The 288,358-nt window shown below is 44.3% G+C and overlaps 4 protein-coding genes across 20 annotated transcripts in view; 1 reads left to right on the top strand and 3 right to left on the bottom strand.

The window, feature by feature from the left end:
- ZBTB16 (zinc finger and BTB domain containing 16) overlaps positions 1-58,053 on the bottom strand; it is a 194,794-nt gene extending 136,741 nt beyond the window's left edge. For 2 of the 7 annotated variants that reach the window (XM_082626370.1, XM_082626376.1), the window contains exons 1-2: positions 56,457-56,706; positions 52,053-53,410 (exon numbers count right to left, since the gene is read on the bottom strand). In XM_082626370.1, coding sequence (XP_082482496.1) covers positions 52,053-53,320 — 1,268 coding nt within the window. In that variant the 5' untranslated portion in view covers positions 53,321-53,410; positions 56,457-56,706. The other 5 variants (XM_082626375.1, XM_082626374.1, XM_082626372.1 and 2 more) reach the window with 5 other exon arrangements.
- A 54,703-nt stretch (positions 58,054-112,756) lies between these two features.
- HTR3A (5-hydroxytryptamine receptor 3A) lies at positions 112,757-125,989 on the bottom strand (the record flags this gene model as incomplete). Of its 2 annotated transcripts, none has more annotated exons than XM_082628179.1 (9): positions 112,757-113,055; positions 114,926-115,147; positions 115,258-115,468; positions 115,793-115,953; positions 118,457-118,626; positions 120,005-120,114; positions 122,064-122,108; positions 123,422-123,565; positions 125,915-125,989. In XM_082628179.1, the coding sequence occupies 9 exons, from the start codon at positions 125,987-125,989 to the stop codon at positions 112,757-112,759; spliced, it is 1,437 nt and encodes a 478-aa protein (XP_082484305.1). The 2 variants fall into 2 exon arrangements, with proteins under 2 accessions (XP_082484305.1, XP_082484304.1); XM_082628178.1 differs by having other exon boundaries at positions 123,422-123,588; positions 125,923-125,989.
- A 15,440-nt stretch (positions 125,990-141,429) lies between these two features.
- HTR3B (5-hydroxytryptamine receptor 3B) lies at positions 141,430-182,393 on the bottom strand (the record flags this gene model as incomplete). The annotated part of the gene is given in 11 exon segments (XM_082627433.1): positions 141,430-141,665; positions 142,661-142,676; positions 142,680-142,843; positions 142,977-143,066; positions 143,069-143,186; positions 158,821-158,978; positions 159,492-159,661; positions 160,455-160,564; positions 160,885-160,929; positions 176,684-176,844; positions 182,354-182,393. Coding segments are annotated over 11 exon segments (1,308 nt in total).
- Positions 182,394-220,603: 38,210 nt separating this feature from the next.
- On the top strand, positions 220,604-278,856 carry USP28 (ubiquitin specific peptidase 28). Of its 10 annotated transcripts, none has more exons than XM_082629668.1 (26): positions 220,604-220,741; positions 234,424-234,501; positions 235,730-235,862; positions 242,914-243,019; positions 243,943-244,102; positions 249,265-249,351; positions 250,053-250,190; positions 251,360-251,433; positions 252,981-253,057; positions 254,323-254,471; positions 256,205-256,332; positions 259,308-259,403; positions 262,425-262,604; positions 264,615-264,832; positions 265,803-265,873; positions 267,282-267,510; positions 269,548-269,742; positions 270,335-270,474; positions 270,636-270,821; positions 271,823-271,918; positions 272,611-272,789; positions 272,892-272,970; positions 273,779-273,858; positions 274,427-274,550; positions 276,218-276,413; positions 277,624-278,856. In XM_082629668.1, exons 1-26 carry the CDS (start codon positions 220,685-220,687, stop codon positions 277,797-277,799), a joined length of 3,432 nt encoding a protein of 1,143 aa, XP_082485794.1. In that variant the 5' UTR covers positions 220,604-220,684; the 3' UTR covers positions 277,800-278,856. The 10 variants fall into 10 exon arrangements, with proteins under 10 accessions (XP_082485794.1, XP_082485802.1, XP_082485797.1 ...); XM_082629676.1 differs by having other exon boundaries at positions 252,978-253,057; XM_082629669.1 differs by lacking the exons at positions 270,636-270,821; positions 271,823-271,918 and adding an exon at positions 229,839-229,967 and having other exon boundaries at positions 220,640-220,741.
- Positions 278,857-288,358: the final 9,502 nt, after the last annotated feature.

The following is a 288,358-nucleotide window of genomic DNA, read 5'->3' as shown; positions in this document are numbered from 1 at the left end:
AGGTGAATGAAGCTGTAGGGACCCTAAGGAAGTCTGGTGGGAGGGGACAGCCTCTTCACCACCTGCTCCCCACCTGCGGCCCTGTACCTTGTACCTGCTCTAATATTAGCAAGTGCTGGCTCTGCCCCCAGAGTCCTGAGCGAACCTTGGAAACAGAGGGGCTTGGGGGTGGCTCCAACGGCCTCTCTGGTCCCTGGGAAAGTAGAGATGGACTCTGCTGGCCTCTCAGTGACTTCCCTGCTGGAAAGGCGCCAGGAAGCCACCCAGCTCATTCCACTGCCTCCAGACAAGACACTCCAGCTCTGTCCACAGGACTCTGCCCTTTGTGTCACCGTGAGAGAAGACTCTGTAATCCTTCTTTGGAGAAACACCTCCCGTAAAGAGAGCTGCTTCTCACCCTAGAGGGAGCAACCCCGGCGATGAGGGCTTTCCTCACTAGCAGCAGGTGTGGCATCGGGGAAGCTGGGCTGTCGGTCAAGGTCCCAGCCCCACCCCTGCTAGCTGTGTGTCACCAGGTCAGGCACGTAACCACTCTGAGCTTCACTTTATTATCTGTACTCCGAGGTAACGATACTTACTGCAAAACTGTTGTGAGGATTAAATAAAGTCTGGCTTTTAAAGCACCCACACAAGGACAACACGACAGAACACTCACGAGAGGAGAGCTGGTGCCCTGGCTGCTGTTGAAACCCACACTCGCCCATCACTGGAGACACCCAGGTGGGACCAGACAGAAGCCTTCCATCACGCTGTCCAACCCAAAACCTCTGTGGCGCCACGTCCCCGTCCCCGCACACAGCACTGCTAAAGTTCTCTTCTTCTAGCTTCGTGGGGAGAGGCACTTGTGCACCATTCAGAAACACAGTAGAGGCTGAATTAGCAGGTCTCTAGAGGAATCCTTCCTAGAGAATCCTATAGGCAAGTCCAGGCTTCCCAGAGGGGAAGGCGGTGGAGAGTGAACCTGTGTACACACACACACACACACTCTCTCTCTCTCTCTTACACACACTCTGTCACTCATTCACTCACATACATGACCCCCTGAATCCTTCATCACAAAGGTCAACGTGAAAGGTCAACTGAACTCCAAGTCACTGTCTGAGTGATCTGTGCTCCCCTCTTTTTTGCTGCTCCAACCCAGAGTCCGTTACTCCGAGACAAGTAAAACCACAGGAGCTGGAACACACATCACAGCCCCACGCCCCACGCTGCTTTTATTAGAAATACTCTTCTCTTCCTAACTCCTCGCTCCAGACATTCTCTTTGACCAGTTCTCCTTGGGGTGAGACAGAAGAAAGGAACTATGAAGCAGGAGGCCAGGGTTCTGGTCACTTCATCTCTCGGGGCCTAAGATTCCTCAGAGGAGTTGACGGTGTGGTCTCCAAGTTCTAAGATTCCATGATATACATTTGAAAACTATTCGAGATTACCAAAATAATCATAATAAAATCTTCCCAAAACTCTAGCCTGTTTTCTCCAGATCCTGTGGATTTCATAAAGTCATCAAATATGCAATAGATTCAATCCACTAATTTCAGACGCACACCTGGGGTCCTGTGATAAAGTTGGTTGTGTTTATACAGCCAAGGATTAACATTTCATAGAGCCATGATTTCATCAGTAACTAACTACAAAGGATTAATTAGGAGCGAGGGAAGAGCCCATGGCTCTGGAATCCAGACCTAAGGAAAATATCTATCTCTGCTCTCCAGATGTCAGCACACACACCAATAAAGGTCTTTGATGAAAACGTTTCTCATTATTCAGGGGACTCCAAAAATACTATTTTCTGCCATGGATTCTGATTCTTATGCACTCTAAAGCATCATCACAAGTCAATAAACACAAATAAATTCATATACAGACAACTTCTGCTTGTCAAAATATCTTTCCTTCAAGACCCATTGCAAATACACAAGACAACCTCTACATGGTTTTTCCAAAATCTCCTCCAACAGCATGTTCAAAACATAAACTTAATTATTTTTCCACCCAGAACTTCTTGTATAGGCCCACCATTCACCAGTTATCCAAGTCGAAACTCAGGGGTCTCTCTCAACTCCGTCCTCACAATCCTGCCCGATGAGCAAGACCTACCCATCTTAGCCCGGCCACGCCCCCTTCCCTCTCCACCTGCCCCGCTGCCGCCACAGTTCAGCCTGCATTACCTCTCACCAAAGCCACTCACCAGGCTTCCAAGAGGTGCCCCTGACTCCAAGCTGACACCCGCATATTCATCCTCAATGCCACACTCGGAAGGCTCTTGCTAATATGTATTTCCTATTATTTCACTCTCTTGATTAAAAGCTTTCAACACCTTGCCCCAAACTTACAGAGTAAAGTTCACATCCTTTTTGCTGAGCAAGCAAGGCCTTCCTGACAGACTACACATCACCTCTGACCACCACCTCTACCTACCTCATCACACATGTCAAGCTCCAGTGAGACCCAGTGTCCTGCCGTTCTCTGCTCCTTCCTCCCCTGGGCCTTTGCACGTGCTGTTTCTTCTCCCTGGAATGCCCTTCCCTCTTGCCTAACTAGCGACCTTCCTCTTGCCTTCCCAAACCCTGCTCAGACGTCGCCTTCTCCTCCAAGTCTTATCTGCAGCCCCTCCCAAAACACAATCACTGTTCGCCTCCATTCCCTCTATACCTTGTTCTTCGTTTTATTACGACTTTTATTATGCTCTAATGTATTGGTGTGTCTATGTACTTACCCCCCCTACTAACCGATCAGATTCTTGGAGACGAGGACCATGTCTTTGGACTCCTGTATCCCCATCGTCTGGTATGTAGCAGAACTCAATAAATACGTGTTGAAAGAATGAGTCAGGTGGAGCCATGCCCATCTTGGAGATTCCAATGCATTTCCTAATTGTCTTAGGGAACGTGTTTTACTCTATCTTCTATTACAGCCATTTGTGGACTCGTTTTAACCCCAAATTAACAGCTAGGAAAAGGCTTATGCTTCACCATTACCTCTCCAACAGAGCCAAACACATCTAGTAGGTATTCAGTAAATATTTGATGAATTGAATAAAGTGAGTTCAAAGCTACTCTCCAGTGGAGATCTGCTTTAAACACACACACACACACACACACACTCACAATGCTCAATCACCTACTTAGGAGGCCCTGAGAGCTTTCCAAACATCCAAAAATCCATCTTCTGAGCTGTGGGTTACAGAAGGTCAGATTCCAACCTGAGAATGAGGAGAAGTTCAGCAAAGCTGACAAGGAAGACTGTACATTGCAGGTCAGTGGCTCCCAGGTATTAACGGCCCTCTCACCCCTCACTTCACCTAGAATGTCCATTAAACACACTTAAAGACACGCATGCAGACTCTTATTTCTTTCTTCTAGGTCTTTCTGCCCCCAGTTTCAGCAAACACACACTCACATACGCCGCCTGGGAGTTGGAAGTAAAAATGTTCCTGGCAAATAAAGAAAGAAGACCATGTAAACCAGGATATTCCCAGTAGGTGTGATCCTGTGTTGCGTGGGCAGGGCGGGGAGGGGATGCAGCCTGCGGCCCACCGCTCTGAACACACATGTGAAAGGCAGCATGTGACCGCACGTGTGGGGCCTGGGAGGCAGCGTGGCCATCCCCCGCCTGCCTCCCTGTCCTGCTCCCTCCCTTCCTCCAGGAAAGATAAATTAGTGGCCTGTCAGCAGAGGACAGCCAAAGCAGTTGTGTTTCTATAAAGGGGCAGTGGAAGTGTCTTTGATTAATGAAACCCTAATACGCGGCTGTTACACAACCTCTCTTAACCAGCTCTGAAGGAAGACAGATCCCTTCAGACAGGCTTTAAAAAATAATGGGAGAAAGTCCTGGTGTGCACCCACCACCCCATCAGGTACAGGGACCCCTGCTCCCATGTCCACCTCGGATGAGTGTGGCCTAGGGCTGCCCCGGGGGAAGGGCATGGGAAGGAATGGGTGGGACCCACCCCTCTCCCCGAGAAGAATGTGGGACTCTCGCCTGCTCACTAAAACCAACACCTGCCGATGTGCTAAGAGTCCTCTTGAAGTCCCAACAATAGACATCAAAGCTGATGTTTGGGAGTTGAGATAACAAGGAAAGGGAGTAAAAAAGAGGGGGAGGGAACAATACCAACAAAAAGTCTATCTCACCTTTGACCTCTGGAGAGGTGACAGACCCTAAACACTTTAAACTGTGCTGGGGGACGCACACTCTCCGCACTCTGGTCACGTCCACATATAAATGCAACAGTTCCTTCTTCTGGAAGGTCTCTCCTAGAGACAGTAATACAGAGCTTCAGCTCCTCAGGTGAAGGTACAGAAATTAAAGGGGTCTACAGGTTTTCAGCGATACTCCATCCTTACACAGCCTGGTCCTACCTCCCCCTTAACAAAAGAAGGAAAGGGAGGATGGAAAGAAAGAATGAATGAATGGATCTGTGCTCCTGAGATCTTTATTTCTGTGCCCCTGTAGCCCATCAATGTGGAATGATCATCAGGACTTCTATGAAACTCAGCTCAGGACCAGAATATTCTAGGGAATACCTTAATCTCCACCCTGAATTCCAACCCATGTGTTGAAAAATAACGTATATTCTGTAAAATAACATACGTTCTGTTTCTGGAAAGAACTCTGATAAGAACTAAAGCAAACGTTTTTTTACAAACACTACAGCTTACGTCATCTCCCTGCTCCTAACATAGCATTAAGGCTGGAGCTTAGCAGCAAAGACACAGATCAATCAGATGAGAGAACAGAATGAATTTGTTTTAATGTTCCAGACATTCCAAGGTCTAAAGAATGATATAACAAGCCACCCATATACAATGAAGTCCCCTGTGTGTCCATTCCCAATCAGATTTTCCCTCCTATCTCCATATCTCAAAGTAACTTCTTCTCTTCTCCAGTCTTCACCCACTGATCTGTCCTCCAAGGAACATTTTTTGGTCCCCTACTTTGTGACAAACACTGTGCCAAGTATCAGGAACACATTCTCCAGAAATCATCTCCAATTAAAATATCAGGTTACTCTAGACTCTTAAGAGAAGAACCATAGTATTTCTACTTATTTCCTGAAAGTATGTCATGGAGCCAGAGACAGTACTATTTTTACTGAATCACCTGGAGGTTGTAAGACAGCCCCCAGGATGAGTTTTTCAGTAACAGTTTTATCCCTACCATCCACTACTTCCACTAATAAATCAGCTTTTTAATAGAAAGAGAGTGGGAGCTGAGTCGTTTCATGTACTTAAAACTAGACTAATCTAATATCGATTAAACAACTTTTTGCTGAACGACTAACCGAATGAATAAGTGAATACACAACTAGAAGAATAAATGCCAGGTTTCAGGTGAAGACTATCTGGGCACTGGACAGCTAACTGTGGCTGCCCCAATAACCTCAATAGGGTCGGCTTTGAAAAGCCCCAGCCAGCTTCATTTAGGAAGACGAAATGAGAGGATGGGAAATAAAAACAGAATGAGGGATAACACAAAGTGTCTTTTATATAATGTCTGCATTTTTGTAACCCCCTTTCCCAAACAAATCTCAAACTAGAGAATACTTCACAAGGGCAAAGATCATGACATTTCTATTTGCCCTCCATCATCTCACTCAAAGTAAAACACTTGTCAGCTGCTCTGGGGGAATAAAAGGTCATGATTAGATGGGTTTTAGATTGGGAATATCCTGAGGACAATGTTAGCAGCTCTGGAATTCCTTCTTCTCTCCCCCTTTTTCTTCCCAAAACTCCAACCAGTTTCCAAGTCAATACCTCCACCTTATTTATGCAAAATACATGCAGTGTTAGACTTCCTCAAAAGAGGCTCCAGACGCCTCTTTTGAAGAATATACTGGTCTCAGGAGAGTGTGTAGGAAAAAGGAATAGATGAGAGTTGATCTGTTTGGTAAATTACTTATTCATAAATAATTACTGTACAGTGACTGCTGAAGACAGTGCAGAATTCAAAGATGAGTAAGACAGAACAAGAGGGACTTTGCTCTCAAGCAAAGTCTAAAAAGGAAGGTTAGGTATGCCGAAGTATTTCTGCCATAAGCCAGGAAGCAGCAGGTCCTCTGAGAGGTCAAAATGAAGTGTATGGAAACAGAGATGGCTTTATGGAATTTTCATTTCAACTAGGTCTTAAAAGACTAGGTAGGAGGGCTTCCCTGGTGGCGCAGTGGTTAAGAATCCGCCTGCCAATGCAGGGGACAAGGGTTCGAGCCCTGGTCTGGGAAGATCCCACATGCCATGGAGCAACTAAGCCCGTGTGCCACAACTACTGAGCCTGCACTCTGGAGCCCACGAGCCACAACTACTGAAGCAGGCGTACCTAGAGCCCGTGCTCTGCAACAAGAGAAGCCACCGCAATGAGAAGTCCAAGCACTGCAATGAAGAGTAGCCCCCACTCGCCGCAACTAGAGAAAACCCGCGTGCAGCAACGCAGCCAAAAATAAATAAATAAATAAATAAAATTTATTTTAAAAAAGACTAGGTAGGAAAGAAGACTAGGAGAAAGAATGGGGTGAAGCTGCCTTCTGTGGATAGACAACTCTTGGGATGAGTCTCTTCAGAACAGGGAAACCTCTGGGAGGCAAGTACATGCTGAAATCTGGAAACAGAACAATATTCCCCTTAGAGAGAAGGGGTCCTTGGATCACAATGGATTTCTTTATAGGGAAAAAAAAAATCAACCTTTTAACTTTATCCTCTCTTTTCTTCTTCCCTCTTTCCCTCCCTCCCTCTCTTTCTCAGTATCTGAATACTCTACAAATCCAAATTTTAAAACTCAGCCGTTAAAGGCTTTATACTCTCCATTCTATAGATATCATTGTGACATTTTAAAATTCGATAAATTATAAAAATGGTATATGATAAAAGGAACCATAATCAGAATTACAGGATAAATGAATAACTGGAAAAAAATATTTCCTTCGCATTCAACAAATAAAGGATGAGTATTTCTGATTTATATGGAAAGAGAACCAACAAATATCTAAGGAAAAGGCAAAAACCCAACAGAAAAACATGCAAAATGTTTAAAATTTTTGATGTAGTCAAGTACATAAAGGTAAAACTCTATATATTTTGGACTTTGTACATGATCTTTTAAATATATATGTATTATAATATTTTAAATATATATTTCCCTCTACACTGAAGAAAACATGTCTGACAAGCACACACAAGACAGAAATTCTTTATGGAAGTGGGTCTAGAAGCCTCCAAAAAGAACAAGAGAGTTAGGATAAAGAGAAGAGGAAAAACTGTGTCTCAACAGTAGCCAACAAAAACACTAGAGATAAATAAATTCAGCATTCTGGCATCTGTGGACCCAGAAAAACTAGACTACAGATTAAATTAATTAGGGAAACCACCCACAACAAACCGACAGCACCAGGAGAGGGAGAGAAAAGGGGAATGAGAGTCTGAGCGCTGTCAAAACAGAGGTGTCAGAAGAGCCTGGGCACCGTGACTCCCCGGGAACTTCAGCCCATCCGAAGACACAGTGGTCTCGGTCTCATTCATAATGTTTGCCTTGGCTGAGGTTCTAAAGCACAGGAACATCTGTACAGAAGGAAGCAACTGATTTCAGTGAAAGCATTCTGGAAACTCCACGTATTGAGAGTCATTTCAGGGAAGGGCAATGCAGTTCGTGGTATGCACTGGACGAATGAATGATGCTGTGGACAGCAGCACCAGCCAGCTTCTCTCTCTCCCCTGTTGGGGTGAAAGTGAATGGGCAGGGGTTGGTTCAGAGATGGAGAGGGGAGGAGAGAAACAACTTCAGGAGCACAGGCAATTATATAGGTTGGTTTCAATTTTGAAACTAGTGCTTAAAGACCAACGGTATTGCCTTCAGCTCTCTGGAAACTACAGTGTAATTAGGTTCACTCAACTTAACTTCAAACATGTCCAGTCGTTAAAATTTTTCTTGATCTAGCCAAGTTATTACACACACACACACACACACACACACACACAAATCTCTAGGCCAAAAGTACATCAAGTCCCCAAGAAACAGCAAAAACATGTCATTGCTTTTGAGAAACCACGCTAGTGTTTCATGACCTCCCTTAAAGATAACATTCTCACGATTAATTAATTAATGAATAGCCTCTCCCCCAACATGCACAACGGGTTCTATGCAAATTCTTGAGCTTTTAAATTATACTGTTAATGAAAGCAAATAAAGGCAGTTAAAAGGCAATTGGCTCAATTGGTGTTAATATTTAAGCACAGCATGCATAAAAACAAGATCACAGAATTCAGTTTTTACCAAGAAAACTTTAACCCAACTTCATTTCCAAAAGATCAGACGCATTACCGAGAATCTTTTTCCCCTACCCTTCAGCATCAGGTAATGAGGCTTTTTATTAAGTAAATATTTCACATTAACCTCATCAGTTTCTATCACTTAGAAATTCCAATCTATAAAATCAAATCAGCTCAATCATGTTTCGATTAGATCCTGCATCCCGAAGGCAAACTAACTTGTTTACATCTCCCCTCTCCTTGGCACCCTCAGGCACCAAGGTTCCAAGATGTCAGAAGGGAAAGGTTCCCACCCCCCGACCCAGATCCTGAGGTCTCCCCAGTGGCCTGACTCTTATTCCTAAAATCTGAACCACTGAAACCAACACACCAGTCTTGGCAACTCTGCCAACTGTTTTAAATCAACCTCACGCAAAAGCCCTAAAAGTTCACTAGCCAGGCAAGAGCAGTTGCTGCGATGTTGCCTGGAGCGCGCCTAGACTCCCCCACCAAAGAGAAAACTATCCAGGTCAGATTTCTAACGTGTAACGTCCCCTGGTGACCCCAGATTATTGCTGTTGGGGGATTTCTGCACACGCGTTGCTGCAGAGGACTGCTTTATGTCCAGTCTTCTGCTTTAAGGTCTGGCTGAGGTACCAGGATCTCCCAGAAAGCCTGAGCCCCTCAAAGGGAGAGGAAAAGGGGGTGCGGGCACAGTAAAGAGGGTCAGCCCCTCTGGGACGCTGAGGCTACCTGCCAGGAGACCTAAGCACCACCCTCCTGCTCACACATGCACACATAACTCTGCCACAGTTTTTACACTCCTTCTCTGGGAGTCTAGTGCCCTCAAGACATAGCGTTTCAAAGAGCACAGTTTTGAATATGATGCTGAAGGCTTTTAAAGGACTTGAATTAGCAGGCTCCCCAGAAGTCCTTGTGTGGCCCCCTCCAGCTCCTGCCCCCAGTCCTGGCTCTTCTGGCGCACCTCTGTACCCCTCACTGCTCTGCGCAGCTGCTCAACCAAACCACCGTTGCCAGGCTTGCCCTCAGCATTTCCCGCTGCCCAAGAGAACCGGTCAGGTCTGCTCTGCACTGCACCAGCTCCAGGAAGGCTGGTCCTGCTCTGCATCAGCCTGGAACCCACTGGGAGAACAGCCCCCCACAGACAGCCTCGTCTCTGAATTCAGTCACTAAATCTCTCCCCTCCCCTCCTTCCCTTTCCGCCCTCCCCCAAGCCCGCTTATCCCCAAACCATTCTATTCGATTAAGGGGACTGGCCACAGCAAGGATGTTTACATTAGGCTCACTTCCAGGCCATAACCCGTCCTGAGGGAACACATTCCTGAGGGGGCAATGGAAAAAACTATGCAAAACATCTGGGCCTCTCTGTGCTCCCAACTCCAGCCTTGGGGCACTCCAACAACCTCCAGGTCTCCCCAAGAGTTAGTGGCATCACCAGGGCATGGGGCCTGGCTTCAGGGTCTGGGATGCCAGGGAAGCTGCAGACATTTTTCATCTAGCAAAGACCTGGCCCAGCCAAAGATGTCCCACCTCAATGCACAAAGAACCAATCGCAGTCACCACAACATTATTTCTGGGAAGACAGCATTTTCCAGAAGGCCAGTTCAGTACTGGGACAAAGTTCCTTAGAAAAACTGCCACATTCAAATGGAGAGCTAATGAAAAGCCAAAGCCAACTCCACTAGAAAAAGAAACAGACATTGTTTCTCAAGGATGGGGACGTGCCCCATACTCTTCCCTTCCTCTGCCTGGCTCCTCCCCAAACCTCCCCTCCCACAGGGCCAGGTCACAGCACACAATTAAGCCTGTCATGGGATAGGATGACACATGTGCCCCATCCTCAGACCCCAAATGGGACAGACCCACCAAAGAAACAAACACAGGAGGTGCATAAGCGCAGTTTGGTGAAGCCACTTCTGGCTGGGTGCCCTCACCTAACCATCAACCCGGAAGCCAGCCTATCCCAATATGCACAAAGAAAATACAAGAAGGCATTAAGAGCACAGGCTAAGCAATTAGACAGACCTGGGTTTGATTTTCAGCCACCCAACTTAAAAGCATGGACTAAATAGTCTAACCGCTTCGAACATCTCCTGTGTACAAACGAGGTGTCTCATCTGAAACACCAGGATGCCAAAGGTCTGTCATGGGGACTGAATGAGGTAATGTGTACCCAACGCTGAGCTCAGAGCCCGCGGCACCCTGGGTGGTCAACCCAAGGGAGCCACCCCTCCAGTGCCTAAAGAAATCGTTCACCACCACCAGCTACCCTCCTCAACTCCTACTGGCAATTTCCTAATCACTGAGGTGTCTTGTAGCGAGTTGAGTGGGTAAGGGGGTGGGTGGAGATGGAAAGTGGGAGATGAGCTCAAAGTAAGGCAGAAAGAGAAAAACAAATACCGTATTCTAACGTATATATACGGAATCTAAAAAAAAAAATGGTACTGATGAACCTAGTTGCAGGGCAAGAATAAAGATGTAGACATAGAGAATGGACTTGAGGACACAGGGTTGGAGGGGGAATCTTGTGCAAATTGAGAGTAGCATCGACATATATACACTACCAGATGTAAGACAGATAGCTAGTGGGAAGCAGCAGCGTAGCACAGGGGGATCAGCTCGGTGCTTTGCGATGACCTAGAGGGGTGGAATAGGGAGGGTGGGAGGGAGGCTCAAGACAGAGGGGATATGGTGACATGTGTATTCATATGGCTGATTCACTTTGGTGTACAACAGAAAGTAGCACAGTATTGTGAAGCAATTATACTCCAATAAAGATCTATTAAAAAAAAAAAAAAGTTTCACCATGATGTTACAGCAAACTCCTTCCAGAACAGAAGGTAGAGAGCTATGACAGAGGAGATCTGTGAATAAACACACGGACATCAATTCCACTCTACAGATCAGAGATGGACTGTGACCACTTCTGCAATAATAAAAGCTGGCTCACTGATTCACGCTGGACTTTTTAAAAAATGGAAAAAGTTAAGAAAAAAAAAAGATTCCTAAGGTGCTAGAGATGATAGGTGTTGTAGCTAGCTCCGGAGCAGACTTTCTAATGGCTGCGAATATTTTGTACACTCAGCTGTTCTTTGTGTCCTCTTTTGTCAGGGCCTGGGGGCTCAGAGCTAAAACTGGCACCCAAAGACTACCTGGGGCTGCTGTCTTACACACAGAGGTTTAAAAAGCTCAATGAATGAACCCAAGAATTAATGAATGATAAAGCCATAGGGTCTCCGTCAACCTCTTCTCTCCCAAGCAGCATTCAAACCCTCCCTGTGTCTTCCGCAATGAATGCCTCCTAAGTACAAACTAATAATAATAATAATAATAATAATAATAAAGGTAGGAGGTAGAAAAGGGATCCCATTACAAGGAAGGCCAACTTAAAAAACAAAAAAAAACAAAAAACTTAGCCCCAAATCTCCTGCTAAATTCTTCTATTCGCTCCAGGTTCATTAGAAAATCTCTCTTCCCAAGTAAGACAGGAAAAACACAAAAGTTGGACTGCACAGTGTTGCCAAGCTCTAGCCCTCTCAGTCCAGCATACTGTTCCTCTCTGAAAAACATCTACCTCCGAGGTCAGTTTGACCAACCTATTCTGGAATCAAGAGTATACAGTTCTCCCAAGATGCATATGTATATATCCACATCACACAGCTGAGAAAGAGTCAGGGCTACATACCCAACCCCAGGCAAAGAGACAATCTTCCGGTCACTTCTAAAAGCTATACAACTGTTCTTCCGGGGTGGAAAATCTAGCACTGCCCTCACTTTGGTAGGCTCAAATATCATGTTCTGGAGCAGAGGCACCATGGGAGAGAGGATCTCTCTGCAAAGTGCTGCTATACTTGGCAACTGCTGGATTTATTTACTCTGAACGACCAAGCCTTTCATCACCAGGGAGGCCAGAGCTGAGAGAACAAGGCTAATCTGAGAAAGTTACACTAGATCTAAACACAAAGTGTTTTATGTATGGTGCTGTTACAAGGTCTAGAGGGCTCTTCTCTGGACATCATCAGAACCAAAATAGGAGGGACACCCAGGCAGGCTTCCAGGCAGGTGAGTGAGTCACATGATGCCAAAGGTCCCTTCCAGGACCTGGATCATACTGCAGCAGAGAAAATCCAAGAAGGCAGTAGGCACACAGGCTAAGCAATCAGCCAGGCAAGCAGATCTCATTCAGGCTATGACCCTTGTTGACAGGGAGACCTTGGACAAGTCATTGAACCCTCCAGGGCTCCACTCCCTTATCTCACCTACAAAATCAAAGGGATCACCAGGATCCCTCCCACCTCGAGGCTGGGTTTGCTGTACCAGGTAAGACTGTCTTTCTCAGGGGCGCCTGGATGTGCGTGAATCACTGTGTATACTCCTGTCCCTCCCCAAGCCCAATTGGTGAAGATAACAACTGCTGTGCTTTCAAACAGCCATTGAGTGGGGACTGGGCTCTGAGGGCTGATATGAAGGGGAAAAGTCTGGGCTCTGAGGAACTGTGATCAGAAAGAAAGACGAAAGACATGGGGAATCCGCATGGTAAGAGAGTAAGAAGGCATGAGAAATAGCTAGATTTCTTTGAGAAATCAGAGAAGAGAAGATGGTGAAATCATTAACCCTCAGGCCAATTTACTCAGGCTTCTTCTAACGAAATGTCGAAAAGAAGCCGAAGCTAAGCATTAGGATTTTATTTCCTTTTTCATTCTCCTATATAATCCACTATAATTTTTTTTTAAGTCAGGAACAGAGGTAAGGGTCCTGTGACCTCAAAAGAGGGTAAATAGAGCCACGAAGCGAGCCCAGGCGGAAGGGATGCGCTGCCTTCTCTTCACAGAAGAGACAGAACGCTTCAGAAAGGGGCAGCCGCCCTATCACTGCTGAGAGTACTTGCTCTGTGGGAGGTGGAAGCAGACACACGGCCAAGACTAGCCTTTTCTTCCTAACAACCCTGGACTATTAAAGGTTAATACGGACTGGAGGGGAGGTGGGGGGAAGGGAGGAAGAGGAGAGGAAAACATTATGCAGTATTAGAATGCTACTTTTACTTTAAAAGCCGTCATGTGTAAAGCATTAGTGTTTCTGAAATTGCATTCTTGAGTTAAGTAAATGGACAATCTTTTATACATAAAAGTGAAAGAAAGCAATTAAAAGCTAAATGAAGAAAAACCGCCTTCCCCTGGTGATCTGGGCTATCCCGGTCCCTTTGTATTAACAGGAAGCAAAGACAAGGGTCTCCCCAGCACCACTGTCCAAATGTCTCTTTTATGGCCCCCTCGGTGACAGGCTGAGAAGTTTTTGTCTTCCTTCTAAGTTTACCTACAAGACTGTTAGGGTAAGAGGAGAAAAGGGGAAAAAAACCTCGTCTAAGCACAGCTAGTCAACAGGGGAACCCAGAGAGAGGCCAGGTCTCTCTGCCTCCAAGGAAGCCTTCATAGATACCCCAACTCTCTTTGTCACCTCCACTAAAAAAGAGCCACACCACGTGTTTCGACCATGAGAATTAAGTCAGGGTTTGGAGCTGTCTGGCCAGCCTCAGCTCACAGGCTTGCTGCAAGAATCAGAGAAGTATATTCAGATCACAAGAAAAACTAAGATGAGTTATCAGGTGTACTGCTGTCTACCTCTCAGGTGCCAAGCACGAACTGGTCTAATTTTTTAAAAAATCTGTCTTGCCCAGGTGGGTGGATGGCTATGAGCAAAACTGCTAATTTACCTGGCAAAACGGGTCAGGAAAAGGCAAGTGCAGTTGCAGTGTAGGGACCAACCCAGATCTCAGGGGAAGCAGGAATGGCAAACCCCCTTCTGGGGCTCAAATGAACTCAACCCTGCTACTCAGAGTGGTTGAGATGACTCTGGTGCCTCTAACAAGAATGTCCCAATGATAAAAGGCACTACTTTTCTCTTTTTTACCAGCAAGAAGAAAAGCATGAATGAGTCAATATGCATTCAACAGGATGGCTTTCCAGTGGAAACGTGCTGCAGAAGCTAAAAGGATGTTCTCTATTTTGGAGGCTGGGTAGGCTGAATCCCACGGTGGGCTGCTCCCAGATTCCAGGCCTCGTGATTCCCAGCCCACAAGATCGCCTACTTCTTGGCTTCCAGGAGGTCCATCACCTTCACTGAATCTGACAATCATGCCCAGAAAGATTCTGGAAAATGCATGCAAACCACCGCAAAACAGCGCCAATTCACTCTCCTGTCCCCGCTCACTATCTGCCCTGATAATACAGAGCATCCTAGGGACAGTGCTGACAACTGGCTATTCTGGGGTACTTTCTTTTCCCTTCCTGCTATGGAAAAAAGGGGCAGATGGGACGGAAAGGCAACACAGAGATGGCCAGGCCCAGAAAGAGTGAGAAATGCTTCAATCTTAGGTGCTGGAGGTAAAGGTTGGTATCTTTCACCAGCTGTGCCCTTCACCAGCTAGCAGGCCATGTTTACAGGCTAGCACATGCTTGCAAGGTTGTCACACAGCCATGCTAAACCACTCCCTAGTCTGCTTCCATCCTTTCTGCCTTCAAAGTAGGAACTCTTGTGGGGCTGAAAACGAGAACATAGTTAGGTGCCAGTTTTCCATGCATGTTCAGCCTGAGATAAAAAAAAAAATCTCAACGTCTATATAATCCAAATGCATCCATGTAGAAAAGAGCCTCCCATGGTTGCAGAGGTGCCTGCTTTGGTTTCTGCTCCCTTCCCTGCTCCCCTTTAGCAAATGAGCTCAAACTGGGCACCTTGACCAAAATGCTGGTCTGAGTAGGAAGGAAGGAGGATGAGAAAGGAAAAGAAACTGGTGTGGATAACCCACAAATTCAATTATTCAGCCCACACACAAGAAAGAATAGTTTGTTAGATTTCTCTTTGATTCTTCGGGCTCCAACCCACACACTGGTGTCAGGGAGGGGTGTTAAATAAGCCTCTGAAATGAAGCTCCTCTGTGCTTTAACACCACAGGCACCCACACCTCCCTTTGAGATAGAAAGCTCAGCATCATTCACTCCAGCCAAGTCCCCCTCTGTTCTGCAGCTGAGTTCATCTTGGGCCCCAACTTGTGAAAGGAATCCAGGATGGGTTAAACGTTACCTGTATCTCCACCCCACATCTCCTAACCATCTGATAAGTGCTAGAGAAAACATCCTGTGTACAGAGCTTGAGATGCTGACACAGGGTGGGGGAGCACCAACGACACATGGCCCATGAGGAGTTAATCCCCTGAGAGATAGGGGCCCACTCTTTGGAAAGTTCAGAGAAAGCAAAGAGAAGAAAGATTCCACTGGCTGTTACATGTGGTTACTAAAACACAAAGGCAAGCAGAGACTTCTGTGTCCCCAAGTTCGAAAATACAACAACGAAAACCTCTTCAGTCCTGGCACACGGTACACACTAAAAAACAAATGAAAAAAAGAAAAAAAAGTGTGTTTAAGCAGAATGTTCAGCTGCGTTGCGGTGCTGGTACAGCCCCTGCCCTCTGCGCTCATCTCTAGGTGAAACGGTCCTTTGGACCCAGGCTGAGGGGTGAAGAGGTCTGCCTCCCAAATTCCAGGTATTTTCTGATTCTTCTCCCTGCACGGTCCACACTTCTCCCTCTCTCCTTCAGCACATGGCCCGGCCTAAAGGCAGGAGACCGCTTTCGATGACCTCAAGTCTCTCTCAGCCCCTACATTTTAACCTCAAAAATCAAAGCATTAGGGCATAAAGCAGGAATAATCATCAATGCAACGAAGGGCTATTTTACAGACCTCTAGTTCCAGCATCGTTGATATAGTCAAATATAGTTGCCTTCAAATAAGGTCTTTAATGTTCCCAGCAGCTGAGAGGGGCAAGACGTAACAGTTTGGAAGGGCATCTACATTTGATTAGATTCGGTTCATATGGACACACAAAACAGCGAGATTTGGCTGACTCTACTGTCCCCACCGGACACTTGGTTGGCATTGGAGGTTGTGATGAATGTCAGGGAGCATCAAAGGTTTCAAGCCCAAGAAGGGAGCCACACAAAAAGCTCTGGGATTGGACTTTTTTTCTAGAATTGCCCTAGGCTCTCCTGCCTATAAAGTTTTGTAGGCACCCAATAAGTACTTAAGTGACTGTTTACCTCTTACTAAACCACACCTCAGGGATACAGGATCAACCCCAGGGCTATCTGCAAAAAGCATCCCTCTTCCTACATATGCCAGGATCATCCCAGAAATACTGGCCCAAGCGTTTCCCAACTGGTTCTCTTCCAGAAAGATGGGGTGGGGGAGGGACAGGGGATGGGGCCTGACTTACCAAGAAGAAGAAAAAATTTGAACAACTGATTCCACACTCTCCCTTGAACCACTCTTACTGCAGCTGCGATGGATAAGGAGTGTGATGACGAATGACCAACCTTTCTCCTGAAAGTTCCAGAGTGAAACATTCACCAAGGATCCCGAGGACAGTCCACGCATTAAAAGGCAACAGCATGTCAGGAACAGCCATTAAGCAGCCTCAAACGCCAGGGAGATCCAAACCCAAACTTGTCTGCCAACAACGCACCAGCCCCTTACAGCCATAATAAGAAAGCCTGCCCAAGGCACTTTTTTAAGGATTTTTTTTCCTGGAAAGGGAAATCGCAAGTCTGCAGCTGAGGCCCATGGCTCAGAGGTCTGTGAGTGAGGACACACAGCCACCAGTGATGCGTTCAGTGCCAACCCCAACAAGCCAGACAAAACCCACAACAGAGCAGGACACAGACCACCAAACCAAAGAGGTCCCTGACGCTGAGGCCAAAGGCAAGGGAAAATGTGACTGTCCCAGGTCTTCCATGCCCTGAAGCAGCCCCCAATTTCCTAAGGAAGTGAAAAGCCACTGGGAAAAGCTTGCTTGTTCCCTCCCCATTTGGGATGCCACCAGTTCCTTTATCACCACCAGGATGGATACAAAACAGAGCCACAGATACATGAATGCATCGCCACTGTGCGCCACGACACCAAAAAAACAAAAAACAAAGAAATACAAGCAGGTCCTCTGCTCTCAGGGAGAGAAAGGAGGACAAGGGAACTCACATTTATTGGGCTCTACGATCATGGCCAGGAGAACTACATGTGTTTTTCCATTTGATCCTCTCCATAACCCTACAAGCTAGGTGACATCATCCCCTTTTTACAGGAGCCTCAGAATGTGTAAGTGATGCGTCTAAGGGCACACGCTTTAAAAAGTGGCCAACCTTTCTCTCAGTCTAGGTCTATCTTGACTCTAAAATTTGGGCTCTTTCTACCATATCACATGTCTCTCTTCTGTCACACAAGGTTCTGTAGAAGCCCTCAAATAGATCTGGTTAAGTAGACAAATTAAGTGATCCTAGGAAAACACGCCTCCATGGCCCCAAAGAACATCAATGCTGACCTGGAGGACACAAGGAGGGCTGGGTCATAACGGAGTGGATATTCTAAATCCCTTTCCAGGAGGTAACTGTCCAAAATAAACACTCACAAAACCCCCTACAACCCAGCTTGCAATGTTCCTGGCCTTAAGAGTCCCTCTGGAGCTTCCCTGGTGGCGCAGTGGTTGAGAGTCCGCCTGCCGATGCAGGGGACACGGGTTCGTGCCCCGGTCCGGGAAGGTCCCACATGTCGCGGAGCGGCTAGGCCCGTGAGCCATGGCCGCTGAGCCTGCGCGTCCGGAGCCTGTGCTCCGCAACGGGAGAGGCCACAACAGTGAGAGGCCCGCGTACCGCAAAAGAAAAAAAAAAAAAAAGTCCCTCTGGATCCCCCGAGAAGCTAGACACATGACCATCTCCTCATTAAGAACTACTCTAGGGTCTCTCCCCATCCCAAGGGTCCTTCTGGATTCCCAAACCAGTACTAAGTTTCGTGAAAGCAGTAAATACCTGATATTTCCAAGTGAAAAATCCGACAGCCGTTGTCTGGCCTCACTCTACGTTTATAATTATCCCAGTCTTATAAAAGGTTAGTAATTTCATAACGCTAGATGTGCCGTATCTCACAAAAGGGTCTGTCAGAAAGGTCAGAGTGGCTTCAGTTCTCAGCACTGCTCGGTGATTAAAAATCTCTGGAAAATTAAAATCACTAGAAGGGTCCTCATTGAGTTTCTTCTTTTTCCATCAGTGGCTGAGCAAATTCAAGAGAAGAGAAGAAATTCACCAACCCCCCACCCCACCAAATCCACACATGCTCTATGACTACAACCTATCACCAGCAGGATGAAATACTTGCTAGAATCAGTTTTGGTTTAAACACTTTTGTCGTCCAGCCAGGACAGGACTACAAAAATTAAATAAATCTCAAATATGTATTAGCCTTCTCAGAATACGTCAACTATCGTGCCAACTATGTTGCTAGGCAATAAGGGTAGGGGAGTGGCGGGGAAATAGTTTTTTGACGTGAATCCCTGGGTCACCGGCCTTTCAATCAGCTGCACAGGTCCAGCTTCGCTGTCCCTAGGTTTGGGCTGGTACAGCTCAACTCACCAAGCCCTCCTCCACGTCACCTCCATCCAGTTTTAAGTGTCACCTTGGGCTGAACACGAGTAGAGAGAGATGTCTGGATAAGCTACTTACCATCACGTGGAAAACAGAAAGGAAAGCGACATTTTGCCCCTGTTGATTAAGGAGGACCTGACACTCTGGGTTAAAAAACACACGAACAAACAAAAATCGGGTCTCAGAATACCTCTGTGTCATTAAGAGATCATCTCCCCAGTGCACAGGATCCCGGTGCAGGGTGGCAGCTCAGCGGCACTGCCTCTGGGGTGCTCAATAAGGAGCTGTGTTTCCTTATAGACCTTTAACTCACTTTTGGCAAAACAAAGCAGACTGACTGTTGACGTGTAAGTGCATCTGAAGTCACAGAGCATTACCTGGGCTGGAGACAGTGAAATACTTCTTAGGTGCAGGAACACTAAGAGGGCACGGGCCATTGGCATCCCAACCGCACCAACACAATACACGTTTTACACCCTCACATCCAAGTGTGTGTGGGTTTTTTTTTAAATTAATTAATTTATTTATTTTTGGCTGCACTGGGTCTTTGTTGCTGCACGCGGGCTTTCTCTAGTTGCGGCGAGCGGGGGCTACTCTTCGTTGCTGCACGCGGGCTTCTCATTGCGGTGACTTCTCTTGTTGTGGAGCCCGGGCTCCAGGGGCGCGGGCTTCAGTAGTTGTGGCTCACGGGCTCTAGAGCGCAGGCTCAGTAGTTGTGGCGCACGGGCTTAGTTGCTCTGCGGCATGTGGGATCTTCCCGGACCAGGGATCGAACCTGGGCCCCCTGCATTGGCAGGTGGATTCTTAACCACTGCGTCACCGAATGTATTTGAAATATATTTTATAACTACTGAATCCCTAAGGCAAGGAGAGAAGCTGTATCATTGCTGCTCTTTTCCAAAATGGAAGACCAAGTGGAGGATCCAGGCTGCCTCCCTACTCTCTCCAAAGCTGTCCCCCCCAGACCCCTCACCCTACAATACACACACACACACACACACACACACACACACACACACACTCTTTCACTCACTTGAGTTGACAACTCACAGCTCTAAGAACCATTAACTCACCAGCAGGTTGGGTCACAAAACAATAGTATTATCCATTAGTTAAAATACAATCCCACTAGAGACTTAGATTGAAATGCTTATTTACTGTCGGCTACAGATATGTTTCTTGTTGCATTTTGTTGTTGTCGTTGGAAAAGCATTTATCGGGGACCATCAGGAGTTTGGAGAGAACGGAACTGGTGTGGGCCATGTAACCAAAGAGATAAATCTAAACAACACCTACACTTCCTTATTATAAGCTACACTCCTTCTTTTAACTGACCACATCATAAACATTCTAAAATCGATTTATGATCTACATGTTCAGAGGATCAGAGTATCTACCTCCCCTCTTCAAGGGGAAAAAAAATCAGGCTATGAGACCACTGTTTAGAAGGGCAATTCCATACTTAGAAAAACTAAAATCAATATCTGTTGTAGCACTTCTCTCCCCCCCCGCCCCAGTAAGATCGCGGTTGTTTTAGGAAGATACAAGCTTCTGAAATGCAGCCTTAACAAACAAAACATTGCTCAACTGTTCCAGAGGCAGGTGTCATAAACAAGCAGCCACATGGCAAACATATTGATTTCCCAGCCCTTATCTCACAGCAACCAGTGCTCAGTTACCAGGCTACTTTAATATGTAATTTACTGCAGGGGAAGGAGAGCAGGGCCCAGGATGCCTGGAATATTTACTGGAGAATTCAGCGGTGGCATGGAGGCTTCCCACAAGGGGTGGCGACATGCAAGTGAATATGAAGAATTCTGGCTTGGAAGCCACAATGATCATTAGCATTTCCAAACTGTTGAAGGAAAAGGCTTGACCACACCCCTCTCGTCCTAGCCAACAACCCATTACTCTGGCACCACTGATCTTCATCAACTCTGTTTACGCTCTGAAAATCTAGCTCACCACTGCTGTTATTTAAATACGGACATTTAATTTCTGGCAAAACAGTACAAGGAAATTACCTCCATCTACTACATCGCTTATATTGGACCCTTCACTTGCTTCTTGGCCCACCTGACTCAAGATAAAAATAAAGAGGACCCGGGGCGTGCGTGAGGACTTCAAAAGCTCCCATGCCTTGTGAGAATGTGAGAGTTTGCTTTTTTTTTTTTTTTTTTTTTGTAATTTAAGCCAGACTTTTTACATATCCCAAGCTGCAAAGCACCAAAAAAGATCCAATGCTAATTAAAAGCAATCAATGTATGGTTACATTAAGTGGGAAAGCAGCTCTGTGTCTGGCGTTAAAGGTTGTAGGTTTAAAATAAACCTAGAAATGCCAAAGTTAAGCTTTTTCAGATCAGCGCCAAGGCGCCCACACGCCTGGTACTATATATATGGCGAGCCCCGTACCTTCACATGCTGGCCATTAAACCGTCAGAAGCACAGAACGAGGCTGCTGGCTGCAACGCCACCACAGGGTAGAGGAAACTTCCATTTCCAGAACTGATATTTTCATCTTGAGATGCTAACTTATTTGGGCATAGATTTTCACTGTGAATTTCCTTAGGAGTTTTAAAATTTTCATTTAAATAAAAACCCAGCTAAGAGGAGCTGAAAACTTTCTGTTCAGAAGCTCACAAAATCTCTGCAACCAGTGGCGGGGGGTCGAGGCACACCGCAGATGGGGAACAAAAAGCTTCTAATAACCTGACCACACAGGTACAAAGTCGAAAAGCATAAACACCTCTTCCACAATTTTCAGAAATTTTGCAAACCTGGAGTGAATTTCCTTCCGCACTGAAACCTCCCTGTGTTGTAAAACCACAGACATTTAAAAAAATTGTTGACGTACACTAAAAAATCAGAGAGGAAGATTTTCCTCAGCTTTCTCTCTGGGAAGAGGTCAACCAGAGAAAGTCTCAGAACCAAAAAGGGGAGACTTTTTCTAGAATCATATGAGTAATAAAAGCACAGGGCCTCAACAAATAATCATACCACTTGAGACGTAGTATCTAATAAAAATATTTTATCCATCTAATAACAATACTGATGGTTAAAGGGTGCTAGATTGGTGGCTGATAACCAAAACTGCATCTCAGTAACTGTTTTTTGTTTTGTTTTTTTGCGGTACGCGGGCCTCTCACTGCTGTGGCCTCTCCCGTTGCGGAGCACAGGCTCCGGACACGCAGGCTCAGCAGCCATGGCTCACGGGCCCAGCCACTCCGCGGCATGTGGGATCTTCCCGGACCGGGGCACGAACCCGTGTCCCCTGCCTCGGCAGGCGGACTCTCAACCACTGCGCCACCAGGGAAGCCCTCAGTAACTGTTTCTTTAACATTTAGGCAAAGGGCTTTTAACAGTATGGTAACCTAAGTGTTTTCCAGGAAATTCTGTCTCAAATGCCAGGTATCACAATTAATATAATTTTAATTGTGGTAAAATAGACATAACATAAAAATGTACTATTTTAACCATTTTTAAGTGTACAGGTCAGTGGCATTAAGTGCATTCACACTGTTAGGCAACCACCACCATCATCCAGCCACAGAACTTTCTCACCATCCCAAACTGAAACTCTGTCCCCATTAAATGCCAACTCCCTATTCTGCCCCCTCTCCAGCCCCTGGTAACCTCTATTCTACTTGCTGTCTCTATGAATTTGCTTCTTATAAGCATAGGTACTTCATAGAAATGGAACCATACAAGACTTACCTTTTATGTCTGGCTTATTTCACTGAGAATAACATCTTCAAGGGTCATCCATGCTATAGCAAGTGTCTGTGTCAGAACTTCCTTTTTAAGGCTGAATAATATTCCACTGCATGTATTTACCACATGTTTATCTATCCCTTCCTCTGTCAGTGGACACTTGGGCTGTTTCCACCTTTTTGTTATTGTCAATAATGCTGCTATGAACACAGGTGTACAAGCTGTGTACAAGTTATCTAAGTCCCTGTTTTCCATTCTTTAGGGTCCATACCCAGAAGTGGAACTGCTCACAAAAAAATATTTTTGTTCCCTTAAAAGGAATCCGTTGTTTGTGCTTTGGCATCCAACACCTTCATCAGAAGCAAAAAAAAAAAAAAAAAAAAAGGCAGAATCAATTTGGAAAACTGCAGTCAACAATGTTGCTGAAGCAGAAGGCCATGCAGAGAGTGCCTACAAGGTCACAAAAGTGCCTGTGAAGGCTGTGCCTGTGAAGGATGACCCTGGCCACAAACCAGGGGCTGCAGCTGAAACCCTTCACTTCCTCGCTTGAGGGGTGAGAGTTTTGAGTTCCACACCAGATGTGCACCTGAATAAAGGAAGGATTTGCAGGGTGTAGGGAATGCAGCTGAATGGTTTAATGAACGATCTGAATACACCATTACCGCCTGGCACCTTTATGAGCCAACGGTGTTAAAAACCCAGGCACATTGTTTTTGATACGACCTTATTTCAACCTGCTAGGGACTTACTGTACTAGGCAACATGTGAAAACTAGCATGCTGACATTTAAGGTCATGCAAACATGCAGGAGACCTCAGAGATCTGTTTTCCCATCTCCCAACAGCATAATAACTTAAAATGCCAAGATAAAAAATTGTATATATATCTTTTAAGATAGACATATTTAGAGGTTTATGTCTTACCACAAATCAGGAATCAGAGATAATCCAAACCCTCCAAATTTTAATGAAAACCCAGACGACATCAGCTCCCCACCATCCAAAGTCTGGCAACATATTTCAGCTCAATTGGAGATAAAACTGAGACAAGGGAAAAGGCAGTTTTAGGTTCCTCCAAGGGAAGTTGCAGTTTTAATATTAAAGTGGCCCTGGGATGCTCAGACTATGAGGAATTTATTTTTCCATAGAATAAACTTTTCTTTTAAACTCCTTTTTTTTTGTTTTGTTTCGTTTAAATACAGTGTCTTAAGTAGATCTTTTGGAATTTACAAGATAAATACTGGTAATTTGATTCTTATCTTCTTTAAATCCAATTCTAAGCCAATTTTGTGTAAAGGACACTAATTATAGCCTACAGGGAGAGAAAAGGTAACCTACCAGAGAGAATATACTTGAAACATTTAAAAGGCTATGGGACCCTGAAAAGTTAAATAGATTTCAAATCTATTGGAGGAAGAATAATAATAAGTTAAATGGAAATTATTCTCAGGCCCTGGTCTACTTACAGTGGGCCCTTCAGAGTCTTGTCAACACCGCACCCAAGGGTGCTCAGGCTAAAGGGACCTAGGGTTTACTCTCCTGCAGGTCTATGCCTAGCAGTGGCTTTTGAAAGATCCAGCCTTGGTGAACAAAACTATGAGGAAAAGGGGTGAGGGAATCGGATCTTTTTGCAAAGGGCTGAATTCTGCCTTGTTCACGGGTCTCCCTCTCTCAGCTCCATATCTATGTCGAGGAAACTGGTTGCATAAGATGCTGTGCTTTTCCAAGCTCAACCCTACACACTGCAGTGCCGGGGACTGTGGACTGCGTGCATGCGCGTCACCACTCCTACCCCTTCCTGTTGTTTTTCTGGCCTCGGTCACAAAAGACAGTCATGCTATAAGGATGCCATAAACTCCACCTGATGTTTCTGGCAGCTTTAAGGATGCCAGAACAGGCAGAGAGGCCCCTGGCTCCTGTGGAGTTGAGCCGCAGTGGCCTGCAGCCTGGTGCAGTGTGTGTAGGGCCCTGGCCGGCTCTGGGCTGATGGAGCACCCAGACTGGCTGAGGAATCAGTGAAACCCTCAGGAGGCCTTGGCCTTTGGAAACCTTTGCTCCCACCCACTGACACTCAACGGGCTGATGACTCAAAACATCTCGTTAGAATAGCTTTCATTTCAGGACCACTCCAAGCATGGAAGCCCCCTTGGGCTGGGGACCTTGTGTACCCGAATGAGGGGCAAGCAGGTGCAAAATCCCACCCCATTCCATCCATTAGAAAAGGGGCACCTTTTCTAACATAGAAGAGCACCATGTGGGGTACGAGCAGCCATGCTTGAGCCCACACAGAAACTTCCCGAGCGGCAATGGCCCTCTGGAGGCCCCTTCCCATTGTCTGCATGCCCATGTTCCCCACCGACCCCCAGAAGCTGGGTGCCCAAACAGCCACAGCACTGCAATCCATGGGGCGGCCTATGCCCTCACCAACGAGGAGAGTAAACCTTTCCGAGCGGCTTGTGTGAATGAAAAAGCATCTCATCCTATCAGTGGACTAGTTAGGTTTGTTTTACTGAAAAGTCCAAAAGTATATTTTTAAGGGCCTCTATTGAAGAGAAGCGTTCAAAGTATAAACCAATGACATCATCACTATTCCATACACACAAAGACAGAAAGAAAAAGTGTCTCTTGACAACACAAGGACCATCCAGAACCATTCCTAGTGTGTGACGAACTGTCTCAAAGAGCCAGTGTGAGGCTTCTTCTATAAGCCATCTAGAAAATGGACATGGGTTAAGTGGTAGAAATAAGGTTCTCCATTTTTCTTACAGATTAGTCCCTCAGAGAAACTAGGCAGCAGAGAAATCAGTGCTGGCTAAATGGGAAAACTTCCTTCACTGTGTCTTTCCAATCTTTTTCTGCTTCCAGCTGGACAGGACACAGAAATGGCCTGAGGGGTGAGTACACAGTAAAGAGATTTTCTGAGGTGCTTTATAATTCTGTATTTCAAGCCAAGGCTCCACCACGCTTATCTGGGCCTTTCGCTCACCTCCTTCTAGGTGTCTTCTTGCTTCTACTTGTGGCTGTTTATTAACTGCCTCTCAGGAAGACGGGCGCCCCCTCAGGAGCAGCCGGGGTGGTAAGTTAGAGGAGGAAGGGGGTGCCTGAAAACAAAGGCTGAAAGGAAGACGGCCCCTCTGTAGCTGGAGGACAGTGACTTCCCCACTGCACGGACCACCCAGGGCTTCCAAATGGCCTGAGGGGCTCTAGAACAGGCTTGAATTTAACCATTCTGTGCCACTGCTAATCTGTGGCCCTGATTTTGGGTTCTGGAAATACAGTTTCAAAGATATACTTAAGGGGCAAAGGCAAAAATACTTGAGGCTTCCACACCCATCTGGAATCAGCCACTGGAGTCACAGCAGGTCAATGAAGAAAGCACTGTCAGGCTTCCAGAATCTACCAATGCAGGGAAGGCCTCAGTGGTTTTTTTATCTCCTTTGAAAGGGTAATTTTTGGGTGTGGTGTGGTAATGTGTGTTTTCATCTGTTCTACAATCTCAAACTTTAATGCTTTGAATGTTCTTCTGGAAATCTTCTCTTCCCTTTATCACGTAACACAGAGACCAGAGGGTGACAAGTATGAAGTACCCCAAGAGTCAAGGAGGATGGAAGGAATGTTGGGGGCATTACAAAGTGGGGTCCCCAATCTGGCTCTTCAGACTCAGAAAGGGACTGTGGCTGGTTAGTTTGAAAGAACCCCGTGGGGGCCCATCACACGTGTTATCTGACGCAATCCATACAACAACCCTACATATTAGGTGGATGCTGACACTGCCCCGATTTTAGACATGGGCAAACTAAGGCTCAGAGGGATAACATGGGGGTGGCGGGGGGGAGGCATCAGGAAACGGCAGCTACAAGGATCCAAGAGCTCGTGGAAGTTGATCGCTGCTCTTTAGAGGGGAGAGGGAGGGGAGGACAGTGGGATCCCCTCCACGCTTTACACCCTGAACCGTAGCTCATGTGAGACGAGTGGACCGTCAGCAGAAACACGAGGGAGAAAGGAATGCTTTGCTACAACAAATCGAGAGGGTCAAGACACAGTGCCTCCCCGCCACAACCCCAGACCACAAAATCAGCTCTAAGGGGCAGCTGAGAGCTGTCTACACGCGCACACGCTCACAATCCCAGCAGCAGCTGAGAGCTGTCTACACGCGCACACGCTCACAATCCCAGCAGCGACCCCTGCACTCTCGCCCTCTGCCACCCCGGGCCAAACTGCCGGTGACAAAAAGCCCTTCAGTGCTCCGGGTGTCCCCACCTTTTGTAGCAAGCCCTGGAAGGCCTGAGTGCACAAACACAGTGCCCTTTCACTGCAGCCTCTCGGGGCTCCTGTTTCACTGGGGCCGTGAAAGAGAGTACTGTAAATAAAAGAGGCCTGTCTGACCCGCCCCGGGCCCCAGCCCTCCTGTTTCTCTGCTGTAACAGAGCTGCTGGTCAGCACAGCCTCAGAGGCCCCGCTCCGCTCCGCCACCCTGCGCCTGCTGGGCACCATGGGGCAGGAAGACGGAAGGATGAGGCCCTGGCCGGTCTGGGGGTGTCGGGGAGGAGGGGTGCACGGGCCTGGCCAGTCGCAATGACTTTTAGGCATTTAAGCACGTGTGTAAATGGCTGCATGAAGATCAGCTCAGAACACCACGGGGTGACTGGTTGAGGAGAGGGGGAGGGGAGGCCATTTGGTTTTGTTCTCTTTGTCCAGCCAACTGGACAAAAGCAAGGAGAAGGGGAGTTGGCAGAGAGACTGGAGTCCACCCTGATCGCAGCCACGGGACACTGTCTCAGCAAGCTGGAGAAGCAGAAAGGAACCATATCACGCTAGGTACAGCTACATACTTACAAACACACATAAAGCAAAGAAAGAAGGAAAGATACGATTGGGGAAAAGGAAGAAGGCACAAAGCAGTACAGAAGCAGCAACTCAACTCACACACATGGAGAAAACAGAGGCCAAACCCCCCGGAGCTGCTCAGACCATAGCCAGTCAGCACTGCATTTATGGAAGTTGGCATGCACGGGCTAGGAGTTGAGAATTCACGTCTATCCGCTATTCGACCAAGCTTAGGGGTTGGCGGGGAAAGACATGAGAATATGGTGAAAGGTCCTTTATTAAATGTCTATTGCCTGACCTCTCCGCAGCCAGTTAGGAGGATATAAGGACCTTTAACCACCCGGTAACACCCACTGTGATTTTCAGTAACTCCACCTTGGGGGCGGGGTGTGAAATCTGAAACTTAGAGGACAAAACAAACAAGCAGAAACAACAAGGTCAGATACATTTTGCTTAAATTTCCCACAGAGATAAAATGCTGCAGAAGAAAGCAGAAACAATCTCAGAGTCTGGTAGGGATACAAGCTATCTCATGAGAAAGGGCAGGGCAGCCGCAGGGCATACACCCCTATCTTGGACAGGAAAGCGGAGGAAGTCTCAGACCTCTGTCCGTGACAGGCCAGGGCCACCCCACACAGCATCCAAGAAAATGAAGTCCTTTTTTTAAGTTTGAAAATGAGTTTCCCAGGATAGAGGGACAAAAAGGCTGGGTCTCTAAGCCACAGTTCTTACCCAGACCTCAGACAAGCCCCAGACGAGGTCTCAGGCGCACAGGCTCTCCAAAACTACCTTCTCACCGCTGGAAGGTCCAGGCATTTCTGTGATGCAGGGCTGGTAGAGGGGAGGCCTAGGCCAGGCCTCCTACTTTGCTTCTCAAGCCACCAAGAGCCTCCCAGGGCCAGCCAGGCAAGGCCTCAACTCAGAGGAACCCCAAAGCTCAAGAGGCCACCCTGTCTTCCTGCCACCTTCTCTGCATCAGGCCCCTAGGAATAAAGCACGGACATTCTTCCTGGCCCTCTCAGGCCTTGAGTGACAAGGATGGCCTCACCCCACAGAAAATGCACCTCACCAGGGAGGTGATACCTCTCCCCCAAGCCGTCCACAGCATGTCGTGGCAGGGACCAGGAGAGAAGATCAGAGGGAGCCATGTTTAATGACTTATAAGACCGCTCCATCACCTCTGGGCCTTCGGGTACCTGTCCATGAAATGGGCATGAGACTATTAATACCACTTTTCTTGCCTGAAAGCCATGAGCTAAACTAGATCATCTCCTCGTGTCTCTTCCAGATCTTAGATCTTGATTACAGGAAGAAACTCAGCAGCAAACAAGAGCAGCCAAGTGACCCAGAATCAGCCATTTCCTGCCCTGAGCCTGGCTGGCTGCCCCAGGGAGGCCCCAAGTGGAGCTATAGACCCGCACCTGCCAGCCGGGTGCCTATAAAACCCCTGGACCTTTACACTGCAAACACCTTGGGATTAACCTGCCAGAGTCTAAAGGAGGGAAAAGGGGAGGAGCAACCCAGCCTCCCGGCCCCTCTCGTCTGCGGATCCAGCTCATACCTGCGCCACGTCCACGAATCCTGCAGAGAACACACAGCACCTTGACAAGCACAGGTGCAAGATCTGGATGATTCCCCAGTGGGCACTTGAGGGCTGTAGCTAGATCATCATCCCCTCTGCTTCCTCACCGGCTAACTCAGCAGCCTCTACCTCTCCCCATCCAAGCCTGGTCTGGAGAGGTGAAGATTTCTAGGAGCCACAGAGGCCTGATTCCCTGCCTGGGTCTTAGGGATCAGAGATGCCCTCTACCACCTAACCCGCTGAACACAACATGGGTCATCACCTTGTGCCAGGTTGGGGACTGGAGTAAAGAAAAGAACAAGCCACAGTCCCTGCCCTCAAAGAGCCCTCAGCCTTACTGAAGAGAGGGCATGGAATTCAATGCAGCGGTACAACCGCGCTCACCAGGCGAGCAGGGGCAGATGAGAAGCCCTTCCCTTCAGGATCAGCGCCTCCCAGGTTCCCTTAACCCACAGGGAAACCCTGACTGCGGAACCCCTGAGCCCTGCCGCCCCTCCCAGCAAAGCTCTCCAGGATGCCTTTTCCCCAAGGACTGCTTCTCATTGGAATGTGGGTCCCCTCTGGGAGTGCTGGAGGGCAAGGAAAGGGGAGGGAGCATCCAGTGGCAGGGGCTCGTGGTCCTTGGCCCAGGGAATCTGGTAGTTGTCACCTGGCAATACCTGCGCCTGCACAATAAGGCACTGTGTGTACAGCCCCCAGCCACCTCCCCTCACACAGCGTGCACACTCCCCCAGCACTTTGCTCCTGCCTGGCCTACTCCTGACATAATAAAGATGCCAATTAGGACAAATGTGGCACTGATCAAAAAAGTGGGGTGGGGGGGGGGCGGACAGGAAAAAGCAAAGAGAAAAGAAAAAGCTCCAAAGCGAAGATGGCTCTGCTTTGATAATACCCGAGCCTGAGCCTGCTTTCTGGATTCCCCTTCCTACCAGCTTTACCCTGCTGGTTAACCGACCCTTAGTATCGCATTGCAGATATTCAGAAAGCTCAGCCCACCTCTGCTTCATAATAATGCCACCATCCATCAGACAACCTCCAATTCACTAAGCAACAAGATGCATGGAACACCTACAATGTCCAGGGCATGGCGCAGGACTCCGGGGGAGGAAGGAGCGGGGGAGGGATGCTATGGAACTGAAGAGCACCCAGGTCCTACCCCCAAAACTTAGGGTGTCTGAGGGAAGAAATCGACAGAAGTGGAGATAATAAAGATCAAGTTTTATCTATACGCCTTTGGATGGGAGTTCAAAGGAGGGCATTTTATTTCCCATTGGAAGCCAAGGGGAGGAGGTACCAAGAGAGGCTGTGAGGAGACAGCACTGGTGCCTGAGCTTGAAAGCTTCGGCCCTGTTGTCATAAGTGGAGAAGTCATGGCAAGTGAAGGAAATAAAGAGTTGGATGCAACAGCAGCCTGTACTGAGCTGCCATATGCCGGATGACGGACTAAAAGACATGAAACAGACATGAAAAAGATGGTCCCTAGTCCTGAGGGGCGTAAGGCACATGCTGAGAAAGGGAAGAGGCAGAGAAACGTAGGTGGAATCTAGGATCCTTGATGGCTCTGAACACCAAGCTAAGAATTCTCTAGTTGATTCTCCAGAACAGGCAATGGCCACTGTGGGTTCCTGAGCAGGGCAGCAACGCGATCAGAGCCCTGCTTCGGGAGGATGTGGTGATAAGCCACAGTCCGGGGCACTGCAGGAAGGCTGGTTAGGAGACTGGGATAACCATCTGGTAAAGTGACAGCGAGAAGATGGGCTGGAAGGGCAAAGGGCTCTGGGGAGAGGGAAGGCAGGAGCCACAGACGATGCCACGGTCTGGAGAAGAGGGCAGAGCCTCTGGCAGAATCTGAGGACAGAGAGGAGAAGATCCGAGAGGGACAGTGTTGAACTCAGCCCAACGCACACCAAGTTCTAGCTTCTGGCAGGACTGGTTGGTGTACCCAGCAGGCAGCTAGAAAGGCATGTGGGCAACACAAGGAAGACCAAAATACTAGAGACAGAGATCTGGAAGTCATCCACAGAGAGGAGATCACGGAAACCACGAGCTGGCCAAGAAAGAGACTGGAGAGAGAGGAGAAACAGCAAGGACCTCATCTTAGGAAACACCTCCATTGTGGGATGAGAGGATCACATTCAGCGACCACAGACACACACTGACAGCCCCCCACCTCTCCTGTGTAGAGGAGAAACTACCAGCACTTTGCAGATGAGGAAATAGACTATGGGAGCCAAAGTGTTTGCCCCTCAACAAGAGGCAAACACACATAAAATAGAGAACCAACAAGGACCTACCGTACAGCACAGGGAACTATATTCAACATCTTGTAATAACCTATAATGGAAAAGACTCCGAAAAAGAATATATATATATATATATATACACACACACACACAAAACTGAATCACTTTTCTGTACACCTGAAACTAACACTGTAAATCAACTATAACTCAATTTTTTAAAAAATGTTTAATGAAAAAACTTTACCAATAAAGATTAAAAAAAAAAAAAAAAAGGCAAGCACAGATCCTGCAGAACTCCATGCACTAGATCACACTGCCTCTAGGGAGGGAGTTTCAGGAACTATGGAGGGGGGTGGGCAGGGGGATCGATGTTAGAGTCCAGGAAGGTACACTGCTTTCGAGAACCAGGAGGTCACAGGCGACCTTTGAAAGAACGGCGTCAACAGAGTCACCCTGATGAAAGCTGGGTTGAAATGGTCCGAGGAGCACCCTGGGGCAGACGAACCTAAGTCCAAAGCTAGGGAGAGTGAACCTCTAAGCACCCAAGTATTCTGGCAGTGGCACCCAGCCCGTGGGTGGCTGTGAGGATGAAGCGTACTAATGCACAGGAAGGGCTTAGTCCAGAGCGGGTGCTCACTTAGCTAGGATACCTGCCGTGTGTTCAGCAAGGCGTCAGGTAGTGCAGGGAGAGAGGATGGATAAACCACGATCGTCACCCTCACGGAGCCTGTGCCATAGTTGGGGAGACAAAACACAAGCCCAGACAGCCGCATAAGAAGGCAGTGGAGCTTATCATGAAATGGTGCCCACTTAGAAACGCTGCCAGAGACAAATGAGGGGCAAGCCGGAAGGCCAAACGGTGACACGAGGCTTCCCAAAGAGGCCCGACTCGGGAGACCACGGAGAGAGAGAAGGACAATCCAGGTGGGGTGGGGGGAGTAGAAAACACCCAAAACAAACGCACTTTCATTCCAAACCCTGCTCTCCTGGAAGCGGCCTGACTTCTGGGAGGCCCAGGGCTGAGTTTGCGCTGCTGCGTCATGTTTGCCAAGGGTTGAGCCTGAATGTCAGAAAGGACAGGTGTGAGCCTGGTCCAATGGGGCCCATTCAGTGTCGCTGGCCAGGGGGCTCCATGGGCAGCTCTCTCCTCCAAAGTGAGGCGTGGCCCGTGGGCAGGAGTTAGGATGGGAAAGAACGTCAGGAAAAGAGCCCACGTCCCACCCAGGCTGCCTGCAAAGCTCTTCACCACTCCTACCTCCACCCCCAACTACTCAGAGAAGGCTGCATGGCAACAGAGGGGGCTTAGCGTGGCTACATGGCCTCACCTCTCCCAGGTCTGTCTTCTACTGAAATCTCAGATACCCAACCTCCAACCGACTCAGCCTTGAAAAGGCCCACGATTGCTAGCATGGCATTCAAAGAACTCTGTGACCTGGCCTCAACCCATTTTTCCCGCCTGCTCTACCGTCCATCCCACACCCATCCCCCACTCGAGCACACTGAGCTGTCTGCGGGCCCTCCACCCCAACTCGTACACTGTCACGCCTTTTCTCACCTCCTAACTAGAAACGACAGAGCCTAGCTCTACTTCTCCAAAGCCTTGCCATCCTCCAAGGACTAGCCAAATGCCACCACCTCCATGATGCCCTCCTGAAGCTTCAATCAGAGTCATTCAATTCCTCTCCTGTGCTCCCCCAGTACCTCACTAATATAATAATTGAGCATAAGTCTGATTTACACACACACATAGCCATATATATATATGTGTGTGTGGCTATCATTTGTTTCACTGTGAGCTCTTAAGGGGCTTTATTAGTATCTGTGCACTACCCCCTAGCATTTAGCAACCACCTAGCACATGGTAGGTGCTCAGTAAATGTTTTTTGAATTGAATACCCATGGCTAAATCCTCACTATATTGGGGTGTTCTTTAAACCATGGTTGACAATCCATTAGTGGGTCTTGATTAATATTTTTCAATGAAATAGGGAGAGACAAAACGGAAGAGAAAATATCAGAGTCCACAGCATACAGTACAGATAAATAGAGCTGCATTGAACCTTTGGTTTCAGGTATGTTTGTGTGCGCCCTGGGTCAGGATGAAAAATGTACTGTTCGATGTGGGCCACAGGGCCTCCATTCTAGGACAAACCAGCAAATAAAAAAGCTAGTTATCACAGGTTTCATCGAAAACATAACTTCTGGAGAATTCCTGGCGGGGTGGTGGGGTGGTTACTACACATTCTGTTCACTTGCCCACGCCTCTACAGCTTCAGAACAGAATCACCGTGGTAGAGTCCTCACTCACCCATCATTCTGGTGGGTCCTCTAGACTTGGCCTACCAAGGCAGGAAGGCAGGGCTCCATGGCAGATTTGTAACTGGCTTTACGACTAAAGGGGATGTAGGATTTAACCCTTGGTTAACCAGACCATGTGCCCGAGCAGCAGTTAATCTCAACATTGTATTTTAAACCTAGAAAGCAACATTCCTAGAAGATCCAGGGTAAGCCTGCTCCCAGGACTGCTAACTTGGGGCCCCCTTGGAGAAAGGCATCTGATCCGGGCTTGGCTGCACAGGGCTCTGGGTGCCTCGCCTTCCTGACCCTCCATCACCCCTTTCACCACTCATGTCTCAACTCTCCCCCACCCCCACCTGCTACCTGGGAATCACGCAGTCTGGCCACAGATCTCTAAATTGGTTCAAAAGCCTCCCTCTTCAGAAGCACTTATCCCTCTACATAATGAATTTCCAGCCCTAATTAATGCAAAGAAAGGGGTGATATACATTTCCCTGTTGCTTTAAGTCACAGCTAGTTAGACACTTTGAGGGAAGAGCAGCCTCTAGCTAAAGGGTCAGATAAGCTAAAAATCAATATAAGCCACCACCTCGAATCTTTTAAATCACCACCTTCCCTCCCCTGACCATCCCTGAGCCAGACAGACCCCTGCAGTGGGCATAGAGCAACCACCAAGCCTGCAAATGACCATCCATTCAGGCTAATATTCAAAGAGAGATCATCTCCCATCCAACTTCTGATTCTTAATCACCCCCCACTTCCCTCCCCTGCAAAAAAAAAAAAAAAAAAAATCTCTGGGAGCAATCAGACAGCCAAGAGCAAGGGAAATAACCTCAGGACATCCAACAGAAAGAATAGAAGGGAGACGCCAGACGAGTTATTAGCAGAAGTATAACACCTTAGACAATGGAGGTGAGTGTCTGGTCCTTCCCCACAGTGGTCAAACCCACCTGGTTATGTCACTGCCTATAATCCCTCTGATGTCTGGAGTGATGTAAAAGTTACAAATCTGGAAGTACCTAAAAGAGGGTTATGAGAATGGTGAAAGGGAGTAAAATCATGGTATATGGGAAACCACTGCCTAAATAAGGAAGACACGTAGCTACCCTACAAATATCTCAAGGGCTGTGGCCCACAGTCTCTGTGACTCCAGAGTGCAGAAGTAGTGGTGGGGTGTTAAGAAACCTCTGGAAACAGAACTGGCTGCTCAGGGAACAGTTACATCCCTCTCCTGGGAGGAAGCTAGGTGGCGTGGAGCCCATGAGAGCCTCAGAATGGGGGCTGGCCGCAAAAGTCCCTTCTAGCCCATTGCCCATCACAACAGGGCAATGCCAGAAACCAGGGTACTGGGGTCCATTGCCCCTCAAAGGGCGGGGGACACAGCACCATGGCTCACATATCTATTCTGAAAGTGGCTGGGGAAGGCAGAAGGAAGAAGCTAAGTAAAGCACAATGTATTTTCTAGCACAGCTCCCCGGACCCAGCTACTGGGCTATTAGAAAAGCTGGCCTGGTACTGAGGTTCCAGACAGGAGCTTCTACTCAAGACTCAGAGTCTCCCAAACCAAATTCTTCAAGCTGGGCTCTGGGGACCAGGGGATATCAGGCAGGGAAGGAGGCTATCTCTCCCGCCCGGTTTAGGAACTGCTCGTTTTTTGTTGTTTCGGGTTACGGGGGGTAGGTGCCGAGCAAGACTGCCCCCCTTTCAGCTTCTCTTTTTTAAAAAAGACAAAGGAGAAAAACAAAACAACCAAACACCCGTAGCCCAAGCCCAAGTGTGCACTGTGGGCGGCCTACATGAGCTTCCTTTATCCAACCACAAAAAGGCATCAGTGGAACCAGCGAGGGGCCCTGGAACGGCCTTTCCCAGCAAGGGCCTGCTCCTCCGTTGAGGTTAGCAGTTAACCAGGGGCCGGGAGCCGCGGGGCCAACAGACCGAGCCCCTCTTACACAACGCGGCCCTTATCTCCCCGAGCCGCTGTCGTTCTGCAGACACTGCCTCGGGCTCCAACCACAGCCCAGACTGAGCCACGGGAGATACCGGCCCTTGGCTCGCTATCAGGGAGGCAAGCGGGGCAAGCGGGGCGACGGACGGTTAGGCTGAGCTCAGACCTTCCTTCAGTTTTCTATTAAAAGAGAGTCAGAGAGCCAGTAACAGTCTGGCTGGTCAGCTTCGTGGTGTCATTTCCTTTGATCCCACGGCTGGCGTCCCCTCTCCCCAGTCCCCCTCCCTCTCCCAGGCCCTCTGCCCACCGAGGAGAGACGGCAAGGGTCCATCTCCTGTCATTTCATCAAATCTCGGCAGACGCCGGATACGAGACGCAGGAAGAGGGGCCGATGATCACCCGCCAGACTGATTTTTTTTTTTTTTTTTATCCAGACTGATTCTTGAAGGCAGAAACAGAGCCGGGGTAGCAGGACATAGGTTGCCAGGACACAGGTGGACCAAACGATCCGCGTGGAGAGCTCGGACCGCGTTGCTCTCCTCAAACGCCTTCCAAGGCACCCAACTGCCCCAGGATAAAGTCTCCAAACTAACAACAGTTATACTCATTGAGCAACTACCTTGTTCCAGGCACCGTGCAGAATGTGTTAACTGCATTATCTGAAATCCTCAGGCTAGCCCCCGTGATATCCCACATGATAACCCCACCGTAGGGATGAGGAAACCACGGTGCACAGTGTTTCAGGCATGTGGCCAAGATCAGAGTTTGCAAGTGGCAGCATGAAAATCTGCCCTCAGGTCTGCCCACATTCTCGTCACCCCTCCACCCTGCCTTGTCCCCTCCCCTGGTCTGGCATTTTCTTGGCACTTGCATCTGACCCCAACCTACCATTCCAGTATTAATCACCCTCATTCCAGCCAAAGGAAGTTATATTACCCAGGATCCTAGCATTTATCACAATTGCAACGACAGAAACGCTAGCTATATCTCCCTCTCCCCCATCCAGAAAGCCCCACAAGGCCAGAGGCTCTGTTTTTCTCTTACTCCCCACTGAATTCCCAGGGCCTAACCTGATGGCCACCACACAGTAAGTGTTCAACAAATTCTTTCAAATTAAAAATGAGGGACTTCCCTGGTGGTCCAGGGGTTAAGAATCTGCCTTCCAATGCAGGGGACACGGGTTCAAGCCCTGGTCCAGGAACTAAGATCCCACATGCTGTGCAGCAACTAAGCCCGCGTGCCTCAACTACAGAGCCTGCGCACTCTGGAGCCGACCCACCACAACGAAAAATCCCACATGCCTCAGTGAAGATCCCGAGTGGCGCAGCTAAGACCCGATTCAGCCAAAAAAATAAAATTGATAAATAAAAAAATATTTTAAAAAATGAATCCCTCTAGGTGGAAGGCACTTCATCTCTGAATTGCCTTGGGTTTTTTCTGTATATCTCACATAATCTTTCCATTTTCTACTTTCTCTCACAGGTATCAACATACACATATACATTTTAAGTATTAGCTCCTCTCTGCTCAAATTATAAGCTCCTCAAGGGCAAGTCCCAGGTCTTATGAATACTTAAACCCCCAGCAGTGCACTGCCGGTAAAACTAAAGGACTCAGTGCACATCAGTCCACTGAGGCTGAGCAGTACAGAGGTTGGTTAACAAGTACCCCACGAGGCCCGTCACCATGCCAAAATCCACCCAGCATATCCAAAGATCTGAGACTGCTCTCAAGTCAGACTCTATTCTTATCTCCTCCTTGGTGGAAGCGGGGAGCAGACCTGGGCAGTCACAGGGAGGTTTGTGAAGGAATGTAGGCAGGGAATGAGAGATATGGTTCTAGTCCTTACTAATTTGCTGTGTGACCTTGGGCGAATCACAGAGCCTCTCTGGGCCTCCACTTATCCCACCCTAAATGAGCATGTTGAAATAAACAATTTTATGGGCTCTTCCAGCTCTAACAGTTTATGATTCTTGGTCACCTTGAGAACCCACAGCTGCAAAGCAGGTGGAGAGCTCTGAGTGCTTTCCCTCAACAGGTGATGAGAAGACGGATGAAGTCGGGGGCACGCAGAATCCCCCCCTTGCACTATTCCTCAACCTTCCCAAAATAAACAAACCCCAGGGAGTGAATAAGCCAGTCCATCTCATTAGGAAGCATGACAGCCAGGATCTGAATATGGATCGGAAGTAAATAGAAGGGAGAAAGCAGATACCGAAAATGGATTTTCAATAACTAACTTCCCTCTGGTTAGACCTGAATTTTTTCCCACATATGTATTCTTTCACAGATCCAGTTTGGGAGCATTCAAATTAGCACAACCTGGCCTTGAATACTGGGCAAAACACATAGTAAGCACTTCGCTTTTATTTATGCCATCAATGGTTTCAATAGAATGACTCATCCTTCCACTTTAACACTCGGTTCTAATATGGTTTACTATAAATAATGCAGAGAGTGAGGAGAGAGAGGGAGAGAGAGCCTAAGCACCGTGCCCCTGCTCAGCCAGGTCACCAAAGATCCAGACTGGACAATCCCAAGGTGAATCTGAGCTCAACTGACAGCCCAGGGGTGGTTCCCACGGAGAGGAAAGACAAATATTCCTCCCTCCACCCTCCAGGTGTTCAGGACAAGTAAGGTTGTTAGAAAAGGGGACTAATCACGCTGAGGATGTGCCGGGTACCAGGCGAGGATTCTAACACACAAGCTCCTTTCACCTGCCAGAGCCTTCCCAAGAGATAAAGTCGGGATTCACATTCAGGCCCGCAAGCCTCCTGTGCCTACCCCCTTGGAGGGTATGTGTCAGCACTCGATCCTCCTTCCTGACTCCAAGTAACACTGACACGTGGTGGTCTAGATTTTTTAACACCAGAAGTGCCTCTCGGGAGCCCAAACTCACAGGAGGCCAAACCACAAATGCAGAAACACACCAGCCATGAGAGGAGTCCGCCCCAGGCCCAGGGGTGGGGGGTGGGGGGATCAGTGGCGGCGACTCCTTCTGGGACAGCGGTTGGAAATCACAAGCCCCTTGGCCTTGTTCACCTCCCACCCAAAGAAGTAAGGTCAACAGGCACCCCCGGGGCTGAGCTGACAAGCCCTCTCTACACACTCTTTCCAAAAATCTACCTTCAGAGTCAGCCCACGGCCACCAATGTCATCACACACTATATTCACCAGATTTGTCACGGAATTACTTTGACCATTTCCAAAAGTCAAATCTACCCTCCCAAAGCACAAGGCAGAAGAATGTAGCACATGGGGCTTCCCTTGTGGCACAGTGGTTGAGAGTCCGCCTGCCGATGCAGGGGACACAGGTTCATGCCCCGGTCCGGGAGGATCCCACATGCCGCGGAGCGGCTGAGCCCGTGAGCCATGGCCGCTGAGCCTGCGCGTCCAGAGCCTGTGCTCTGCAACGGAAGAGACCACAGCAGTGAGAGGCCCGCGTACCACACAAAAAAAAAAAAAATGTAGCACAGACTTTCGAAAGGATTCCGAAAGATTTCGAAAGTGCTTGGGGCCGTGGCCCCATCACAGGATTAAGTGATCACTCATTAGATACGAAGGCTTCTTTAGAACGGCAGTAACACTTCACAAATGGAGACCTTTATATTCACAATGCACTCAACTTATTCACCTATTATTTCACCTGCTGGCTGCTAGCACAGGGTCAGTACTATCCTCAGTTTAGCAGTGCCCAAAACAAAAGATTTCACTGGTTCCTTTCATAGTTGCTTCCCTGAGCCAAAAGAGCAGGTTCAGAAGCTCAGTAGTGCCCGTTTGCAAAGTACCTTCACTGTGTTATGCACTTTATAATTTTTTTTTTTTTTTTGGCCGCACCTCATGGCTTGTGAGATCTTAGTTCCCTGACCAGGGATCGAACCCGGGCCCACAGCAGTGAGAGCGTCCAGTGGCAACCACTGCACCACCAGGGAATTCCCTCTTTATACATATTTTATTCACATAACCACCTAAAAGGTATTAGCCACGTATTTTTTTACGGAACGAGGAAATGAGGGCTCAGAAAGGCCAAGTAACTTGTTCAAGGTATGCAGTTAGTAAATTCTGGGGCCTGGGTTTTCATCCAGGATGCCTCACTCTGAAGCCTGCGCTCTTCCATCACTGCACACCGTCCCTGGAAACCTCCGTAACATCCCAGAGAGCCTCTTCCCTCACGTGAGGAACCGTCATCCCCACCCCAATTCCCGGGCTGTATTTCAGTATCTTTAGCATCTCCCGGACTTTGGGCTCACTGTTTCAACTTCCCAGTAAGTCTGTCTTGGTAGATACCCCCTGCTCTAAATAGCACCCTCCGTGATCTGCAAACATTACAAGGACATCAAAACAAAGCTATCAGTTGGGTTCCTAGCTTTAGCAGCCAGTCCAAACTCTTTTGTTTGATTCTCAGACAGCTTATTGACTAGGTGATGGGGTCAGAAGTTTTCTTTTCACCTAGCTTCTTCCGGAACCCGGCGCTCTGCTTAAAGAAGCAAATTCAGGGCAGGTGGGAAAAGTCCACCCATTTAAGATTTCAGATTTACATATTTTTTGTAAGCACACATTACTTATCGGCCAACAACCTGTGGGAGTGGGAGAGGATTAAGGGAGAAAACAGCAGGAACTGAAGAGGCAAAGATTGCCTACGCCCTTTTCCCCCTTGTATGAACACAGGCGTGGACAGCCCACTCAGCGAAATGTTCGCAGAGGCTGCGTGTCCACACGAAGGGGGAGAAAAGTAGGGGAGGGCAGGAAGCTGAAAAACTGGGTGATACATGCAGCTGCTGTGTTTTACAAGATACCTGTTTTCTGCCATCAGGTACCTTCACACATCTCCACCCCAATCTGAAAGAGGGTCCTGGCCCCCCACCTGGTCTCTCCTTCCGAATACCACCCCTCACCCTGACCCCAACAGTTTATCTTTGCATATTGGAAAACCTGGCATTTATCAAGTAATCTACTCCTCATAGATGGTTAAACAGACCACAGGGGTTATCAGTGGAGTTGATATAGGAAGATAAACAGCAATCTCTTATGCAAATAGCACTAAGAATGGGGGACTGGCCACAGAACAAACTCGGAATTTAGGAGAACTCGTATCTGAACACTTTTCCTCGGTTCCAACCCTGGAAACCCACAGGAACCTGGAGAAGATTCCCTGGGTGGATTTGCCTCTCCCTTTCTGCAGGAAGAGGCAGGTGTGTGCGTTGGTCCAACCTGCTCTGCAAGAGTGGTGGCTTCGTATCTGACTAATAGAACTCTCTGTGGCCACAAGCTTCTCCTCCTCGCAACAGCCGTTTCATTTTCCTGGGATTCAGACCCACTGGAATGTGCTTTGTTCAGAAAGGGAGAAAAAGGTATTCTCCAAGGTGGGAGTAGGGGTCAGAGAGCAGCAGGGGAAAAAATCCAAGGAAAACCAGGAGTTCTGGGTTCTGAGACCCCATCCACATGACCAGGAGATACGAGCTGCCCCTGGACTCTGCAGACCTGCCTCTGCCCAGCAAGAAGTGGGTCCAGGTGGCATCTTTTCAAATCCTTCTCATTATTTTAAGGGCAAATTCACATCAAGCACCAAGAGGCGAGTGGCTCTAAGTGACAAAAGAATTGCACTCGGACGGGGCGGACGGAGCAAGCTGCTTCTCACACCAGGCTGCGGGCTGGGGAGGGGGAAAATGGGAGAATGACAGAATCCAGGGCTGGCCAGAATGAAAGCCTGAATGGAATAGGCTAATTTACACAGGAAGTAAGCACTTACCAGACCCTTCATCTCAACACACAAAACCCTCCGCCATATCTGGAAGCAATTACATCCAGTTAACATGATCTGCTTGCCACTAAAATTAACTGCAAACAGAAATATTTTTCACTTTTGCAACAGGGGATGCCAAGGTTTGGCCTATCCCCCCCTCGAGCCATTGAATCTGGCTGCTGGGGAATATTTAGCAGCTACTCAGCTCAAAAAACAAAACCCACTCTGTAGCTGTCAGGACACAAAAAGTAAAATAGTGGATAATTATGAAGGGGGGAGGGAGGGGGGAGCGGTGGCAATGAAAACCATTGTGCTAGGAATTGAGGAAGGGGCCAGCACTGGGCCCTAAACGGGTCTGCAGTGCTTGCGAGTCCAGCCCTGGTTTTCCACGTTCAACTTCAAGGAAAGAAAAATGTTTTTAGAGTCACTCGATTTAGCAGCGGCTTCACATTGTTTTTAGGTGCCGTCTTTATCCCTTCTGCCAAGGGGACGGGGGTGGGGTATATAGGGAGGTAGACTCAGAAATGTTAGCGGATCCTTAATTTAGCAGAGCATCGAGGGGACAACTGTCACGATTTCACTTGTGCAGCCAATCCCTACTCTGTGAACGCCCTCGAAGCAGCTTTCACCTGCTCGCAGAGGGGCAGGAGCTGCTGTTTATTTGAAAGGACGCAGAGAGGGCTGAGCGGGTGAGAAGTACCTCCTGAGGGTGTGTATGTGCCCAGCGATGAGCCAGGGTCCCATTCCCCAAGACTCCAGGTCCAGCTGCCGCCACCGCTGACCACGTCTCTCCTTTACTCTTTGCCCCCATCCCCGTAGTCGGTAGGAACTTATTTTTACTTCTCCTTGAACTACTGTCAACGATGCCATAAATGCCAGAGACAGAGGGGCAGCTTTGTTTTGAAGTTCCTTCAGGAGGTGTCCTGTCCAAGCCCACCCGGTACAGGCCCACCCTTTCTTGGCGACACTCGGTGTAGTTCACTCCTTTGTCACCAGGGGCCTTTAAAACAGGCAGCGGCAGCAACAGCAGCAAACGTGATGCATCCTTTTGCCAGACAACACACAGACGTCTCTCCTCAAAAAGTCAGGCCCAAGTCCCCCCAAGGATGAGGTCAAACGCTGCTATTTTCCATGAAAATCACATTTAGCAACATTACTCACGGGCTGAAAAATACAGAAGCAGCAGCCACCTAAGTAAGTAGTCTTTCCGTAAAGATTCTAGGCTGTGATGAGGGGGAAAATGGTCTTGATGGGCGAAAAGGAAAAAATGTGCTCTGCCATTCTCTTCCATTTAAAAAACCATTTTATGATGAGAATAAAGGAAACGCACATCCTTTCCAACACTGTGCCCTGAGACCATGCCACGTGCACGGCCCTGGGTGTCCCGTGTGCACCGTCCTATGAACAACATCATGGCAGCACGTATGAGATTGACTTCCTCGCAATGAGGAAGCAGGTGGGTAGGTTTCTACCGCGGAGCTCCAAACAGGCAGAGGATAAATTCAAACCCAGGTTCCACTGCAGACGCGACGCCTCCCAGCTTCCCACCGTTCTGCAGGCAACAACCTCCCTCACGACATCCAGACACTCCGGGAAGGCAAAAGCATGCAAAGCATCCTCCCCTGAATCCCACAGACGACCCCGGCCAGCAGGAGGGGCTCCATCCTCTGCCCCAGACACCTACGCACACACCCTCAGCTCCGTCACCACACAGCCGTCCAGGCATGGAAATGGTTAAGTCGTTCTCGGTGAATAAATCAAAAGTTCAAGGCTGCAACATACCACAGTGATTCCCTCTTTACATATGACAAGAACCAGAGAGAGGCTGAAATCCCAAGCATCCTGAGCGGGGTCTCCCCGGCCCGCACAGGTTATGCTGCCAGGGTCAGGGCCGCGGACCTTTAGCGGCAGCATTCATTTCCTGAACAGGACAAGTTCTCCTGACCATAAAGCTAATAGGAACTTCCTCGCATGGCGAGCTCCGGCTGACAGGGCTACTTGTCACTGGCCACGCAGGAGGAGAGCGCTGGTTCCCATTAGTGGGTTATGATGCCAGGTGCTACTAATAAGGTACATCGGCAAGAAACAAGAGCCTGCTAAGTTGTCTCTCCAACTCTGGAAGTAATCAGGCCTGGGCTTCAGGGCTGGGAAGGGGCCTTCTTTAAAGAGGAGGGCGGGAGGAGGAGGGGGCTTTAGCTACGGTAGACCCCCGGCAGCATCTAACCTGCTGAACGGCCTAAATAAATACATTTCAAACAATCCCTCCACTCTTCCCCCAGCTACCATAAAAGACTCCCCCAAATTAACACTCATGATGTTTCTCCCCCAGCGCTCCGGGCCTGATGGATCACCGAAGGCCATTACGGTCGGCCACATCTGCTTCTCACTATGGCAAGGAGAGTTGTGCCAGCAGGCCTAATGGCATTAAGATTACAACGTTCACCTAATCCACTTAGAGACCAGTGCCAGGCGAGGGTGGCTTGGGGCTTGGAGTGAGAGGTTCCCTTGTCAGGCCAGGTCACAAGAGAAGCGGGAAGCAAGGGAGGCGGCCTCACGTGTGAGTCCCTGCTGTGTGCTTTATGTTACATGGTACCTCATTTAACATGGTTGAATCACATTGAGAGGTAAGGCGCTAACCTCACTTCACTGAAAAGGAGCCTGAGGGTTCAGACAGGTGAAGCCATCTGCCCAAAATCACAGTGAGGCGTTAGCATTCAAACCCAAGTCTACCTGAGATGGGTCTTTGTGCCTCTGCCCTATACACCTTGCCCCCTGCAAAGACAGGGGTGATGGTGTGGGTCTCATTCTTAGCATGCCTGGTGTATATGTCCTTACTTATCACCTGGGGGGATCTAGATGGCCCTGAAGAGGGGAGACCTCTAAACACCACTTCCAACTGGCACACACTCCTCTGCCCACCAAAATTTCTGTGACTACATCTTCTAATAATTTCGCCAGTAAGGCCCCACTGTTTCAGGAAGTTCTTTCTCTTACCTAGCCTGGATTCTTCCTACTGCAAAGCTGAACACAATCTTTTCCTGCTCAAGAAAATCAGGTCTTGAGGACAAGAACCGAAAGTGAGCTAGGAATATGGAATGAAGCAGGTTTCTGCGAGTTCTTAGCCGAAGTTTCCGTGCTGACGATAAAGTACCGGATCCCCTCTTTGCAGCTGCAGAGATAAGCCTCATGTAGTCAAAACCCAACCAGAGTTTTTCCAGACTGAGCCAGCATAATAAGGACACGGGGGCTTTTAAGGGGAAACAGTAGAAAGGGGAATTTCTGATTATGCTGGCATGAAATTAACGGCATGGAATTTTTATTTTTGTAAATGGGTTTTTTTTTTCTCTCCCTTTTTCTGTTTTTGGAGTCAGCATAAAAGGCCTCTATCACTGGAAGCTGGTCTGTCTCTCTGTATGTCTGTAAGAGATGATGGACCCATGTGGCCCCAGCCCCCAAAGACACAAACCCTTCGAGGTAAGCCGCACTCTCCCTCCCTCCTTTCAAGCCACCGGAGGAAGCCAGGAGGCCAGAACTGGCCAAGCGATGAGCCTCCTGGTCAGCAGCTGCAGGGAACATGAGTTGGTCCTTCCTGTGTCCCTCCTTCCCTTTGACTCCATCAGGGGCTGAAAATCCAAGCAGGACATTATGGAAAGAACCATGAACATGAAGCCAGAAGACCTGGGCACAAACCCTGGTGCCACCCTTCACCGACTTACCAGGGACCAGTCCATTAACCTCTCGGGCTTCCCTCTGCCCATCAGGGAATGGGAAATGAATATCCACCCTACAGGGCAGCTGGAGGGTTTGAGAAGATTCTGACTATGAATACACTTAGCACAGAACCTGACACGTATCAAGCACTCAAAGCGACGTTTGCTGAATCCTCCCTCAGAAGCATCCTGCACTATGGGGTGGGAAAGGACAGGGGTTCTGGAACACGCCGCATCCACAAGCTCAGACTTCTCTGGGTGAGAAGGTGTTTGTACTCTCCTCCGTCTCTGCCCCGACCACGGTGATTTGCTGGCCTGACCACGTGCACAGGCAATAGGACACTGCATCAGTGAGCCGCCTCAGCATTTGGAACTGATGACCGTGGAGTGCTGCCTAGCTAAATTTAAATGAGGGCTGGAATGACTCATCAGGCTTCAGGTCAATGGGACAAAGAGTACCCTGGCCACCGTGCTACCAAAGATCAGCTTTTGGGGGAAAATGCAGGTGCTCACTGTGAATCAGCTCCAAACACACGGAGCCAGAGGCAGCGGTTCTTAGGTGCTGGATAAACTGACAGCTCTGGGGGAAAGCAGGACCTGAACCAACACGAACACAAATTTTACCCTGCGCTGCCAGCTTCACACCAACAGTGGCAGCAAAAATACAACAGCAAACATTGACTTTCTGCCATCCTTCCTTGCACGCGACAAATATTTACTGATTAATTCCTGTAACAACCCAGTGAGTAGGTACTGTTATTATTCCCATTTTATAGACGGAGCAAACAGGCACAGAGAGTTTAAGTCATGTAACCATAGTCACACCGCTGGTAAGTGGTGAAATCGGGATTCTGACCCAGATAGTCTAATTTGCTCAAAATGCCCATTTACTATGGGAAAAACATGGGGTTGGAGGTGGGGGAGAGGGGATGCCACGATAAATTTTCCTTTCTAACAAAATAACTACCACCGAGTCAGGCTTTTCACCTAAAGCCACCAAAACAGAACTTGACTAAGAACACCTTTACTTAACGTGGAAAATTCCAGAACCCTCCAGTGGGCAAATTGAGGCATGCGTGTATTCATTTAGCAAGACTTTTATGTCTCACACGTGGGCCTTCAGTTGGACTTGTTTTAAAGTCATTAATTTTTAAAAATTAAAATAACAGGAAATGTTTTTCCCCTGAATTAGCAAGAAATCAGAGTTGTGAATGGAGTTTTGATTTTCACAGTTTAGGATAATCACTATTTTAACGATTCACAAATAGTTTTCCTAGAACAAGCAGGAGGGAAAAGTATTGCTGAACTAAAGCTTTCTTCCCCTTTCCTTCCAGCAATTAGCAGCTCTAACCAATAGTGACAGCAAATTAAAATGCGACTTCTCACCGAGATGAAAGAGCAGGGAACTTTTTTCCATTAGAAAGAAAATAAAAGAACTCATCTTCAAAATTTCCAAGAGTTCGGTCTAGATCCCAGACGACTCAGTAACCCTAAGCAGGTTAAAGTATTAAAAAACCAAGTCAGAGCGGACAAAATCAAATCAAACTGACCCCCTATTTTAGGTGGCTGACTGCCAAACCAGAGCAAAATCCAATTAACCAAAAGGGCTTCATGAAGATATAAGTGAGTGCAGAAGGGGCAAAAGGAGAACTTTTTTAAGAGTTCAACGATCCAGAAATAGCTCATCCAAGTGCCTGGTTTTACAAACGAAGAAGTTAAATAAGCTCACGATGAAAAAGAGACCGACAACGGTGACAGAGCTGAAAAACAAAAAATACAGAGCTGAGTGTAGAGGCCCCACCTCCAAAATGGCAGGACACACCATCACAAAGCCATCTTCTTCTCTTCACGACCAGTGACCTCTCCAACAGACTAGATTTCCAGAAGCCCACGAGCTTATAAACTTAAGTCATTCATCATGCCCCAAAAGGATACTTCCTGGAAATAGAAATGGTTTCAGAAAGGATTTGGGAAAATCTGTGAATGACAGAGCAGCCATAAATAGCTATTAAGAGAAGTTGGGCTCCACCTGACCTTTAGGATTGACGTCAAGGAACAGAGCTGTAGCCTCCAACGGTGGTATCTTAGGGATGGTGTTGGCACCCAAAGACTAGGTCAGATGGATCTGACCCAGAAGAGCAATGCCATGTGCTTATATGGCCTTATATGGCGGAGCACCCAGGACTGTGAATTAGAAGGCAAGCCGAGCTCCTGGCTCTAGCCATTTATAGCTATGTGACCTTGGGCATGTCACTCACTCAAAGCTCATTTTCCTCATCTGTAAGTTGGGGCTGATAACGGTGACAATCCCTTACCCAAAACCCTTGGGGGCTTCAGAAATCCAAACTGTTCAGATTTTAGAAAGGAACTATGGGGACTGTAATGTTCACCAGTCCCAGAGGAGTCCAGGGAAGCACTCTGTAATCAAACACATTAATATTTTTGCCGCAAAACATATGAATATTCAAAATAGGCAGGATAAATATAGCCTCACATCAGTTCAGATCAGGTTTTGCTACTAAATGAGTTTGCTGCAAACTTACACAAAGCCTTTTAGCTTTCAGAGCTTTTCAGACTACATCAACACAGATATGGAATGAGGGACCTGCACCCCCTGAGGGGAGGCTGTGAGGTTAAGAGAGATAAGGTCATGAAAGCTGCTTTGCAAAGGAAAAAGTAGAACCACCAATAAGAGGCATTATTAATATTCCTGCTGTTGCTATCATTATCCCACTGCATACTCTTTTCCAAATAGAATCTCATTTGACCTCAGAGGTGCCTAAAGCTGGCAGAATGATGAGAGAGGACCAAGAGTTCAGGGTAGCTTCTAAATTCCCCGAGTGGCTCAACGGCTATTGATCCTCTACATGGTCAACCACTGAAAACCGAGCAGCTGGCCACCTGAAAGAGGTCAAGGCAAAGGGCCAGGCAGAACCCTGACATCTCAGCAATGCGGCTCATGCACCCTAGGGCTGGCCCTGGGAAGCCTCTGAGAAGGGCTGCACACCTGAGTTGGGGAGGCAGGCTGAGCCCACCCACGTGGTTCCTGAGCATCCCTGCAAGAACCAGGCAAGAGTTCCTACTGTGTATGTGCAGGATACACACTGTAGCTGATCCAAGGGCTTGTCTGTAAAAGATCCAGAGGCTCCTGGGAAAGCAGATCCCACTCTGATTCTGCAGCACTAAATTCAGAAACATATTAAGCCCAAGCTATATGAGCCTGGGGAGACTGAGGACCATGAGGGCTGTGTTGACACTTAAGTCAACCACAGATCCCCGTGATCTTATCACATGTATATAACTCTAAGAAGGAGAAGGTGCACCTGGCCTGGTAGAGCCGGTCCCTAGATCAGATCCAGACAAGGCTCCATGCAGAACAGGCCCAGCCTTTCAGGGAGAGAGAGACAGAACAGAGACTGAGTCTAGGGAAGGAGAGTCCAATCTTCCTGGTGTGACCCTCCCTCCCTCAGACACTACCCTCTGTAACATAGGCCCGCTGGGATGGTTTTAGGGTCCAGCACTTACTCCTGCATCTGCCTGGATAGATCTGCTCATCTAGCAGGACTTCTGATTGTTCTGACTGCCTTCTGGATCCTTTAGGCAGGTAAGCCCTGTGTGATTTACCCAGAGAGCATCTCTGTGGGCTTTCCATCAATCCATGGCTACATGTGACGTTGCTTTTACATCTCACCATGCACTGCAGGGACCACAACTTTATAAAGTTTCATTCAAACTGTCTGTCGGGCCAGCAGGCTCCCCTCTCACCAGCTTGGGACCAAGTCGTGAGGAAAGCTACTGATGGTTTGTTGTGGAATCAAACCCTCCTTCCTGCATCCCTTCCTAACACTCTCCCCTGCCTTCCTCTCCATGCCCTTCTCCCCCCACACCAAGAAGAAAGACAACGATAACTAGCAAGTACCTAACCTTTACCTACCAGCCTACTGGCTTAACAACAAAGTAAAATAAATCCTGTAGCCTGTTATTTCATCATGTTCATCACTGTCATATTCACAGCCAATTCCACAGCCTCCTGACATCAGATCTCCCACCCCGATGGCTCTGTCTTGTTTTTTGTGTGTGTGCTACGCTGGGACTTGTGATGTGGGGGAAGGAACAGAGAGCAGTAGGAAATCGGGAAGTCTCTGCTTGTCTCTCAGACCTTAATCCTGGAGGTCTGAGAGACAGGGAGAGAGGAAAAGTCTCCCCAAAAAAAGCACACCTGATCAGGAGCCAGGGGCTGCCCGTCAGAGCGAGGGCGGAGTGCACAGGGAACATTCTCTCCACCCTTGACTTCCTGAGACCTCACAGCTCTCCATCCAGGGCACAGCCCCAGGCTCCAGCTTCTTGGGCTGCAGCAGCCTACTTTCCACCCTCAGTCAAAAGCACAGTCTCAGTGTCAGCAGCCCACAGCGTGATGCCAAGGACGCCAGGACTGGCGGCTTGCCATCACAAGCTCACAAGGGCGGGGATATCCTCAGCACTGCCTCACAGCCAACTCAACCCATAGATGGCAGTGCTGTGGACACTACACACTAGAACACAGAGCCAGGTGGGGTGATGCAGAGATGAGACCCAGGCGAGATGAAAGTCTCAGGGTCCCTTCCTCACCCTCCTGGTTACTAAGTGCCAGTCACAGCTCCAGGGATTTCTGGATGTTACTTCGTTAATTCAGCATCCCACCCTACAGACCACCTGCCTTTTAAAGAGGCTAAAGAAGGCTACGTAACGTTGCCAAGCCCTCCCTGCTCTATATGGCTAGTTCTGCCACCCATGCTCTGACGGGGTGGACCACAGCCAGCCCTCCACCTCTCCCCAGAGGAACAAGGGTCCCACAGAATGGGAACTTGGAACCCCTGGGAGAGTAATAGCTTTTGCAGCCCTCTCAGGTAAAAAGAAGCAAGCAAGACCCAACAAGAAGCCAGAAAAAAACCCTGCTTTCCAAGGAACAGGGGCTGGGAGAAATGGGTGAAGGTAATCAAAAGGTACAAATTTCCAGTTATAAAATAAATAAGCCCTGGGGATATAACACACAACATGATGACTACAGTTAACAATACTGAAGTACATATATGAAAGTTGCTAAGAGAGCAGATCTTAAAAAAGTGCTCAAGGAAAAAAAATTCCTATGTACGGTGATGGATTTTAACTAAGTCGTCTTATCATAGTGATCATTTCATAAAATATACAAATATCAAATCATTACATTGTATACCAGAAGCTGTTACATGTCAATTATACCTCAATTTAAAAAATTACTTTCCTGGGACTTCCCTGGTGGTCCAGTGGCTAAGACTCCACGCTCCCAATGCAGGGGGCCTGGGTTCAGCCCCTGATCAGGGAACTAGATCCCACATGCCACAACTAAGAGTTCGCATGCTGCAACTGAAGATCCCGCATGCCGCAACTAAGACCCAGCACAGCCAAATAAATACACAAATAAATAAATATTTTTAATTACTTTCCACTGTACCCCATTTCTCATAGCACATAACTGAAATAATTCACATCCGGAGAAGATGATCATCTATCTGGTCAAGTTTGGGGAGAGGGTTTCCTCTTTAGGAAAGTTTGAGCAAAAACAAACACAACCTCGGTCTATTTCTGAGCAGTACAAGCAACACGAAGACACACCTTAGTGGCGGTTACTTTTCGTACCCGACTGGAAAAGGATCAGCTATGTTTAGCTCAGCAGTACTTTCCACAAGGTAAGTCTCAGAGCCCCCCCATGAAGCGGTGTTGGAGCAGGTTCCACCTCAGCTTGGAGTAATCAGATGACCGCCAAATGCCTCCACCTCCATGCCCCCAACCCCTCTCCTTCACACCCCCTCCTGAATGGCCAACAGAAGAATGGGGGGAGGGTAGAAGAGGGCAAAAGTGAAGAATCCACCCAAGATCAGGAAAACAGCAGGCAAGAGGGTGTGCAGGGAAATGTTATCACAGATGGCAAGAGAAACTGGACTTCTTGACACCATTCGCCCGACCCAGGAACCCAGGGTAATGTGATGGGTATATCCTTACGACAGATGCAGATGAACACCAAACTCACTACAGGTTCCCTCTGTGCTTACTCCGCTTCTGATAAGCAATTTTCAAAACCCTCTGTTCTGTAGAGACGATCCTCTTCGGGACTGATGACTCCAAGAGGCAGCCAAGAGGGTTAAGACCTGAATCTGAATCCAACTCTGCCTCAGTGTCTATATGACCCTGGGAAAAGGTCTTAGTACCTTCCTATGTAAGAACGTCATCCACCTGGAAAAACTGCTGTAACAAAAACATGACTCCATGAAAAGCACTTGAACCAGGCATGTCATGAAAGCTATTTCACAGAGAAAGAAACAGAAGCCAGAGGGAAGCCAATGCTGGCCCAAAGTGGTATTTAATTCAATGTGAGAAGGGAGGGTTAAGAATAAGGCTGCACGCTGCAAAACAATGTGTCTCCTACCCATCCTTCCCCCTTGAATTTAAATCAACTCCCTCGAAATGTGTTTACAGGGACAGAGAACGAGAAGGGAGAGGAAGCAATGTTCCTGGTGATGAATGTTCACCAGGAATGACGTTTGGAACCTGCAGCTGCTCTTGTGATCTAAGCAGCCTCCAGCCCCTCCCATCCTCCAGAGCTGCAGACAGGCTGCCTTGGCAGGAACCACCACATGGGAACTCAGGTACCTGAAACCTGGCTACGTGGCCAGGTCCAGGCCATGGGCCCTTCCTCCTCACCCCACTTCTCCCTCCCTCCACTTGATGAGTCACCCCAGGCAAAGGACAACAGACCCAACAGCAGGAAAAGCAAAATGGGAGCCCAAAGGCAAAAAAGAGAGGAAATAGCACAGGGAATGCCCTGGCAGTCCAGTGGCTAGGACTCTGCACTTTCACTGCTGAGGGCGTGGGGTTCGGTCCCTGGTCGGGGAAGTAAGATCCTGCAAGCTGCTTATGGTTTCCTTTGCTGTGCAAAAGCTTTTAAGTTTCATTAGGTCCCATTTGTTTATTTTTGTTTTTATTTCCATTTCTCTAGGCTGCACAGCGTGCCCCCAAAAAAACAAACCAATAAAATAAAACCATATTTTTTAAAAAAGAAACTGGGCGCCTAAGTTCCCCAGTGCTTAGGAAAGACCGAGGTCCCCTCGCCACACCTGAAAAGTGTCCCCCTACAAGTTGTTTTTTCTCAAATAGCAAAGACAACAGAGGAGCCAGGCCCCAGGCCTCGGGAATGGCTGCGTATGAAGGCAGGGTCAAGGCCAGAAATTCAGGGTCAGGGGGATGGGTACAGAGGGGCCTACCTGTGCTGCTCCACGGCCTCGTTGTCAGGAAGCTCCACCCCGCAGACGCTGCACTGTTCCCCGACAGTGCGGCTCTCTGCCTTCATGCCCACCGCCAGCTCCCCCAGCTTGCTGAACAGCTCCCTCTGGATGAAGCCCTGGGGCAGCAGACCCCCGTAGGTGCTGAAGTCCATGGAGACGGCCAGGGTGGGCTGCACATGGAGGCCCGAGGTCACCGAAGACGGCATGCTCAACACGGCATCGGCCTTGTGGTTGGGCAGCACGGAATAGATGCCCAGGTGTTTCTCAGCAGGGGGCGCGGGGGGCTCCGGTCGGCCTGGGGGACCCTGGCCAACCTCGGTCAGAGGCGGCAGCTGCTCGGCGCTCTCCTCACGTCCGTAGTGCAGCTCTCTAGCGCTGGTGATGACGCTGCTCCGAGTTGGGGTCCCGGGTCCCTCCTTGCCCCTTTCCTCAACCTTGTCCCCCAACCCGGCTGAGACGCTAGACTCGGCTGCCCCAGGGCTGTCCTGGCCGGGCACCTCATCCACCTGCATCATCTCCGGCTTCACCTCGGCCACCGCAGGGTGCCGCCCAACCCCAGCCAGAGTCGGCTCCTCAGGCCTGGCAGGCAGCTGAAGAGCCCCCTGCAAGAGAGACTGTCCTATGGTCATCAAACTGTCCACTGCCGCCTTGGTGGGGCTCATGGCGGAAAGGCCAAACGAGGTGGAGACGGAAGGGCTCTGGTCCACCATGGGCCCAGGGAGGCTCTGAGCAGCTACGCTGGCGTAGCCACTCTCCTCGCTGGAATGCTTCGAGATGAAGATGTTCTTGAGGTACCGAGCCTTCCGGTCCTCTTCCTCCTCGGCCCCACCGTCCGCCATGGTTGCCTCCGTGTCATTGTCATCTGAGGCCTGGATGGTCTCCAGGATCTTCAGGCACTGCTCCTCCAGGTACTCGATCTCCAGGATCTCAGCTGCGTAGAGCAGGTCATCCAGGTCCTCCGCCTTGGCCTGCAGCGTGGCCGTGTATGCATACTCCAGAATCTGCTGGAAGGTCTTTGGAGAGAGGAAGTCCAGAGTATAGTGCTGGCTATTGCGGTGGAAGAGGATCTCAAACATCTTGCTGGTGCAGGCCAGCACAGTCCGGTGGGCGTGGAACTCCTGGCTGTCCACCATGATGACCACATCACACAGCGTCCCGGCCAGCCGCATCTGGTTGGCCTTGCAAAGGAGCCCCGTGGGGTGGCTGGGGTTCTGCAGCTGGATCATGCCCATCTTTGTCAGATCCATGGTGCTCCCCGAGGCTTAGGCATGAGGCTCTCTTTCCTTCCTGGCTCTGCGTGGCAGGGCAGGCTGGGTTTCCTGGGCCAGTGGACAGGGCTAAAGGGGAAGAGGGGGAAAGAGGCAAAAGAGATGCAAGAACAAAAGGAAGATTAGTTAGTGTCCCGAAAAGTAAGAATTCAAACACTAGCACCTCCCCCAAACCTGCAGCAAGACAGTCTTGGAGATTTTAATGGAGGGGAAGTGGCTTCCAGGCCCAGGGATGATGAGAGTCAAGAGAAGGGTCTGCTACAGCACATGCCTAACTCACTGCTCTACGACATCTGTTAGATGAAGTAAAATGAAAATTACAACAGAGTCTTGTGAGTCTTGGGCTTTCTTTAAGTCTGAGGGTGGGGGGCTCCCATGCAAAGCCAACACTGATTATGAGAAGTTGCCCAGCACTTAATTTAAAAGAATAAGAATTTAACCCCTTCCTCTAGTCAGTGTAAGCACTCAGTTTCACTCTCAACACCCTGTGCAGCAAACCTCATCTTGGAAACAAAGTTTTTCTAAATCCTGCCTCACCAGTGGTAGCCCCGGGAGCAAAACCCAGCCTAGCTGGGGCTAGCAGCCTAGAGTCGCAGCCCACAGAAATCTAAGGGCAAGGTTCTCCTCCTCCAGCCCACCTCCTCACCCTCAGCCAATGCCTTCCTGGACCTCTGTCCTTCCACTCTTCTCAGAGCTGCACAGGATTGATGAACCCATGCCCTGACCACCTCCTTAGGCACTAAGAGAAAGACACACACATGACCCATGTACTAGCTTGGCTCACTTCTGCCCACTGCCCATGGGCACCTCAGAGTGATTGTGTGTGTAATCCAAAATCTCGACTGTGTGTGCACGTACCAGCCAGAAGGGGAGAGAGAGTTAATACATGTGCACACTTATATAATATGGCACACTTATCCCCTGCCCACAAGTGCCCAGTAGTCAGGAGGATCTGTAATATGTAGGCTAGGTCATGAAGGACCTATAGAGAGGTCCTAGGAAACATGCAGCCCTAAAGCCAGGAGTGCACATGCTGGGAACATGAACTCCAAGTGTACCCCACAGGCTCCCAAGAGTGGGCAAGTCCTGTAACCCGGAGCAGTAAGTGATACTGTTAATGGCTTGGAGGTGCGAGAAGTGATATTGGCACCAGCATCTATGATGTGAGTTACATTGAATATGAAGGGAAAACAGGGCTGGAGACAAAGGACTCTCCCAAAGCGCTGTTTGGGATCGGTAACAGGGCTCTGAGACTCACAGACCTGTCTAAAGAGTGTCAGAAAGACCTCACAGGCCCAGGTCCCTCCCAGCCTCTGCCTAGCTGTGGCCAATATTGCAGTGAAATGAACTGGGAACAACGCAGAGCAAGGGCTTTTGCTCGCTCTTGGAACACTGCTGGCCTCCGCCCCCAAAAGGAACCCTATTGGCTCCAGAGCCACAAATCTTACTCGGAAAGGGTTAATAGGACGACTAATCAGGACACTTTTGCTCCCACCCTGGGGTGGGAACTGAGGCCATGGGGTGGGGGTGGGGCAAGGGGTGGGAGCGGTGACCATTCACCCGCGCCTTGCCACCATGCGCTTCCCTACAGACTTCGTGGTTTCAGAGAACTAGGAGGGAGCAATCGGAAGAATGTAAGCTGGGCTACCCGAATATCTCCCCCAAAACAAGCTCCGTGGGTCCTGAAGGAAATCAGGGTGCCCTGGTCAGCCGTCCCCGCCACCCGCGGCTCGGCGCCCGCGATCCGGCTGGCGCTGACTGCAGCGCCCAGCCCCGCGGCGCGGGAGAAAGCCGGCGCTAACCCGCTCGAGCTCCGGCGATCGATCGCGCTCTCACACTGCCCCCCACCCCGCGCCCCGTTCCCAGCCGTCCCCACGGAGGCTTGGAGACGACTTCAGCAAACTTGGGGAAGCAACTTTTCCGGGGAAGCCAGACGGCGAAGAGAAAGGGAGCCGGGCTAGGGAAGAGGGAAAGCGAAAGAGACCCGGACGAAAGGCAAGAGTCCGGGCGGGCCGGACGCCTGGGCGAGAGCGGCGAGAAGGCGGACCCGCCTCGCGGAGAAGTGGAAGCACAAAAGCCCGACAGCGAGTTGTGGGAGGAAAAGCGAGAAGGGATCCGCGGGCCCTCCCTCTCCGACCCTGGGCCATGACCCCAGAGAGCGACGGGCAAGGTCCCCGGCCTCAAGCTGGTGGCGCCAGCAGCCGGCGCGCCCGGCCCATGCACGTTGCTAGCGTCCCGGGGAGCAGGCGAGCGAGTCGGTGCCGAGCGCCTCTGTGCGTCCCAGTGGGTCCGCGGGCCGGCGAGATAGTGCGCATTTCGAGCGCGTGTTCCAGGGACTGTGCGAGCGAGCTGCCGGCGCGCCGGGGTGGGAAAGGCATCCCGAACGCATCAGGTGCAGAGCCGAGCACCCACCGAGCGCGGCCGGGAGCGCACAGCGAGCTCTGGCGCCACGGCCGGTCCAGCCGAGAGCCGAGGAGGGCCCGGAGCGCTGGAGACACTCCAGCGCTCCGCCACGGAGCCCCTCCCTCCAAAACCGGGGGGATTAAGTCCAATCAAGAAAAAAGAGCCCACCAGGTTTTTCAAAGAGAAACAAAACCCAAGTGACTCCCAGTCCTGCTCCCCTGGCACCCAGATCCACTCCTCGGATCCTCCGATTCTAGCTTCCCAGCCGATGGGCGAATAAACACACAAATAAACCACAGCCCTATCTCGCGCCCGCGCACCGGTCGGCATACATATGAGCACCCACCGGCTGCCGGCTCCTCCACCGGCCCCTGGTGGTACAAAGCCTCCTGATTCCCAACCCTCTGCTTGCGCCCTCAGGCCCCGCAGACCGCTCTGCCTCCCACCTCTCACCCCGACCGTACCCTGGAGCGGAAGGGCTAGGGAGGCAGCTGCGCTCAAGCTGACAGCCGGGGCTCCCCCTTCTAGCCGACCCCCAACCGCCGCTGGCGACGGCTGCGGCAGCAGGAAGGGAACAAGCCGAATAAAATAAGGCACAAGCCCAGCGGCCGAGTGGCCAAAGCGAGCGCGCCCTTCAGACCTCTCCAGCCCCGGGGCGCCCCGGCGCGCTGCTATCGCTGGGCGGTGGGCCCCTCCCCGGCCCCCCACTCACCACTGCCGAGCCGGGTGCCGTGGGGTGGGTGTGCGTGCCTCTTGGGGGGGTGTGCCTGTGTCGGGGAGGGGTGTTGCTGGGGAACTGTTGCTCTCGGTATCACGGCGGCAGCGGCGGCATCGCCCGGCAGTTCGCAGTACCCGCTCTCATCGCCCTCAACTCCTCTGTGCTGCGAGGTTAGCAAATCACCACCGGCTGCGGCGCCTCCGCCGCGTCCCACGTCAACGCCGAGCCCCCTCCCCTACGAGGCCCCGGCGCCTCTCCATCTTTAGTGCTGGCGGCCGAGCCCGGCTCCCTGCCCACAGCTGCCCCCCTTCCCTCCTCCCTCCCCACCCCTCCCGCGCTGTCCCCGGGCTCAGCCCGCCCACCCCCCCGCACTGGCCGAGCCGGCGCGCGCTCCCCGCCCCACCCCTCCCCTCCCCTCCCCTCCCCTCCCCTCCCCTCCCCTCCCCTCCCCTTCCCTCCGCTTCCCTTCCCTCCCCTTTTCTCCCCTCTCTTCACCGCGCGTCGCGCTCCAGGCTTCGCCTGACATCTAGCTGCTGCTGGGGCGCTGGCGGCCGCCGCTCACCGGCCAAGCCGAGAGGAAAGAAGGAGCTCGTGGAGAGGAGTGCCAGGGACTCGGAACCCTTAGTGGGGGCAGTGGAGGCGAGGGGCGAGGAGCAGCCCCCACCTGCAACCCCAGTTTTTTCATTTCCACTGGAAACGGGTTTTCTTTTCCCCTGCTGCTCCAGACGCGGAGTTTGGTCTCCGGCTCCAATGTTTGCCCCATTCAGTGCGTGTCATCTCTCCTTTAACTTTTTCTCCGGGCTCCGGACGGCATCCCCTGTACCCCGACATCGGTTGTAAAAGGTCGCTTTCCCGGGCCCCAAGCCCAGGCCTTTTGTGACTCCGGGCCTTCTGAGCATCCAGATTAGCCTCCAAGTGCAGAGTTCGCGGGCCCGGGTGAACCCGGTGCCAGCGGGTGTGCGGGGATCTATGGTCGAGGGGAGACTCCCCATTTTAGCTGTCACGACCCCTGGAGGCCAAGGTCGAGTCCCGAGGGAAACTTTTCTCCCTCTCAGTCTTGAGCATTTCCTGGGCTTCGCACCCCCCCCCCGCCCCCCTCCCGGAACCTGGCTGGAAACAGTTCCCGAGAACTGCGGTCAGTCAGTTCAGGGCAAAGTCTTCAGAGGGCGAGTGAAAGCTTGAAAAAGCTTCAGGCCCCCCAAGTGCCTCCTCTCGGCCGGCCGCTCCACTTAAGAGGGTGGAGTTGAGGTCAGTAAGCCCAGGGTAGAGCAAGCAGAAGCAATGTGCCCTTCCGCGGGCTGCGGAGAGTGCCCCTTCTCTGCCCTTTCCCTGGAGCTTGGCAAAGGTAGGAGACAAGAGGTGGGAAACGCTCTTCTGGACACAAACCTTGACTGCCGGCTAAGGGCAGTCAAGGTTTGGTGGAAAGCGCCCTCCCTGGGTCTCCGGACAGTCAGCCCTGGAGGTCGTACAGTCTTAGCAACCCGGGTGGGTCTTCAGGCACTGAGTCCTGAGTCCCCTCCGTCAGTCCCTGACACGCGGGGTGGTTCAGAAGTTTCCCGCAAGACTCACGTATGATCGCATCCCGCTGTGCGCCTCTGGCACTTGCCCCAGACCAAGAGTCAGGCCCCAAGAACTGAAGGGTCATGGAAGGTGGCAGAAGCCAACTAGAGGCAAAAAGCCACTTCCAGCCTCACAAGGCCAGTTGGCTGGAGTTTACATGAGAACTGATACGTTTCACAAGAGCTGCTAATGGGGTTCGTCCCAAAGACAGGCGATTCCATCCCAGCAAACATCGCCCGTCTCCTGCTCGCAGGGAAAGTGCTCAGACCTGCAGGAGTCATGGGAGAGAGGAAGACCCGTGAGAAGCCACTTGAAAGTGAAGGAAGGGAGTTAGTTATCCTCTGATAGAAGAGAATACAGCAACGTCTAACAGGTGCCTGGGAACACCCAGTCCCTGGGTATTAGATTAACAATAAAGTGCAATCTATGAAAGGACTATTTTTCTAGCTAAGGTCTACAGTCTGTAAGAGGAAAGGAATTTAAAGAAAGTTAAGAAAGAACTGGTCTGGTAGTTGAGCGGTTAAGACTCTGCGCTTCCAATGCAGGAGATGCAGGTTTGATCCCTGGTCAGGGAACTAAGATCCCACGGGCAGTGCGGCGCAGCCAAATACAAAAAATAATAATAATAAATAAAAAAGAAGAAAGAACTGATCTGATAAACAGCAAGGACTTACTGTGTAGCAGAGGGGATTACAGTCAATATCTTGTAATAACCCATAATAGGAAAAATCTAAATATACATATATGTATAACTGAATCACTTCGCTGTACACCTGAAACTAATACAATATTGTAAATCAACTATACTTCAGTTTTAAAAAAAGAAAGGACTGGTCTGCAAGGAGAGCAAGAGGAGAGAGATATAAGGAGAGAAGACAGTCCTAGAGCCTCACCAGGGAAATGAAAAGAAGAAAGAATCGTTAAACTGTTGCGCTTCTGCCTAGATGGTACCTGCTAAAGGTTGCTGCTTCGCTGCCCACATCCACCTACCGGCCCCTCCTGAGTGCAGTAGCAAAAGCACACAATTAACCCCTGGTCTAATCTCCTATTAATCCTCAAATCAGAGAAAGGGAGACTCTCTGGAAACAATGGGAAAGAAAGAACCATCCCTCCATGGCCCTGGACCGCCCCCCTCCACCTCCACGCCATATTCACGCTATGTGAAAATCTCCCTTGCTTCATAAACTCAGCCCATTACAAAGCCCAGCCCTTGTTCGTAAGTGTTAAAGAGAGATTAATGCCCGAATTTAAGAGGTGGAGAAGGTAACAAATAGGAGGAAGGCAGGCAAGGCTATGGGCTGAGTGCCAGCATGGAGCTCCATGCATTTCCACTTAGCGCTGAAGGCTGGCTGCACAGCAGTTTGATAAGGTTTATTGGGCCCAGATAAGGCGGCGGCAGCTCCCCCACCAAAAGCTATGTCCTTGGGCCCCCGGAAGGCTGATGAGAATCCACAGTTCAGAGATTTCATACGGCAGCACTTAAACCCACAGGATGGAAAATTACAACAGAAAAATGCTCGCTCTCTCATGTTTATATATTTGTAGTAGATTTTTTGGGTTTTTGGGTTTTGTTTTTTACTTTGTTTCCTGAAGGGTGTGGTAAGAGGAGGTGGGACATTCGTTTTGACAGATCCTAAAAATAGGATTTCAGTCTTACAGAGAGGTCATCTTGGAGACAGAAGGAGAGATGAGTTGACCTTTGGGTGGAATTCCATTGCTAAATCTTATTCCCTCATCTCCTCCTTTACTCATATACCTCCAGCTGGAAGCAGCCCTTCAGTACGCAGGTTGTGGAAGAGGAGGGTATGGCAGGTCTAAAGCGATCTTACAGGAAAGAGACAGTGGGGATAATACCTCATTCTGAGCACTGACTGTGAATCTTAACACATTACCTATATTGTTTTATTTAATCCTCATAACTCTCATAATGCAGGTACATCTTTCCCCCATTTCTGTGGATGGGAAACCTGGGGCTCAAAGAGGTTAAGTACCTTACCCAAGACTGTAGAGCTATTAAATATCAGAGCTGAGACTTTAAATCAGACCATTCCAACTGCAAAACTCAATGATCTTAACTTCTAGATTATACAGCCTCCAGTGGGATGGAGAAAAGGAAACAAGGGCTTTTAATTTCCCTTCTCCTCTTACTCTACAGAGGCCAAGGTCTCTGTAGCAGCCAGCCAAGCTGGGAACCAAACAGTTCTCCATTGAATCAGGCCACCAGGTAAGCAGACTTAGATGCCCGGATCTCTGCACTTTCTTTCCTCCTCAAAAATCTCAGGCAAGGTAGTCCCCTGGCGGCCCAGTGGTTAGGACTCCATACTTCCACTACGGTGTTTGGGGGGGCATGTTTGCTCCCTGGTCGGGGAACCTGCAAGCCGTGTGGCGTGGCCTAAAAAAAAAAACAAAAAAAAAAACCTCAGGCAAAAGTTGAGGAGGGAGTTTTGAATTACAGTAAAACTCCAATTAAGTAGGTGCCCAGGAAGAAGGTGATTGTGCTGTTTTGAGTATTCTGCTTGAGGGTTAGGAAAATGTTACAAATCATTTTGTTCCAGCTCCTTAGTTGGAAAATAGTTTTTAAATTGAAAGGTAAACTTTCCTATCATGATAAATAAAATCAAGGACTCCTACCTTTGGGGGAGAAGAAGCTACTGTGCATTTCTCAAAACCTTGTGATGGAGAAAGAATGAAGCATTTAGAGGGAGGGATGCAGGCAATGAAGCCCCTGAATGGAAAAAAGTAGCCTCCTCCACAATGGAGAACTCCAGGTTGCCACCAGAAGATGCACCAGGTTGTCACATGTACTCTCAGACCTTTACCCACTGGTGACTTGGGGAGAAGACATAGCAAGCCTATTGTGTCCATTTTTGGAGTCAAAGTATCTTATAATGTTGCAAGGTCATCACTGAGATATCTTCTAGATAGATACAGATGATGTAAAAAACTAAGCAGAGTCAGGAATTCCCTGGCAGTCCAGTGGTTAGGACTCCATGCTTCCACTGCAGGGGGCCTGGAATCCATCCCTGGATCCCTGGTGAGGGAACTAAGATCCTGCAAGCCACGAGGCTCGGCCAGAAAAAAAAAAACCTAAGCAGAGTCAAATTTGCCCTCAGTACATATGTTGATAGTTTTCTTAGGTTTGTCTTTTTTTTTTTTAACTAAATTCTTCCATGTCACTTCCTTTCATGCCGCCTCCAAACAACAGAAGGGGAAATAAACAGGTGATGTGTGGGTTCTGGTTAGTTGAAGCCCAGAAAACCAAATAAAAATATGGCTTCTTGGATTATAATTGCCATCCTTTTCCCCCGTGGACACCTGGTTAGTGATGTTTACGCCTGGGCATCTCTTCCAGGTACTAAGTATGCCCTTCTCCTCTGTAAGGCAGAGAGTGACATTTCAAAGGGAGAAGGTGAGGGGTTATTTCTTTTAGCCCGAGGGGCCTTGGGTCACTGTGACCCCAAGATCTTTGTGATTGAGAAAGAGAACGCTTTTTTCTTCTTTCTTTCTCTCCCCAACATCTTGCAAATGGTGTTGGGACCTAATGTTGTCAACTCGCATAGCAAACCTTAGTTGTTATTAGAGCAGAGATCCCCTGAGGGGTAGGCAATGTGGGTGAAATCTGCAATGGATGCTATGGGGAAGTGTGTTTATAATTATAATGGGATTTCATGTACACTGGGACCAGATGATGGTAGCCATTTAAAAAAGAGATGCTTAATAAGAGAGGTCCCTTAATGACAGGCGGCAGGGCTGAGGTTATTATGGAGAAGCACAGCGTTGCACTTGGTGTCACGAACCGTGTGCCAGGTTTTATGGGGTTCCTAACAAAGCTTCGGGGTGAGACACAGCAACCATGGCTGTCAGCTGTTGGGCATAATGTTTTAATGCTGTTGTCTGTGAAAGGGGCATTTGCACTCAAGAGAAAGACATTTTCTCCCTTTCAGATATACACAAGCAGAAACACACAGGCCCCAGACCAACACCGAGTGGTTTAGGCGTTTTCTTGCAATCTGATTTTTTCTGAGAAAGACGGCCTCAGTTTCAAATTTCAGATCTTGTGGCTGTCGAGGGGTGCATAGAGTGCGCATGAAATGAAGCAGTGTGACTACCATTGCAAGTGACAGGAGTCCCACAGTGAAATCCCCAGGCACCACGCTGAAGATTAACCCCCAAGTCCTCATCAGAAAAGGGGGGAGGGGGGCGGGGGGCGGTTTAACACTTTGGTATTTCTTTGTGGGGAGGCCAGAAAGAAGGGAAGTATGTAACATTTTCTTATGCTGTGTAAATAGCCAACTGTTTAACTTGTGAGGTGTTTAATGTTGCAGATTTGAATCCAGGGCAGCTGTTTTACAACAGGAAGCAGTTATGTACACAACCTGGAAGGGGCTGCAGGGTGAGGGTCACGCTCCTTGAAGGTATCCCCAGAAGCACCACCGTCCAGAAATACAACTCATGTCCGAGTTGCACCATTCTGTATATATCTCACCTGACTCGAGGGAAGTATCTGAAAACTAGTGTGTTTATCTAATATAAGCTTCATCCATGGTTACTGTGTTGTATATTCACATATGGCTAGTCTCAGAGTCCTTAAAGCAGAATCTTTCCTTTATCCTGACAAAAAGAAAAGAGAAGGGATAAAATAAGTGAAAACTGAACTTCCAGTCCCACGCTCTCAGAAGTGGAATTTCTGGAGAAGTTACTCTTCAAATAAAAGTGGTATGTCGGGGGTACACAAGCCACAAGATGAAATGATTTTACTCAGTGACAGGTAATCTAAGCCAATTATGTTAAAATTATTACAGCAAAACAAACGTTGGTATCCTGTGGAGTGGAGTTCAAAATTTGTATGAATTTTTAAGATAAAATGAGAGACTGCCTTGGAGTTCTCCCTTGAGGAAAGCTCACTGCCTTTTCCCATTAGGGCTGAGTGGGTGGGAGACTGGGGGATGCCCTGTGGGTGAAGGTGGCTATGGGCTCTGGGCCAGACGCTTTGACTCAGGCTCCCTCACCAGGGCAGGTTCATTCATCTCTTTAGGAAGTTCATTGTTGGATCTTTGATGTAATCTTCTCCACCCCACCCTCCAGTCAGAATTAATGTCTCCCTCCTCCATAAGTCCGTTCACACTGTTTAAACATTTATCATAGTGTTGACCACCATCTGCCTTGTATCTGACTGAGTTATGTGCATTCTGACCACCCCTTCCATTGTGAGTTTCTGGAAGGCTTGGTCTCAGTCTTGTTCAGCTTGGTGTCCCCACTCCCAGTCCTCAGAGCCAGCACACCGTCAAGCAGAGTAGGTCTCAATAAATGTTCATGAATGAACTAATTGAATGAATGCATACATGCATGAATAAATGAATGGACATAGACACCAAGGGTTTGAGGAATTTGGGAGAGGAGGGACCATTCTGTACCCTAACGTTTAGGGCAGAATTCTTTGTCCCTATGGGTTTTTCACCTGCCTTTGAAAAATCAAAGGGATATAGGTAAGGGTTGAGGATAGCTCTTGCATTTAATTGTATACAGCTCCTTGAGGGTATAACTGGGTTCTAGTTCAGTTTATGTCTCCCTCAGCAGCCTAGAACCAAGCTTTTCTCAGTATCCTAGGAACACTAATAAATATTTATTAGCTTGCATTGAATTGAAATGAATTGATATGAATCCATACTACCTATTACTCTCACAATGGCCCTGTACTCCCAATCCCAAATGGCTGTTACTTAACTAGTCCAGGGCTGAGAGGAAGCATCTGATCTCCTGCTAGGGACCTCAGTGAGTGGAGGACTACTGACTGAGTCCAGAACTAGCACAGGAGATTAGGCACCAGTACAGGAAGTATTATCCAGTATGGCAGAGACTGGCTAGCTCTTCTCCAAATGTCTTCCTGAGCACACACTGGATTACATTTTTCAGCTTACCCTGCTGCTAGGTACGGGCCATGTGATTGAGTTATGGCCAATGAATGGATTGTGATCAGAAGTCCATCGTGCCACTACTGGGAATGCCCCATAAACATTCCCATGTGGAAATCTCCAAGCCCTTTCCCCTTCTGTGACGTGACCCCACGAGCCTATAGAAACCTTGAAAGCTGAGTGATGAAGATGGTGGAGCCGAGATGGAAGGAGCCTGGATCCCTGAACCACAACTTGGAGGGTGGCTACCTGTCTACTGAGAGCTCCCATTGTGGACTTTATATAAACAAGAAATAAACCGTTGATGTCTTGGGTAGGCTTGCCAAATAAAATGCAAGACACCCAGTTAAACTTGAATTCCAGATAAATAATGAATAATTTTAATATAAGTATGTCCCCAATATTGCACAGAACATAGTTATACTAAAATTATTTGAAATTCAAATTTAAATTGATGTCTTTGTTTTTACTCTATCTGGCAACCCTAGTCTTTAGCTATTATATACTTTAGAGTTTGTTGATTATAGTAGCTAGCATTACCTTAATTAGTACACTTAGTTTCATTTGTCAGAAGCAGCAGGGCCATGGCACCCGAACTGGGATTCTGGTCTGGGACAAGGGGCTGACTCTAGGTCCTCTTGACAATTATGTTACATGTAGGGCAGGTCCACTGTGAACGGAGCATCCTGTGTGGACAGGGCCAAGGGGAAAACTAGGAAAGATCCCAACAGCTCCTTGTTCACCCTTTTTCCTATGAACCTAGTTTTCTTTAGCTACCTTTCCCACTAGACTGTAAGTTTGGGGAGAAAGATGATTGTGGGCTTTACCTGTGTATCTGCAGTACTTGGCAAGTGGTAGAGTTGAGTTCTTATTTGTGATGGAAAAGCTGCATGGCTGGTGGGGAAGGGCCAATGGAAAGGCATCATAATGTGTACCTATCCGAGCATTTGAGAAATAAAACTAGGACTAGCTGAGGACACTGTTAAGCCAATGATTGTGTCTTCCTCCACTTTCTCCTTTGTCCAGTAAATACCCAGTGTAGCAAAAAGGCTGAGAACTTGGGCTCTGATTTACTTACATGGGTCTGTTTTCAAATACCACCTTCCATTTACTAGGTCCTGGATGATTTGGGGTTCGTTATTTAAACTCCCTGAGTTGCAATGTCCTCACCTGTAAACTGGGGACAATAATGGTACCCACCTCACTAAAGTTGTTAGGAAGATGCACAAGGGGTGCCTGGTTACAATAAAAGTTCGGAAAATGTTAGCTATTATTAGCAGTGATGTCAGGTTCTCTTTCTTTTCACTCTCCCCCTTACAAACTGCCTTATTATAAATATTTGGTATAAGGTCTGTGAGAAATGAACTTTAAATCTCTTGAAAAGAATGAAGGGTGATCTGTGATTATTGACATACCGGTAGCTGTGAGCATCTGTTTGTAGCCCTGTTCTCCCAGTCTTGTCCCATCTATTCGGTTAGGATGAGGCAAGAAGGCAAAGGGAGAGCGAAGTGGGGAGTACAGGGGGAGGTGTGAATTTTCACCTTGGAGCATGACGTGTTGATTAGTGTTTATTAGCGTGTACGTACCCTAAGTGCAGCAGTTCGGTTTCCTTGAGTTAAATAGCAGTCATGCCCAACTGGCTCTCCATGTACCATTACTCCAAGTGATTGAGCCAATTTCTCCCTCTGCCATAAGTTTAAGTTGTAAACCTCTGAGCCAGACAGGGAGGCAATGATGGGCTGCCTGTTGTGATTATTATGAAGCTTTAGGATTGCGCTCGCAAGACCAGGGGGTCTGCAGAGGAGCCCAGGATGAGGCAGGTGCCAACTGCAGACGCCCACCCACCTACCTCTGCCTAGTCCGGTTGTGCTGTTCACTTTGGCCTTGCAAAGAGGCTCAGGTCCACCAGCCTGGGGTGAGTAATCTCTTGTGCTGCGGAAATGGTGAAATGGCAGGGTGTCGTCTGTTGCATTTGGCTGGGGATAGGAAGGGACATTGTGGGAAATCTGGAAAAGAGTTGTTCTAGAGGTGCCATGGTATTCAGATGTTTTTCTATTGGCCATATATTTATTAGTCAGACGCTAAGTTATCCAGCTGTTACCTGCCGGGACAGTTGCTGGCTGGTTTACCCAGACCATGTCTATTTAGCATAATTGTACTGGAGACCAAGCGTCACAGAGGGTGGCAGGCCTGGAGGAAAGTGATAAACAAGCTCTCTCTCTTCCAGTCCATATTTCTTTTCTTTTTCTTAAAGGAACCTTCTTCCTTGTTGATTAATCAGGAATTGGCAGGGATGGCAGATCCCCGAATGTGGGCAGCTTGCTTTGCTTTTCTGAACAATTTCGTCTCTGCAAAATCTCTAAGAAGAAAGGATGCCACCCCGGAGACTTGAGGTGTTTGCATTGCTTCTTTGTTCAAAATCCAAGCGTACCTGTAATCCCTTACTGGGTGAAGTATGCAGTCAAAGAAAAACTATTTCTGCCCTCAGACGGTTACAGTGTAATAAGCAAGGCTGGAATCAAAAAGGACAGGTGCAGGGGCTGGGGGCAGGCGGTGTTGTAGCAGTGTGCTTTATTTTTATTTTTTTCCAAAATAAAAGCGGATGGTGTGAGGGAGGCATTTGAGTAGACAAGCATCCTGCAAAACCTGCTTATGAGCAAAGATAACAGAGTAACCAATGAAGCGCAAATCTGACCTCTCCACTTCCTCTGATTTTGTTAAGCCCCTTCCCCCAGTCTCCTGGAGAGGGCCCTGCCAACAGGATGATAAACTCTGCAGTTTATGTAGAATGAATATTACAGTATTTGATAGGCTTAAACAAATTTAAGTCAGGCCTTCAATTTATTTTTGCCATGACACGTATCAAATACTGCTTGCAAGGTAATAACCACGGGGAATAAGCAGGGGCGCTGACCCCTGTCACAGGCCGTCTCCTTTACTCCCTCAGGTTATCCCGTGAGGTGGTACTGTTGTTATTCCCATTTTACAGCTAAAGAAACTAAGCTGGAGAGAGAAGGCAGCTTCCCTTTGGCCACACAGCTAACAAGAGGAGGCAGCCAGCTCCCAGCCTCCAGAAGCCACGTTTGGAACCACTGCCATGTACTCCTCCTCTCTGGGTTAATTTCCATTCCTGGTGGCAGAGTCTTTTGGTCTTTCATCAACAGAAGGGAAGGAGGTGGACTGAGCAGATTTGTAAACCACAGAGCTTTTCCAATCTAACCACCAGGCCACTAGAAGTAGGGGGGGAGTCTGTTTCTCAGGGACCCTCACCCACTTGCTGGGGAATAAGAGTGCAGGTCTGTCAACAAGCTTTCCCCGTGATCTGACTTTCTTTACAATTCCCTACAAACAATTAGGGAAAAGTAATTTTCCAGCATAAGCCATTGGGGAAGCAGAAGAGGAAACACTGGGGTAGAGCTTTACCAAGGAGCATCCTTAGCTGTGAGAGAGTTCAGGGAAAGATTCACGCAGCTAGCGTAACAGTGCAGGAAGCAAGAGAAGGGAGCCCAGGTCCCTGAAGGAAGTAGTTAAAGGACTGTGAAGGTGCTGCTTGTAAGGAGATGGTGCAGCCTGATCTTTTTCTTTCACACTCTGTGTCCTCTAGGGCTAAGGGAGGAAATGAGGCAGTGGGCTAAGAGGAAAAATGGGTAGTCTGGTGGAGCTGCTGCATTTATTTCCGAATGAGGATCCACGAGGTCCTCCTGCCCGTTCATATGCATTAGGCATGACTAGAAGACAAGACAGTTTTTTTGATGAGCATTCTAGAGCTTAGACAACCAAATAATGGCTGCCCTCTGCAAAATGCCCGATAGACTCAAACCTGAAAGGGATTTAAAACATCACCTAGTCCAATCTCACCATTTTACAAGAGAGGACGCAGAGCAGAGAGGCAGAACGATAGAGCCAGGACTTGGGACCAGAGCCCTTTCGGGGGCCATCATGAGAATGTCATTGGAGCCATTCAATCATTCTTGGAAATTCTGTGAAATTACCTTCAAAGTCTCTCAGTTTCTGAGCTGTAAAATGGGAATAACATTTATTCCCAGCTGTAAAATGGGAATAACAACAGTATCCACCTCATGGGGATTCATAGCAGTAATCTTCTGAGCCTTCGGTTATGGCATAACTTGCCCATAAGAGTGAAGATTTGATTTTCCAAAAAGCTCAAGAAGCTGATGAAGCTGGAGAAGAAAATTTGAGGTCAGAACTAGTGGGATTGGAGGGCAGTGAGACTGAGATTCTCCTGTGGCTCATGACCCAGCAATAATAGCCATATAGTTGTAAGAAATACATCATCTTTCCCAATGTGACCAGTTAAAAGCACATAATATACATTTGGAGATACATTATCTATCTATCTGTGTGTGTGTGTGTGTGTGTGTGTACATACATATACATACATATATATCCATTCTGACATATCAGTTTAAAACTGAATGTTATTTGATAGTCATGTTTCCTATATGCACAATCCATGAATGTGGTCCTATGGAGAATGGTGAAAATCTTATGGAGAAGCAGCATGCCACACCATCTGGGCTTTGGAATCAGACTATGTGGGTCTCAAACTCAGATCTGTCATTTAATAGCGATATAAAATTTGGCAGATTTCTTGACTCAAGTCTCGGTTTCCTCATCTATATAATGAGGATACCTAAGGTCTCTGTAACCTCAAAGAAGTTAAGGAGTTTGGCCATGATCCCACAATTTGTCAGGGACAGAGCTGGGATGTAAACCTAGGTCTATTGGATTCCCCAAACTGCCTCTTTCCTGGACGCCGCTTTGCCTGCACCGCATGCTTAGGGAAGCAGAAGGCAATTTCCTACGAGTAAGATTGGAGAGGAGGTGTGTACCCTGCCCAGTCCTGTCTTTTCAAAGCCATCTCTTACACCTGTATGAAAGAAGCAAATAGGTTAAGATCACATATGATTCTAATGATGTATATGTTAGACTTCAGTTTAAAAAAAAAAAAGGCCTCTCCCACTCCCTCACCCATGTCTAAAATTAAAATGCCAAAAATATTACCAGGAAGAGAAATTTGGTGAAAAGCAGGAAAGACTATAAATTGACTGCAGAGTCTACTGCAAGACATGGATTTTTCTGATTTATTAAAGCCCCATTCTATAGGAGCTCCTTTCAAGGAGAAGCCCTCAAATAAACTGCACCAATATTTGACTGTGTGGAAGCTCTTTTCAAAGACTTAATATCCTATCTTCCCAGAAAGAGAATTTTCCTTCTTTTGAGTTTACTGCCTATTGAGTGCCCTCAGTAACAAAGAAAAAAGTAATCATGAAGAATGGTACATTTTCTTCTCCCCTAATACTTCTTTGGAACATTCTGGAATGTTTCCTTGTTGATTTTTTTTGGTGAGGCAGATTGAAGAGAGCATGGTGAAATTATAAGAACAATGATTTCAAGTCAGAAGACCTGAATTCAACACCAGCTTTGCCAAACACTTCCTGTGTAACCCTAGGCAAGGCGTTTACCCTCTCTGTGCTTCAATATTTCCCTCTGCAAGAATAGAGATATTATATGGAAAATGTCTCTGACCATTTAAAGTGCTTGCCCAGTTCTTTGAGAAGAGCCCTAAGACCTGTCCCTAATTTACTGTCTGACTTTGAGCAAGTTACTTCCCCCACCTTGGGGCCTCAGTTTCCTTGTGGAAAACATGAAAATTGCCAGCTCGAGCTATGAAATCCGATAATACTCTGTGAACTCTATCAGATATCAGAAATTCGGTGCCAGCACCTTCTGATTGAGAGAAGGAATGATGTGGGCATGTTTAAGGGCAGAGGTCTCTCTTGATCATAACTTCGATTCCCAGCATGAGGGAACCCAGGTGTTGGGGAGTCTTCTACCTCCACAAAGGAGCAGGCAAAATGGAGGAGGGTGAGCTGGGCTTCGGCTTGGGCAGGAAATGGTAAGGAGCTTCTGTCGGTGATGGCTGTCTGTGGTTCTAGAAAGGAAAGGAAATATCAGTCGTAAAGCCATAGCCAGGTCATAGAGGAAGGAGTGGGGGAGGGGGACAGGGCAACTTTAGTTAAGGGAGGGTTCAACTGTGACCCAAATAAGGTGTCCTTAGTACAGAGAGGGGGATGGAGAATTAGATCTAGATACAGACACAGATATGCTACTTCGAATCAGGTCTAGAAACACATTTGTTCCTCTCTTGTTCAGAAATTTTGCCCAAACCATATACGCCTGACTCAAAGCAGATGACATAACTAAAGGTTGCTAGTTCCCACCTCAGGGCCTTTGCACTTGATGTCTCCCCTCCATCCACGCACCCCCCGCCACCATCTGCCGCCCCCCCCCCCCCCCCCCCGCAAACCTTCCTCCCATCACACAATACACACTGTTTCCAAGGTAAGAACTCAAACAGCTCCTCCACAAAGAAATCCTCCCTACAGCTGCCTTATCTGGAGCTGCCTCCTGCTCCTGGGCCCTCTGCCCTGCTTTACTGTTTCCACAGCACTACTGGAAATGGGAAATCGTTTCCTTTGTTTATATTACAGCTTGTTTATTTCCTGGCTCCCCTCCCAAGCCTCCCTAGAGCTCCCTTCTACTTAATGTAAGCTTCCTGAGGGCAGAGGGCTGGACTCTCTTTCAGGTTGCTGTATCCAGAGCACCAGGACAATGCTGGTATAGTAGGCTCCTAACAAATATTTGTTCAAAGAGTGAAAGAACAAAACACGAAATGTGCTTTTTTTTTCCCTCTCCCCAGGAAGACTTTTTTAAACAAACAGGCAACATGTTCTTGAGAGTGTGAGATTTCAGGCCCAAATCATTAACAGCCAGGGAAGTAAGAGGATGCTGTCCTTCCACAGGCTCTGAGGTAGCAAGGCTGCTGGGGCCGCAGTTAGTTTTACTGATACTGCTTCCAAAAGAAAACTTCATGCATCCTGATGTCCCCATTCTCTGAGGCTGTGCCAGCCAAGGAGAAGGTGGGATGAGTGGAATTCATTCCAGGAACGCCTGGAATGTGTACAGCCCTGTCCCCAGGACTTTCACATCATTTTGCCATTTCATAAACGGGGACACCCAAGCTCATAAGACTCAACAACTTGACTGAGATCAAGTCTAGAGTCAGGACTTGGATCCAGGTCTGCACCCGGTGCTCTTGCCTCTGCATTTCAATTTCTACAGATGAACACAGGCTGGCTGGCTCCCCATACCCACCCCCGATGGAGAGATCATGAGCACCTGCCTACAGATGGGGCCAGTAATAATAAGCTCCTTAGCAGGGCCAGGACCAGAGGAGGCAGGTGAGGCACGGAGAACAGGTACAGAGTTTAAGGAGGCATCACTCACCAGGCTCTTACATGATTCTGAGAAACGCCTGGTTAAATTTTGCACCCCGTGTGTACCTCTTGCTTCATCTGGTCCTGGCCCTGCTCACTGGCGTTTTCTTTAAGTTTTCTGCCCTTTTCTCTCACGTTATATAATACTTCTTTGTCTAGAAATACCACCAAAATGACTAGAGGGTAGATTGCTCTTTGGGAAGGATTCCGCTCACTTTGCCAACTAGCTTCTAGCCGCCACTTGGCAACCTCCCCTCCAGCTGGCCACTGGAATGATTTTTCTAAGGGATCGATCTGTCACTCCCCCACTGCAAACGCTCCAGTGCCTCTTCTCATGCCTACATTGTTTTACGGCCTAAACTACTTGGCATGGCCTTTAAGACCTTTATACGCTGGCACCATTCTGCCTCCTGAATGTTACCATGCGTCCACAGCTTTGGACAGGCTGTGCCTTCTGCCCAGGGGACCCCTGCCCGGTCTGTCTGGGCCAACATCATTTACCCTTCAAAGTCTGACTCCAAGGTCACTTACATTCAAGATGGCCCAAGACTTGCAGCAGGGACTTCCCTGGTGGTCCAGTGGTTAAGACTCTGTGCTTCCACTGCAGGGGATACGGGTTCGATCCCTGGTTGGGGAACTAGGATCCCGAATGCCACGCAGTGTGGCCAAATAAATTAATTAAATTCAATAATTTTTTAAAAAATCTTAAGAAAAAAAGACTTGGAGCAAAGCTGATGTGAAGTCAGCTCACCACTAGTGGCCAGAGGGTACCTGATCTAGGAGATGAGTGCAAAGCAGAGGGCTGAGATCCATCAAGCCAGGTGGTCAGGGCCTCCCAGGACCCCTTCCCACAGTCTCTGCTCAAACAGGGGCTGTACCAGGAAGGCTGTCTCCAACCCTCAGCCTGGGCAGTGCTAACTTCATAGCCGCGCTCAGTGTGACTCCAGCCTTTGAACTAACTTTATATTTTCCTGTGATAATGTGGATCCTAGTTGTTGGCAATGAAATGAAGCCAGGCTCCCAAGTACCCCGGAACCTCCCCATTCACCTAGGGCCTATTTTTCGATTTTGCCCTTTGGCATCCAGCTTCCCAAGCTGCCAGGGTTGGGGATGTTTAACTAGTTTGCAGCTTTAATATGTGGGCACTGCAAAGCCCAGCCTTCTGCCTGGCTCCCCCCACCCCCACTTATTGTCTAAGTTTTCACCTATTTGTTTTCCTTCCTCCTCTGTGTCTAACTTTTCTGTCTTCTTTGCATGATCTTGAGAATCAATCCAAAGTCAGGCTGACATTTTGGCCCAGTCTGCCCAAGTAGCTCAGATCTGAGATTTATTTTCCTGGAAAGAAAGTTAATGCATGTGTTGCTTTGGGAGAGGCTTAGAGAAGAAAGGATATCCATGCAGGTTGGATAATAACAACTATAGTAATAATAAATAACAATGACACCTACATTTGCTGAGCACTAACTACATAATAACTGTGCTGAGTGATTTTTTTATGCTTTTTCTCTCTTAACCTCCTAGGTATGATTGCTATATACCCATTTTAAAGATAGTTGCTATTACACCCATTTCCAAATGAGAAGGTTGAGGCTCAGAGAGTTGCATAAGTAGCCTGAGGTCAAACAGCTAGTAAGGAGGGCTGGTGTCTAGGTTGGCCCTACAGCCTTTAGCTCTTACTATTTGGGAGACCCTGAACAGGTCACTTCACCTCTCTGCATCTCAGTTAAATTGCATCTGTGACAGAGAAATAAGGAGAGCTAGTCCTCCCTACTTTATAAGCTAGTTAGGATGGCTGAATGGGTTAAGGAATATGAGGTGCTAGGTAAGTGTTAGTAATTATTTTTATGAAATCTGAGACCCCCTAGATCTGGGATAGAACAGAATTACATAAGACACTAGGAATTCTTTTTCACATATGAAAATTATTTATATGTTCCTTGCTATGATGTGAACCTGTATCTCCTATTTTGAGAGATAAATCATCCTTTACAAGCCAGGCTCTTTGGATAGACTAGGGAACTTCATGCTTTTGCTTTTCAAAAGATGGTTTTATTTGAGCCTGATGACTACTGGGGAGTTACACAACACAAATATATATCCCCGTTCTGCAGGCAGGAAAATGGAAATCAGAGTGGCTGTCAGGAGATGGCTCAGAGCGGGATCTCCTGCCGTCTACTCTGGTCCTCTCTGCGTACCTTCCATTTCTATCCCAGGAGCCTGGGTAGGTGACAGTGTTGAGAGATGGGTAGGGCCTGGCAGGTAGGGGAGAAGGTTTTGGGGGGTGTGGGAGACAGCCCCTGGGCTCTCCTCCTTTAGGACATTAGAATGTTCATAGGCCCTCATAAACATCATTTGTGTAAAACTACCCGAAATGTGAGCTGTGGTTACCTACTGTTATTTTGTCGTCATTTAAGTAAGTGTTTTTAAACATTTAAAGTTTGTCATTTTCCTTTTGTGTTTAGGCGTCAGTGCAGGGTTTTGGGTGTCACGCAGGTGCTGAACTTTGGCGGCCCTGGACACTTGGCCTGGAAGCCTCTGCACAAACAGCCTGGGCAGAGTAACCAGAGGCTCCACCTTGATTTATTTTATTTTATTTTATTTTTTGAGGTGGAGCTTTGGAGCTCTGGCCCAGACACATCTGGGTTTAGATCCTGTCTCTGCCACTTACTAGCTGCGCCCTGGAAATTATTAAAACTCTCAGTGTCATATGTAAAATGGAGAGAGTGCTGCATATGTGTGGCTACTCTTCAATGTTGTTATGAGTTTTACTATAATGTATAGTAAGGTGCCTAGTCCAATGTAGTAAATGTCTAATATTGTAGCTGTTTTTATTATAGTTTCTTTTTTTTCCCCTAACCTAGTTGGACTCACGGTGATGGCTCCCTGCAGGGTGGTCCCTCTGACAGTGTTTTTGTGAGAAGGGAGAATGGGCTGTAGAACTCATCCTGATTATGTCTCTTGAGTGGCCATGAAGAGGGTTTTGGTAGAGGTCCAGGCAGTGGCCAGGTGGGCCCAGGTTAAACTCTAGGCCCTCAGACTCCTCTAGCCTCTGACTGCCCTAAATCCTTTCATTCCATTAAGGTCCAGGTTGAGACCCAGAACCACATCCACAAGGGCCCCAAGTTCAGGCCCCAAGTGTAGTTTTCCAGGACCCCCCACCATTACCCCATAATGGGACGGGGGCCTGGCATGTTTGTCCTTCCCCTGCTGCTGGGGTTAGTAAGGGAATCCAAGGAAATGGACTGTATAAAATAGGAGGAGAAAAGAAAGAAACTGTACTGTTGAGAGTGAACAGACCAGGTGGAGGAGAAAAGAGTATCTGAGGTTCTCTCTGCTGATGAGGAGGGCACTCCACAGCTCCCCCTGCTGGCTGGATGGAAGACTGAAGTCCCTGTGGGAGCATACAACCCACCCTAGACCAGCCTGAAGTCAAGGTTGGGTAAAGAGCCCAGCCAGGAGCTGGGGGGATGGGAGGAGGGAAGAGCTCATCCGCCTGACAATTTCAAAACCTGAGGCTTTTGTCAAAAATACGCGTCCCTGAACTCCACCCAAAAACCTGCTCAGTCATTGTTTCTTAGGGGCATGAGGCTCAGGAACCCGTACTCTTAACAGATTTCCCCCAAACATTTGAGGGTCCTTAGAGCTGAACAGAAAAGGATCTAGAACATTTTCCCTGTGGTTTGATTTTAAATACCATGCAAGTTAGACTGAAGACAAGTTTGGCAACAAACATTTTGGCTTGACAAATGTTTATCGTACACCTACCATGTGCTAGGAACGTATTCTGCCGTCAGGCTGCCTCTCAGTTTCGAAGGCTGGGTGGACTTTGTAAAGAGCCATCACCCCACCGACTTGTGGGCAGCCTAGGAGCACGCATGTGCAGTGTGCCAAGGGGCGTCTGGGAGCTGCAACTGGGAACAGGAAGGAGGAACTGGAAGCGGAGCACGGAGGCCTCTGCAGTTTTCATTTTTTGAGATCCATTATTGCCGACAGAAGGTGGATTACTCTGGCTTTCTTTCCTCTTAAACTGAAATGTGGGGAAGCCTCCTTTCTGCCCACCCTTGACGTTATCCTTCTTGGACATGATGAAAGGAGAGTGAACCACGGGTTTACGTCTATTTGCTTATCTGAAATTTGGGCCCGGTGCGGTTCTGCGTACTACATCTTAGCCAAAGTAAAGGGACTTTCTGCTTTACTCTTCTCCAGCAAAAACAACAGTGAGTCAAAATAAACAACCTCTGGAATCCAAACGCTGGCTCCTCCTACCAAAAAGGCAAAATATTTCTCCTTTTATTGACGGAGGCCCTCGGTGTGCAGGGCACGGCTGTGCCCACCTTCAGCGCGCACCCACCTGCATCAGAGCGCGCTGGTGACCAGGTGGAGAAATCCTGGTGCCGAGACGCGCTCGCTGCGGGAGGCCTGGATTGAGAGCTTTTAGTCAGGGATACTTTTTAAAAAATCTTGTAAGTTAAGTTGACTTTCTGTGGCTCACAGGCCCTGATCCAGCCAACAGTCCGCCTCCGCCCCCTCGCGGTGTCAGGTCTTAGCCGGGGGCCGGACCTCCATCTGCTCCAGGCCGCGGGGGGGGCGAGAAGGCTGGACCTCCGCGCCGTAGAGAGCCCAGATCCCGGAGCCGGGCGGGGCTTGTCCGGCCACTTCCTCCAAGCCCTGCTGACCTCTAGTGGTCACGCGATGGAACTGACAGGACGCTGGGCCAGAGTGGAAAGCCAGGGTTTGTCTGGAACCTCCGCGTTCTCGCCCTTGCTTTTGCACAGTAGAATCACTTGGGACCTTTGAAAATACCCCTGGGGGTCCTGTGAGTGAGCGTGTGGCTGCATGGGGTGAGAGACCTGGCTGGAACTCAGACCCTAGGAAAAGACTCAAGAAGCAAAGGGGGGCTTCCCTGATGGCACAGTGGTTAAGAATCCACCTGCCAATGCAGGGGACACGGGTTGGATCCCACATGCCACAGAGCAACCAAGCCCGTGCGCCACAACTACTGAGCCTGCGCTCTAGAGCCTGCGTGCCTCAACTACTGAGCCCGCGTGCCTAGAGCCCGTGCTCCGCAACAAGAGAAGCCACCGCAATGAGAAGTCCGCGCACCCCAACGAAGAGTAGCCCCCGCTCGCCGAAACTAGAGAAAGCCTGCACGCAGCAACGAAGACCCAGCGCAGCCATAAATAAATAAATAAATAAATAAATAAAAGAAGCAGCAAAGGGTCCTGTCAATTTGTCCTTGAGAGTCGGAGACGATCGTTTACAGCCTTTTCTGTGCTCACAGAGTTCACACTCTTTGCTCTTAGGAAGTTCTTCCTGTTGTCTCACCTCAGTTCCCTCTCAAGAAGCGATAAATCTCGAATGAAAAAATGCCAGTTTACCTATCAGCTCTGGTAGCACTGCAGGGTAGGTAAGTCGGCCTGGGGCTGCAGTATCCACAGCTGCCTGGATGCGCCCGGCCGATATCTCCGGGCTCCGCGCTCCATCAGGCCCTCGATGAAATGGGTTGGAAGGGAGAAGAACCAACACCAGCACAATTAAATTAATTTCCAGCAGCTGCATGGGATTAAAATTACCCACTTCTCGCCGGACTCTGTTTAATGTTCCTGAAAACCATCTCCTGATCCTCCACTTCCACTCTTTTCTCTTCCTCATAGGCTCAGCTTTTGGTAAATTTACTCCTGTTGCTCTGCCCTTCCTCCCTGTGGCTGGAGGGCACAGCCCTGGTGAGACCCACCCTTCCCAGACGTGCCCAGGGAGCTGGGCAGGGGCAACATCGGGGGCAGCATGACCCTCAGGAGTGGGACAGGCTCTGCGGGTGGCTCAGCCCTCACAGAGTCCCAGGGAAGTGGAGCCTTGCACGCCCCACGCCTGTCCTTCCAGGCAGCAGAGGGAAGGCAATAGCCTACGTTAGAACAGGCGCCAGATGGGCGGAGGATGTGGGCTCACGTGCTGTGCTCGCCTTCCCCAGCTCATCTCCCCTCTGAGCCTTAGTCACGTCCTCCGTAGAGAAGAGACGGTTCTCTTTACAGGTTGCTGTGAAGACTGAATTAGATAATACGTAGATAAAATGTATGTATATAACATATAGATATATAATGGATAGAACCCGACCCAGTAGATGATCATACATAATGTTGATTATAGTAATAGCTATATAAATACATAATAAATAGCACTGGTTGAGGGCACATTACAGGACCGTGTTTTAAGCTTTTTACATGTATTGTTTAATCATCACAGCAGTGTGCTGAGGCGAATCCTTTTATTATCCCCATTTACAAATGAGGAAAACAAGGTAAAGAGGTATTGGGAGACATGCCCAAAGGCACACAGTTAGTAAGTGGGGGACTGATCACATGTCCTGGGAGAATGTATCACTGGGCTGTGCCCATACTGAGGCATAGTGCTTGCTTGTCTCTGTGCATGTGGGAGTGTGTGTGCGCACACACACATATGCACACATACACATAAACACACACCCAACACACATTTACACACATACACATACACACACATATATACACATATACACATGCATGCACAATACACAATACAACACACACATACGCACATACACATGCACACATAATGCATATGTACATACACATATACACATATACATGCACACACATACACACGTACATACACCCACGCACACATATACACACATGCACACATACAGACACATCCTTGCACATTGTCACCGTGTAACCGAAGACCCTGCACCCTTCCTCCTAGAAGAGTTTCCCTAAGGGGGCCACCTCCTGGAGAAGTAAAGGGGAAACAAATTAGTCACTGCAACTAGTAGGAGAAAACTAGCAGGAAGGGAAACCAAGTGCCTTTGGACAGAGGGAGAAATTCCCCAGGAACCAGCTGGGCCGACAGGGTGGGGCAGTCAGCCACCCACACCTCCAATTGTGAAGCAGACTCGCGAGAACAGGAACAGGCTTCCTGTGACACTGTCCTTGCCTGGATTAGCCTGTTTCTTTCCAGGGACCCCGGGACCCAGCTGTTTAGCATGAGGGGCTGCGCTCCTGATGCTGCCATGCTGCAGCCAGCTCATCCCAAAGCTGCATCCAGGGATTCCAACAAGGGGCCAGATCCTTTCTGTGCTTTTCGTGTAATTGACACTTAAGGAAATGTGTTCAATTTTGAGTTCTCCTCTGCTGCACTCTGTTCCCTTCCTCGCTGATCTGCCGAATGGAGCTGGGGGTGGGGATTTAGACTAGGGACTTGCTTCCGCCCTTTCCTAGCTGACAGCGTGGCCACATCATTACCTTCTCTGATCAGCTCTAAGGTCCCATCCGGCCTGACATTCTCAGTCTAAGATTCTAATCAGGTCTCATCAGCCACGGCCCACTGTGGCTGGTAGGTAACTTGGGTAGTGTGTGCAGGGGGGTCATTGCATTTGTGAGCCTCAGATGACAGTGTGTTATCACAGCAGAGGAAATGGTGTGTGAACGGGGGCATATGTCATCCTGACACTACCCCTGCCCACATGGCTTGATCTCAGAGTCAGAATCAGGTTTGCAGATAATGCAATGTCGTCATGGAGTAACCTTCCCCCCAATACGTCAAAGGGATAAAAGGAAATATCAGAGCAAAGAAAAGGGATAACCCAAGAGAGTGGTTCTGAATCACAGCTGCCCCCTGCATAGCACTGCGAAGTGCCAGCTACTGTCCTAGACCTTTAAGGACCAACTCATTTAGTTTTTGGAACAACGCTGCGGGGGTGAGTACTAATATAACCCCCATTCTACAGATGAAGACACTGAGCCATAAAAGGTTACACAGCTGGTAGGTGGCAATGCTAGGATTCAAAATTATAAACCAGTGTTTATAGTTTTAACCATTAAATTATGCTGCTTCCCAAGGAAAATCTCTGTCCAGGTGGAAGGAGCCACTTGGGAGAAGGTAAATTTCCAAGTTGTCTCTGGAACCCGGATTGGGTACTGCCCGTTTCAGAGGAAGATCGTGACCGGGAAGAGGGGAGCCCCTCGCAGCCAGAGCACTTGCTTTTTGCACACTAAAGAATCGGCAGGGAGTTCCTCCTCTATTTAATTTTTGCTTGTAGCCCCCAGGCATATGCCTGGCACTCCCGCATCCAGAGCATAAGCAACAGCGGGATGCTTTGCCCTCTCGAGATGACATTCCCAGACTGGCCCTCTGAGACACATCTCTCCCATCCTCCTGAGGTTTCACTTCCTGCTCTGGCCACCCCCATGCCCACCTTCCCTGTGGGAGGACTGGCAAGGCCCGGGCAGCAGAATGTCTTTGCATCATGGGCCAACCCTGGCGCCTGCGTCACTTCCCTATTTCTGCTGAAAACACACGCCGAAGATAGAACTGGGAGGCGAAGCCCCAAGACGGGTTCGAGCAGAGAAGGCAGCTGCACCCAGGTGGCTGAGCTGCGATAGAGCGTGAGAGCCGGTGAATCATGGGAGAATCCCGAGTACAGCCCTCACCGCACGGGCAGTTCACCCCCTCTCCTTGGGTGGTGCTGGCTGGAGCTGGCCTCATGCCATGGAAGTAGAGAAGGAAGAGGGGGATCACGGAAGTGAAAACAAGACCAAAAGAGAGTGGAGAGGAAGATGAGTGAAAGTCCTAGCTGATGCAAATATTGACTTAACCATTACGGGAGTAAATAAAACTCCCATTTATGTTATGCAAGTGCTATATTCTTTGAATACTTCTGCTGGAGGAATGTTTTATTTCACCATAGAAGAAAAATGTTTTCATATTCTCTCCCGCCGCTCAGACCAAAAACCCAGTGAGGCCTTGTGCCCCCGAGAGCCATAATATTATTTGTTAACATTTTTATGATGCCAAATGGTCTGTAGGAGAACGGGCGCAATTCTTTAGCTGGGAAACCATATGGCACGACGAGTAATAAATAAGGTATTGTGATAGTTAATGAACCTAATTGCCAGCAAAGGCTTTAATACAGAGACTGTGCTGCTGAGAATTTAGCACCACATCAGGGATGCTGCGGAGCTCCCCTGACTTCTGAGGCTTAATTTAAGTTCTATATTGCAAACTCCAGAAAATAATTCCAAACCCTCCTGCTGGAACAGCAACCTGCTGGTAGACTGTGATTATACCGAATTACTAAAATCACAATCAATTTTATACACACAGTTAACCCTTGCCAGGAAGGACTCACAGGGAGGAGAGGGATCAAGATTGCAACCCAGGGCTTCCCTGGTGGCGCAGTGGTTGAGAGTCCGCCTTCCGATGCAGGGGACATGGGTTTGTGCCCCGGTCCAGGAAGATCCCACATGCCGCGGAGCGGCTGGGCCCGTGAGCCATGGCTGCTGAGCCTGCACGTCCGGAGCCTGTGCTCCGCAACGGGAGAGGCCACAACAGTGAGAGGCCCGCGTACCGCAAAAAAAAAAAAAAAAATTGCAACCCATTCTACCTGTGGCTCTGGATGGAGGAGGACAGTGAGAGGCAGGAAAGAGGTGGTGCCTGAAGAAAGGGACCGGAGCCAGGGGTCCTGGTCTGCAAAGAGAGGAAGTGAGAGAGATGCTGATAGGAGACCTAGGCACAGGCACGGTGTGTTGGATTTCTCTAGTCCTGCAGGGTCCCTTTCCCTGTGGGACAAGATGACAGAGGGTCTTGGAGACAGGGGTCTGTGCTCACCCATCACTGCCAGCAGCAGAAAACCTGGCAGAAAAAGGAACTTTGCCATTGTTGCTATTATTCCATAAGTCAAGGTTATTAACTAGAGAAGATCAAATCGTGGCAGTCAACCTCGCACTGTGGAAAATGTAAATGCCGAACAGCTGCCGCTGAACTTTCAGTGGTGTCTGGTCCCTGGGCAAGAGAGGCACACGGCAACAAGGAGAGGATCCCACCCCCTTTTGGAGCTTGCAATAGCCTCGCCCACCCACCAGCCCTGGCCCGGATGGAGGAGAAGGGTCAGCCGTAGAAAGAGAGTCTACCGTAGCAGGTCAAGCCAGGCGTGGAGGGAGAGAATGCTTTGAGGCTGTGGCACCCCCTCCACAGCCCAAGGTCCATGGCAGTGCCCAGGCTGTGGTTTGGAGAGCTGCTCAGAAATGTCCTTTCCAGAGAGCACTGTGAAAGATAGGGGAAACCTAGCACAGCTGTGTGCTAGGCCCTCCTGCATTCAGAGAGGGCAAGTGGGGCAGGTTGAGAGGCGAGAGTGGGTATTGGAAATAGGAATCTTCCCATAAATCGAGAAGACAATGGAAGAAGCTCAGGTTGGAGAAGCTGGTAAAACCAAAAATGTACAGAAGAATCTGGAAGGTCATTAGAACCAGGTAGGAGGCAGAGGCAGGCCTGGCCTCAGGTATGAGACCCGTGAGGGGTGACCACATATGGCCATATGGCTCCTTCCCAGGGAGCTTAGGACAAAGCCCATTTCCTGCTGTCAACTAAGGTAGATTCAGCCTCATCTGGGATGCTGGGTGCGCTCTGGAGTCCCAGAAGTAGGGTTTATGGGACAGGCCTTACGAGCTGTGGCATCAGGTGTGAGAGGTAGGATGAGGCATTACCGTAGGTGTAAGCTTCCTGAGGGCAAGAAAACTGACCTTGGCAGCCAGCCTGCGCACACTTAGGTAGTTGAACGAGTTGAATCTCAGAGGACTAAACTCCACAGGGGACCAGAAGAGGAAGCACATGTATCGATCCAACCAGCCGGGCGGTCGGTGTGGGTGACAGGTCCTTCAGGAAGCACTGGCAGGGTCTAAGACCCTCACGGTCTGCTAGAGAGGGTAGGACCAGCCTCACGCTCAGCCCTTCTCTTGGTGCAGGACACTCCCTGCTGCCCTGGCTTGTCTCGGGTCTGCGGTCGTGGGTGTGGCCCTGAAGTGGATGCTGTCAGCTGCCTTGTCTATAAATCCTGCCTCCCGAGCTTGGTGATAGAAGCTGAGACCCTAAAGTCTTTCCCAGACCCTGCCTATGGGGGTGGGGAGTTGAGAAAGGGTCGCAGGACTCCCACAGGCCCTCTCTAACCCTGATGGAACTTCAGAATCAACTGGGGAGCCCCACCCCCAAAGACTCTAATCCAGCAGATCTAAGAGCAGGTTTTAAAGTTACACAGGTGATCTGGACACAGTACTGGATAGAAAACTATTTCTCTGCATCGTTCCTCAGCCTGACCTCACCCTCACTCTACCTTCCCCACTCAGCTCCAGACTGTGGAAGGAGAAATACATACGCTCTCCCTGGTGAGCAACTGACAGAACACAGAGATTCTGCTTAAACAGCGAGCGAGATGGAGGAGCAAAAGGAAGGCATTCTTGGGCTACCCTGGTGGCGCAGTGGTTGAGAGTCCGCCTGCCGATGCAGGGGACGCGGGTTCATGCCCCGGTCCGGGAAGATCCCACATGCCGTGGAGTGGCTAGGCCCGTGAGCCATGGCCGCTGAGCCTGCGCTCTGCAATGGGAGAGGCCACAGCAGTGAGAGGCCTGCGTACCGCAAAAAAAAAAAAAAAAAAAAAAAAAAAAGGAAGTCATTCTTAACTCCAGGGTGTTTAACCAACCCCTGGGTCAAGGGCACAGGTATGGTTGTTGAATTTCCACATCTGGTGGCCTTTCCAGTTAGATAGATACACATCTGGAGACAGAGGGATGACCATGGCCTTCAGGTCTTTGTTGTTTGTAATCTGATGGTCTTTCCATATTTATAGATGAGGAAAATGAAGGCCAGAGAGGTTCTGTGATTCCTACTCAGAAGGACGGTATGGAAACGGACTAGAACCCAGGTGTCTTGACTCTAAGTGTGTGCTCTTTCTAGAACAGTTTGCTTTTTCTTCCTTCAAATTGTGTACTCTGGGCCCTGGGAAGATAAAACGAACAGAAGAAGATCTAGGATTCATGTTCATATATTGGATATGAAGGGGAGAGAGGGTTCCCAGAGGAGGAAAATGTAAGATGCTGCAGGAGCTCACCATCTAGTTGGAGAGATTCTTACAAAATCGTAAAGCTGTTTATTAAAGTTTAGATAGTGTAGGGTTTATGGGAGGAAGGACCTTATCAGAGAGTGCTTCCTAGAAAAGGACTCGGAAGTGGTAAGTGATTACTGTTAATTGTGAGTTGATCACCCAGCTCTGTGCTAGAGGCTTTGGGAAAAACAAGGATATTGTGCCTGTCCGCAGGGAGCTTTCAGTCAAGTTAGAGAAGCAGTGTGTACCTGAGAGACATGGAGAATGCCAAGGCAAGCAGGCCCCTGAGCCCTAGCAGTGGGACCCAGACTCTCAAGTGCTGTGGTCTCCCAGTGAAACTTATTTTCTCCAGATTCTGAGAAGTGGGGAAAGATGGACCAAGTTGGACCAAGACTCCCAGTGGCAAAGGGGGTTCCGTGGGGATCCTGGGCGAAGAGTCCACAGGCCCTGGGGAAGAACTGCTTCCTCAGGGTCAGGGGGTGCAACTGGAATAAGCTCTTGCCTGGCTTCTCCATTCCCCCGGGGCCAGAGGGCAGAGCCCAGGGCCTCAATGACTCCAGCTCTCCCTCTCCCAAACAGAAGGTGGTAGGAACCCACCATGGGCCCTGAGCCCTGTCAGATCCAGCAAGTCCTGAGATGAAGAGCTGCCAGGTGTGAATTTAATACTGTACATAAATACACTTTCCAATCACAGGGAAGGCTTATTACTTTGAGGAGACCATCGAATATGTTATAGTGATGCAGATCCAGTGAGAAAAAGGAGAATAAATAAAAGAAAAGATAATTATTTGATGGAGTTCTCTTAGGATATGCCACAGCAGGGAATACCTGCAAAGAATGCAGATTTCTAGAGAGACTCAGCTACTCAGGCATCAAACTGACCTTTACATTGTCCGAAGCGAGGATGGGGGGAAAGGAATGGGAGCGATCTGGGTGCACATCATGCCATCAGTACTGGGTCCCTCACTCCACCTTGCTGGCAGCGGTCTCTGTGTGCCAGCCATAGCACAATCCCACAGAAGGGAGACGGCGCCTAATAAATGTCTCTGGAAAATTACGACTGTACTGCTACAGTAAAAAGGTGGCGCCGTTTATCTCAGCACCATCTGCACAGGCTCATTTGTTGCTCCCGAGGCAGCCCACACGCACCCAGCAAGTTTGCAACTCTCCACCACTTGAAGTGCTTTCCTCATGAGGATGCTCTGGGGCCTAGGGTGCTAATTCCTCTTCCGGCTCTGGGCAGTCAGCAGGAGAGAGAAGCTGGAAGAGGCCTGCAAATGAATGCTGCAACATCAGACCTGGACCTTGGGGTGGAGACCAGGAGCCCGGCACCCTTTCCACACAGGTGAAGAGGAACACAGAGCATCATTCATTATTCATTCATTCATTCATCTATTCAACCAACTCTACGGAGGGTCTGCTACTTGCCAGGCGCTGAGATGGACATTGGGGCCACCTGGGTAGTTTGCTTGCACTTCCTGAAGGATTGGATTCAAATGTCATCTTCTCCATGAGGTCTCCCCTGGGCCCCCCATCTAATATGGCAGCCCCCCGTTTTGTAGCAGACTCCCACCCCACTGGGAGTCGCCTTTAACCAATGATTGATGGACACAAACCTCTGAACCCTCTGACTCCTTTGCCCACAATGGCTACCACATTGTGATGTGTTTGGTGCTGTTGAAACATAAAATCTTGAGGAGGGAGTAGGTGGCTATAAAGCTAGGAATATGCACGTGCTGCGTTCACGGGATCTGTGGGCATTTAAAGCGTCTGCGTTGAGCTGGTTCCATCGACAGCTTGGAGGTGGCATTGCTGAAAGCTGGTGAATGAAAGGGACAATACACCGGTGCGGAGGGCTGTGGCCATGGTCTTTGCTTGGACCCCGGTCCATGTTTTCATCCACCTGGAAGACACAGGCTGCTCTGGCACCTCTGGGAATCTCAGCACAGCAGCAGCCAAGCCCATCAAGACCATGATCCTGAGAAGGCTTGAGTTGCCTCCCTTCTCCCCTTCAGGGTCCTCTGTCGATACTGAAATGGAAACCCCTCTCTTCTCCCTCTTCCCTCCCCTCCTCTCTCCGCACACAGCCCAGGAACCTCAACTTCACATGTAATAACCCTCCTTCACTGTCTTCAGGAAAAAGAAACACTGTTCTTTCTGTCATGTGCAGAAGCACTTGTCAGGCTTTGCTTGGGGACTCAGTGAAATCACTGGTGGGGAGTTGAAGCTGGGGAAATAGGGACCAGAGTATGACGATGCTTGCTTGAGTTTTTTTCAGTGGGCAATGCAGATACCGGTGATGGTGTGAATCAGGGGCTAGAGTGAATCAGAGCTGCCCAGTGTGGACAATGAACTAGCTGGAGCCCATTCCTGAGGTGGCGAGTCCAAGGAAGGGGGTCCCTGGAATAATCGGGGTGATTGTGTAGTGTGGGTGATGGTGCTACAATGCAGGAGCCTTGAAAGCAGCACCAGAGAGGAGGGAATTGATGACAGATATTCAGGAAGTTTAATTAACAGAATTCAGTGACTGATTAGGTATTTACGTGTGGGGAGGAGAGCAGATTTTTGTGGGAAGGAAAAATGAAGGACAGAGACAGAGATTGAGAAAGGGAAGTGGACAGAGAGGAAAGGTAAAGAGATATTAACAGGATTATAGAAAGGGTAGAGAATGACAGAGGTCAAAAGAGAGATGGAAAAGAAGCAGTCAGAAAGAGTCAATGAAACTCCTAGTGAGACTTCCTAATTTTTTTTAACTTCTTATTTCCAATGAATTTTAGACTTACAGAAAAGTTGAAAAAACAGTACAGAGACTTCCCACATACCGCTTACCCAGCTTCCCCTAATGTTAACATTTTATACAACCATGGCACAGCTATCAAGCCCAGGACATTAACATTGGTACAATACTGATCGCTAAGCTGTAGACTTTATTGGAATTTCACCAATTTCCTACTGAGATCTGGAGAGGGAGAAGCATAAACACACAGAACCAGAGAGGGAGATGGGTTTAGACATAAGAACTCAAGGTCCTCTTCATGGAAAAAGTTAGAAGATGGCCCCATCAGATCTCAAAGGCATGAACTATCTTAGGGACGTATGTTTGGTACCTCATAAGTGGTTATTTAATAAATGAATAGATTCAAGTACTCCAGTCACAGACCAGTCATTGTAACTAGTATCCACACAACCAACCACAGTCATCAGTCTTTTTGAAGCTTCCACAGTGCACAGTGTCCAGGATCTGTGGCTTACACCGTAGGCATTTTTAAGGGGGCAAATGCCGAGGGCTTCTTCTAATGTCAGGTTCCCAGTTTCATCCTCCAGAGAGAGGTTCCTCTACTAATGCCCTCTGCTAACCTCTCTCCTTAAGTGTCTCCATGGGCGCACAGTCATGGCAGCCAGGATCTCAATCCCACTCCCTTTGAATGCATAATTTAGGGACTGAGGGAAGTTTAGTACTGTCATGGAGTGAAGAAAGGAGCCTTTTACCCATCATTTGGGGTCCTCAGTAAACTCACCCTCTTCATTTAGGAGCCAGGCAGCCTAGGGATGGGTGGCTGTCAATCACCAGGAGGTTCATTAGTTCTCCCCTTCTGGTTTCCTCAGGCATGAAGGGATGCCAGCCATAGCAGAGAGCAGCTGTGTGAAATGGCAACCCAAATGGGGCTCCCAGCAACCCCTTCTCTGGCCAACTTCAAAAGCCTGTGAAACTGCCCATGGCCAAACCAGCCTGCTTTCATAACAATGGCACATTTGAAGTCTTCTCTAAAAGACCCATTACTGTAGTTCTTTGTTGCATTATGGGGGAGGAATCTGCCATGTTGTCTCCTCTTGATTAAATGTCAAGAGTCCCTTGAAGAGGTTGTCCACTCTCACCACTATTATTTAACATAGTTTTTGAAGCTTTAGCCACAGCAATCAGAGCAGAAAAAGAAATAAAAGGAATCCAAATAGGAAAAGAAGAAGTAAAGCTGTCACTGTTTGCAAATGACATGATACCATACATAGAGAATCCTAAAGATGCTAACAGAAAACTACTAGAGCTAACGATGAATTTGGTAAAGTAGCATGATACAATATTAATGCACAGAAATCTCTTGCATTCCTATACACTAATGATGAAAAATCTGAAAGAGAAATTAAGGAAACACTCCCATGTACCACTGCAACAAAAAGAATAAAATATCTAGGAATAAACCTACCTAAGATCTGTATGCAGAAAACTATAAGACACTGTTGAAAGAAATTGAAGATGATACAAACAGATGGAGAGATATACTATGTTCTTGGACTAGAAGAATCAACGTTGTGAAAATGATTATACTACCCAAAGCAATCTACAGATTCAATGCAATCCCTATCAAACTACCAATGGCATTTTTCACAGAACTAGAACAAAAAATTTCATAATTTGTATGGAAATAAAAAAGACCCCGAACAGACAAAGCAATCTTGAGAAAGAAGAATGGAGTGGAGGAATCAGGCTCCCTGACTTCAGACTATACTACAAAGCTAGAGTAATCAAGGCAGTATGGAACTGGCACAAAAACAGAAATATAGGTCAATGGAACAGGTTAGAAAGCCCAAAGATAAACCCACACATATGGTCACCTTATCTTTGATAAAGGAGGCAAGAATATACAATGGAGAAAAGACAGCCTCTTCAGTAAATGGTGCTGGGAAAACTGAACAGCTACATGTAAAAGAATGAAATTAGAACACTCCCTAACACCATACACAAAAATAAACTCAAGATGGATTAAAGACCCAAATGTAAGGCCAGACACTATAAAACTCTTAGAGGAAAACATAGGCAGAACACTCTATGACATAAATCACAGCAAGATCCTTTTTGACCCACTTCCTAGGGAAATGGAAATAAAGACAAAAATAAACACATGGGACCTAATGAAACTTAAAAGCTTTTGCACAGCAAAGGAAACCATAAATAAGACCAAAAGACAACCCTCAGAATGGGAGAAAATATTTGCTAATGAAGCAACTGACAAAGGATTAATCTCCAAAATTTATAAGCAGTTCATGCAGCTCAATATAAAAAAAAAACCCAATCCAAAAATGGGCAGAAGACCTAAATAGACATTTCTCCAAAGAAGATATACAGATTGCCAACAAACACTTGAAAGGATGCTGAACATCACTAATCATTAGAGAAATGCAAATCAAAACTACAGTGAGGCATCATTTCACACCAGTCAGAATGGCCATCATCAAAAAATCTACAAAAAATAAATGCTGGAGAGGGTGTGGAGAAAAGGGAACCCTCTTGCACTGTTGGTGGGAATGTAAATTGAGGTTCCTTAAAAAGCTAAAAATAGAACTACCATATGACCCAACAATCCCACTACTGGACATATACCCTGAGAAAACCATAATTCAAAAAGAGTCATGTACCACAATGTTCATTGCAGCTCTATTTACAATAGCCAGGACATGGAAGCAACCTAAGTGTCCATCAACAGATGAATGGATAAAGAAGATATAGCACATATATACAATGGAATATTGCTCAGCCAAAGAAAGAAATGAAAATGACTTATTTGTAGTGAGGTGGATGGACTTAGAGTCTGTCATACAGAGTGAAGTAAGTCAGAAAGAGAAAAACAAATACCGTATGCTAACACATATACATGGAATCTAAAAAAAAAAAAAAAACAAAAAGTCTGAAGAACCTAGGGGCAGGACAGCAATAAAGACACAGATGTAGAGAATGGGCTTGAGGACACGGGGAGGGGGAAGGGTAAGCTGGGACGAAGTGAGAGAGTGGCATGGACATATATACACTACCAAATGTAAAATAGATAGCTAGTGGGAAGCAGCTGCATAGCACAGGGAGATCAGCTCGGTGCTTTGTGACCACCTAGAGGGGTGGGATAGGGAGCGTGGGAGGGAGATGCAAGAGGGAGGAGATATGGGGATATATGTATGTATATGTATAGCTGCTTCACTTTGTTATAAAGCAGAAACTAACACACCATTGTAAAGCAATTATACTCCAATAAAGATGTTAAAAAAGAAAAAAAGAGTCCGTTTGAAGGCTAAGGTCAGTCCTAGGGGGCTGTGCCAGAGGAAAGAGAACATAAAACTTGGATAAGCAGTAGACAGTAGGGAAAGCTGCCACTTGTCTCCACCAAGGGACCAGTGATTCCAGGCCAGTATAGATGGCCCCTGTGGAACTCTTAGTCCTAGTCTTTCTTTTCCTTTCTTTCTTTCTTTCTTTCTTTCTTCCGTCCTTCCTTCCTTCCTTCCCTTTCTTTCTTTCCTTCCTTCCTTCTTTCTTTCTTTCCCAGGATATGGGAAAGGAAGGGACTGGGAACACCCATTAGTTGAGGGATTCTTAGATAAACTTAAATAAAATTACATCTCACACACCTCCAGACACTAGGAGTGTGCCCTGTATATGATCCTCTCATCCTTGCCCTTGAAGACCTTCCCATGATCCCCCCTTCTCTTCTTAGATAACTCTGATCTTTCTCTCAACCCGGTGGAGAGATGCATGGAGCAACAAACAAGAAAGAATTAAGGGCCTGAAACAATTTTTTTCAGATTTGTCATGTTCCCATATTTGACTCAACCCTTCCCAAATAATCACTTGTTGATCAGCTTGCATCTTTTTCCCTAATAGCAAGGATAAGCAAGAGTTGGCTTATATAGAAATAGAAGAAATTCCGTTTAGCTGTACTGCTGGCACAGTGCTTGACATAAAGCAGGTACTCAAAAATATATGTTAACCGAATGAATTAATGAGTGGTAATACAGGGAAAACCTTTATATCTGACCAATATGGTGGAAAGAGCATTGGAAGTGGAGAGAACCAGGTTAAAACTCTGGACCTGCTCCTTCCCATGTGCCCTCAGGCAGGTTACGTGACCTCTCTCAGCTTTAGTTTTTCTCACTAAGAAAAACAAAAATGACTAGCTCCACGCTTCAGTGTTATGGTAAAAACAACAGATAATGTGTATGCAAGACAATGCACATAGCTTACTCGGTCTCTCTGATGGTTGGTGAGATGAGGTCTGGCTTTAGAATCCCTTAGCACCACGGCCGAGTGAGAGGCTACTTCCTGCATGGAGGAGTACCCTGCGCTCTCAGCCCTCTAGCAGCAGCACTCTGGGCACCTTCTATGTGACAAGGTGATGCTTTCTGTCACATACTGCAGTCTCATTAAATACAACAACCCTGCAAAACAGATGTCTTCTCCCCATTTTCCAGATGAGGAAAGTGCGTCTCAGGGGAAATGACTTGACAGTGGTTGGAGCCTCAGCGAGCACCAGCGTCACCTGGAGAGCTTGTTAAAACTCAGATGTCTGGGCTCCCGCTTAAGTCTCTGATTCAGTGAGTCTGAAGTGGGGCCTGATAACTGGCATTTCAACAAGTTCCTAAGCGACACTGATGCTGTTGCTCAGAGACCAGAGTTTGAGGACCACTGACTTCCAGGGTTGTGGCTAGGAAGCGACAGGCCAGGCATTGAAACCCAAGGTTTCTGATCCCAAGTCTCTCCTTCCCTGTCCACCTCAGCTGGTGCCCTCTGCACAGTGTCTGGGTAGGAACTCCATCAATGCCCTGAAATCTCTCTACCTGGAAGTCGAGTAGACTGGCTGGGGCCACTGTAAATCTACAAGGCTCCCAGGGAAATGGGGTAAAGCAAAAGCAAGCTCCCATGAAAGGGAGACGGTCTGAGGACAGGACGTGGCCCCAGTCATGATCCTAGCTCACTGGCCCCTGGAGCTTCCTTTCAGGGTGTTTTATGAGCCAGTTTTCAGTGCCAGCATCAGGCTGTGGGGGGAGCCCAGGCCCACCAAGAGTAAACAGCAACCTGGGCAGGCAGGCAGGGTTCACAGAGGGGCCCCCACTGCAGGGCGGTTTTAAATTGCTACCATATTTAATTGTTAGCCCAGCTCCTTCATTGGTTGAGTGATGGGAGAAGGGAGAGGCAGGCAGGGCCCAGAAGGGGCTGTGAGAAGCTGTATTTCTCTCCATTTGGGGCTCACTGGGGATTCTGTACAAAGCAGCGCCTTGGGGCTCAGCGCTGGAGTTTATGTCAACCCCTGTGCTTGATGGGTTCAAGGTTCATGCCTCCTGGTTAGTGGGACCCAGGAGGCTGGGGAACCCAGCTGCTCCTGGCACGCATCTCTCCATTCCTGCAGGCAGGGACTGACTTTGACCTCTGTGGGTCCTGAAATAGAAGTCACAGCTAGTATGAGGCACCATAAAGCCTCTTGGCAGCCACACGCTGTCACCTGGCTCTTCAAGGTCTTGTCCTAGCAGAGGAAATACAAAAAAGCTGTCTGGAGGCAGAGGGATGGCCACAGAGATCTCTCCAGGGCATTGCCAGCCTGAAATCCCAAGGATCTTGTGTCTCCTGAAACTTCCTGGCCCTAAGGTGAGGGCAGGCATCATTACCCCTGAGATCAGTGCATAGTCCAGACACCCATCCATCTTTGCCTATTTCCCTCCTACTATCTTCTAACAGGAATCCAGAACCACTCCTGCCTCAGAGCAATTTAACTCAACTGAGCAGGGAGACTATTAGACTGAGGAAACCTCATCACTAGAAAATGATAGTAATGATAATTATTGCTATCACCCATTCACGGCATACTAAATGCTGGCCACTGTTCATGTACTGATGCATTTAATCGACTCAATAAACAATGACCTGGGTATGGTTATTATCACCATTTTACAGATGGGAAAACTGAGGCACTAAGGGGTTGAGTAGCTTGGCCAAGACCACACAGCTAGAGAATGAGTGAGCCTGCAGGGCAGGAAGGGCATTTGGGGCAGGTTGAGCAAAGGCCTAGGGAGGAGATGGCAAGGCCCTTTTGAAGGTCAACTAGGAGTTCAGTGAGGCTGGAGTGTGTGTGTTGGGGCAAAGAGGTAAGAGAAGGTATGGCGAAGTAGGGAAGGGATTAATCAGGAGGATTTTGAATAGATGCTAAAGAGTTTAATTTTATCCTGGAGGCAATGAGAAGTCACTGAAGAAAGCTAAATATGTAAAAGACTACTTAGATTATGTTTTGGGAAAATCACTCTGAAAGTAGTGTGGAAGGTCAAAGCGGCATGGAGACTGTTCAGGGGGCTACTGCAGTAATCCAAGTTCTCCAGAGACTTACACCCTTTTTCTATATATAAAGAGATTGATATATTTGTTTATTTATTGCCAAGCTGGAGACCCAGAAGAGCTGATGTGTAGTTCTAGTTGGAAATCCAGCAGGCTGGAGATCTAGGAATAGCTGATGCTTCCGTTTCAGTCTGAAGATCAGAAAAAAAAAATGTCCCAGCTCATGCAGTCAGGCAGGAGGCATTCCCCCTTACTCACAGAAATGTCAGCCCTTTGTTCTACTCAAACCTTCCACAGATTGGCTGAGGCCCACCCCCATCAGGGATGGCAATCTGCTTTACCCAGTCTAACAATTCAGAAGTTAATCTCATCCAGAAACACCCTCACAGACGCACCCAGAATAATGTTTGCCCAAATGTGTGGACACCCTGTGGCCCAGTCAACTGACACATAAAATTAACCATCACACAAAGGAGAAATGATAGTGGCTTGGATGAGAACAGTGGCCACAGCAATACAGAGGAAATTACAGATTAGAAAATTGTTAACAAGTTGAACAGGATTTGGTGACCAGTCAGTCTTGAAAGATGGGGGAGAGAGTCCATGATAACACCTGGGTTTTGGTTTGGGGAGACTAAGTGAAAGGTGGTTCTTTTTACTGGGACAGTGTCATCTTGTTGTCCCTTAGCTTCACCAGTTTATGGGGACAAATGCTACCACATTAACAGTTAAATATCAGTTTTACTGGCTCAAAGCCCCACCTGCAGATCCTTGCAAAGTTTTCCCAAAGAACTCCTGGCAACTTAAAAAGTCTTACCCACATTCATGAATCCATCTGAGTCATCAGTCATGGACACGCCACCTCTGCAGAACAAGAGATCCACTGGTCACCCCCCCTCATTGGCACCAGCAGCCTAGTGGAGCTCTGCCCAGGTGTGCAGAAGCTGTAGGCCCTGCACATGTGTGCGGCCACCTGCTGGGAGGTCAGAGCAGGGCGCTCCTTCCCTCTGGCAATGAGGCTGTCGTAGACCATACAGCTTTTACAATGAGATTCTTAGTTTCACCCTTGGAGCCCTTGTTCCTGGGGTGCATACCTGCCATCCCCTAGGTTCTGGGGGTTCGTCCATACCAGCTGCCCTGCAAAACCTAGATCGGTACCTAGATCACTGCCCTCCTATGACCACTGGGCACTTTTGGCGGATGTCCCTTATCATACTAGATGTCTCCATTTGTGGTGAATTCTCTCCTGGAGGCCTGGAAGTTCTTATGATTTGGCCTCTTCCAGCTACCCCCAGTCTCGCACTGCACCCCTCCCACTGCACCTGACGTGCCTTTATGAGCCTGGAAACCAAATGCAGATCGAGTCTCTGTCCCCACACACCAATGGTCCTCAACCCGATGGATCAGTACACAGAGATAGATGCTCAAGGACATGAGTATTGTTCAAGTCTTGGGGTGGTATTTTTTGGCCTAGATTTTTTGTTTGTTTGCTTGCTTTGTTATGGTTGTTCACGCTTTGATTTTGCTTTGGATCTTAGGTATGGAGGGTTGAGGTAACCGTAGTCCTTATTCCATGTTACAGCCACCAGATCTGTGAAAGTTCTCCCTCTTATTTATTTCTTCTTCTTATTTCCATACCTACAGCGACTGTATGTTTATTATACAAGAAAGTACACATCTGAGAAGAAAAAGAGACATTTTAATAATCGTTATGCTGGGATCACAGCCGTAATCCAGGACAGCCGCAGGCAAACCAGGACATATGGTCCCTGTTTATTCCTGTGTCCATTTCTGTGTCCCTCTAACAGCCATTCTATTTTGTCTAATTAGTGCATTTCATTTTTATATATTTTTATAAAATGTATATTTTTGTTTTATGCACATGCATTGTTATATAAATGATAACTTTGCTATAGATCTATTTCTGTTTCTTACCTTCTTCATTAAGCACTGTTCATGTTTACATCGAATCTGTTGCTTCTAGTGAATTCATAATAAATACTCCGTGTCGTGCAACAACCACAGACACGGATGCGCCCACTTGGTGATGGACACCCCGGTGCCCAGCCTCAGCCCATCATGGATCATGCTGTCGTGATTCTCCTTGTTCAGGGAGCCTCAAGAGCTGCTGGGAGAATTACTTTGGGATCTCAGGAGCAGAATTGCCAGGTTGTTATTTAAGTAAGTAGTACCAGATTGCTTTCCAAAATTTGCCTGACTCTTCGTGACTAATGTATACATTTCAGCTCTAGCCCAGCTGGGACACCCGGGGAAGAGAAGGTTGAGAACAGAAACCGAGGAAGCACCAGAGTTTTGAGAATGATCAGAGGGGGTGGATATGATGGTGGAGACTGTGGCCAAAGCTGTCATAAAGGCAGGAGGAAAAAAACAAAAAGGGCTGTAGCAAGATGAGACGTGGCAGCGCAGAGCTCTGGCTCTGAGGGAGATACACCTGCGCTTGACCTCAGCTCAGCCCCCAGCTAGTTATGTGACTTTGGGTTTCTTATGTGCCCTCAGCCTTGGTTTCCTCACGAGTCAACTGGGTATAACAAGTCCCTGTTTTAATAGGTTGTAATTTAGTTCTGTATCTGGCATATAAGCATCCAATAAATGTTAGGAATTTGATCCTCTAACAGTTTTTCATTCAAGCACTTATCAGAGTTTGTGTTTATTTTGTCATTTGTAGGATTATTTGATTAATATCTGTATCTTCCACTAAATTGTATGCTGCTTTGGGACTGGACCCTGTCTACTTGATGACGACTTTATCCTTAGCACCTACTACAGTGCCTGGCACAGAGGAGACACAACAGATATTTATTGCCTTGATTAACCAGTGTAAGTAAAATACAGAGGATAATTACTGGTTGTGGTAAGTGCTCTGAAGGAAAAGACATCATGAAGTAATTGAGAATAATTGAGCTGAGGGAAGAACACAGGTAGGTCTGCAGGGAAGGCTTCTCTGAGGAGGTGACATGAACTGAGACAGAAAGGTAGAGAATGGATGGTCCATATGGAGTGTTGAGTGTTTCAGGCAGAAGGACAGCGTGTTCAAAGGCCCTGAGGCAGGTCAGGGCTTGACATGTCATGGGAAGTCAATGAGGGATCTTAATAGGGAAAGTAACAAAATAAATGAACACAGAGAAAACAGTTAGGAAGCTGTTGCCTTTGAAAGATTATGACGACTTGTATCGTGAATAGATGAAAAAGAGAGGGTGGGCTTGGGGTACATTTTGGAAGTGGAATATAGGACATGCTGAATGATCAGGTGTAGGACAGAAGGAAAATATGTAAATTAAGGTTGACTTGGGCAGTTGTGTGAGTAGTGGTACCATTTACCGGGACCAGAAAACCCGGGAAGAAATAGGATTGGTGGTAGGGTGGGAGATTGAGACTAGAAAGCTCAGATTTCAACATAGTAAGCTTGAGATAACTTCAGATCACTAAAGGGAGATATTGAATAAGCAGTTAGATAGAGAAGTCTGAGACTAATCGGGAGAGGTCCTAGTTTATTTGGAGTCATCAGCGCGTGAGAGGGTAAAGTCATGAGATAGGATTGGATAAACGCCCAAAGGAACAACGTATCGATAGAGGTGATAAGAAGGCCATGGGAACATATGTATATGTATAACTGATTAAATTTGTTATAAAGCAAAAAATAAAAAATAAAGAAAATAAATTAAAAAAAAGAAGGCCCTGCACAGAGCCTTGGGCCCTCCAGCATTTAGAGGCTGTTGGAAGGGGAGGAGCCAGCAAAGGAGACTGAGCAGGTGTGGCTAGTGAGGTGGGAGAACCTGGAGTGATGTCAGGAAAGGCAAGAGAGAGGAGGGACTGGGCAACTGTTAGGCTGCTGGGAAGTGTGGGAAGAGTGGGATAGGGAGACGAGGCCTTTGGAATTGGCAATGTGAAGGCTGCTGATGTGTTTTTTAATGACTTTTTAAAACAACGGGTTTATCGAGATGCAATTCCCATGCCATAAAAATTGGCCCATTTTCAGTATACGGTACAGATTTTTCGTATATTCACAGAATGGAGCAAGCCACCACGGTCTAATTTTAGAACACTTCCATCATACTTGTTAACAGTACTCCCCTTTCCCCTTCCCACCCCCTACCCAATCCCAGCTCCAGGCAGCTACTAATCTACTTTATGTCACTATAGATTTGCCTATTCTGGACATTTCATAGAAATGGATCATACAATATGTGGTCTTTGCCCCTGGCCTCTTTCACTTAGTGTAATGTTTCCAGGTTTCCTCCATATTGTAGCACGTGTCAGTACTTCATTCCTTTTATGACTGAATATTATTCCCTTGTACGGATATGCCACCTTTACTGATCATGCATCAGTTGATTACAGTTTGGATTGTTTCCACTTTTTTGCTATTATGAATAATGCTGCTGTGAACATTGTGCACTAACTTTTCTATGGACATATGTTTTCATTTCTCTTGGGTAGATACCTAGAGTGGAATTGCTAGGTCATGTTAAACATGTCATTCTATGTTTAACATCTTCAGAAATTACCAAACTGTTTTCCAAAGTGGCTGCTCCATTTTATATCCTCACCAGCAATGTATGAGGGCTCTAATTTTGCCACATCCTCACCATCACTTGTTATTGTCTGTCTTTTACTTTAGCCATCCTAGTGGATGTGAAATGGTATCTCATTGTGGTTTCGATTTGCATTTCCCTCATGACTATTTCACGTGCTTATTGGCCATTTGTATATAGCTACTGGTAAATTCCACAAGGACAGATTCAAGGGAATCTGTTAAAACCAGATGAAGTTAAAAAAGAATTGAAGGTGAGGAATTGGGAAGAGCAAATATAAAAACTATTTGAGAAGTTCCCCTTTGGAACCGTTTCAAGGGAAGTTTCTTTGTGCTTTCTTAATAATAGGAGACACTAAAATATGTTTGTTCATGAGGATGGGCCAGCAGACCTGGTTGCTAGGTGATGCAGAGGAAAAGGGAAATAAGCTCAAAAGCAAAAGTTCTTGAGCAGGACTCAGAGCATGTGAGATGGGGTTGCCTTTGAAATGATCCCCCTTTCCTGCATCTTAACCTGTGAGAACTTGGGTACAGGTTTGGTCCATCTGTGGATTTGCTGGTCAGAAGATGAGGGGGTTCCTTTCTGATGGCTCAGTGAATGAAAGAATGAGGTCATCGACAAGAAGCAGAGTGGAATAGGCGTGGGAGGTTGGGGGAAAAAACAGAATAATATAATAATTATTTGGAGAGTAAACTCAAACTTAAAAGAGAAATATAGGCTTGCCGGGGGTGGAGGGGGCGGTCATTCAGTGCCCGTTATAGTTTGAAGCCATGGATTTATAGTAAATCCAGTCAGCTCAGTTTGATTTTCTCCAAGAATATTCAACTACTCAGATGTGGGAGCAGAGAACGTGGCTGGCTGGACCCAGCTGGGGTTGTGGCTTCACCAGGTGAATGAAGATTCATTTCTTTCCCACGTGGACACCGAATGTATTAGACAGGGAGCTGAGTGGAGGGTTGAGGATGTAAATAAAGTAGTAATTATAATAAGGGCCATGGCAGTGGTTCTCAAGGTGTGATTACTAGATCAGTGGCATCTACATCACCCAGAAACTTGTTAGATATGCAATTTGGGAGCCCCACCCCAGAACTACATAAGAGGATAGTGTCCTCAGTGGATGGAAGTGAAGATGGAAGGGAGTCAGCTGCTTCTAGATTGGAAGCTCCAGAGGAGAGATGAAATGGGTTAGTTTAGGAGATACGACCAGGAGATACGACCAGCAGTTTGGGGACCAGTGATCCACTGATAATGGATGATCCAGGAAGCCTGGACTTCTGGAGGTTCCTAAAATAATCAGGGATGTGAGGTGTGATTGGATTTACCGTGAAGAGCCCTAGAAGAAAGTGGGTGATAGTTCATTCCAGGGTCCTGAATCCTTAGCTGAGTTCTGGATAGCAGCTCCTCCTGAGGCTGGGAACGGGCATCAAATCACTTCAACCACATTCTACTGATTATTAATAAAGTCACAAACCCAGCTCACATTTAAGGGGAAGGGTCTACACAAAGGCATGAATACAGTCAGGTATGGCTCACTGAGGACCACCAATGTACCAGACCACCACAACTGTTAACGCTTTTTATGTCCAGCTTAAAAAATCATTGACTGCTACAAGATCATTCAGTTATCTTATGTTGTATTTTTAAAGCTTTTTGTTTTACTTTTTTTTTTTTTCTTTTTTTTGCCGCACAGCACAGACATGCAGGATCTTAGTTCCCCGACCAGGGATCGAACCCGTGCCCCCTGCAGTGGAAGCATGGAGTCTTAACCACTGAACCGCCAGGGAAGTCCCTGTTTTCCCTTTCACATTTAGATCTACCATCCATCCGGAATGGATGTTTGTGATGGATGCGAAGTAGGAGTCAAGATTCATTTCTTTCCTATGTGGACACCCAATGTATTAAGAAGACCGTCCTTGTACCATTGCTATACAGTGCCATCTTTGTCATAAATCAAGTATCCATATATGTTTGTGTTTATTTCTGGATTTTCTATTTTGTTTCATTAGTATATGTACTGTGGCTGCCCCTATTCCAGTCTGTCTTGATTACTGTAGTTATGTGAAGAGTCTTGATAACCAGTAATGGAAATCTTACAATTTTGTTCTTCTTCGTATAAGATTTTCTTGGTTTTTAGCATTTTTACAAGTGCATTAAAATATAATAAGATAGGGCTTCCCTGGTGGCACAATGGTTGACAGTCTGCCTGCCAATGCAGGGGACATGGGTCCGTGCCCTGGTCCAGGAAGATCCCACATGCTGCGGAGCGGCTGGGCCCGTGAGCCATGGCCGCTGAGCCTGCGCGTCCAGAGCTGTGCTCCGCAATGGGAGAGGCCACAACAGTGAGAGGCCCGCATACGGCAAAAAAAAAAAAAAAATTTGTGCTCTTATCCACTAACGAGAAATACAGATGGCCAATAGGTACATGAAAAGTTGCTCAACATCACTAATTATCAGAGAAATGCAAATCAAAACTTCAATGAAGCAGCACCTCACACTGGTCAGAATGACCATCATCAAAAAGTCTACAAATAGGGCTTCCCTGGTGGTGCAGTGGTTGAGAGTCCAGCTGCCGATGCAGGGGACACGGGTCTGTGCCCTCGTCCGGGAAGATACCACATGCCGCGGAGCGGCTGGGCCCGTGAGCCATGGCTGCTGAGCCTGCGCGTCCAGAGCCTGTGCTCCGCAACAGGAGAGGCCACAACAGTGAGAGGCCCATGTACCGCAAAAAAAGAAAAAAGATAATAAAAGGATAATGAGATTGCTATGGATTGAACTGTGCCCCCCAAAAGATATATGTAAGTCCTAACTCTCAGTGCCTCAGGATGTGACCTTATTTAGAAATAGGGTATCTGCAGATGTAATCAGTTAAGCTAAGGTCAGATTGGAGTAGGGTGGGCCAATACGTAGGGTAGGTCCTACTCCAATATGAGTGGGGTTCTTATAAGAGGAGAAAGCAGATACACAGAATGGGAAGGCCATGTGACAACAGAGGCAGATATTGGAGGGATGCAGTGGCAAGCCAAGGGACATCAAAGGGTGATGACCACCACAAGTTAGGAAGGGGCAAGGGAGGATTCTCCCCTACAGGTTTCAGAGGCAGCATGGACCCGGTGACATCTTGATTTCCAACGTCTAGCCTCCAGACTGTGAGACAGTACATTTCTTTTGTTTTAAGCCTCCCATTTTGTGAGAGTTTGGTACAGTAGCCCCAGGAAACTAATACAAAGATGTTACAACAAACAACTTTATTCTAATAAATTCAAAAATTTAAATGAAATAGACAAATTCCTAGGGCAACACACTGACAAAATTGACACAAAAAGAAATAAACATTTTGAAATCCTGTATCTATTAAAGAAGCTGAATCTGTAATTTAAAACAAGTTTGTCCACAAAGAAAACTATAGACCCAGATGACGATTTCACCAAACTTTAAGAGATGCATTTTAAATCGTCAGTAATGTGGAGAATTGTTCAAGGTTAGAGTACAAGATCCCAGGCAAAAATGATGTGGACGTACATTCTTTCAGTGAAAATGAGTATGGTAAAGAGAGGATGGATAGAAGAGAGATTAGGGAGAGAAGGCAGAATCAGTAGAATTTGTGGATGTTTTAGACTTGAAGGAAAGATGATGGAGTGACATCCTTGCTCAAGTGTCTTACTTGGACACCTAGGTCAGTAGTTGTGACATTCACTGAAACAGAGAGCATGGAAAGTACAGCTAAAGGAGGGGATTGATAGGAATTGAAATTTGACCTCTTGAATTTGAGGGGACGCTCCAAGGGCAGATGTTAGATAGATACTGGATCTGTAGTTCAGGAGTGCAGTGTGGCTTGGGGATACAGACTTAAGGGTTAGGGGCCCACTGAGTGATGTTTGAAGCTATGAGAGTGGCTGAGATCCCCCTAGGAAGGAGCGTTGTCAGAAGAGAAGAGGCCAAGGACAGAAGCCTGAGGAACATAAAGACCTATCAGTTGTCAGTCTGAAAGCTATTACAATTAAAAAACAAAACAAAGGGACTTCCCTGGTGGCACAGTGGTTAAGAATCCACCTGTCAGTGCAGGGGACACGGGTTCGAGCACCGGTCTGGGAAGATCCTACACGCCGTGGAGCAACTGGGCCTGTGAGCCACAACTACTGAGCCGTCACGCCACAACTCCTGAAGCCTGTGCACCCTAGAGCCCATGCACCTCAACGAAGAGTAACCCCCACTCGCCGCAACTAGAGAAAGCCCGCGCACAGCGACAAAAACCCAACGCAGGCAAAAATAAATAAAATTTAAAAAATAAAAAAAACAAAGCCGAAAACAAAACAAAACAAAACCACTATCCAACTAGATCGAATGATAAAGAAAAATTGTTATTATGCATAACAAGTGGTCTCAAGGTAGGGGCACTGTAGGGTTGGTTGATAGGTGAAAAGGATCCTATATTCATTTCCTAGGGTTGTCATAACAAAGTCGCACACATTGGATGGCTTCAAACAACAGAAACTTGTCTTACAGTTCTGGAGGCTAGACGTGTAAAACCAGCTGTCATCAGGGCCACTGTCCCTCCCACATTAAAAGATCAGTGGCTGCCAGGGCTTGTGGAGGGATGGGGGGGATGAACAGGCAGAGCACAGAGGATTTTTAGGGCAGTGGAACTACTTTGTAGGACACGATAGTGATGGATACTCCTGTCCAAACCCCTAGAATGTACAACAGCAAGAGTGAAGCCTGAGGCAAACTATGGGCTCTGGGTATGGGATGTGCCAATGTAAGTTCATCAATTGTAACAAATGTACCACTCCGTTGGGGGATGTTGATGATGGGGAAGGTAATGTGTGGGGCGGGTAGAGGGGTACAGGGGAAATCTCTGTACCTTCCACTTAATTTTTCTGTGAATCTAAAACTGCTCTAAAATAACTCTTCTTTTAAAAAAGTATATTTATAGCCATTGACTTATACCCACCTACACGTCTATACTTGGAGATACACTTGCTTCTAGCATTGCATATAAACATACACACACCTTTCTCCCTGTCTACATGTCTTTCTAGCAGCTACTGCATAAACAACAGGGAGGCACAGAATCTCCATCGGCGACACTGATGTATACAACTTTCTCTCCTTATGTAAGTGAGAGGTGTGCTAGTCCAGGTCCTCTGAGAATCAGATGCCAATATGGGATTAAATGTGCAAGGATTTTACTAGGGGGAATGCCCGTGAGGGGAACTGGGGAGGGAGACAGGGATGGCGGGGAGAGCTGTCAGACTGCTCGGTAAGTAAGTCTGGTCTGAGTGAAGGAGAGAGGGAAGGAATGAGGGAAGGAGTCTTCCTGGACTGCCAGGCAGCAGAGGAAAGGTTTGGCAAGGCTGTCGGGGAGTCCTCCAGCCCCTTGTTCATCAGAGGAATCCCCACCTCCCAGGAACGGGCTTCTCTTAGCATCCCTGCCACTCTCAGTCCCGGCCAGGGGCAGCCCTTGGGAGGCGTGGCCTTGGCACCAACACTGCTTTCAGAGCAGCACCTGGAGCCCTTGATCAATTACCCTCAGCGTAGTTGGCAGTCCAGGGGCAGGGCGTTCTCATGGCTACCCTAAGAGGTGCCCCCCCTTTTTTTGTACTTAATCTAATCACTCCAGATTAAAAAACAGAAAAACAGGTCATAGTTGGAGAACTCACCTGGAGACAGAATCGCCTGTGTGGTCCTCTCTGTCACCATGGCTTTTCTAGATGGAGCCTCTGCTCAGACAGGCCCTTCAGGTTGGCGCCTCAGGAGGGCCAGGGCTGCCCAAGAACTTGGCTTGTGTTCTACTCCAGGCATGCCTTGGGGAGCTCTGGCTAAGCTTATTGCTGCTGCTTCCTGGCTGCTTTCAGGGAAGATTTCCCTGCTCAAGCACAGGAGAGTTCAGGACACTCTTGGCTGGTGCCTTCGGGGACCCAAACCTCAGATCAGGGACAGAGTGAGTGGGAAACGCCCACTCAGGGATTCCCCATCATGTCTCCCTCTCCCTGGGGTCCGGTCCATGACCTTTGTGGCAGAGCTGCCGGTCCAGCCCTCATCAGAGGACAAGGAATGAAGGGCGGCCAACCAGGCCAATGGCTCAGTGTGAATCATCTTGTGTCCAAGGCTGAGTTCCACTGATGAAACGGCAGGGAGCCACAGTGGCCCAAGCCCGGTACTGGACAGATGAAAGTCTTATTTATGCGAAAGATATATCTACAGAGGGAGCAATAAACTGCAAAGCAAAGTATGAAGGTTTGCAGCAAATGCTGTAAAGTTTTATATTCCCGAAAACTAGGGATAAAAGATATAACCATTTAAAGCAAAGTGGATAAAAGGGGCTTCCATACGATTGTAAAACAGCCTTATAATAGTTAATTGCTAGTTTCTTATTACAGCGGAGAGAATCAAAATAGCCTTTAAAATACCCGTGGTTGGAAAGTGGGAGGGAGAGAGGACAAGGACAGGAGGGAGTGACCTGCCAGAAAGGGTTTGGGGCCCAGTCCCCAAGCGGTCTCAGAGGAGAGACCACTGTCATCCCTGCAAGGCAGTCCTGTCCCCAGTACTGAGGGCCTGTCCAACATTCCCATTCACTACCTCGGAGACCTTGAGTGACTGTGGACAAGTCATCTCGCCGCCCTGGGCCACAGCATCTTCTTAACCCGGAAGAGAGTGCACGATGACCTCGCAGGTGCTTCCAGCTCCGGTACTGTCACCACTGTCCACCCGGTGCCTCCACATTCCAGGCACTGTGTTAGGAAGGTGGCGGGGAGGATGGCTAAGATACTGACAGTGGTGGAGAAGATCATTGCAATTCCATGTAATATGTTGAGGAACAGAGGTATGCGTGGGTGTGATGGATGCTCTAAGAGCTCTCAGAGGAGATGACATCTGAGCTGCCTTTTGGGGTTGAGTAGGCACTTGCCAGAATGACGTACTAGGCAGAGGGACTGGCATGTGTAAAGGCCCATGACCAGAGCCTCCTGAGTGGTACACATTGGGGTCCATGTAAATGGTGCCCCTGGGTTTATACAGTACACAGCCTGTGCAACCTGACGCAGGCACCCTATGAGGCTGGGGCCCAGGTGCATGCAGGGGGTGGTGAGGTTGGTCCCCAACCCCAGCAGGCACTGCAGTAGACCTTCAGCTTTGGACCTCTCAACCCACCCCCATTTCCCGCCGTCTCCCTTATATCAGGCCCCTTAGGGGTGCTACTGCTTAAGTGTGGCCTGGCCCCGGGGGATTTCTGTTCTACTGCCAAACTCTGGGGAACCCCCAGGGAACTATGAGGAAACTAGGGAGAGGCCCAAATCCTTCCCCCTTCAGCAATACAATTGCTCTTTCTCTTTACTCTGCAGGAGGACATATGGGTTTCCTCCTCCACAAACGGGATGATTAACGAAAAGTAATCTTTTAAGGCAGTGGTTTACCCCGGGATTCCTTGTCAATCCAGCCCCATTTAGCCAACTTCCAACCCCATGGGGCACATCCCTTGCCAGCAGCGCTCCCTCCACACTGCACCCTACCCCACATATAGGCACCAGGCATCATCTCCTGCTTCGGGGGTGGAGGGGCTCCCCAGGACCTGCCCTTCAGCTCTTCAGATGGCGGAGATGGGGACCCTTGGAGCCCCTCCCGGCCTGCCTCTGCCTGCCCAGCACCGCTTCCTGCTCCAGAGTCAGCCCCTCCTTCTTCCTGGGGGCAGGAGGGCAGAGGCCGAGCTAGGACTCGACATAGCTTTGCTGAGGACATGCGGCATTTGACCCGTGACCCTACAGGAAATCCTTCCAACCTCTGAGGCAAACCTCAGGAGGAAAACCATGACCCCAGAGTGGACAAAGGGCAGCGCTGTGCCTCTCCTCCCCTCCCCCAGCCCAAGATGGCTCAACTCTGGAACATGCAGGAGTGAAAGCATTCGCCGCCAACCAGCCCGGGTCAGGTCTCAGCCATGGACGGGGGCCAGGGAATCCATAAAGAGGTAAGGTGCATGCATGCATCCTGCCTGCCCGGGACAGTCCATGTGTAATTAATAATAGCGCCTCCATTTCCAGGACAGAAATGCTCTGGTCTGGCTGATAATTACAGGATCATCCTAGCAGAAAGGGACTCACATAGAATCCACACCACCACCCCCTTCATTCATTCAGATATTGAGCTTCCGCCCTGAGCCTGGCACAGGTCTGGCCCTGGAGATGAAGAAGCAGGCGGTGCTGGCTGTGGGAGCTCACGGATTTTGGCAGCTACAGCGCCAAACCAGCTATGGCAAAGTGTGGAAGTTCTGGGGGCAAGTGATTCATTCTCTTAAAGGATCTGAGAAGGTTCACCGAAGAAGTGACATCAGGGGCTTCAATGGCTAATCAGCCTCCTTAAGGCCACTCCCCCCAGATTCTCCACCCAGCCCAGCAAAGATACTCTCCCGCCCAGATTCTAGCATGCGCTTTAGGCTGCCTGGGTCTCTCTTATGCCTTACTCTCTGCGCCTCACCCAAACTGGCAGTGACGGGAGAGGTAAAGGGTAGATTAGGGAAGGGATTGCAGGTCAGAGCTCCCTTCTGCACAGCAGATGTCTGTTTCCCCCACCGCAGCTCATCCACTCATTTGCCCGCTAAATGCCAAGCGTGGACTACATGCCAGCTGGGTGTGAGTGGTGAATGGGACGAGAAATACCGGCCTTTGGGAACTTACAGGCTGGGAGCCAAGATAAATGCTAAACAAATCACCTGACAATAAAGAAATGCATCACAGTTCTTGGGAGAGTGAAGAAATGGCGGGGATGGGGGGTTAGCAATGGGAGAAACACGTCGCTCACCTTCACAAGACTTTTGAGGGGTGAACCGTTCGTGGGAATTTTAAGCCCAATGACAAACCCATCTGGCAGATAGATTTGAGTTTCATTAGTGAGAGCCAGAAAAATGAGTCTTTGGGTGAAAAGGGCAGGGGGTGGATATGTCAGCAAAGAGAAGAGGATAGAGCACAGAGCTGGAGCCTCGGGCCAAGATGAAGTGTCACCCAGATGGAAAGGCAGGATTTCCTGGACCCTAACCTGGGAAGGTCCTCCAGAGTTTATTCTCTCCATCCCCCTGCCTGTACTGCTTTCTCAAAGAGGGTGGATCAGGAGAAGGGGGTGGGTGTCTCTGTTGAAGTCTTCAGAGGGAGATGATTCTGCACCCCGTTCTGGGTTTAACACCTCTTGCCTCAAGAAGCCCCAGGGGGCTTCCCTGGTGGCGCAGTGGTTGGGAGTCCGCCTGCTGATGCAGGGGACACGGGTTCGTGCCCCAGTCCGGGAAGATCCCACATGCCACTGAGCGGCTGGGCCCATGAGCCATGGCCGCTGAGCCTGCGCGTCCGGAGCCTGTGCTCCGCAATGGGAGAGGCCACAGCAGTGAGAGGCTCGCGTACAGCAAAGAAAAAAAAAAAAAGAAGCCCCAGGAAGATGAGAAAACTCTGGGAGTTGTGGGCATTGGGGAAGGTGCTGCCTTGGTCTGATCCTATATCTCCTACCAGGCTGGGGTCCTGGATTCATTGCTTTCATATCCCCTTCCCCTAAGGTCATAAAATAGCTCAAACTCATCACCATAAAGCTCTTGCACAAATGAACACTGCCTAATGGAGAATATTATTTCTTATATAGTGTTAATTAAATAGGTCTGAAATGGACAACACCTCATTTTTCCTGTGCAAGGGTCTGGGCAGGAAGCTTCTAGATTTACACATAAAAGCAATAAGAATACTGTAGTTAAAAATTTTCAAGCACTTACTTTGTGCTGGACCCTTTACTTGCATTGCTTCTTTTACTCCTCCCCAAAATCCCATAAGGTAGGTATTGTTAGTGTGTCTATTTTACAGTTGAGGAAACTGAGGCACAGAGAAGCTAAGCAACTTTGCCCAAGATCTCACAGGGTAGTAAGCAGAATGATGGCCCCCCTCAGAGATAACTACTTCCTAATACCCAGAACCTGTGATTATGTTGCATTACTAGGTAAAAGGGTCTTTGCAGTTGGGATTAATTTAAAGATCTTGAGATGGGGCTTTATTCTGGATCATCTGGGTGGGTCCATTGTATTCACAAAGGTCTTTATAAGGGAAAGAGGGAGGCAAAAGGGACAGAGAAGGAGATGTGATGAAGCAGAGAGATCTGAAAGATATTACACTCCTGGCTTCAAAGCTGGGGGAAGGGGCCATGAGCCAAGGAATACAGGCAACCTCTAGAATCTAGGAAAGGCAAGGACACAGATTCTCCCCTAGAGCTTCCAGAAAGAACAGAGCGCTGCCAATGCATTTTGGACTTCTGACCTCCAGAACTGCAGGATAATAAATTTGTGTTTTTAAATTGTTAATTTGTTACAGCAGCAGAAACCTAATACGCACAGCTAGCATGGGACAACAGCAAAGTTATGGGTGTTGCCCTAGGATGAGTAAAGAAATCATGTCATTAACCCTATTTGGGACCGACATCATCTCTTCAGTCCTTACCCCGGAGCTACTGGACGAGTGTCTCCCAGGGTCCCGCCTTCCTCATCTAACCACTGACCCCCACGCCCACCCCTACACACACCTCCCCGGCTCCTGCTCTGGGCAGCCCCTTACTCTCACTCTCCTTTTCCTAGGACAGCTGAGGACCATCTCAGAGCCAGTGTGCAGGGGGATGGAGTTGGGGCCCTAGAGACGTGGGCAGAAGAGAAAGGCAGAGAGTCATCCATGGAACTTACATGTACGGGTTTTGGGTAGAACAACGTCTTCACCATCAGGCATCAATATCTTCATCACATAAGCAGAAAGGGGAAAATAAACTAAGTGTGCAGCTTAGTGTGGGGTCCAGGCCTGAGCACAGAAACAAGAGGGGCCGTTGTTCAGGGATCAGTACTGGCACAGCCTCCGCCCAGAGCATCAGAACAGGGCACCAAGCAGTCTGAAACATGATCCTTAGTGCTGGCCAAAAGGAAGGGGCTGGCCTTGAGAAAAGGGGACTCAGAGGCTCCTGAGGAGGGTTGGGGCATTTGAGGGGGACGTGGGGAGAGAAGGGGGCAAAAAAAGGCTGCCTAATCCCCTCGATAGAATAGCTGGACTTTGCTGCCACCTTGTGGACAGAATTTAGAAGGACCGGGTTGTGACTGTCCTTGGCCCAAGTTTGATGTCTTATTCCGGGCCTTACAGGATGGTACTTCTTTCTGAGTCTTGAGTCGGGGGTTCGCCCGGGCACATGGAAGTGAGTCCTAGGCTCCCATGGTCCTGGATGTCATATTCATGATGTGTCCCTCTGCCAGGAATTTAGGTCCCTTTGCAGACAGGGACACAGGAGGTGGAATTGAATAGGAGAGACCCAGCCAGGAGGAGGATGATCCCCCCAAGCTGTGCCCACTATTCACATGCTTTCCCAGAGGAGGAACTCAAAGATGTAGTTTTAGGGAGGAACTCTGTACAAAGGAGCCCGGGAATGCACAGGGGTGAGGCCGAGTGGGTAGTGATAGGAGAAAAAGGTACAGGAAGGTATGGGACATAGAGATATGAATTCAGCCTGGTGTGGACACAACTTTATCCCCTGCTGGCCTTATAGTGAATGACCAGCTCACTTCACCCTGCCCTTCTCAAAAATGGAGCCAACAAGGAAAAGGGAGACGTTCCCACCCATTCAGAATGTGATGTGAGCAGACCAAGGAAGAGCCCCTAAGCCACTAGACATCCCTCTACTCCAGCCTCATGACTTCCCTGGGCTTTTGCCCCATACTGGGAGTGTGGTGCCCCACAGCACCTATGAGCAGGTACTGATGTGTGCCCATTTTTCAGATGAGAAGGTTGAGGCACAGAGGAATTATGTGCTTGTCCAAGGTTTCACAGCTAGCATGTAATGGGGCCAAAATTCAAATTTGGGGTGGCCCACTCCACATGGCACTCTGATATTGTACCCAATAAATGTACTGCAGAAGGAATGGGAGTGGCCATGCTTCTGGTGTCCTCCCAACTTGAGCTTTGACAGTGGAAATTGAGGCAGATCTTCTACCTGCTCTTCCCCTTCCCAACCTAGATAAAAGTTTCTCCTTCTTTTTTTTTTTTTTGTGGTACCCGGGCCTCTCACTGTTGTGGCCTCTCCAATTGTGGAGCACAGGCTCCGGACACGCAGGCTCAGTGGCCATGGCTCACGGGCCCAGCCGCTCCACGGCATGTGGGATCTTCCCAGACCGGGGCACAAACCCGTGTCTCCTGCATCGGCAGGCGGACTCTCAACCACTGCGCCACCAGGGAAGCCCTAAAAGTCTCTCTTTAAAGGCTTCTAGGAACTGAGTTCCATTCCTTCCCTTTCAGACTCCCAATCTCATTCATGTCAGGAATATGGCTCTCAGGAAGTTCTTCTTGAGTCTAACTTCCCAGCCCTCCTCCTGCAGGTCAAGCCCAGATATAAGGTCCCAGATAGGAGAGAGGATGCGAAGCAGGCTTCTGTTTCCGAGAAGGGTATTCTTGGTCTCTAAAAGAAGGGTTTCATTCTCTAGCCGTGACAGTCAGGGCTGTCCAATCACAGGCTTTAATGGGAGAGCTTAAATTATAGAGGACCAAGTTAGAGGCAAGAAGAAGAAAAAAAAAAAAAAAACCCACCCAACTCCCAACCCCTGGTACTGCAGCTGATAGGTAATTATCTGCAGTTTGTGTGCGCTGTTCGGGCTCCAGCCCTGACTGCTCAGGACGGACAGTGCGGTCTGGGGAGAAGCCCACTGAGTTGGTGTCAGGTCAAGGCAATTGAGAGGGGCCCCGGCCAGACCGTTCACGACTTATTCCCCCCCCTCTTCCACCCCTCCACTCCCCTCCAATCAGGGGAGGAGCTGCCCTCTCTTGCCTGCCACCCGTCCCCCAACACTCGGAGGAGAGAGGGAGTGATTAGCATGGGGCATTGTCCTTGGATAATGGGCCCCAGCTGCCGCTTGAAAGAAGAGACAAAGCGCCGGACCGCTCCACAAGCATTATCCCCTCGTTAAATCTCTGTTATTAGATTAGATTCAAAACGTACTGATTCAGAGGCTGGAGGGAAGTGAGGGAGGGAAGGAGGGGAATCTGGCTGGGGAATGTTGAACTGTACCTCTCCACTGACTCGCCCTCCCCCCACCCCACCAGGCAAGTTTCCCTCCTATTCTCTCAGTGAAATCTCCCCTAAGCCCACATCCTGACTCTGAGCTCAGCTATTCTCCCTGGACCCTCCCAAGAGCCGCAGAATGTCCACTCTTGTGAGGGGCCCTGGGGTCGTTGAGCAGAGATGGCCATTGCCTAGGAGGAGAGGCAGCCTCCCTGGGATGGTGGCGGTGGATTCCACAGCTTGGAGCACCATACAGGGCGGTTCAGGCTCGGCACTTTCAAAATCTTTAAGGGAGTCTTTTGAGGAGAAATGACAGGTTTGGAAAGCTGCGTGGATGGGAAAGAAGGTGAGAACTGGGACTATTCGTAGGTGAATGGAGAAGGCTGCAGGAGAGGAGTGGAGATGAGATAGAGAGAAGCAGGATGCTTCCCAGAAGCACTTGTAAAGACATGGGCGGTTTCTGGTTTTCTCTCTCTGCCTAGGACACAAGGAGAGGGAAGGAGCTGAAGTGGCAGGAGGAAGGAAGCAAGTAAGTTCTGGGAGAGATAACAGGTGAGAGGGAGCTTCTGGGTGTTCTCATATCCCAGACTGGGTAAAGGTCTCCTTGGGAGGAGCCCAAGATCAATACTGACGGACAGGGGTTAGTACACCGGGGGATCCTCTGGCCCTGGGTCTCAGTTTCCCATCCCTGGGCAGCGCAGCCTGGATGCTGCATTGATGAGCTGATTGGCTGTGGCTAGTGGAGCGGAAGATGTTACATGTGGTGGCTCACTCTCGAGGAGGTTGATTGGCTGCCTTAATGCTGGGCTTGTTACCCCATTGATTGTGGGTGAAGAGTGGGGAGGGGGAGATGGGGAATCAATAGGTTGATTAGTATCTTACTAGCTCTCTGATTGGACACTTTGTCAATAGCCATCCACTTACTGATCAGTGGTACATCGACAGTTCCAGACTGTCCAGCTTTCTCTCTCTCTCTGTCCTGAGACATGAGAATCACCCAGCAGCATGACTGGCCCAGCAGGGCCAAGTGGAGAGTGGAGTGGGACAGCTTTGATCCCAAGACCAGGCTCTCAAGTATGGGCTGCCAGGACCATCTTGAGAGAGTTGGGATGAGCAATCCTCATCTTTAGCCCAACCTGCGCTTAGCAGGAGACAACAATTGTGAATGGGAGCCAATCTCCAGCTCCACAGTCTCCTGCTTTTTGTTGGGAAACCCTGATACCTATCCATCAGCAAAACAAACAAAAATCCTTAACTAATATCAAGAGCACATATGTCTGAGGTGGAAGTAACAGATGAAACCTCATTCCAGGTCAATTTAGGAACCAGCAGCCGGTTAGACAATATTTAATGAGTTCTTTCGGCATGCTGGGGAAACTGGGGTGAGAAGAAGAAGCTCAGAGAAGCTAAACCAGATGAGCCTGCTTCCTCAGCCTCTAGGCTTCTTCAGACATGAAGCTCTCAAGGGCCTAAGGTTCTGCCCTCCATCCAGCTTCACCAGATTGTCTACAAACTAGAGCTGCAGAATTTGGGATCAGGGAAACTATAGGTTCGGGTGATCCATACTGAATCCCTTGCAGTTGACCAGCCTGAAACAACTCATCCCAGGTATTTTGGGGGGTCCTTTTCTTTCAGCCTGGTAGAATTCAGTCCCTAAGAGACAGGCACCCCAAGACAGGGAAAGAGATAAATCTGGAATGAGAAAGGGAGAGCCAGAGAAAGCCTCAAGCAAACATGGCAAACATGAAGCCAACATTCCTGGTGGTTCTGGCATTCCTTTCCTCTGAATGCTTGTTAGGTGGATGGAGTGATAGAGCTGGGATGCTCCTTAGCATGTCTTAAATCCTGATGTGTGGGAGAGGGGCCAGGATCTGAGATGCAAGATCAAAGACCATGCCCCGCCCGGCCTCTGCCTCCGTCATGGTCCTGCTTTCTGGTGGATGTGCCAGGGGCCGGCTGCTGAGAGTTCCCAAAGGAGAAACGTAAACTCAAGACTTAGCAGTTTCTGCTTTCAAACACCAAACCAGTGGGTGCTGGCTGCGGTGCTGATGTTCTTGCAGGGAGAGAGCTGGCTTCCAGCTTCACCAAGAGACCGTGGGCCCAGAATGATAACAGGACTGTGTAGACCCTTCCAGCATCTTTCCAGGAGGTCACAGAACCGAGCAGCCTCCTCCCCACCTCCGCACTGTTAAGTGTTCATGGTCCTGACCCTCACACCTTGAATCCCACCTCCTGTTGTTTCTTTTTCAGAACAGCCACTGTTTGGCCACTTCTTAATTCCTTGGGGCAGAGAGCATCATACATCTGAAACCACAGATAATTCCCCAACCTCATTTCCACCAGCAACTTCAGACCTCGTCTTCCACCCACCCAGCTGCTGACAAATGGTCAAGAAGAGAGTTTAGGGCTTCATAGCATTTTATTACACCCCCCCACCCCCATCTGATGGATGTTCAGGGAAGTGGCCAGAGGTGAAGCGAATAGAGAGACATTAGGGTTGGACAAACCTAATGCAGAGTTCTCAGGCCCTGTGGTAGAGAGCTGGTTTAACTTGCATCTCAAAACAAGGCTGAGGGAGTGAGCAGAATTGCAAAGTGCCAATTCAGGGGAGTGCCAATGGGGAAATTGAGGCTTGATGCTGAGACAGAGTGAAGTCAGGGCATGCGTGGGTTTCTTCTCATCTAAGATAGTGAGTTTTAAAGCCATAATGGGCCTGTAGGAGAGTGGAGGAGGATGTAAGAGCCTTAAAGTTCTTAGGGGAAGGGTTAAGGCCCTGGTTCCGGATTGCTGAGAGACTTGGCATTGGAAACAGGCATGTGTTTTGAGAACACATGTTTATGTGTTTTGAGAACATCCCTGGCATCCCCTGGGCCCTGAAATTCCCCCACCCCCATCCTAACCAGCCTCATTACCCACCCCCTACTGGGCTGGACCCACTCAGGAATACTGCCAGATGGACCAGAGCGTGACCAGGGTGACGCTGTAGGCCAGCACGGCCAGCAGGTAGATGCGGAAGAGCAGCCTGTCCAGCACGGAGCCCACGTGCAGCCAGTCCCGGGCCACCTCTCGGCTCTCCTCCTGTTTTTCCAGGAAGTGCCGGATGGAGGTCAGCTCCTGCAGCAGCCCACGCACCGCCAGGGAGGCCTCCCGCGGCAGTGGGGGAGGGCTGCCACTGCCCCTCGGGGTCTTCTCCAAGTCCCGGGATCCCCCCAAATGGCTGCAGTGGTTTGCCATGTCTAGAAGAAGGGCACAGCATTGGCAAAGGAGGGAGGCCCAGCAGCCTTGCTTGAACACTGACCTTTATGTTTCTAAGGCCTCAGACATTTTTATTATGTATAATCTCAGACCAAAAAAGTATAGAGAATAACTTATGTATTTGTGTACCCACCATCCAACTTAAACAAATAAAGTAAGCCAGTACAGGGACTTCCCTGGCGGTGCAGTGGTTAAGAACCCACCTGCCATTGCAGGGGACACAGGTTCGAGCCCTGGTCCAGGAAGATCCCACATGCCACAGAGTAACTAAGCCCATGCTCCACAACTACAGAGCCTGTGCCCTAGAGCCCACAAGCCACAACTACTGAACCCATGCACCACAACTACGGAACCCATGTGCCACAACTACTGAAACCCTCACACCTAGAGCCCGTGCTCCACAGCAAGAGAAGCCACCGCAATGAGAAGTCCATGCACCACAACGAAGAGCAGCCCCTGCTCACCACAGCTAGAGGAAAGCCCGCGCACAGCAACGAAGACCCAATGCAGCCAAAAATAAATATAAATAAATAAATAAAGTATGGTTCATTAAAAAAAAGAAAAAAGAAAGCCAGTGCAGTGGAAGATCCACGTATACCTCTCCTTCGTTCCCTCCCCACATCACCAAGATCATGAATTTGATATTTATCCTTCCCATGCATTTTTTTAACCCATGGGCTTTCCCCAGCAATTTGATATCCATTATTTCATTTGAGCCTCCCAGCAGCCCCACAGAGGCAGAGTAAGAATAAGTACCAACCACACTCTTCACATGAAGATGCTAAAGCTCAGAGAGGTGGTGACTAGCCCTTGGTGACACAGTTGGAGCATCATTTAAAGGGGAGGCCACCAAGGCCCAGGTATCTGGACTCCAAATCCACTGCTCTGTCCACTACATCATATTGCCTCACTGCCCTCCTCTCCATGACTTCGAATCCTTCTAGACCAGAAAATACACCTTCGGATCACTAGCTTCCCCAGGTGAGCAGTTGAATTAGGTATTAGGCTGTTGCACAAGCTCATGATGAGATGGTCTTTGATTAACCAAACATCTTCTGTAAAAGGCCTGGCCCCAGCCAGGAAGAAGACACAAAAGAGGGGAGTGGGGTGGAGAGTTTAAAACACCAGCTTAGAGTCAGGGGGGGCTTGGGTTCAAATTATGGGTTCACCAGGTCCTGGCTCTGTGACTTAGGGCACGCTATTTGGCTTCTCTATGCTTCTGTTTGCTGTTTGAAAAATTAGAGTGAAGATCCTATTGAGTTGCCATGAGAATCACCTGTGATAATGCACGGACAATGCTTTGCAAACACCTGGTAAAGTGCTCAAGAAATAAACCAGCAAACCACCCACCACCACCACCAACAGCAGGATGACAAATTCCTCAGGGGCATGAGGAATTTAGTGTCCCTCTGTGCCCTGTCTCTCTGCCTCATAGGTGTTTGAAATTCTAATGGACCTGGTCTTTGGCTGATTCTAATGAGAGAGTGTTAGGAACCCGGGTGCAGTGCTGAACCACATGAGACTAGCTGTCCCATAAGTGCCCGAGAGGCATCCATTTGACCCCCGCCTCGGGATCCATCTCAGGAGAGGCCACCCTCAACCCAGAGGTCTCAGCCCCTGATCTGCTCAGCCTCTGGGACTCCTAACCCCTCTCCGTCCCCACCTGGGGTGATGCGCGAATACAAAGGTGAGGAAAGGGTTTGATTGATGCCTTTGGCTGAAGTCCACCGTGGGTTCACTGTGCAGGATGGTACCCACTTCCCGGGGCCTGCCCAGGCTCTCTGGCCCGGCTAGCCCTCCAGAGAATCCCTCCCATGTCCCTGTATCCAGGCCAGAAGTTCCCTCTCTCACCTGAGCAGTCATCGGTCTCGGCGGCTTGGGAGGTGGCTGGGGGCCCCCAGGAAGCCGACTGTTCCCCTAGGCAGAGGAGCAGGGTGACTCTCTCCAGGACCAGGTGCCGCAACCAGGCAGGCACTGGCTGCTGCAGGTCCTGCTTGTGTACCAGCCGCACGATGAGGATGGTCTCGGCCAAGCTGATCACCAGAAGAGCCATGCACACGACGAAGTAGACACCTGTGCACCCCGGGGTGGGGTGGGAGTGGGGGACACACACGGGAGGTAGGAGAGGGCCGGTTCCTCCATTCCTCGGTCGCCCTGAGCTCTTCCCCGGGAGCGGGCCTTACCGATGAGGGGCGTGCCGATGGCCGTAGGCGGCAGCGTGTCGGACACAATGATCAGGAAGACCGAGTAGCCCAGGAAGAGCGTGATCTTGAAGGAGACCCTCTCGCCACTGTCCGGGGGCAGGTAGAAGCCTACGATGTCCATGACCATGAGGAAAATACTGGGCAGCAGCAGGCTGACTGCATAGAATAGGGGCCGCCGGCGGATGACCACCTGGGACCAAGAGAGGAGCTCTGGGGAAGCCGGGAGCAGACGGGTCCTGCACCCAGGAACCACCACCCCATCCCAGACCACCCTGCTTCGTGGGGCTTGCAGCCTGGATTGCTCGGAGAAGGAGATGGGGCAGACCCCACATTCCACCTCCAGATCCAGGCTTGCGGCTGTTCAGAGGAAAAGTAAAGGACAATTCAGTTGCGTTTCCCCACCTACTTCATTGAGGGAGGAGTGTGAGCTGGGAAAAGGGCTATGCCTCCTTAAGTCTACCTGGGTGTGACTTTATTCATTGTTTTACCCACATCCGCTTCCTGTCCGACTCACATAGAACTTCATCTCTGCGTAACAGTCGCTGCTTTCTATATTGAACTCCTGAAACTGGGTCAGCACCCCCAGCAGCTCCCACTCGCCCTGGTTCATGAAGATGCTCCTGTCCAATTTCACCTTTTCCGGCAGGCGCCACAGGGAGATGTTGATGTCCTGGACTGAGAGAGGAGAAATCAGGCAGCTTTGGAGTCTGGGCCAGGGGTGTGCCTGTGAGGGTGGGGCAGCACCCACGTGGTGTGGCTCAAGCCTCAGCTCTTGATCTTCAGCTTCAGTTTTCTCAGCTGTACGATGAGGTAATGGTGCACACTGTACCTGTCTGTGCAGTGGGGCTGTGACAAGGGAGACGAAGTCTTGGGTGGAAACACAGCAAAATGCGAAGAACCAGCGAACCATTTATTAGGAAGCTCTCTTCTCTCTGTTTCTGTTTCTGTCTTTGTCTCTGTCTCTCTGTCTTTCTCTCTCTGTTTATCTCTGTGTCTGTCTGTCTGTCTGTCTCTCTCTCTCTCTCTCTCTCACACACACACACACACACAGCCCTTCAAGCACCTTTCTAGGTTTCCTGTTAGAATTTCTCATTTAGACAATAAGCAAGAGTCAGCTTTCCTCACCTTTGCCTTGATAGAGCTGCCTGTCTTTAAAGGTGAATTAGGAAAATAAGCAAAACCCTCACTTATAGAACAGCAGTTATACTGCTCTGGATCAATACTAGAGAAACAGATATACATATGCACAAAAGGACAGGAGTATCCATTGCAGCAAAATATTGGGAAAGATCTAAATGACTACCAATCAGGAAAATGCTTAATAAGGTATTATGCAGTTCAAATTATAAGCTATTCTACAGCAGTCAAAATTTATGAGGCAGAACTAAATCTGCAGTCACTTGGAAAAATGTCCAAGACCTGTTGTTGAGTAAAAAGGCTCAGATACCAGTATATAATAGAACATGAAGTATTTTACATTTATGTAAAATAAAAACCTATAAGACAATTTCCAGGCACTTTCCATAGATGTGTATGTATGTGTATATATTCAAAGGATAGAGTAGGGTCTGGAAGAACATATTGTGTGAAGTTTATACGGATAAAAATTGTTAAGTCTTGGTGTGGGGAGTTGTTGGTAAGAGTTTGGGACTGAGAGTAAAGGTCAAAGATCAAAGATTATTTGTAATTACGGCTTTAAAAAAAATTTTTTTTTGCTGCGCTGCGTGGCATGCAGGATCTTCGTTCCCCGACCAGGAATCGAACCCCTGCAGTGGAAGGGCAGAATCTTAACCACTGGGCTGCTAGGGGAGTCCCTGTAATTACGGCTTTTGTTCAAGGGAGTTAGGTATTACCTTTGCCATTTACAGTGAATGCAATAAAATCAGGATAGAACTGGAGGATGCCTTTTTGCAGTAGGGCAATTCTCACTTCACTAGACCATACTGGGCACCTAGCATTTGTCCACTCAATAAAAGTTTACTGAGCATCTTCCTTTGGGCCGGCACTGCCCTGGGGATCTAATGGTGGATAGAAATCATGTCGCTGCCCTCTCTAAGTTTCTATCTGGAGGAGTAGACATTGAACAAGTCCTTACAAGTGACTAGAACTGGGGAGAACAGGAGACTATGAAGTTGAGTGCTGCGGATGCCTCATCTGGGGGATGAGAGGGGGTTTCCCTGGGGCACGGACGGGGACACTGTGATTAGGAGGACTGTAGAGGAGTTGGCCCAGCTGGTGGGGGACAGGGGGGCAGAAAGGGGGAAGGGGGAGGGAGGGGGAGGGGCACGTTGGCCTGGGGGAGGGGCACATTGGCCTAGGAGAGGAAGCAGCATGTGAGTAAAAGAAAGAACAAGGGGCTCTGGAGCCCAGGAAGGCAGGCAGCTGGGCTGGGGAGCGCACACCAGGTGAGGTTGGAGGGGTGGCCACACTTTGTAGGAGCCTCTCAGCCAGGTAAGAGATTTGGATTGTGTCTCAGGGAAGCAGACAGTGATGTGATCAGATCTGCATTTTAATGAGACCTCCCTGGCTGCTGTGAGGAGCGTGAATGGGGGTGACGGAGGAAGAATGAATGGGTTGGGACAGCTAGGAGGCTACTGCAACAACCTGGGCAGGAGATGAGGGTTGCTTGCACTGGGGGGAGGGTCCATCAGTGGAGGAGTGGCTGGATTTGAAAGACATTTCGTGCCAGATCCTACTTGTGATTTTGGGAAAGAATTGTCCCTGAGCACCTTGCCGTCAGTTTACACTGTCTCATTCAGTCCTTATGACAACTGAGGGAGGCCACAAGGGCAATAATCGTAGTGCCATTTTGGAAGATAAGGAAACAGAGGCTCAGCAACATTAAAAAACAAGGGGTAGGCTTCCCTGGTGGTGCAGTGGTTGAGAGTCCGCCTGCCGATGCAGGGGACACGGGATCGTGACCCGGTCCAGGAAGATCCCACATGCCGAGGAGCGGCTGGGCCCGTGAGCCATGGCCGCTGAGCCTGCGCATCCGGAGACTGTGCTCCACAACAGGAGAGGCCACAACAGTGAGAGGCCCGCGTACCGCAAAAAAATAAAAGAAAACAAGGGGTGATCAAGTTGGGGGAGGGAGACTGCATCCTAGGGTGTGCTCCTCAAGCGGGCACCCCGGGCGCCCCCAACATGTGCTCCCACCTCCCGAAGCCCACAGACTCACTGGTGTGCAGCCAGCTGGTGAAGGTCAGCGAGCAGTTCTGTACATCGAAGGGGAAGTTGTAGATGTCGAGGCTACAGGCGGTCACCACCTGGAGGGGCTTGTAGTTCTGGACTTCTCCATGATGCCAGACATACACGTACGGGATATTTGGAGACTTCCCCACGTCCACACTGGCCAGGGAAGAGGGGTTGGTTTGGGACTCAAGAAGCAGGTCAAGCTGTGGAAGTCTGAAGGTCTCTGAGCTACTCGGCAGGGAGGGTCTAGGCAGCAAGACAACCTGGCAGTTTTGTCTGGCCTCCGTTTTTCCAAGCTTCTTATCTATCTTAGGCTTCCCCACCTGCCATTGCCAAGGCCACTTTCCAAGCAGTAAAGGGCATTTCTCATTTATTCCCCTGGCAACCTCACCACAAGAGGCAGGCCAGGAGTCCATGGACCCCCAAGACACGGGCTATAAGGAGAATGCCCAGCTGTCCCCACGCGCCCCCCACCCGGACTGGGCAGACCTCAGCCCCCAGGATCGCCAGCCCGATGGTGACGGGCAGGCTTGGTGGGAGAGCAGGACCTTGGGTTCCATCCCTAGAAGCCCTGTGAAATGAAAACCATCATTTCCGGGGTGGGGCAGGGGGGAAGGAATGGGCAAAATCAGTGAGAAGAATTGGAACAAAACAGCAAAGTCCTGCAAACTTCATCCCGTTCTATCAGCCAACCCTGGGCTGGGCTCTCCCAAGCAACCACTGCAACTGAGCCTCGGATCCTGAGCCTGCAGCCTTCTGTGACATCTGGTTGAGAGATGAGAAGTCAAGACCAAGGCTACGTCACTGTTTAAGCTGGAGATCCAGCCACAAACTGGGGCTCCCCAATCCCTCCAACTCAGAGCTGGGGCTCTGAGTCAGCTGCCTCTCCAAATAACAAGGTGAATGGCATCCTCTGGAATTGGGTGATGCGGGGGTACTGGGTGGAGGGCAACTGGCCCCCGCCACCTTCTCCTTCTGTGCATCTCCCCAGCCATCTTCCCAGACCTTGGATTCAGAAACCCAAGCAGTGGAGCCTGAAGAATGGGGAGAAGGAATGTTGGTGGCTAGGAATAAAGGCTGGTGGGACTCGCTTCATATCGGGGGTGCAATGTGTGGCCAGTGAGGCACATGTGTGACTTGAAATTTTGAGTGTCTCCCGGCCCCAAATCTCCTTCGTGACCAGGAGCGGTAACCACCGCTAGCACTTCATTCCTTTCAGTAATGTAACTGTCCCTTTTAAAAACGCAGCCGTTCCTCATTAGACTCTTATGATTCAGTGTGGATTCATTCACTGGCCTCCCTCCCTTCCCGGGGAAGGGGGCCCTTGGACCAAGAAGTGCAGAGTTTTAACCTCAGACATAGAAAAAGAGGAGTTTTCTAAAAAGAAAAGAAAGGGAGAAACAAGACAAAGGGGAATTGGGGCCCGATTCAACTTTACCTATGGCTCCCCAGGTCTAGTGGGGCACCTCAAATGCAACAACAGTGATCCTGTCTCCCGCCCCCTGGCTGCCCAGCATCTGATGACAGTACTCACAACTCATTGATGAGGATGTCTGGGACCCAGATGCTGTCCGTGGGGATGGACAACTTGGTGATGTTGTCAAAGTCCTCAGGGTTCCACTGGAGAAACTCATCAGTCCAGTACTAGGGGAGGGACAGGAACGGTCACAGGCTACCCCGTCCGTCTCAGGCCGAGTCGTCCGCAACTCAGGCCAACTTCACCACTTGTAGCCCAGGCAACAGGTGGGCATCTTCTTGGGAGAATCTGGGTGTCAGTGGCACCCAGACCACTCAGCGGTACCCAGAAGTCCCCCCACCTCTGTACTCACACATCCCTACATGCGAATACAACACAGACGGATGCAGCCTCTCCCTGGGAAGGTATTCAATCATTTCTAATGTTATAAACCCCCAGCCACCAACTGAGGGATCTTAGACAAACTGCTTCTTGGGTCTTGATCGGCACACATGTAAACAGGGATAATAGCGTGCACCTCACAGGGTAGAGACAGTTATTACTAAATTTTGATCAACGCCTCCTCCACTATCCTGCCAGAATGACTGATCTAAAATGATCTAAAATGTAAATTTCATCATGTCACTCCTTTGCTTAAAGCTCTTCAGTGGTGCCCCACTGCCATTAGGATCATGGACTACAAAGGTTCACCTGATCTGGTCTCCACCTATCTCTCCAGCCTCATTTTTCTTGCTATGGCTCTCTGTGGAGTCTACACTCCAGCCACATGGAATTAAACATTGTCAAAACCTCTGCATCGCTGCATATCCTGTCCCCCCGCATACTGCAGTCCTGTCTTCTTTATCGAGGTGGGTCTTGCTCATCCTTCCAGATGGAACCAAGGAATCTGTCTGTTTCCTTCTCCAGGAGCCTCCCATGACCCCCACTCCCCAGACTGAGTTTAGTGCCTCTTCTTTGCTCCCACAATTGGCATCTTTTCTTTGCTGCATAGGAGCAGCTATCTTGCTGTGTTGCATTGTCTGTTCACGTGTCTGTGGCCTCCACTAGTCTGTGAGCTCATTGTGGGCAGGATCTGAGTCTAATTTTGTGCCTTAGCACAGCTGCTGGTACATAGTAGATTGACATCTCCTACTGCTGGAGCAGACAAGTGACCCTAGAGGTCCAGAGGTGGGACTTAAGCCAGATGTCCTGGGAAAGGAGCCCCAGAATGCCTGTTCTGGCTTGGGTCTCTCTCTCGAGGCAGGTGTGCTGTGTATTAAGAGATCTCTCTAAGGCAGAAAGGGAGCAGGATGTCAGGAATCAGCATTCTGGCTTCTTCCTCCACCCCACTCCCTGTCCCATGAGAAGTGGGAGGGATTTAACAGAGACCCATATACACCAGGTGTGTCCTCAGCGCCTCTCTCAGGTTTGACTTCTAGGAACTGTCCCCTGCCTCCTGCTGACCTCTCTTCAGCCACTTTGGTGTCCCGTCCTGCTCTGATGTCTTCCCCACAGCCTCAGGGGCTGCCAGAGCAGGACCAGCCTGTGGACGGCAGCCCGCACTGTCTCCTGCCCTCCCCCCGCCAGCTCCAAGCCAGAAATGCTGCCAAGGCCTCACAGTCCTCCACACACCAGTGCCTGAGTGACGCCCATCAGAAGCTGGAAGAGTGGGCAAATGGCCGGGGGTGGGAAGACTAAGTGGGTGGAATCATCCTGTTTCAATCACCCAATTTGGTTGTCGTCCAATTTGGCTTTAATAGAAGGAAGAACTTTCTAGCAATTAGAACTGTTTGAAAGCAAAGTGACTGCCTTCTGAGCTACCAGTCACTGAGGTGTTTGAGCAACAGAGGTGGGAAAAGCACTTGTTTGCGAGGCTGTGAAAAACTTCAGAAACCAGAGACGTGTGGAGGATTTCTCCTCCACAATCTTTAAGCCGCCTTCTATTCCCAGTTCTGAGGTTAGAGGGGTCCAGATCCAGGAGATCCTGGATCTCGTGAGTAGGCCTCCCACCTCTTCCCTCCCCTCCCCAAGGCCTCTGAGATCCTGACTCCTTTGAGATGTAGGAGCCCCTCCAGGAAGGGAAAGTCCCAGTCCGAGGAAATGGGGGTGGGGGAGGGGCAGGGGCTGGTCAGCTCACCTGCCGGTACCAGATGTACGTGGTCAGCACCTGATTCTTCTCATCCTGTGGAAAGAACGGGAGCTCAGCGTAGGTGGCCCTGTGGGCTGCGGGCCCCTTGCGCACACCAACCCCAGCAGGAGCTGCTGCTCTGTGTCTCTGTTCCCTTGGGAAGTGAGAGTGAGGAAATGAGGTGGAGGGAAAGGGGTGAGCCAGGAAGAGTCGGTCTTTTACTAGGACACACCTAGAAAGAAGTTCAGTGATTTCTTTTTTAACATCGTGCGTGTGTGTGTGTATCTTCTATTATCTTCTATTCTGTTGTGTATATTTCACATATACATGTATAATAACACAATAGAAGATAATGATAGAAGACATATAACAGTATCATATAGATGTATATCTGTACATTTATAAAGCGTTAACTGTTTTTTTTTTAATTTATTTATTTATTTTTGGCTGTGTTGGGTCTTTGTTTCTGTGCGAGGGCTTTCTCTAGTTGCGGCGAGCGGGGGCCGCTCTTCATCGTGGTACACGGGCTTCTCACTGTCGCGGCCTCTCTTGTTGCGGAGCACAGGCTCCGGATGGGCAGGCTCAGTGGCCATGGCTCACGGGCCTAGTTGCTCCGTGGCACGTGGGATCTTCCCGGACCGGGGCACGAACCCATGTCCCCTGCATTGGCAGACAGACTCTCAACCACTGCACCACCAGGGAAGCCAGCCCTGTACGTTTATATATATGTACCTATCTCCTACTCTAGCATGAAGTCAAGCTGTACAAAACCACACAGAATGAAAAATCCATCACTACCCCTCTCTTCGATCCAATTCCCAATTTACCTTCCTGAAACAGCCAACTGACTCCAGTAGAGACAGCCAGAGAAGTCCATTCCACCCATCCTACCCCAGTGCAGTGCCCTGAGTCTTGCAATTGCCCTCTCATTTATCTCTGCCCAATGTCCGACCTCCTCGGCTGGGCAGTGCACCCCACCCTACTTCAGTAACTGATTAATTGATTTATTTATGATTAATTCTTCAACAATGATTTAGTAACACCCGCCATGTACCAAGGACATGTGTAAGACAGCAAGGGTATAGAGATGAATAGGACGGTCTGAACCCTCACACAGCTCACACAGGTAGGTACGATTGTGAAAACCGCATGCACTGAGTGACCCCCTGGCTGTAGGGTACAGGAGAGGCAGCCATGAAGGTGACCACAGTTTTCTGGTTTGGGCAGCTGTCCTGTGCCGTGGTGCCAGAGCACAGGTACTGTGGGCACTTGAATGCCCACCGTGTTGCCTGGGGGTGACTTGGTCTCACATGGTCTCCCACCCAGAAGGTCTACCTCTGAGCCAGGCAGTGGGGACAGGCGCTCACCACGCTGAGGATGGCATAGACGATGACATCAATGGACACCGTGGTTGGCGTCCTCCAGTCCCGCACAGGCCGTACACCCTTCTTGTAGTTTGCCAGGAGGTGATCTGACAGCCGCAGCAGAGCTGGCCTGGAGGCGTTCCGGGCCTGGGGGCCCAGCCTGTGCTTGGCTGGGAAGGAGAACAGTTCAAATCAGACAACAGAGCCTGAGCCTCCCCCAGGTCTCTGGCCCTGGTTTGAAAGCTATTAAAAGGAAAGTGTCCCCACCCTTCCCAGATACTCCCACAGACTGAAATTCCCATCACTAGAGCATTTGATCTGCAGAGATTCCTGCCCAAATCCAAAGATATTGTCTCCTAAGGGTAACCTAGGCACGCATTTACATGAGAAGGGAAGCTGGGCTGTGAAAGCAGGTGCCGCAAGACAGGTGAGGTCTCAAGTAGGCCAAGGGCTGAGAAGGGTTGAGAGAAGCTGCCTGCCCAGAGGAGGTGGGCCCATGGGGCCCTGCATGAGGGGCTCTGGGAGATAAAGGGGAGCTGGCCCTAGGGTGTGCTACTGGAAAGTGTGGCCCTAAGTGCACAATTTCTAAGCCCAATGGTCTGCCGAGGGTCAGCCTCAGCCAAGGTCACATTTCAGCGTCTGCATAGCTCATTGTCCCCTTGACCCCAGCCCGCAATTAGTAAGGAGAAAAGGGTGGGCATCCAGTGAATATGGACATTCCTTCTCCCTCCTGCAAAATCTACCCCGAGGAGATCCCTGCCCCCTCTCCACACTCACAGAAACTCCTGGGGAGGGTTTGCCAGGCCTCCGTCTAGGGTAGCTTTATGGGCAGGTTTGATGGGGTTAGGAAGAGGGCTGGGCTGAGGTGTGGAGGAAGCAAGGAGAAACCAAACAGTCCCCAGAGCAGGAGGCCTGCAAAGATAAAACAGTGAAACCCAGCCCCTGGGCCCTAGCCCCGCTCTCTGGGGATTTCATGAGCGCCTCAGTTGTCCATGTGGGAAACAGTAGAAGCACCTCTTGAAAGGTGCCAGAAACATGAAGGTGAAAGACGGGGTCGGAGAGGGGAGCAACTTGGAGGACCAGGACACAGGCTGCAAGGCCGTGAGGGGCTGGCAGAGGGAGACCAGGGTCTTTCACAGACCAGGGGCCAGCAGGCCAGGCTTTCTCTCGACAAGGCTGCTTCTTCTCCCATCTCATCTATCACGTGTGGATCTCTACAGCAAGTTGGTCCTGCAGACCCTCCTTCCTGCCCCTCACCCACCTGCCGCTGATAAACTTTCGGCTTCCCTCAGAAAGGCAGAGAAGAGCAGAGAGAGAGGAAGACAAGAGGACATTTACTGAGTGTCCCCTTTGAAAAAATATCAATGAACATATTGTTCATTTCAGCCTTAGGAGAGCCCGCTGGAGTGAGTATCATGACACCCCATTTATAGATAAAGAAGGTAAGGCTCAGAAGCCTTGGTGAGGCTCCCCAAGGCTCAGAAAGATGAGTACCGTGCCCTGTAAGGGAAGGAACTGAAATTCAAACCCAGGTCCCTGTGTGTCTTCACTACACAGCAGCTCAGATCCTATTGTCTGGGACTCTGATCACTTTGGAGAGAACAAGTCTGGGCCCTGCAGGCCTCAGAGCAAAGGACCAATGCTGGGAGGGACAGAGCTTCTCTTCAGCCAAGGAAACTCCAGACCACAGTCCTAACTTGCAGCCCAGGCCTACACATCCCACTGAGTTTCCCCAAACGACAGCTCATGGGAGGAAAACCATTGTGCCCGGAAGCCCTTCAGATCCGTCCAGTTAAGCACATCCTAACTGTGCCCCAGCCCCAGCTTCAACCCTGCTCTGGATGGAGAGAAAACCTTCCCAAATGGGGAACGAATATCGTCTGCAGCAAAAGGAAATGGATCCTTTTGTGACCAAAACGCCCTGTGTCCCCAGGAGGCGGAAAGGGATGGGTGGGGGAATGCAGAGAGAAGTTTGGTGCTATTAGAGGTTAGCCCTGGAAGGAACTTTAGAGAACCCATGCAACGAAAGCAGTGAAGTTGGGGAACCATGATGACATTCATTCTGGTCTCCACTCTCCTGCTAAGGAGCTGTGTGACCTTGAGTGAATTACTCCCCGTCTCTGGTCCACAGCACTCCCATTTATAACAAGAAAGGGTGGACCAAATGAGCTCAAAGTTCCCTTGCAGCTGCCCTTTGATGAGTTTGGGGGCAGGGCAAAAAGAGAGGAACCCCTGTCCCAAGCCCGTCTAAGCATTTCCCACACGGCTCAGGGCCCCTCTCTGCAAGCCCTGCTCTCACCCGACGTTCAACATCCCCAATCTCTAGCTGGATCCCAGTGTGTTAAAATCCTCTCATGCTCATATGCAGTAAGATCCCCAACTTTCTTGTAGCCCCACCCACTCCAAAACCCTCTTTCCCTCAACTTTTGGAGGGGCCAAGCGTCCCCTCTCCCACCTCTGTAGCTGCCAGCCAGGTCCTGCGTGCTTTCCCACGGTCTCCTTACCTTCTCCCTGGGCCAGGAGCGTGGGAAGAAGCAAGGCAAGCAGTGCCCGTGGCCCCCACAGCAGCATGGCGAGCTTCTCGCGGGGTCGGGTGCCTCGAGTGGCCTTCAGGGTGAGCCCTGCTGAGGACCAGCCTGCCTGCGCTCTGCCAGCCTCACGTCCCAGCCAGCCTGCCTCTCCCAGCTGGCTGCTCCCTGCACCTTCCAAGGCTGCAGCCTCGCACTGCCCCGGCCACCAGGGCTGGGAAGCCGCCAAGTTTCCCTGCCATCAATCCTTCAGCTGGATCAGGTTTCAGGGCGGGGAAGGAAGAAGAGGGAGCCAGTGAGAGGGGAGCCCTCCCGGCTGATGTCATGCGGCCAGAGCTCAGTCCACCCATTCAGCCAGGTGGCCTGGCCAAGGAGCAACTTGGTGTCAGGGGGCTGCAGGAGCTCCTGGAGCAAGGGTGCAGCCTGTCTGCTGGGAGGTGCTTTAGGCTGCTGCCTTCACTTATGCCCGTCGGTAGCATCGGGCTGGGGCAGGGTGGGGTGGGGTCCAAGAAGCAGGAGGACCATGCTTTAACTCCACAGGTGACACAGTGCCCCTAGCTAAACAGGTGACTGGGCATTATCATTAAAGGGCAAATACACATTTAACTGCTCCCCTGCCACACACACACACACACACAAGGATACAGAATGTCCCATTCTGTATCCTTGGGGCTCCCGGTGTGTACCCCCCGCCCTGCTGTATTTTGCTCCAAGCCCAGGCCAACGTGGCCTGGGGCCCATTCCTTCCACTGAGCCAAATCCTCCAGAGACGGAGAGCCAGGAAGGAGCATTAGACACTGACCTTGATCTAAAAGGGCCAGCACCAAAGCTGGAGGAAAAAAAGGGACAAGAGGAAGATGAAAAGAAACAGAAGGTAAACTATAGAAAGGGGGATCTGGAGAAGGAGAAGGGGGAGGTAAAAAAGTAAAAGGAGGGCTTCCCTGGTGGCACAGTGGTTGAGAGTCCGCCTGCCGATGCAGGGGACACGGGTTCGTGCCCCGGTCCGGGAAGATCCCACATGCCGCGGAGCGGCTGGGCCCGTGAGCCATGGCCACTGAGCCTGCGCGTCCGGAGCCTGTGCTCCGCAACGGGAGAGGCCACAACAGTGAGAGGCCCGCGTACCGCAAAAAAAAAAAAAAAAAAAAAAAAAGTTAAAAGAAGCAGAAAAGGAAGACGAGAAGAGAAAGAAAACTTGGTAGGAAACTGAGAAGGAAGAGGAAATAGAAGTAAAAGGCAAGGAAGGAGGGGGACAAATAGAGGCAAAGAAGGAGGAAAAGAAGAGAAGAAAGAGGAGGGGAAAGGAGGAAGCAGAGGCAGCAAGAAGGGGCTGAGCCGTGAGCCCCAGGTGGCCTGAATGTGGCTGACGCCCCCCGAATGGGACTCTGGGCAATGGGCTCTCCATACTGCAGTGGGCCATCTCGGGGACAGTAAGGAAGCCTGGAGACCCTGTGCCATGGACCCCAAGCTTTCATTCCTGCAGTGGCTCCTGGGACCCTCTGGGACTGCCCAATTGTGTTAGGGAGGGAAGAGGATGTCTTCTGCCCAGCGTGTACATTAGAGAATTAGCTTCTTAGGTAACAGAATTAGAGCGAGTCGGGCAGGCCACGGCCTCCAATGGAGATGTATTGCCTGTGCGTCTCTCTGATGGAGCAGCAATCAAGTTTCCCTTGAAGAAATTAATGGACTTGATGGCACAACAGACAAGGGGAGTTGGAGCCGTGGCCAGTGGCGGGGTGTAAATTGCCTCCAATGAAACTGTGGAGTCACTTTTGCCCCTTTAAAACAAGATAAGAATTAGTGTGAGGCCTTGATGAACTCTCCTTGGCCAGTGGGGATGAGGGAAAAGCAGAGGCCTGGCTAATTTGATTCCTGAGCTCTGCCTGCAGACGGCCAGGCTCCTCCCAGGGAGGCAGACACACAGATGGCAGCCATCCAGTGTGGGTAATGAAATGCTCGGAGGCTGTAGGGCCTGTAGGCCTTCCTTTGTGTCCAGATGCTCCCAGAACCATGGGAAGGAGGACTGTGTTCACATGTGTGCTTGGAGCTTTCCACCCATTCATGATGCTGTCCTGTGACATAGTCCTTTACCACTTTTCTTGCTCCCATTTTCCAGGTTAAAACACAGAGCCCAGAGAGCCTCCAGGACTTGCCTCAGTTCCCAAAGCTACTTATGGATGGAGCTGAGCTCCTCCAGACGCTTGGTTCCAGCCCTTCCCATTACAGCTGTGTGCTTCCCATCTCCACCAGTAGATTTTTACTGGTCTGTAAAACTTTTACCACTGAAGAACCCGATCTTTTAAAACCTACAAACCTATAAAAATTCTGCAACCTGTAGTAACATCTGGCCCCACTAGAGGCCCACTGGCTAGAGGAGGGCTGGGGGAAGCCTATGGTTTCTCATTATGGTGCTAAATGGGAGATAGAGCTTTATCTTCCCCCAACGCCTTGAGGAGAGAGATTCACGAAGCCCATTGGTTGGACACCCAGGCTTGGTTCTCGCTCCCGAGGCCCCTGTGAGACCCACCTCTCTGTGCTCTGGGGGTGGCATGGGGGCAGCCTTTCTACCACCCAGTGCCAGGGACCTGACACATCCTGGCCTGGAGGCTGAACAACTTAGGGGTTGTCTATTCATGGAGAGGGTGGAAACCAGGAGGATCAGTTTTCCTAGTTCCCCTGCCCCAAGAGGCAGCAGTGGCCTTTATAGGAAGGAGAGGAGAGCAACAGTGTCTTCAGACATTGGAGGGTCTCTCCTCTCTGGGTTTTTCTTTCCTCGATGTCCCATCAGGTCTCATCACGACCTGTTCTCTAATAAGGCACCAGTCCTTGGAATGACCTGGTTTCACACCACTCCACCAACAGTACCTGCTATTTATCAAGCATACTATGTGCCAGGCACTGTGCTAAGCTCTTTATCATACTTAATCCTTACTTCCTATGAAGAAGATATTATTTCCATATTGCCAGTGAGGAGATTGAGGCACAGAGAAGTTAAGCAACCTTACATAGCCAATAAGTGGAGAACATGGTATTAAGTCTTATAGACTCAGAAGCCTGGGCTTTTAACCACCTGATTGCACTGAATCCCAGAGCATCTCTGGATTTAGACCCAGGCTGATTGGACTCTGGCTCCAATCCCGGGAATGCATGGGGGTCCACATTCTTGCCTTGATTGGCTTTGTTGGAAGGGTAGGCTCACAAGTCTGCTAATTAAAGATATTTTTATTGAGGCATGTCATAAGTAGAATATATGATAACTTAATGGACTGTTAAGTGTACTATTTTCCCCACTACAAAATGGATTCAGAAACACTGCACTCTATCATCCTGGTCCCAGCTAAGCTCTGTAAATGTCAGGTATGGGCTGCACAGTAAATGTGGAACTGGTGAACTCTGTAGCCCCTCCTCATGGTATGGACGTGATGCTCAAGTTTTTGGAGTCTGATATTACTCTGTAGAGTCTGGGTGCATGAGGTGAGGCTTCATTAGAAGGATGGGATTATTTCTTGTCTTGCCACCTGAGGAAAAGGCTTTTTTCTAGCCCTCCAACCAGACAGGATGGAGATTCTGAAGTAAGTGATACATTGGGGCTTTTTCTCTCAATATTGACCCCCAAAGGTCAAGATGACCAAGGGTTTGTTCCTAGGAGGTGGCTGCTTATATTGCCACCTTCCACATGCAGACAGGCAAGAAGTAGGAATGAAGACACCCAGGCAAGGGGCCTGTGAAGTTATGCCGTTCTTTCTGGGACTCTATGAAGCTATTTTGGGACACTAGGTCGAGGAGGAATGAGTGCCCTGTGCCCTACAAGACGGACTGTCTCAGTCTTCATGTATCCCTTTGCTTACTTCCCTCATCTCTTCCCTTAATATGTACTCAATACAGAATGCCCCACCTTCTTCCTCCACGCTAAGGGGAGGAGAAGGAAGGGGAATTTACTACTGATTAGGCCAGTGTGGTGGCAGCAGAGACGGTCTGAGAGAGAAGCACTGAGAACAGTGAAACCCAAGGGACCACGGTGGGCTGCTTGGTCCCACTGCCTCGCCTGCCTGGCCATCCTCCTGTTGCTAAACTTCAGAGATCAGGGACTTGTTTTCACAAGGGAGCTGGTAATCCTTCACACAGTCCATGGTGGTGGTGGTGGGGTCATGGGTGTGGGAAACAGCAGCACAGGCAGGGTCCTTCTGGCAAAGAAAGATGGAGGTCTCACTCAAGTCCTAGCAAAGATCCAAGAAGGGGGTATTCCAGCTTCTTGAATATGTCTCCTTCCTAAAGATGAAACTTTTCCCCTTCCCTTTTCCCTAAATTTCCATCAAATTCTAGCTTTTTCAGCTCCTTGAGATGGATCTCTTCTTCTGTGCCCCCCAAAACAGAGAAACTTCTCCAAGGTAGCAGGTCCTGGAAAGTGCATCTAGAATTAACAAGCTAGTAACAAAGGCCAGGCCTTAATGGGGCTGGTTATGGGTCAGTCCATCTGGTCACCCAAGATCTAGACCTGGGGACAGAAGGTCATTTGGCTTAAATTTCTCTCTCACTCAAAATAATTACTAAATTCCAGGGAGGAAGGGACCAGAGAAGACACCTTATTTCTAGTGAGTGGCCATTAGTCCATCCGGACACCCCAGAGCTGGGCCTGGGGATGGAGATGTTTTGGCTTAAATTTCTCTCTTACTTGAATTCTAATTCCTATCAAGGAAGGAACTGGAGTGGCCTTTTTATCCATCCTCTTGTTTCCGGGAAGATTAGAGTCTTAATATATTGTTATTAGTATTTTCTGAGAAATTATCCTTTTTTTAAACATCTTTATTGGAGTATAATTGCTTTACATTGTTGTGTTAGTTTCTGTTGTATAACAGAGTGAATCAGCTATACTTACACTTATATCCCCATATCCCCTCCCTCTGGCGTCTCCCTCCCACCCTCCCTATCCCACCCTTCTAGGTGGTCACAAAGCACTGAGCTGATCTCCCTGTGCTATGCGGCTTCTTCCCACTAGCTATCTGTTTTACATTTGGTAGTGTATACATGTCAGTGCCACTCTCTCACTTCGTCCCAGCTTACCCTTACCCCTCCCCGAGTCCTTAAGTCCATTCTCTACGACTGCGTCTTTATTCCTGTCCCGCCCCTACCTTCTTCAGAACCTTTTTTTTTTTTAGATTCCATGTATATGTGTTAGCATACGGTATTTGTTTTTCTCTTTCTGACTTACTTCACTCTGTATGACAGACTCTAAATCCATCCACATCACTACAAATAACTCAATTTCATTTCTTTTTATGGTTCAGTAATATTCCATTGTATACATGTGCCACATCTTCTTTATCCATTCAGCTGTTGATGGACATTTAGGTTGCTTTCATGTCCTGGCTATTGTAAATAGAGCTGCAGTGAACATTGTGGTACATGACTCTTTTTGAATTATCGTTTCCTCAGGGTATATGCCCAGGAGTGGGATTGCTGGGTCGTATGGTAGTTCTATTTGTAGTTTTTTAAGGAATTTCCGTACTGTTCTCCATAGTGGTTGTATCAATTGACATTCCCACCAACAATGCAACAAGGTTCCCTTTTCTCCACACCCTCTCCAGCATATATTGTTTGTAGATTTTTTGGTGATGGCCATTCTGACCGGTGTGAGGTGATACCTCATTGTGGTTTTGATTTACATTTCTCTAGCAAATTACCAATGGCATTTTTCACAGAAGTATCCATATTTTACAGATGGGTAAACTGAGGCTCAGAGAATTATTTAACTTTTCTGAGGTCACAGAGTCATTAAATGATGGAACCAGGATTTGAATTTAGCCCTGGATGACTCTCTCCCCATCATCTTCTTTATTTTCTTTGAAAGAGAAGGCTCCCAACCCTGGGCACCCCTAAGCCCTGCACCCTCTACTCCAGCCCCAACTAGCTCCAACACTTCCCCAGAGCAGCATGGCTTGTCACACCACAATGCCAGCCTTCTTAGCCTCCCCCTTAAATCTGGACCTGGCCCATCCTGACTTGACCTGCGGTAGCCCAGCCCCATATCTGACCCTTTCCCCTACCCTTCGCACCAGCTTCTCTTCAACCTGGGCAGGGGAGCACAGGGGGTCCTCAGGATTCTAGTCCAGGACGGTGTGTGCATCTTCTAACATGACGACAGGGGGGCAGGGCCTCTCTCCCAGCAGGGTTAACCTCGGGGAGGCGCACTGCATTGGGAAACAGAAGACCCCAGCTCTCCTCTGGGCTCTGCACTTGAGAATAATAACCCCTCATGTTTGCAGCTTCCACCCCCTCAGGAGCTGATTTAACTCTGCCACAGCTCCCTGCGACAGGGAGGGCCCCGGTTATCATCACCACCTCCCTAAACTCTAGAGATACTAGATGCACCTAGATACTGACATCTAGATACTCAAGCTAATAGGTGTTAAGTCAGATAATCCTGAGCTCAAATTCTACTCTTTCTCTTACTCACTGTGATGTTAAGCAAGTTATTTAACCTCTCTGGGCCTCTGTTTCTGTATCTGTAAATTTAACCGACCCTGTAAGATTATCAGGAGGACTAATTTATGTGCAATATGGGAAGTTCTCACGTTTAGTGAGTATCCCATAGGTGGTAGCTGTCAGTAATCAGTATCATTACCATCATCTTTATCACTGTCTCTGGTTTATTGTTATTTTCTCCCAGCCTCATCTACAAAATGAGAGCTTTGAACGAGATGGTCTAATTCCCTTCCAAATTTGAGTGACTCCCTCAAACTCACACACACACACACACACACACACACACACACACACACACACACCCTGCTGCTCAAAGAGGCAGTGCAGGGGACCCCAGATTTACAAAGCCACAGTGACAAGCCTGAGCTCTGCTCAGTTACCCTCAAGGGTCAAGTTCAGGGAGTAGGCAGAGTGTCATGGTGGCTGAAAGGCAAGAGGGCAGAGGGTGAGGGAGAAACAGGCCAAATGTCCAGAAGGATTAGCAGGGTGCAGGGAGACCTAAGGTCTTGGAGTGCAGCCCCAGAGCCATCACTTGGAATCAGTGCCCCATTAAACCTAACGGGTGTTTGAACTATCACCAGCCAGGGAAGGTCTGGGAGTTGGAGAGAGCTTTCATCCCCCCCCCCACCTGGGGCTGAGACATGGTGGCAGGGAGACCTGGGTGGGGAGCAGAGCTTCATCTCCACTTGAGCGTCACCTCCTCCCAGAACTGGCACCTCTGGAAGGCAGGCAATGAGCGGTGATGGCAGCATGGCGCACCTTGTCACCTGGGGTTCTTCCCGTCCCCACCCCCGGGGCCCGGCGCTTTGATACAAGATGGCAGCAAAGCGCTTGCCCCACTGCAGCTTGGCCGGATGCCTTCTGGGGAAACTGGAGCACATGTTCCTTCATCCAGAATTCCCAGTGCCCTACTCTGTGCGGGCCTGTGATTACATGCCAGATACGGTTAGGGCGACTGCAGCTCTGGTCGCAGGTGTTCTGAGGCGCCAAGCTCTGGGGAGTGGCGAGGATTTGGGTGAACAAGCCTGCTCCATCTGTCAGAGGCCAATCCGTTAGAGGAAGCCCCTCCTGTGAGGGGAAGGATTCACACAATGGAGGTCCTTGGAGATACTGTGGCCATGACCTGGCCGGCAGGAGGGCTCAGGAGTTTGCTGCATTGAGTTTGCTCCACGGCGAGTGGGCTCTGGGGGAAAGGGGCCACCTGATGGTTGGTATCGGCAGCTTGGTTCTCCAAAAAAGAGGGTGTCTGCTGTCAGAGGAAGGAGGACAGTGGAAGGGGCTTTCTCTTCCCTTCACTGCCCTCTCTCTTTGGACAGCATACACAGAGTCATCTCCGGCATCTGCCCACAGCCTGTAATTCAGCCACCCAGCTGCACTGAGTGCTTGGCTGCTCTGGTGGTGGGGAGGGCAGATTACCGAGTGGAGTGCAGTGATTGGCAGGTGCCTGGGGGGCCCGGCTGCCCTGGTAGCAGAGGCAGGCTCCACGTGACGCTGTACTGCCCGAGAAGCCCCAGCTCCCGGGACTCCTATGTGTCCCCTTCCCAAAACTCAGACCGTCCCCCTTTCCCTTCATCATTCTTTAGATCCACGCTTCTCCAACTGTTATAAGCCAGTGAATCATCTGGGATCTGGTTAGAGTTCAGATTCCAATTTGGAGCCCAAGATTCTGTATTTCTAACCAGTTCCCGGTACTGTTGCTGCTGCTGCAGGGACAATGCTCCGAGTAGGACATCTTTAGAATTTTCATAGCATTATTATGTATATGATCTCTGCTCTCATAACAGCCCTGTGGAAAGATTAATAATAATAATAATAATAATAATAATAGTAGTAGCATATATCATTCTCATTGCCTCCAATGCAAGACACTGAACCCCGAATTTCATAAATCCTATTTCAATCTTCACAGCACCTCAGCAAAAGAGCTCTTTCTCAGAATTTACAGATGAGAAAAAAGTTGACATTCTGAGATAACTTGCCAAGGTCATGAACCCAATGAGCGGTGGAGTTGGAATTCAAACTTCCAACTTCTAACACTGGTCCTTCCTCTATTTATATATAAGGTTGGCAAATTTAAGCTTCTTTTAAAAAGTAATGGTCCAGGGTGTAAGCTCTGGAGCCAGAGTGTGTCTGACTTTAGCAGAGAGCCCAAGAATCTGGACCCAGACTCTTAAGATTTGAATGCTAGCTTTGTCACTTGCTAGCTTAATGATCTTGGGCAACTTACTTAACTTCTCTGTGCTTCAGTTTCTTTAACTGAAATGGGAATGATAATACTAGGGTTATTATGAGGATTATACAGTCAGCCTTCTGTATCTATGGATGTGGAACCTGCAGATACAGAGGACTGACTGGAAGACACTTGAGCATTTACAGATTTTGGTATCCAAGGGGGTGGGGTCCTGGAACCAATCCCCCTCAGATACCAAGTGACACTGTAGATACTATCTCATTATATATGCATCTCATAATATATATAATCCTCATAATAACCGTAGTATTATCTATCTATCTATCTATCATTGACCTTAAACAAATAGACAGTTATTTCTTCAGCAGTACATGGGTTTATTCAGGATCAGCAAAGAATTGTAATTTGGGGTCTGCAAGCATGGTGAGCCATGTATAAGTCTTGTGCAACAAAGAGAGGAGAACTCTTCTATAGAGGGGGAAAGGAAGCTGGGAGGGCTATGGTAAACTTGGAATCCATTGGAGGAATTGAGAGTTCAAAGCATAGTGGCTTTTCATTGGTTGAGCTCCTGCCAGCCTAGAAGAGAAAGTTTTTCTTCTTCCTGTAGGGCTCTGCTATCATCCACGGTGTGAGAACTCCTCCTTCTGACTTCCCAACTCGCTTTTCATTGAGGTCTCTGTTTATTCATTTTTATATTATCTGTCCAATGAGATTGTAGACAGAGAGCAGTTAGAAAAGTGTCTGGCACAAATATCAGTGATATGATTACTTGTGAAATGGGGATATTGATACTAAAGATAAAGACTTTCATTCAATCAAAGACTTTGCAAGTGTCAGACACTTTTCTACATGTAGTAACTCATTTAATTCTCATAATAAGTCTATAAGCTAGGTTTAATATTAATCACATTGTATAGATGAGGAAACTGAGGCACAGAGTTTAAATGACTTGCCCCAAATCACATAGCTAGTAAGTGACAGAGCCGGAATTTGAACCCAGTGTGGTTCATGCAACACGTATTGACATATTGATTGAGCGTTTACAGTGTGCCAGGCACTGCTGTAGGCACTGGAAATACAGCAGTGAACACAATAAACACAATAAACCCCCTGCTCTCTAGGGGTCCTAAGCACTCAGCACAGTGCTTGGCACATGGCAAAACCCTCAATGAACACTAGCTCTTCTTGTCCTCTTACCCTTCTCTTGCCTGTGGCAGACATCACTAATTGATCACAGCATTCTTTCCCGCAGAGCCTGCCTCTGTCCAAAAAACCTGTCTCAAGACAGTACTCCAGGCAGCCTCTGTCTGCACTGAGACCAAAGCTTTGTCAGCTCTGAGTAACCATGCTATCATGGAACAACTGAACATTTCTGACCTCAAAGCCTGTGGTGTCAGCACCCAGGAGGAGGCAGATGGGACAGAGACAGAGGGAGGTTCATATGAGGAAGAGCTGAGAAGCCAAGATTGACCAGGGAGGTGGGGAGGGAAAGCACTACCAACAGCTGCTCAACTCCCTTGCTCTCGGCCTGGAGCTTTCCAAAGAGGATGAGCAAGAAGACTGGGCGGGGGGCTGGCCATCCCCATGCAGGTCTGTCCCTAGTGACACCACTTAGGGCCGATAATCCTGCTAGGCCCTTGTGGGCCCCATGTCTTTGGAGCCTGGCACTAGGCTTGGGGAGAGGTAGAAGGTGAGGTAAAGGGCGAGCAAAGGGCTCCCCACCCCGGCTCTACTGCCTGCTATCGAGCCCACCTACTGCCCAGCAGTCCCCTCCTGCCCAGCAGAAAGCCTGGCTGCAATTCCCACTTTATGGCCTCTGCCAAATGAAGCACAAACTTAACTACATCACCCCCCTGACAGGACAGGGAGGGGCTGGAGTGGAACGCTGGGCCGCTTCAGCCCCTAATCTAATCACTGGCATGGGTCATTTCAATTCCGCATGCCAACAGAGTGTGCTGGGGGCGTGGCAGCTCCTAAAAGTCTCCATGCTGGTGCTCAGCTAATTGTGAATCTCTTACTGTCTTCCAGGTGAATAACTCAGGACTAAGAGCTTCTGGCTGCTGAGATGGAGTGTGAGCTGGGGAACCGGACAGGGCAACGCCTGAGATGGGCCCTGGGGCACAGATGGGGTTGCAGGGGGGGAGGCACAGCCTTCCTGGAGGGGACACAGGAACTGCTGTCCCTGCCCTGGGGTGACCACCCACCATCTGGAAACTGGTCTTAAAACCCAAGACCTAGAAACAGACTCACAGACATAGAGATCAGACTTGTGGTTGTCAAGGGGGAGGGGGAGAGGGGGGAGGGAGAGGGATGCACTGTGAGTTTTGGGTTGGCAGATGCAAAGTATTACATTCACAATGGATAAACAACAAGGTCCCGCCATAGAGCACAGGGAACTATATCCAATCTCCTGGGATAAATCATAATGGAAAAGAATATTTTAAAAAAGAAAGTCTATATATGTATAACTTTGCTGTACAGCAGAGATTGGTACAACATTGTAAATCAACTATACTTCGATTTAAAAAAAAAAAAAAGAAAGAAAGAAAAAAGAAAACCCAAGACCTGAAGTTTTCTGGAACCTCAGAGCCACAGGGTAGGGTAAAAATTTAAGTTCCACCCCTTCCTACTAACCTTGCCTTTAAATATATAATTAGATCCCTGAGAAGTGAGAGGGCCCTGGAAGCCTTGGGACTTTACCGAGGGGAGAACTAATGCCTTCGGGCAGCTTCAGGCTGGCTGCCTGCAGGACGGCTCTTTGGTTCATTTATGGGTCTGGCCCATAGAGGCTTAAAGCTGGACCCCGGGAGACTGGCTGAGTCATGGAGATATAAGAGGCGAGGGGCTCAGCATCCTTGACCCCGGGAGACTGGCTGAGTCATGGAGATATAAGAGGCGAGGGGCTCAGCATCCTTAACCACACAGCTCCTCTCCTCTAGGACAACTGGAGAAGGAGGTGGGGATGTCTTGGGAGGAAAGTGAGACCTGTACCATCGAATTATTGGCCATCCAACAGGCTGCAGAGACTGTGGGAGATTGTAGCAGCAGCACTTGGAGGTTTTTCTGGGTATAATGACAAATAGAGGGCTGCCTGTCTAGCCAGGGGCTGTGCTTAACTAACTCTTTATTCTAGATGTTAGTGAAGTCCCCAGAACTGGAGCTGTGAATTCTTGGTGAGTGCTGAAACTACCTGAGATTCTGGGAAACAGCAGATGGAGGAGCATTCACAGCTGGGAAAATCCCATTTTTGCTCTGTTCCTCAGTTTCCTCCCTCTATGAAATGGGAATCATGAAAGATATAAACACTTGGAGAGGCTGAGCTAATGCTGCTCTGTAAGTAAGGGCTGCTGGTGCCCTATCTTCGTCCCACTGCCGAGGGACACTATTCCAGGAGGAGGGCTCTAGTGCCATTCGCTAATGATAGCTTTGCTTCAGGATGCAGACCTGACCCAGGGCTTAGAATGAGTCCCTGGCTGCCATGTTGACATCAGGGCCACTTGGCACTTGGACAGAGGAGGTCCACACACTGGGGCCTGGCTCAGCAGTCAGGCTTCACTTCTGAAGGCCTGTGGACATAGAGAGGCTGGGAGATATTCCCTAGGGAGGAAGCCAAGGTGAGCTGCATGGGAAGTGAAATGGGAAGTCCCTTGGGCAGCACCCACCCTCACCCCTCGCCCCGCCCGCAGCCCAAGTCCCTGACAAGGAGGCATATGGTGGCTTCAGCCCTTGGCCTTTGGATTCTGGAATAAAGGCCCTTCTGGGGAATCCAGTCCATAAATGGATTCTGATAGAGGTAGCTGGAAGAGGACCTCACAGCAAAGACTAAAGAATGGAATCCGTCTGTTGATAGCAGGCAGATCTTTTTATTTTGCAATATATGATTTACTTTTCCAAGTACTCTTGAATACATTGCTTCATTCTGATCCTCAAAATTCTGTGATATGGGTAGAATAAGTATAAGCAGTCCCGATGTCAAACAGGGTAAGCTGAAGCTCTGAGAGGTCAGTCTCAAGGTCCCCTGGCTAGGTAGTGATGGAGCCAGGAGCAAAGTCAGCTGCTTTCTCCAAGACAGAGGTGGAAAGGAAGGAGACTCTGTAGTGGGGACCTCACCGCAGATCTTTTCCTTTTCTAATAACCGAGACAGTGAAGAAAGATTTGGGATCAATTTAGAGGCTAACTGAGCAGGTCGAGGCAGAGGAGACCAGGAGCAGGAAGTAGGAAGCGAGGAGGGAAACAGGTGGACGTTTGCATGGACACTTCCTGTTCACAAACTTCTTATGCTCCTCATTTCATTAACAGCAGCAGCGGAATTTCATGGACAATTGGCGTTGAGCACTAACTGGGAGGTAATGAGAGAGGGAGGATGCGGGTAAAGGCTGTTTGAATTTAAATTCTTTTCCTTTGGGGGGATGGGGGGGCAGATTTTTTTAAAGGCAATTTTAGTGCTGGAAAAAGTTCCCAGCAAACAGCAGTCCTCTGTAAGCAGTGTTAGGAGTAATGCCTTACCCTCAGCACACTGTGTTCTTCCACCCACCAAATCCTGGTGGTTGCCCTGAGTGAGGGATGCTGAGGGACTGGGTGTCTGACCCTGGGCAGATTCAGTCCCTCAGACTTGGGGAAACACACTGGTAGATGGTAGAAATGTGTCTACCATCAGCCATGAGCTAGAATGAGTTTCTCTGCAATAGTTATGGCAGAATCACCATGAAAAAAACTCTGTATGGACCTGGGCAGAGATGAGGATGACCTAGAAATAGAAAACTAGATTTCTGTTTTAGGAGTGTGCGATCTATTTGACAAGCGATACACACACACACACACACACACACACACACAGAGCCATGAAACATTCAAGGGGAGAAGGATAGGGGATAATGTAAGTCTGAAGTTAGAGGAGAGAGGACAGAGTCATGGGGTGATCAGGTGGTAAGGGGGACGGGGAGGAAGGCTGTTCTTTGAGCCAGGTCCTTAGACAGGGACCTACAGATTGGTGAAACAGAAGAAGACTGTGCCAACTAGAAACAGAGGCTTAGATGGAAGTGAACCCCTTCCTGAGCAGGATGGTAGGCAGGCTGGCTTGGCTAGATTGAAGGTTCTGTAATAGAAAGCAATGAGAAATGAAGAAAGTTAAATATAAGGGGAGGGAAACTTTGTGGAAGGCTTGAATTCTAATCTTAGGATTCAGGTTATGAGGCCACAGGAACTGCCATAAGATAGGATAATCAGTACAGAATTGGCTACTGAGGAGAATGAACCAGAAGTTGATTAGTTACCCAAGTGCAAGGTGATCAGGGCTCTTCTATCTGGAGAGATGGCTGTGGGCACAGATGGGGACCTAAGGGGCCATCAGGACTCTGATGGCTAATTTTGTGTGTCAACTTGGCTGGGCCACAGATATTTGTTCAAACATTATTCTTGATGTTTCTGTGAAGGTATCTCTTAGATGTTTAAAGTCTTTAAACCAGTAGACTTTGAGTAAAACAGATTGTCCTCCAGAATGTGAGTGAGCTTCATCCAATCATTTGAAGGCCCTAACAGAAAAAGACCAACCTCTCCAGAAGAAGAGAAAATCCAGCCAGCAGACCGCCTATGAACACAAACTGCAATTCTTTCCTGAGTCTCTAGCCTGCCAGAATACTCTACAGATTATGGATTTGCCAAGCCTCCACAATCATGTGAGTGTTATAGGCTGAATCGTGTCCCCCCAGAATTCGTATGTTGAAGTCCTAACTCCCAATACTTCACAGTGGGACTGTATTTAGAAACGGGGCCTTTAAAGAAGTAGTTAGGGTTACATGAGTTCATTAGGGTGGGCCCTGGTCCAGTGTGACTAGTGTCCATAGAAGAAGAGGAAATTTGGACACATATGTATCAAGAAAAGAACCACAGGAAGAAGGCAGCTATCTACAAGCCAGGGAGAGAGGCCTCAGAAGAAATCAACCTTACCAACACCTTGATCTTGGACTTCCAGCCTTCAGAACTGTGAGAAAATCAATCTCTGTTTAAGCCACCCAGTCTGTGTTATTTTGTTATGGCAGCCAGAGCAGACTAATACAAGGAGAGCAGATTATAATAAACTCCTTGAACCCAAGGGCCATGCATTAAGCCTATCTCCCAGCTCAGTGCCTTACACATGGTGCATGTTGATGAAATGTTGTGCTAGATATGGATCCCCTCCAATAGGAATGCACTGCTGAGAAGGCACAGGGGAAGATAGACTCACCTGGGATTAAGGGAACAAGAGCTCCAGGATATAGATAAGGTGGGAACTTTGTGTTCTGGTTGGAACAAGGTTCCTCAGGGATCAAGTCAAGTGAAGAACTATCTGAAACGGACTTATTTTGTACTCTCTGGTGTGCCTAACACAAGGCCTAGGACTTAATCAACATTCAATGCAAGTTTTGTTGAACGACTGACTGAATAAGTGACCAAGACAGGACTGGGAGATGGAGTGCTCTTACACCTTTTAAAAAACCCTTTAAACACACATGTATGCTTGCATGTGCTAGAAATTTTCTGAAAGAGGTTGCTAACGGTGGTTACTTCCGGGGAGTGGACTGGGTAAGAGGGCAGGATTACTTTTCACTGGATACCTCGTACTGTTTATGCATTTTCATCATGAATGCATTACTTCTGGGTCATTCAATAGCTAATTCGATGATGTGCATCCCTGGGCTGAATGAAAAGAGGCAACGGGGGCTGGAGAACTTTTTACCCCATCATTTGTCCCCTTCCAATATCCCCACAAAAACTTTTCAGCCTTCCCCAAGTGCCATGCAAACACATTGATGGAGATCAGCAAACTTGGGTCTTCATAAGCCACTCCACAGCACCCAGAGGGAACACAGGGTGATGGTGTAGAACCCCAGCACAACAAGATAGCTTTGGAAGAGCAATCGGTCAAAGCATTCCAGGAGGGCCAGCCACCCAGCCTCCTGTCGGTCCGCCTGGTCCTGGGTCTGGAAGTAGCTGCTGATTGATTGAAGCTGGGACCAGACTTCCCTCAGGGTCCATGGCTGGGCCTGGTGCTCCTGACAGATGGGGGGCTCTACATGAGAGGAAGACACTCTAGGTGAGCCAGGGGCTACCAAGGCTCCCCCCGCCTTCCCATTGAAGCCGATGACCTCAACATTCAAGAAAGATGGTGGGCAAAACTGGGCAGTGGGTTAGTTAGGATTGGGGACCCTCTCCCTACCTGCTGAGGGGAGGCAAGACTGCGCTGAAGGAACCCCTGGAGAACACAGCAAGTAGGGTGTTGTGTAAGTAGGGTGTTGAGGCTACATCTAACTGGGAGATTTTTCTGAGCTAGCAGCCAGCCCACATTGACTTAGAGCTTTAGGGGCTGGAATGGTTCTTTTTTTTTTTTTTTTTTATTGAGGTATAATTGACATATTATATTAGTTTCAAGCATACAACATAATGATTCAATGTTTGTATATATTGTGAAATGCTCACCACAATAGGCCTAGGTAATATCCATCACCACACAGTTACAAATTTTTGTTCTTGTGATGAGAACTTTTGGAATGTACTCTCTTGGCAACTTTCAAGGATACAGTGAAAATGTGGACTGCTTCATGACTTTGCATGTCATCCTTGCACAGGGGCCATGCTCACCTCTGTATCATTCCAGTGTTAGTATATGTGTTGCCAAAGGGAACACTGGGATGATTTGTATACTTTTGCACATTAAGCGATCAGATCCCAAATGTATACAAACTATTTGTGTGTGTGTGTGTGTGCGCGCGTGTGCACATGCATGCACTCTGCTATTCTGGAGTCAATGGCTCCAAACTGGAAAATAAAACAAGCTAAGGGGACTGAGGCCCTGATCTCTAGGTTGACATGCAGCTTTCTGGCAAGCCAGCAGGAGACGGTCTTCAGTCTCCAGGGAGGTAATGTAATATGCAGGCGAGGTTAAGAAGCAGGTGTTTCCATTTTTTCATACAGCTGACTCAAGACGGCCTGGTGCTCCACCCGTGGGAACTAAGGCTGAGGGTGATAAAGCAGAACCAGGCAGGGACCTCAAGGCTTCTCACAAACCTGTTACCCCAATGAGCTAGGCCCAGGGATCCATTCTAGGCCCTTCCGCATCGGTGTCCCCTCGAAGGCACAAGAAGGTCCACTCCCGCCAGCTGCACTGCTCATCATGGAGGAATTTGACCAACAGGATGGACTTGGATAAGCTGAGGACCAAGAAGGCCATGCAGACCGTGAAGAAGACCCCTGAGGGAAGGATCCAGAGGAGGTGGAGTTAACAGGGGTCTCTGGGCCTCTTCCTTCCCCATCTGAAAGGCAACATCAGATCTTGGACAGAAGTAATGCAAGACAGGTACCTAGCGACCCCAGAGCTGCTTACCAATTAGAGGGGTGGTCACTGAGCTCTTCGGCACCTCATCAGACATGTTAACCCTGAAGACAGTGTAGCCCACCAGCACGCTGGTCTTAACACAATCCTGGCATGGCAGGTGGGCGGGAGATAGAAGCTCCCCAGGTCCACGAGCATTAGGAAGATGCTGGGAATCAGGAGGCTCACAACATAGACCAGTGGGCGCCTGCGAATCACCACCTGGACAGGGATGAGGAATCTGTTGACAAGAGGGTCTAAGCCAATGCACAAATGCTTGGCCAAACCCCTAGCCAAGAACATTTTCTGCCATCCCAAAATTTCTGCATAATATGAAAAGACTATGTAGTTTAGAATAGGAGATTATCTTGCGGTTTAGAAAATAGAAAAAAATCCTTTAAGCTTTTACATAGAACTAATATTTTTTTTTTATTTTTTTATTTTTTATTTTTTGCTTTATAACAAATTTAATCAGTTATACATATACATATGTTCCCATATCCCCTCCCTTTTGCGTCTCCCTCCTACCCTCCCTATCCCACCCCTCCAAGTGGTCACAAAGCACCGAGCTGATCTCCCTGTGTTATGCGGCTGCTTCCCACTAGCTATCTACCTTACGTTCGGTAGTGTATATATGTCCATGCCACTCTTTCACTTTGTCACAGCTTACCCTTCCCCCTCCCCATATCCTCAAGTCCATTCTCTAGTAGGTCTGTGTCTTTATTCCTGTCTTACCCCTATGTTCTTCATGACATTTTTTTTCTTAAATTCCATATATATGTGTCAGCATACAGTATTTGTCTTTCTCTTTCTGACTTACTTCACTCTGTGTGACAGACTCTAGGTCCATCCACCTCATTACAAATAGCTCAATTTCATTTCTTTTTATGGCTGAGTAATATTCCATTGTATATATGTGCCACATCTTCTTTACCCATTCATCCGATGATGGACACTTAGGTTGTTTCCATCTCCGGGCTATTGTAAATAGGGCTGCTATGAACATTTTGGTACATGTCTCTTTTTGAATTATGGTTTTCTCAGGGTATATGCCCAGTAGTGGGATTGCTGGGTCATATGGTAGTTGTATTTGTAGTTTTTTAAGGAACCTCCATACTCTTCTCCATAGTGGCTGTACCAATTCTCATTCCCACCAGCAGTGCAAGAGTGTTCCCTTTTTTCCACACCCTCTCCAGCATTTATTGTTTCTAGATTTTTTGATGATGGCCATTCTGACTGGTGTGAGATGATATCTCATTGTAGTTTTGATTTGCATTTCTCTAATGAGTAAAGATGTTGAGCATCCTTTCATGTGTTTGTTGGCAGTCTGTATATCTTCTGTGGAGAAATGTCTATTTAGGTCTTCTGCCCATTTTTGGATTGGGTTGTTTGTTTTTTTGTTATTGAGCTGCATGAGCTGCTTATAAATTTTGGAGATTAATCCTTTGTCAGTTGCTTCATTTGCAAATATTTTCTCCCATTCTGAGGGTTGCCTTTTGGTCTTGTTTATGGTTTCCTTTGCTGCGCAAAAGCTTTTAAGTTTCATTAGGTCCCATGTGTTTATTTTTGTCTTTATTTCCATTTCTCTAGGAGGTGGGTCAAAAAGGATCTTGCTGTGATTTATGTCATAGAGTGTTCTGCCTATGTTTTCCTCTAAGAGTTTGATAGTGTCTGGCCTTACATTTCGGTCTTTAATCCATTTTGAGCTTATTTTTGTGTATGGTGTTAGGGAGTGATCTAATCTCATACTTCTACATGTCCCTGTCCAGTTTTCCCAGCACCACTTATTGAAGAGACTGTCCTTTCTCCACTGTACATTCCTGCCTCCTTTATCAAAGATAAGGTGACCATATGTCCGTGGGTTTATCTCTGGGCTTTCTATCATGTTCCATTGATCTATCTTTCTGTTTTTGTGCCAGTACCATACTGTCTTGATTACTGTAGCTTTGTAGTATAGTCTGAAGTCAGGGAGCCTGATTCCTCCGGCTCCATTTTTTGTTCTCAAGATTGCTTTGGCTATTCGGGGTCTTTTGTGTTTCCATACAAATTGTGAAATTTTTTGTTCTAGTTCTGTGAAAAATGCCAGTGGTAGTTTGATAGGGATTGCATTGAATCTGTAGATTGCTTTGGGTAGTAGAGTCATTTTCACAATGTTGATTCTTCCAATCCAAGAACATGGTACATCTCTCCATCTATTTGTATCATCTTTAATTTCTTTCATCAGTGTCTTATAATTTTCTGCATACAGGTCTTTTGTCTCCTTAGGTGGGTTTATTCCTAGATATTTTATTCTTTTTGTTGCAATGGTAAATGGGAGTGTTTCCTTGATTTCACTTTCAGATTTTTCATCATTAGTATATAGGAATGCCAGAGATTTCTGTGCATTAATTTTGTATCCTGCAACTTTACCAAATTCATTGATTAGCTCTAGTAGTTTTCTGGTAGCATCTTTAGGATTATCTATGAATAGTATCATGTCATCTGCAAACAGTGACAGCTTTACTTCTTCTTTTCCAATTTGGATTCCTTTTATTTCCTTTTCTTCTCTGATTGCTGTGGCTAAAACTTCCAAAACTATGTTGAATAAGAGTGGTGAGAGTGGGAAACCTTGTCTTGTTCCTGATCTTAGTGGAAATGGTTTCAGTTTTTCACCATTGAGGACGATGCTGGCTGTGGGTTTGTCATATATGGCCTTTATTATGTTGAGGAAAGTTCCCTCTATGCCTACTTTCTGCAGGGTTTTTATCATAAATGGATGTTGAATTTTGTCGAAAGCTTTCTCTGCATCTATTGAGATGATCATATGGTTTTTCTCCTTCAATTTGTTAATATGGTGTATCACGTTATTTGATTTGCGTATATTGAAGAATCCTTGCATTCCTGGGATAAACCCCACTTGATCATGGTGTATGATCCTTTTAATGTGCTGTTGGATTCTGTTTGCTAGTATTTTGTTGAGGATTTTTGCATCTATGTTCATCAGTGATATTGGCCTGTAGTTTTCTTTCTTTGTGACATCCTTGTCTGGTTTTGGTATCAAGGTGATGGTGGTCTCGTAGAATGAGTTTGGGAGTGTTCCTCCCTCTGCTATATTTTGGAAGAGTTTGAGAAGGATAGGTGTTAGCTCTTCTCTAAATGCTTGATAGAATTCGCCTATGAAGCCATCTGGTCCTGGGCTTTTGTTTGTTGGAAGATTTTTTATCACAGTTTCAATTTCAGTGCTTGTGATTGGTCTGTTCATATTTTCTATTTCTTCCTGATTCAGTCTTGGCAGGTTGTGCATTTCTAAGAATTTGTCCATTTCTTCCAGGCTGTCCATTTTATTGGCATAGAGTTGCTTATAGTAATCTCTCATGATCTTTTGTATTTCTGCAGTGTCAGTTGTTACTTCTCCTTTTTCATTTCTAATTCTATTGATTTGAGTCTTCTCCCTTTTTTTCTTGCTGAGTCTGGCTAATGGTTTATCAATTTTGTTTATCTTCTCAAAGAACCAGCTTTTAGTTTTATTGATCTTTGCTATCGTTTCCTTCATTTCTTTTTCATTTATTTCTGATCTGATTTTTATGATTTCTTTCCTTCTGCTAACTTTGGGATGTTTTTGTTCTTCTTTCTCTAACTGCTTTAGGTGCAAGGTTAGGTTGTTTATTCGAGATGTTTCCTGTTTCTTAAGGTGGGATTGTATTGCTATAAACTTCCCTCTTAGAACTGCTTTTGCTGCATCCCATAGGTTTTGGGTCATCGTGTCTCCATTGTCATTTGTTTCTAGGTACTTTTTAATTTCCTCTTTGATTTCTTCAGTGATCACTTTGTTATTAAGTACTGTATTGTTTAGCCTCCATGTGTTTGTATTTTTTACAGCTCTTTTCCTGTAATTGATATCTAGTCTCATAGCATTGTGGTCAGAAAAGATACTTGATACAATTTCAATTTTCTTAAATTTACCAAGGCTTGATTTGTGACCCAAGATATGATCTATCCTGGAGAACGTTCCATGAGCACTTGAGAAAAATGTGTATTCTGTTATTTTTGGATGGAATGTCCTATAAATATCAATTAAGTCCATCTTGTTTAATGTATCATTTAAAGCTTGTATTTCCTTATTTATTTTCATTTTGGATGATCTGTCCATTGGTGAAAGTGGGGTGTTAAAGTCCCCTACTATGATTGTGTTACTGTCGATTTCTCCTTTTATGGCTGTTAGTATTTGCCTTATGTATTGAGGCGCTCCTATGTTGGGTGCATAAATATTTACAATTGTTATATTTTCTTCTTGGATCAATCCCTTGATCATTATGTAGTGTCCTTCTTTGTCTCTTCTAGTAGTCTTTATTTTAAAGTCTATTTTGTCTGATATGAGAATTGCTACTCCAGCTTTCTTTTGGTTTCCATTTGCATGGAATATCTTTTTCCATCCCCTTACTTTCAGTCTGTATGTGTCTCTAGGTCTGAAGTGGGTCTCTTGTAGACAGCATATATATGGGTCTTGTTTTTGTATCCATTCAGCCAATCTGTGTCTTTTGGTGGGAGCATTTAGTCCATTTACATTTAAGGTAATTATCGATATGTATGTTTCTATTCCCATTTTCTTAATTGTTTTGGGTTCGTTATTGTAGGTCTTTTCCTTCTGTTGTGTTTCTTGCCTAGATAAGTTCCTTTAGCATTTGTTGTAAAGCTGGTTTGGTGGTGCTGAACTCTCTCAGCTTTTGCTTGTCTGTGAAGGTTTTAATTTCTCCATCAAATCTGAATGAGATCCTTGCTGGGTAGAGTAATCTTGGTTGCAGGTTTTTCTCCTTCATCACTTTAATTATGTCCTGCCACTCCCTTCTGGCTTGTAGAGTTTCTGCTGAGAGATCAGCTGTTATCCTGATGGGGATTCCCTTGTGTGTTATTTGTTGTTTTTGCCTTGCTGCTTTTAATATGATTTCTTTGTGTTTAATTTTTGACAGTTTGATTAATATGTGTCTTGGTGTATTTCTCCTTGGATTTATTCTGTATGGGACTCTCTGTGCCTCCTGGACTTGATTAACTATTTCCTTTCCCATATTAGGGAAGTTTTCAACTATAATCTCTTCAAATATTTTCTCAGTCCCTTTCTTTTTCTCTTCTTCTTCTGGAACCCCTATAATTCGAATGTTGGTGCGTTTAATGTTGTCCCAGAGGTCTCTGAGACTGTCCTCTGTTCTTTTCATTCTTTTTTCTTTATTTTGCTCTGCAGCAGTTATTTCCACTATTTTATCTTCCACCTCACTTATCCGTTCTTCTGCCTCAGTTATTCTGCTATTGATCCCACCTAGAGTATTTTTTATTTCATTTATTGTGTTTTTAATCGATGCTTGATTCATCTTTAGTTCTTCTAGGTCCTTGTTAACTGTTTCTTGCATTTTGTCTATTCTATTTCCAAGATTTTGGATCTTGGAAATAGAATCTTGGGTCATCTTTACCATCATTATTCTGAATTCTTTTTCAGGTAGACTGCCTATTACCTCTTCATTTGTTAGGTCGGGTGGGTTTTTATCTTGCTCCTTCTCCTGCTGTGTGTTTTTCTGTCTTCTCATTTTGCTTATGTTACTGTGTTTGGGGTCTCCTTTTTGCAGGCTGCAGGTTCGTAGTTCCCGTTGTTTTTGGTGTCTGTCCCCAGTGGCTAAGGTTGGTTTAGTGGGTTGTGTAGGCTTCCTGGTGGAGAGGACTAGTGCCTGTGTTCTGGTGGATGAGGCTGGATCTTGTCTTTCTGGTGGGCAATTCCACGTCTGGTGGTGTGTTTTGGGGTGTCTGCGGACTTTTTATGATTTTAGGCCACCTCTCTGATAATGCGTGGCGTTGTGTTCCTGTCTTGCTAGTTGTTTGGCATAGGGTGTCCAGCACTGTAGCTTGCTGGTCGTTGAGTGAAGCTGGGTGCTGGTGTTGAGATGGAGATCTCTGGAAGATTTTCGCCATTTGATATTATGTGGAGCTGGGAGGTCTCTTGTGGACCAGTGTCCTGAAGTTGGCTCTCCCACCTCAGAGGCACAGCACTGACTCCTGGCTCCTCAATTTGGGATGATTTGTTGTCTATTCATGTATTCCACAGATGCAGGGTACATCAAGTTGATTGTGGAGCTTTAATCCGCTGCTTCTGAGGCTGCTGGGAGAGGTTTCCCTTTCTCTTCTTTGTTCTCACAGCTCCTGGGTCTCAGCTTTGGATTTGGCCCCGCCTCTGCGTGTAGGTCGCCGGAGGGCATCTGTTCTTCGCTCAGACAGGACAGGGTTAAAGGAGCAGCCTCTTCGGGGACTCTGGCTCACTCAGGCCGGGCGGGAGGGAGGGGCACGGAGTGCGGGGCGAGCCTGCAGCGGCAGAGTTCGGCGTGACGTTGCACCAGCCCGAGGCGCGCCGTGCGTTCTCCCAGGGAAGCCGCCCCTGGATCCCGGGACCCCGGCAGTGGCGGGCTGCACAGGCTCCCGGAAGGGCGGTGTGGACAGTGACCTGCGCTCGCACACAGGCTTCTTGGCGGCGGCAGCAGCAGCCCCAGCGTCCCACGCCCGTCACTGGGCTCCGCGCTTTCAGTCGCGACTCGCGCCCGTCTGTGGAGCCCCTTTAAGCAGCGCTCTTAATCCCCTCTCCTCGCGCACCAGGAAACCAAGAGGGAAGAAAAAGTCTCTTGCCTCTTCGGCTGCTCCAGAGTTTTCCCGGACTCCCTCCCGGCTAGCTGTGGCACATTAGCCCCCTTCAGGCTGAGTTCTCGCCACCAGCCCCAGTCCTCTCCCTGCGCTCTGACCGAAGCCCGAGCCTCAGCTTCCAGCACTGCCCGCCCCGGCGGGCGAGCAGACAAGCCTCTCGGGCTGGTGAGTGCCGCTCGGCACCGATCCTCTGTGCGGGGATCTCTCCGCTTTGCCCTACCCAGGTATGTGGGGAGTTTCTTGCCTTTTGGGAGGTCTGGGGTCTTCTGCCCGCGTTCAGTAGGTGTTCTGTAGGAGTTGTTCCACGTGTAGCTGTATTTCTGGTGTATCCGTGGGGAGGAAGGTGATCTCCGCGTCTTACTCTTCCGCCATCTTACCCGGAAGTCTGAGAACTAATATTAATATTATTAATCATTATAAGAAGAAGCTACCATTTATTTAGCACTTGCTCTATGCCAGGCACTGGAATAAGTGTTTCATATGATTTGTCTTATTTAATCCTCACAACAACTCTGAGGGCTGGGTATTATTATTTTTTTAACGATTTTATTGGAGTATAATTGCTTTACCATGGTGTGTTAGTTTCTGCTTTTTAACGAAGTGAATCAGCTATACATATACATATATCCCCATATCTCTTCCCTCTTGCATCTCCCTCCATCCCACCCTCCCTATCCCACCCTTCTAGCTGGTCACATAGCACCGAGCTGATCTCCCTGTGCTATGTGGCTGCTTCCCACTAACTATTTTACATTTGGTACTGTATATATGTCCATATATACACTACCACTCTCTCACAGGGCTGGGTATTATTATTCCCATTTTACAAACCGGGAAACTGAGGTTCCTAGAGATTAAATTACTTATCCAAATTCCCATAACTGGTGAGTGAGACACTGTTTTAAAACCAGGTTTTACACCATAATCTTTCTGTTTAAACCATTTAGTTTGCAATATGTTGTATTGGTTTGGGTTTAGCCTCTCTTCTTACCTGGAATGCACACACTTTAGTACCTGTGTATCTGTCAGAGTCTGGTTAGGAAGAAATAGCACAGTTACACTGGGAAAGTAGAGGAGAGCTTGACAACGTGTGGGCAGGACACAGAGAAACCACAAGGGAGAGGACAGTGCCCCAGGGATTCGGGGGACCGCATCAGCTGTTCCTACCCTTAGGCCTGAAGGACCAAAGACCGGGAATGTGGTTAGAGCTTGAGGGGACAGAAAGCTGGTTGGACTTGTGGCTTCCTCTTAGGAGCACAGCCAGCTGGCGGAGACACCGTGGGGTGGGGAGAAATGGAGAGATAAATGCCCCACTCACTCTCCCCCTCCTTCCAATCTCCTGCCACTGTCTCCCCTGCCCGCTACTGGCCAAACATGACCAGGAGTCCCAACTCTACAGGCCGTAGACCAGCCTCCAGGAGCAAAAGTAGATGTGAGGTGGGGGCAACTGCAGATACCCAGCAGGACCTGCAGCACAGCTGGGCAGAGAGCTGCTGAGCAGTTTTTTTAGCTGGTAATTTAAGACTCATAAAATTACAATGATTGCTGTTGCCATTTTGTTATACCTAGCTTCTCTGGGATGGGAATAGGAGATGTCTGTGATTAACACAAAATCTATTCTCATCTTTCCTGGAGAGAAACTATGATATGACAGGGCTGTTTCCCCCATCAGACACTTACTGCTTTGCAATGACCGTTTGAGGGTGAAAATGGCATTTTTTAATCCTTCATGGGGCCAGAAATAATACCTATCTTACAGTGGGTATTCGATAAATGTTTACTGAACAAATGAATGTTCTGGGCCATGTTGCTGTTAGATTTAGAAAAAAAATAATGTCTGAAATCTCCCATTTCTCCGATTCACCAAACAGCTGAATGATTTCTATGTGTCAGATAGTGTGCTAGACACTTTTTCACATAGGATGTGATTTATTTACTCTTCACTGTCAGTTTGTTGGGAGGTAATAGAGCATCCCCACTTTATAGATCTTTAAAAATAAAGCTCAGCCCCCTAAGTAAGCTGAGTAAGTGGCAGAGCTGGGATGTGCTCCCACATCTTCTGGTTCCAAGCCCTGTGCTCTTTCCCATACAGCCTACTCTTGGTCTCATCAGACCTCTGAGCTGAGTTCAGGGTCTTCTCTCTCACCTCTGCCTCCCTCTCTGGACGAGGATCACATAGACGGGAGCCAGGGCAGAGACCAGGGAAAGAGCAGAAGGTGGTGGGCGAAGAGTCTGGCTGGGTGAGACCAGATGTCACCTTGCTGGTGAGAGCAGGGCCTCCCCCGCCTTTGGGTCTGGAAGCATGTCCTGACTCAGTGGAGTTCTGCAGACCGGAGCCATTCAGTGGATTGTAGTCTGGTTATTGTCTTTCACATGAGACATAACTGGCTGCAAATATTTAAACCAGAGTGACACTCACTGCTTTGCAATCACTTGGTTAAAATACATTTTTACCCAAGTGCAGTCAACAAGGAAAACCATGACCTGTCATCAACCTGCACCTTTCTACTCCCTTCATTGTGCTGTGACAGACATAGCCGTGGTTAGGAGGTGCAGGGGGAAGGGAGTCAAGGGGCCAGAGTCCACAGGGGCTCTTGTGTTGTGAGCCCCACCTGGGCTGTTGGTGATCTGGCCATATGGGGAGATGGGGGCCACCAAGACTGCTGTCTCTGGAGGGTAGAAGTGGGAACGGCACCAGAGACTTCATGGTGGATATTACAGAAAGGAATAAGAATACCACCCTAAAGAAAAGTACCAGTAGGCATGTTGGTTAAGCAAAAAGAGCTCAGACTTAGAGTCAAAGGAACAGCAGAGTTTCCAAGCCTCTCAATTTGATGTGCTGGTTTAAGTGATTCTGGATGGTATCGAACCTCTCCATGCCTTGATTTTTCCCTTTTTAAAAAAACAGTTTACTTTTGCCTTGCCAAGCATCTTGGGTACAATTGAGATTAGTTGTTGTACTCTTTAAATAAAGTTTCTGTGTAAATAGCACATGCTGAGATGACTCTTCTCCACCCAGAGGATGATGCAGAGAGTGAATGGAAATCTGGGACAGAACCAAAGATGGGCAGTGTGGCTCCTTAGGGTCCCTGGTTCCCAGGAAAGTGCAGTTTCACCAAACCTCATGCTCCCCAAGGTGCCACGGGAGAGGTGTGGCAAGAGCTAAGAGGCTGAGAGGCAGGCCAGCTTCATGCAGTCACAAGGAGCCCTGCACTGAGATGGGCCCATGCTTGGCTTTGTGCCATTTTGAGATTCTTAATAATTTTTAAACAAGGGGCCCTGCATTTTCACTTTGCAGGAGGCCCCACAAAGCATGTAGCCTGTCCTGTTGTGAGGATACTCCTCACTGACTATCAACAATAGCTGAAAGTAAACAGGTAGGTACAGGGGTGGACAATTAGCTTGGGCTGTGACATAAAGCAGAAAGCTCTATGTCTATGTTTGGCTTGTAAAATCGTAAAACTAGATAGACCTTCCAGAACTACCTTAGCCATTTTTCTGCCTTTTAGCAAGGATGTTCCAATTCCTAAGACAGATCAAATAATTCCTACAGTTTTGGTTTTCTTCAAGCACAAAGGACCCACCTTTTCCTTTAAGTTGATCTGGGGGCAATGTTACCTATGGACTAGACTAATTTTCTCTACAAGCCCAATGCAGCCTAAAGAAACTCTGATTTTATCCCACAGTTTTCAGAAATGTTTTGTTTTCGTGATCTCCTTTGATCCTCAAAGCCCTTTGTTCCCCCAATCAAGAAACATGAATTGAGCATGAACGGAGTATCAGGCACTATCCTAAATGATAGAGTTAGACCTGGTGACAGGACAGGTCTCTACTCTTGCCCCCCAAACCCCCAACCCACATCTTTTGGGATCACGAACCAGATTCTGATGGTTAGATATTTCACAAGTCTGCAGATCGAAGTTTGCCCCAGAATGGACCATACCAAGGGTCTATACTTGATTTGATGACAAGATTTGGGACTTTCTGAGTTTATGTTTAGGTGATATTCTGGTCTTAGAATCAGTACTGGAATGGGTTAAGACATTTGGGGATGTTGGGATAGGGCGTCTATATTTTGCACATGGGACAGACATGAATTTGGGGGAGTCAGAGGGTGGCAGATGGTACTGGGTTGAATAATGTCCCCCAAAATTCGTGTCCTTCCAGAAGCTCAGGATATGACCTTATTTGGAAATGGGATCATTGCAGATGAAATTAGTTAAGGTGAGGTCATATGGAATAGGGTGGGCCCTTAACCCAATATGACTGATGTCCTTGTAAGAAGAAGAAAAAATGGATATCCTTTGTATCCATACAAAGGATAATGCCATGTAAAGATAGAGGCAGGCATTGGAGCAATATGTCTACAAGCCAAGGAAAGCCAAAGATTGCTAGCAACCACCAAAAGCTAAGGGAGAGGCATGGAGCAGTCTCTCCCTCAGAGTGCCCAGAAGGAACCAACACTGCCAACATCTTGATGTCAGATTTCTGACCTCCAGAACTGTGAGAGAAGAAATTTCTATTGTTTTAAAGTGGTACTTTGTTATAGCAGCCCTAAGAAACTAACACAGGCGACTTGGCCAGTAACACACAGTGGAAGGATGCCACAGACTGGACTGGAATATTACTGCTTATCTTTAGTTGTGTGTCACCATCATATAGGATTAGGCACATAGTTTCTGGAGTCAAGTCCAGGCTCCACCAGTCACCCTATAACTTTGGTTAAGATATTTAACTTCTCTGCACCCCAATTCAAACACTTGTAAAAATGTGGATCCTTAGAGGCTGCATCTCATGGAGATGTGAGGGTTACAGTATGACCTCTTAAAACAGTGCCTGATTTGGAGTCAGTGCTTGGTTTTGTGGTTACTGTTACCATGTCTCCCTGGGTAGATTTTGAGGCCCTTGATAGGAACCAAGAGTCTTGTTTTATTCATGCTTGTGTCCTCAGTGCTCAGCACTGAGCTTGGTGCATGATAAGAGCACAAAAGGTGTTCACTGAGCTGTATTAGAGTCTGTTAATAATGCTTCTTTTAGCTCCAGTAGGGTGGGAGAGTGGAGTGAGCCCAAAGGGGGGCTCTTGTCTTAAGGTCAGTGTTCTGAGGGTCACCTAGAGAGGTAGGTCATGTCAGGCAGTGACCCCTGTATGCCAGGGGACAGTATGTCACCAGCTCAGTGAGACACCACTCTCTGCAGAACTGCCCCTACCTAGAGCCCATCATTTCTAATGGACTAAAGGAGCTGGTGCCTTTAAATTCCACAGAAGGGGAAGAAAAAGCACTTTGGTTTCAGTCCTTATTCTCCATTAGACACCCTTCAGGTGTTAGCAATATTATGCCACAATTTCATTATCCATTAAAGCCAGGTAATAATAAGTACACAAAGGTATTTGGAGCCTATTGATGTTAATGAAAGAGATCAATCTAATTCAGAATGTGTATGTGGAGAGCTCCTTGGAGATGGAATAGGCCCCAAGGTTAGCCTCTAATTGCCTCCTTGATGGTAGACCTCACCAGTACTCAATTTTGCATGACCATCTTTATAACATAGTTGGAATTTTGACGCCCAGACTCAAGCTTCATACAGAAGCCCATTTTCCTCCTCTCCCAAGCCCCTCCTAACATTCCCAATTCAGAAAGAATAGGAAAGTTGTGGCCATTTAAGTAAGATCCTTGCACAAGAGTGAGAGTTTCTTGGATCTAGACCATGGGTCAGGTTGTATTAGCAGAAAGTCCGAGATTCCAGGGTTACTTGAGTGACCCTGGAAAGGTTTCTAGGGGTCTAAATTCTCTCTCTCTCTTTCTCTATCTATCTATCTATCTATCTATCTATCTATCTATCTATCTGTGTGTTGTCTCTCTCCTCTCTTTCTCTCTCTCTCTGGAGTGACCTAATAGAGCTTAGAAGGATCTTCTATCAAGTTTCTGAGCTGCATTCAATGGATATCTCAACGAAATTAATCTACCCTACTCTAGAAAGGAAAATTATATCTGAAAATGAGGGTAAACAAGGCGCCTTTCTTTCCCAGATGCCCCTCTGCATTTTTCTAGGAGTCCCCTGTGGGCCTCCCAATTCTGACCGCATGAACATTTAGTCAGTGAGAGGACATCTGTGGTCGGGCTCACTTTAGTTCCCACAACGGTCCGCCCTTTTCTATCCAGCGTGAGTTCTCAAATTTTATTTCTACCGCCTCTCACTTCTACCCTCATTCTTTAACAAACAAAAAAGAAACAAAACACTACCATATAGAAATCAAATGTTCATCCTGCTGTTTCTGGGAACCAGCACCTCTGACAATGTATTGGAGGAAACCTTCCCTCCTATGGCTGCTGGATGGGGTGCCAGGCTGCACACAGACATCCTGGTAGGCAGAGGTGCCTGTGCTCTGGGCCCCCTATGGAATGCAGCCTGACTCCAAAGTGTCAGCGGTGTCCTCTGATCAACAATACATATCCTGGAGCTGCAGACAGGATTGCACGTTAGCCGTAACTAATGGGGCACCCGGAGCCTTTGGTTCAGTATCAATGGCAGCATGTACATCAGGCCCAGGCTGATGACATACTTAGAATAGATCTTTGTTCCTCCTGCCTGCCCCACCTAGCCTGGACTTGGACATAGGAGGTGATTAGATCAAGAGGGAGCTGGCCCTTTGCTGTCAGGACCCTGGCAGCCCATTGTTGGCATGGAACTGGGCTCTGAATTTCACATTATTGGCTAAAGGTCGTTGAAGGACACCAGGGTGACTTGATTGCTAAATTCAGAGTAGGATGTCTGGCACAGAGTAGGAGAACATGAGCAGACACGGTGCACATAGTGGGAATAGGGAGTCAGGGAGGCTGAAAGAGGTCAAGGGGGACAAAGAACTGAACTGGAGAGTCATTCAATCTACTTTGTCTTCCAAAGTTGCAGGAATGCTCCTGAGTCTGGCTCCCTGCCTTACCAAACACGATCTGTGGCTCTTCTCAGGATTCTTTCCCTACTCTGTTCCCGAGGGCCAGGGTGGAAGCCAGCCTGCTAGATAACCAACCTTAACCCCCAGGGCAAAGGTCCCCAGGGAGAAGTTCCAAGAGCATGAAATCTCGCATCGATGTCCCCTCCAGCCCCACTCAATGTAAACACTGAATGGAAAAGAAGGGTGGCAGTGAAGACAACAAAGGAATGGGACCTTGGTCCCTGAGATCCAGGGAGGAGATCGTCTCCTCCCTTTAACAATCTTTTACACCTCTGTTCATCATATTTAACATGGAGCTAGGACATAGCAAACCTCTTGCCAGGACTTCCCTGGTGGCGTAGTGGTTAAGAATCTGCTTGCCAATGCAGGGGACATGGGTTTGAGCCCTGGTCCGGGAAGATCCCACATGCTGCGGAGCAACTAAGCCCGTGCACGAGCTACAACTACTGAGCCCATGTGCCACAACTACTGAAGCCCGCACACCTAGAGCCCGTGCTCCGCAACAAGAGAAGCCACCACAATGAGAAGCCCATGTGCAGCAACAAAGAGTAGCCTTCACTCGATGCAACTAGAGAAGAGCCTGCGCACAGCAACGAAGACCCAACACAGCCAAAAACAAACAAACAAACAAATAAATAAATAAAGTAAAAAAAGAAAACCTCTTGCCACTGTTGAGAAGGCAATTAATATTTAGGGTAAAGGGTGACATGTAACTACAAATAATGGCTGCTCTATGGAGAGAATGAGTTTGTGCGTGTGGGAACACACACTCCTGTTTACCTGCCCTGTCTCCCATCTTTGTCTCCTCCGTGCAGTGTAGGTAATGGTGTGTGCAGCGTTCTCCAGAGTGCTTGATAGGTGACTGTGTTCCACCTTGCATGTGCTACACCCTCACATTTCCCTTTAATGCTCTCCATTATTCGGGCTGCATTAATAATGTTTGCAGGCTGATATCTTTAAAATTAATGAGGTGTTTACTCTTAGCCAAGAAACTCATTGAAATTAAAAAAGCTTTCTTTTTCCCCTCCCTTTCTCTTGGTAAAAAAGTGGACAAACAAGCCACAATGAAAGCTTTAATAAAAACCAAGCAGGATAGGCAAGAACCCAAGCCCTACCTCAAGGAAGGTATGAATTGGGATTAGCTCGTGCCCGGCGTTATACATTAGTCAGGTTCAAATCACAGCTGTGTCTAAGAGGCCCTGATTTAACAAGAGCATTGCTAGAAAGCTGCATACCACACCTTTTAACCGATGGAGGACTTCTGTGCCCTTAATAATCGCTTATTTCATCCCCACCACTCCCCTTAGCATATGATTATCCATTGTAACCATAGCACCTTAGTCTAGTCTGACTTTTCCTTCCTATTCAAAAGGTTTGTTTTCAGGAGACTTCATCTGTGTGAATTCATCTGTGCAATCCTGACCTGTCTGTAGTCTCTACTTTTCAATCAGATTACCTGGCATGAAAGACCCTCCCACTGCCCCCAGGTCCCACCACCATCTGACTTTGTGCAGAAAAGCAGTCCTGAATACTAATGACAAGTCTGCCGGCTGCAGAAACTTGCTGCAAAGTATCAGCCTTCACTGTCCTGCTCCAACTGCCTCCCAGGTGTCTGCTGGACAAATTTCCCCAGGAACAGTGCAGCCAAGGGCATTCCCGGTGGCACATCTGAGAAATTCCTGTTCTTATCACGTCGTTCTAGAGTAGTTCTCTCTGATCCGGAAACCACCAGTGGTCTCTGTGGATCCTGCAGATGATTTGTTAGCTAATCCCTCAAGATACTCAAGTTAATAATATGATAATTTTATGCATTTGAGTCTGGGATTAATTAATAATTTACTCAATTGCAAACAGGACATTCATGTTGAAGAGACACTCTTCTCCCAATTTTTTGTTGCTGTTGTTTGTGGGGTTTTTTTTTCTCTCTCTTTCAGTAGCAATTAAAAGTGAGGATGTTACATGTATTGAAAGGCTTGAAGATTCCTGCTGTAGTGGCTGGTTCAGGTCTCTGTCTGAAAACCCTTCTCTTTATATTCACATATGGAATAGCTACAGCAGGAGTCCAGGATCTATGGCTGAATCTCTGGTCTCTGAAATGCCAAAATGCAAGTGGATGTTGGAACCATTGGAATCTCCTGTACTTAGGTGGTAACGAATGAGAAGATGCAGGAGAGAGACTCCTCAGCCCAATAGAGAAGGTGAAAGACTGCAGAGAAGTGGGCAACAGGGACAGGAAGGGGGAGGACTTACATTCAACTGAATCTGTGCAAAATCTCCAGCGCTGCTCTGCAGGATGTTGTACATTGAGGACACAGAAGGAAGTTCCCACTCACTGTCATTCAAAAATGCTTTTTGGTCATGTGTAATGTCTTCTCTGCTTCTCAGGAAGGCCAGGTCTACATCTTCCACTGAAAACAACAGAAACAGTTGACTTCCCATGGAGAGAGGCACCAATATTAAACCACTTTTCCAACTCGCAATTCAAATCCTTCCTTTTTACTCCTGTCCCTGCATGGACAGCCTTATGGAGATGGGGTTCAATATACCATTTTGAATTAGGGGTAGGGATGGGGGATAAAAACTTTCTGGTCATGAAAAAAAGCAGCTATGAACTGAGGGTTTGTACTCCATTGTCTATACAATGAGACTTCTATAACATTCTCAATGGCAGTAGAGGCCTAATATTGTATTTTCAAACCAACAGCAGCAAAGGGCAATATCTCTGGGCACAATACTGTACTTAGTCTGAATTACAGTGGGAGCCAAATAACTGCAAGAAGAGATTTAGATTTATAAAAAGTCAATTATGTGCAAGAATAAAATAGACCTGAGGGACAGCATAATATAATAATTTCACCTATGTGTGCCAACCCAGCACAAGTGTGTTTGCCCACTAGCAGGCTACACCTCTCATGGCTTACCTGTGTGCAGAATGCTATTGAAGGTTAGGCTGCAATTCTGGATATCGAATGGAAAAGCGTATGTCTCTAAACTGCATGCAGTGACTAGTTGGATGGGCTTAGAGTGCTTAATGGTCCCAGATGAGTTCACGTAAACATAGGGAAGATCAGGTGATCTTTCAATGTCCACACTATATGAAACACAAAAGATCTTTGTTACAGAAAGGGCTTTAGTCATTCCAATACACAAGCAGAACTGATTATGAGATGATAGTGACCGTAACACCCAAGACTAGCCTAGAAGTGCAAAGACAGAATCACACTTTACATGAGATAGCCACCCTGGCAAAGGTGGGTTCAGCAATGACAGCCTTATAAATCAACTCACTTGCTAATGTTAAAACACAGACACAGGACTTCCCTGGTGGTGCAGTTGTTAAGAATCCGTCTGCCAATGCAGGGCACACGGGTTCGAGCCCTGGTCCGGGAAGATCCCACATGCTGTGGAGCAACTAAGCCTGTGCGCCACAACTACTGAGCCTGCATGCCACAACTACAGAAGCCCGCATGCCTAGAGCCCGTGCTCTGCAACAAGAGAAGCCACTGCAATGAGAGAAGCTCATGCACCGCAACGAAGAGTAGCCCCCGCTCCCCTCAACTAGAGAAAGCCCACGCGCAACAACAAAGACCCAATGCAGCCAAAAATAAAAAATATAAATAAATAAGTAAATGTATAAAACAAACACACACACACACACACACACACACACAGACATAATCCATGAGTAACATCAAGCATTAGCAATCAAATCTGTATCTTAAATGACGTCAACTCATGGTACTTCTAACCTGAATATTCCCAACAGTATGCTCTTCTTCAAGTTGAGAAACAAAAAATAGTAACAATGACTTAAAGGAAGCAGCAACCAGCCTGAATATTCTAAGCAGTCTAAACCCCACAGAAACACACCCCAGCACACTTACAACTCATTTATGATGATATCAGGAGCCCAGACGGCACTTAGGGGTAAGGAGATCTCTCTAATCTCATCAAACATGCTGGAGTTCCAGGATAAAAACTCATCATCCCAAACCTGTAGCCAAAAAGGAAACATCACAAAGGGGCAATGTCAATCTCATCAAAGAACTGGAGAGGGATTCGGATGAATAACTCAACTGATCAGCCCATTGGTTCTATCTGTCAGGGAAGAAGACTTTCCATTCAACTCCTAAAGAGGGTTGCCCCAACCAGAAACCACAGCCATGTATCTTACTCAGATTCTAATAAATCAGGTCTGCTGCAGACATAAAGAACTAGAAACACAAGATAGTATCTAGTTCTTCGAATAATTACATCTTGCAACAGATCGAATTCAGGAGTCCAGCATGCATGGAAGAAAACATAATCTTTTACCTCACGGTACCATACACTTGTCTTTAATTTTTGATTCTGTGCATCCTGCAAAGCAAAAAGAACATCCACACCAAATCTTAGAGTGTCACTAAGTCAAAGCCCAATTCAACAGTATGACAATTCAGAGGAAGAAAATCAAATCCAATGAAATAATGCTCATTTTAGAAACATTAACTTGGCTCTTCAATATCTGAGTATTTTCAGTTCTTATTTGTTACATACACCTGTTGCTATGAGCTTTACTATATTATCTATGATAAAATGACACACTAACTGCACTTGACATCTTAAATGATTTGCTAATCTCTTTCCTACTCTAATTGTTACTCTGCCATTAATCAGACTAAAAGATGATATGTAGTCGTAGCCAATTTTGGACTAAAAAGATGAGACCACGCTTTTATTTGTAATCAAGATGTTATTCATAATCTTTCAATGAGTGTTATCACAACTGCCATTGGCAGCCATTCCTGTTGTTACCTTATGCTTGGATTTCTCTGCTTATAAAACAGACTGAATGAGCTTAATCCAAGTGAGGTATATTTTTGGTGATATAAATAGATGTGGCTTCCCACGTCTGTAATGAGTCAGTGATTAAAAAAAAAAGATCTCCCCAAACAAACAAAAAAACCCACTTTACTAATTTTTTTTCATATTGAATCTAGTAAAAACATGCTAAAATGATTGTGTTCTTAGGGATCAAAAGAAAAGGAATATCTCATACCATATACAAGCATTAACTCAAAATGGATCATAAACCAAAATGTAAGAGCTAAAACTATAAAACTCTTAGGACAAAACATAGGAGTAAACGTCATGACTTTGAATTAGGCAATAATTTCTTAGATATGACACCACAAGCACAAGCAGCAAAAGAAAAAGTAAATGGGGCTTCATCACAAGTTAAAACTCTTGTGTGTGAAAGGACATCATCAGGAAGTCAAATGACAACCCACAGTATGGGAGAAAATATTTGCAAATCATAGACCTAGTAAGGGGCTTGTATCCAGAATATATAAAGAACTCTTACAACTCAACGATAAAAAGATAAATAACCCAATTTAAAAATGAGCATCAAAGGACACAGCCAGGGCTTCCCTGGTGGTGCAGTGGTTGAGAGTCCGCCTGCCGATGCAGGGGACACGGGTTCGTGCCCCGGTCCGGGAAGATCCCACATGCCGTGGAGCGGCTGGGCCCATGAGCCATGGCCGCTGAGCCTGCGTGTCCGGAGCCTGTGCTCCACAATGGGAGAGGCCACAACAATGAGAGGCCCACATACCGCAAAAAAAAAAAAAAAGACACAGTCAACAGAGTGAGAAGGCAACTCATGGAATGGAAGAAAACATTTGTGGATCCTATATCTGATAAAGGGTTATTATCCTGAATATTAAAGAACTTCTACAACTCAAAACAAAACCAATATCCTTATTTAAGAGTGGACAAAAGACTTGGATGCACATTTGTCCAAAGTAGATATACAAATGGCCAATAAATACATGAAAATATGCTCAACATCACAGTTATGGACCAAACTGTGTTCTTCCAAAATTCATATGTGACTGTATTTGGAGATACGACTTTTAGGAGATAATTAAGGTTAAATGAGGTCAAAAGGGTGGGGCTATCATCCAATAGGATTGGTGACCTTAGAAAGAGAGGAAGAGAGAATGATCTCTCTTTCTCCTCCCTGTGAGGACACAGTGAGAAGGCAGCCATCTGCAAGCCAGGAGGAGAGCTCTTACTAGGAACCAAATTGGCTGGAACTTTGATCTTGAACTGCCCAGCCTCCAGAACTGTGAGAAATAAATTTCTGTTGTTTAAGCCACCCAGTCTATGGTATTTGTTATGGCAGTCGGAGCTGGCTGATGTAATCTCTAATCATTAGGGAAATATAAACCAAAACCACAATGAAATACCATTTCACTCTCATTAGGATGGCTACTATTTTTTTTTAAAGCAGAAAATAAGTGTTGGTGAGGATAATTGGAATTCTTGTGCACTATTGTTGGGAATGTAAAATGGTGCAGCTGCTATGGAAAACAGTATGGCAGTTCCTAAAAACTTAAAAATAGAATTACTACATGGTCCAAAAATTCCTCTCCTTGGCATTTACCCAAAAGAATTGAAAGCAGGGACTTGGACAGATATTTGTACATCCATGTTCATTATTCACAATAGCCAAGGGGTGGAAGCAACCCAAGTGTCCCTCAGTGGATGAATGGATGAACAAAATGTGGTATTATATATGCAATGTAATATTATTTAGTCTTTAAAAGGAAGGAAATTCTGACACATGCTACAACATGGATGAACCTTGAAGACACTATGCAAAGTCACAAATAAGCCAGTCACAAAAGGACAAATAGGGCTTCCCTGGTGGCGCAGTGGTTGAGAGTCCACCTGCTGATGCAGGGGACACGGGTTCGTGCCCCGGTCTGGGAAGATCCCACATGCCATGGAGTGGCTGGGCCTGTGAGCCATGGCCACTGGGCCTGTGCGTCCGGAGCCTGTGCTCCGCAACGGGAGAGGCCACAACAGTGAGAGGCCAGTGTACCGCCAAAAAAAAAAAAAAAGGACAAATATTTTATGATTCCACTATATATAGTCTAAGTACCTAGACTAGTCAAATTCATAGAGACAGAAAGTAGAATGATGGTTGCCAGGGGCTGGGGAATGGGAAATGGGGAGCTGGTGTTTAATGACTGCAGGGTTTCAGTTTTGGAAGATGAAGAGTTCTGGAGATGGACAGTGGTGATGTTTGTACAACAATGAGCATGTACTTAATGCCATTGAACTGTACACTTAAAAAAGGTTAAGATGGAAATTTTAAATTATGTGTAGTTTACCACAAGCAAAATTAATAATTTTAAAATAAGCAAAGGACTTGAATAGATATTTCTCCAAGGGAGATATATAAATGTGGCCATTTAACACTTGAAAAGATGCTCGACATCATTAGTTATTAGGGAAATGCAAATCAAAACCACAATGAGATACCACTTCACCCCACTAGGATGGATAAAATTAAAAAGACAGAAAATAAGTGTTGGGAAAATGTAGAAAAATTAGAGCTCCCCTACATTACTAGTGGGATTATAAAATGGTGCAGCCACTTTGCAAAACAGTATGGTAGTTCCTCAGAATGTTAAATATAGAGTTACCATAGGACCTAGCAACTGCACTCCTAAGTGAATAACCAAGACTCTTGAAAACAGAAGTACACACACACACACAGTGTGTACAGGAAAAAAAGCAAACTTGTACAGGACTGTTCATAGCAGCCAAAAAGTAGAAATAACCCAATGTCCATCAACTGATGAATGGATAAACAAAATGTGGTACATATCCATTCAATAGAATATTTTTCAGCACTAAAAAGTAGCAAGTTCATACATGCTGCAACATGGATGAAACTTGAAGACATTACGCTAAATGAAAGAATTCAATCACAAGAGGCCATTTATTGTATGATACCATTTATATGAAATGTCTGGAATAGGCAAATCTATAGAGATAAAAAGTAGATTAGTGGGACTTCCCTGGCAGTCCAGTGGTTAAGACTTCACTTTCCAATGCAGGGAGTGAAGGTCTGATCCCTGGTTGGGCAGCTAAGATCCCACATGCCTTGCAGCCAAAAATAAAAAAACTACAAAACATAGAACAGAAGCAATATTGTGACAAATTCAATGAAGACTTTTTAAAAAATGGTCCACATCTAAAGAAAACTTAAAAAGTAGATTAGTGTTTGCCTAGGGCCAGTGGGGGTGGGGTGCAGGATGCGGCTGCTAATGGTATGAAATCTTTGGAAGTGATGAAATGCTCTGAAATTAGATAGTGGTGATGGTTGCACAGCTCTGTGAATATACTGCAACCACTGAATTATACACTTTATTTGTTTTGTTTTTTGCGGTACGTGGGCCTCTCACTGTTGTGGCCTCTCCCGTTGTGGAGCACAGGCTCCGGACGCGCAGGCTCAGCGGCCATGGCTCATGGGCCCAGCCGCTCCGCAGCATGTGGGATCTTCCCGGACCGGGGCACGAACCCGTGTCCCCTGCATCGGCAGGCGGACTCTCAACAACTGCGCCACCAGGGAAGCCCTGAATTATACACTTTAAATGGATGAGTTTTGTGGTTGTGTTATATCTCAATAGAGCTGCCATTTAAAAAATGTATTAATAAAGAAAAAGAAAATCATTATTTTTTGGCCACGCCGTGTGGCCTGCGGGATTTTATTCCCCTGATTGGGGATCGAACCCGTGCCCCCAGTAGTGGAAGCATGGAAGCTTAAAAATTGGACTGCCAGGGTAGTCCCAGGAAACCATTTTTGAAGATGTTTCAGGGAATGTATAAGTAAGAAGGCTGGTACAAACTACTGATGAAACCATTCCTTTCCAATTGTATCCTTCAAAGAGAATAAGAGGCATGAAAAATCCAAGATGAAAACATGTGAAATAAAATGTGTAAAACACTTCCTTACTGATTTTGGTTCAAAGCTAAGGAGTCATTTAAATAACATTTGTATTTCTGTAATATTAAGTGTAATACCAATTTCAGTAAAATAATAGAATTGGGGAGTTATGGCATGAAAGCAATAACAGCTCCATTTTCCTCCCCAGAACAAAGTATATTAAATTAATTATCCAGTCAGTTATCCAATCACATCAAAAATATATAATCTTTGTGCATAGGGTCAAGACTATCACTCTCTTCAATCCAGGTTGGGTGGGGGGTAGGGAGGAGCCATTGATATTTACTTCTTGCGGGGGGTGCACCTGGAATTGTGTAGTGCTCAGACTATACAGGTGTACACAGGATGGCATCATTTGAAAGAGAAACAATACACTTTTTAAAGTTCCCCCTTTTTGCAATCAAAAAAGCAAGTTGCTATTGAATAAACATTTCTAGGTACCTTGAGAAAAAAGGGATTGTGCACAGATACAGAGGGACTCTACTTCAGTGGTTCAGCAAAGGTTAGCCTGAGTGAACTTGCTCTGCAGATTTCTATGAACTTCAAATAGATACTTGAGAAAGGCAGGTTTTAAAATGGTATACAGTTGTCCCTCAGTATGCATGCGGGATTGGCTCCAGAACCCCCTCAGATACCAAAATCTATAGATGCTCAAGACCCTTATGTATAAAATGGAGAAGTACTTGCATATAACCTACACACATCCTCCAGTATACTTTAAATCATCTCTAGATTACTCATAATACCCAATACAATGAAATGCTACATAAATAGTTGTTGAAGCATGGTAAATTCAAGTTTTGCTTTTTGGAACTTTCTGGAATTTTTAAAAATAAATTTATTTATTTTATTTATTTATTTTTGGCTGCCTTGGGTCTTTGTTGCTGCGTGCGGGCTTTCTCTAGTTGCAGAGAGCAGGGGCTACTCTTTGTTGTGGTGCCCAGGCTTCTCATTGCAGTGGCTTTTCTTGTTGCAGACCGCGGGCTCTAGGCATGTGGGCTTCAGTAACTGTGGCACATGGGCTCAATAGTTGCAGCACACGGGCTTAGTTGCTCTGCAGCATGTGGAATCTTCCCGGACCAGGGATCGAACCCTTGTCCCCTGCATTGGCTGGCGGATTCTTAACCACTGAGCCACCAGGGAAGTCTCTGGAATTTTTTTTAAAATATATTTTCGAGGCACAGTTGGTTCAATCTGCAAATACAAAACGGATATGGAGGACTGACTGTACAAAATGAAAACACTGAATTCACAAGTATTTCCCCAAGAAACAGCTTGGAGGAGGTACAGAGAGGACTCCCAGCCAAGATTGGCTCTGAGGGGCTCAGGGCAGTTAAAAAAAGACCTCTACTGAGAGCCCAAGATTGGGTGACACCACTTTCTTCCAAGTTTTACTGGCTGAGAGAGCCTGAAATAGATCATATCTCACCCACTAACACACAAAAGGCACAGTTCTAGGCTTAGCTGCAATCAAAGAGGGTCCCCCCTTAACAGGGGAAAAAGTACAAAATGTTGTTTCTATTACTGAGAAATATAGCTTTTAGCTACTCCTTCATAACAAATATACTTTTACATCTATGAAATGTCCCAACCAGTTTCTTTATCACTGTCATGTCAAGTTGTGAACATAACTCGTTGACTCAGTCATGTGGCTGGGGAGGAAGGTCTCTACGTATTAATGTTTCATTTTCACTGTCATTTTATCTAGTTGGTTCTTATTAACTGCCATGTTGATGCCTTCGCTTGTTTTTCTCTTCCTGCCAAGCTCTTTGTCATGTTACACGTAACAATAATGTTAAGAATTTTTTTCCTAATATCTTACGTGGGTGTCTGGGAGGATTTGTCATTCAGCCCTAAAGAACACAACGTCAAAAAGAAGTTTGAGGCTAAAACTGAAGTCTTTTTTTTTTTTGTCAAGGGAAACAAGTTTCTCAATGCCAGCTGGTGAACATAATTGGTTCTCTGGTGGCATTATTCACAGCTTTTCCCTCTGTGCATCTCTTTCTTTTATTTTTTTCTTTAGATGCCTTCCATCTTGCTTGTTAAAAGCAAAGGATATTTCAGAGAATTGGAATTCATTAGTCTTCCTAACAGAGGGAGTCTATTTAGATCTAAATTGGTGGTTAGCAAATATACAGATAATTCCCGCACATTCTTATTTATCTTTCCCAGTTCCAAAGACTATAGAAACAGATGCCTCAACGTCTGGCTGGGAGGCTCTAGTCAATGGACTGGAATACAAAGGAATCTTGGATTCAGAATTGACAAAACTCAATAGAAACAAATGGAAACTCTTCCCTGTTAGTAGATTATCTCTGTAATCAGGTTTCCCTAAGGTACACATAATACCCAGAAATTCTAAGACAAGACTGTAGTCTTTCATGTAAACAGAACAGGAGGCAAAACATAATGGAAGGGAGGTGCACTGATGAAAGCTGGGCTGAAAGCTCTTCACTCCAAACAAAAGTTGCCAGCGGTTCAGCTGCTGGTAGATGCATCCAACAAGTTATCTATTCACATTGGGAGTGTCCTTGTCTGAGCAGAATTTGTGAGCGATTTTCATCAAGTCCTTCAAACCAGCCCTGCCTCTGGAACAAACTTTAGGAACAGCCCACCTGAATGTAATAGAGACATTTGCAAAGTATATTAGACTGAGTCATTCATAAAGACAACCCTAGAATTGTACTCACATATCTTAATTAATTGGTTAGACAAATATCTACCCAGTAGCTTTGAAGTAAGATATACTATGCTGCATATTGTGGGAAATAGGACTATGAGTTAGAAAATCCTTCCCTCAAGTAGCCATTAGTGTATGTGACATTTTAACAATTAACTATGGGCATTAAGAAATATACATACTTCGTTGGATTCAAAAGAGGGAGACATTGCTGTCAGTTTGGAGAATTGAGGAAAATTTCTCTTAGGAGCTAGATTTGAGGACTATAATATTTGATAGATGGCAAATGAAGAGGAAAACACATTCAGTGGAGGAAATAGCAGAATTAACAGCATATAGGCAGGAAACAAAAAGTTCAGGTTCACTGTAGCATTGAGTACATGTAGAAGATAAAGTTAAGACAGTAGATAGGGATAAAATTAGAGGGATGGAATATAAGAATTTTCCATATTTCTGAAGGCAAGTTTTCCATATCCAATAAAATATGTCTAACATATTCTTGTAAAAAATTAGTATATTTCACAACAACGGAGAAAATCATATCTTTGAAAAAATAATGGTGTTCTCCTTACCCACCATAAGGGATATAATTTTATTTTCTTTTATTGGGGTAAGAAGAAAGAGTTAGATTAAAACTTTCAATTTGATGCAGTTGTTCCAAGGGAATTAGTAATATAAAGACTTTATTCCTTTTCTTTATCTCCAAATAAGCCTCTAAAGGAAAGCCTGAGCAATTCTACTTCACTTTCACCAATATGAAGTCAGAAAGTACAAGAATGAGGAGAGACCTAGAAATCTGTCTTCAGCTCTTAACTCAAGGCTGATTCTATCTCTTCCCTGGAGTTTCATATAACATAGTTCATATCATGTCTTTATTCAAATCAAGCTTTTCCCATTGGACAATGTCCGATAAACAATATAGATGTAATAACCCACTGACAACTAAATAGCAAGGACTAATATCTCTTAAGTAAGTGAAGATGCAGCCCCAGAAAATTGTCTCCAAAATTCTCGTTCAACATCCAAATAGAAAAGACATTTAAAGGAGTTTTCTACTGAAGGTTTGTGTAAGACTAGGTCTTTTGGAGAGTAAGGGTGGGTGTTTTCTGGCATTTAATTGAACAGTATTTTCTAGGATCTTAGATATAGTACTTTTACTAGTGTGAGTGGGAAAATAAAGCTGAGAAAAGTGAAATTGTGTGTTAAAAGGAGGATTTTTTGTGTTTCATTTAAATGTACCTACATATGGCCGCATAGCACAGGGAGATCATCTCCGTGCTTTGTGTCCACCTAGAGGGGTACGATAGGGAGGGTGGGAGGGAGATGCAAGAGGGAGGAGATATGGGGATGTATGTATATGTATAGCTGATTCACTTTGTTATACAGCAGAAACGAACGCACCATTGTAAAGCAATTATACTCCAATAAAGATGTTAAAAATAAATAAATAAATATACATGCTTATGAAGACATAATGAGTAGGGGTTTATCTAAGCTCGAGGAAAATTATGCTAAAATAACTTCATTAGATAAAAAATAATTTAAACCGTGTTATAACAGAAAATTTATACTTTCAGTTTTAAAGTATTTTTCATCAATTTCAATACCTGAGTCTCAGTCAAAAAATCAGAGTCTATGATTCATAGTGCAGCACTAAGATATTAACATAGAGAAGCACCTCCACTAAGATAAAGAGAAATTATTGAATTATTTTTTTAAGTACAGTAAGATAACATTGTATTGTAGGGCATATTATATATGTAAATGTAAGGGGAACAGGTAAATAGAATTTTACTGTTGTAAGATTTGTACATTTTATATGAAGCGTAATAATGTTAATTCTAAGTACATTGTATTAAGTTAATGATGGGTATGGAAATCCCTAAAATAACATCTAAAAACAATACACAGAGGGATTGCAAAAAAGCTAATTTTATTTTAGAGGAACTAAAATCAAATATTAAAAAATATTTAATTTATCCAAAATAAGGCAGGATAAGAAGAGCAGAAAACAGAAAACAGATGAGACAGCTAGAAAACACATAGCAAGATGGTATTGGTAAATGGACAAAACACTTCCATTAAAATGCATAGATTGACAGGTTAAAATAGCAATACCCTCGAATACTACTCAGCAACAAAGAAGAGTGAACTATTGATACACACAACAACTTGGATGAACCTGAAGGGAATCACACTGAATGAAAGAAGCCAACCTCAAAGGTAAGATACTACATGATTCCATTTATATAAAATTCTTGAGATAACAGAATTATAAAGATAGAGAAGGGATTTATTGGTTGCCAGGGGCTAAGGGTTAGAGGGGAGAAAGGATTGTGGCTGTAAAGGAACAGTACCAGGGAGCCCTGTGATGATGATTGTGTAGCTTGATGTGGTGGTAGTGGTGGTTACACAAAGCTACACATATGATAAAATTATAGAGAAACATACACACACATGCACTGGAGAAATTTGAATAAGCACCAAAGTCCATTTTCTAGTACTGATACTGTACTGTATTTATGCAAGATGTTAACATTGGGGGGCAATGGGGGAAGGGTGCACAGAACCTCCCTATAAATTTATTAGCAACTCCCTGTAAATTTATAGTTATTTCAAAATAAAAAGTTTAACAAAATGAAAGACCAAACTATATGCTCTGTCTAAGAGATTACTTTGAGTACCACAGAAATTGAAAATAAAAAGATGGCAAAATACATACCATGCAAAAAGTAAGCAAGAAAAAAACTTCAAGAAAAAGAATATTACCAGAGATAAAGAAGGGTATTTTATAATGGTAAAAGGTTCTGTTTGTTAAGAAGACATACAATCTTAAATGCATATGCATCTAATAACAGGGCAGAGAAATAGACAAACCACAATTATAATTGGGGATTGTTATACCCCTCTCTATGAAATTAATAGAACAACTGGACAATAAAATTGTTATAGGAGATTTTAACAATACTATAAACACATTTATTGAATTTACATTTATAAAAGAATGCACCCTTCTATTCAACATTGCACTAGAGGTTCGAGTCAGGGCGGTAGGTAATAAAAGGAAAGAAAAGCTATAAAGATTGGAAAGAAAGATATACAGCTTTCATTATTCGCAGACAACATGATCTTCTACAGAGAAAATTTGGAAGAATCTACAAAGAAGACTCAAAAATTAATGAGATGGCAGGGTCACAAGATCAAGGCCAATATATACAAATCAGTTATATTTTTGTATGCTAGCAAGTAACAGAGACCCAAAATAAAAATACATTTATATTATTAAAATTTTAATTCTTTCTTATCAAAAAATATCATTTATAATAGCATCAAAAATGTGAAATACTTAGGGATAAATTTAACCAGATATGTGCAGAACACTGAAAAACACTAAACATTATGCAAAGAAGTTAAAGAACTAAACAAATGGAGAGATACACTATTGTCATGGATTGGAAGCTTATTGTTAAGATGTTGATTCTCCTTAAATTGATCTATAGATTTAATGCAATCTCAGCAAAAATCTGATAGTCTTTAAAATAGAAATTGATGAATTTTCTTAAGTTTATATGGAAATGCAAAGTGCCTAGAAGAGTCAAAACAATTTTAAAACAGAGGAATATGTTTGGAAGACTCACACTATCTGATTTCAAGACTTCTGTAATGCACAGTAATTGACAGTGTATTGGTGTAAGGAGAAATATATTGATTAGTTGGACAGAATAGAATCCAAAAATAGACCAAAACTATATAAAGAACTTCTGTAACTCAATAATAAGGTAATAAACAACACTATTTTTTAAAAAGTAAAAGATTTGAGTGAATACTCTATTTTAAAAGATATACAGTTGACAAGTAAGCTCATGGAAAGATGTTCAACATCATTAGTTTTTAGTGAAATGAAAGTTTAAAACCACATCGAGATATCACAAATTTACTTTGTGGTGACAAATCTACTAGAATGGTTAAAATTTAAAGAGATTGACAATATCAAATGTTGGCAGTCATGTGGAGGAACTGAAACTCTCAGACATTGCAGGTGGAATGCAAAATAACACAGCCACTTTGGAAAACAGTTTAGCAGTTTCTTATAAAGTTAAACATAGACTTATACAACACAGCAATCCCACACCTAAGTATTTATCCAACAGAAGTGAAAACATATGCGAATGTTTATAGTGACTTTATTCATAATTGCTCCAAGTTGGAAACAACCCACATCACATGTCCAACTGGTAAATAAGTAAACAAATTGCAGTACATTTGTACAATAGAATACTACTACTGATATACGCAACAACACAACACTGATAGCTCTCAAAGGCATTATTCTAAGTGAAAGAAGCCAAAAACAAAGAATAAAATACAATATGATTCCATTTATATGACATTCTAGAAAGGCAAAACTATAGGGAGAAAAAAGAAAATCTGTGGTTGCCAGAGACTGGGGCTAGGGGGAGGGGACTGTCTTAAAACAGATGAGTTTCAGGGACTTCCCTGGTGGTACAGGAGTAAAGAATCCCCCTTACATTGCAGGAGATGCAGGTTTGGTCCCTGGTCAGGGAACTAAAACCCCACATGCCGCGGGGTAACTAAGACCATGCACCACAACTACAGAGCCCAGGCACCCTGGAGCCCACGCAGCACAACTAGAGAAGTGAAAACCCACATGCCACAACTAGAGAGAAGCCCACACACTGCAACAAAAGTTCCTGCATGCCTCTATGAAGATCCTGCATGCCACAACTAAGACCTGATGCAGCCAAAAATAAATAAAATAAATAATAAATAAATCTTTTTTTAAAAGATGAGTTTCAGTCTATATAATTTATACCTCAAATTGTAAAATGCATCAAAATTTCATAGGATGCAGTTAAATTAGTGCTTGGGGGAAAACTTATAACTTTAAATGCTAAAATTATAAAAGAAAAAAGGTTTAAAATCAATGATATAACTTTCCACTTTAGGAAACAAGATAAAGAAGAACAAATTAAGTACACAGTAAGTAGAAGAAAGGAAATAAAGATAAGAGTGGATATCAGTGAAATAGAAAACAATAATGAAAATTCAAAACCAATATTTGGTTCTTTAAAGAAATAAATTGATAAACATTTGGCAATATTGGTCAAGGGAAAATAAGAGAAAACACAAATTACCAATATGAGGAATGAAAGAGGCAGTATCACTGGAGATCCTTTGGACATTAAAAGAATTAAAAGAGAATATTATGAACAAATAAATTTGCAACTTTGATGAAATAGACAAATTCCTCGAAAAATACAAATTACCAAAATGGACACAAGAAGAAATAGAAAATTTGAATATTCCTATATATATTAATGAAATTGAATTTATATTTAAATACCTTCCCACAAAGAAAACTCCAGTCCCAGATAGTTTTACTGGTGAATTTTATCAAACATTAGGGAAGGAAATTATCCATGTTACACAATTCCTTCAGGAAACTGAGGAGGGAACACTTTTCAACTAGTTTTATAAGGCCAGCATAACCCTGACACCAAAACCAGACAAATACCTTACAAGAAATAAAACTATAGCCCAATACTCCTCATTAACATAGATGCAACCTACAATAAGTAGGAATTCAAATCCAGAAATATATAAAAAGGATAATATATCAAGATCAAGTAGAGTTTACTCTAGGAATGCAGGGGTGGTTTAACATTTGAAAATCAATCAAAAATAATTTACCATATTAACTGCATGAAACAGAAAAATCATATGATCATTCAAATTGAGAAAAACTTTGATGTAATTTAGTATCATTCATGATTTTTAAAATATCTCTCAGCACATAGAAAATAGGAGGGGACTTTTTCAATCTGATAAAGATCATCTATGAAAAATCTATAGCTAACATCACACTTAATGGTGAAAGATTTTTCTGTAAGAATGGAAACAAATAAAAATGTCTGCTCTCACCACTTCCATTAACACTGTAGTAGAGGTCTTAGGCAATGCAATAAGACAAGAAGAATAAAGGGCACACAGATTAAAAAAGAAAGAAGTAAAACTATTTGCAGATGAAATGATTGTATATGTAGAAAATATTAATCTGAAAAACTACTAGAATTAGTAAGTGAATCTTGCAAGGTTACAGGACACAAAGTCAACATACAAAATGAATCTTATTTCTTTATAATGACAACAAATAACTGGAACATTTAAATTTTTAAGTAATATTTATAGCCACATCAAAAATACTTTGGGATAACTTTAACAGAAATACATATAAAACTTCTACATTTAAAATTATAAAACACTGCTGAAGACCCAAATAAATGGAGAGACATACCATATTCAAAGACTGGAAAACTCACTATTGGTAAATGTCAATTCTCCCTTAAATTTCTCTGTGGGTCCTACAGCATGCCAAGCAAACTCCCAGCAGTTTTTTTTTTTTAATGAAGTGTGACAAAATGAATATAAAATTTATGTAGAAGTACAAAGGTTCTAAAAAGCCAAACTATCTTAAAAATGAAGAACAAAGTTCAAGGACTTACACTATCTGATTTCAAGATAACAGATAGTCTGACACTTATAAGTTAACTTCCTTTTCAGCCAAGACATCAAAGCAATTCAACGGGGAAAGGAAAGACTTTTGAAAAAATGGTGTTGGAAAAAATCCTTTCTAAATGCAAAAACAAAAACAAAACAAAACAAAACACAAAACAACAGCAAAAAACTTTGAACTATGCCTCACACCATTACAAAAATTAATTCTCAAGATCACAGAACTAAATCTAAGGAACTAAAAACTATAAATCTTCTGAAAGAAAATATAGGAAAATATTTTGGTAAACTTGTAGTAGCAAAGATTTCTTAGACAGTACCCAGAAAACACTAACCATAAATAAAGAACTGGTAAAAAAATGGACTTCATTAAATTTAAAAATTTCTGTCCATCATAAGACCCATTAGGAAAATGAGTAAGCAAGCCACAGACTGAGAATAAACATTTACAATACATAGATGACAAAGGACTTGTGTCCAGAATATATAAGCAATCCCTATAAATCTATAATAAAAATACAACCAACACAATAAAAAATAGGAAAAGATTTAAACGGGTACTTCACAAAGAAAGATATATAAGTGGCCAATAAACACATAAAAAAAAAGAGTCCCTAATTATTAGCCATGGGAAGTATAAAGAAAAACCATAATGAAATATCCCTACACACTTACCAGAATGGCTAAAATTAAAAAGACTGATAACACCTAATGTTGGTGAAGATGTGGGGAAATGGGAACTCTCATAGCTGATAGGCGGGAGTATACAATGTACAACCACTTTGTAAATCAGTCTGGCAGTTTCTCATTAAATGTACATCTATCCTATGAGAAGTGGCAGTTATTCCACTTCTAGGTTTTACTGAAGAGAAATAAAAACATATATACACCAAAATACTTGTACAGAAATGTTCACAGCAGCTTTATTCATAGTACACTAAAACTGGAAACAACCCATATGCCTATCAACAGGAGAATGGATAAACAAGTCATGGTATAGCCATAACCAAATACTACTTATCAATAAAAAAGAAAAACTACTGATATGCACAACAACATGAATGGAGTTCAAAAGCATTATGCTGAGTGAAAAATCCAGGCACAGTAGGGTACATACAGTAAAAGTTCATTCTTATGAAGTTCTAGAACTGGCAAAAATAATCTATGATGAAAGAAATCAGAACAGTGGTTGTCCTTGTGGATGGAGGGGATGATGATTGACTGGGAAGGAAATGGGGGATCTTTCTGGGGTGATGGAAATGTTTGACGTATTGATAGGGATATGGATTATGTGGGTGCATGCAATTATCAAAACTCATACTGTGCATTTCAATATCTGTATATTATACCTCAATTGGAAAAAAAGTTTTGAGAAGTAAATTGAAAAACAATTATTAAACTACTTTAACAAACAAGCTCAGTAAAGTCTGCTTTTAAAAGAAATCAAAAGAAATTTGGGATCTATTGATATGGAAGACTTTGTAATTAAGAAAAAGGAGAAAGAAGAAGCAGAGATAATTATATGGGCCATCACTGAGGGTTTCCTAAGACCTCTGCTAACTGCTTTACATGCACTTTCTCATTTAATACCCACAACAACCCATTTTTCAGACATAGTAGGAAAGATGCGCTTTAATAAACAAATCTTCCCACTACCCTTAGCAAATATCTTAGGTATAAATTCCTGTAAAAACTCAGGATAGCAAGGCACTTTTTTCCCTCTTTTAAAATTTCAGGCAGTAAGTTGTAGAAGTTGTTTCATAAACCTACTACTATCACTAAGAAATGTGAACCATAGAAAATAGTACCTATTGCCATTTTTGGTTTCAGCAATGCTCATAAAATATGTTCTGTGACCTATGACCACAATTCTTAAAACATCTTATTTCTGTGAAATTCCTATTTCTAGACTATCTGCCCTTACAATGTAAGTTGGGGGCTAGAAAGCATGATTTGCCTAATAAATATTTACCCCAGGCTCACTGCTGAGTCTAGCACAACTTCTCTATCAGCTCAACGAGAGTTTCAAGAATAAAACTTCTCCTAGACCCCTGCATAAACAGCAGGTAGTTTTACAAAAGAATGATGGGACTAGGAGATGGTAAGATGGTCCTTACCACATCCAACACGGCGTGGACAAACACATCCAGGTATACTGTGGTGGCCTGGGTCCAGTTGTGAACTGGCCTCACTTCCTTGCGATATTTCTGTAATAGCTGCTTGGTGAGATGATGCAGAGCAGAACTCCTGGGATGAGGGGTATCTATGGTCAGGATTCCTGAAAAAGAAAACTATCATCGTTTTCATCATTTATGAAAATAAAAGGAATTTAGCATCTTTAGGACACTTCAGACTGCTCAGGACTCAGTGGCTCCTAGCAGGATATGGTTTTCAGCTCATCCGAACTGCTTAAGTTCACAGCCAACTAGCGGGCTTATTGGCAGACACTTATTTAAAGTAAGCTGATGACATAGAAAATAAACTTATGGTTACCAAACTGGAAAGAGGGGGAAGGGATAAATTAGAAATTTGGGATTAACAGATACACACTACTGTATATAAAATAAACAACAAGGACCTACTGCATAGCACAGGGAACTATATTCAATATCTTATAATAACCTACAATGAAAAAGAATCTGAAAAAGAATACATGTGTGTGTGTGTGTGTCTATAACTGAATCACTTTGCTGTACACCTGAAACATTGTAAATGAACTATACTTCAATTAAAAAGCAAAAAAAAAAGAAAAAGAAAAAGAAAAAAAGCAAAGTAAGCTGATGGTCTAAGTGCCCAATGGAGAAATCTCATTGTAAAGATAAATAAATCAACCCCATCTCTGAGGATGCAAACTTTCACCTACAGTTCCATTTTTACAACAATCTTGCATATTGGAGACAACATCCTTTCTTTTTTCCTGTATCACCCCCTCCCGGTACATAGGAGAAAGCTTCCTATGCACTTAGCCAACATTTAACTTCCTCTTTGGATTTTTCTTTTGATTTTCCACTCGTAATTCAAAATCACATAGAAAGCCCAAGCAGAAACATGGACAAAACAGTTGAACACAAAGATTTGTGTGGATTTCTGAATAATGGGATTAGTGAGATTCCAATTCATATTTTTCTCCTCAAAAATATATCTGTTCTCTCACTCTGCCTTAAAATGCACTTGTCAGAAAATGAGATCTTCATTTTGGGAATATTCTCTGTGGTTCCAGGGAACAACCATTTCCTACGACCCAGGAATCTTGATTTGTAGAGGAGCCGTGATTGGTGTTGAGGCCAGGAAGGCCAGGGGAAAGCAAGCAAGAGAAATGAGCACCAGCAATTGGAAGTGACGAATCTGTGAGGGCTTTCTCAGAATTGCAAAAAGATATTTTGTTCGCCAGCTTTGCCGGCCCCTGGGGGATTCAAAGCTTTGCTAAGTCATTGGACTGAAGCAAATTGCACACCTCCCGCCAACAGCGCCTGAGTGAAATCTATCTGTAGTGTCCTGCACGTGAAGTCACCTCGGCTCTCAGCGGTGTTGATGGTTATTTTGATGAGCTGCTGAAGGTACGCGGGATCCAGCAGGAAACTGTAAATGAGATATCCTCTCCCGACGCGACAATCCTGTTTACACCCATCTCTTTATGAATGATGCTGTGTCACTTGCTGCCGCAGGCAGCAATTTCTGTATTTATCGATGTCAGTGTGACCAAGATGCTAACAATGGTGCTGGAGATGCAATTCCAGGCTCACTGTGGGCAGTGGAATATTCACCTTCATTACCATCTGAGCTGGGAATCTAATTCGCATGTTAACTCCCTAACTATTCACCCGACAAGACGCCAGAAGTGGCAACAGCTATTCTGGCATGGGGGACTAAGGTGGGTGGCTCGCATCAGGCATCATCTTTAGTTTTTGTGAACTGAGGGCTTCAAAACATGTGCTGTGAATCTCTCTACCTGAGACTGTTTCTTGCTGGCGGACGCTGTGGGGAGAGATTTCTGGAGCCCAAAGCAAAGCTGGTCTGGTGCTTTTCCTGAGAACTTCGCTTCGGGCAAGTTCACTCTTACCTCCCTTGGAAGCTCCCAATTCAAGTCCCAGTTGCGGAACCATTGAAATGTGCCTGTTTGAATACAGGAAACCACTTGAGACAGAGTTAAGACATAATTCTGAGAAGTGAATATGTGTTCCCTATACCCTCTGTTCATGGAGATTCAAATTCCCCTCTGATACCTTTTCTAGGAAACAATCCATAGGTCCCCTATGGATAAACACATACTTTCTAGAATGTGTCAAAGTCTTTGGGTAAAAAGAGAATGTTCTGGAAGCTCGAAATAGGAACAAAAGCGAAGCAGGCAATGATTGGAGAAAAATCAGAAGCGAATGGAAGTATGCTTAAATAAACTACAGAGGGAAAGAGTTCTTTGTTTAAAATAGGAAGAAATAATAAATTACATTTCTACTATGAGTGCAAATTTGCCTGAGGAGAAAGATCAATTAGAGGAGAGAGATTAAGGATTTAAGTGACCATTAATTAACAGTAAATTATGCCCCTTGAAAGCTAATGTGACATTCACACAAGCACTAAATGACTCACAGTTCGGTGATGTTTCAACAGACACTGATGGAAACTGTCAACAGACCCAGGAAAGAGTCCTCACTAGCTCTGCCTCCTTGAATGCTAATAATCAGCTTCAAATAATTCACCTATGAAATTTCTGGAAAGTAGAATGTGTGAGGCACTGAGCTGTGAAGCACTTTTGGTGAAGAGAGATTTAGAAAAGATAAGAATACAATAGAATTATTCCATTGTTTTCCTTATTTCAACGAGTTACACACACGCCTATCTTAGAATGTTCTGGGCACCTTGATGAAAAGAGCTCTTTTTGCTTTAGTAAGTATACCACCTTTAGGATTATAAGAGAATGATACTGAGACAGGCTGGGACCTGGGACCTAGGACCCTTTGTTGCAAAGCTTACACCTGGACAAACGTCTCCTTAAGGAGCAAAATACAAAGAAATTAAAGGGACTAAAAATAACTGCGTGCATGTGCAGTTAGGGCAAATTATGGACAACAAGATACAAAAAGACCAAAAAAACCCAACTGCCACTTCTGAAGAGCAGGGAGCAAAAGCAGGGTACTGCACATGCCCCTGCACACAGCACCACCAAGGGGGTGGGCAGACCACCTAAGCCTCCCCTCTGGCTGGACCCCTGGACACACCCCTACCCTCACCCCATGTAAGGAACCAGCTCGTCCCACCTCAAGGAGCAAGCAGGGGAACCTGTTACTTGTTTTTGCCCCTCCCTGCTATAGTAGGGGTCCCAATAGAGCCTTGCCTGAACTTCTTGTCTGGCCTCTTATCAATTTCTATTGATTAAGGAAGGCCAAGAAACCTGGTTGGTAGCAATACATATATCTGAGATGTTACAAGGAAACAGAGGTTTGGGGGCATGGTACTACTGAATACCTAATACTGATTAAATAATTTGCTGTGTGCCAGGCACTGGGCTAAGAGTCCTTTACATGAATTATCTCATTTAACTTCTACAAGAATAGGTACTCTACAGCCCCGTGAAGGGTCACTTACAGGTGAGGGACTCTAGGCCTAGTGAGGTTAGGACCACTGAAGATCACACAGCTTGTAAGTGAGGAGGCCGGAATTTAAACAAGACTGATCTGGATGCAAAGGTCAAGCTCTTACTCTGGCACTACCCTGAACTGGTTCCCTGAGAATACTAGGAACAGCAGTGAGTAACCCTTCAAAAGGAAGAGTTGTGGGCTTCCCTGGTGGTGCAGTGGTTGAGAGTCCGCCTGCCGATGCAGGGGATACGGGTTCATGCCCCGGTCCGGGAAGATCCCACATGCCGCGGAGCGGCTGGGCCCGTGAGCCATGGCCACTGAGCCTGCACGTCCAGAGCCTGTGTTCCACAACGGGAGAGGCCACAACAGTGAGAGACCTGCGTACCGAAAAAAAAGGGAAGAGTTGCATGTTGTACATTTTTGGACAGAAACAGCTCATTGTTATTTTCTGTGCTTGTGGGTTTTTAAAAAAATATTTATTTATTTGGCTGTGCTGGGGCTTAGCTGCGGCGCTCGGGACCTTTTAGTTGCATCATGTGAACCCTTAGTTGCTGCCTGTGGGATTTGTTCCCTGACCAGGGACCGAACCTGGGTCCCCTGCATTGGCAGCACGGAGTCTTAGCCACTGGACCGCCATTTGTGTGTTTTCAGGTCAGTGATGTCTTACATTTGCATTGCACCTTACAATTTCATAATGCTATCTTATTCGGTCTTCATGAATACACAAAATAAACAGTTAACTTACAGGGAAACAGAGTCTCTAAGAGGTTAATTGACTTGCCCGGGGTCACATGGCTGGTGAGTAGAGTGGCAGGAACTAGATGCTTCTAATCCAGGCCTCCTACCTTACAACACTGTCTCCTGGGTGCAGCGGTGAATTGGTGGTTGGTTCAGGGCTTTAATGTTTACAAATCATCTTGATATTAAACCAGTAAAAATTCCAAAGCATGAATTTTTCTGCAACAAATGTTCTCAGTATGATTTATGGTCAAGCACTGATTACGGGACACTATTAAAACACTTTCTCTGCCACAGTTAGAGCAAAAATCAAGCATAATGCAAAACATTAGAAAGAGAAATCATTAAGAAGAATTTCTTCTGTTTTCAAACCTTCATTTTTCTATTTTATCTTACTTAGTTTAATGTTCACAATTATTTTCTGCTAAGAAACCCATTTGACATTTAATGAAATTCCCTCTGTTTTCATTTTTATAATTAAGATATGCTTTTATCCTTTAAGTTCAACACCCAGCATTTTTATACTTTAATGATAAGTGGCTATTTTTCTTCTCTACCCAATAAAAAAATCATTGCCAGCTGCTTGGCTACCAAATTCCTTCCTCGTCTCCATAATTGACTCATTCCACTTTCAGTTATATTTTAAGACATGGAAATTCAGATACGAGCTCTAGAAGAACCCTCAAGAAAATGGGGTGTTGGGAAACACCAGCATAAACATAAATTTTTGATTTGTGTATACTTTCTAAGAACCAATTGTATCCTATTCAAATGGCTCAATTTAGTAGAGTTAATACTGGCACTATGGAATTTTAGTTTCAGAAATTTAGGGAAAGAAAACATATATATATATATATATATATATATATATATACACACACACACACATATTAGTTTCTAAAGTATTTTTAAGGGGAATTGTAGACTCAAAACATGCAAGTTTATAGAGCTCGTCTTTAGAGAAACACTCATCACCTACACAGACTTTGTACAGCTGGATGTAAAGCCCCTAATACCAAAATGACATCCAGGTTTCTGTAGCTATGATGGATCCAAGGGACTCTCTCCCTGGGCTACTAAAAGCCAAGACTACTTTGGATAATAAAAATATACTATTGAGACATAAAAGTAAATCTGAAAGAGAATACCCCAAACTCTCAATGTCAATTGTTGTAAAGAAAGCTTGATTTCTAAGGAAGCAGAAATTTATCAGACAATTATAACATTTCAGAGCATATTTTCAGCCATGTGTAAAGCCCCACTGTGTGACCCTATGTGTATATACATCTATAATTGTAGGAGCAAAGTTGTAACAAATTGTTGGTCTCCATGTAGCTTCACAGGACTGACATTTTACAGATGGTAAATAAAAACAAACACTTGTGATGAGTTATACAGCACAACGTAGAAAACCATGTCTCTAGCTTCTAGGCGTTAATATTCAAAGCCTAGTAATATCATTAAAGGATTCACCTGAGGCGGCCACCAGGACCAAGGGCCACAGAGGGGCCATTGAACTTGCCAGTGTTCCCCAGGCACTTCCAGAAGATGAGAAACACAAACTTGCCTATTGGATGGAATGCCATTCAATCTTTCCTAAAAGACCTCCTTTCCATTCCGTTCTTCTCTGTTTGCCAGTTTATGCTGTCCTTGCTGGTGCTATTTTGTAAACACTAAATGGGACCAAAGGCAGTACCAGCACCACACAAATGTTTTGGAATTGATGCCATTGCAATACCTCTTAACTTCTCCATTTGGTTCTGCCCCAGGATCAGATCTTGGCCAACATTTCAATTTCCCTGACAGGAGATAGCTAAGTGAATAATGTAATCTAAGAGGAGCCCCTAAGGAGGGGAAATTCCACACTAATGTGATTTCCTTTACAGCCTTTACCTAAGGCAGTGGTCTTGCTGACATTTAGGACACTAATTTCATTAATAATTGAGATCCAAATAGCTGATCTAAATCAGACTTATGCAGTAACATCTTCAGCATTTGACTATGATTATTGGACTCTTGAATTACACTAAGCTAATGGAAACCTGGTATTGTCAAATGAAGAGCAACTGCTAACAGTACAGTGGGAAGAGTGCCTTTTGTTTCTCCTAGGCCCCTTTCATTAAAAGAAACATTGATTTTTGATAAATAGAAATGCTTCTTAAATTCTCACTGCCCACAATTCAGAAAGTAACTACATAAGAGAGAATGCGTCTAGGCTTACTGAAGATGAAAACTACTAAAGTTTAACATCGCTCAATAAAAACTTTTTTTTTCACTTTTTGATTGAGCCCCATTCACTTTTCATTATTAAGGAAAAAGATGCATCATTCCACATAACTCTATCTTGCATTGGTAGACCCCTAGATGCTCTAGAAACAAAAATTAAATTTCATACCATTTCCAACATCTGCCCACTTTTTACTATAGATGGAATGTAGAGGTACAGGTTTGAGATAAGTTTTCACAGAACAAACTGAGGGTGGGGAAGTATATACCTGATACCTGTTCTCCTAATCATTGGGTCCCTTTGTTTAGAATCCATGAAGCTCTCTTTTTAATTTTCATCTACCAGTAAAATATAGATGTTAGTGAAAGCAGTTACAAATATGGAAAGGGAGAAAACTAGGATGAACCTTGTAGTGTTGAGTTGGTTTTGGAAGTATCAGAGTGAACTCTTGGTTTTCGATACATGTAGCTAAATATAGAAATACATACAAATGTAAGCGTGTGTGTACACGTGTTCATACATGCATATCTTCCTAGCTCTGTCCACTAGAGCGCCTGAGAGCAGGAACAGCCCAACAAAAATGAGTACACCTAACACCCAGATCTTGGTCTCTAAATAGCATACATACCTACAAGGAAGAAATGGAGAAATGTGTGATGCCAGGGCCAGGGCAGGAAAGTAGAAAAAGAGCCTAGAATGCCTCCTTGTATCACAAAGTAAAGAAGTGCTAAAAGAATCATGGGGACAGGATAAAAGGACAGAGTCAGCTTGAAGGGGCTCCCACTGGCCAAATCTGTGATGATTCAAGCATCAAAATCAATAATGATGGCAAAGAATTATAACTCATGAAGTAGAATAACAATCCATGAGTCCATCCTGATTTAAATAAAGAGATGAATGGGAAGAAGAGGAAACTTTTCCCTTAAATTAGAATTGCCAACTAATAAATGTAGAAGAAATAATGGAATCTTTATAGTGATAATTAATTCACAAAAGAAACATCAATGGGTGATAAAAACTAGTTGGCAAAAGTTTGATGAGGAACAGGACATTAACACAAAATACTTATTAAATACAAAGATTTTTAAAAATCTTTCAGGACTTCCCTGGTGGTGCAGTGGTTAAGAATCCACCTGCCAAGGCAAAGGACACAGGTTCAAACCTTGGTCCAGGAAGATCCCACATGCCGCGGAGCAACTAAGCTCGTGTGCCACAACTACTGAGCCCGCACGCCACAATTACTAAAGCCCGCACGCCTAGAGCCCATGCTTTGCAACAAGAGAAGCCACCACAATGAGAAGCCCGCGCACCGCAACAAAGAGTAGCCCCCGCTCGCTGCAACTAGAGAAGACCCAACGCAGCCAAAAATTAATTAATTAATTAATTTAAAAAAATCTTTCAGTGGAGAAGTCTGTCAGACAACACCTTAATCAAATGATGAAAATTAGCATCACCAGTTACGGGAGTTGTGCACCATGAGATTTGAGAAGACGCAGCAGCCCTTCTGTTATCATCCTGCCAAAAATTCATAACTTGAATCTATCCAGTAGGAAACCCCATATTGTGGGACATTCTACAAAACAGCAGGCGTGTAATCTTCAAAAGTGTCAAGGATATGAAAGTTAAAGAAACTGTATCAAACAGAAGGAGATTAAAGAGGCATGACAACTCAGTGCAATGTGATTCTGCAGTGGATCCTTTTGTCATATTTTGGAGAGAACTGGTGAAACTCAAATGGGGTCTGTGGATTAGATGGTGGTAATATAGCAATGTTGAATTCCTAATTTTGATTATATTGAGATTATGTAAAATAACATCCTTGTTTGTAAGAATAATGCTCTAAGTAATCACAGGTGAAGGGTCATCATGTTGGCAACAAACTCTCACATGGCTGGTGGGGGTGGAGAGTTCTTTCTACTTCCTGTGCTTCCAGTTTTGCTGGGCATTTGAAAATACTTTTACTTTTTCAGAAGAAAAAGTAAAAAAAGAAATATAACCTGGTAGAGGAAATTGGATACAAAGTTATGGAAAGTTTGAGAAATACCATTGAGATAGGGTAGAAAAATAAATAGGGCTTCATCAAGAGGTAAGATCATGAAGGACTGACTCCGCCATCAAAATCCCATCAATGCTTTGAATTGTTGGCTTCTACCTATGAGATGAATTAGGACAGGAGAAAGGCAAGCTGCAGGCAGCAGACCATTTTTCTTTGTGGGCAGGTAACACAGAAGCTTGCCTTTATGCAAAGGTTTAATTGAGATGGTAATCAACATTATCTTCTTGCCACACATTTTAGTAAGCCATGACTCTAAGTCAAACCTCCTGGGACACGCCCTCCCTTCCGGCTCACTTTCTCATATACCCATCTGTTACTGGAAGGCCACTGCTAATGACGTGTAATACAGGTACATTACGACCTTCATTAGCTAATTTAACAACAGTCTGGTGATCCTGCCCATTACAGCTCTTTATTGGCTGATGAATTTTGCAAAGACAAGAAAGGTTTGTGTGAGTGACTTGTCTTCAAAGTAGTTTATATACAGATCTTGATCGCCCTGCTCTGCACAACCAGATGGCTCAGAGCTTTCTTTTCCCAACCTTACTGTCCTGTCTAGGTTTAGTTTATATACTCAGTGCCTTTACATTTGGTGTCTGTCCCTTGCTCAACCTTTAATTTTCCATGAAAACCGTCTCTTCACAACTCCTTAAATTCAATACTGTTTACTCACATTATTTCTTGCAATCCATTAGTCAAAGATTTCACCCCCCTTAGACATCTCTTTAGGAAGGATGAATGCAGGGTGAACCCTGTTCAGACCCTTCAAACAGATCAGGGTATTAAAGTAAGGAAAATGGAATTGTCAGGGGATAAGCATTCAGGCTTCTTAAATATCACCTGGGAAAAAAAAGACTTATTAATCTGAAGTTTGAATCTGCCGTTCTCTGAGAGCAGTTCAGGCCAGGCCTAACATTAAGAGAGTACCTAGAAATATATTTATTTCAGAAGTCCGCTCTCCACATTCCCATGAGCCCTTGCACTTTGTTTTTCCATTATTTCCAAGTAAGATATGACACCTCTTGGACCAGTTTTTTGGAAGAAGCAGGGGGAGAGTGTTTATTATGCAAACATAATAAGGAAGTGTTTATTATGCAAACAGCAACTGAGTTATGTGTCCTTTAAGACTACTAAATAGTTTTTAATTACCGCTATATCAGTAAATCCCATAAATATGCAAATGCAATTAGTTGACAAAATAGGCCTTAAATATCTTTATTCCTCTCCAACAAAGTTCTTTGAAGTTAATCGCTAACTCTCTTTGTTCACTCCCTTGGCAGTAGTGCTAAAATTGACAGGAATTTTGACAGATGTACATATTCAGGGAGAACCAAATTTTCTGAGCACATCTGGTCAGGCTGGAGGAGAAAAGCAGAAATGGACACCCTAGCCAAACTCAAATATTTAATGAGTAGAGTCCCATATGAAATTTCTTTTATTTAATGAGTAGAGTCCCATATGAAACATCTCTTATTCCATAGCACTGTCTTCTGAAATAAATATCAAGGTAACCACTTGGGTACCACTTCAAGTTCAAAGCTACATTGAACATTTGCTTTTTTTTCTGGCACAGGATTTCATTTTTTAGTAATAATGCACATTTTCTGGTCCCTAAAAATACACAAAGAAACAAAGAAATATGGTCCGCCATGACCCTGGCCTTTTGTGGTTATGTGACATTGTTTTCCATGAGAATATAGGAGCTACGGTTCCAGGCTGTGGAGTCAGACAAACCTCATTTTGCCTCCCAGCTCCATCACTTGCTAGATGCTCATGGCCTTGGTCAAATTGCTTACTGTTTCTAAGCCTCAGTTTTCACAACTGTAAAAAGGGTATAATAGGCTCTGTTTAGTTTTCTATGGTTGCATGACAAATTACCACACAGCAGCTTAAAACAAAGCTCATTTTTGAGCTCAAAGTTCTGTAGGTCAGAAGCCCAGGCACAGCAGGGATATATTCTCTGCTCAGGATCTCACAAGGCAGAAATCATGGTGGTATGCTGAAGCTGGCTCTTATTGCATCAGAAAGGCCAACTGTGGGGACTTCCCTGGTGGTACAGTGGTTAGGACTCTGCGCTTCCACTGCAGGGGGCACAGGTTCAATCCCTGGTCAGGGAACTAAGATCCCGAAGGCAGCCCTGCACAGCCAAAAAAAAAGGGGGGTGGGGGGCGCAACTGTGTACAGCCCTTCCCAACTCTGTGTTCAGGTTAGTAGCTTGAAATCAGCCATGACGGAAGTATCCGCCACACGGGAACCAGCAAATACTAAAAATCAGGTCTCCTCCGACCAGCTGGTTACTAAACGCCCACTAGCACCCCAGGGCCCACTCCCTTGAACTTACAGGGCTTCATAGACACCTCCATTACGGCACTTAATTCAAGTGTATTATGACTATTTGTTTGCTTTCCTATCTCTTCCAGAATTCTGTGGATTCCTTGAAGGCAGAGCACTGTATCCTATTCATCCTTCTATCTCCAGCACAGAGCTTGGTACCTAGTGAGTGTTCATTAAATGTCTGAGAAGGATGGACAGAGGAGAGGAAGGAAGGAATTAACAAACAGGCAGAAAAGAATTTTGGTTTATGCAGGAAAGATGGCACCAAGAAGGGCCTAGCTTTTTCACAACCACATATAATATGCTATCCTTTCACTACCCATCTCACAAAGGATGGTGAGAATAATGACTTGGGTTCAGATCAAGATTGCTTTTATTTAGTTTGCTCCAGAACTGGCCAGCAAGCCGTGAAAAGGATAAACATGGGACACAAATGAAGGAAGCTCCTGCCTCTGTTTGAGTCTCTCAGAGGGTACCTAAAATTCGGGAGTCTTGTGATCACCAGGAGTGAGATGTCCCCCCAGAAGCCAGAGGAATGTAGACCTGGGGGCTTGTTGCTTCTGTGTATTCCTCCAATGACAGCAGTTCCAGGAAGCTGCTTAGACTGAAGTGTAAAGCAAATAGTCTGACTCACGATGCCATGCTGGTCAGGCCTTCTGCACAGATCATGAGCCTTCAAGTCTTGCTGTGCCAGCACTGGGGAATCTCTTGTGACCAGTGGCTCACCGCAGAGCCCAGGACTTTTCCATTTAGGTTCATTTAGGAGTCTTCTGTGGAGAGGCCTGGATACGGTCAATCACAGAAACCAGTAAGATATTCTGGTTTGGTCTAAATTTCTGGATATTTCTATCTCTGCTGTGGACTCAAGATGGGCAAGGGCTTTGATGTTTTAGAGCTTGCTTTATTCATTCATTCATTCACTCTGTGGAGAATTGTGGTAGACACTGGGGATATAAAGATAAGGGAGTTCAAGGAAATTGGGGTGGAGGTAATAGGTAAGAAACACCTAGAATACAGTGAGATAAATGCCAGCAGATGAGTGAAGTGGGGGAAAATAGAAGTAAAAAAAAAATGGAGCCCAGATTTGGGGTGAGGTGAGGAGAGGTTTTTCACAAGTGACATTTGTGCTGGGTAAAGATAGGTAGGTGAGGAGAGAACTAGGAGAGCAGAAGGAATAGCATATGAAAAGGCTGGATGGTGAGATAAAAGAGCATGATAGAATGAAATAATGCAATTTCAGCAACATGGTGGACCTAGAGATGATCATACTAAGTGAAGTAAGTCAGACAGAGAAAGACAAATATCATATGATATCACTTATATGTGGAATCTAAAAAAATGATACAAATGAACTTATTTACAAAACAGAAATAGAGTCACAGACATAGAAATCAAACTTATGGTTAACCAAAGGGGAAAGGTCAGGGGGGAGGGATAAACTGGGAGTTTGGGATTGACATGTACACACTACTATATATAAAATAGATAACTAATAAGGACCTACTGTATAGCACAGGGAACTCAATACACTGTAATGACCTATATGGGAAAAGAATCTAAAAAAAGAGTAGGTATATGTATATGTATAACTGATTCACTTTGCTGTAACTAACACAACATTGTAAATCAATTATACTCCAATAAAAACTAAAAGAAAAGAAAGAGCATGGTACTTTCCAGGGAGCTGCAAGCCTCACTGTAAAATTGGGAGGCAGATAATTCCAGATTCACGTGAGTTGAGTGGATTAATAAGTTCGTGTTAAAAAGCGTTGAGGAGAGAATAAAACGGAAAAGTGAAATACTGTATAAGTCTGTATAAGGGCTGTTGTTATAAAGCTGTCTCCAAATGGCCTGTACCACTTATTCTAAAATGCACAACAGTTGTATTTGTCCCCTTTCTGCCATTGCTGAAATTTACACTGTCATTGCGCCAGGAGGAAGGCTTGGCACTAATAATAGGCTGGCTGACTATGGCTGGAGTGTGACAGACCTCTAGTCAGAGCCCTTAAAGACTGCAGAGTGGGAAAAGGGAAAGCTACTTGGAAGTCAAAGTGAATGTAATCAGAGCGCTGCCTTGTGGCAGCTGTCATACCTGCAGCCCCAGAAAACGCCAAGCTGTTTTCTATTTTATTACACAGTGCACTTTTACGTGACTTGAAAGTCACGTCCCGCCTCTATTCGTGTCACCACTCTTTTTTCTTTGTTCTGACCATCCCTCTTTAGATTCCCCAACATCAACTCACACCAACCTGTCTAATCTATTTCCACTCTGCTTACAAATGTCAACCAATTCTTCCCTGCTCACTTACTTTTGTTCCTCCAAACTCTGCTTCTGGGAGTTTCCCAGTGACTCAGTGACTTCCCTACTCTGTTCCTAAGAGCAGGAATAAATAAAGCCTTGATGCTCCTTATCTGAAAAGTTATAAACATTATTATTAAAAGTCATATAGAATTTTAATATTAGACAGAAAGTATAAAATTCCATAAAGCTGAATGTCTTAGATTGGGTTTTCCTGAAACATACCTGAGATAAGGATTTGTGGACACGTGTTTATTGTAGAAGTACTCACAACAGAAATAGCTAAGGAAAAACAATCGTTATAGCCTCACACTGCAGGGAAACTGATAGAAAGCTACACTAAGAAGTTGTTCGTTAGTAAGGGAGCCTGGTGGCATACTCACACCTGTCTGTCATTGGCTTTGGGCCTGGGAGCAGGGGTGACAGGGAGTGAACTCCCAGGCATTTTCTGTTCTTTTCTTGGGCAGACAAAACTTCAGTAGCTCAAGGAAAGTTCTATGAAAGTTCTAGGTATTGGCATTTGGAAGAAATAGCACATAGAAGTTGAGATAAGGGAGCACAGAAACAGTAAAAAGGGATCTGAGAAGAGCTGGGAAGATCACTGAAGGTTTCCACTGAAGAGTCAGCAAAGATTTGTGGGAGATACTAAGTTTCTTATTTTTCCAGAAGACCGTTACATTCTAAGGAACCTGATGATCAACTTTGTTTCAGAGCCTAATCATACAGAAATATAAAAAGCTACCTTTCACACCTGAAACTAACACAACATTGTAAATCAACTACACTCCAATAAAATTTTTTAAAAAACAAAAAGGTACCTTCAAATTAATACTACCCCACCCTGAAGGAAGCTCTTCTCTCCCCAAAATACTCAACGATGATTTTGCCATAAATTTTAGCAGAGGCATACAATTCGTAACTTGACCACATCCTTTAAGAATAATACATGAAGGGACTTCCCTGGTGGTCCAGCGGTTAAGACTGTGTGCTCCCAGTGCAGGGGGCCCAGGTTCGATCCCTGGTCAGGGAACTAGATCCTGCATGCTGCAACTAAGAGCCTGCATGCAGCAACAACAACAAAAAAGAAAGATCCTGCAGACCGCAACGAAGATCTTGTGTCCTGCAACTAAGACCTGGCACAACCAAATAAATAAATATTCTTAAGTATTAAAGAATGAGATATGAAACCATAAAATCGTAAGTCTAAATTATAATGGCATGAAGTCTAAACAAGAAGTTTGCAACCCTGGCAGCACACTGGGATCACTGGAGTGCTTAAAAACTTAAAAAAAAAATTACATGGGGGGCTTCCCTGGTGGCGCAGTGGTTGAGAGTCCACCTGCCGATGCAGGGGACACGGGTTCGTGCCCTAGTCCGGGAGGATTCCACATGCCACGGAGCGGCTGGGCCAGTGAGTCATGGCCGCTGAGCCTGAGCATCCGGAGCCTGTGCTCCACAACGGGAGAGGCCACAACAGTGATTACATGGGCCCCAACTTCACAGATTCTGATGTTAAGGTAAAAGGTGGGAACAAGGCACTGGCATGCTTTTGAAACTCCACAGGTGACTCTGATGTGCAACCAGGTCTGAAAATCACAAGTTTAAATCAGTGCAAATAGATGCACTTGTAGATGTATGGAATGAATTTCCCTTCATTCAATTATTATTGAATTCTACTTTGACACTTGTAAAAAGAAATTGTCAGGATATTTGCCCTGTGTACACTTCCCTTCTTTGATAATTGCCTCCTTCTCCAGTTCCCATGGCCATGTGTGTATTGTTTTCCCAACCACTCTGACCAAAGCCAATAGGACAAGGGGTGGACATCTGGTCCAAGTGGACCACTAGACTCTCTCTCAGAACTTAGTGGTGCTGGGGCTGGGAAAGTGTCATGGACCTGGGGCTGGGGAAATGTCAATTTCCACCATTTCCACAGAGAAGCAACTGGACGACAGAGAATGAGAAGAAAACAGACCTGTAGAGAGATCAAGGATGAGAAATCACGTGGCAGCAAAGAGAAGAGTAACTGATTCCTGATGACTCTCCAAGAGTTGGTTTCAGTGCTCATGTGGCCCAGCTATGTTACCAAGAAGTTGCCCTGTGGCTTCCAAAAAAGCCCTCCTCGCCCCTTTTTACTTAGAGCTTCTTTGTGCTGGTTTCTCTTACTTACAACTAAAAAGCCTTTGTTAAAACAATGGTAGTTTGGCCAGGTGCTAAGTTTGTGCCCCAGAATAACTTTCTGTTAGGTAAATTATATGAGCTGATAGTGCGTATACATTTCTGAGTCTGTGTGGAATCATTCTTCATCACCATGTTTGTCTGCCTCACTGAACTAGAGGGCCCTTAAGGAAGAGAGGCTATGCCTTAATCATCCAGCTGGCATCGAGTACAGTAAAATGGTACAGTGAAGGTTCAGTACATGATTGTTGAATTCAACTATGAGGCTTGTCAAATAGAATATGTATATATTAGTCTGCTAGGGCTGTCATAACACAATACCACAGACTGTGGGGCTTAAATAATTTATTTTCTTACACTTCTGGAGCTGGACATCTAAGATCAAGACGTCAACAGGGTTGGTTTCTTCTGAGGCCTCTCTCCTTGGCTTGCAGGTGGCTACTTTCTCACTGTGTCTTCATCTGGTTGCCCCTTGGTCTGTGTAAGTTTCTGTGTCCTAATCTTTTCTTATAAGGATCCCAGTCATATTGAACTAAGGGCCACCCTAATGACCCCATTTTAACTTAATTACCTCTTTGAAGGACTTGACCACATATTCTCCACATAGTAACATGCTGAGGTACTAGAAGTAATGGCTTCAGCATACACATTTGGTGGGAGCACAGTTCAGCCCATCACAATGTGTGCTGATTTATTTATTCAACTCACTTTAATTGATTGTGATGAAATAGGTCGAGTGTGATCCTTCAAACTAAAGACTCTAGGGTGCTCCGTCATTGCTAAATATGCCAACTCCTTCATATTCATAGTTTATAACTCTCAGAGAATCTTAGAGATTGAATTAACTCCAAATTATATGATTAGTCCTCAGAGGAAATCTAAGGCTACACACTTCAGAAAAATAGGTAAGTTCCCAGCACATAAACTTATTATTAAAACCAGTATGGATAGAGTTTTTAAATTTTTGCTTCATTATTTTTTTAAATTAAGACTTTATTTTTTAAAGTAGATTTAGGTTCCCAACAAAATTAAGGGGAAGGCACAAAGATTTCTCATACACACCGTGCCCCACCCAGCACATGCATAGCCTCCCATATTATCAACATCCCCCACCAAAGTGCAGCATTTATTGCAATTGATAGACCTACACTGACATGTCATAATTTCCCAAAGTCCGTAGTTAACAGTACATTTCACTCTTTTTTTTTTTGGCGGTATGCGGGCCTCTCACTGTTGTGGCCTCTCCTGTTGCGGAGCACAGGCTCCGGACGCGCAGGCCCAGCGGCCATGGCTCACGGGCCCAGCCGCTCCGCGGCATGTGGGATCTTCCAGGATCGGGGCACGAACCCCTGTCCCCCCGCATTGGCAGACGGTCTCTCAACCACTGTGCCACCGGGGAAGCCCTACATTTTACTCTTGATGTTATACATTCTATGAGTTTGGAGAAATGCATAATGAGTGACATGTATTAATCATTATGGTACAATACAGAGTATTTACATTGCCCTAAAAATCCTCTGTACTTCGCTATCCCCTATGCCCCCTCCCCCAACTCCTTGGCAACCACTGATCTTTTTACTGTCTCCATAGTTTTTTTATTCCAGAATGTCATATTGTTTGAAGCATGCAGTATGTAGCCATTTAAGATTGGCTTTTTTTTACATACGAATATGCATTTAAGGTTCCTTCATGTCTTTTCATGCCTTGAGAGTTCATTGCCTTTTAGTGCTGAATAATTTTCCATTGTCTGGATGTACCACAGTTTGTTTATCCATTCATCTACTGAAAAACAGTTCAATTGCTTCCAAGTTTTGGCTATTATGAATAATTACTACTATAAACAATTGTGTACAGGTTTTAGTATGGATATAATTTTCAACTCCTCTTGATAAATACCAAGGAACACAATTTCTGGATCGCATGATAAGAGTATGTTTAGTTTTATAAGAAACTGCCAAACTGTCTTCCAAAGTGCTGTACTACTTTGGATTCCCACCAGCAATGAAGGAGAACTCCTGTTGTTCCACATCCTCACCAGCATTTGGTGCTGTGGTATTCTGGATATTTTTTTTATCATTGATTTACAATATTAGTTTCAGGTGAAAAACAAAGTGATTCAATATTTTATAGATTATACTCCATTTAATGTTATTATAAGATATTGGCTATATTCCCTGTGCTGTGCAACATATCTTTGTATCTTATTTGTCTTATACATAACAGTTTCTACCTCTTAATCCCTCACCCCTATCTTGCCCCTTCCCTCATTCCTTTCCACACTGGTCACCACTAGTTTGTTCTGTGAGTCTGTTTCTGTTTTGTTGTATTTATTTGTTTGTTCTATGTTTTAGATTTCACATATAAGTGATAACATAGAGTACTTGTCTTTCTCTGTCTGACTTATTTCGCTAAGCATAATACCCTACAGGTCCATCCATGTTGTTGCAAATGGCAAATTTTCATTCTTTTTTTATGGCTGAGAATTATTTTGTTGTATATATACACCATGTCTTCTTTATCCAGTCATATGTTGATGGACACTTAAGTTGCTTCCATATCTCAGCTATTGTAAATAATGCTGCTATGAACATAGGGAAGCATATATCTTTTGAATTAGTATTTTCTTTCTTTTTTTTCTTTTTTGGATATATACCCAGGAGTAGAATTGCTGTATCGTATAGTATTTCTATTTTTAGTTTTTTGAGGAACCACCATACTGTTTTCCATAGTGGTTGTACCAATTTATATTCCCACCAACAGTCTATGAGGGTTCTCTTTTCTCCACATCCTCACCAACATTTGTTATTTGTGGTCTTTTCGATAATAGCCATTCTGACAGGTGTGAGGTGATATCTCATTGTGATTTTGATTTGCACTTCCCTGGTAACTGGTGACACTGAGCAATTTTTCTTGTGCTCGTTGGCCATCTGTATGACTTCTTTGGAAAAATATCTGTTCAGGTCTTCTGCCTATATTCTGATCAGGTTCTTTGTTTTCTGATATTGAGTTGTATGAGCTGTTTATATATTTTGGATATTAACCCCTTATCAGACATATCATGTGAAAATATTTTCTCCCATTCAGTAGGTTGTCTTTTCATTTTGTTGATGGTATTTTTTGCTGTGCAAAAGCTTTAAGTTTAATTAAGTCCCATTTGCTTATTTTTACTTTTGTTTCCTTTGCCTGAGGAGTCAGGTCCAAAAGAATTAAATATTGCTATGACTTATATAAAAAATGTTCTGCCTATGTTTTCTTCTAGGAGTTTTATGGTTTCTAGCCTTACATTTAGGTCTTTAATCCATTTTGAGCTTATTTTTGTATATGGTGTGAGAAAGTGTTCTAATTGCATTATTTTACGTGTAGCTCTCCAATTTTCCCAACACCACTTGTTGAAGAGACTGTCTTTTCCCCATTGTGTATTTTACCACCTTTGTCATGGATTAATTGACCATATATGCATGGGTTTATTTCTGGGCTCTCTATTCAGTTCCATTGATCAATATATCTGTTTCGTGCCAGTTCCATGCTGTTTTTATTACTGAAACTTTGTAGTATAGTCTGAATTGATGGAGCATGACAACTTCAGCTCTGTTCTTTTTTCCAAATATTGCTTTGGCTATTCAGAATCTTTTGTACTTCCATATAAATTTTAGGATTATCTGTTCTAGTTTTGTGGATAATGTCATGGTATTTCGATAGGGACTGCATTAAATCTGTAGATTGCCTTGAGTAGTATGGACTTTTTCTAAAGTGTTTTTTTAAATTGAATTTGTTACAATTATTGCTTCTGTTTTATGTTTTGGGCTTTTATTGGCCAAGAGGCATGTGGGATCTTACCTCCCAGACCACGGACCAAACCCGCACCCCCTGCATTGGAAGGCAAAGTCATAACCACTGGACCACCAGGGAAGTTCCCTAGTATGGATATTTTAACAATATTAATTCTTATAATCCATGAACATGGGATATCTTTCCAATTCTTTGTATCATCTTCAATCTCCTTCATTAACATTTTATGGTTTTCAGAGTATAGGTCCTTTGCCTCTTTGGTTAAATTTATTCCTAAGTGTTTTATACTTTTGGATGCAATTTTAAATGGGATTATTTTCTTGCTTTCTCTAATAGTTGATTATTATTGTATAGAAAGACAACAGATTTCTGTATATTAACCTTGTATCCATCAAGCTTGCTGAATTCATTTATTAGTTCTAATAGTTTTGGGGTGGAGATTTTAGGGTGTTCTGTATATACTATCATGTGATTTTCTGCTCTGATCTTCATTATTTCCTTCCTTCTGCTAATGTTGGGCTTTGTTCTCCTTTTTCTAGTTCCTTTAGATGGTAGGTTAGGTTGTTTCTTTGAGATTTTTCTTGTTTCTTGAGGAAGGCATGTATCACTGTAAACTTCCCTCTTAAAACTGCTTTTGCTGTGTCCCATAGATATTGGAAAGTTGTTTATTATCATTTGTCTTGAGGTATTTTCTGATTCCTTTTAATTTCTTTATTTACCCATTAGTTTTTTAGTAGCATGTTGTTTAGTCTCCACATGTTTGCATTTTCCCCACTTTTTCTTCCTGTAATTTATTTCTAGTTTCATATAGTTTTAGTCAGAAAAGATACTTAGTATAATTCCTATCATCTTAAGTTTGTTGAGACTTTTTCTTTGTAGCTTAGCATGTGTTCTATCCTAGAGAACATACCATGTGCACTTGAAAAGAATGTGTATTCTGCTGTTTTGGATCGAATGTCTTGCAGATATCTATTAAGTCCAACTGGTCTAATGTCTCAATTAAGGCCACTGTTTCCTTATTGATTTTTTGTCTGCATGATCTGTCCATTGATGTAAGTGGTGTGTTAAAATTCCCTACTATTATTGTATTGTATTGAATTGAATTGAATTGAATTCTCTATTTTTCCCTTTATGTCTATTAGCACTTGCTTTATAAGTTTAGGTGATCTTACCTTAAGTGCACATACGTTAACAAAAGTTATGATATCTTCTTGTATTGATCCCTTTATGATTATGTAATGTTCTTCTTTGTCCTTTGTTATAGACTTGTTTCAAAGTCTACTTAGTCTAATATGAGTATTGCTACCTCAGCTTTCTTTGCATTTCCATTTGCATGGAATACCTTTTTCTATCACCTCACTTTGAGTCTGTGTGTGCCTTTAGCTCTGAAGTGAGTCTCTTGTAAGCAGTGTATAGATTCATCTTTTATTATTATTATTGAATCAGCCACCCTTTGTCTTTTTTTTTGTTTTGAACTTTACCTTATTTATTTTTTATACAGCATGTCCTTATTAGTCATCAATTTTATACACATCAGTGTATACATGTCAATCCCAATTGCACAATTCATCACACCACCACCACCACCTCCCTCCAACTTTACCCCCTTCGTGTCCAAACGTTTGTTCTCTACATCTGTGTCTCAATTCCTGCCCTGCAAACCAGTTCATCTGTACCATTTTTCTAGGTTCCACATATATGCATTAGTATACGATATTCGTTTTTCTCTTTCTCCCTTACTTCACACTGTATGACATTCTCTAGATCCATCCACGTCTCTACAAATGACCCAATTTCGTTCCTTTTTATGGCTGAGTAATATTCCATTGTATATATGTACCACATCTTCTTTATCCATTCGTCTGTCGGGCATTTAGGTTGCTTCCATGACCTGGCTATTGTAAATAGTGCTGCAATGAACTTTGGGGAGCATGTGTCTTTTTGAATTATGGTTTTCTCTGGATATATGCCAAGTAGTGGGATTGCTGGGTCATATGGTAATTCTACTTTTAGTTTTTTAAGGAACCTCCACACTGTTCTCCATAGTGGCTGTATCAATTTACATTCCCATCAACAGTGCAAGACGGTTCCCTTTTCTCCACACCCTCTCCAGCATTTGTTGTTTGTAGATTTTCTGATGATGCCCATTCTAACTGGTGTGAGGTGATACCTCATTGTAGTTTTGATTTGCATTTCTCTAATAATTAGTGATGTTGAGCAGCTTTTCATGTGCTTCTCGGCCAGCTGTGAGTCTTCTTTGGAGAAATGTCTATTTAGGTCTTCTGCCCGTTTCTGGACTGGGATGTTTGCTTTTTTAATATTGAGCTGCATGAGTTGTTTATATATTTTGGAGATTAATCCTTTGTCCATCGATTCATTTGCAAATATTTTCTCCCATTCTGAGGGTTGTCTTTTCGTCTTGTTTATGGTTTCCCTTGCTGTGCAAAAGCTTTGAAGTTTCATTAGATCCCATTTGTTTATTTTTGTTTTTATTTCCATTACTCTAGGAGGAGGATCAAAAAAGATCTTGCTGTGATTTATGTCACAGAGTGTTCTTCCTATGTTTTCCTCTAAGAGTTTTATAGTGTCCGGTCTTACATTTAGGTCTCTAATCCACGTTGAGTTTATTTTTGTGTATGGTGTTAGGGAGTGTTCTAATTTCATTCTTTTACATGTAGCTGTCCAGTTTTTCCAGCACCACTTATTGAAGAGACTGTCTTTTCTCCACTGTATATCCTTGCTTCCTTTGTCATAGATTAGTTGACCATAGGTGTGTGGGTTTATCTCTGGGCTTTCTATCTTGTTCCATTGATCTATGTTTCTGTTTTTGTGCCAGTACCATATTGTCTTGATTACTGTAGCTTTGTAGTATAGTCTGAAGTCAGGAAGTCTGATTCCTCCAGCTCCGTTTTTTTCCCTCAAGACTGTTTTGGCTATTGTGGGTCTTTTGTGTCTCCATACAAATTTTAAGATGTTTTGTTCTAGTTCCATAAAAACTGCCATTGGTAATTTGATAGGGGTTGCATTGAATCTGTAGATTGCTTTGGGTAGTATAGTCATTTTCACAATAGTGATTCTTCCAATCCAAGAACATGGTATATCCCTCCATCTGTTTGTGTCATCTTTGATTTCTTTCAGCAGTGTCTTATACTTTTCTAAGTACAGGTCTTTTACCTCTTTAGGTAGGTTTATTCCTAGGTATGTTATTCTTTTTGTTGCAATGGTGAATGGGATTGTTTCCTTAATTTCTCTTTCAGATTTTTCATCATTAGTGTATAGGAATGCAAAAGATTTCTGTGCATTAATATTGTATCCTGCAACTTTACCAAATTCATTGATTAGCTCTAGTAGCTTTCTGGTGGCATCTTTAGGATTCTCTACGTAGAGTATCATGTCATCTGCAAACAGTGATGGTTTTACTTCTTGTTTTCCAATTTGTATTCCTTTTATTTCTTTTTCTTCTCTGATTGCCGTGGCTAGGACTTCCAAAACTATGTTGAATGATAGTGGTGAGAGTAGACATCCTTGTCTTGTTCCTGATCTTAGAGGAAATGCTTTCAGTTTTTCACCATTGAGAATGATGTTTGCTGTGGGTTTGTCATATATGGCCTTTATTATGTTGAGGTAGGTTCCCTCTATGCCCACTTTCTGGAGAGTTTTTATCATAAATGGGTGCGGAATTTTGTCAAAAGCTTTTTCGGCATCTATTGAGATGATCATATGGTTTTTATTCTTTAATTTGTTAATGTGGTTTATCTCATTGATTGATTTAAGTATATTGAAGAATCCTTGCATCCCTGGGATAAATCCCACTTGATCATGGTGTATGATCCTTTTAATGTGTTGTTGGATTCTGTTTGCTAGTGTTTTGTTGAGGATTTTTTTTTTTTTTTTTTACGGTATGTGGGCCTCTCACTGTTGTGGCCTCTCCCATTGTGGAGCACAGGCTCCAGATGCTCAGGCTCAGTGGCCATGGCTCACGGGCCTAGCCGCTCTGTGGCATGTGGGATCTTCCCGGACCGGGGCACGAACCTGCGTCCCCTGCATCGGCAGGCGGACTCTCAACCACTGCACCACCAGGGAAGCCCAAGGATTTTTGCATCTATATTCATCAGGGATATTGGTCTGTAATTTTCTTTTTTTTTGTAGTATCTTTGTCTGGTTTTGGTATCAGGGTGATGGTGGCCTCATAGAATGAGTTTGGGAGTGTTCCTTCCTCCACAATTTTTTGGAAGAGTTTGAGAAGGATGGGTGTTAGCTCTTCTCTAAATGTTTGATAGAATTCACCTGTGAAGCCATCTGGTCCTGGACTTTTGTTTGTTGGAAGATTTTTAATCACAGTTTCAATTTCATTACTTGTGATTCGTCTGTTCATATTTTCTTTTCTTCCTGGTTCAGTCTTGGAAGGTTATACCTTTCTAAGAATTTGTCCATTTCTTCCAGGATTTCTTTTTTTATTGGCATAGAGCTGCTTGTAGTAGTCTCTTAGGATGCTTTGTATTTCTGCAGTGTCTGCTGTAACTTCTCCTTTTTCATTTCTAATTTTATTGGTTTGGGTCCTCTCCCTCTTTTTCTTGATGAGTCTGGCTAATGGTTTATCAATTTCGTTTATCTTCTCAAAGAACAGCTTTTAGTTTTATTGATCTTTGCTATTGTTTTCTTTGTTTCTATTTCATTTATTTCTGCTCTGATCTTCATGATTTCTTTCCTTCCACTAACTTTGGGTTTTATTTGTTCCTCTTTCTCTAGTTCCTTTAGGTGTAAGGTTAGATTGTTTATTTGAGATTTTTCTTGTTTTTCTGGTAGGCTTGTATAGCTATAAACTTCCTTCTTATCCACCATTCTGTCTTCCAGGTCACTTATCCATTCTTCTGCCTCAATTATTCTGCTGTTGATTCCTTCTAGTGTAGTTTTCATTTCAGTTATTGTATTGTTCATCTCTGTTTGTTTGCTCTTTAATTCTTCTAGGTCTTTGTTAAACATTTCTTGCATTTTCTCAGTCTTTGCCTCCATTCTTTTTCCGAGGTCCTGGATCACCTTCACTATCATTATTCTGAATTCTTTTTCTGGAAGGTTGCCTATCTCCACTTCATTTAGTTGTTTTTCTGGGGTTTTATCTTGTTCCTTCATGTGGTACATAGCCCTCTGCCTTTTCATCTTGTCTATCTTTCTGTGAATGTGTTTTTTTTTTCCACAGGCTGCAGGATTGTAGTTCCTCTTGCTTCTGCTGTCTGCCCTCTGGTGGATGAGGCAATCTAAGCGGCTTGTGCAAGTTTCCTGATGGGAGGGACTGGTGGTGGGTAGAGCTGACTGTTGCTCTGGTGGGTAGAGCTCAGTGAAGCTTTAATCCATTTGACTGCTGATGGGTGGGGCTGGGTTCCCTCCCTGTTGGTTGTTTGGCCTGAGGCAACCCAACACTGGACCCTACCTGGGCTCTTTGGTGGGGCTAATGTTAGTCTCTGGGAGGGCTCAGGCCAAGGAGTACCTCCCAGAACTTCTGCTCCCAGTGTCCTTGTCCCCATGGTGAGCCACAGCCACTGCCCTCCTCTGCAGGAAACCCTCCTACACTAGCAGGTAGGTCTGGTTCAGCCTCCCCTGGGGTCACTGCTCCTTCCCTTGGGTCCTTATGTGCACACTAATTTGTGTGTGGCCTCCAAGAGTGGAGTCTCTGTTTCCCCCAGTCCTGTCGAAGTGCTGCAATCAAGTCCCACTAGCCTTCAAAGTCTGATTCTCTAGGAATTCCTCCTCCCATTGCCAGAATCCCAGGTTGGGTACCTGAGGTGGGGCTCAGAACCTTCACTCCAGTGGGTGGACTTCTGTGGTATAAGTGTTCTCCAGTCTGTGAGTCACCCACCCAGCAGTTATGGGATTTGATTGTATTGTGATTGCACTCCTCCTACCATCTCATTGCGGCTTCTCCTTTGTCTTTGGATGTGCAGTATCTTTTCTGGTGAGTTCCAGTGTCTTCCTGTTGATGATTGTTCAGTGGTTAGTTGTGATTCTGGTGCTCTCGCAAGAGGGAGTGAGCACATGTCCTTCTACTCCGCCATCTTGGTTGCTAATGTCTCTCACCCTTTGTCTTTTTTTTTTTTATGCTTATAAAGTTTTTTTTTTTACATCTTTATTGGAGTATAATTGCTTAACAATGGTGTATTAGTTTCTGCTTGATAACAAAGTGAATCAGTTATACCTATACATCTGTTCCCATATCCCCTCCCTCTTGCGTCTCCCTCCCACCCTCCCTATCCCACCCCTCCAGGCAGTCACAAAGCACCGAGCTGATCTCCCTGTGCTATGAGGCTGCTTCCCACTAGCTATCTACCTTACATTTGGTAGTGTATATATGTCCATGCTTCTCTTTCACTTTGTCACAGCTTACCCTTCCCCCTCCCCATATCCTCAAGTCCATTCTCTAGTAGGTCTGTGGCTTTATTCCCGTCTTACCCCTAGGTTCTTCATGACATTTTTTTCTTCTTAAATTCCATATATATGTGTTAGCATACAGTATTTGTCTTTCTCTTTCTGACTTACTTCACTCTGTGTGACAGACTCTAGGTCTATCCACCTCATTACAAATAGCTCAATTTCGTTTCTTTTTATGGCTGAGTAATATTCCATTGTATATATGTGCCACATCTTCTTTATCCATTCATCTGATGATGGACACTTAGGTTGTTTCCATCTCCAGGCTATTGTAAATAGGGCTGCTATGAACATTTTGGTACAGGACTCTTTGAATTATGGTTTTCTCAGGGTATATGGCCAGTAATGGGATTGCTGGGTCATATGGTAGTTCTATTTGTAGTTTTTTAAAGAACCTCCATACTCTTCTCCATAGTGGCTGTACCAATTCTCATTCCCACCAGCAGTGCAACAGTTTTCCCTTTTTTCCATATCCTCTCCAGCATTTATTTTTTCTAGATTTTTTGATGATGGCCATTCTGACTGGTGTGAGATGATATCTCATTGTAGTTTTGATTTGCATTTCTCTAATGATTAAAGATGTTGAGCATTCTTTCATGTGTTTGTTGGCAGTCTGTATATCTTCTGTGGAGAAATGTCTATGTAGGTCTTCTGCCCATTTTTGGATTGGGTTGTTTGTTTTTTTGTTATTGAGCTGCATGAGCTACTTATAAATTTAGGAGATTAATCCTTTGTCAGTTGCTTCATTTGCAAATATTTTCTCCCATTCTGAGGGTTGCCTTTTGGTCTTGTTTATGGTTTCCTTTGCTGTGCAAAAGCTTTTAAGTTTCATTAGGTCCCATGTGTTTATTTTTGTCTTTATTTCCATTTCTCTAAGAGATGGGTCAAAAAGGATCTTGCTGTGATTTATGTCATAGAGTGTTCTGCCTATGTGTTCCTCTAAGAGTTTGATAGTGTCTGGCCTTACATTTCGGTCTTTAATCCATTTTGAGCTTATTTTTGTGTATGGTGTTAGGGAGTGATCTAATCTCATACTTTTACATGTCCCTGTCCAGTTTTCCCAGCACCACTTATTGAAGAGGCTGTCCTTTCTCCACTGTACATTCCTGCCTCCTTTATCAAAGATAATCACCCTTTGTCTTTTGATTGGAGCATTTAGTCCATTGACATTCAAAGTGATTACTGACAGATATGTACTTTTTGCCATTTTATTACTTGTTTTATGGCTGTGTTTGTAGTTCTGTTATTTTCTTCTTTTAGTCTTTTTCCTTGTGGTGTGACAATTTTCATTAGCACTATGCTTGTGTTCCTTTTTCTCCAGTTTTGGTGTATCTAGTGAAGGTTTTTTATTTGTGGTTACCATAAGGTTCATGTATGTTGACTGATAACTATATCCACTTCTTTTAAACTGGCAGTCATTTAAGTTCAAACACTTTCTAAAGATCTACATTTTTTACTCCCCTCCCCCATGTTTTGTGTTGTTGATGTCATAGTTTACATCTTTGTGTCCTTCACTTAACTGTTTATTGTAGTTATAGTTGATTTTACAATTTTTGTCTTTCAATCTTCATACTAGCTTTTTAAGTGGTTGATCCACAGCCTTTACCATATATTTGCCTTTACTAGTGGGATTTTTCTTTCCTATAAATTCTTACTTCTTATTGTAGCCTTTTTCCACTTAAAGAAGACCTTTTCACATGTCTTATAAGATCAGGTTAGTATTTATGAAATCTTTTACTTTTTACTTGTCTGAGAAGCTCTTTATCTCTCCTTCAATTCTGAATGATAACCTTGCTGGGTAGAGTATCCTGGGCTTAGGTTTTTACCTTCCAGCACTCTAAATATATCATGCCACACCCTTCTGGCCTGCAAAGTTTCTGCAGAAAAATCTGCTGATAGCTTTATGAGGGTTCCTTTTATGTGGTTCTTTGTTTTTCTCTTGCTGAATTTAAAATTCTCTCTTTATCATTAACTTTTTGCCATTTTGATTATGGTACATCTTGGTGTCATTTTGTTTGGGTTCATCTTGTTTGGGACTCACTGTGATTCCTGTACCTGGAAATCTGTTCCCTTCTTCATCTTCAAGAAGTTTTCAGCAATGATTTCATCAAATACATTTTCTATCCTTTTCTCTCTTCTCCATCCAAATTCTAGTATGCTTGATATGGTACCATAGGTCCCTTAAAAGTCCTCATTTTTAATTTTTTTTTTTTTGCTATTCCGATTGGATGATTTCCATTATTCTGTCTTTCAGATTGCTTATTTATCCTTCTGTATCACCTAGTTTGCTGTTAATTCCTTCTACTGTATTTTTCATTTCAGTTATTGTATTCTTCAGGTCTGTTTCTTTTTTTATACTTTTTAGTTCCTTGTTAAAATTCTCACTGTGTTCATATATTCTCTTTCCAAGTTCAGTTAGCATTCTTATTACTATTACTTTGAGCTCTTTATTTGGTAAATTATTCAGTATTTATCTCTATTTCATTAGGGTTCTTTTGGGGGGTGAGGGTTCTTGTTCTTTCATTTGAAACATATTCCATTGTCTTCTCATTTTGCTTATCTTTCTCTGTCTCTATGAAATTAGGTGAAATGGTTACCTATCCCAGTCTTGAAGGGGTGTCCTTGTGTGGGAGCATCCTTATATAGTCTGCTTGTGCTTAGTTGCTTTAGTGGAAGAGCTGAATCTGAAGCAATCATGGGCTAAATCTTCCCCAGGGTATGCTGGAAACTACCACCTTGGTAGGAGGTAGGGCTGGAGATGGAAGGGCTAGGGCCAGAGACATGTGTAAGCCAGGGCTTCTCCTCTGCTCAATGGCAGTCACTGCCTTCTCAGGGATGGGAGTGGGGTTCAAGGGACTGGAGTGCAAGTCCTGAGGGCTACGTCTGAGCCAGCTCCATTTCCTTTAAGTGTGCCCACTCTCCTTGGCAACAGCACTTCCACACTAGCAGAGCCAGAGCAAGAGGGGCCAGAGCAGATGCCTGATATGGACTGGGTTGCATGCTGGGGTGGTCCCAGCAAGTTGGTCAGAGCCCAGGCAGTTTTCAACCTGCTGCCTCCATGCTCTTCCTGGGGGTAAGCAAGTGTGTGTGTGTGTGCACTCCCAAACAGCAGAGCCTTGGTTTCTTACAGCCCTCCTGTAAGTTCCACTGGTTTTCAAACCAGCTAAGGGGACTTGTCTTCCTGCTGTTGGACCCCAGGGCTGAGTTGCCCAAAATGTGACTTGAACCCCTCACTCCCCAGGGAGGATCACCAAGCCCAAGATATTCCCCTCCTCCTCTGTGTCCCCATGCTAGGAGTGTGGTTCCTGACCCAATTGCTTCTCCTCCCTTCCTACCTGACTACATGTGGGTCTTTTTTTATAGTCTTGGTTGTTGAAGAGCTTTTCTGCCAGTCTTCATGTTATCTGCAGTGAGAGATGCTCCACGTATAGATATATTTTGATATGTTTTTGGGAGAGGTGAGCTTCGCATCCTCCTACTCCGCCATCTTGATCCACTATTCTGGATTTTGACCATTCTAATAGGTAGGTACTGGTACCTCATTGTTGTTTTAATTTGCATTTCCCTGATGACATATGAAGTGGAGCAGATTTTCATATGCCTGTTTGTCATCTGTATATCTTTGATGAGGTTTCTGTTAAGGTCTTTGGCCCATTTTTAGTCAGGTTGTCTTCTTATTGTTGGGTTTTAATAGTTCTTTGCATATTCTGGATAACAGTCCTTTATTAAATATGTATTCTGCAAATATTTTCTCCATGTTTGTGGCTTATCTTCTCATTCTCTTCACATTGTCTTTCACAGAACAGTTTTAATTTTAATGAAGTCCAGTTTATCAATTATTTCTTTCATGAACTGTGACTCTGATGTTGTATCTAAAAAAGTACCTGAGGTCATCTGTGTTTTCTCCTATGTTATTGTACAGGAGTTAATAGTTTTATGTTTTACATTTAGGTCTGTGACCCATTTTTGGTACTTTTTTGTGAAGAGTGTATGGCATGTGTTAGGATTTTTTTTTCTTTGCGTGTGGATGTCCAGTTGTTCCAGCACTATTTATTGTAAAGAGTACCTTTGCTCCATTGTATGGCCTTTTCTCCTTTGTCAAAGATCAGTTGACTATATTTTTGTGGGTATTTTTCTGCACTCTCTATTTTATTCCATTGATCTATCTGTCTATTTTTTTTTCTGAATCTACACTGTCTTCATTACTGTAGCTTTATATTAAGTCTTAATGTTGGGTAGTGTCAGTCTTCCAACTTTTTCTTTTTCAATATTGTATTGGCTATTTTGGGAATTTTTGCCTCTCCACATAAACTTTATAATCAGTTTGTTGATATTCACAAAATAACTTGCTGGGATTTTGATTGGGATTCCATTGAATCTATAGATCAAATTGGAGATAACTGACATCTTGACAATATTTACCATTCCTATCTACAAGCATGGACTATCTCAACATTTATTTAGATCTCCTTTGATTTAATTCATCAGAGTTTTCTAATTTTTCCTCATGTAAATCTAGTACATATTTTGTTAGATTTATACCTAAGTATTTAATTTGGGAGGGAGGGAGTGCTAATATAAATAGTATTGTGTTTATAACTTCTAATTCCACTTGTTCATTGCTGGTATATAGGAAAGTAATTAACTTTTATATATTAACCAAGTGTCCTGAAACCTTGTTATAATCACACATTAGTTCCAGGAGGTATTTTTGACAATTATTTGGATTTTCTACATCGATGATCATGTCAGATTTATTTCTTCCTTCCCAATCTATATACATTTATTTCCTTTTCTTGTCTTATTGCATTAGCTAGAGCTTCCAGTATGTTCTTGAAAGGAAAGGTGAGAGAGAACATCCTTGCCTTCTACATGATTTTGTTGGGAAGTTTAGAGTTTCTCACCACTTGGTATGATGTTAACTGTAAGTGTTTTGTAGATAATGTTTATCAAGTTGATGAAGTTTTCCTCTATTCCTAGTTTACTGACAGTTTTTATCATTAATGAATGTTGGATTTTGTCAAATGCCTTTTCTGCATCTACTGATATGATCATGTGATTTTTGGAAACAGGTATTTTTTTTTGTTTTTTTGTTTTTGTTTTTTTGACCATGCTGCATGGCATGCAGGAATCTTAGTTCTCTGACTGGGGATTGAACCTGTGCCTCCTGCAATGGAAGAATGGAGTTCTAACCACTCGACCACCAGGGAATTCCTATGGAAATGGTTTTTTAAAAGGTTTTTACCCTCAGTTTGGCCAGCTCACTTTTTAATTCTTTAACTTTTAAATTCTTCTTTTTTATGCTTTGTTGTTACTGTAAAATGGAGATAATAATTTACATATGCTAAAATACACAGATCTTAAGTGTACAGGCTGATGCATTTTGAAAAATGTATACATTCATGTAACCAATATCCCAATTAACATACAGTACATTTCCCAAAATTTCCTTCATGTTCTTTTCCTGTTCTGTTTAACACATCTTTGCCTTTAGAATTTCATATAAATGGAATCATATACAGTATGTACTCTTTTGTGCCAGGCTTCTTTTTCACAATTAAGTGTTTTTGAAATTCAAATATGTTGTTATGTATAACAATAATTATTTGATTTTTATTGCTGAATGATATTTTATCATATGGATATTACACAACTTGTTTATCCAATCTTCTGTTTATGAACATTTCAGTCACTTCCAGGTTGGTACTATTATGAATAAAGATACTATGGACATTCTTGTACAAGTCTGTTTATGGATGCACACTTTTCATTTCTCCTGGGTAAAAACCTGGAAATGGATTGCTGGGTATTAAGATAGGTGTATGTTTAACATATAAGGAACTCTCAGTTTTCCAAAGTGGTTTTGCCATTTTATACTCCCACATTGTATCTATATGTGAGTTTGGGTTGCTTCAAATCTTTTCCAACACTTTATAAAGTCCTTTAAATTTTAGTTGTTCTAGTGGGTGTGTGTAATATCACATTGTAGTTTTAATTTGCATTTCCCTGGTGACTAATGATATATTGGATATTCATATATCTTATTGTAAAGTATCTGTTCAAGTGTTTTGCCCTTTTAAAAATGAGCTTTTTCTTAATGATTTGTAGGCATTCTTTATACATCAGGTTATGAATAATCTTGTAAGATATATGTATTGCAAATATGTTCTCCTGGTCTGTGGCTTACCTTTTCATTTTCTTAACAGTTTTTTGACGAGGAGAAATTTTTCATTTTGATAAATCCAATTTATCAATTTCTTCTTTTACGTTTAACGTACTTCATGTTCTGTCAAACACATGTTTGCCTATATCTAGGTAGAAAAGATATTCCCTTATGTTGTCTTGTCTCTAGAAGCATTAAAATTTTAGTATTACATTTAGATCTTTGGCTGATGTGGAATTAGTTGTTGTATATAAGATTAAAGTCAAGGTTCATTTTTTCTATACAAATATCCATTGTTTATCACCATTTATTGAAAAGACTTTTCTTTTCCCAGTGAATTGCATCAGCACTTTTCTGAAAATCAATTGACTCTGTGAATTTGTTTCTGGACTCTCTTATGCTGTTGTGTTGACATATTTGTCTACCATAAGGTTTCTCAATTTCAGCACTATTGACATCTTGAGCCAAATAATTCTTTGTTGTGGGGAAGTTTGTCCTGTGTATTATAGGATATTTAGCAGTGTCCCTGACCTCTACTCATAAGATGCCTGTAGTATCGATCCCCTAATTGTGACAACCAAAAATGCCTCCACACATTGCCAAATGTCTCCTACGGGACAAAATTGTCCCTGGGAGAGCCACTGAATATCCTTTTGCCAACACCACATGACTTGAAATTATACAGTATAAGATCTCCAATTTGTTGTTCTTTTTCAAGATTATATTAGTTATTCTAGCTCCTCCACATTTCTATACAGGCATACCTCAGAGATATGTGGGTTTGGTTCCAGACAATGCAACAAAGTGACTATCACAATAAAGAAAATCACATGAAGTTTTTGGTTTCCTAGTGCATATGCAAGTTATATTTACACTCTACTGTAGTCTCTTAAGTGTGCAGTAGCATTATGTCTAAAAAAACAATTTATACACTTTAATTTTAAAATTCTTAATTGCTAAAAAAATTGCTAACCATCATTTGAACCTTTAGTGAGTTGTAATCATTTTGCAATGGTAACATCAAAGATCACTGATCAGAGATCACCATAACAAATATAATAATAATGAAAAATTTGCAATATTGTGAGAATTACCAAAATGTGATACAGAGACATGAAGTGAGCAAAGGCTGTTGGAAAAATGGTGTCAATAGATTTCCTGGATGCAGGGTTGCCACAAACTCAGTTTGTATTAAAACACAGTATCTGCAAAGCACAATAAAACAAAGTGCAATAAAATGAGGTATGCCTGTACAGCTTTAGAATCAGCTTATAAATTTCTATTAAAAAAACCTGCTGAGATTTTGATGAAATTATGTTGAATCTGTAGATCGATTTGGAAAGAATTAACAACATAACAATTATTGAATCTTACCATCTGTCTTAGTCAGCTTAGGCTGACTATTTTTATTATTTCTTGTAATAAAAATAGCAGGGACTTGGTGGCTTAAACAGTAGAAATTTATTTCCCACAATTCTGGAGGCTGGGAAATCCAAGATCAAAGTGATTGATTCCTGGTGCTCACTTCCTGGATTGCAGATGGCCAGTTTCTCACTGTCCCTACATAGCCCTTGTAGGGCTGCCATAACAAAATACTATAGATTGGGTGGCTTAAACAACAGAAATATATTTTCTCATATTTCTGTAATCTGGAAGTGCAAGATCAAGGTATGCCTAGTTTGTTTCTCCTGAGGCCTCACTCCTTGGCTAATAGATTGCTTCCTTCTTGCTATGTCTTCACATAACATATGTGAATTTGTACACATACATCATTGGTGTCTCTTCCTCTTCCTATAAGGATACCGGTCCTATAGGATTAGGGCCCCACTCTTATGACCTCATATTTCTTAATTATCTCCTTCAACGTCCTATCTTCAAATATAGTCACATTAGGGATTAGAGCTTCAGTGTGCAAATTTTCGGGGAACACAATTCAGTTGATAACATAGGAGGTTATCAGTTTTCTAAAGTATGTTTCAATGAGCCAGATTTTGGCTTTGTTATTTTCTTTCGTCTGTTTTCTATTTCATTGTCATCCTCTTTATTATTTCCTTCCTTACGCTTACTTTTTTACTTTGCTCCTCTTTGTTTATTGTCTTACAGTGGAACAGTAGGTCATTGATTTAAGACCTTTCTTCTTTGTCTAACATAAGCATTTAAAACAATACATTTCCTCTAGGCACTGCATAAGTGACATTGCACAAATTTTGGTATGTTGTATATTTACTATTTTTCAGTTTTAAATATTTTCTAATTTCTCTTGTGATTTCTTTCCTGAGCCTTGTATTATTTAGAAATGAGTTGTTTTAAATTTTTGGATGTTTTCTAAACTTTGCATTGCTTTTGATTTCTAGTTTAATTTTGTTTTGGTCAAAGAACATACATATATATGATTTCAATAATTTCATTCTGATTGAGAGTTGTTTTATGGCATAGTGTATGATTTACTATTGTGAAAGCACCATGTACACTTGAAAGGACTGTATATTCTGTCATTGTTGGATGTAGCATTCTGTGAATATCACTTAGATCAGGGTGGTTGACAGTATGTTCAGATTATATTTTTACTGATTTTTTTTGGTGGGGGGTGGTCTCTTGTTCTACCCCTTCCAGCAAGGTGTTAAAATCTCCTGCCACTATTGTAGAATTGCCTGTTTCTCCATTTTATTCTTTCAATTTTTGCTTCACGTATTTTTGAAGCTCTGTTATTAGGTGCATACACATTTATGATTATTATGGCTTCCTGATGAGTTGATGCTTTCATCAGTATAAAATGACCCTCTGTGTAATGAGATCTATTTTGTCTGATATTAATAGCCACTCCAGCCTTCCTATGGTTATTTTGCACTATGTCTTTATTATTTTGGGCTGCTAAAACAGAATACCAAAGACTAGGTGGCTTATAAATAACAGAAACTTATTTCTCACAGTTCTAGAGGATCGATGTCCAAGATCAGGGTGCCAGCATGGTCAAGTTCTGGTGAAGGCCCTCTTCTGGGTGGCAGAATACCAACTTCTCTGGTATCCTTATATGGTAGAAAGAGGACTAGAAATCTCTCTAGGGCCTCTTTTATAAGGGCACTAATTTCATTCATGAGGGCTCTACCCTCATGACTTAATTACTTTCCCAGAGGCCCCATTTCCTAATACCATCACATTGGGGGTTAAGATTTTAACATATGAATTTTAGGGGGACAGAAACATTCAGTTCATTTTCCACCCCTTTTTTCCAATCCACTTACATGTGTTTTTATATTTAAAGTGCATCTCTTGTGTATAGCATAGTTGGGTCTTGCTTTTAATTTTGTTAATTTGTGCCTTTGATTGGAATGTTTGATCCATTTAAAGTAATTATTGATATGGTTGGATTTAGGTCTCACATTTTATGATTTGTTTTCTGTATTTTTCTGGTTTTTTTGTTCCTCCTTTTCGATTTTTTTTTAACTCCCATTTAAGATTACCTATTGACTTTTTAGCTATGTCTTTTACATATTTTCTTAGCGGTTACACTAGGGATTAAAATATTCATTCTTAACTTTTCACAGTCTACTTTTAGCGTTAGGATTGTAACTTCCCATGAAATGTAGTAATCTTGCAATCACTTAGTTCAATTTACTAGCCCCTGCTATTGTCATATGTATTCTGTTTTATATACTCCATGTGAAAATATTATAGTTTTTCCTTTACATAAAAATATGTAGCTTCTTATAAAGCCAGTTCAATTACTTTATTTCAAATACTGAATGTTTTAAGTTCTATATTTTTCATTTGGTTCTTGTTTGTATTTTCTAATTATCTGTTGAGGTTTTCCAGTTTTTCATTTATTACATGTGTGTTTTCCTTTACTTCATTAAGCATAGTTATCATAGACACTTTAATTTTTTTTAAATTTTTATTGGAGTATAGTTGATTTACAATGTTGTTTTAGTTTCAGGTGTACAGCAAAGTGAATCAGTTATGCATATACATATATCCACTCTTTTTTTTTTTTCAGATTCTTTTCCCATATAGGCCATTACAGAGTATTGAGTAGAGTTCCCTGTGCTACACAGCAGGTTCTTATTAGTTATCTATTTTATATATATATTAGTGTGTATATGTCAATCCCAAACTCCCAATTTATCCCTCCTCCCCCTTATCCCCTGGCAACTATGTCAGGGGATATATATATAAAGTAGGGGATATATATATAAAGTAGAAGTAGAGTCTCCATGACTCTACTTCTGTTTTGTAAATAAGTTCATTTGTACCCTTCTTTTCCAGATTCCACATATAAGCAATATCACATGATATTTGTCTTTCTCTGACTTACTTCACTCAGTATGACCATCTCTAGGTCCATCCATGTTGCTGCAAATGGCATTATTTCATTCTTTTATACGGCTGAGTAGTATTCCATTTATTTATGTACCACATTTCTTTATCAATTCCTCTGTTGGTGGACATTTAGTTTGCTTCCATGTCTTGGCTGCTGTAAATAGTGCTGCAATGAACATTGGGGTACATGCATCTTTTCAAATTGTGGTTTTCTCTAGGTATATGCCCAGGAGTGGGATTGCTGGGTCATGTGGTAGTTCTAGACACTTTAATGTTTTTATCTGAAAATTCCAACATCTTAATCTGGCCTATTGTCTTTTCTCTTGAGAATGAGTCACATTTTCCTGGGTCTTTATATATTGAGTAATTTTTTATTGTATGTTGCACATTATGTTATTTTGTTGAGACTCTGGATTCTGTTATATCTAAAGGAGAGAGAGGTGTCCGTGTGTGTGTGTTGTTTTTGTTTTAGCAGCGAATTAACTTGGTTATATTCAAACTGCAAACTATTTCTTCTAAGGTGGGTAACAGTTCAAATCTCAGATGATTTCTTTTGTCCCTTTTGAGGTGCTTTGTGTCTATGGTATAAGAGTCAGCCAGAGACTTGGGCAGAGTCTACACAAGAACTCAGGGATCTTCTTCTCTACTTACCTCCTTTTCACGATTCCCTTTCTCACTTTTGAGTGGCTGTATTTAAATATCCCAAGCTCTAGTTTATGATTTATCAGTCCAGAAACCTGGTTGGTTTTCTATAAGTGCTTCAACCACCCTTGTCATGCTGAAATTGTGGTCTGTTGTCTGAGTAATGCTGCAAAAATGGGGCACACGCCCCTTCTCAGAACTTTCTTTCACATTTTGATTCCCTTTTAAAAACTATGTTCAATTTTCAGACCCTTCAAGTAGTTGTTTTTATTTTGTCCAGAGTTTATAACTGTTATCTGTTGGAGGATAGGTTTTTTAAGATTTTATTCCTCCACATCAGAAATAGTACTCTTGGTTGATTCACTTTTTAGGTTTATTTTAAAAGTCAACACCGTATCAGTAATATAGAAGGAAAATGAGTATCACGTGCTGTGGACTGAACATAAGCATAAAAATAACAGTGATTAATTATTACTAATTTTTTAATCTGAAAGTAAAAATAGATAAGAACTATAAGAAATAAATCTTTAAAATATAAATTCCTTTATGAGAAAAATGAAACTATTTTTAATCTGTCATTTTTAAAAGAGAAAATCAGCTCTAGTAGCTTAGTTTAAGACAAAGATGATATCTTACAGCATTTAATGGTTCAGATTTTTAGTTTTTACCAATAGAGAGATTCCAAACTAACATGTGTACATGGATGGAAAAGGCAAAAGATATGTCATAGCTTTTCTAGTATGGCTAAATACTGCTAACCAAGAAAGGAAACAAAACTGTCACTTTAACAAACTTTTGCTTCAAGAAATATCTCTCAAGCAATCTCTAGAATTTGCTCTGAAGGTGTAGGCTTATTTGGTAATGTCCACAGGCTGATGGAATAGGGGTTCTTTAACTACCCTATCCAGTTTGAGCAATGAATGTGTATTTAGCATTTGTAAAAATCAAAACATTCAAGTGTCAGTTCATAATGTCACAATATTTTCATGTTCATCAGATGAGCTCAGAACCAGCTCATTCAGAAACAAGTCATAGTGTTGGTTTGCCCTCAGCCCATTCTCTTTGTCTTGCCAATGAATAATGAGATTTAGCATAAAATAATAGTCATTGGGATCACTGCTCATCCTTTCATAAAGCTGAAGGGACAAAAGTTGAGAATCCTCTACTTCAAATAACATGACCAACAATTTTAAGCTGAAACACTTTCCTAAATCTTTTTAACTCCTTGGTACTAGAGCTCCTTGATTTGCAGAAACCAACTCTAATCTGCTGGCCCCAGTAATGCAATACTTACCTGTACTCCCTAAAGACACTGTCACCCATTCTATAGGGCTGCAGCTCCTCACAAAAAAATGGTTGGATTCCAGACAGTCTATTCAGCACCCCATTCCTTTGGTTTTAAGTTGCTTGCTATGGATTACTCTGGAGAAGTGTAAGAGACAATAAATACGATTGTTTCAGAGCTTCAGAGTTCTTACCTTTGTCTCCTCAGGTCTGAAATTCTAAACTCTTCCTCCAACTGGGACCGAAAGCCCCATTCAACTTCTGCCCTTAGCTTTTACCCCTCTGGCAGAGACCATCAATTATTACCTGCTAGCCCCCCCCCCCGCCCCCACTCCCCACAACTCCACAAAGCTCCATCTCTTCAGGGATGGCCTTGAGGCACCTAGGCCTTAAGTGCCAGTAGAGGTTGGCTTACAAAAGTGAAAAAGCTACAGTCCCTTAAGGGCATGAACTCAAGGCAAGGAATTCACTCATTCTAGGGTACCCTCTATTCCCTCTGGCTGTGTTCTTTAGAAATGAAACAAATTCTTGTGAATGACGCATGCTTATCAGACTTAGCTAGTCTGAAAGACTTTGGGAAATACTACGGTAAAATTTTCTAGGATCACTGCTTAAATTAAGTTCAGGATAAAACGTTCCATAAGGAGGGTGAACACGTAATTTATCATCCAAACCTGGAAGTTTGAGGAAGGTGGAGCTACTAATAATCATGTGGGGAAAATAGGGGTAAATCAGAATTGCACCAGGCAAACTGGGACCTGTGTTTATCCCAACTATAACTGGTCTTCTGAGTGCCTGGACTCCCACTGTCTTTCTCTCAGCCTTCCCTGTCTTTCTCAACTCAAATAGCACCTCCTCAGAGAAGTCTTTAGAGGCTGTTTCTTCTCTAATTATTCATCTTTCCCAGACTGGGTTTCTCTAAGCCAGAATCTTCTTATCTTTTACCCAGGCTACCGAAAGAGAGCTAGATTGCTTAGCTTAGAATCCTGGCTCTACCTTTATTAGTAGAGAGACTTTGGGCAAATTAACCTTTCTGTGGTGGTTTTCTTATCTGTGAAGCAGGTAGTAAATAATAATAGTACTTACTTGTGAGGATAGTACTTACTTGTGAGGATAAAATGAGTTCATATATACAAAGCACTCAGAACACCACCTAGGCTGTAAGTGCTCAGTACTGTTAGCTAACACTTCCTCTAAAAATATTTTTTTTCCTACCAGAGTCAAGTATCAGATCACTAAAAAATTTGCATTTCTAAAGGCAAAATTGTATAAGTTACTTTTACCTCATCTATTCTTTCAAATCCTGATATTTTGAGGAGGATATTTTCCTTCAGTGGTGGTCCTGAGTGAAAAAAAAAATTAAGTCACCTGGAGTCACAATTTATGTCCCAGTACTTGCTGCATTATACAAGTTTCTATTTGCTTTTCCTGGGTGGCTTTCTGGTTTTTATCCTAAGTCATGTTTTTGGTTTCTGTAGCAAGGCCCCAGCTTTGACACATGTGGAAAAAGAAGGTCCCACCTGCCATTTCAGTAAACAAAGCGTGTTGCAGCCATAAAGCCATCAGCCACTGTAGCCCCCGCTGGTGTGCCCTGAGGGGAATTCAGGATGGAGGAAAACAGGGTACTGGCCCTAGACAGTTAAGATGCATATCAGAGGAATAATTTCAGTGAGCCCAGACTTGCATTTTTCCATACCTAGAAAAGGACTAAAATCATCTTGAGATGTCTTTATTTTTGACTGAAGTATAGTTGATTTACAATACTGTGTTAGTTTCAGGTTTACAACATAGTGATTCAATATTTTAATCGATTGTACTCCATTTAAAGTTATTACTAAATAATGGCTATATTTCCCTGTGCTGTACAATATATCCTTGTTGCTTATTTATTTTATACATAGTAGTTTGTATCTCTTAATCCCCTTTTTTGCCCCTCTTCTCTTCACTCTCCCCACTAGTAGCCACTTGTGTGTTCTCTATATCTGAATCTGTTTCTGTTTTGTTATATCCAATTGTTTTATTTTTTAGATTCCACATATAAGTGATAATGTACACCACTGGTCCCCAACCTTTTTGGAACCGGGGACCGGTTTCATGGAAGACAATTTTTCCACAGATGGGGGTGGGGCTGGTTCAGGCGGTAATGCGAGCGATGGGGCGCGATGGGGCGCGATGGGGAGTGGCAGATGAAGCTTCGTTCGCTTGCCCGCCACTCACCTCCTGCTGTAGCCGGGTTCTTAACAGGCCGCGACCGGTTGGGGACCCCTGACGTACAGTATCTGTCTTTGTCTGACTTATTTCATTTTTCACTTAGTTTAGATATGTGATTCTCAGCTGGAGGAGAATTTGCTCCTTAGGAAACATTTGACAATGTCTGGAGACTTTTTTTTTTTTTTTTGCGGTACGCGGGCCTCTCACTGCTGTGGCCTCTCCCGTTGCGGAGCACAGGCTCCGGACGCGCAGGCTCAGCGGCCGTGGCTCACGGGCCCAGCCGCTCCGCGGCATGTGGGATCTTCCCGGACCGGGGCACGAACCCGTCTTCCCTGCATCGGCAGGCGGACTCTCAACCACTGCGCCACCAGGGAAGCCCTGGAGACATTTTTAATGGTCCTACAACTTGGCAGGGGAGAGCTACTGGCATCTAATAAGTTGAGCCTCCACAACAAAGACTTATTGGGCCCAATATGTTAATCATGCCAAATGAAACCGTAGGTTTGTCCTAGATACTAATATGTTACCAGTTATATGTACTGTAAATATTTTCTCTCTGTTGATATTTTCATTTTTCCTGTGGTACCTTTTGATGAAGCAAAATTCTTAATTTTAATGTAATTTAAGTTATCAATCTTTTCTTTCATGGACTGTGCTTTTGTCTCTGATTTAAGAAAGCTCTCCTCTGCCCTAAGGATAGAGACTCCCCAATGAAGTGTCTCAAAAGTTTTAAATTTTGCTTTTTTACATTTAAGCCTTTCATTACATTTGTTTATAATGTAATAGTCCAAAACTAATTTTTATATGAAGAACTGAGGACCATTTATTAAAAGTCTATCTTATCCCCACTAGGTTACAATGTTGTCAAAAATCAAGTTTGCAAAAATGGACTTCTTTCTAATTGTCTATTTTTACCTTTCCATCTGGAGGCTAAAGTTGTTTTCACTTTTTTATAAAAGGAAAATTGAATCCCCAGAGTTTAAGGTTTTCATGTATTTCATGAAAACAGATTTCAGTAGGTTTTTTTGTTTGTTTTTTTAGTGTTTCTCTATATTTTCTAGAGAAACAAAAGGAAGGAAACCTGATGTTGTTATTTTGAATACCAGGGCCCAATATTTCTCAAATTAAAATGAACTCATTAACTTCATTGAAAGTTGTTTCAATTCTCCACAAAATACATTGCCTATAGTACACACTTCAGAAAGGTTGGAAACACATTTGTTTTTCAACTAGCAAAAGAGAGCCTTTTCTGAAACCTTTTTAACACCTATATTTAACCTTACACATCATCTAACTTTTTCACCTAGGGGTTATAACAGAAATACCCATATTCTTTCCTCCATAGTAAGAAAGGCCATTTTCCTAACTGCTGAGAAGTTGGCTCTAAGGACATTCCTGTCTAGATCATTCCTGGAAAGGAATCCATAGCTCAAACAACAGTCACACCTGTTAGTCAGCCTCAGCCATCAGCTTTCAAATCCAGTTGCTCTGAAGCTAGAGGCAAAACTATTTACGGAGTGAAGCAGAGAAGAAATATAATTATCCATTGCTTTCTTTTCCCCTTTTTCCTTTCCTAACATTTCCCCTTCATTCTCATTTAGCCCACACAAGCTCCACACCAGTATTCAATAACATTGAAATGGGATCATTTCATTAAAATAAACTATACTTTGGAATTGAGGTAAATCAGAGGCAGAAATATAAATTCATTGACTCAGAAAATAATTTAGCATTGGGACAAGAAGTTTTCCAGGAGAGGAAATTTTCTCTTTGGGAAAATACTCTGGAAACGATTCCTTTTTTAAACAAGCCAATTATTTGCTACTGCTTGTTATTATTTATTTTTTTCCTGAATATTCTTGAAATGATTATCAACTAACAATGCAATTATTCTGGAGCCTTCAAGTATGGTTTTAAGGACAAATGAGAAGGGGTTTTCTGTAGTGACGTTCCATGATACCTACTTTTTATATTTGATCACCATGAAGATTGCCAACTGATGGCCAAGCAATGACATATTCATTAAATACTCTGGTTGGACAGGGGGTCTCTAGCTGATTACCACATCCAGGACCAAGTGGTAGTTAAACCCAAGGGGGCTAAGAGGATTTACCAGATCTACGGCTCTCAGATTATAACAAATTTATTAGATCTGGAGTCCTGTTTAGAACCATATAGCAGAAAGACACTTAATCAAAACTCAGGGGCCTGTATTTACAAAATGGCTATGCATACCTCTTTCAGATATATGGGTGTAGAAGGTCTCTGGAGGTCTTTTAAGGAGATTTTCATAAACAAGAGTTATAGGTTTCCACCGCATTTAAACACATTAAATAAGCAATTTCCTAAAATGAATGTGCAAAGGCAAACGAGTTGCTCCAGAGACATGGTAAAGACACACGGAAATAGAGCTTTCTGGCAATGTAGAAGTATGCAATGCTGCAAAGAAAGTGGACTGAGAAATCAACTTATTTTGCTATGACCCCCAGGTTGAGGCCAGGAACACACGTTTTGATTACCCAGGAGGAAAAAAAAAAAAAAAAAGTCAAAGCCACAGCATAAAGAGTCCTACAACCATCAGACATAAACACATAGCCGCTGAACGTGGAAGATTATGATCACGCTGCCAGTTTACCTGCCAGGGAAAGGGGACCCCCTGAATCTCCAGGTGAAGGAAGTAGCAGCCGTCGTGGTCTAGGCTCCTGAGGCTAATCAGGTCTCCCATGGGAGCTGCACCTGATCTGTACCTGTTTCCTTATGCCTCAAGCTGTGCTTCCATGCAGACTAGAAATGCCTGCAGGTGAAACATTACAATCACATGGACAACGACGATGCCAGGAGCACAGGAAAGGCCACCATCCACATAAAATTCACACTGAAGGTACTGCCCAAGGGCTAGACCAGGGCAACCAGATAAGCACTACCCTCTAAAAGAGGCCCTTCCCTACCCAGCCTCCACACAGATTTGGACCAGTCCAAAGTATGCCAAGTGGATTGTCACTGCGATACATGTGAATAAACGTGAGACAGGGTTTAGCAGTTACAATTTCCATCAAATTGTTGAAAACACAACCCAATTGAGGGCACCTTAGCGCTTAATGTGCCATCATAAGCATCTGGCTCAAACTTAAAACCCTATAAAATTTTAGTTTGAACGCCATAAAATCTAAAATGGGAACTGGGCAATTCTTGCTCCCCATGCCCAGGTCGGTGTTAGGGCACTTCCCTGAGCATCAGTGAATACAGGCTCTGGTCCGTTTGGTTACCTTTACCCGTCAGACCACTCCATTCAGCCTCTGCCTTTCCTTTTCTCAAGGATGATAAATTTTTCGTATCACTGGACTTGGAAATGGCTCCACCGCCAGGTGGAAAACCCTCTATTACGCGGTCACTAGACGCGTTCCCCAAATGCGGAGCAGCCTGAACTCGTCTGTGAGGAGTCTTGAGCCGGTGGTGAGTCCTAGAAATGAGCAGGTTTGAGGGACGACGGCAGAGAAGGAGACTCGGGAAAACAGGGTCCACACTCCACAACACCATTTCCTGGTCGTCAACCGCCCGGAACACACCGCTCGGGCGCAGACGCTGACCGTTAGGCGCGGGCGGGGCCGGGGTCACGTGACCGGCGCCGGGTCATATCCCGGCGTATGCGGGAGCACGCAGAGAGCGGCTCGGCCCTCGGCCGCGCGCTTGGCGTGCGCGCGCAGGCCGGGGGCGGTGCGCGGCGGGGCGGAGGCGGGGCCCTAGCAGGGTGGAGGGCGGAGGCGGGACCTACTCCTCCACCTCCTCCTCCTTCTTCTCTTCCTCCTCCTCCTCCTCCTCCGGCGGGGCTGGGCTGGCCGCGGCGGCGGGAGGCGGGTGACCCGCGGAGGGGCGCCTCGGCCATGACTGCGGAGCTGCAGCAGGACGACGCGGCCGGAGCAGCCGATCGCCACGGCTCGGTGGGCCCCGCGGCGGCGGGCGGGAGCCGGGGGGCTGGCTCCGGGTCCCGCGGGAGTAGGGGGTGCGGGGCCGGGATGGGAGCGGCGCGGGGCGCGGGCGGGCGGGCCTGCGGGGCTCTGGCTCGGGGCCAGGCGGGAGGGGGCTGCGGAGGGCGCCCGGGCCCAGCTGGGGAGAGGACGGCGCGCCTGCCGGGGTGAGCCCTGGGGCTCGAGGAGGAGGGTGAAGTCTCTGCAAGGCTCGGTCGCAGAGATTGAGGACTCTTTTCGGGTTCGGGGACGGGCTGAAGTTCGAGGGAGATTAGCTAATTTGGAAAATCAAATATAAAGGGCTGAACGTGGGCTGTCTGCATCAGGGATCTCTAAGAAGAGCGCTCCTGGCCCCCGACCAAGGGTGAGAAACTTCCGAAAAGGGCAGCTTTGGTGGTTTTTGTTTTTTGTTTTTGTTTTCGAATCCGTTTTAGGGCAGTGCTGTTCTAAGAGTCTAAAGCAGACCGAAGTTATCTAAGTTAAAGCCAGGATTTATCTACACCGTGTGAAAGACCAGGGGTCCTTGTTACCACTTCATGCCTTCCACACACACCCCTATTTTTTTAAGCAGAAAGCAGCCTTCCCAATTACTGCATTCATCACTCTAGATTTTTAAGGAAGGGGGAGGAGCAGAACAGCGCGATGAATACAAGGTATGCTGATAATGCTTTCCCTTTTCTATTATCTAAGAAGATTGAAATCTATACGAGGATTTCTGGGCTAAGGTGGTGAGAGTAAAAGAATACTGGTTTGAGAGAAAATCAAACGGCTAATGTCTGTGCGAAAAAAACTTGGGAAGTGGGCAATTTGAGAAAGTCTTCTAATGTTACTTTGGAATGTTATAACTTAAGACTACCCGTCACCCGTCAAGTGCTAAGCTGTTTCAAGACAGAATTGGAACCCTGTACCAAGTATTTAAATGCGAGTTTGGAAGTGAGGAATTTCATAAAATATTTACAGTACAGAGCTGTCAGATACTTCCACGTGAGAAACCTTTTATGCCTTTTTGTTCTTCCTCTTCAGGCACTCAGGAGACCAATAGTGTGTAAAGTGACCGCACTTACTTTTTAAACTCCTGTAGTAAAAGATACCTCCGGGTCGTGGACTCAAAAATGAAAGTAGGCAGATGGTGTTTCATGTGCTGATTTGTCATAGAAAAATTGTTAGGTGTTTACCAATGTCTGTTGGAACCTGAGTCAGGATTTTCTTTGGTTTCAGAGATCAGTTCTATTTGTTTTTAGGACAGTGAGTTAAAAACAGGTGGGAAAATCTTAGCTTTGAGACAGTCATGTTGATTTGGAGAAGAGACTATTTTAAGGGAGAGCAAGTCATTTAAATTCGTTGGTTGACACCATGTGCCTTTTGGTCAGCAGCAACTGCATTTACCTCTGCCGCAGTTTGATAGGTGACCATTGTCTCAGCACTCTCTGTTTAAGAGTTCATATGTGAGGTGTTTGATGAACACTTGTATATAAGTCATAGCTATTTTTGGAAAGCTTTGGAACTCCAGTGGCTGTGGCTAGCTGGAGGACCCTGATTCCTGGCAACCTGCAGAGTGATGACATTTACCGTTCTTCTCAGTGATTCGCCCCATACAGACAGATGATAAGCTTGGAATGCTTGATAATGTTTGCCCTTTTTGTTTTTGCTAATGTAAAATGCTTGAAGTTAGCAGGCTAGGCTGAAGGAGTCTTATATGAGGAAATTACCTTTCACATCTCAGAGGAAAGATTTTAATATCTTCTTCCTAATCTTCATAAGTTTCATGTTAGAATGGACTCTATTTTGAATTCTCTGAAGCATTCTACATTGCCCTTAAAGGATCTTTAATTGCTGTAATTGAGGGGAGCTCTCCTCCCCTGACACTCAATCTATTTAAAACCTAGAATGCTTCCCTTCCATTATTGGTCATTTGTACATGGAACAGGCAGAACCCATTATAGCCGTCCAAGATTTGAGTGCAAGAAAAATGTATTACTCTTGAAATACGTTCTCAGTATGTACTCGAGTCTGAAAGAGAGTACTCTTTCAATCAATTCTTGACTTAGATGAAAACAAGCAGCAATGTTTACTGTTATTGTAGGTTAAACAACTTGAAGTCAGGTTGGCTCTTAGAAACCTGTGGTCCTTGGCAGCTATACCAGGGCTCATCACACTTTCTGCTAACTGAAGCCCTGTGAAAACCTGTCAGTTTCGGTCAAAATTTAATGCTTTCTTTTGATTTTTTGGCTTTACACCCTCTTTTACCTTGTCTCATTAATTGTGATTTTTGGCACATCAGTAAGTCAGTGCTTGGTTGGCTTCCACAACTCTCGTGCCTCCAGCTACAAACAGTTCCTATTCACACAGTACTTTTAGTAAATTTATAAAACACATTGACAAGTAACACCTCACCAGGCAAGATCTTTCCATGTGTTTTGTTTCATCCAAGAAATTTAAAGCAATAGCCAAGTGAAACATTTTTCAAGGAAAATAATGACGCTGATAATAGTAGTAGATAACATTAATTGATCATGTACTATATGCCACACTCTGTGCTCCGAATTTAACATATATTATCTCAGTACTTATGACAACTCCAGGAAAGTTTCTTGTTTCTTGTTAAATAATTTGCCGAAGGTCACCAAGTGAGTCAATGGTACAGCCAGGACTGAACCCAGGCACTTCTGACTCCAAAGAGCCCAGGAAATCCCTGATCCTACTTCTTAGTCAGTGGACCCATTGTTTTGGGTCAGATCCTTTCTATTACTCTCTAGAACTCTCTTCCTGATGTTTTAAACTTTCAGTTCTCCCTGCACTCTTTCTAAATAGATAACCTTCCTTTCTACTTAACTGAGCTTGCTCATATCTTAAGAGCTCTCTGTCTCATATTTGGGTTCCCCCCCGCTTCAGCATCCCTTTTTCTCTCAGTGGAAGAGGTACCCTTCCCTTCTCCCTTCATTTCTTAGAGATGAATCTAAATCATTGGTGTCTAGAGACCTTTTTGATTGTGACTACTGGTTTCGGGAGAATGCTCCAGTAGAAGCCAGGGATGCTGCTAAACATTCTACAGTGTACAGGATAGTCCCCCCTAAACAAAAAGCTGTCTGGCCCCAAATGTCAATAATTTTGAGCTTAAGAAACCCTGATTTAGATGTCTCTCCTCACATGCCTAAGTTTTCTTACATCTTCCTTATCCGAGCCTAACCCCCAGGCTCCTTCACTGACTTCTGCTCCCTTGTGACTCAGAATATGGTCCATGGACCAGCAGCATCCACATCACCTAGGAGTTTGTTAGAAACGTAGAAATTTGGGTGTGCCGTAGCTAGCTTGTACTTGTCCTGTATCCAGACTTTTTTGACAATTTGTGAAGCACTTTAACATTTATTCTCATTGAATCCATATAGCAATCCTATGAAGTAAAATTTAGTGCGACTAGGAAGTAGAATTTGCAGAGTGACGCAGCTAGTAAGTGATAAAACCAAAACCCTGGCACAGGCAGTTTTCTCCTAGGATATCAGTATTTTTTTTTTTTTTTTTTTTTTTTTTGTGGTACGCGGGCCTCTCACTGCTGTGGCCTCTCCCGTTGCGGAGCACAGGCTCCGGACGCGCAGGCCCGGCGGCCATGGCTCACGGGCCCAGCCGCTCCGCGGCATGTGGGATCTTCCCGGACCGGGGCACGAACCCGCGTCCCCTGCATCGGCAGGCGGACTCTCAACCACTGCGCCACCAGGGAAGCCCTAGGATATCAGTATTTTTACTACAACCTCTAGATGAGTTTTGTTAGATGGGCAGGTCACAGTATTTTACAGTTAAAAATCATTTTTTCATTTTAGGAACAATTCCTGTGTGCATTACTTCATTTCATAGTCACACCAGTACTGTCAAGGCTTATGGTGTACTTTATTTTCCAGGTGTGGAAATCGATGCGCAAGAAAGTTGACATTTGCCTAGAGGCTAATGTGTGCTAAGAATCTGGGCTACTTAGTGCTATTTCCACCATCAAGGCTTTATAATAAAAAGGGAGGTCAAAATACCAGACATTCAAAGCCAAATAAAAGATCTGCGTGAATAGGTGCTGGCAGCTGCTGCATGATGGTTGGTAGTCAGGTTAAACTTGAGATGTCCTAAACAAATATTTCCTTTTTCAATATTCCAGCTCAAGTTAGTACTTTCCTGGTGTCTTTTTTCTTCGTGTGTGTGTGTGTACGTGCGTGCGTGCGATTGTGCAAAGCTTTCCCTTTTTATTCAGTTGAATAAATTCATATAATATAAAATTAACTATTTTCAAGTGTACATTTAGTATAGTCACAGTATGGCACAACCACCACTTCTGTCTAGTTCCAAAATATTTTTAACACCCCAAAAGAAAACCCACTAAGCTGTCACTCCCTATTCCCCCTCCCCCTGGCAACACCAGTCTGCTTCCTGTCTCTGCATTTACCTGTTCTGGATGTTTCATGTAAATGGAATTGTATAGTACGTGACCTTTTGTGTCTGGCTTCTTTCACTTAGTTTAATGTTTTTGAGGTTCATCCAAGTTATAGCATGTATCAGTACTTCATTCCTTTCAATAATGGCTAATATTCAACTCTGTGTATCTATTACATCTTATCTGTTTTTCCATTGGTGGACATTTGAGTTGTTCCCACCTTTTTTTTTTTTTTTTTTTTTTTTTTTTTTTCTTTTTTTTTTTGCGGTATGCGGGCCTCTCACTGTTGTGGCCTCTCCCGCTGAGGAGCACAGGCTCCGGACGCGCAGGCCCAGCGGCCATGGCTCACAGGCCCAGCCGCTCCGCGGCATATGGGATCCTCCCAGACCGGGGCACGAACCCATATCCCCTGCATCGGCAGGCGGACTCTCAACCACTGCGCCACCAGGGAGGCCCCCACCTTTTGTTTTTTATGAATAGTCCTTCTGTGAACATTCACGTACGAATATTTTGAGTACCTGCTTCCAATTCTTTTGGGTATATACCTAAAAGTAGAATTGCTGGATCATAGGGTAATTCTATGTTTAATGTTTTGAGGAACTGCCAGACTTTTCCACAGCAGCTGTACCGTTTTACATTCCCACCAGCAACGCACAAGGGCTCCAGTTTCTCCACATCCTCCCCAAACACTTGTTATTGTCCATTTTTGCTTTTTTTTTTTTTTAACATCTTTATCGGAATATAATTGCTTTACAATGGTGTGTTAGTTTCTCCTTTATAACAAAGTGAATCAGCTGTACATATACATATATCACCATAATCCCTCCCTCTTGTGTCTCCCTCCCACCCTCCCTATCCCCACCCCTCTAGGTGGTCACAAAGCACTGAGCTGATCTCCCTGTGCTATGTGGCTGCTTCCCACTAACTATCTATTTTACATTTGGTAGCATATATAAGTCCATGCCACTCTCTCACTTCCTCATTTAGTTTTGCTTTGCATTTTCCTAATGGCTAATGTTGTTAAGCATCCTTTCTTATGCTTATTGGCCATTTGTATCTCTTCTTTGGAGAAATGGCTGTTCAGATCCTTTGCTCATTTTTGAATTGGGTTTGTTTGTCTTTGGTGGTTTGAATTGTAAGAATTTTAATATAATCTGGATGCTAGACCCTTATCAGATTTATGATTTGAAAATATTTTCTCCCATCCTGTAGGTTGTCATTTCACTTTCTTGATAATGTCCTTGGATGCACAAAAGTTTTTAATTTTGATGAAGAGCCACTTACCTATTTTTTCTTCTGTTGCTTGCGCTTTTGGTATAATATAAAAAGAATCCATTGCCAAATTCCAGATAATGAAGATTTACCTTTAATTTTCTTCTAACAGTTTCATAGTTTTAGCTCTTATATTTAGGTTGTTAATCCATTTTGAGTAAGTTTTTTAATATTGTGTGAAGTAGAGGTCAAACTTTACTCTTTTGGAAATGGATATCTAGTTGTCCTAGCACCATTTTTGTTTGTGGTGTGTGTAAATTTTAGGTGTACATTATGTTACTTTGGTAAATTTGTATATTATAATATGTGTGCTCCTGTAATGATATTTATCATATAACATACTTACAGTGCAGTATTATTGTCTACGTTCAATAAACTGTACATTAAACCTCTGTGACTATTTTGGTACTTGTTACAAGTTTGTACTCTTAAACACCATCAATCTTATCCCTACAGCACCCCCAGTACCATTTTTTTTTTTTTTTTTGCAGTACGCGGGCCTCTTACCGCTGGAGCCTCTCCCGTTGCGGAGCACAGGCTCCGGACGCGCAGGCTCAGCGGCCATGGCTCACGGGCCCAGCCGCTCCGCGGCATATGGGATCCTCCCGGACCGGGGCACGAACCCGTGTCCCCTGCATCGGCAGGCGGACTCTCAACCACTGCGCCACCAGGGAGGCCCTCCAGTACCATTTTTTGAAGAGAATATTTTTTCCCATCAAATGGTTTTGACACCCTTGTCAAGAATCAGTTGACCATAGACGTATGGTTTTTTTCTGGACTCCCAATTCTTATTCATTTGTCCATATGCCTGTCCTTATGCCAGTACTACACTGTCACGATTACTGTAGTTTTGTAGTAGGTTTTGAAATCTTAAAGTGTGAGTCCTCTAACTTTGTTCTTTTTCAGTATTGTTTTGGCTATTCAGGGTCCATTGAAATTCCATATGAATTTGAGGATCAGCTTTTCCATTTCTGCAAAAAAGGTCATTGGAATTTTGATAGGGATTACACTGAATTTGTAGATCACTTTGGGTAGTATTGATATCTTAACAATATTAAACCTTTGTGATGATTAGTTTTATGTGTCAGCTTGACTAGACCAGGAGGTGCCCAGACGTTTAGTCAAACATTATTCTGGGTATGTCTTCGAGGGTGCTTCTGGATGAGATTAGCATTTGAATTGGTAGGCTGAGTAAAGCTGATTGCCCTCCCTAGTGTCTGTGGGCCTTACCCCTTCAGTTGAAAACCTGAATAGAACAAAAAGCCTGAGTAAGAGGAAACTTTACCTACCTGACTGGGTGCAGGTCTTCTCCTGTCCTCCGACTGGAACTTATATCATCAGCTCTCCTCGTTTTCAGGCTTTGCAGATCTGACTGGAATGACACCCTTGACTGGTTCTCCAGCTTGCCAACTGCAGATCTTGGGACTTCTCAGCCTCCATAATCCCAAGAGCCAATTTCTAATAATAAATTTCTTAATTCACACGCACAGGAAACTAGGAATACAGGGTCTCTTCATGTGCTCACACACACATGTGCCCTATTGGTTCTGTTTTTCTTGAGAACCCTGATGGATACAGTCATCCAATCCATGAACTTGGATGTTTTTCCATTTATTAAGGTTTCCTGTAAGTTCTTTTTCAGTGTTACGTAGTTTTTAGTGTACAAGTCTTTCACCTTCTTGGTTAAATTTATTCCTAGGTATTTTATGCTTTTGGATATTATTGTAAGTGTAATTGTTTTCTAAATTTCCTTTTCAGATTGTTCATTGCTGCTGTATAGAAACACAGCTGATTTTTGCCTGTTGATCCTGTACTCTTCAGCTTTGCTGAATTTATTTATTAGCTCTAGTGACTTTTTTGTGGATTCTCTGGGATTGTATATATCATGTCATCTGTGAATAGAGATAGTTTTACTTTCTCCTTTCCAGTGTGGGTGCCTTTTACTTATTTTTCTTGCCTAATTGCTCTGGCTAGAACCTCTAGTATAATGTTGAATAACATTGGGCTTCTTTGTATTCATACTGATTTTAGGGGGAACTCTTTCAGTCTTTCACCATTGTGAATGATGTTAACTGTGAGTTTTTTTTAATAAAGGCTCTTTATCATGTTGAGGAAATGACCTTCTCTTCCTAGTTTCCTGATTGTTTTTATCATCAAAGGGTGTTGGATTTTTTCTGCATCAACCAAGATAACTGTGTTTTTATCCCCTTCATTCTGTTAGTGTGGCATATTACATTGGTTGGTTTTTACTGGTTTCCTTTCATGTCTTCGTCAATCACGTTCTCTTAGGCATCCATTTTCAAATATTTGACTAAGCTTTATCTCTTCATTCCTTGAGATGTGGAGAGTATACTCTACCTTTCCATTTCTCCTGCTAGCTTCCTACCTCTGTCATCACACTTGGTTTATTCAGTAGCCCTGTAACTCATGGTTAAGCTTTCTTTCCCTAGTGTCATCCCACTTTAAACTAGTTGTTGACATGTGCTAGATGAATCCCCTTAAAGTACCTTTTTTACCCCTCATATTTCTTCCCTGCTGAGGAACCTGTAATTTTCATTGTTCATTAGATAAAGTCTAAACTCATCCTGACATTTAGAACCCTTCATAATCCAATCCCACATCACCTCTCTGGTCCCTGTTATTTATCAAAAGTGGAAACTACACACTGAGGCTCATCTAATAATAACTTAAAATTTTACTTTTAGATTTCTAAAACTATAACCATGTATACTTTTGCCACATTTTCTTAGTTTCTCAGTACACCTTAGCAGTAGATTGCTGAATGGCATTTTCTTTAATTTTTGGAGATACATTTCATAAGACCTTATTGTAACAGTTTCCTGGCCTCGTTTCTTGTATTTAGTTGGGGCACATATGTATTTAAAGAAATGAAAAAAATATTGTCTTAATGTATTCAAAAGTAAGAAAAAAACAAGGTGCAGGACATGATGTATAGTATGAAAGAATATATTTGTGTGCATAGAACATTTCTGGAAAGATATGTCAGAAACTTAATAGTGGTTAGTCCTGGGAAATGGGACTGGATAGGAGGAAGAGGGAAATTTCCCTTTCATTTTATATCTTTTTGTGCTGTTAGAATTTCCTACTCAGTGAATATGAAAAAAAAAGATGAAAAAATTTGAGTAAATAATGATTAGTTCTTTTTTTTCTTGCTTTTAATTTTAGTTTAAACCTCTCTATACCATTTAGAATTGGCTAACTTTTAAAAACTTTTAATGCTTTTTAAAAACTTTAAGCCAGTTGATGAACTGAAACAGTGATTTTCATCACGTACCTAATTTTTGCACCATTAAAATAAGTTATCAAGTAGCCCATTTCGGGGGATTTAGTTTCATCCACTAAAAAAATGCTGTTTGTCAATTGTAGAGTCATAAGGCACTTCAGATTTCTACGTTATGAGTAAATTGGACCAACATGGAGTTGTTGCTGGGAGAAAAACTGAAAAAATACCAGGGCTTTTGTGGACTTGTTCCTTGTTTCGTGGAAGTTGGAAAGGTTAGTGGCAGTCTCAGACTGTGTTGTTAAGACCCTGTTGTACAGGTTGGGTTTCTGGAGTTGCTGCTGTATATTTTCTTTGACTCCTAAAGTTATTCCTTTGCTTTCCTTGGGTATTTAAGTTTTATTTTAAAATTAGAAAACCAGATCTTTAACTTTGGAGGGAATTTCATTAGGCACACCTTGGTAGTTCTTTGGAGTAAAGTAACATTTATCAATTATGTACTTAGTTTTAAATTTAGAAATGGCTTTGTAAAAATAGTTGAGATCAGGAAATGTGTGCATGAGAATGATGAAAATAGCATCCCTGTTTGAAGGAATGGAATAATCTAGAAAGCACCTCATCACAGTGCTAAACTGAGTATTTGAAGATTGTGAGATTAGTAATCTCACTAATTTGCTGATCTCACTAATTTGCTGATCAAAGAGTTTTAATTTAGTTGCAGTAGGATTAGGACTATAAAACTTCATAGTTTAATGTTTTACTGGGTGACTAATCCTGTTTATTGCTTACTATAAGGTGAGTTATTGTCTTTGCTTTAAGAAAACCTCATTTCTGAGGAGTTTTGCACCAAAACCACGGAGTAGTTGAGGTCAGAAAGCTTGAGTTCCTTCTCTCTAGAGATTTGTGTGTGCCTGTCTTTTTTCACTGCCTCTGGGCAAGAAAAGAGAGTACTCTTTGTTTTATGAACATAATGTGTATTTAGCTAGGGAAATGCAAACATGTTGGCTCTTGCCAGTTATTTGACTTCATTATGACTGGAGCACAGGCTTTGTCTTGTCTCATGTTGGGTGTGTACTTTATATGTAGCATCATAGTTAGGGTGAAGTTAATATTTAAATCAGCTTCCTGTGAAGTTCCAGAAGAAACTGTGAGTTAGTAATACAGTAGGATCCTAATGAGCTTAGCTTGTCTGTTGTGGTAAAATTAACATGTCATATATAGTACTGATCAGGATTTGCGTTGTCTGTGTGAGAATTTAGGTTTACGTAAATATTTATAAGACTGAGTCATGCCATAGCAGTTGTTGATGTGTATCACTAGCATAGCTTAATCCTTGTGAAACTTGTTATTCAGACTCTTAATAGTTACTTTTGATTAATCTTTTAATTCAAGACACTTGATGACAAAATAGGTTTTGTAAACCTCAGTTTTCTAATTTGCACAATGAAGATAATGATTCTTAACTTTTTTAGGGTTGTTCCAAGGATTACATGTGTATGTGAGGCATCTCAGGTTCCTGACAGAAAGGCGTTCAGTAAGTGTTAGTTACTTGTTAGTTACCTGTTAATAGCACTGTCCTAGGGCTAATTCAAATCAGGTAGTGTGTTGTGTGATTCTTGCCTTTACAGAGGCAGGAATTTCACTTAAAACAGTTAGGGAACCACATGGTGAGAAATACCAGGTAAAGCCAGTAAGTCCTATTCCTTCGCAGGCTCATTCGTTCCCTCAGCATGGGAGGGGGAGAGGATAGTAAGGGACCAGAGTTCTTGAAGGAGGTAAGATGAATATAATGTCGCTCTTGACACTGTACAAAATGATTTTATGCAGCTGTCATCTCTGCCCAATAGCCTTTAAAAAAGGGAAACTAAGAGTTTATTTTCCTTTCCTGAGTGTATTATTCTAGATGTGTTAATGTCCACTGCTACCTGTTACAAAGTGGAGACACGGGAGTGGGACTTTAACCCACAGCCAAATGTAATGGTTAGTAAATTATTTATCATTTCAATACCGTATTTCATTGATTAGCATTTATTTGGCATTCTGAGATCTCTGAAATTGAGATGGTCCTTACATTTACTATCATCCAAGTAGCACATGTGGTATGGTTACCATAGTCTGCACATGTGTGGGCTCAGCCATAGCTGTTCCTGCCGTCATGGCAGTCGGGTTATATGCACTCTTGGTACCGCACGGTTAGTTTACTTGCCATTTAAAAGGGCTTTAAAAGATCGAAAAAACTATGAAGAAAGGCACAGAAATAGAACAGCAGGGTACAGATTTGATTTCATGTGAAGTAAAATATTTGTCATTGGAGGAATGATTGCAGTTTCAAATTTTCTTGCAAAGCTACAATCAAGTGCATTATGGGACCTCAGAAAGGAAGATACTATAGGTGTTTTAAGCTTTTTTTTGTTGTTGCTGAGAAATATGCCAAAGAATTATGTATTGCATGCCAGGCAGTGCGCCTGGAAGTAGGGTGAATTGCTTTATTTCTCAACATAAATGAGACATTTTGGAGCTACAAGAAGCTGATGTGACCAATTCATGTGTCTCCTAGGACTGTCATAAAGGCGTTGGCTCCTAGGGCTGTCATGAAGGACTTCATCACACTTCACTGTCATGAAGGCATTTAAGTGGCAGCCGTTTTTGTCTTTGGTGGTGCATAAAATAATGGTGCTTTTTATAACTGATGGCACCTTACATTCCGTCCATTATAGTGTTTACCTCTCTACTTCCTGATGATAGCTTATTTGGAACTGATTGTACTACTAAGTAATCAAACTTGTGATTATATAAGGGCAGCTAAAATAAAAATAGGAAACTTGTTAAGATGCAGAGATCAAGGTCAAAGTATAAGAATAAAATGTTTGCATTGTTTTGCATTAAATAGGTATTCTTGCCTGTTTTCTTTGTCTTCTCAGATACAGCATGGCATAGAGGTTAGAGTGCAGACTCTGGAGTCAGGCAGCCTGGGGTCAAATCCCAGCTCCACCCCTTACTAGCAATAACTTTGTGTAAGTTACTTAACCTCTCTATGCCTCAGTTTTCTGTCAAATGGGCACAGTGTCTATCTCACAGGTTTGTTATGAGGCTTAAATTAGTGAACACATATGAAGTGTTTTGAACAGCACCTGGCTAAAAGTAAGCAGTGGGTGTGAGCTATTATTTTAACTGGGATTGTCTTCTGTGACTCCTGCATCAGTTGGTACACAGAGTAATTTGAGGTGAAGATGTGATTGTCTATCCCACTCTTACCTTCTTGGTTCCAGTTCAGGGCTGATATGCTACCCATTTCCTCTTCCTTTTATTCCACCCTTTTTTGGGTACATTGATTTGGATTTTTTAGAAAATTGGTTATGATTGACCTATATAGATTCACACACTTTTACACAATACGATCAATGGAATTAGAATTTGTTTGGAAACAAACTTTTTAATACTTTATTTTTCTAAAAATCATATGCTGTGTTTTCAGTGTTTTCCAAGGTTAAATCTGGATACCTCTTAGTGTGAGAGTCACTCTAGCAGTGCCCAGGCGGTGACTGCCTTTGACAGACTCAACAGCCTCCAGGACTGCTGGGCTCAGCAGGGTAGGGTTCCATTTCTAGCCTATGACGATGACCTGTGACTAGAACAGAAAGACTGTTGATGCTTTTCCAAGGACTGTACAGGGGTGTTTCAGTTCGTTATTTCTAGTGGTGTGCTGCTTGAGTGTTGCATTGGGCCCTCAGCTGTTGAAGAACAGAGGATACTGTTTCTATTACAGCTGGCAGTGAACTAGACTGCCCCTTGGACACATAGTACTAACTGAAAGACAGTTAATGGTCAAGCATCAAGTATTGAATCGGGGCTTCATTCCAGTACAATGTTAAGAATAAATTAGATTTCTTCTCGCTGGATTAACTTTGAGCTATTTCATTTTCAGTATTCATCTGTAAGATCACTGTGTCTTCACTTGGGCCAGCCAATTGTTTAAATTGTTTAAAAGCTTACTTGTAAATAGGTTTTTTGTGTTAACTTGTCTCTGTTAACTTGTCAGTTGAAGACTTTAAGGCTGAAAAGGGTTATAAACTGATCTTGTAGCTGGAAGTTAATAAGAAAGGTTTTTCCGTGATTCAGATTAATGAAGAGAAAACATTCCATACTTTATTCCCTCCACAATTGTATTTATAATTCAGAAAATTCTAGCTTTATCTATACATTTTTTTAAGAAATCAAACCTAAAGTTTCAAATATGACATTGGTGGTATCGTTCGTTAATTACATGATTGGAAACTTAATGTCAGTGAAAAATGACACACACAAATGGCATGTGCAGTGAAGCTTAAAATAGCACATCTTCACATCCATGCAAATTCCCTGGACTCCTTATAATGACCTACTTACATACTGCTCACAGAGAGAAACCTGAGGCACTTGAAGCGTCCATTAAGGCTAGAATATTACATTTAAATGTTTTATGTATTTGTAGTTTTGCTATTTACTCATGTTTTGTGCACAAATGCCAAAAGCATTTTCCATGATTAAGCTTTTAAAAGAGCAATACATTTGGCATTTCAGAATGTGTCTGACAGTCAAGTACCTTGTTCCTTGGAGCTTGTTGGTTTTTTAAAGTAAACAGTGCAAGTCTCAAGCCTGTTTACCCAAGATGCTGGTGTCTATTCTTTAAATGTATCCAGATTTACTTTCCAATTGACATATGTCTGTGTTCTTTCTGTTTCTCAAATATAGAGCTGCCAAATGCTGTTAAATCAACTGCGGGAAATCACAGGCATTCAGGACCCTTCTTTTCTTCATGAAGCTCTAAAGGTTAGTCTCAAGGCCTCTATTCAACAGGTTTTAAAACTGTTGTTCAGGGCTTCCCTGGTGGCGCAGTGGTTGAGAGTCCGCCTGCCGATGCAGGGGACGCGGGTTCATGCCCCGGTCCGGGAGGATCCCACATACCGTGGAGCGGCTGGGCCCGTGAGCCATGGCCGCTGAGCCTGCACGTCCGGAGCCTGTGCTCCGCAATGGGAGAGGCCACAGCAGTGAGAGGCCCGCGTACCGCAAAAAAAAAACAAAAAAAACAAAACAAAAACTGTTGTTCATATCATAGTTATGTCAGTTCAAGCTATATTTATGCCAAAATGAAAGTGCATACGTATAGGACAGAAGTTCTGAAGGTCAAATGACCCAGTATCTTCAACATGTAAATTATAAGAGCAGGAAAATGTTGAAGAGGGGAGAGACTCACAGTGCGGGGGAAGCCTACAGAGATTTAAGGTACCTATCAACTAACTGCACTGTATGGACCTTTTGTGGATCCTGATTCGAACTAAAAAGTATTTGAGTCAGGGAAATTTGAACTGGTTATTTGTGTGAGGATAGCATTGTGGGTTATATTTTTTTAAAAAATACATTCTGAAATGTTCACTGATGAAATGATAAGACACTTAGAATTTGCTTCAGAGTATCTGGGGGAGGAGAGGCAGAATAGGTAAAATAAGATCGACCAGGGCTCGGTAATTATCGAAGCTGAGTGATGGGCACATGGGGTTCAATTATACATTCCCTCTCCTGTTGTGTATGTTAGAATTTTTTCCTAAGAAAAGTTTAAAAAGTTAAAATGAAATAGAAGTATGGTCATCACGACAGAATATGATAACTGTTTGGCACCTTTACTGTAGGGGCTGACTTCATTTAGAATCTGTGTCAGTCGCCAGCCTCCTTTTTGATACATCATGCCTTAGCTATTCTGTGAAATCAGGCGGCGTAGTGTCCAAAGCAGTGAGATTTCATTCTTGTTTGCGTGTTGTGGGAAATCAGAGCATGGCAACTCCCTTCCTGTAACTAGGAGTTTAATAGCAGTGCTTTAAGCATAATAGACCTACTATCCTCCGCTGTACTCTGTTTCCTCCTTTATACCCTAGAATTATGCCTAGACTTATTCAGTATGTCACCAGGGTAATAAGAGTTATAACCCCCAAACTAACTTGCTGCTTATTTTAAATGCTGTGATGCTTTACTTTTGAAATTTCTATTTTTTTCCTCCCCTCAGGCCAGTAATGGTGACATCACCCAGGCAGTCAGCCTTCTCACTGATGAAAGAGTTAAAGAGCCCAGCCAGGAGACTGCTGCTACAGAACCATCTGAAGTAGCGGGCAGTGCTGCCAACAAAGAAGAATTAGCAAGTAGGTATATCCTGGCTTGGTCCCGCTCTGATCTAGCGGAGAGTAAGAGATGAGTTTACGTGAGTGTCCTTTCCATCACACCAACCCTTCGGAAATAGTAGTAATAATGGCTAATTACTAAGCCATTACTAGGTGCCAGGCACAATTCTCAGCACTTCAGTGGTTCCATTCATTCAGCACTTATTTAATGAACCCCTATTATGTGCCAAGCACTCTTTTAGGCACTGGAGATGAACAAAAGAAACAGGAATTGCTGCCCTGTGAGAGATGAGGCCATTGAGGGAACAAATGGGAGGCAGATCTTGCAGAGCCTTCATAGCTGCTTGGCATTTACTCTGACTTAAGAGGACTAGCCATTGGAGAGCTTGGTGCAGAGGAATGCTGTAAACTGGTTTCCTTTGGCTAAAGATCATTCTGGCTGCTCTGCTGAGAACAGAATGTGTGGGAGGGAGTAGCGAGCATGGGGCAGAGCAGGGAGCCCAGGACGACTCAGGAAGCTATCGCAGATGAAGGCGGTGTGGGCCAGGATGCAGTGGTGGAAGGGTGACAAGTGCTTGCTCTACAGGATTTGCTTACAAAGGATCTGAGGGTTGTGGAAGAGAGAGGGGTTAAAGATGACTCCAGGTTTGTTTCCTAAGGAGCTGAAAGGATGGAGTTGCACTTAACTGACATGGGAATAATTGCAGATGGAGCAGATTTGGGGTGGAAAATGAGGAGATCGGTTTTGGCAATATTAAGTTTGAGATGCCTGTTAGACATCCAGGTGGAGTATCAAAAAGGCAGTGGAGGGCTTCCCTGGTGGCGCAGTGGTTGAGAGCCCGCCTGCCGATGCAGGGGACACGGGTTTGTGCCCTGATCCGGGAATATCCCACATGCCGCGGAGCGGCTAGGCCTGTGAGCCATGGCCACTGGGCCTGTGCGTCCGGAGCCTGTGCTCCGCAACGGGAGAGGCCACAGCAGTGAGAGGCCCGCGTACCACAAAAAAAAAAAAAAAAGGCAGTGGAGGTCCAAGTGTGCAGTTCAAGGGAGAGATCTGGGCTGGAGTTGGATAAAACTTGGAATCATAAACCTGTTAATGGTACTTAAAGTTATGAGAAGGGATGAGCTCTCCAAGGGAGTGGGTATAGAAAACAGAAAAGGTTCAGTGACTCAGCAGTAGATCTTCCAGTGTTGAGATATCTGGGCGGGGGGCAGGGGAGTAGGAGGAAGACCAGGAGAGTGGTGCTCTGGAGGCCAAAGAGGCTTCTGGGAGGAGGGACCTATCAGCTGCGCAAGGTGGTGTTAATGGATATTTGAGTTGTTTGCAGTTTTGAGCTATTCTGAATAATGCTGCTGTGAATATTCTTGTATATGTCTTTTGGTGCACGTAGTGACTTTTTCAATCCACATTTTTCTTTTCTAGACGCACTCATGTTGGTTGTAATTGTAGTTATTTCTTTTGACTGATGTGTAGTATTTCTTGGTCTGAATATACAACAGAACTGATATATTTGTTGATTGACTTTGGGGTTGTTTTGAATTTTTTGGCTGTTGTAAACAAGGCTGCTGTGAGCTATTTTGATTTATGTTTCTTGTGCATGTATGCAAGAGTTTCTTCAGTGTATATGCCTAGCAGTGTAATTGGTGAGTATTAAGATGTGCTCATCTTCAACTTAGTAGCTATTATTAGTGACATTATTTTCCAAAGTGATTTTTTTAAAAAATATTTATTTATTTATTTGGTTGTGCCGTGTCTTAGTCGCGGCATGTAGGCTCCTTAGTTGCAGCCCGTTGGGCTCCTTTAGTTGCGGCAGGCGGGCTCCTTAGTTGTGGCATGCGACCTCTTAGTTGCGGCATGCACGTGGGATCTATTTCCCTGGCCAGGGATCAAACCTGGGCCCCCTGCATTGGGAGTGCGGAGTCTTAACCACTGTGCCACCAGGGAAGTCCCCAAAGTGATTTTTTTACATATTTATACTCCCACTAACAGGGTTTGAGAGTAACTCTTGCTCTCAAATTTGTTAGATTGTAAAATTGTTGCCTGTCTTTTTGATATGAAATGATAATCTGGTTTTTAATTAGAATTTTTAAAAATTAATTAATGAGATTGAGCATCTTTTCCCTTTTGACCATTCGTGTTTCCTCATGTGAAATTTCTTTTCATGTCTTCTGCTGGTTTTTCTGTTTGTTTGCCTCTTTTTATTGATTCTTGATATTCTTATTGATAATGACCTTATATTCTTGATATTAACCCATTTTTCTGGACTTGGGTGTTGCAGATATCTTCTCCTTGTTGATGACTTGTGTTTTTACACTATGGTGACGAACTAACAAATAGCTTTCATTTATTAATCTTCTGCTATGGTTTGTGTTTTTTGTTTAAGAACTCCTATACCGTGAAGCTATAGGATATTCTGTTATATTTTCTTCTAAAATTGTAATGTTTTGCTTTTCACATTTAAATCTTTAATTCATCTGAAATGGATTATCTTGGTAAGGCATAAGATAGAAACATAGTTCGATCCACCCCCTCCCTTCCTCCAGCTATTCAGTTGGTCCAGGACCTTTATTGAAAAGGCTATACTTACCCACTGATTTACAGTATTAGCTCTGTGTTATATCAGATTTTCGTGTTTTCCATTCTATTTCATTGAGTATCTGTTTTTAGTTCTTTGGAATATATACCTAGGAGTGGAATTGCTAGGTCATATAACAATTCTGTGTTTAACTTAAAAAAAAATTCTAAAAGAGGACTCTTTTTTCATAACTGCAACAATATTATCACACTTAAAAATTAATAACAATTTTTTAATCTCATCAAATACCAGTGTAGAAATGTCCCTGATTGTCTCACTAACAATATGTTTGTAATTGGTTTGTGAGAATAATGATCCACATAAAATGAAAACATTAAAGTATGTTTGAAATGTTTTTTAAGATCCCTTTTATGTATATAGTCCCCCTCTCTTTTTTTCTTGCAGTTTAATGTTTGAAGAAATAAAGTCCTTTGTTTCAGGATTTTATTTGACAGGATTTGCATGATACCACATGATTGCATTCCTGTGGTATCCTTTAATGGATTTTTATGTCCTCTGTCTTTCCTATTAATTTAGATGCTTATCTGGCATGACAAAGTCATAGGTAGTGTTGTGTGTATTTCTTCTATTTTCTCGTATCAAGAAGCAAATAATGTCTGGTCCCCGTCTTTGTGTGTTGTTAAAATCGTTAGTGTGTTCAGATTGTTAGTTTGATTAATTTATCATAAAATTCCCCACATAGTATTTCCAGCCACCATTGGTGATTATTGCTTAGATTCTTTATTTTATTGGATATTTCAAAATGGTAATATTTTATCTATCATTACTTCATAATTTATTAGTTGGAATTCTTTTTTTAAATTGTAGTTTAAAAACACATTAACATAAAATTTACATTTTAATCTTAAAAAAATTTTTTTTTTCATCATGGATATCTTTTAGGGGGGGCATCAATTTTAATTAATTAATTTATTTATTTATTGGCCACGCCACGTGGCATGCTGGGTCTTAGTTCCCTGAGCAGATATTGAACCCTGCCCGCTGCAGTGGAAGCAGAGTCTTAACCACTGGACCTCTAGGGACCTCCCACATTTTAACCATTTTTAAGTGTACAGTTCAGTAGTGTTAAGTATATTCACATTATTGTATAAAAGATCTCTAGAACTTTTTCATCTTATAAATCTGAAACTTTGTTCCCATTAAACAACCCTTTTCTCCCTCCCCGCCCCAGTAACAGCCTTCTACTTTCTGTTTCTGTGAATTTGAGTACTTTAGATACCTCATATAAGTGGAATCATATAGGATTTATTTTTTTGTGACTAGCTTATTTCACCTAACATAATGTCCTCAATGTTCATCCATGCAATGGCATGTGACAGGATTTCCTTTTTTTTTTCTTTTCAATTTTTTTTATTATGGTAAAATACACATCACATAAAAGTTACTATCATAACCATCTTTAAGTTCAGTGGTATTATGTACATTCATGTCGTTGTGCAACCATCACCACCATTCATCTCCAGAACTCTTTTTCTGTCTTGCAGGACTGAAACTCTCTACCCATTAAACAGTAACTCCCCATTACCCCGTCCCCCAGCTCCTAGCAACAACCACCATTCTACTTTCTGTTTTCTATGATTTTGACTACTCTAAGTACCTTATGTAAGTGGAATCATACAGTATTTGTTCTTTAGTGGCTGGCTTATTTCACTTAGCATAATGTCTTCAAAGTTCATTCAGATTGTAGCACATTAGAATTTCCTTCCTATTTGAGGTTGACTAATACTCCATTGTATGTATATACCAAATTTTGTTGATCCATTTATCCATCAATGGATATTTGGGTTGCTTCCACTTCTTGGCTTTTGTGAATAGTGCCATTTGAACGTGCACGTGCAGACAGCTCTTTGAGACCCTGGTTTTTCATTTTGGATGTATTCCCTGAAGTGAGATTGCTCGATGATATGGTAGTTCTACTTTTAATTTTTTAAAGAGTGCTGGAACCTCCACACTGTTTCCCATAGCATTTGCACTATTTTAGAATCCTGCCAACAGTGCAAAAGGGTTCCAGTTTCTCCGCATCCTCGCCAATACTTGTTATTTTCTGGTTTTTGTTTTTCTGATAGCCATTCTAATGGATGTGAGGCATTATCACATAGTGGTTTCAATTTGCATTTTCTCTGATGATTAGTGACATTGAGCATGTTTTCATATGTCTGTGATCCATATTATATCATCTTTGGGGAAATGTCTCTTCAAGTCTTGTGCCCATTTTAAAATCAAATTAGCTGATTTTTTGTTGGTGTTGGGTTGTAACAGTTCTTTATATACTCTGGATATTAACCCTTTATCAGATACATGATTGGCAAATATTTTCTCCCATTCCCTAGGTTGCCTTTTGACTCTGTGGATTGTGTCCTTTCATGCTTTAAACGTTTTAAGTTTGATTTAGTCCCATTTGTTGATTTTTGGTTTTGTTTGTCGGTGCTTTTGGTGTCACATCCAAGAAATCAATGTCATGAAACTTTTTACGTTTAACTTTTTGAAGAACTGCCAGCCTCCATTCTTCTAACTTCCACAGCAGCTGCACCATTTTACATTCCCACTGGCACTACACAGCGTTCTAACGTCTCTACATCTTCACCAACACTTGTTATTTAGCCATCCAAGTGGGTGTGAAATGATAATCTCCTTGTGGTTTTGAGTTGCATTTCCTTAATGGCTAATGATGTGGAGCATCTTTTCATGTGCTTATTGGCCATTTGTGTATCTTCTTTGGAGAAATGTCTAATGAAATTCTTTTCCTATTTTTAAAGTTGGGCTGTTTGTCTTTATTATTCAGTTGCAGCAGTTTATGTATTCTGTATATAGCTTCCTTACTAGATACATGATTTGCAAAATTTTTCTTTCATTCTGTGCTTTGTCTTTTCACTATCCTGATGGTGTCCTTGGAAGCCCAAAGATTTTCATTTGATAATGTCAGATTTACCAATCTTTTCTTTCACTGCTTGTGCTTTGATTGTCATCTGGAAGATGCCATTGTCTAATCCAAGGTCATGAAGATATACCTGTTTACTTCTAAGAGTTTTGTAGTTTTAGCTCTTATCTTGAGGGCTTGATCCACTTTGAGCTCATTTTTGTAAATGATGTGAAGGAGGGGTTAAAAGCCACTCTTTCCCTATTGAATTGTCTTGGTACCTGTGTTGAAAATCAGTTGACTATAACTGTGAGGTTTATTCCTGGACTGTCAATTCAGTCCCACTCGTTTCCATTGATCCATATGTTTGTTCTTATGACGGTAGCACAAGGTCTTGATTTTTAGTTTTGTTTTTTCTTTATAAATTAAGTATTTCATTGCTCATATATAGAAATTCATTCAACTTTTGTTCATTGATCTTTTATCTAACCATCTCTTATTTTTTTCTTTACATCTTTATTGGAGTATAATTGCTTTACAATGGTGTTAACCATCTCTTATTAATTATAACTATTTTCCATAGATTATTTTGGATTTCCCTTGTAGGTGATCATTATCTGTGAATTATGACAGATTTGTTTCTTATTTTGCAATCTTTATAATGTTTTAAAATTTATTTCATTTTGTTATCACACTGCCTGGAACTTTCAGAACCATGGTGAATAAAAGCCCTCAACAACAGACATCTTTGTCTTAGTCTTGGTTTTAAAGGAAATGCATATAACATTTCACGATTAAGTGTAACGTTTGCTGTGGGCTTTCCATGGATATTCTTTCTCAGTCTAAAAATATTCTTTTCTCTTCCTACTTGGCTTGGAGTTTTTATTCCTTAATGGAGGTTGAATGTTATAAAATACTTTTTCTGTATCTATTGAGATGATCATTTTTTCCTTTAACTGTTAAGATAGTGGATTTTACTGGTCTGTTCTCTAACATTAACTCAGTATTTCATTCCTACAGTGAATTCAGCTTGGTCTTAATATATAACCTTTTTTGGTGTGTTAGCAGGATTCTATTTGCTTTTCTTCAGGCTCTTTGCATCTGTGATCATGCGTGAGTTTGTCATTTTTCCTCTCTCTTACTCTTCTTGATTGGTTTGTGATATACCAAGGTGTTATGCTGACTTCATAAAATGAGTTGAGGAGTATATCCTCTGTTCTCTAGAGTAGTTTGTGTGAGATTGAAAATATCCATTCTTTGAATGTTCAACTTTTAGCTGATATTTTACAATAAGTAAAGAGACTATTTAACCTACAGGTATGGGATATATTTCTGACTCTGTGAAGTAAGACTGCAAAAGGGGGTATTTGATCCATTGCATTTTAGCAGCTTGTTATTACTGTACTGTTAGCTAATCATAAGGTTACAGTGTAGCTGTAAGTTATTCATTTGACTCTAACATAGAGTAATAAAGTTGTTTTTACACAGATGAGCCATTGTATTGAGAGTTAGGGAGTGTATCTAATTTTGTGAATGCTTTTACCTTTTTTCCTACAATACAAACAGAAAGGCAATGTTTCCTGCATGTAGACTAATTAAATTTCTATTTATCTTACAGAAGTAATAGACCTTACTCATGATAACAAAGATGATCTTCAGGCCGCCATTGCTTTGAGTCTGCTGGAGTCCCCCAAAATTCAAGCTGATGGAAGAGATCTTAACAGGTTATTGATTTAATTTATAATCTTTGCTCTGCACATTAGTGTGTAGGTCAAAGGCAGTATCTCTGTGAAACAGTTCTGCCAAGCTTCTTTAATTGCACCTAAATGAAATTTCTTTTATGAGAAAATTTAAATTCACATTCGCTTACTTACTCTTTGGTTCACTTTTGAAGAAGCTAAATATGATAAAGGTCTTATTGCAGCCTGTGGTCTTTGAGTTGAGTAGAAGCCTGCAAGGTTTTGTAGTTCACATTTGCTAGTGGGGAAAAACCGTCTAGGGCAAATAACTGATAAATATGTATTCTCTGTATTAACTTTGAGCCTTTGTAAACTTTGAATGTTTTGTTGTTGGCTATTGAAAATGAAAGTTATCACTCAGCTCCCCTAGGACTAGGGGGATATATGTTTTGAATTGGTACTGATTTGGTGATTGTCTGGTATTGTTCACAGATATCCAGTTCCAGTGGTGGCCGGTCAATTTCCAGACATGTTTATCCCCTCATACTGCCAAGTTGTTTCTTTCAGGGAAACATAGGGCCATGGTTTGTGTGCTAATCAATTTCGAGGCTCTCTTATCTTTAGCAGAGTGTCTCTCTTGCCTCTTTCAATGTCAAGGTCTGAGATAAGGCACTATTGTTGAAATGTAAAACTTTTAATATGGTAGCCATAAATAGTCTTGAGTCTCAACTCAGTTCCATCAGGGCCCTTGTTAGTAATAACCTCTGTTATGGCAGGATTAACAACTTGATGTTTAAACCTTTTCACTTATGTTGCAACCTTATAGTTATTATATAGCCAGTGGTTACCCAGTAAATAGTTTATCTGGCATTTTGAGTTACCTGTGAAAGCTTACCTACATTCTCCATATAGTATATTGTTGTTTAACTCTTTTCTTTTTTGATGTGTGATATGTTGGCACAATATAGGATGCACGAGGCAACCTCTGCAGAAACTAAACGCTCAAAGAGAAAACGCTGTGAAGTCTGGGGAGAAAATCCCAATCCCAATGACTGGAGGCGAGTTGATGGTTGGCCAGTTGGGCTGAAAAATGTTGGCAATACGTGTTGGTTTAGTGCTGTTATTCAGGTATGGTATTAAGAGACAACTGTGTCTTCTGGAAACGATTTTGTAATTTATTAAACTGAAATGTGAGAAACATAGCTTTAAAAAAATGGAAACAGATAAATAAAACTGGAGGGTTTTCCCCATGGCATTATTGTGTTTTGGTTGCTTTCTTGTGTTTTGGACCTAGATGCTCTTGTGTCTAAATTGGTCAGTACTGAAAACAGAATCTTCTGTGGTTGTAAAGAGGTTAAGGAGGTGTTTTGGTGAATGCTGTATTACAGCAGAGCAAGAGCTAATAAGGAGAAATCAGTCTTTGGGAGGCTATCATAAATGACCAGGCAGGAAGGAAATGATGGTGGCCTGGAATAGAGAAGTGGCATAAGCCATGGAAGGGAGTCAAAGCATTCACGAGGTATTTAGGAGATCAGATCTATAGGATTTGATAAGCAACCGGGTCGGGATATGTGCAGGAGGGGCTGAGAAAGACTGCAAGGTTTCTAGCTTGAGGTACCAGGTGGACGATAGTGCCATTTAACACCGGAGGAGGAATAATTTGCATGAGTGTTAAACGGGGGATTTCAGTTAGTTTTAATCATGCTGAGTTTGAGGGTCCACGTGGAGATACCGTGTAGGAAGTTATCTATGTGAATCTGTTGTTCAGTAAAAAGATCTGGGTTTCAGATGTAGTTCTGGGAATCAGTAGCATGTAGATGGTGATAAAGCCAAGCTAGAGGATGAATTCCCCTGGGGAGCGTGTTGCCTCTTAAACTTCACGTGGCTTCAGTGCAGCACCTGATCCCGCCCTGCAAGCTTCTCCTTCACAGTACTTGACACCAACCCAGCTGCTTAGCCAAAAATGGAATCCTCCGTTTCCACACATAAAATCCATGGGTTCCTTCAGCTTACTCTGTGCCTGGACTGTTTTAGCACTGGGGAAACAGCAGTAGATAAAACAAAGCCCTCACTCCCATGGAGTTTACTTGGAAAAGAGTGGGACCGACAGGAAACAAAATATATATCAGGTGGCGATAAGTGCTATAAAGATGAATGAATGAGGGCAAGAGGGGCTAGAAAGGGTTCAGCTAGAGAGGGAAGGGGTGCTGTTTATATAGGGGGGTTAGGTATGGCCTTTCTGCTAAGGTGGGCATCTGAGTAGAGGCCTGACTTAGGCGAGGGAATGAGCCATGTAGTTCCATGAAGAATGTTTCATATAATTACATAGAGGACACTGCAGACAGGGAATAGCAAGTACAGAGACTCAGGTCAAGAGCTGAGAAATAGGAAGAAGGCTGGAACTGAGTGACCGAGGAGGGGGAGCAGACGGCTGTGAGTGCAGGGAGGTGGTGGAGGCTAGGGGGGCAGCTTGGGGTCGTGATGAGGGTTCAGGAATCATGTGAGGTGGGAAAGTATTGGAAGGTTTGGAGCAGACAAGCGCTGTGATCCTACTTCCATTTTAAGAGGCTCACTGGCCTCTGCATGGAGAATAGGATGTAGGAAGGTCCTGGGGAATGAGGGACAGGAGTCAGTTCTTTCCTTTTGAGAGAGAGGGAGAGGTTGAGATTGAGACCGAGACCCTTCCCTGGATTCACTTCCCTCCTGTGAGAGATGGTGAAAGAAGCGAGCCTATGGAGGGGATGACTGAGAAGGGCTTCTGAGAAAGCATGGGAGGACAGGACAGAGAGCAGGGCGTGGGGGGTGGGGGCTTGGCCTCCAACAGCAAGAGGGCGAGAGGGTAACAGGGGAGAGGACAAGGAGGAAATGATGACTGCCAATTAAAGTTGAAATAGTTCCTAGTAGTCGTTTTTTCCTCTGAAATAAGCAGCCATTTTTTGAGGCAGAGTGGAAGAGTGACAGAATCAGGTTTTAAAGGGAGTGAAAGTTTAAAATCGTTGTTGTAAACAGCGGGAAACCAGTTGGCGCCAGAATACAATGGTAGGATTTCTGAAAATGTGAAGGTCTACTTGAGGTTGTAGACCTTAAATGTAGAGTGGTATCCACGTGTCCTGTTTGATCGGGACTTTTTCTCTTAGCAGTGCTCCAGAACGCTTAAGTGGAAAATTAAATTCATTTAAGTTGGAGGATTTGCTGGGTATGATGAAAGGACAAAAGAGCAGTTTGAGGGACTTCCCTGGTGGCACAGCACAGTGGATAAGACTCCATGATCCCAAAGCAGGGGGTCCGGGTTCAATCCCTGGTCTGGGGAACTAGATCCCACAGGCATGCTGCAACTAGGAGTTCACATACCATAACTAAGGAGCCTGCATGCTGCAACTAAGACCTGGTGCAACCAAATAAATAAATATATAAATAACTAAAAGGTAAGAGATTGTTTAAAAAAAAAAAAGAGCAGTTTGAGAATTTAATGAAAGATGGGTAGAGACCATGGAATCAAAGCTGGGGAGAGGAAGAAATGAAGACAGGAAGGGAGGGCAGGAAAGAGGTCTGTTTGCTTGGGTTCCTGATGACGTCAAAGCACAGTTGTCCTGTGGGTCATTGAACAAACGAGCCAGAAGACAGGTTATGGTTCAAGAGGAAGTTTTTCTGAATTTGTGATCTGAGAAGTGGCAGTATTTCCGGTATTGACATATCCTGGGTATGTAAAGATGGAGTGGAGGAATAGGTCATGAGATGTGAGATGCTCAGGGAGCCGGGGGGTCCCTCAGCTGAACAAAAGTACCTGTGTTCCCTGAGAAAATGTGAATTGGACTCCTGCTGTGTGCCTAGCACTGTTCTAAGCCCTTGAGATATAGAAGTGAACCGAACCAAGACAGAGCCTTGCCCTTAGGGATTTAGATTCTTGTGAGGCAAGACAGACAAGGAACAATAAATAGAAAATAAATAGTTGAAATAGGAATCAATAAATAGTTGAAAAACTAACTAGTTAACTACATAGACGTTTATATAGTATGTTAAACTCTGGTCAGTGTGGTAGAAAAGAGAGCAGGGTAAGGGAGACTGGAGTTGCTGCAGGAGGGACCGGAGCAGGTTCCAACATAAACTACGGTGTTAGGATAGGCCGCGCGAGGGGATGAGATTAGAGCAGAGGCCCAGGACGCAGCAGGCGAGGGAGTGAGCCAGGCAGCTGTCGGGGGAGAACATTCCATGTAGAAGGGAAAGCACCAAACTATGGCCACGAGGTGGGAGTGAGCTTGGCGTGTTCACAGGACATCAGAGTCCCAAGTGGCTGGAATGCTGGGAGCGGAGGCAAGGATCACTGGAGGTGGGGTTGGAGAGGTAACTTGTCTTGTGCTCTGAGTGAGATGGGGAGTCATGAGGGTTCTGAGCAGAGGAGTAATGGACTCTGACTCGAGTTTTAAAAGGCTCCCTCTGGCCACTGTGAGGAGAGCAGAATGGAGGGGGCGCGGATACAAGTGGAGAGACCTGTGAAGGGGGCCGCTGCAGTCATCACTGAGAGGCCGTGCTGCTCTGGACCAGACTGGTAGCCATGGAAATAGAGAAGAGGTTGGAATCTTGATTTATTCCCAAGGCAGAGCTGACAGGATGTCCTGTGGATTGGGCACTGACCAAAGTCACCTAGTAAGGATGGCAGACTTGGGATGGCAGAGCTCTCACCATATGACAGTCTTCAGTGAATCAGGTGCTTTATTTTGGTTACATTAGAAAGATAGTTAGAAGGACCTGTGTGGAGAGTGGGCTGGTACAGAGGAGGTTCTAGAGGCAGGGAGACGATGTGCCGTGATCCAGGTGAGCAGTGATGGGAGTTTGATTAGAGCAGGTGATAAGGACTGATAGAGAGGAGGTGGTTATGAATAAAATAGTGCCCCAGAGGCAGAGTGCCAGGGACTTCTTACTGGATGTAAATGGTTGATAAAGGGAAAGGAGTCAGCGATTATTCTGAAGTTCTAAACTTTGATGCCTGGAGGAGGAGAATGTAATTAGTGATACAGAGACTACAGGAGAAGAAGCAGATGTTGGAGGATCAAGTTGATATTGGTTTGGGAAATGAGTAACATTAGCTCACACTGTCGTAGTTTTTAAGAATAATAGCATCTTGGGGAAAAGCCAGATTTTGGTGAAGGTGAGGAGGTGGAGTGAAGGGGCTTGAGAACATAAAGCCATTTTTCTCAAGGTAGAAGTGCTGGAACACGTTACGGGATAGTCAGCTGAGTAGGGATGAAACCAGGAGGAATGGAGATGCGCTAGGTAGACATGGGAGGTGGGAAGAGAAGAGACGGGGCTGCCTGTAGAGCTGAGCATCCCAGCCCTGGCTCCAGAGAGAACTTTGGTATCACATCCTAACCTGACTTAAGGTTCCAGTCCAGATGTACACTCCTATTGGCTGAATCCTGGTAGAGCTTGTAGTGGAGTGGGGGAAGTCGGAGGCTTATAGTCCACCCAGGATGCTGCTTCAAGAGTTCCAGTCTGTGGGCTGGAGGGCTTTTCATCTGAGGATTATGTTGCGATGAGGAGTTATAGTCATACAAGAGATTTTTTAAAACATTAACTTTCAAAAGATATTCATAGTTGGAAAAATGTATGATTTACAAACAGTAAAAAGGAATTCCTTTCCCTAATGCTGCCAGCCAGAGATATCTGTTAAAATTTCTTAAAATACAGTATTTAAGGCAAAGAGTGGTGAATAGTAAGCACCACTGTACTCACCACCAGCTTTAGAAAAAAATGTTCCAAATCCCTGTACTGTTGAGTCCCCATTGTACCCACCACCCGTCATACCACCCCCTTCACACAGATACAACCACAGGTGCATGTAACCCTAAACAGTGTACCATGTTGTTTTATATGATTAAACTTCTTATGAACAATATAATACTCTATCTTTCTATACCTTTTTCTCACACAGAATGTTTCTGAGATACATCTATGTTGATACATGTAGCTCCTGATCATTCATTTTTACTGTGTAGTTGTCCTTTTATGAAAACATTGTTTCTACAGTATTATTTTAATGACTATATAATAATCTGTTATACAGATGTACTATAGTTTATTTAATCTTTTCCTGCTAGCCATTAGGTTTTTTCTAGTTTTTTCCTAAAAAGGATTAACATTCTTTCGGCGAAATTTTTATGTGTAGCCATTATTATTTCCTTAGACATAGTAGAATTACTAGGTTGACAGTTATACATACTTTTAAGGTAAAAACTATTTTTTTGCTGCAGTTATTTTGAAAGAAAGGCCATTAATCCATTTCTTTATTTCAGTCTCTGTTTCAATTGCCTGAATTCCGAAGACTTGTCCTCAGCTATAGCCTACCACAGAACGTACTTGAAAATTGTCCAAGTCACACGGTAAATTGGTGTCAAGGAATCTTCACTGTTGTTTAGTCCCATTCTTCCCAAAGGCCTTTTAATTTTGGTTAAAGCTGGTTACTGTGATGCTCTTTGGCTTGTGCAACATTTGTTTTCATTTCCAAATGGCTCTTTTTCTTTCTTTGTGACAAGAAATAATGTAAAGTTAAGCAGGAATAAAATTCTAAGAAAGTGGCAGGTCACCCTGATGGCCTCAGCTTTTCTGCCTCTGGGTGGGAGATTTAGAAATCCCTGTCTGTTTGCGCCTTGTTCAGGCTCCTTTAGTCACTTGCGCTGAGGGATGCAGAGTGGATGACCTGATGCCGGGAGGCCTGGGCCTTCTGAGAAGAGCCTTTAGTCCATTCTTGCCAAAGGATATAGCCTCCTGCTAAGATCTAACCCTTCCCAGGATTTCCCTTGGTGATGCCTTTCCCAAAAGGAGGGATGGCAGCGGTTTTAGAAAATAAACACTTTTGCTTTCTGACATTATTCTCTCTCTGGCTTCTACATAGATATTCTCGAGTTTAGGGCAGTCCCCTACACAGACTTTATCAGAGTACCTATAACAGTTTGAGACCTGATTCCAGTCTAGAACTTTGGAAATATAAATTAGGGAGAGATTGTTGACCACTTTTTTCTTTATGTGTTCAAATTTTCCAAATATGAGGTTTTAAGAGTACACATCGCTATCTTTCCTGCAGGAAAAGAGAAATATCGTGTTTATGCAGGAGCTTCAGTATTTGTTTGCTCTGATGATGGGATCAAATCGCAAGTTTGTAGACCCTTCAGCAGCCCTGGACCTCTTAAAGGGAGCATTCCGATCGCCTGAGGAGCAGCAGGTACAGGAAGCCCATAGTCCTCGTTCTTTCCCTCGACTCTAGAGTTTGCAGTGATGCCTTGTTAACTACTACTGTGATGTTGCCTTGTTTGAGCTGTGTAATAAGCTATGAACGTGACTATGCAGGACTCCGGGTGCCTGCTTTTGCCCTTTGTAATGCCTAAGGAACAAGTAAAAGAAAATGTGTGTGCATGTACGTGTTGTGTGGGGGAGGCTGGCTGTTTTAAAGGAAAGAAGAAAAAATAGTAGAAAGAATAGAATTTTCCAGGGGCTGTTGAAGTAGAAAGGAGGAGATTGGAAAATATCTCAGTAAATCATGGCAGAGGGTCACCAAGAAAAGGAAAGTCTGTCCTTTATCTGCACCTTTGTCTTGGGATGGCCCAAATAGAAATCCTTTTTTTTTTTTTTTTTTTTTTTTTTGCGGTACACGGGCCTCTCACTGCTGTGGCCTCTCCCGTTGCGGAGCACAGACTCCAGACACACAGGCTCAGCGGCCATGGCTCACGGGCCCAGCCGCTCCACGGCATGTGGGATCTTCCCGGACCAGGGCACGAACCTGTGTCCCCTGCATCAGCAGGCGGACTCTCAACCACTGCGCCACCAGGGAAGCCCAGAAATCCTATTTTTAAAACAATCTAAACCTGAGTTCAGTAGCTTTTCTGAGCAGTCTTTCTCTTCTAGACTCTAGTACGTTCCTTTCCCTACCTCCTATTCAGATCAAAGCTATCACTATTAGAGCAGCTTCTTCTTCATAAAATTACTTTTTTTCTCTATTTGTCTAAAGGTCCTGCAGTTCTACAAAATTCTCAAAACATTTCATAAATGTTTCCTTTCTCCAGATCTCATATTGTTCTAGAGGACTTCAGTCTGTCCTTTGGACCTCTTTTTAAAGGCCTAACTGGAAGATTTTGTTTGTTAGTTTGTTACAAATAGATGTGGCTGGAAGGGGTAGTGTTCCCATTTCCTCCTAATCAGAAATCGCCCAATGGGTCTTGTGTGTTGTCTGCAGCAGCTGCATTCCAATGTTCCTTGTATCTTCACGATTCTTGGACCTGAAAAAGAAATCCTTTGTAGTAATAGAATCTTAATCATTGGTGGGATAAGGGCAAATTTTCATTTCCCTAAGTATACTGTTGGGTCTAACTCATGCAATTTGTGCGTCTGTTACAGCAAGATGTGAGTGAATTCACACACAAGCTCCTGGATTGGCTAGAGGACGCATTCCAGCTAGCTGTTAATGTTAAGTGAGTGTTGAGGATTTGTTTGTACATCCTTCCTACTCACAGCGGGCCAGTGAGAATTACGATTTGGGGGGAAATTATTCTTCTCAAGCAGAAATTGCTGATTTTTACCAAACCCTGTGGGGTAACCACTCATATTTGTCATTGTTTATCCCCCTTGCCTTTGGTTTTCCCCCTGTAGATAATCATATTAACCTGTAATGTTTTTTCTAAAAGGGTCATAACTATTAACTTTTTAAAAGTCATCACCTGTGCTGTAAAAGTATTGAAAGATACAAATCAATCCTTGATGTGAGAATGGAGGTATAATATGAATACATTGAATTTAATTATTTCAGTCACTGACAGAAGTAAAATTCAAAGCAAAGAACATAAATAGCCCTTGCCAAATACAGATGCAGAGATACTTGCTTCCTAAGTTTTTTTTTTAAAACTCATAAAACAGCTTTCCAAATAGCATCTTACGTAGTTAATTTAAGATAGGCTTATGGAAATAAGCTGTTTTCATTCCATCTCTATTGTGCCACCAGGAAAACATCTTCATATTCATTTGGAAAACTGCACAAGAGGGTTCATTCTTACTTTTATATGACTTCTATACCTTATATATTTCTGTCACTGGATATAGATGTATATATTGAATGTACACACACACATGTATTTACATGTATGACTCCCCTCTTAGACTTTCAGTTCTGTAAGGCCAGGGATCATGCCTGTATTGCCTTTGTGTCTCCAGAATTTGATACAGTGCTGGGTATATACTTGTTTAATGAGGGGTTTTTTTGTTTTTTAAATTTTCTTTAACATCTTTATTAGAGTATAATTGCTTTACAATAGTGTGTTACTTTCTGCTTTATAACAAAGTGAATCAGCTATACATATACATTTATCCCTGTATCTCCTCCCTCTTGCATCTCCCTCCCTCCCACCCTCCCTATCCCACCCCTCTAGGGGGTCACAAAGCACCGAGCTGATCTCCCTGTGCTATGCGGCTGCTTCCCACTAGCTATCTATTTTGGTAGTATATATAAGTCCATGCCACTCTGTCACTTCGTCCCAGCTTACCCTTCCCCCTCCCAGTGTCCTCAAGTCCATTCTCTACATCTGCATCTTTATTCTTGTCCTGCCCCTAGGTTCTTCAAAACCATTTTATTTTTTTCTTTAGATTCCATATATAATGTGTTACCATACGGTATTTGTTTTTCTCTTTCTGACTTGCTTCACTCTATATGACAGACTCTAGGTCCATCTACCTCACTACAAATAACTCAATTTTGTTTCTTTTTATGGGTGAGTAATATTCCATTGTATATATGTGCCACATCTTCTCTATCCATTCATCTGTCGATGGACACTTAGGTTGCTTCCATGTCCTGGCTATTCAATAAGTTTTTGAACTGAACTAATCCGTTACTTATTTTAGAGCATACTTAGATCTTTGAGGGTTGATGAAAATGTATTATTTTTGCTTTTGATTGGTGGTTTGGCTTAATGTATTGCTTATCTGATCCAAATGATACAGAATTGTTTCCTTGTTTTAAAAGCAGCAATCCCAGGAACAAATCTGAAAATCCAATGGTGCAGCTATTCTACGGTACTTTCCTCACTGAAGGGATTCATGAAGGTAAATTCTCCGCTCTAAATGTTAATTCTAGACTTGTGACCACATCTGTATTACTGTGAAATGGCTTGAGAGTCAGACAAATGCAGATCTGAATACTGGTTCTGCCTCTTAGTATGTGTGTGATCGTGGACAAATTACATGAGATCCTGGATCCTCAGTCTCTTCATCTGTAAAATGGGCACAGTGTTCATCTCAGAGTTGCTATATTGAACTGTGTGATATTTGCACAGCCTAAATCTGGTATTAATGTCAGACACACACTGATGTTAATCAGTTTTCTCTGTTGTTTTATCTAATCTCAAGGTTTCATTGAGTCAGGCTGCCAAAAGTGTGTCTACTCTAGGGCCTTATCTAAGCTGCATGTTGGACACCTGGCCAATCATTCTCCATCTAACACCTGTCTTCTTTTACCCCTCTGATAGCCTTTGCAAAACAATCTAGTCTAGGGACTTACCTGTTGGTCCAGGGGTTAAGACTCTGTGCTTCCACTGCAGGGGGCATCGGTTCAATCCCTGGTCAGGGAACTAAGATTCCGCATGCCATGCCGTGTGGAGAAAAAAAAAAAAATCTAATCCACTGTCACTCCCAAAAAACAGCATTTCTTGATATCATATAACTAGTCAAGTGTTCAAACGCCCAATTTGTTTTACAATTTCATGTGTATATAAATATATAATTTTACATATGTAAAAGTAAATACACTTCCCCATATGTATACTTTTTTACAGTTTGTTTTAATCAGGATGCAAATGTGGCTCATTTATGATTGGTCTTTTAAGTTCTTCTCAAAATCTGCAGACTGTCCCTTCCCTCCATTCTTTCTTCCTTGAAATATATTTTTTAAGAAATTAGGTGGTTTGTTCTCTTATGTTCTCTACAGTCTAAAATTTTGCTGCTTGCGTATCTGTGACATAGTTTAACATGTTCCTCTTTGCTCCTCTTTTTGTAACTTGATAGTTGGATCTAGAGTTTGACCAGATTCAGGTAAGGCTTTTTAATTAGTCAAGACTAATTCACAGGTGGTGGGACAGTGTTTGATCAGGAGGCATAGTTGGTTGTCTTTCTTTTTCTGATGTTAGCAGTTGTTAATGATCTATGCCTGGATCCGCTGGTTCATTAGAGGTAGCCATCCCAGCTAAGTATACTTCTAACCAGTTCTGAGCAAGTTGCTGAATTAAGAAGATACTGTCTCTCTGGTGCCAGGAAAAAAAGCTTTCGATAGCAGTAGTGGTGTCTTTAAAAAAGCAATCTGTTTCTTTGCCTAGGGAAGCCCTTTTGTAACAATGAGACCTTCGGCCAGTATCCCCTTCAGGTAAATGGTTATCGCAACTTAGACGAATGTTTGGAAGGGGCCATGGTGGAGGGTGACATTGAGCTGCTTCCTTCCGATCATTCAGTGAAATATGGACAAGAGGTGAGTTGGATATTTTTATTTGCTTTGCCAAGACAAAGCCAGTTAAATAGGACTGAGCTTTTGGGCAAACTGTTTTCACATCACATATTAAATAACTTTGCACTAACAGGACTTCAACTAGTCTGAAGTCTCTCATGAGTTGATAAGAGTTAGTGAGTCTTAGTGTTTGATGAATAAATTCTTGTATGAATTTGAGTTAATCATATGAAGGTTGTATGCTGCTTCTGACGTTTTAAGTATGATCAAGTTTCTCTCTTTCTGTTGAAGCCTACCTGTACCTGAGTAGGGAGAACCACTGCCTCCATATTTTCGGAGGGTAAAAGTACAGTGATTAACTCCTATGGTATGCCATTTAGAATATTTTCCCTATTATAGTGTTTACTTTTCTCAGTTGTAAATTCTGCCTTTGCTTTAAAAATTTTTTAAATGTAAGATTCATTTATTTATTTTTGTGGGTTGGAAAGAAAGGGGGAATTACAGGGCAAGCAAGGGTAATTAATATCTCAAAGTTACCGTTAAGAATTAGTTACATTGTAGCATAATTGCCAACACCACACAGCTTGGATTATTCTCCTTTCATCATACATCTTGAACAGAATTGTGCCTTATATGAGTCCAACTCAGTAATTACTTACAAGAGAAAGAAAATCTTTCTTGAATTAAATACGGAGCCTGACATGAGCCTTGTTGTAGAGCAGTGCTGGAACTGGGAGACAGCTACCGCCTCCCTAGCTTTCCAAGGAAAGTATTAATTCCTGATTGGGAGGCATATCATCTGTGCCATCTGTGCAGAGCTGATGCTTGCTCTTACAAAAGGCAAGGAGTGTTCATTAGCAACTTAGACCTCTGGAGACCTCTTTGCAAGAATGGGACCTCTCTATTAAAAAAAAAAAAAGAAAATTGTGCCTATTTAGGTATAGCTCTGAGGTGGTCAGGCAGGCTGTCTAGATTCACCTCATGCTGACAAGGGTATGTGGAGGGAATATAGCTATTTGCACCTTTGGTAAAGGGAACATTTTAAAGCTGTTCCTACAGACCTCTGGCATACAGGTGAATTGAACAGAAATGCCTTTCCGGGTTTAGCTTTTTCCTCATCTGCTATCAGTGACAGTTGAGATCTTCTTTATAATTCAGTGCTTTCTGTTCTTGAAACTCAAGGCAACATTATAGGTTGATTTGACTAAGTCCTTTGTGAGATCTGTCAATTCTTGGAATTCAGAGATTTTCTCAGAAACTTGAGAACTCATAATCATGAAGCTATTTCACGTTTCCTTTTTAGAAATAAAGGGGATTCAAATTACGGTTAATAGACTGTAAATAAATAGTATATAGTATATGTACACATATTAATCTTTCTGGACAATTTCTAATTCTTTGGTTAGGCTAGCCATTTTCTCCAGGTTTTAAACCTCTTGAATACTGATGATACAGTGAATGATGTGTAGATTCTTGGTGAAGTTTACATATTTAAGGGTCGTCATTTCTGAGGATGATAGTTGAGTTAAAATGTTATTCACTGGCTTGTAAATTTGGAGTCTTGAGAAGTGTTTAACCATATTCTCTAAGAAGGCATGATTCTAAGTGGTCATTTTACTGTTTGGAATAAAAAAAAAAGAACTCTAGTATGAGTTTGATTACCAAAGGAAGAAAGTCTGATGAGGGATAGTTTAAATCTGGCTATTGCTATCTCCTAAAATTAACTTTTCTCTCCCGCATTTCTACTCCTGACATAGCGTTGGTTTACAAAACTACCTCCAGTGTTGACCTTTGAACTCTCAAGATTTGAGTTCAATCAGTCCCTTGGTCAGCCAGAGAAGATTCACAATAAGCTGGAATTTCCTCAGATCATTTATATGGACAGGTGAGTTCTGTGGTTGATTGTCTTCTTAATGTGTTGTAGCAGTAGAAGTGAGCATATACTAAGTGTATTGTACATAGGACTCACCTGGAGCTCTTGATAATATACATATTTGGATTCAGTGGATCTAGGTTGCGACCTAAGAGTTTGCATTTCTAAGAAGCTCTCAGGGCAATGCTGTTTGATGCTTCTGATCTCTGGACCACAATTTGAGTAGCTAGGCTTTAGGTGAAAGCCCTGCTGTCTGGTGAACAGTATCTGGAGTAGCTGCTGTGTATTTCTCTCTCATTTAATACTATTTGTATTCCTGAAAAAAGAAAAAAATCCTAGACAGACTTACATTATAGAATTTTAATCTTCTTAAAGTCTGTTTTACTGTTTTATTGACATATAGTTTACATACAAAGAAATGTTACCATTCTTAGGTGTACAGCTGATGAATTTCAGCGAAAGTATACAGCCAAGTAATACCACCATCACCCGGAAGGTGATATAGATACAGAACACTTCCATCACCTGGAAGGTTCCCTCATGCCCCTTTGCAGTCAGTCCCTTCCCTCCACCTTCAGGCAACCACTTGTCTTCTGGCCCTGTACTTTTGTCATTTTTAAAATGTCATAATTAGGGACATCAATATTTAGCATGAGCCCTCTTGTGGCCGTCATCTTTCACTTAGAATAATGTATTTGGAATTCATCCATGTTGTTGCATATATCAGTGATTTCTTTCTTAATATTATTTAGTATTACATTGTATGGAGGTACCACAATATTTTTTCCATCAACTAGTTGATGGACATTTCAGATGTATCCAGTTTTAGGCTATTATGAATAAAGCTGCTGTGAACTTTCACATAAAAGTCTTGGTGTGGTTTTAGTGCTGCTGGGTAAAATACCTGGGAGTGAGATTGCTATTGTATGAAAAGTATATTTTTAACTTTATAAGAAATTTCCAAACTGTTTTCTAAAGTGGCTATACAGTTTTGCGTTCCTATCGGCAGTGTACGAGAGCTACATTTGCTCCAAATCCTCACCAATACTTGGAATTATCGGTCTTTTAAATTTTAGCCATTCTCTTGGGTTTCTAGGAGTATTTTCTTTCTTTTTTTTTTTGCGGTACGCGGGCCTCTCACTGTTGTGGCCTCCCCCGCTGCGGAGCACAGGCTCCGGACACGCAGGCTCAGCAACCATGGCTCACGGGCCCAGCCGCTCCACGGCACGTGGGATCCTCCCAGACTGGGGCACGAACCCGTGTCCCCTGCATCGGCAGACGGACTCCCAACCACTGCGCCACCAGGGAAGCCCTTATTTTTCTTTTGATTTATAGTTCCCTGATAACTAACAATGTTGACCATATTTTCATGTGCTTAATTAATGGTCATTTGTATATTTTCTTAGGTGAAGTGTCTGTTCATATCTTTTGTCCACTTTTTAATTTGGTTGGTTGTGTTCATACTGAGTTGTAAGATACAAATCCAAATATTTTCTAACTCTACTTGTCTCTTCCATTTCTTTACTGGTATTTTTAGAAGAGTAGGGGTTTTTGGTTTTGATGAATTCTAATGTATCAAGTGCCCTTTTATAGTTTGTGTTTTTGGTTTTCTAATTAAGAAATCTGCCAACCTAAGGTCACAAAGTTTTTCTTCGATATTTTTCTAGAAATTTTTAAATTTTAACTCTTATGTTTATGTCTATGACCCATTTAGAGTTTATTTTCATATATGGTATGAGGTAAGGGGATTTTTTTGCAGGGTGGGTAAGGCGGCATGCGGATGCCCAATTATTCCAGCATCATTTGCTGAAAAGACTCTCTTTTCCCCCATTGAATTACCTTGGTACTTTTTTCAAAAATTAGTTGAACTTGTATTTGCAGGCCTTTTTCTGGAGGTTTTATTCTGTCTATTGTATAATCTTGTGCCAGTGCTACATTGTCTTGACTACTGTGATTTTTTTTTAACATCTTTATTGGAGTATAATTGCTTTACAATGGTGTGTTAGTTTCTGCTGTATAACAAAGTGAATCAGTTATACATATACATATGTTCCCATATCTCTTCCCTCTTGCGTCTCCCTCCCTCCCACCCTCCCTATCCCACCCCTCTAGGTGGTCACAAACCACCTGACTACTGCGATTTTATTGTAAATCTTGACATCAGATAGTGTAAACCTCCCACTTTGCTATTCTTTTTTAAAAATTGTTTGGGCTATTATGATCCATTTCTATCTAAATATTAGAAGCAGCTTGTCAATACCCCTAATAGCTATTAGGATTTTGATTGGGACTGTGTTGAACCGATAGATCAATTTGGGGAAATTGACATCTTAACAATTTTTAGTCCTTCAATCTATGAATATGGTATAGCTCCATTTACTTGAGTCTTTGATAATTTCTCTCAACAGTGATTTATAAATTTTTTGTGTACAGTTCTTGAACATATCTGATTGTTTATCCCTAAATAATTATTGCTTTTGATATTATTATAAGGCTTTTTAAAAAACTTTACTTTTTGTTTGTTCTTTACAAGTATACAGAAATGCAATAGATTTTTTCTCTCTTTCTTTTTAAATTGACTTTGCATCTTTTGACCTTACTAAGAAATTCACTTATTAGTTCTGATGCATTTTTGTAGATTCCTTGAGATTTTCTATGTAGATGATCATGTTATCTGCAACTAAAGGCAGCTTTACTTCTTCCTTTTCTATCTGTATGACTTTTACTTCTTTTTTTTACCTTACTGCACTGGCTATGCCTCCAGTAAAACACTGAATAGAAGAGGCAAGAGTGGGCATTCTTGGATTGTTCCTGATACCAGGGGAAAGCTTTCAGTCTTTCACTATTAAATATGATGTTAGCTCTGTGTTTTCATAGATACCCTTTGTCTGATTAAGGCAGTTTCCTTGTATCCCAAGTTTGCTGAAACTTTGTGTCATTAATGTTTTTAAATATAAATTGTGTTTGTGGGATTATTATTTGCTTAGGTACATGTACAGGAGCAAAGAGCTTGTTCGAAGTAAAAGAGAGTGTATTCGAAAGTTGAAAGAGGAAATAAAAGTTCTGCAGCAAAAACTGGAAAGGTAAGTCATCGACACCTTTGTACTTCAAAATGTGAAAGATAGAGTAGGGTATTAAAATTGGATAATTTGCTTTTATCTAAAAATTCAGAGTTTTAAGTATTAACTAGTGTTATTTTATAAAATAGATAAGAAAAATGTGTTTCTAAGTGGGAAACTGTCTTTAAGATGTGCAGTAGTAGTCCCAGGGAACATTAGTGACCCAAGTCTCATAGTTGGCAGTGTACTGAAGAGCGCCCAAGTTCTGATTTCACAGCTCTTTACTTTTTCTGCTCTCCTTGCCATCTTTTTCACAAACACAGGAGAGGTAACTGCCACAAAACTCTAATCCCTTTGTCTTGGGAAAGCAGTTTTGAGGTGCCTGGGGAAGGTAAAACAATGGTGTTCTCTCTAGAGTGGTGCTGACTCAAACTGAAGGCCTGTATTTGTGACACATACCAAGTCCTTTCTCCTGTGGAGGGATCTTTCCCTTTTTGTTCATCTGTTCTGCAAGGACTGTTTCTGTGGACTCGCCACGTGACTTCCTAAGGGGGAGTCAGTGTCATTTCTCTCTAGTAGAAGAGAGCCCATTGATTTCATGTGCAGGAAGGAAATCATAAGTACACTGTCAGTGGCTTTTCCCCCTTTATCTACTTAGCATCTTGCTGCTACCACCCCACCTCTACCCACTTCATTGCTAGCTCAGTAATGTCCCTGACGGGCAGAACCTTCCATACCAGCCTGAGAAAGACCCTGTACCTATAGGTGCCCCTCCTCAGTTCCCTCTCTCTCACTTAGGAAGAACTTATCCAAGAGGTATTATGATCCATCACCTAGTTGTCTAAATATAGACTTAAGCTGGGGATTGATTCCTCACATACTCCTGGAAGTGACTTACGGGACTTTATACCTGTAGCAATATTTTACTTTTAAGGTTTTAGTGATACTTTGTAAGATTGGAAAGTTCTGTGTTTATACAACCAGATATACATGATGCATTATAGCTCAAAAATGCTCAATTTGCCAGTAACCAGCAAGGCATTCTGGCTTATTTAGATTTTAAAGTAGTGTACAGGAACATTTTCTATAGTATGATACTACTTTCTTTTTAAAATAAAGTGGCTTTTAAAATTTCAGATAATTTTACTTAGGTAATTTTAAAAAAAAATTGCTTGTCTGTGTGTGACGTAATCCTGGGAATCTATACAAGACACTGTTAATGGATACCATTAGGTGGTAGAAGTGAGATGGGGGTGGATGGCTTTTGTGGTTTGTTTTACACTTTTTGTATTTGTTTTCTTACCAGGTACATGCATTACTTTTATTATTTAAAAAAATAAAAATGTTCACCATTTCTTCTATAAGGTACTCTAATATTAAAAATAAGATTTCTTGTGTACAGTGTAGACATCTCTTTTGAAACTACTTTTGCTCTGATTCTACTAAATTAATACAAGTGCTGCATTCTATGAAGTAGTTGGTCTAAAGGAATTCAGTAGAAGAACAGAAAAATGATTGTCATAAAATTGAAGATAAGTTTCTTAGAGAAAATTTTTCCCTAAAATTTTGTATAAGTATCACATTAAAATACAGCAAACCTGACTGAGAAGAGTTACAGATGTAAAAGAATGACTTAAAATCTTATGACAGATTATCAATGCTGCAGTGCTAGTAAGAAGATGTTTCCTTTGGTCCAAGCCAGCGCTGTATTAATAACTTCTTTCAACAAACACTGAAAGCCTAAGAAGACATGTTAACCATGTCTATGGGATAGACAAGAGGTTTACTTCATGTACTGTAGGAGTTCAGAGAGGGGAGATGTTCCTTTGGCATTTGGGGGCACGGCATATGGAGGGGAGACTTCATGGAGAAAGTAGATCTTGAAAGACCAGTTGAGTTTAGGTAAGCTGATAGCTGAAATTAAGCCAAGGAAATAGGAATGTAAGGAATGGAACAGTTCTTCAAAGTTCTTCTAGTTTTACATATTTAATATCCTTTTCAGTGAAAGCTGTAACTCTCTGTGGCAGGCAGATCCACAGGAGAAATCATTCTAGTTCTCCTTTCAGTTAGAGTAGCTGAAGTGTCTTTGCTGCATACCCTCTAACGTGGTTGATTTTGAGTCGCATTATATATATTTTTTATTTCATAATGTCCTTTTTGATATAGAAACAGACAATTTTCCTTCTTCCTAGTTTTATGCCTGTTTCTTTTTTCACTTTCTTTAGAGAAATGTAAAGTGACTCTATCCTTTTATAAATGGAATCCCAGGATTATAGTTTACCTGTGCCAATGAGTCAGCTTAATTATGTACCATTTAGACTCTCTTCTGCAGTGAGCTGTAGAATTCACTAAAGTAAATCTCTTTACTGAGTGTAGCATATGCTAGTAATGGCAGAACATTGGGTACTATTAAAATAATTAATTAGTTGTTTTGGTTACATATTGAAGACATTTATTATTTACTAATCCCAAAGAAATCTTCAATAATTTATTCCTGGCCTGTGCTGTTGAATGAGTATGTGAATAATAGGGTACGTAGGACTCGGCAGAAGAAAGATTTGCCTTTTCTTATCTCTGACCTTTGTCAATACCTGCTTCCCATTTCCAGATTTCTCTCTCTCGTTTTTCCTAATTTCAGAGTACTTGATCTAAAGGGCAGCAGAGAAGAAACCCTTGGGTACTAGTTCACCAGCATTATTTTCAGATTTGAGTAATGATAACATATCTCTTTTGCTTTAAGAAACAGAATTTACTTTTATGACAAGAGCCTAAATGATATGAATCAAGAGGAAGCATCACTGGCGTGACTTTGACTAGGAGCCCATTTTAAATGCTTTTTGCCAGGTGTAAAAATTTAGGTTATTGTCAGTTTTCACTTTTGTAGTTAGAGAACTTTTTGCTCTATAGATTAACGTATTAAATATTGTATGGCATTTAGGAATAAGCCTTTCCATTGACTCTCCAGAAAATAACAGATCTTTTGTCAGCGAGCCTGAAAATACAAGGCAGCCTTGGCAGTAGAGTACCATTGTCTCTGCCTCCTAGGTATGTGAAGTACGGCTCGGGCCCGGCTCGGTTCCCACTTCCGGACATGTTGAAATATGTTATTGAATTTGCTAGTACAAAACCTGCCTCAGAAAACTCTGCATCTCAAAGTGATGCACGCATGATGTTACCACTTTCTTCTGCGCACTGCCCGGCTTCTGACCTGATATCCAAGGAAAGGTAATGCAAACAAGTTTTAAAAATAGTATATAATGGGCTTTTTGGTTTAATTTGAACTGTGCACCATCTTTCCACCTGATTAACACTCACCCCGTAAGAGCTCAAAGGTGGTGAGCTCTTTGTCTTAAAGGGAAGGATTTTGCCAACTGTCACTTGGGTGAATTTTTCATAATAATTCCCACCGGTGCCTTCGTCTTGCCCACAGGATAGTTGGGATTATTTCAGAGGCGTTTTGAACTATTTGGAATAGTGTTCATTCTCCAGCAGGCCCACCTTGCTTTGAGCTTGCTATAAGCTAGGTGCCACAAAAGGCCTTCCTCAGAGGAAACCTCAGCCCCTGATCTTCTAAAACATCTCATTTTCTCGTTTGCCGAAGAAGTGTGCATGGCTAAGTAAACATCAAGGGAAGGGAAACTTACAAATAGAAAATTAAGATATGGAAAAGAAGTTGCTAGAAATTGAAGAGGACAGCCTAAAGGGGTTTACCCAGTAAAGAGACAGCGAGGCCACGTCACATGAGCCCTTGATTCTCTTGCAGCTCAGCCGTGTACAGCACCTTCTGTGGCCTGGAGGAGCCACTGGGGCCAGCGCGGATCAAATTTGATGTGTGTGTCCTGGCTAACAAAAACACTAGAACCTATAGAAAAGGTTAGACTCTGATGTTAAAAAAACAAAACAAAACAATCATTCTTCCAGCTCCCCCTGCCGCACACACGTATTAATATTCGTTCATTGATGTGTGTGCAGAAGTGCATATCTGGATAGAACATTCCAAATGGTAGGAGTGATTATCTCTAGGGGATGGCATGAGGCAAGGGGTGGGGGGTTCTTTTACTTTTATACTCTACCTACACGTATTCCTTTGGATTTTTGTAGAATGTTTTTATGTCCTTTGTAAAATATAAATGGTTTTAATTTTTTAAAAGTGGTTTAATCTGTTTAATGACATAAAATAGTACTGCCTATATTAGATTTTAAAGTGCTCTGTGTGTGTGTGTAATCTTTTCTGAGATTGAGATGTCTGCTCTTTTGCTTATATTGGGCTTATTTTTCCATATGTATGGGTCCTTAGGGAAAAGAGGTTTTCTCCATTATTCTGTGTATAGGAGAAAGGCAGGTTGGAAAGGGAGAGAGGGTTTCTTTTAAGTCAGAGGTAGGAAGTTTATATTCTTCAGTTTTGGTGTGAAACAGAAACCTAAGTACAGTCACAGGATTAGTTTATATTCCTGCTGGTTTGTCTGTGTGCAGTTTGTTTGACATTAGTTAATTAGTAGATAAATTAACATTTACCTTACATACTTTATTCTTGGTTTACAACAACGATGTAAAGAAGTTAACATCCCGCATTTCATAGCTGAGGTATTAGATTACTTGCCTGAGGCTACTAACTTTTCCTTGGGTATTTGGCTAAGGCGTGGTAGAGCTGAGATTGTCTGCCTTTAAGTCCTGCACCCTGTGCTCTCCCAGGGGGCCACCTATTTGTATTCCTGTGAGTTGGATGTTGAGCTGATACTATTTTTCTTCTGTGTATTTTGTTCCTGGATCTGTCTATCCATCTCACTTTAGTCAGTTGCATCTTGGAAACACTATAGTTGATTTCTTGATTATTCCAGTCCCAATCTTCTCTTTTCCATGTTCCTTCCCATCGTTTCTTCATGAAAAGGCAAGTGGTTAGAGAGCAGGAGGCATAGACTCTTAAACCCAGGCGGATCTGGGTGTAAATCCCTCTCTGTCATTTACTAGCTGGGTGAACTTGGATACGTTGCTTTATTTCTCTAAATGTTTGTAGTTGGTAAAATAGGGATGGTCATAGTACCTGCCTCATGAGCAAGTTGTGTTAAATGAGATGATGCATGTAAAGGAAAGGTTTGGCTCAGTAACTCTGCAGAGTAAACGCTAAGTTATAGCTGTACTTCTCCACGTAGCAGCTTGCTTTTAGAAAGCGCATTAATTTAGGCCAAGGCATATTTTGGAAATCATCATCTGAGCATGTTTTTTATCTTCCTTCAGTACAAGTAAAGAGAGCACGTCTCAAGATGCTGAAAGTACCTTTTCTCCTGAAGATTCTCTACACAAATCTAAGGTGGCGAATCAGCCACTTACACCTTCCCGATCTTCCATGGAAATGCCCTCACACCCAGCTCCTCGAAGGGTCACAGATGAGGAGATAAACTTTGTTAAGACCTGCCTTCAGAGGTGGAGGAGCGAGATTGAACAAGATATACAAGGTTGGCTCTTTCAATACTTCCCAGTTACTCTTTGCCTTTTCTGTTTGTTTGAACATGTGGAAGTTAGGTACCTTGGGTACATGTCCTGCCATTGCCATGTATACTGTTGAATTTTGGGGATTGTGACCTCTTTGGTACTTTTTGTTCCCTGTGAGATTGGGTCACACACTTTTGTTTTCCAACCATGAAAAGATTCCCCCCTGGATTCCCTCCTCAAAATTTCTGGGAAATCCTGGGTAGCTTGGACACTCATGACACTTAACCTTTGGCTGAGAATTTTCTGCATCTGCTGATTTTCTTTTCCCATAGTTTATCTGAACTCTGGCTTCAGTTGACCCAAACTTAGAATTTTGTTTTCCTGAATTACCACTTTTAAAGTCTTTTCTACATGAAGTATGCTTTATTGAAGGTTAATGAAGCAAAGACTATTTGAGTAATGCACGCAATGTAAAGTCGTATTATTCAGCATTCTGTTCCGAAAATCCTTTGGCCTCGTTGTCTTGTTGCTCGGACTTCCCCTCCTCCCCTTCTTTCTCCTTTTATCCAGGGAGCAGTAAATAAAGAAGGAATACAAATCCCGATTCCTCCCAGGTTTTTATTCATAGAAATCTGGCCCTGCCTTTTGTTCCGCCTTCTCCTTTCCGGTCCTGTCCCTGGGACATATATTTTACACCCAGGTGCCCCATTAAGGTCTTTTTCCAGAAACTGTTTTCTCTCTAAGAAATTCTGGTGTGAATTATAAGAGGTGATTTTTAAAAAATCTTAATGTAGTTATATTAAACTAAAAGCCTTTGTAACCTAAAGCTCCACCTACTTTAAAACTGCGTCCTTCTTCGTGGTTCATAGCGTGAAGGTGAACTGGTCAGAACCCCAGGTGCAGAGAAGCCGTACTCTTTGCAGAGCTAAAGCTGCCTGGCTGACGTGTAATGAAATCATTTTAACGAAGTATTCTTTTTTTTTTTTTTAACAGATTTAAAGAACTGTATTGCAAGCACTACCCAGACTATTGAGCAGATGTACTGTGATCCTCTCCTCCGTCAGGTAGAATGAAAATTGATGGGAAGGTAGTCAAGGCATGTTCTAATGGTGCTAATGGTAGATACAAAAAGAAAAGTTGATGGTTTTCTTTGAAACTGAATGGAAACTTCCCTGAGATGTAAAAATCGCTTTAGGAAAGAAATAGCTAGTGTTCTATATTTTAGGCTAAAAAAAAAAGCAGTGTATCTTCTGTCACCAACAGAACCTAAAATATATTTGTTTTGATTCTGCCACATGGTATGTTTTTCATGTATTTGAAAGGTTTGTCATTAAATATTAATAAAAATTTCTCATAAAATGCTAATTTAAGTAGTGCAGTGGGGGCAACCTGACCAGGGTCTGGTTCCCCATCCTTTCCAAAGTACCATGATCCTTCGTGATCCTTTGTTTAGCAGCGTGCTTTCAAGCTTTATATCTCTAGTAATTCCAAAAGGGAGGTAGGCAGGGCAGAAATTTTAGTTTCCACATATGTTTTTTTTTAGAGTAACATTCTGGGCATAGAGGGGAAAGAGGCTCCAGTTAGGGGCCTGCCCTCCACTGGCTTCTGTGTGAACGATAGGCCGTGGGAGGAGAGCTCTGTTTCTAGGGTCACGTGGAGGCACAGTCGTGTTGCACAGCAGGAGTGCGTCATGTAAATCTTGGCTGTTCCCCATTTTCTCTTTTCTATTATTTAAAAAATTTCACCACCAGTAAAAACATGTCAAGGTGCTGATTAAATGTAAGTTTACTTTGATTCGATGGCTGACTTTCCTTTCTTTCACCAGTACTTACTTGGCACTTAAGCATTGCTCTGTTTTCCCCATATTGGGGGAAAAAAGGCTTTTCACATGTTGAAACAAACAAGTATGTCCTTAAAAGGGTCTTCACCCCCAGATAAGTGGATGATTACTTGCAAGAAGAAATATAGAGTCCACGAGACTGACTCATAATGAAATATGCTAACTTAGATTTTGTTAACAAATAAAATAGGCATAGAACAAGATAGCTGCTAAACTTGTTGTAGGTACCAAGTGTGGTAAACATCTTCACAACATGAGTAGTCATGGTGATTCTGTTTTTAGATAAACTGAGTTTGGAACTCGGGGGATAAATAGGTCTCAGTTATCTTTCGTTTTAGATCTATAACCATAGGAGTTTAGAGTTGAAAGAGGCCTCAACGAGGTCATCTAGTTCAATTGTCCGATTTTAAAGATTCAGGAACCAAGACATAATTAGGAGATTCCAAGGCTGTGTTTTCGTTAGTTCATCTTGAATCAACAAGATGTTTTGATGTGAACCTAACATCAAACACTTGTATAAACAGGCAGTTTTCTGATGTCCGATAGTTGGGTATACTTTTGAATTTTAGTAGCCTAAGTCTTGTCAGATTATTTTGCTTAACCTGATACAGGAATTGCTTTGTGATTTGCAGGTGCCTTATCGTTTGCATGCAGTTCTTGTTCACGAAGGACAAGCAAATGCAGGACACTACTGGGCCTTTATCTATAATCAGCCCCGACAAGTCTGGCTCAAGTACAACGACATCTCTGTTACCGAGTCTTCCTGGGAAGAACTTGAAAGGGATTCCTATGGGGGCCTGAGAAATGTTAGTGCTTACTGCCTGATGTACATTAATGACAAGCTACCCCACTTCAGTGCAGGTAAAAACACCTTAACAGAAGCCTGGGGTGGGGGAAATCTGTACTGCTCAGGGAAGGGAACAATCTTGTAGTTTAAAATAAAAATTTTAACTCAGATTTATTATAAAGTAATCATGTATTTAAAAAATACAAATAGTATAAAGGAGACTAAAAAGGAAAAATAAATTTGCTTTCCTACATCCGTCCTTGAGCCCAACGAGCATCCATTCTTAGGTTTCATGTGTAGTCTTCAAGAAATGTTCTATGCAGAGGCTAGATTTTATCTATCGATATCTATCCCACACCCAATTTTTCCCCCCAAAGGGGATATTTTTCCATTCTGTTCTCCCTCTTTTTCATTAATTGTTTTTCTTAGTGATCTCTATATTTTTATAAATAGAACCAACTTATTCTTTTTAAGAACTGCATAATAATTCCATTGCATGGAATATGTATATAATCTATGAAACCAGCCTCCCATTGATAGACTTTTAAGTTGCCTCTAGTTTCTTTTCTCTTGTAGTGACATTCTTGCACGCATATTTTTACACCCTTTGGAGAATAGCTAGATGTTACAAGTGGATTTGCTTGAACGATTTCATACTTCTCATAATACTACTGCTAATGCTAAGAGCAATCATAATTATCATTTATGTTGGTACTTTAATCCTTACTGCACGCTTTCAAACTTTATTTCTCTAATAACTTATAACTAACTCTAAAAGGGAGGTAGGCAGGGCAGGAATTTTTTTTTTTTTTTTTTTGCTGTACGCGGGCCTCTCACTGTTGTGGCCTCTCCCGTTGCGGAGCACAGGCTCCGGACGCACAGGCTCAGCGGCCATGGCTCACAGGCCCAGCCGCTCCACGGCATGTGGGATCTTCCCGGACCGGGGCACGAACCCGTGTCCCCTGCATCGGCAGGCAGACTCTCAACCACTGCGCCACCAGGAAAGCCCCTGTCTGGAGTCTTATAGCCAGTAAATATTCTGATTCCAGGTTCTGTGCTGTTTTCCATTTATATTACTCTTTCTTTCTTCCTTTCACATCTGAGATCATGGAAGGCATCTTCTTTTAGTGTTCAAACTTCACTGTGTTGCATAAGTAAGAAAACACGTAAGGCATTTTGTCCAGGCAGCAAATGATCTTTCTGATTTGTTAGTGTGTGCTTGAGGGATAAGGGATAGAGAGAATGATCACTTAACGGTAACTGATCTTCATAATTGCATGTTTGCAGTGTGAAAGCAGGAACAGCTGCTCGTGGGAGTTACTGTACAAATAATTGTGCTGGCTGTTGGTGGTATATAGGATCCTTGTTGTTACACGTATGACTCATTTTTATATTACAGAAACAGACAAAAAGTGGAAACTGTCATTTGCTTAGTGAAAAGACTAGTTAATAGCAACCAGTACGTGAATGTGCTATTCTGCTGTAGGTTTTTATGTTTTGTTTTGGTCACAGGGTTAGAAATGAGATTTAACATGTCCTTGATATCCTTGCCACTCTTCATCATAGCCTTTAATGAACCAGGTATTATTGACCATCTAACCTTTGTATCAGTTTGCTTTCTTATAGCACTTGATTGTGTGAAACTTAAGGCAGTATAAATGTCTTGGAATTCATCTCTAACCGTCTTGAGATGGATATTCTTATCAGTAACAGGAGCATTGGTTACACTGATAAAACTATCTACCTTGAAATATCCATTGGATCTCATGATTTTCTCAGTTTCCAAGAAATGTTTGGTTTGTTCTTGCTGCTTTGTCACTGATTGGCCTCTATTCCAAATCCTTAGTCATTATCGTCGATTGATTCATTTAACAAATATTCAATGTGCCTACCTACTCATATGCCAGGCACTGTTACTGGGGTGCTGTGACTGTTGGCCTGATACTGTCAGTACTTCAGATGGATTATGTACGTGTGTATGTATTTTTCATTAGGAGTAAGAAAAAAAGCAAAGTGTCTTATTTTCTTTCTTTCTAGAAAGGACCTTTGGATTCCTTGAGGCCTTTTGCTTGGTGGCACTTCGTTTAAACCCTGTCTTTGTTCTTCCTCAGAGGCGGCCCCGAATGAATTAGATCAGATGTCAGGAGAAGTGGAAGCCCTCTCTGTTGAACTTAAGCATTACATTCAGGAAGATAACTGGAGGTTTGAGCAGGATGTAGAGGAGTGGGAAGAAGAGCAGTCTTGCAAAATCCCTCAAATGGAGTCTTCCGGCAGCTCAGCATCACAGGATTTCTCTCCATCACAAGGTACCTGAGAAGGGCATGTATGCCGGTGATCTGGTGGGATTCATGCTGCACTCCAGTAGCCAGTCCCGTGCACTTCATGTGAGAGAGCCGTGCCACGGTCTGCACACTGGAGTTCAGATAGAGTTGGTGTTGCACAACCTGACGGCCTAGCCTGTGGCTCTAGACTGTCATTTCTGCTGAGCAGAAGTAAGAGCAGGAAGACTAGCTACCTGTACTTTCACTCTGTTTAGCTTTTTGCTTATTTCCCAGGTTGCAGGAGAAACTACGTAGGATTAATAGGTAGATTTTATGAAAACTATTCTCCAAAGGTGATCTTCCTAACAGATGGTCGTTCGTAGGAAGGCTTCTTGGCATAAAGAAATATGACAACATCAGGAGCACATTAAACTTTACAGCATCATCAGTGGCTTCTTGCTAAAGTAGCCATTTCTTTTAGTCACTAGTTTCTAGGGGAAAGTTGCATAGGTTTTTTAAAAAGGTTTGTTAGAAGGTTTGCACATGAAACATTGTATCAATCCTGCTTGCCTTTTACAGAGTGTTCTAGAGGTTACTTCTCATCAGATGCTAATTCCTTTGTGCGGTTCTTTATCAGAGTCTTCAGTCGCCTGTTCCCACGGGGCTCGCTGCTTGTCCTCCGAGCATGCCGTGATCGTGAAGGAACAGACCGCCCAGGCTATTGCAAACACGGCACGCGCCTACGAGAAGAGTGGTGTGGAAGCAGCGCTGAGTGAGGTGAGAATGGCTTAGAAGCCCAAGTGCAAGAGGGGTGGGCTCTCGGCAATAACGGCCACAGTTTCTCGCATTTCTGTTATCCTGTGCCTGCTGCATTTAACCAATCCCTCTTTATTTCTTCTGTTTTTTTCTTACTCTTTCTCTCCATTCTGCTGCCACAGCTTAAGGAAGCTGAACCCCAGAAGCCCATGTCCCCGGAAACAGACCTTGCAGAGCAGCCCGAGCAGCCCGCACAGGCTCATGACGCAGAGTCTGCTGCCCAGCCTAATGCTGAGGTCTCTGAAGTCGAGATTCCCAGTGTGGGAAGGATTCTGGTTAGATCTGATGCAGATGGATATGATGAGGAGGTACAGAGATGAGTCAGGGTTTAGCTGTCTGTTGTCAGTCTTGTATTTCCTTCTCATGTGACTGAATAGAGTTGTGTGAGGTGTTTGGCAATAGTTACTATTTTCTCATTGACGCAAATAATGGGCAGGAGGGCCTATCTCAGTTACCACTGTACACTGCTGCCAGTATATATCTACCCAGACCTGTCCTTATGAGGGCCACTGTGGAGTCCAGATGGCTCAGAAAGGCAGAATTTAGTTTTTTGTTTGGTATTATGAGCAAAGAAATTGCCTTTAGGAGTCTTTGTCTTTGGTAATATTAGTCCATTGTGTCTCCTCCAAATATGAAGTTGTCAGTTGTCTAGTGAGCAAAAAAACAGATGTGACTTGAAGGTGTTTTTAATTCTGAAGCTTTAGGGAGAAGCTATAGAATCCCAGGTTGTTCATTGTCTGCCGCCTGTACAGTTGTCACCACACACTAACTGTCGGGAATCCTGTCCTCAGGTTTGTTTTTTCCTGTGGGGCATTTTTTTAAATTATTGTAAGAGTTTCACTTTGTAAAGTGTTATTTGTGTATCCCCTAGTTTCCAGACTGTTTAAAATGTGCTCTTCATCCTAGTAAAACTCTAAAATACTGGTGTATTTAGGATATACACCCAAATTACAGAACTCAATTGGAACTCTCGCCTCAGACACTTCCCCTCTGAGAGCTGTAATTTAACTCAATTCTGTAGCAGCACCACATCGCAGGTATTTTTAGACATACATCTTTATTCATTGGCTAAATTAGAGAGAATATGTAGGAATAGCTTGTCATGGGCAAAGTCTTGACATTGTGCAGAGGGCCAGGGCTGTGAATGTGTGTAGGACCCGGTGTGTGAGCCTTGCCTCGCAGTGGGTTCCAGCCACGGAGCACGCTGCCATGCTTCCCTGCAGCCGTCTGTTCACCTTTCTTTCATACAGTCTTCTTTTGAACCTTTCTTCTCTCCTTTTTCTCTCTGTTTTGTGCCCTCTTGTGGTAGGTGATGCTGAGCCCTGCCATGCAAGGGGTCATCCTGGCCATAGCTAAAGCCCGTCAGACCTTTGACCGAGATGGGTCTGAAGCAGGGCTTATTAAGGTATCTCTGTTTTTTGAATTCTCATCCTTATACCACAGGTATCATAACACGGGGCAGTAATTTCCTTAGATGCTAAAAAATGGGATTAAAAGGTTTTCATCGAAGTAAAACATAGAACTTCCTTTCCTGCCTGGCTAACGACCCAGCCACCTCCCAGCACTGAGGCTTCTCCTGTCTTGGCACTGACGCGGCTTTGGTGTTCTGTGTTACACCTGGCCTGGAGGGCTTGTTGTTGTTCTTAGGAGCCGTCTGTTCATAAAGCTGTGAATGGGACCTTGCCTTTGTAATTTGTGGGCCGTAATATAAGAATGAAGGCCATGCTTTTTAAGGTACTTGAATAAAATTTAAGGTACTTGAAGAAATTGCATTCATATAGATTTTTAAATTTCAGATCCTTGGTACTCAAGGATATGCCTGAAACAATTAAAACTAAATATTTGTTTTTCTGAGAACTTTATGAGGAAAATGAGTTTCTTGTGAGTACAGTATGTCTTTGGTGCCAGAGGAGTTTTATCCTTATGAAATGAAAGAAACTTTCAGATTCCATAGTTGCCTCTGTCATGTCTCAGTAAGAAGGACTTCCCAGAAGTCTTCTTAGAGTGATGAAAACCTCTGTAGCGCTTAGGCGTCAGTTTCTGTGTGTAGAAGGTCACAGTGTTTGCTTTTCTAACCACCAATTCTGTCTTCGACAGGCATTCCATGAAGAGTACTCCAGGCTCTATCAGCTCGCCAAAGAGACCCCCACCTCTCACAGTGATCCTCGACTTCAGCATGTGCTTGTCTACTTCTTCCAAAATGAAGCGCCGAAAAGGGTAGTAGAGCGGACCCTTCTGGAACAATTTGCAGACAAAAATCTTAGCTATGATGAAAGGTGAGGAGGGGCTACTTCGGTGAACCACCCTTCCTTCTGGGTCTGGCTTGACTAACTCCTCTGAAGGGGGAGCTTTCATTGCTTTCTGAACTTTGTTCACAGGTCAATCAGTATTATGAAGGTGGCTCAAGCGAAATTGAAGGAGATTGGTCCAGATGACATGAATATGGAGGAGTACAAGGTGAGATCTTCTCTTTACATCTACAAAGCAAACACATTAAGGCCAAACCAACAATTTTATATTATCACAGACTGACCACCCGCCGCCCACCCCCCCAAAAAAAGCTGGGTGAGAATGAATGAATGATCTTTTCTTACCCTTAGAATGGCCAGTTTCTTTATTCCATTGTTCTGTTAGACTGAATCAGCACTTCATTTCTCTTAAATACCCACTTTAGCCCTGTTCTGGGCAATAAAATTCTTGAATTCATGGCTTTGGTTTGCTTTAAATAATTTAGTTCTCTAACATTTCTATATCGGAAATTAGATTTTTACACATTAAAATGCATGCATGACTACAGATTTTCAAAAAAGTCATCGTGTTGTAGGAAAGACACTGTCCTGTGCCACCTAAAGTATGTCACCACCCCCACTGAGCTTAGTGTTGTTCTGTGAGGTTGGAATGGCCGTGTCCCTCCATCTTCCATCATCTGGATGGTTTTGTCAGAACTCGGGAGGCCATTCATTTAGACCAGAGCTGAATGACTTTGACGTGGGTGTTGGAAATTAAGATCCTAAATTCTAAAGCTCATATGAAATGAGTATTTCTGTTCCTTGGTGGAAGGAACAAGACATGCAAAATTAAGGTCAGCGGTAGACGTTAATTCTAAATGTCGAATACTTTATTATCTGAAAGCCTTTGTGTCTCCTGTTCTTGTGCCTGGCCATATGTGCTCAATGAGTATTTGTACTGAGTTTGAAGTTTACTGTGGTGGAAAGGGTAGAAGTAGTGGTGGTCATAATCGTGAACGGCTGTCATTCCTTTTCAGAAGTGGCATGAAGATTACAGTTTGTTTCGAAAGGTGTCTGTGTATCTCCTGACAGGCCTGGAACTCTATCAGAAAGGAAAGTAAGTTGGCCTCTTATGTCACTGAGACTACTGGTCAGGACACTTATTTATTGATGCCTACCAGGAATTCAGAAGACCACAGCACCTTCACCCCCCTTCTCACATGTACCCTGTGCCTCTACCTTTTTCCAGTGTTTCACTTCACTTTTGCTCTGAACATCACACATGTTTTTTCATCCTTTACATAATGATAGATTTCTTAGTTGAGAGATATAATGGCCAGGTTTTCTTGGTGATAAATGAAAATGAACTCAGAAAGTGAATTTTAAGAGTTGGCGTGGACCTTAGTGAGCCTCTTGTCCACTTCTTTGTTTTAGAGTTGGGAGAAACAGAAGCCCGGGGACGTTCCATGATTTGCCTTGGGTTTCTCGGCCAGTTTGCAGAGGAGCTGAGACTGGCTGTGGTCTTTGGCCCTCAGGTTTTTCCCAGTGCTCCATGCTGCCTCGATCATTAAGACTTTTCCATCATTTCAGCCAGTTGCATTCTTGTATTAGGGAACAGTGGGGACTAAGCCCTGGATTTGGGGAAGGAGCACTGAGCTGTTTTTTATCTGCCACTTTCTAATAAGGTACCAAGAGGCGCTTTCCTACCTGGTGTACGCCTACCAGAGCAATGCCGCTCTGCTGATGAAGGGCCCCCGGCGGGGCGTGAAAGAGTCGGTGATCGCTTTATACCGAAGAAAATGCCTTCTGGTTTGTACTGATTGTAAAGCCTTACGACTATTTTATTATTTTATTGTGTTTACCTCTGCTCCTTGAAGCCATGAAGAAATACAACTTAAAAAAATCTCCAGGGGCTTCCCTGGTGGCGCAGTGGTTGAGAGTCCGCCTGCCGATGCAGGGGACATGGGTTCGTGCCCTGGTCTCGGAGGATCCCACATGCCGCGGAGCGGCTGGGCCCGTGAGCCATGGCCGCCGAGCCTGTGCGTCCGGAGCCTGTGCTCTGCAACAGGAGAGGCCACAGCAGTGAGAGGCCCGCATACAGCCAAAAAAAAAAAAAAAAAAAAATCTCCAACAGGTTTTCGATTTTTCCAAACTCTGAAGAGTAGTTTACGCTGAAACAAATTATTTTAAGTTACTTCAGTGAATGTCATTCTTCTTCCACCCCTGATAGAAGTTAGGTGAGAATCACTTATCCCCATTTCGGTGCCCTTTATATGTACTGCATTATAGCTTTTATCACATGGCCTGTCTACTAGATTGTGAGTTCCTGAGCACAGTTCCTCTTCTTATTCAGCTGTTTTCTCGGTGTCTGGCCCAGAGTAAACGTGTAAGACGTGTGTTTTTCCTGTGTTCCCTGCTAAGCTAGTAGATGAGAGTTTTAGTGACTTCTAAAGAGATTCCAGTTTTTTTAAAAAAGGTATGAACCATCAGGATTGGTCCTGCCATTCTGTTAATATCCTCGTCATACACCACTGGAGATCTATCCTGACCTATTTTGCATTTGGCCGCCACGTGGGAAGGAGACCCATATCCCCTCTGCTTCCCCAGGGGTTCCTGCAGGTGCTTGTCCTTCAGAAACTATGGAGGCGGCTTTCCCAGACCCACGTGCTTGCCTTTAGCCCCTCTGACACCCGGCAGGATCACCCTTCACGGGAGGAGTCAGGCCAGCATTTCTCCCACTGCTTCTGTTAATACCAAGCGGAGGAGATTGTCATGACATATTTATCTCAGAAGCTTCATTTTCTGATTAGACTTGGGTTCCTGCATCAGTTATAGGTATGGCGGGGCACTCTGAAGCTGAAAAAAGGGTCTTGTAGATTTGATGGACCTAAATTTTAGTAAAGACATGCTTTTATTTTTTAAATCACCAAATACGGATTACATTTTGAATGTCCCACTCTGCTGCTACAGGGAGACAGTACTAGGGATTTGGATTCTTTCCACCTCTGGCTCTCAACCCCCAGTGTGCGTCAGAATCGCCTAAGGAGCTTCCACATGATTGGGATCCAGGCATCTCCCCAGACAGTTAAACCAGTCTCCTGGGGAGGCGCCTGGACATCAGCTTGCCTTCTGCAGGTGATTCTGATGTTCAGTAAAGATTGAGAACCATTGAATAGGCCTTTTGATAGAAGCGGGTATTAAGTATGACCTTGACTTGTAAGTTTAGGCCACTGGGTCAGAGACTTTGCTGCATTCGGATCACCTTGGGAGCATTAAAAAAAAAATCCCAGTGCCCAGGTCACCCAAATACCAGTCAGTCAGCTTACTTGGGTTGGGGCATCAGTAGTTTTTAAAGATCCCCAGGCAATTCCAGTGTACAGTGAAGTTTGGGAAGTACTTGTTTAGGCTCTTCTAAAATAGATATTTATCTTCTCTTTCAGACTTTTACTTTTGTTCACTCTGTTGTTTATCTATAGGAGCTGAATGCCAAAGCGGCTTCTCTCTTTGAAACAAATGATGAGCACTCGGTAACAGAGGGTATTAATGTGATGAATGAGTTGATCATTCCCTGCATTCACCTTATCATTAATAACGACATCTCCAAGGATGACTTGGATGCCATTGAGATCATGAGAAACCACTGGTGCTCTTACCTTGGGCAAGATATCGCAGGTGTGTTGTTGTTGCCGCTTCCAGTAATTTCCAAAGCCCTTGAGAATTCTAAAAATTGCAGTGGACTCAGTCTGTAGTACTGGTTGTCAAACCATTTTAAGGCACTGGAATCCCCTAGAATATAAATGAGTCAAAAGTGCATCTACTCTATTGAAACAAGGAGTGGGAGCCTGCACCCCTGTCCTTCTCAGCCTCCCCATACCTCCTCTGTGGCTGCTGAATCACCTCCACAGCCAGCCAGCCAGCTCTGTTTGAAATAAATCACTGCTCTCCAGGAATGTCAGACTGCTGTTACTTTTTCATCTGCCGAAATCTGAACTTTAATTTTATAGTTTAAAAACAAAAATCTGTTTATGCAGCTTGATTACCTGTTGGTGCCATAATTAAATTTTCCTGTGACTTGAAGTTGCAAGACATAAACATATTATTAACTATGATGCCTTCAGGGTTAACAAATTAGTAAATGGAACGTCTGTGCATGTCCAAAGCATTTTGGAGAGGGAGCCTAAAACTAGGTATTTTTAGGTGAGTTTGATAGATTGAGAAAGTTGCTATGTATCCAAATACGAATCCTCTTTGTTAGTTTCTCGCTGATGTAGCGATATTCTATTGACTTGTTAAAGTGTTCAAGTTTATAATATTTATTGAAAAATTCTATAATAATTAGTAGCTATGAATTTTGTTTTAATGCCTTCCGTTTTTATTTAGACCATGTGTGATACATAGCTTTACATAGTGCCATGTACACACTGGTATATTTTAATTACTTGAAGGAAAAGAGCAGCATTGTATTTACGGCAATAGTATATTTACGGTACATTATATTTATGGCAATAGTATATTTACGGTACATTATATTTACGGCAATAGTATATTTACAGTACATTATATTTATGGTACTTTCTCAAATTTTAAAGGATGATTGATTGGAAGACGTGTCCATAATGAAGTGAATATATAGTATTATTCTGCCACGCATCACATGGCTTGAAACAGTGACCTAAAACTTTGGTATATTTGGCAAATGGGTCTTTGCTGCTGGTTGGGCCTGAAGGAATCATCATTTGTCATTAGCTGGCCAGAACAGTGCTTTAACCTTTCAGGTTGGGTGATGGCTATATGAAAGACCTTCTCCTATCACTGCAGACTTATTAGTTTTTACTCAGAGATTTATTTAGCTGTATAGTAACCATCCATTTTTCCTCCACAGAAAATCTGCAGCTGTGCTTAGGGGAGTTTCTACCCAGACTTCTAGATCCTTCTGCAGAAATCATTGTCTTAAAGGAGCCTCCAACTATTCGACCCAATTCGCCCTATGACCTTTGTAGCAGGTTTGCAGCTGTCATGGAGTCAATTCAAGGAGTGTCAACTGTGACGGTGAAATAAGCCCCCACGTGTTCAAGTCCCATCCTGGTCTTTGGTTGACTGCCTGTTGCACAGAAGTCTGTTGTCACAGTGTTTACCTTGGGAAAGGGATTAGGTGGAAAAGTAAGATTCAGATCCAGACCCCAACCATGCTGTGTATGTAAAGAAGGATTGAAAATAAAATTGCACTTTTTAGGTACAGAATCATAAAAGCGATTCACTAAAAAAGGCAGGAACCAGTGTATTAAGGTATTGATCTATGGCAGAAGACCTGAAATGCCTCTTGTACCTACAAGCGTGCTTGGGCTTTTCTAAGCCTCTTGACACTTTTAACATGATCCTTCAGGCATAAGTATTTCTGACAGCAGAGTAGAAGGGTGATTCATCAGAACCTGAACCATATGAACAGCTACTAGTTATTTTATCAAATACAGATGACATTAAAAAATTCTTAACTGCAGGAGAGGAGAAGTATGCACCTTGCCTGGCTCTTGACAGGAGATGACAAAATAGGTTGTTGATGAACCACTACCCTTTCACACGTGGGTAGAACATAAGGTCACGCATGTGGCAGTAAGATGTTCAAAAGTCAAAAGAAAGCTGCCTCTCCTTTCTTTCTTCTCTCTTTTACTTTATATTTTTAAATAAACCAGAAAACCTCATACTCAGTCCTGAGTGAAAGAAAGGAAAGCATTAAGGACTTCAGACGGAGTAACAGCATTGTGAAACTTGACTAAAGATCACGTTTTCATAGTTAACCATTTAGGTAAAATTTTCTGGTGTCTGAAAATTGTCAAAACCCATGTCTAAGGCTGCTGCTGGCCCAGAAGAACATTTTGATGCCCCTCCCCTTTTTTGCTTTTAACAAATAAGGGATGTGGGTTTGTAAAAAGAAAAAAAAAATCTATATATATATGTATATGTATATGTAGAGAGAGAAATATCCCCTGTTGATCATTTTTAAAAGGCTCCATATTGGGTATCCAAATTTTAAGATTAATGAGGGAATTGTGGGAGGGAAAAACACTTACTACAACAATGCAGATTTTATAAATGTGCAATAAAAGTATTTGTTTTACCTTTGGTATGCAGTATGGCCTTTATTTAAATATATATTTTCTATTTTGGAAATGGATGGACTCAATAAGCATTTCTCATGTTTCAGTTTTTCTTCTTGAAAAGAAAAAGGCAGATTAGAGCATTGAGAAGCTTGATGGGGATGAAAGGCAGTGGTCACTTCTTGAGCAGCACCTAGTGGTGACTGATCTCTTTTCATCTCATTTGCTAGTTGCATTGCATGTAAGTGTATCCACTTTGTAATTTTTCTGATTTAGAAGGCAAAAAAATTACTTTCTTGAAACCAAATTCTTATTTTGGATAAATTAATGGTTAGGCCATTTTTTACAGATGTTCGGAGGTGCTTCTGTGTTTTAAAGCTCACTGCAAAGATCTGTTTCATGGGAAATTGATCAATTTTCTTACCCATTGATTACCTTTTACTATTTAAAATTCTAGGCAGTAGCACCATTTGCCTTCTGCTTTTAAATACCTGTCATTACTGATTACTGTGCACAGTTATAGAACAACCCTGGGATGAAAATGGGGACTATGGTTTGCCCAAGGTCATAGGTGTCCTAAGTAGTGGAGCCAGGACACTAACCCTTGGTGTGTCTCACTTCATAGCCTGTGCTATTAACAACTGCTTGACTGCCCTTGGAAGTCTTGTAAAATCTTTTGCTTTGTACCTTTCCACATTAGTTATTTCCTGATGAGCTTTTTTTTTTTTTTTTTTTTTTTTTTTTTTTTTTTGTGCGGTATGCGGGCCTCTCACTGTTGTGGCCTCTCCCGTTGCGGAGCACAGGCTCCGGATGCGCAGGCCCAGCGGCCATGGCTCACGGGCCCAGCCGCTCCGCGGCATATGGGATCCTCCCAGACCGGGGCACGAACCCGTATCCCCTGCATCGGCAGGCGGACTCTCAACCACTGCGCCACCAGGGAGGCCCTCCTGATGAGCTTTTGAGAACCTGCAGTTGGTGAAGAAAGGAACAGCTGTACATCTGTAGTGTTGGATCCACTCAGACCACCATGACGGGTACTGGTGCTGCCTTAGGTACAGCTTAGTTTCTTTCAGGGTCAGCAAACTGTCTCAAGCTAAGAATAGCTTTACTTATTTAAAGGGTTGTGAAAAAGAAGGATGAGGGGAAGGGATGTTGGGGGTGGGGTGGGAGAAAGAACCAGTGTGACCCTTAACCAGAAATGATTTCAAGAGTTTGGGCAGGGTACTTGACCTCAGCATAAATTCCCTGGAGACTGGGTTTAGCCTTTCCCTGGTTAACTGGAATTGCAATCCTTTTCCATTTGGGTTTGTTAATTAGCTCTTTCAAGAACTATGGAGCGTATAAACTCATTGTTACCCTACCCACTTCAAGAAAGAGGTGTGAAGTGGACACATAGAACAATTTAAATAATGAATGAAGAAGAGGCAAGGATTGAATGAAGGGCTGGGAGGTAGCAGGGATAGGATAGAAGGGAGAATTAACTGCAGCTGTAGTTTACTCATTTTCCTTGCTCGGTTTATTATATTTCATTGAATGAATATACCTTACAATTTATTATGCTAATTGTCATTTGAGTGTTTCCAGTTTTTGGCTGCTACCCATAATGGTACCAGGAACGTTCATGTACGTGTCTTTTGATGCACCCAAGAATGCGTTTCTGTTGGTATGTAATTCTGAGTGGAATTACTGGATCATTAGAATATATGGGTCATAGGAATAGGTAGACGTATCTTTATGAGGTTCTACCAAACAGTTTTCCGAAGCAGTTACACCAATTTAAACTCCTACCTGCAGTTTATAAGAGTTCCAGTTGCCCCATATCCTTGTCAAGATTTGATTTTGTCAGTATTTTTAATATAGCCATTCTGGTAGACATGTGATGATATCATTTTGATTTGCACTTCCCTGTGTCAGCTGAAGAAAAATGCACAACCTACAAGTTGCAAGTTATGTTTTATTTAGGGACCTTACTGAGGACTGTGGCCCTGGAGGCATACTCTCAGATAGCTCTCAGATAGTTCCAAAGAGGTAAGGGAGGGAAAAACATGTAGTTGAACATTAGAAGACTACTACTAATCACAAAAACACCAGACATTTCAAGTTAATGATTTTAGCGCTTTTCTACCTATGAGAAGATGCGAGCCTCACTGAAATTATTCCTTAGATATGCATCTTAACTATCTAGGGCCAGTGTCCTGTTTTTCTCTGTCCTGAATTCCCCTCAGGGTGCACCATCAGGGCTGGCTGCAGTGGCTGATGGCTTGATGGTGGGCAACATTGCTCTTTTTCCTGGGATGGCAGGCAACATTCTTTTGTCCACATCTGTGTCCTAAGGGTGTCCAGCATCTCTTAATATACTTATTGGCCTTTAGCTATTCTCTTTTTTGAAATACGTATTTAAGTCTTTTGCCCCCTTTTTTTTTCTTTTCCTTAGTGATTTATAGGAGTTTTTTGAAAATATAGTCCAGTTATGGAAACTTTTTTGGTTATATGCATTGCCTATATCTTCTCCCACTCTGGCTTTTCATTTGATGTCTTTGGGTGAAAACAAGTTTTTAATGTTAAGGTTGTCTAGTTTATCAGTCTTTTCCTTCATGGTTAGTGCTACTGTGCCCTACTGAGGAAATTATTTCCAAGGTCATAAAGATATTCTGTGTTATATTCCAGAAGTTTCACTGTTTTACCTTTCACATTTAGTGAACTGACCCTCACCATTTATTGAAAACACTTTGTGTTTCCCAGTGCTATGCCTTTGTCATAAGGTGTCTATGTAGGGTTCTGCTTCTGGGCTCTTTTGTCTGTTCTATTGGCTTGTTTGTCTGCTTTTACCAATATCACATTGTCCTAATTAGTGTAGCTTTATAAGTCTTGATTTCTGGTACAATAAATTGTCCAGTTTTGGACATCTTCAATATCATCTTGGCTATTCTTGATTTTTTTATATTTCCGTATAAACTTTAGAATCAGTTTGTCAATTTCACACATGCATACACAAATCTCCAGGGATTTTGATGTGGTTTATAGTGACTATAGATAATTTGAAGAGAATTGACATCTCATCTATGAACATTGTATACACTTTTTATTTAGGTTTTCCTCAGTTTCGGTATGAAGGTCTTCCACCTCTTTCATAAGATTTATTCCTGGATCTTTGATGTTTTTCAACCTATTGTAAATGCTGTGATTTTTAAAAATTCCATTTTTAATTGTTTGTTGCTGACATCTAGAAACAAATGGATGATTTTATATCAAGCCTATAAGAATTACTTATTAATTCCAATAGTTTATCAGTTTTTTTTTAGATGTTCTATATACACTATGTTATCTGTGAATGATGACTTTTATTTCAAGTCCTTACAACATTTCTTTTTCTTGACTGGTCACACTAGGACCTCTGGTATAATGCTGAATAGAAGTGGTGATAGTGGGTGTCATTATCCACCCCCCCATATCAGGGAGAAAGGTTTCAGTATTTCACCATACTGTAGGCTTTTTATAAATTCCGTTTATTAGATAAAGAAAGATTCCTTTTATTCCGAGTTTGAGTTTTTTTAAAATTATGAATGGGTGTTGAAATTTATCAAATGCTTTTTCTTTATCTATTGAAATGATTACATGGGTCTTTTCCTTTACTCTGTTCATGTGTGAATTACATTTATTACTTTTAAACCAACCATGTTGCCAGAAGAAACTGAATTTGATCATGATATATTTTTTATATGCATATGGAATTTTTTCATATTCTGTTTAGGACTTTTGCATGTATATTCATGAGAGAGATTGTCCTTTAATTTTCTTTTCTTGTAATGTTCTTATCAAAGTTTTGGTGTAGATTATTCTGGCCTTATTGCATGAGTTGGGATGTTCTCTCATTTTCTATGCTCTGAAAGAGTTTGTATAAGATAGGATTATTTCTTCCTTAATTTCTGGCAAATTCGTTGTTGAAGCCATCTGATCCCAGAGTTGTTTTTTTGTGTGTTTTGAAAAGATGCTTTTAATTATAGATTCAGCTTCTTTTATACATTTAGGGTTTTCAGACTTTTTTTGGTTACTCCTTGTGTCAGTTTTGGAAAATTATTAGAAATTTGTCCAAAAAAAGAGAAATATGTCCATTTCGTATAAAATTTAAAATTTACTTGGCAAAAAGTTTATAATAATGCCTCGTGTGTGTGTGTGTGTGTGTGTTTAATGGCTCCAGGATCTTAGTGATGTCCCCCTTTTCATTACTGATGCTGGGTGACAAGTATCTTCTTTTCTTTTTGGTTAGTATTTCCAGAGGTTTATTGGTCTTTTCAAACAACTTTATTTTGTTTTTATTTATTTTTCTCTTTTGTAAGTTTTTTCCTGCCTTTTTATTTATTTATTTTTGGCCATGCCATGAGGCTTGTGGGATCTTAGTTCCCTGACCAGGGATCGAACCCGTGTCCCCTGTAGTGGAAGCACAAAGTGTAACCACTGGACCTCCAGGGAATTCCGTTTTCTACCTTTTTAATTCAGAGCTCTTCAGCAGTGATTCCTAACCCTGGTCACCAATCCAGAATCAGCTGTCACTTTAAAAATCCCGGTTGCCAAGGCCTCAACCCTGTAGATATGGACTAATTAGACTTCCGCTGGACCCCAGATGCTTTTATGCTTGGAAAGCAACACAGGTTCTGATAAACATACAGTCACAGCTGAGAACTACTTCTTCATAGAACTTCCAAGCCTACTAGTAAGGTGGCTTTTACATTGTCCTCAACACACTGAGTTCTGTGGTTTCATAAAGTCTGTAGAATCTTCTGCAATGATAGTTTACAGGCTTTTATGCTTTCTGAAGTAATATAACTTTGGTGTATTCCTCATGCTGTGAAGTTCAACTTTGATGGAGATATAGAAAAATACATTTTTTTTCTATGTAATTAACCTTTTAATTACCGTAAACACATCAGTTCCTTAAAGTTCGCTCACAGGCTCAGCTTCTCAGCTATTCAGTCATTACATTGCTTTCCCCTGAACCTTTAAAAAAATTATCCACATTCTCTTAGGCTATTAAACACTAAATTGACATTGTAATCTACAAATCAGAGTGGAACTGCCTTAAGAGATTTTCAGGGCACTTTCATGTCCTCCTCCTTTCAGCCCTCTTGTTTGCTGCATTGCCCAATAGGCTGTTGGCTAGTTACCTGATCCGGCAACCTCCTTGTTGTGTGTAACTGATTGGCCATTTACAGACAAGTGAATGGGTCTTATAAGGTAGAGACCTGGTCTCCCTTCTCAGATAAGATAAGCCTGGATTGTTCCTGCTATGAGGAAGACAAGAAATTGTGATATTAAGCAATGAAGCAGGAATATTAACTTTGAGTAGGAGAAGGGGACAGAAACCTTCTAAAGAATTTAGGTGACCTGGGGTACGAAGAGTAGCCCCCACTCGACACAACTAGAGAAAGCCTGCGCACAGCAGCGAAGACCCAGCGCAGACAAAGACAAAATAAAAAAATTTAAAAAAAAAAGAATTTAGGTCACTTGGAATTGATAAGCTGCTACATAAGTACTCAGGGATTGCCAAGAGTGAGTTTTGAGAATTAAATGTGTGCGGGTCCCGGTATTAATCATGTTCATGGAGGTATGACCAGTTTTCTATCTAGAGCCCTAACGGTGGGCTAGAGGTATCACTCATGCCAAAGATGGTCTTCCCAAATTAGCATTTAGATTTTAACAGTAAAGATAGAACCCCCAATGATGACCCGGGAGTAGCATCATCATTCACTAAGTCATCTTGACCATCTCTACTTAGGGAATAGCCAGATCTCATTCATGAGTTGAACAGTTTTACAGCTTTCCTGATTTATAAATCACTGCTGAATCAATGTGTCTCATGAAGATGTAGTTCATGGAAAGAATATTGGCATCGTTATCTAACAACTGAGTTCAAATCCTGGCTAAACCTATTTTCCTGGTCTATAAAACGAAATATCCTTAACCTTGCTGTTATGTTCTAAGGGTTAAAAGAAACAGTAGAAGCAGCAATGACTTGGTGTAAAGTATTGTTAGCTGCAGGTCTCGTGTGGAAATGTATTGTGGGGCAAGGCCTTTAAGGCTTCTCCTTGGCCTATGTAGGGCTCACAGGTGGATGCTAAATAACTGGGATGTAATGTAGACATCCAGGGTGCTGTAGGTCTCTGGCAAGCGGATGTGCTCGTATTAGCCAGTCTGACTGGAAGAGAGATGCTGAAGGGATCCGGGCCTATGCTGGATAGAAAAATTACAGTATCTCCTATCGGATTCTTTTCTTGCTTTGGGTATATTTTTTCTTTAATCATTTTATTGAATGGCCTAAACTTCATAGGGAACGGTGAGTCAATAGCTTTCTTTTTGTTTCCATGGCTACCTTCCAGCATGGTCCTTTGGCTCTCCTTTCCCTGAGAACTTTATTGTCACGTTTGAGTATGAAAAGAGTAATTTTCATGTATTACAGCGTCTGGACCAGTCTAGATCAAAAGTTCACTCTCATCCATTTGCTTCGGTGCTTCTCCCCTCATCTGAGTCCAGGCCTCAGCCTGAAGTTCAGTGGATAGCAGTAATGAAGGAGCCGTGGGATGTTTTTCTACTCCCCAGCTCCGTTCCCCTCCTAACCCCCAGCTCTGGCAGCCCTAGAGCTTGGGGGAGGAGAGTTTATAGCAGAAGAAGGCAAAGGACAGTGTTTACTTTTTAAAGAAATAGTTTTGTTTCTAATACACTCTTGTTCTTTGTTATGGCAAGAATCCAATTACTAGCTCTTGGGTGGGGTATTTTATGGGTTCTTCAGAGAGCTCTGTAGAAAACTTCCAGATCATTCCCTGATATGGCTTTTGGACTTCCAGGCTGGCCTCCTCCAGTCCCTCTCAGCTCCTGCTCTAGTCATTCACACCGTCCAGCAGTGCTCTGGGACCGTGTCACCCAGACTGCCTGCCCCAGCACCCATCTGGGCTACAGAAAGCTTACCATCCTTGCCCCAGTAAAAGGCAGAAGGGCAGGTGCTGCCACTCTGCCCCACTCGAGCCAGCCCCCTGCTTCGGGCCGCTCCGGCGGTGGTCAGGCACCCTCCTCTGTGCCTCCACAGCCCAGGAGTTTGTGCAGCTCAGCACGGGTGGGGTGGGTGTGTTTCAGATACCCACCTTCCCTGCTGGGAACAGCTCCATCTGTGAGTGGTTCTTCTGAGGTCCACTGAAGGGTAGAGACATCACAGTCCTCCCAACTGTTACGAATTCCCTTCCAGGAAGCCTCCCTAGTGAGTCTGGGTGTTTCTCTTATGTAGGTGTTGGGTGTGAAGGCTGACCACCAGTTCGGTTACTTCTTAGCAGCAGGGTGGTGAGCCCCTGTCTTTAGAATCCAGGGCATGTATCACCCGTGGGATTTGGCTTTCAGGCACTATTCAAAATTCTGGGCAACAACAAAACAGTCTGTGCACATACTGTAAATGTGGACAAGGTAGCAAGAACAACTGGCTTAAAAAAATAAATCCATCAGCTAGTAGAGTGGAATGTGATCCCAGCTTCTTTCAGTTCCATATCAGAGGCCAGTGACTGCAGACATTTCCCTAACTCTGAGTTTTGTATTCTCCTAACCCTCCCTGGCTGCTAAGACACATCTCCTGTCCAGAAGCCCATAAAACTATGTCTTACTTTCCTCCCATTCCAAAATGTGTCTAACCCTTGGGACTTTTCCCTTAGAGCTAGTCTCAGAGGCTCAGAAGGGTAACAGATGAATGTTTTGATAGGGACCTTCTGGAATGCCTTCTCTGCTAATGATGAAATGTTCAGACCCAAAGGAAGGCCAGTGGAGAAGACAGCACCGAACATATCAAATTCTAACTGCATCACGTTTGGCGAGTCCCCGGGTTATTTTCTTACAATGCTTTGCACATAATAAAAGCTTTTGCCTTGAAACATAGATTGATTGATGTCCCTTTCTGTTTCTAATACATATGACAACACACCTCTCCATGTGTAACCACAATAAAGAAATGTTTTTAATGTTAATTTGCCACAAATGCATGAGAAAAGGCTGAACTGAAGCTAAGATTTAATTAGTTCTATTTTTATTTCTCATTATTTTCCCTACAACGCAGGTAGATAAAAACAGTGGCACTGTTTGGTGAAAAGCATCTTATTCCTCAGACTCTTTCTATAAAAGTAGATTCTGGCCAGAACGCAGATCACCGTTCCTTCAGGGGATGACATGCTATTGACTGCTTGGGAATCAATCAACAGTCCCTGCTCCACTTCTATCGTTTTAAAAATTGCCTTTGGGGACTTCCTTGGTGGTCCTGTGGGTAAGACTCTGAGCTCCCAATGCAGGGGGCCTGGGTTGGATCCCTGGTCCAGGAACTAGATCCCACATGCATGCCGAAACTAAGAAGTCCACATGCTGCAACTAAAAGATCCTACGTGCCGCGAGTAAGACCTGCCGCAGCCAAAATAATAAGTAAATATTAAAAAAATGCAGACCTTTAAAAAAATTTTTAAATGCCCTTGTGTCCTTTATAAAGGAGAGTTAGGAAAACAGGCTATTTTTTTCTTAATAAATCTTTAGTTTGTGTCCAGTTTCTTTGCAGAGGAAGCCATAATCACATGCTGATGAAAAATACCATCAGCACCTGCACACGTGGGATTAGGATGAGGGCTGCAGGTCAGCAGCAGGACCAGGTGAGCCACCTGGCAACAAAGATCCCGTTTAGACCTGAACAAACGCACAGAGCACCAAGATTTTTTTTGAGGTCTTTGGTTTTTTCTTCTGCTGGGGTGCTCGTTTTTCCTTTGGTCTGGTGGATTGTCTCAGCCACCCATCCCCATGAAGCAACAGGATGGGGTGGGTGACAAAAGCCTGCCATGGCATCCAAGCCTTGGATTCAAGTCTCAGCCAGCTAATTAATCACCGTGGGCATGTTGCCTAAATTCTTCATTTTCTCATTAGCAAAACAAATATCTGTTCTCCCAATCTCAAAAAAAAAAACAAAAACAACCCTCAATATAACAGTAAATAAACACAAGATATGTGAAAGTGCGTTGTCATCTCTTAAACCCTGCACCACTGTGTGGTAGGGATACGGCCCAGGGGCAAGGTGTTAGGAAAGGCGGAGCAGGCTACTGTTTCGGTCAGCTGAGCTCCTGTTCCTGGCCTCATGCTTGGCTTCCCTTGGTTCTGAGAACAGAGACAACATGCTCCTTCCTACTTCACCAGCCTTGTCTTTTACTTTTTTCTCTCTCTATCTAGAATTGCTATCCATCCTTTAGCTTGTAGGCAGTTATCATTTCCTTAGGGTACCCGCTCATTTAACCTGACTAGGTTAAATTGTTCCTATTGCATGATCTTATAGAACCATGTACCTTTCCAGATTTGTAAAGTTTGTCACAACCACAATTTGCATTGATGTGATTTCCCATTAATATTTGTCTCCCCTAATTGCCTATATGTGGGGCAGGGATACATTTTGTCCTACCGTTTTATTCCTGGTTGCTAGCACAATGCCTAGCACGTGGTAGGTGCTCAATAAATATTTGTTCA

The sequence above is a fragment of the Mesoplodon mirus genome (genome assembly GCF_964341445.2).
Source record: "Mesoplodon mirus genome assembly, chromosome: 7".
NCBI lineage: Eukaryota > Metazoa > Chordata > Mammalia > Artiodactyla > Ziphiidae > Mesoplodon > Mesoplodon mirus.
This window is presented reverse-complemented; position numbering and strand designations above follow the sequence as displayed.

Coding starts and splice junctions, on each gene's coding strand:
- USP28 (XM_082629676.1), top strand. CDS start 220,685: ATGACTGCGGAGCTGCAGCAGGACGACGCGGCCGGAGCAGCCGATCGC. Junction 244,103..249,264: donor GGTTTAGTGCTGTTATTCAG/GTATGGTATTAA, acceptor TCTTTATTTCAG/TCTCTGTTTCAATTGCCTGA. Junction 272,971..273,778: donor TGAATATGGAGGAGTACAAG/GTGAGATCTTCT, acceptor ATTCCTTTTCAG/AAGTGGCATGAAGATTACAG.